The sequence below is a fragment of the Gobio gobio genome (assembly GCF_949357685.1).
Source record: "Gobio gobio genome assembly, chromosome: 9".
NCBI classification, from domain to species: Eukaryota; Metazoa; Chordata; class Actinopteri; order Cypriniformes; family Gobionidae; genus Gobio; species Gobio gobio.
Window position 1 is genome coordinate 23,018,737 of NC_137115.1, and position 288,358 is coordinate 23,307,094.

Genomic DNA, 288,358 nt, shown 5'->3' on the forward strand with positions numbered 1-288,358 from the left:
ATATAATATAAATGTATTAAAACATAAATTTCACATGATTTTATAAAAGTGGCTATTTATAATAAACTTCCATAAAATGTAGACACGCATCTTACTCTTACCTGACACTGATATTAAAATAATCTTTGCAGTTTCTGTGATTTGGCTCCATTTATACATTTTTTATTAAAAAAATTTTATTGGACCACCCATATTGAAATTAAAGCATGTTTTATGGTGCATAAGATTGGTGCACAAACGGTAGCTAAGGTAGCTCAAAAACACATGAAGAGAAGTGTTAGAATAAAACAACATCAGCATTCGAATGGTATTCTGAACTCATTCCAATTTGACCTTTGACATAATCTGACAAGAAATTCATATAAATTTAATTGATCTCATAGATGTGGCTGTTGTGGTTTGTGGTCATAGCAGCACCAACTGCTGCAGTTAATGTGGTGAATTCAGATGACTTTGACATAGTCCTTTTATGTTTTCCCATTTTAAATGCCTATTGCCTGCCGTGCACAGTTAAACTGATGCCACCGGGGTGGCGGTGCCACCGGCTTGGGCCCGTCATCGCTGCTCGCAGCTTTAATTATTATTATTATTTTATCGACTTCTCGGGCACTTTTGGGGCCCTTACCATGCTCAAAAACTCTTGAAACTTTGCACACACATCGGAATGCGCGGCCATCAGAGCCGGGCTGAAGCTGGTACCCGGGCGTGGCAGGGGGGCTCGACAGCGCCCCCTAAAGTGGTGTCTGAAAACTTGGTCTATATATCAAACACACTTGCACGTACATGTATGAAACTCGGTACACATATAGACCTCATTGGGCCAAACAACTTTCGTGCTCTAAGTTACGTGTCAGCCCAACAGGAAGTGAGCTAATATGGGTTGTTCTAAAAACACATGCTCTGGAATTTAATATACTCCTCCGAGGCCATTGTTTCAATCAGTGCCAAACTCGGTCAGCATGAAGTCAAGACACAGAGGATGCTAAATTGCGAACGGATTTTTGATATCTTAAACGGTTTGGCCGTGGCGAAGCAACGAATTTATGGCGAGAAAAGGTAAACAGGAAGTGTGTAATAACTTGTGAAAACATTGACTGATTTGGATGAAACTTCAGCTGTGTGTTCGTTGTAAGAGGCCGATCACATGGATATGACTTTTGTGAGTCAAAGTTATAGCGCCACCAACTGGCAGCAGGAAGTGTGTCACTTTCAAAAATGCTTTGAATCACCATCTTATTTTCACACGATTGACTTCAAACTTCATCAGTATAATGTGAAAACATGACAGATAGAGACATATGAATGAATTCCTGATATTTCAAATAATGCTGCCATGGCAACATGTCAAAGTTTAATAATGTTTTTGACTGTTTGTGTGCCCTCCCCTCTATCACCAAAAGGGGGCAGTGTTGTATTATTTTTGAAACTCCCTTTCTCTCTCTCTCTCTCTCTGTGCTTGCTTATGTGATTTATGAGGACACAAATGTGTATGATGACATGGCTATTGGTATTACAACGTAGTGGTTAATGTGGACATGAACTATGACACTATATCACTACAGAACTCATTTTCTAAATGACATTTGAGTTACAATTCTTTTCACCTGACAGCCGTGATTTCATGTACTCATTCAGACAGAACTCTTTTTTTTAAAACAGAGGAGTGTGAGTGTGTTTTCTATACATGTGCTTTACAGAAGGTCATGTGCTGTGTTTGCAAAGATCACTTTTGACACATTTGTCTTTAAATTCATTATTTACTGACATAGTTCAAATTTATAAAAAAAAAAAAAAAATTCACATTATTTTCTACAAGTGTCTGTTTATAAGTGTCTTTTTTCACAGAAAGTTTGTTTGAACGTGAATATTTGTATAATTCAGTTTCTGAGTTTTTACGTTCTCCTCGTAGGCGATTTATTCAATCTCCACCAAACTCGGTCAACGTGAAACGGAAGCTTAACGCATTAAAAATATTTAACGCAAATAACGCAGCGTCCGTTTTTATATCAATTTTTGCTTAGCGTTACATGATCACCACGCTCCTATTCATGTAAATGCTTCCAAGCGCGACAAGACACAAGAGAGCGCGCTGTATGCCAGTGTCCTGTCTATGTGTGTGTGTGTGTGTGTGTGCAGGCCCGTCGCGACAAGGCAGGCAAACCAAGCAATTGCTTGGGGCCTCGAGCTGGCCTGGGGCACCAAGACAGCGACAGGTTAAGAATAAAATGAAACGACAAACTGTGTGAGCGCCCCATTGATAGTCAATGCAGTAAAGTGCAATGACACTGTTATCGGGATCCCCCTTAAGGGGCCCCTCTCAGAAGTCGCTGACAGCAGCCAGCCAACCACGCGATCTCTGCTGCGGCAAAATACAAAACAACCTCGGATTTGAAGCGGAATTTTATGCTTCAGGAAGCCAGAAAAGAGAAAGGAAGAGGAGGATAAGAAAAAACAAGATAGTGGTATGTGATAAATTACACTGGATAAAATAGCTCTACTTGTCTTGTACAAAAAAAGTGTAAGTTTGCAGCAGGTAGGCTAGCAAAAATATGTTTATGTTAGCTATCGTTACCTGCCTGACGGCAAATGCTGCTTGTAACGAACAGTTAGTGCAACTTTTTTTTCGAACAGACGGAATGACATGAGATTGCTATAGCTTTGTAATATGTTTTGATGAAAGTGGCATAGCATGCTATACTAACTATTATTTATGCTATGCATAAATAACCTGGAATAGTTAATATAGCATGCTATATTAACAATTATTATAAACATTATTTTACCAGAAAGAGGCAGAGGAACATGATTTTTTTTCATAGCTTATCTTAATGTGCTAGTGTCGGGATATACGGTAGTGACAGTTTATGCAAATATGACATTATTTTTATGAGTTAGCAATAGATCTTGAACAATTACTTTATTCTGTGGCAATTTTTACACTATTACATTTTGAAGTACAGTATCAGGACAACCCACATGTTTGACTGGTACTGTTTACATGTTTTACTGGTACTGCCCACGTTTTACTGGTACTGTTTATTAAACTATTTAACAAGGTATTATAGTCATCGGTTGCAACTTTACAATAACCATCCAGATAATGTTTATAGACAGTTTACAAAACAACTAGTAACCCTAAAGTATTCCCAAAGTGTAAGGAATATCTGGTCCGTCTATCTATGTAAATGTAATGTTTATAGATGTTTAAAAAATGGTTACTTAAAGGTTTAAAAAAAAAATGTAATGATACAGTGGTGTTTTTTGCAAATGTTTTCAAATTTTATGCACAGTATTTGCAACAACAGTATTTGCACTGTAAACCTTTTTATTAATATATAGTGTGGGTGAACTTAAACTGTATGGCTATGCTGCGGTGTGTGTGTGTGTGTGTGTGTGTGTGTGTGTGTGTGTGTGTCTGTCAGTGTCCTATCTGTGTGGATGCGTCTCATGTCAGCTAATCAAGGGACACTGACACACACACACACACACACACACACACACACACTCGACGCATAGATAGACTCGCGTCAGTTTCCTGCTCACATCGAGTTCTCTTTTGCTCTTGAACAAACAATAACACAGAGGATTTTGAGTATTCTCATATTAGAGTCTTAAATTAGTTAAATAACGTCTTAAATGAACTTTAAAGAGTTGTGAGGAAATGAGATGCGCGGGACCGCGCGTGAGATCCGCGGTTGTTCTTAAAGTGACAGGAGCACTGATGATGCCTGTCATTGATGTTCATCAAAGAACAACGGGAATAGAGAAAATTGTAGCTTTAATGATGATTCATCTATATTTCATTTATTATTTATGCAGTTAAGGAAGGTTTGATAACTATTACATTTCTGTATAACAGGGAAGGCCATGGGTAAATATAACATTTATTATTTTGGGATATAATCATGGTATATATAACATAATATATATATAACATATATAGGTGGAGGGGTGTTTATTACAACATAATCATGGTTTATGAAGACATTTCATGTGTCCCCGTAAATCAAAATAGCTTTAACAGCATATTAAACAATTTTTTAATAAAAATGTAAAAATGCAGAATGTTTTCTGTGATGGTAGGTTTAGGGGTAGTGTGTGTGTGTGTGTGTGTGTGTGTGTGTGTATGTGTGTGTGTGTGTGCGATATGTAGGCTTAGGGGTAGTGTAGGGGGATAGAATGTACAGTTTGTACAGTATACAAACCATTAAGTCTATGGAATGCCATCTGCCTGTCTTTCCCCTTCCCCCTCTCTATCTGTGTGTGTGTGTGTGTGTGGGGGGGGGGGTCTCTCTCACCCTGTGAGTTTGTGTGTGTGCCTTTCTCTCAGTCCTTCCCCTCCCCCTCACTCTCACTCTATCATTGTGTGTGTGTGTGTGTGTGTGTGTGTGTGTGTGTGTGTGTGTGTGTGTGTGTGTGTGTGTGTGTGTGTGTGTGTGTGTGTGTGTGTGACTTTCTCTCTTGATCATAATTTAACCCTTTCATATAGGCTATCACAAATAACTATCACTTGAAATAAAAACGTCATGTGATGTGTTTGCCAAGATCACGTATGATGCACATGTCTTTAAATTAATTATTTACTGATATAATATAAATGTATTAAAACATAAATTTCACATGATTTTATAAAAGTGGCTATTTATAATAAACTTCCATAAAATGTAGACACGCATCTTACTCTTACCTGACACTGATATTAAAATCATCTTTGCAGTTTCTGTGATTTGGCTCCATTTATACATTTTTTATTAAAAAAAATTTATTGGACCACCCATATTGAAATTAAAGCATGTTTTATGGTGCATAAGATTGGTGCACAAATGGTAGCTAAGGTAGCTCAAAAACACATGAAGAGAAGTGTTAGAATAAAACAACATCAGCATTCGAATGGTATTCTGAACTCATTCCAATTTGACCTTTGACATAATCTGACATGAAATTCATATAAATTTAATTGATCTCATAGATGTGGCTGTTGTGGTTTGTGGTCATAGCAGCACCAACTGCTGCAGTTAATGTGGTGAATTCAGATGACTTTGACATAGTCCTTTTATGTTTTCCCATTTTAAATGCCTATTGCCTGCCGTGCACAGTTAAACTGATGCCACCGGGGTGGCGGTGCCACCGGCTTGGGCCCGTCATCGCTGCTCGCAGCTTTAATTAGGGCCCAAGCCCTGAAAGGGCGCAGAGCCCTATTGTTCTTCCTCAGATTATTAGGGCCCAAGCCCTGAAAGGGCGCAGAGCCCTATTGTTCTTCCTCTGTTTCTTATTATTAGGGCCCAAGCCCTGAAAGGGCGCAGAGCCCTATTGTTCTTCCTCAGATTATTCTTTGTTTTTTTTTTTTTTTTTTTTTGACTTCTCGGGTACTTTTGGGGCACTTAACATGCTCGAAAACTCTTGAAACTTCGCACAGGCGTCGGAATGCGCGGCCATCAGAGCCGGGCTGAAGCTGGTACCCGGGCGTGGCAGGGGGGCTCGACAGCGCCCCCTAGAACGCACTTAGAAACTTGGTCCATGTATCAAACACACTTGCACGTACATGTATGAAACTCGGTACACATATAGACCTCATCGGGCCAAACAACTTTCGTGCTCATAGTTATGCGTCAGCCCAACAGGAAGTGAGCTATAATGGGTTGTTCGGAAAACCCATGCTCTGGAATTTAATATACTCCTCCGAGGCCATTGTTTCGATCATCGCCAAACTCGGTCAGCATGAAGTGAACATATCCAGGATGCTAAATTGCGAGCGGATTTTTGATATCTCAAATGGTTTGGCCGTGGCGAAGCAACGAATTTATGGCGAGAAAAGGGAAACAGGAAGTGTGTTATAACGTCAGCAAACATTGACTGATTTGGATGAAACTTCAGCTGTGTGTTCGTTGTAAGAGGCCGATCACATGGATATGACTTTTGTGAGTCAAAGTTATAGCGCCACCAACTGGCAGCAGGAAGTGTGTCACTTTCAAAAATGCTTTGAATCACCATCTTATTTTCACCCCATTTACTTCAAACTTCATCAGTATAATGTGAAAACATGACAGATAGAGACGTATGAAATGGATTCCTGAAATTTCAAATACTGTTGCCATGGCAACGTGTCAAAGTTTAATAATCTTTTGGCTGTTTTGAGGCTCTTAGCATGCTTGAAATTGCTTGAAACTGCTTGAAACTCAACACACACATCAGAGATGTCAGTCAGTACACATTGGCAAAGCATCAGAAATGGGCGGGGATGAGGGCCTCTCTAGCGCCACCTTTTGACAAAAGTGGGGGGGTTAGTTTTATCTTCAGTCACCAAACTCGGTACATATATTGTTCTCTTCGAGCCGGACAACTTTCTAATTTACAGTCATTAGCTCCGACCAACAGGAAGTCAGATATTTTGGTTTTAAGGTGAATATTTATGTAATTCAGGGTCTGAGTTTTTACGTTCTCCTCGTAGGCGATTTATTCAATCTCCACCAAACTCGGTCAACATGAAACAAAGATACGGAAGATGCTAAAATGCGAACGAATATTGGATATTTCAAATAATGTTGCCATGGTAACATGTCAAAGTTTAATAATGTTTTTGGCTGTGTGTGTGCCCTCCCCTCTATCACCAAAAGGGGGCAGTGTTGTATTATTTTTGAAACTCCCTTTCTCTCTCTCTCTGTGCTTATGTGATTTATGAGGACACAAATGTGTATGATGACATGGGTATTACACTGGTATTACAACGTAGTGGTTAATGTGGACATGAACTATGACACTATATCACTAATAATACAGGACTAATTTTCTAAATGACATTTGAGTTATAATTCTTATCACCTGACAGCCGTGATTTCATGTACTCATTCAGACAGAACTCTTTTTTAAAACAGAGGAGTGTGAGTGTGTTTTCTATACATGTGCTTTACAGAAGGTCATGTGCTGTGTTTGCAAAGATCACTTTTGACACATTTGTCTTTAAATTCATTATTTACTGACATAGTTCAAATTTATTTTAAAACAAAATTCACATTATTTTCTACAAGTGTCTGTTTATAAGTGTCTTTTTTTCACATAAAGTTTTTGTTTGAACGTGAATATTTGTATAATTCAGGGTCTGAGTTTTTACGTTCTCCTCGTAGGTGATTTATTCAATCTCCACCAAACTCGGTCAACGTGAAACGGAAGCTTAACGCATTAAAAATATTTAACGCAAATAACACAGCGTCCGTTTTTATTTCCATTTTTGCTTAGCGTTACATGATCACGCTCCTATTCATGTAAATGCTTCCAAGCGCGACAAGACACAAGAGAGCGCGCTGTATGCCAGTGTCCTGTCTGTGTGTGTGTGTGTGTGTGTGTGTGTGTGTCAGTGTCCTGTCTCTCTGTGTGTGTGTGTGTGTGTGTGTGTGTCAGTGTCCTGTCTCTCTGTGTGTGTGTGTGTGTGTGTGTGTGTGTGTGTGTGTGTGTGTGTGTGTGTGTGTGTGTGTGTGTGTGTGTCAGTGTCAGTGTCCTGTCTGTGTGGATGCGTCTCATGTCAGCTAATCAAGGGACACTTACACACACACACACACACACACACACACACACACACACACCAGGCCCGTCGCGACAAGGCAGGCAAACCAAGCAATTGCTTGGGGCCCCGAGCTGGCCTGGGGCCCCAAGACAGCGACAGGTTAAGAATAAAATGAAACGACAAACTGTGTGAGCGCCCCATTGATAGTCAATGCAGTAAAGTGCAATGACACTGTTATCGGGATCCCCCTTAAAAAGCCCCCTCTCAGTAGTCGCTGACAGCAGCCAGCCAACCACACGATCTCTGCTGCGGCAAAATACAAAACAACCTCGGATTTGAAGCGGAATTTTATGCTTCAGGAAGCCAGAAAAGAAAATAGAGAAAGGAAGAGGAGGATAAGAAAAAAACAAGATAGTGGTATGTGATAAATTACACTGGATAAAATAGCTCTACTTGTCTTGTACAAAAATGGTGTAAGTTTGCAGCAGGTAGGCTAGCAAAAATATGTTTATGTTAGCTATCGTTACCTGCCTGACGGCAAATGCTGCTTGTAACGAACAGTTAGAGCAACCTTTTTTTTTCGAACAGACGGAATGACATGAGATTGCTATAGCTTTGTAATATGTTTTGATGAAAGTGGCATAGCATGCTATACTAACTATTATTTATGCTATGCATAAATAACCTGGAATAGTTAATATAGCATGCTATATTAACAATTATTATAAACATTATTTAACCAGAAAGAGGCAGAGGAACATTATTTTTTTTCATAGCTTATCTTAGTGTGCTAGTGTCGGGATATATACGGTAGTGACAGTTTGCAAATATGACATTATTTTTATAAGTTACCAATGGATCTTGAACAATTACTTTATTCTGTGGCAATTTTTACACTGTTACATTTTGAAGTACAGTATCAGGACAACCCACATGTTTTACTGGTACTGTTTATTAACTATTTATCAAGGTATTATAGTCATCTGTTGCAACTTTATAATAACCATCTAGATAATGTTTATAGACAGTTTACAAACCAACTAGTAACCCTTAAGTATTCCCAAAGTGTTAGGAATATCTGGTCCGTCTATCTATGTAATTTTTATAGATGTTTTAAAAATGGTTAAAGGTTTACAATTTTTTTTTTAATGATACAGTGGTGTTTTTTGCAAATGTTTTCAAATTTTATGGACAGTATATGCAACAACAGTATTTGCACTGTCTCTATGTCCATTTTGCTTGGGGCCCCCAAATTTCTTCAAACGGCCCTGTGTGTGTGTGTGTGTGTGTGTGTGTGTGTGTGTGATATGTAGGTTTAGGGGTAGTGTAGGGGGATAGAATGTACAGTTTGTACAGTATAAAAACTAGGGGTGTAACGATTCATCTACTACATCGATGTATCGATTTATTTTCCTATGATCTAACTACATCGATCTGTGCTCGGCAAGTTGGCCTTCCGGACGACATATATCGATCTAACATCGTTTTAAAAGGTAATCAATCGATTGTATCGATCATAGGAAATAACGCATTGGATTTAAGCACGTCAGACTTTATATGAATGTTTTTTCTTAGCACTTTTAATGATAAAGGCGTTAAACGTTACTCGATTCAGTCTGCCTATCTGTGACATCATCGCAACGCACCAGCAGCAGCGCTCATTGAAAGGAATGGGATCGTGCCGCTTTGTCGCTGCGTGTTGCTGGCGGTGTGAACGGGGATTGAGAAAACAAAACATAGCATGGCGCATGGCAGAGGAGAAGCCAACGAGCGAGAAATTATCAAGCCACCAGGAGAAAGCGCTACCTGTACTTTCAACCCTTGCTTGTTACCTGTGCATTCCTGGCACCAGTGTGCCAGCAGAGCGAGTTTTTAATACTGCTGGCGACATAGTGAACGCACAGAGAAGTGTTCTGAGGTCAGATCATGGTGATATTTTTGAAAAAGAAATCTGTAGAGTCATTGAAGAGTAGTTGGTTACATTTTATCTTTTGTTAAATATTGTTTGTTTATTAAACTGAGAGTAGTAGCAGGCCAGTTTATTCAATCTGAAGAAATGTTGGTTGCACTTTATTTTTGATATTAATATTGTATTTGTATTATTTTAATGTTGAAAAACAACAGCAAAAGTAGCAGGTAAACTTACTATTAATTAAACCTGAAGAGAAGTTAGTTGCACTTTATTTTTTATATTAATATTGTAATATTTTTATGTTGGAAAACAAAAGCAGAAGTAGCAGGTTAACCTACTGTTGAAATGTTGGTTGCACTTACTGTGCTTTTATTGAATATGTATTGAATATTGAAAATGAGAGCAGAAAAGGTTATCTTCCTGTTAATTCAACCTAAACTGTTGGTTGCACTTTATTCAAATAAAATTTTAATGCATTTGCCATTAATTGTTGTTTACTTGTTTGTTTATATCCATAATTAATTGATATACCGGATTCCCTTACAAGAAACAACAGGAATCTTGGAAATTTCACCTGCACTGACCAGTATCCAGATATTTATTTCAGTCACACAATTTTTGGCTAAAAAGTTACTGAATCGATTTCAAGTCACTGAATCATTTCGGATCGTATCGTTCTAAATTAACCAATATCGTCCTTGAATCGTATCGACAACCTCAAATCGTGATACGAATCGTATCGTTGTTAAAACGAATCGTTACACCCCTAATAAAAACCATTAAGTCTATGGAATGCCCTCTGCCTGTCTTTCCCCTTCCCCCTCACTCTCACCCTGTGAGTTTGTGTGTGTGCCTTTCTCTCAGTCCTTCCCCTCCCCCTCTCCCTCACTCTCACTCTATCACTGTGTGTGTGTGTGTGTGTGTGTGTGTGTGTGCGTGTGTGCGTGTGTGTGTGTGTGTGTGTGTGACTTTCTCTCTTGATGATGATAATTTAACCCTTTTTATATAGGCTATCACAAATAACTTTCACTTGAAATAAAAACGTCATGTGATGTGTTTGCCAAGATCACGGATGATGCATATGTCTTTAAATTAATTATTTACTGATATAATATAAATGTATTAAAACATAAATTTCACATGATTTTATAAAAGTGGCTATTTATAATAAACTTCCATAAAATGTAGACACGCATCTTACTCTTACCTGACACTGATATTAAAATCATCTTTGCTGTTTCTGTGATTTGGTTCCATTTATTAATTTTGTCATTTATTTTTTATATTGGACCACACATATTGATTTCAAATATATTCAAAATAATTTTTTCAGTGAGTGAAATAAAAAAAACTTTCTCCCACCATTTAGATTTTATTTCTTTTTGTTGTTAAAATCTTGTGAATCTTGTTCAATGTGCATAGTGCCTCTCTCTCAGTCCTTCCCCTCCCCCCTCACTCTCAGGCTCACCCTGTGTGTGTGTTTGAGTGTGTGTGCGCGCACGTGTGTGTGTGTGGGGGGGGGGTGTCTCTCTCACCCTGTGAGTTTGGGTGTGTGCCTTTCTCTCTGGGAATGATAATTTAACCCTTTCGTATCATAGACTATCACAAAAAACTATCACTTTAGTGTGAATTAGTAAAAAAGAACTACAAACACCTTGAATTAAATACTGGCCTTCTGGACTTACAAAATTTTGAGCAGGAAAAGATAACTTTTATCTATTTTATCCTATGACATTAAAATTAATCTAGATTTAAATTACATCATGGGTGTGGCTTGTGGTGATAGTGGCACCAGTTGCTGCGGTAAATGTGGCATATTCGAGCGATTCTAAAATATTCTCCTGTTTAAATGCATATTGCCTGCCGTGCACAGTTAAGCTGATGCCACCGGCGTGGCGGTGCCACCGGCTTGGGCCCGTCATCGCTGCTCGCAGCTTTAATTATTATTATTATTATTATTATTATTATTATTTTATCGACTTCTCGGGCACTTTTGGGGCCCTTACCATGCTCAAAAACTCTTGAAACTTTGCACACACATCGGAATGCGCGGCCATCAGAGCCGGGCTGAAGCTGGTACCCGGGCGTGGCAGGGGGGCTCGACAGCGCCCCCTAAAGTGGGGTCTGAAAACTTGGTCTATATATCAAACACACTTGCACGTACATGTATGAAACTCGGTACACATATAGACCTCATCGGGCCAAACAACTTTCGTGCTCTAAGTTACGTGTCAGCCCAACAGGAAGTGAGCTAATATGGGTTGTTCTGAAAACACATGCTCTGGAATTTAATATACTCCTCCGAGGCCATTGTTTCAATCAGTGCCAAACTCGGTCAGCATGAAGTCAAGACACAGAGGATGCTAAATTGCGAACGGATTTTTGATATCTTAAACGGTTTGGCCGTGGCGAAGCAACGAATTTATGGCGAGAAAAGGTAAACAGGAAGTGTGTAATAACTTGTGCAAACATTGACTGATTTGGATGAAACTTCAGCTGTGTGTTCGTTGTAAGAGGCCGATCACATGGATATGACTTTTGTGAGTCAAAGTTATAGCGCCACCAACTGGCAGCAGGAAGTGTGTCACTTTCAAAAATGCTTTGAATCACCATCTTATTTTCACACGATTGACTTCAAACTTCATCAGTATAATGTGAAAACATGACAGATAGAGACATATGAATGAATTCCTGATATTTCAAATAATGCTGCCATGGCAACATGTCAAAGTTTAATAATGTTTTTGACTGTTTGTGTGCCCTCCCCTCTATCACCAAAAGGGGGCAGTGTTGTATTATTTTTGAAACTCCCTTTCTCTCTCTCTCTCTCTCTGTGCTTGCTTATGTGATTTATGAGGACACAAATGTGTATGATGACATGGCTATTGGTATTACAACGTAGTGGTTAATGTGGACATGAACTATGACACTATATCACTACAGAACTCATTTTCTAAATCACATTTGAGTTACAATTCTTATCATCTGACAGCCGTGATTTCATGTACTCATTCAGACAGAACTCTTTTTTTAAAACAGAGGAGTGTGAGTGTGTTTTCTATACATGTGCTTTACAGAAGGTCATGTGCTGTGTTTGCAAAGATCACTTTTGACACATTTGTCTTTAAATTCATTATTTACTGACATAGTTCAAATTTATTTTAAAAAAAAATTCACATTATTTTCTACAAGTGTCTGTTTATAAGTGTCTTTTTTTCACAGAAAGTTTTTGTTTGAACGTGAATATTTGTATAATTCAGGGTCTGAGTTTTTACGTTCTCCTCGTAGGTGATTTATTCAATCTCCACCAAACTCGGTCAACGTGAAACGGAAGCTTAACGCATTAAAAATATTTAACGCAAATAACACAGCGTCCGTTTTTATATCCATTTTTGCTTAGCGTTACATGATCACGCTCCTATTCATGTACATGCTTCCAAGCGCGACAAGACACAAGAGAGCGCGCTGTATGCCAGTGTCCTGTCTGTGTGCGTGTTAGTGTCCTGTCTGTGTCTGTGTGTGTGTGTGTGTGTGTGTGTGTGTCCTGTCTGTGTGTGTGTGTATGTGTATGTGTGTGTGTCAGTGTCCTGTCTGTGTGGATGCGTCTCATGTCAGCTATTCAAGGGACACTGACACACACACACACACACACACACACACACACACACACACACACACACACACACACACACTCGATGCATAGATAGACTCGCGTCAGTTTCCTGCTCACATCGAGTTCTCTTTTGCCTAGGGTTGCCAACTCTCACGCATTTGGCGTGACACTCACGCTTTCAGGCTCTGTCTCACGCTCTCACGCTGCCCAACTTAATCTCACGCCAAATTGCCAAACCTGCTTTTGATATTAAACAATGTCTAAGCTTTTACATTTTTTTTTTACAAGTTTTAATGCAAAATTCAAACAATAAATAGCGTTTTGGCGCTAATATGGCATAACAGTTAAAGCCAGAGTGTTGAAAAACCATTCGGAGTTGCGACATGCTCTATCATCTCCCGGCGGCGCGCGCAGTCGTGCTTCACAGAAATCTCAATACTTCTAGCGCTGTGTCAATACATTTGAATGGCTTGATACACAACAGCTCCACTTTACAGGGGTTTGCAGCAAGTTTTGGTAAACAGTACAGCATAGTGTGCATTGATTATTACATCAACCATACAGGATCGTTTTATAATGGAGAGTAATGCAACAATGTTAACATTAATGTTAATGTTTTTTATTGTACTTAGCCTTCAGGTATTCCTTACTAATTGGTCATACTCATACTAATTGATGGTCAAATGTGACCATACACCTTAACTATTTTTCAATTAAATAAATGTTCTATATTTTAGTTCAATAATATTTATTGAATATTTTGAGGAGATCTTTTGGTACTAAATACTAGTTGTGCAATATTTATTGTCAATAATGACCACTTAAAATATTTTTCTTCTAATATTTGTATTATTTATATTACAATTAGTATAGTAATAAGGTTAAATTAGAGTCATTTTGTGGAGTCAGCCTGTCATTAATGTTCATCAAAGGACAACGGGAACAGAGAAAATTGTAGCTTTAATGATGATTCATCTATATTTCATTTATTATTTATACAGTTAAGGAAGGTTTGATAACTATTACATTTCTGTATAACAGGGAAGGCCATGGGTAAATATAACATTTATTATTTTCATTTATTATTTATTTATTCCATTTATTATCATTTATTATTACTATACTCTCCTTGAAGTTTACTTCCCGCTACTTTTTCCCTCTTCCTCCCAACCGCGCGGCTGCAACTGTCTTCTTCTTCTTCGATAGTAGCCTAAGCCAGTGTTTCCCAACCTTTTTTCAGTCATTTTATCATACGTTACGCTAGGGGTGTAACGGTACAGATTGCTCACGGTTCGGTTTGTATCACGGTTTAAGGTTCACCGTTTCGGTACGGTTCAGTATTTGCTATGTTCAGGGAAAAAAGGACTACTGTCAAATAAAACAAAAGAAAATAATAAGAACAAATCATTTAAATACAAGCAGCAGCACAAATAAATACTATTGAGCAAAGATACTAATAAAATAAACTATGCTTTTCAGGTTTTTCAGGTACGTCTAACATTAGTTTTCAGGTAGGCCTACAGAAATTGATCAAATGTAAAATAACATTGCATATATGACTGTATAAATTAAAGATTAATCCTATTAAACTTACAAAAGTTATTCAATCAAGAGCAGTGAGTGATGCCCTTGTCTTTAGTTTGACATTAAACAGACAGCAGTAAAGGCTACTGCCCCTTTAAGACCTCGGATATGCGTTGTCTTTTCTGGACTGTATAAAGCTTACTTAAGCCATATACAGACTATGTCTGCTAGAATACTCATCAATATGTTGACATACTTTTTGCGTGAGTTTGTCCATTCAAGAGCAAGACTTGAAAGAGAACTCAATATTTGCGCGCTGAGAGACGTGTGCGCGCTCTCGGATGAGTGCACGGAAAATTTTCTCACAGTGCGCGCGACTTCTCATTCGCGTCTTCTGGCACTAAACCAGATAGTTGCGTGTTCTGAGTTAACACAATCAGAACGTAAAAATACGGGATATTTTACGGGAAAATACTAAAACGGGAAGACAGCGGGAAAAGAGCTAAAATACGTGAGAAACCCGGAAAAAACGGGAGGGTTGACAGCTATGGTGTGTGTGTGTGTGTGTGTGCGATATGTAGGCTTAGGGGTAGTGTAGGGGGATAGAATGTACAGTTTGTACAGTATACAAACCATTAAGTCTATGGAATGCCATCTGCCTGTCTTTCCCCTTCCCCCTCTCTATCTGTGTGTGTGTGGGGGGAGGGGGGGGGTCTCTCTCTCACCCTGTGAGTTTGTGTGTGTGCCTTTCTCTCAGTCCTTCCCCTCCCCCTCACTCTCACTCTATCATTGTGTGTGTGTGTGTGTGTGTGTGTGTGTGTGTGTGTGTGTGTGTGTGTGTGTGTGTGTGTGTGTGTGTGTGTGTGTGTGTGTGTGTGTGTGTGTGTGTGTGTGTGTGTGACTTTCTCTCTTGATCATAATTTAACCCTTTCATATAGGCTATCACAAATAACTATCACTTGAAATAAAAACGTCATGTGATGTGTTTGCCAAGATCACGTATGATGCACATGTCTTTAAATTAATTATTTACTGATATAATATAAATGTATTAAAACATAAATTTCACATGATTTTATAAAAGTGGCTATTTATAATAAACTTCCATAAAATGTAGACACGCATCTTACTCTTACCTGACACTGATATTAAAATAATCTTTGCAGTTTCTGTGATTTGGCTCCATTTATACATTTTTTATTAAAAAAATTTTATTGGACCACCCATATTGAAATGAAAGCATGTTTTATGGTGCATAAGATTGGTGCACAAACGGTAGCTAAGGTAGCTCAAAAACACATGAAGAGAAGTGTTAGAATAAAACAACATCAGCATTCGAATGGTATTCTGAACTCATTCCAATTTGACCTTTGACATAATCTGACAAGAAATTCATATAAATTTAATTGATCTCATAGATGTGGCTGTTGTGGTTTGTGGTCATAGCAGCACCAACTGCTGCAGTTAATGTGGTGAATTCAGATGACTTTGACATAGTCCTTTTATGTTTTCCCATTTTAAATGCCTATTGCCTGCCGTGCACAGTTAAACTGATGCCACCGGGGTGGCGGTGCCACCGGCTTGGGCCCGTCATCGCTGCTCGCAGCTTTAATTCTTTGTTTTTTTTTTTTTTTTTTTTTTTTTTTTTTTTTTCGACTTCTCGGGTACTTTTGGGGCACTTAACATGCTCGAAAACTCTTGAAACTTCGCACAGGCGTCGGAATGCGCGGCCATCAGAGCCGGGCTGAAGCTGGTACCCGGGCGTGGCAGGGGGACTCGACAGCGCCCCCTAGAACACACTTAGAAACTTGGTCCATGTATCAAACACACTTGCACGTACATGTATGAAACTCGGTACACATATAGACCTCATCGGGCCAAACAACTTTCGTGCTCATAGTTATGCGTCAGCCCAACAGGAAGTGAGCTATTATGGGTTGTTCGGAAAACCCATGCTCTGGAATTTAATATACTCCTCCGAGGCCATTGTTTCGATCATTGCCAAACTCGGTCAGCATGAAGTGAACATATCCAGGATGCTAAATTGCGAGCGGATTTTTGATATCTCAAATGGTTTGGCCGTGGCGAAGCAACGAATTTATGGCGAGAAAAGGGAAACAGGAAGTGTGTTATAACGTCAGCAAACATTGACTGATTTGGATGAAACTTCAGCTGTGTGTTCGTTGTAAGAGGCCGATCACATGGATATGACTTTTGTGAGTCAAAGTTATAGCGCCACCAACTGGCAGCAGGAAGTGTGTCACTTTCAAAAATGCTTTGAATCACCATCTTATTTTCACCCCATTTACTTCAAACTTCATCAGTATAATGTGAAAACATGACAGATAGAGACGTATGAAATGGATTCCTGAAATTTCAAATACTGTTGCCATGGCAACGTGTCAAAGTTTAATAATCTTTTGGCTGTTTTGAGGCTCTTAGCATGCTTGAAATTGCTTGAAACTGCTTGAAACTCAACACACACATCAGAGATGTCAGTCAGTACACATTGGCAAAGCATCAGAAATGGGCGGGGATGAGGGCCTCTCTAGCGCCACCTTTTGACAAAAGTGGGGGGGTTAGTTTTATCTTCAGTCACCAAACTCGGTACATATATTGTTCTCTTCGAGCCGGACAACTTTCTAATTTACAGTCATTAGCTCCGACCAACAGGAAGTCAGATATTTTGGTTTTAAGGTGAATATTTATGTAATTCAGGGTCTGAGTTTTTACGTTCTCCTCGTAGGCGATTTATTCAATCTCCACCAAACTCGGTCAACATGAAACAAAGATACGGAAGATGCTAAAATGCGAACGAATATTGGATATCTCAAACGGTGTTGCCATGGCGAGGGATTAAATAAGGACAAAAAAAGGGGAACAGAAATTGTCTCATATCTTGTAAAATAATATTTTGATTTAAATTAAATTAAGATTGTATGTTTGGTAATTGAACTTAGATTAATTTAAAATGACTATACTATTTTTCAGATGAATATATATATTTATTTTAAATATTTTTTTAAATAATCAATTCTGTATCTGTCTGTGCTGCTCTCCCCTCAATGAACACAAGATGGCAGCATTGTATTAGTTTTGAAGCAGGATAAAAAAAAAACTTGTTTCTCTCTCTCGTTTATGTGATTTATGAGGACACAAATTTGTATAATGACATGGGTATTACACTGGTATTACAACGTGTATGTGTGTGTGTTTAAAAACATACTAAAACAATGTTTTATTAAAATGTAACCAAATAGCTTTAAAATAATCATACTATTTTTCAGATCAATATATTTATTTTATTTAATATATTTCTTCTGAATATTTATTCTCTGTCTGCCCTCCCCTCACTAAAGGGTGGCAGTGTTGTGTTATTTTTTAAACTCTCTTTCTGTGTGTGTGTGTGTGTGTGTGTGTGTGTGTGTGTGTGTGTGTGTGTGTGTGTGTGTGTGTGTGTGTGTGTGTGTGTGTGTGTGTGTGTGTGTGTCATACTATTTTTCAGATCAATATATTTATTTTATTTAATATATTTCTTCTGAATATTTATTCTCTGTCTGCCCTCCCCTCACTAAAGGGTGGCAGTGTTGTGTTATTTTTTAAACTCTCTTTCTGTGTGTGTGTGTGTGTGTGTGTGTGTGTGTGTGTGTGTGTGTGTGTGTGTGTGTGTGTGTGTGTGTGTGTGTGTGTGTGTGTGTGTGTGTGTGTGTGTGTGTGTGTGTGTGTGTGCAGGCCCGTCGCGACAAGGCAGGCAAACCAAGCAATTGCTTGGGGCCCCGAGCTGGCCTGGGGCCCCAAGACAGCGACAGGTTAAGAATAAAATGAAACGACAAACTGTGTGAGCGCCCCATTGATAGTCAATGCAGTAAAGTGCAATGACACTGTTATCGGGATCCCCCTTAAGGGGCCCCTCTCAGAAGTCGCTGACAGCAGCCAGCCAACCACGCGATCTCTGCTGCGGCAAAATACAAAATCTTCGGATTTTAAGCGGAATTTTATGCTTCAGGAAGCCAGAAAAGAAAAAACAGAAAGGAAGAGGAGGATAAGAAAAAACAAGATAGTGGTATGTGATAAATTACACTGGATAAAATAGCTCTACTTGTCTTGTACAAAAAAAGTGTAAGTTTGCAGCAGGTAGGCTAGCAAAAATATGTTTATGTTAGCTATCGTTACCTGCCTGACGGCAAATGCTGCTTGTAACGAACAGTTAGTGCAACTTTTTTTTCGAACAGACGGAATGACATGAGATTGCTATAGCTTTGTAATAGGTTTTGATGAAAGTGGCATAGCATGCTCTACTAACTATTATTTATGCTATGCATAAATAACCTGGAATAGTTAATATAGCTTGCTATATTAACAATTATTATAAACATTATTTAACCAGAAAGAGGCAGAGGAACATGATTTTTTTCATAGCTTATCTTAACGTGCTAGTGTCGGGATATATACGGTAGTGACAGTTTATGCAAATATGACATTATTTTTATGAGTTACCAATAGATCTTGAACAATTACTTTATTCTGTGGCAATTTTTACACTATTACATTTTGAAGTACAGTATCAGGACAACCCACATGTTTGACTGGTACTGTTTACATGTTTTACTGGTACTGCCCACGTTTTACTGGTACTGTTTATTAACTATTTAACAAGGTATTATAGTCATCGGTTGCAACTTTATAATAACCATCCAGATAATGTTTATAGACAGTTTACAAAACAACTAGTAACCCTTAAGTATTCCCAAAGTGTTAGGAATATCTGGTCCGTCTATCTATGTAAAAGTAATGTTTATAGATGTTTAAAAAATGGTTACTTAAAGGTTTAAAAAAAAAATTAATGATACAGTGGTGTTTTTTGCAAATGTTTTCAAATTTTATGCACAGTATATGCAACAACAGTATTTGCACTGTAAACCTTTTTATTAATATAAAGTGTGGGTGAACTTAAACTGTATGGCTATGCTGCGGTATGCTGTGTGTGTGTGTGTGTGTGTGTGTGTGTGTGTGTGTGTGTGTGTGTGTGTGTGTGTGTGTGTGTGTGTGTGTGTGTCAGTGTCCTATCTGTGTGGATGCGTCTCATGTCAGCTAATCAAGGGACACTGACACACACACACACACACACACACACTCGACGCATAGATAGACTCGCGTCAGTTTCCTGCTCACATCGAGTTCTCTTTTGCTCTTGAACAAACCATAACACAGAGGATTGTGAGTATTCTCATATTCGAGTCTTAAATTAGTTAAATAACGTCTTAAATGAACTTAAAGAGTTGTGAGGAAATGAGATGCGCGGGACCGCGCGTGAGATCCGCGGTTGTTCTTAAAGTGACAGGAGCACTGATGATGCCTGTCATTAATGTTCATCAAAGAACAACGGCAACAGAGAAAATTGTAGCTTTAATGATGATTCATCTATATTTCATTTATTATTTATGCAGTTAAGGAAGGTTTGATAACTATTACATTTCTGTATAACAGGGAAGGCCATGGGTAAATATAACATTTATTATTTTGGTGATTTAGGTAAAATGGTTTAAAAAAACACAGCAGAACCACAGCGCATCTGATATGACTGGCATAACGCTGGCGAAGTTAGGGACCGTCTGCAAAGTTACATACAACATTGAAACGTGTATAACGTTACCAAACTTCACTAGCATTTAAAGAGAATGACAGTCATAAAACTGACTGTAAAGTGATCATCTAGGTGTCAGGTATGATGCACACATTTTGATATTTAATAAAATAAACTGTCAAATCATATGGAAATATGGATATGCATTATTTCTCTAGGATACTGTTTGGGCTCTAACACAAAATATGCTAGATTTAAATGCATCATAGCTGAACACTGATGAGAATATTTCTTGAGAATATATTTACAGAGATAATATTAGAGATTATATTTACGACAAATTATTATTATTTATGCGTTATGCGTTGCTATTGACGACGGCCATTAAGTAAAGAAATTCCACAGAATCTAGCTTAAAAAAGTGCTTAGAGCTGCTTTAGTTATTTGTTGTTTGTTTAATTTCAAATATAAAACTTGTTGAAATGTTTTAAGTGTGTGCATCTGTTCTTTTTGAACACTTTCATCTTGTTTGAACAAAACCGTGATAATATTGATAACCGTGATAATTTGGGTCACTATAATCGTGATGTTAAATTTCCATACCGTTTCATCCCTACTTTAGTGTGAATAAGTAAAAAAGAACTACAAACACCCTGAATTAAATACTGGCCTTCTGGACTTACAAAATTTTGAGCAGGAAAATATAACTTTTATCTATTTTATCCTATGATATTAAAATTAATCTAAATTTAAATTACATCATGGGTGTGGCTTGTGGTGATAGTGGCACCAGTTGCTGCGGTAAATTTGGCACATTCGAGCGATTCTAAAATATTCTCCTGTTTAAATGCATATTGCCTGCCGTGCACAGTTAAGCTGATGCCACCGGCGTGGCGGTGCCACCGGCTTGGGCCCGTCATCGCTGCTCGCAGCTTTAATTATTATTATTATTATTATTTTATCGACTTCTCGGGCACTTTTGGGGCTCTTACCATGCTCAAAAACTCTTGAAACTTAGCACACACATCGGAATGCGCGGCCATCAGAGCCGGGCTGAAGCTGGTACCCGGGCGTGGCAGGGGGACTCGACAGCGCCCCCTAAAGTGGGGTCTGAAAACTTGGTCTATATATCAAACACACTTGCACGTACATGTATGAAACTCGGTACACATATAGACCTCATTGGGCCAAACAACTTTCGTGCTCTAAGTTACGTGTCAGCCCAACAGGAAGTGAGCTAATATGGGTTGTTCTGAAAACACATGCTCTGGAATTTAATATACTCCTCCGAGGCCATTGTTTCAATCAGTGCCAAACTCGGTCAGCATGAAGTCAAGACACAGAGGATGCTAAATTGCGAGCGGATTTTTGATAACTCAAACGGTTTGGCCGTGGCGAAGCAACGAATTTATGGCGAGAAAAGGGAAACAGGAAGTGTGTAATAACTTGTGCAAACATTGAATGATTTGGATGAAACTTCAGCTGTGTGTTTGTTGTAGGAAGCCGATCACATGGATATGACTTTTGTGAGTCAAAGTTAAAGCGCCACCAACTGGCAGCAGGAAGTGTGTCACTTTCAAAAATGCTTTGAATCCCCATCTTATTTTCACCTGATTGACTTCAAACTTCATCAGTATAATGTGAAAACATGACAGATAGAGACATATGAATGGATTTCTAATATTTCAAAAAATGTTGCCATGGCAACATGTCAAAGTTTAATAATGTTTTTGCTGTTTGTGTGCCCTCCCCTCTATCACCACAAGGTGGCAGTGTTGTATTATTTTTGAAACTCCCTTTCTCTGTATGTGTGCTTGTTAATGACATTTGAGTTACAATTCTTTTCACCTGACAGCCGTGATTTCATGTACTCATTCAGACAGAACTCTTTTTTAGAACAGAGTGTGAGTGTGTTTTCTATACATGTGCTTTACAGAAGGTCATGTGCTGTGTTTGCAAAGATCACTTTTGACACATTTGTCTTTAAATTCATTATTTACTGACATAGTTCAAATTTATATAAAAAAAAAAATTCACATTATTTTCTACAAGTGTCTGTTTATAAGTGTCTTTTTTCACAGAAAGTTTGTTTCAACGTGAATATTTGTATAATTCAGTTTCTGAGTTTTTACGTTCTCCTCGTAGGCGATTTATTCAATCTCCACCAAACTCGGTCAACGTGAAACGGAAGCTTAACGCATTAAAAATATTTAACGCAAATAACGCAGCGTCCGTTTTTATATCCATTTTTGCTTAGCGTTACATGATCACGCTCCTATTCATGTAAATGCTTCCAAGCGCGACAAGACACAAGAGAACACGCTATATGCCAATGTCCTGTGTGTGTGTGTGTGTGTGTGTGTGTGTGTGTGTGTCAGTGTCCTGTCTGTGTGTGTGTGTGTGTGTGTGTGTGTGTGTGTGTGTGTGTGTGTGTGTGCAGGCCCGTCGCGACAAGGCAGGCAAACCAAGCAATTGCTTGGGGCCTCGAGCTGGCCTGGGGCACCAAGACAGCGACAGGTTAAGAATAAAATGAAACGACAAACTGTGTGAGCGCCCCATTGATAGTCAATGCAGTAAAGTGCAATGACACTGTTATCGGGATCCCCCTTAAGGGGCCCCTCTCAGAAGTCGCTGACAGCAGCCAGCCAACAACGCGATCTCTGCTGCGGCAAAATACAAAATCTTCGGATTTGAAGCGGAATTTTATGCTTCAGGAAGCCAGAAAAGAAAAAAGAGAAAGGAAGAGGAGGATAAGAAAAAACAAGATAGTGGTATGTGATAAATTACACTGGATAAAATAGCTCTACTTGTCTTGTACAAAAAAAGTGTAAGTTTGCAGCAGGTAGGCTAGCAAAAATATGTTTATGTTAGCTATCGTTACCTGCCTGACGGCAAATGCTGCTTGTAACGAACAGTTAGTGCAACTTTTTTTTCGAACAGACGGAATGACATGAGATTGCTATAGCTTTGTAATATGTTTTGATGAAAGTGGCATAGCATGCTATACTAACTATTATTTATGCTATGCATAAATAACCTGGAATAGTTAATATAGCATGCTATATTAACAATTATTATAAACATTATTTAACCAGAAAGAGGCAGAGGAACATGATTTTTTTCATAGCTTATCTTAATGTGCTAGTGTCGGGATATACGGTAGTGACAGTTTATGCAAATATGACATTATTTTTATGAGTTACCAATAGATCTTGAACAATTACTTTATTCTGTGGCAATTTTTACACTATTACATTTTGAAGTACAGTATCAGGACAACCCACATGTTTGACTGGTACTGTTTACATGTTTTACTGGTACTGCCCACGTTTTACTGGTACTGTTTATTAAACTATTTAACAAGGTATTATAGTCATCGGTTGCAACTTTACAATAACCATCCAGATAATGTTTATAGACAGTTTACAAAACAACTAGTAACCCTAAAGTATTCCCAAAGTGTTAGGAATATCTGGTCCGTCTATCTATGTAAATGTAATGTTTATAGATGTTTAAAAAATGGTTACTTAAAGGTTTAAAAAAAAAATGTAATGATACAGTGGTGTTTTTTGCAAATGTTTTCAAATTTTATGCACAGTATTTGCAACAACAGTATTTGCACTGTAAACCTTTTTATTAATATATAGTGTGGGTGAACTTAAACTGTATGGCTATGCTGCGGTGTGTGTGTGTGTGTGTGTGTGTGTGTGTGTGTGTGTGTGTGTGTGTGTGTGTCTGTCAGTGTCCTATCTGTGTGGATGCGTCTCATGTCAGCTAATCAAGGGACACTGACACACACACACACACACACACACACTCGACGCATAGATAGACTCGCGTCAGTTTCCTGCTCACATCGAGTTCTCTTTTGCTCTTGAACAAACAATAACACAGAGGATTTTGAGTATTCTCATATTAGAGTCTTAAATTAGTTAAATAACGTCTTAAATGAACTTTAAAGAGTTGTGAGGAAATGAGATGCGCGGGACCGCGCGTGAGATCCGCGGTTGTTCTTAAAGTGACAGGAGCACTGATGATGCCTGTCATTAATGTTCATCAAAGAACAACGGGAATAGAGAAAATTGTAGCTTTAATGATGATTCATCTATATTTCATTTATTATTTATGCAGTTAAGGAAGGTTTGATAACTATTACATTTCTGTATAACAGGGAAGGCCATGGGTAAATATAACATTTATTATTTTGGGATATAATCATGGTATATATAACATAATATATATATAACATATATAGGTGGAGGGGTGTTTATTACAACATAATCATGGTTTATGAAGACATTTCATGTGTCCCCGTAAATCAAAATAGCTTTAACAGCATATTAAACAATTTTTTAATAAAAATGTAAAAATGCAGAATGTTTTCTGTGATGGTAGGTTTAGGGGTAGTGTGTGTGTGTGTGTGTGTGTGTGTGTGTGTGTGTGTGTGTGTGTGTGTGTGTGTGTGTGTGTGTGTGTGTGTGTGTGTGTGTGTGTGTGTGTGTGTGTGTGTGTGTGTGTGTGTGTGTATGTGTGTGTGTGTGTGTGTGTGTGTGCGATATGTAGGCTTAGGGGTAGTGTAGGGGGATAGAATGTACAGTTTGTACAGTATACAAACCATTAAGTCTATGGAATGCCATCTGCCTGTCTTTCCCCTTCCCCCTCTCTATCTGTGTGTGTGTGTGTGTGTGTGTGTGTGTGGGGGGGGGGGGGGTCTCTCTCTCACCCTGTGAGTTTGTGTGTGTGCCTTTCTCTCAGTCCTTACCCTCCCCCTCACTCTCACTCTATCATTGTGTTTGTGTGTGTGTGTGTGTGTGTGTGTGTGTGACTTTCTCTCTTGATCATAATTTAACCCTTTCATATAGGCTATCACAAATAACTATCACTTGAAATAAAAACGTCATGTGATGTGTTTGCCAAGATCACGTATGATGCACATGTCTTTAAATTAATTATTTACTGATATAATATAAATGTATTAAAACATAAATTTCACATGATTTTATAAAAGTGGCTATTTATAATAAACTTCCATAAAATGTAGACACGCATCTTACTCTTACCTGACACTGATATTAAAATCATCTTTGCAGTTTCTGTGATTTGGCTCCATTTATACATTTTTTATTAAAAGAAATTTATTGGACCACCCATATTGAAATGAAAGCATGTTTTATGGTGCATAAGATTGGTGCACAAACGGTAGCTAAGGTAGCTCAAAAACACATGAAGAGAAGTGTTAGAATAAAACAACATCAGCATTCGAATGGTATTCTGAACTCATTCCAATTTGACCTTTGACATAATCTGACATGAAATTCATATAAATTTAATTGATCTCATAGATGTGGCTGTTGTGGTTTGTGGTCATAGCAGCACCAACTGCTGCAGTTAATGTGGTGAATTCAGATGACTTTGACATAGTCCTTTTATGTTTTCCCATTTTAAATGCCTATTGCCTGCCGTGCACAGTTAAACTGATGCCACCGGGGTGGCGGTGCCACCGGCTTGGGCCCGTCATCGCTGCTCGCAGCTTTAATTATATATATATTTTTTTTCGACTTCTCTGGTACTTTTGGGGCACTTAACATGCTCGAAAACTCTTGAAACTTTGCACACGCGTCGGAATGCGCGGCCATCAGGGCCGGGCTGAAGCTGGTACCTGGGCGTGGCAGGGGGGCTCGACAGCGCCCCCTAGAATGCGTTTAGAAACTTGGTCCATGTATCAAACACACTTGCACGTACATGTATGAAACTCGGTACACATGTAGACCTCATTGGGCCAAACAACTTTCGTGCTCATAGTTATGCGTCAGCCCAACAGGAAGTGAGCTATAATGGGTTGTTCGGAAAACGCATGCTCTGGAATTTAATATACTCCTCCGAGGCCATTGTTTTGATCATTGCCAAACTCTGTCAGCATGAAGTGAACATATTCAGGATGCTAAATTGCGAGCGGATTTTTGATATCTCAAATGGTTTGGCCGTGGCGAAGCAACAAATTTATGGCGAGAAAAGGGAAACAGGAATTGTGTTATAACTTGTGCAAACATTGACTGATTTGGATGAAACTTCAGCTGTGTGTTCGTTGTAAGAGGCCGATCACATGGATATGACTTTTGTGAGTCAAAGTTATAGCGCCACCAACTGGCAGCAGGAAGTGTGTCACTTTCAAAAATGCTTTGAATCACCATCTTATTTTCACCCGATTTACTTCAAACTTCATCGGTATAATGTGAAAACATGACAGATAGAGACGTATGAAATGGATTCCTGAAATTTTTAATACTGTTGCCATGGCAACGTGTCAAAGTTTAATAATCTTTTGGCTGTTTTGAGGCTCTTAGCATGCTTGAAATAGTTTGAAACTGCTTGAAACTCAACACACACATCAGAGATGTCAGTCAGTACACATTGGCAAAGCCTCAGAAACGGGCGGGGATGAGGGGCTCTCTAGCGCCACCTTTTGACAAAAGTGGGGGGGTTAGTTTTATCTTCAGTCACCAAACTCGGTACATATATTGTTCTCTTCGAGCCGGACAACTTTCTAATTTACAGTCATTAGCTCCGACCAACACGAAGTCAGATATTTTGGTTTGAAGGTGAATATTTGTGTAATTCAGGGTCTGAGTTTTTACGTTCTCCTCGTAGGCGATTTATTCAATCTCCACCAAACTCGGTCAACATGAAACAAAGATACGGAAGATGTTAAAATGCGAACGGATATTGGATATCTCAAACGGTGTTGCCATGGCGAGGGATTAAATAATGACAAAAAAGGGGAACAGAAATTGTCTCATATCTTGTAAAATCATATTTTGATTTCAATTGAATTAAGATTGTATGTTTGGTAATTGAACTTAGATTAATTTAAAATGACTATACTATTTTTCAGATAAATATATTTATTTATTTAAAATATTTATTTGAATAATCTATTCTGTGTCTGTGTGTGCTGCTCTCCCCTCAATGAACACAAGATGGCAGCATTGTATTAGTTTTGAAGCAGGATAAAAAAAAATTCCATCTCTCTTTCTCTCTAAGGCAACCTGGTCTCATTGTGAAAATGTACCTCTGGCAACGTTTTTGCAAACCGCCAAAATACGTACCAATATGTACATATCACTGCAGTTTCAAAGTGATATGTACACTGGGTGCCGCCAAAAGCTTCGTTTTTTTCCCGGAACAGATGAGCGTCAATCTGACGTTTTGTGACATTGTTTTTTTAACGTACACCTACACTAAACCCTAAACCTAACCGATAGTGTTAACAAAAGCAAATGTGACAAAAATACAATAGTAACCATGTCTTGTTAGCTTGTGTGAACTCATCTTTGAGCTCTTTTATCATGACTTGTCTTTCACGGGATTCGTACCTGAGCTTTCATTATTACAAGTACAAATCTGTACCAGCTGAGCTACTGAGCAAACTTATTATATAAAAAAAGCCGAGCATATGGAGCAGATTAAGTGACGCAAACTCCAAAATTTATTCATTTACATGGAAAAAAAAACGATTAAAAAGTGCTTGCTGTTTTACTGCCTCTAGTGTTCATTTCACTTTGAAACTGCAGAGATATGTACTTGGTACGTATTTTGGCGGTTTGCAAAAACGTTGCCAGAGGTACATTTTCACAATGAGACCAGGTTGGATATGTACATATTGGTACGTATTTTGGGGTTTGCAAAAACGTTGCCAGAGGTACATTTTCGCAATGAGACCAGGCTGGAAGAAAAATATAAAAAATCAAGTTCAAGTTCAATTTTATTTGTATAGCACATTTCCAACAGCCCCCAGGCTGACCAAAGTGCTTTACAGAAGAGCAAGAATATCACACATACAGAAAAATAAAAATAAATAAACCACATAAGAATATAAAAACCACCTATAAAAAAGTTTAACATATCACCATAATCAGTACACTAAGGAAAATAAAAAAGTTTTTAGCAGGGACTTGAAAATAGACAAGGAAGGGGCCAGCCTAATCTCTAAAGGCAGGGTATTCCAAAGTCGTGGCCCTGCCACCGCAAATGCACGCTCACCTCTACGCTTTAGTCTAGCGCGAGGAACGACCAACAAAGCCTGATCACAAGAACGGAGGCTTCTGGGTGGAGTATAGGAGTGAAGGAGTTCAGATAAATAGACAGGAGCTTTGTTATGTAGGGATTTATACACGAAGAGTAGAATTTTGAAGTCTATTCTCTGACAAATCGGCAACCAGTGAAGGGATCTAAGAATCGGAGTGATGTGATCATGTTTACGACACTTTGAAAGCAGTCTGGCAGCAGCATTTTGGACAAGCTGAAGTCGCGCAATTTGAGATTTAGATATACCGCAATATAGGGAATTGCAATAATCTAAACGCGACGTAACAAACGCATGAACAGCCATTTCGAGTGTTTTTGGGGAGAGAAAGTTTTTAATTTTTGACAGTAGACGAAGCTGATAAAATCTGGATCCAACAACAGAGGAGATATGTCTGTCAAATTTTAAAAGCTGGTCAAAAATAATACCCAAGTTCGTCACCCGTGTCGATCTAAAAGCGGATAAACTTTCTAGCTCAGGACCTATACACTGAGAGTTTTCATTTGGACTGAATACAATCACCTCTGTCTTGTCCTCGTTTAAGAAGAGGAAGTTCTGGGCTAGCCATATTTTAACCTCCTCTAAGCTTTGGAGAAGAGAGGTGACCGCAGTGGAGTTGTTTTTCTTTACTGGAAGATAGATTTGGGTGTCATCTGCATAGAAATGAAAGGACACACCATGCTTTCTTAAAATAGAGCCCAAAGGCAGCATGTACAAAGAGAATAGAGAGGGAGCTAAAATAGAGCCTTGAGGAAGGCCACAGGTCAGAGGAGCGGCGGAAGATGAAAAGTTACCCAATTTCACTAAAAATTTTCTGAATGAAACCATTTCAGAGCGTTTGCTTTTAGACCTACCCAAGACTCTAGTCTAGATAATAGTAAAGAGTGGTCAATGGTATCAAAAGCAGCTGATAAATCTAAAAGAATAAGAACCACAGAGTCCCCTGAGTCAGTGGAGATGTAGATGTCATTTACAACTCTCAGAAGGGCGGACTCAGTGCTGTGAGCGGACTTAAAGCCAGACTGAAAAACCTCATAAATAGAATTGCTAGTCATAAAGTTTAGAAGTTGATTCAGCACAATTTTTTTCTAAAACTTTTGAAATAAAAGGCAAAACCGAAATGGGGCGAAAATTTTTTAGGACAGTGGGGTCCAGAGAGGGCTTCTTGAGCAGAGGAGTGACTGTAGCGACTTTAAGGTCAGCAGGAACAGAGCCCGTTTGGAGACACTTATTAACAAGAGATAACAGACCAGGCCCAATCGAATCAATAATTAGTTAAAAAAATTTGGGGTGAATAATTTCACTAGGACAGAATGAGGGTTTAAGATTGTCAATCACCTCCAAATGGCATTAGATACACACATTATAACAATAATAAGGACATTACAGGTGGTCTAGTCAGAAAAGAAAATCTCTGCAGACTATCATGTTTTGCTCTAGGGTATAGCTGACCAGAGTTCTAATCATTTCATCAGTGTCAGTTTTCTCATTTTTTGACACCAGTGACACACATAGATCTGTCACAAATGTATACATACAAAGCATCTCAGTAACTCCTAACTCGTCGCTACAATCACCCAACGCATAAATAACTTTTCTGAGGATTACACAGATAGGCTCTTTGTTATTAGTAAACAAGCTTGTAACATCAGGCCATGAATTTGTCAGGCCTCTTACGACATCCATTTCTTTTTTTAGATTTGTTACACGTTTGGTATCCCCTGCACAATCATTATTTGAATCACATGCTGCATTGATGATCTTATGCATCAAGTCAACCATCAGGCCTCTAAAATGATCTTTAAACATACCGCCTAACACAGCTTTTACACAACATTCATTGCCCATGGTGCATTCGCACACCTGCTTTTGCATAGCATCATCAGAACCCAATGGACAGTCGCTCAGCTTCTGCGTAGCCATTCCAGAAATCCACTGTCTTGAAGACGTCTTCTTCCGAACTCAACTTCGTGCACGGTATAAACTTTGTCCCCTATTTGATGCTGAAAGATTCGAATAGTTCCTGGAATCTCCTGTGAGTGAGTTCTTGTTATTAATTTATCCAGCCTTTACAACTTTATAGTTCTTAATGTGTTTGCATTACAACAGTGTGGCATAGTTCTGATAGAAGAGCAAAACATGTTAAAAAATTTTAGCACATGTAGTAGCTTTTTTGATTTAAAGAAGATGGTGATAATAGCTGAAAACATACTATAATATTTAATGTCAAGCGGGGGTGTTGAAAGAAATGATTCTGCAAATGTTAAACACCTTAGGAAAATCATTTGAAATGTTGGTTTGTCAAAAGAGAATGTTTAGACATTTCGTAAATGAAAGTTCTGTGTTCACACACACACACTTTCCAATGTGATAATTATGATCTTACTCTGATTTGATCATGTTTTGTTGACAACATCCAAAGAGGCGTCTTCACCTACAACAAAACAGCCGAACAGAAGAAGAAACATGAAAATGTCATCTGCTATCTGAACAAGATGACTAAATCTAGTAATAGTGTAATAGAAGAATAGAAGTAAAATGTAAAAACACATTTACAAACTTGTAACAAACTTACAAATTGCACATAAAGGTCTGTGTTCATCACACACACTTTCCAATGTAAGATATAAAAACATAACTTACAAAACCAATTTACAAACTTTCACAATTGCTCACAAATGTATTTTTTGTATTCATTATAAATTATACTTTTCAATGCATGTTGTCTTTTCTTAGTAAGGTCATTCTTGGTCTTTTGAATTTAAAAATGAAAGGTATTTTGGACACATGATTCCTGTATAAAGATTATTTTGAAAGTTATCCATAGCCTTTAAAAGAGTGTGGAACTTTGAATAACAGCGGTGTGACATAACCCCTGAAAAAATATAAAAATGCACACAAAGATTTTTAGCACTACTACTACTACTACTACTACTACTACTTCTAAACACACACACACACACACACACACACACACACACACCAAGAAAAAACATCTAACTGTGTATTTTGTCGCTTTGATAAAACATCCCATTACCTGTTTATTTGGGGTCAAAGAGGATGGTAATAGTTGAAACATCTTAAGCTCATCTCTTTCATTTTCTGCTGGATGTTAGTAAAAAACAAACAAACAAAAACTTTAAAGCAACATGAAACCATAATATGCAATATATTGTATATTTACATGTTGAAGCATACTCACGGAGTGAAAATGACTTCCAGAATATTTTGTAAAGTTCCTAAACGTAATTTAGGGAAGAGCAATCCCATCTAATCTTCCAATCAACAGACATCTTAGGTACCTTGCCCTACATAATCACATCCTATATTTAGTCACTGTGGGGGTATATCAGAGCTCGAGTTGAAACTGTTTCATCGAGCCCCCTCATCAGAGGTCAGCAAGCCAAATAGGTTAAACCCAATATATTAAAATTATATGGGCAAACAAACTCATTAACTTTTAGTGAACCTTTGTCTGGATCACCCAACACTAAATTTTGTGTTCTGGCCTCACAAAGATTAAACCAAGATTTCTTTCTTGAACATCACATGTTTGCACTACCTGAAACAAAGAGATCAACATGTTTCTCTTGTGGTTGTTAAACACCTCAGGTAAATCATATGAAATATAGGTTTGTCAAAAGAAAAAGGTTCAGTCCAAACATTAAAACGTTTTCTAAGTGAAAATGATGTGTTTGCCAAAAACACATCCAAAGAGTTTTTACTTGTCTGTACTAATCACTCCTGAAGAAAAAATACATGTCACCAGACTTTTTTATAAGAATTTAAAGAATAAAAATAGTCAAAGTCAAGTTTTATTAAAAGAAAATAAACAACATGCTTTGCTTTTGTGGCAAACTAACTATATATTTTAAATCGTGTATGTCTTATTTTACTCAGAAGTCAAAAGTGTATTTGTTCTTTTGCAACACACACACACACACACACACACACACACACACACACACACACACACACACACACACACACACAGTGTATGGTTGGATTAAAAGCTAAAACATTTCTTTAAAAACAAAAATTCTTAAATAACAAAAATAAAGACAAAACTATGTGCACTAAATCCAAATAAGATCCCAGAATCAACAGATAGGTTTTGATAAAATGTCTTTAAACTTTGTTAAACATCTAGACAAAGCAACTCTCGTAAATCCATTCACACATTAAGGATGCTCTCTTCCCCCACCAGATTGACTCACAAACACCTTCATTTTGAGTTAAATAAATGTTTTCAATTATTTTTGTATTTTTAACATAGATCCTATCATTGTGTCTGGAAACACAGATTCAGATGTTCTAGAAAGTTTTCAACATTGTTGAGAAGAAAATAGGATGGGTATGTCGCTAATGAGGACTCTTTGGCTTGATGATTATTTCTGATTCTTTGTCTTAAACACTAACATTAACCTATAGTTCAGGTACTAATGTGGTGGCAATACACACACAGTTGATCAATATAGATCATGCCCATACATGTTATTTTACAGTTTTTTTGGATTGCTTACACACTAAAATTAAAAGTAGTACACTATTAGCAAAACCTTACACTCAAGAAGCAAAACATCAGCCCATATTTGCACAACTATAAGCACATTGTCAACCTCACACTTGTTGCAAAACTCTACACACAGTGATTTGCAAATCACTAAACACACTTAACATACATTACACACAAAAATCTATCATGAAGTCACTTCTTTGCACTACCAAAGCACTGACTGTCAAATTACCGCACCGTCCAACCAATTGGTTCAAAACAGTCATCAGGTGTGCAAACACTTGTTCGCTTAATTGTAGACACACCAATCAGGTGTATAAGCACTATAAAAAAGCAGCAGGTGAGTTCCTCAGTCTACAAGCACAATGGAAAGAGTCAGAGAAAGAGTAAGACGACGAGGAGGAAGAGGAGGAGGAGGAGGAGGAGGAGGAGGAGGAGGAGGAGGAGGAGGAGGAGGAGGAGGAATCAACAGAGGAAGAGATGGAGGCCATGCTGGAGGTAGAGGAAGAGGAAGAGGAAGAGGAAGACAAGAAGGTGCTCAAAGAGGACCGAATCTCACAAATGAGATCCGTGCAACACTGGTTGATCACGTTGTCAACCACGGACTGACGCTGAGAGAGGCTGGACTGCGAGTACAGCCAAATCTAAGCCGATACACAGTGGCAAGTGTGATAAGAACATTTCGACTGGAAAATAGGTACTGTAAAAATATCATCATATAACAAACATCTGCACGGTTTCAGTAACTGCTTACAGTACTGTATTCTATGCACTATCAGCACTTCTGTTACCTTTTCCTGTAAAATTACTGTACTATTGTATGGATTTGTTTTTATATATAGGATTGAGGGTCAGGAGCGACAAGGGGGAAGGCCTCCTATGTTCACATAACAGCAAGAGAGGGAGATTGTAAACATGGTTTTGGCCAACAATGCTATAACACTCAAGCAGCTCCAAGCTAACATTGTCAATAACCATGCCACTTTCAACGATATCCATCAGGTCTCAACATCAACACTGGCACGCATCCTAAAAAAAAACCATATTCAAATGAAGTAAATTTATCGAGTGCCTTTCGAGCGCAATTCCGAAAGGGTGAAGCGACTGCGGCATGATTATGCAGAGGTATGTATTCACTATAGCAGTGTGATCTTGCATACTGTCTCATATTCTTTTACTGTACTGTACTATGTATACTAGATCTACACTGAACTATACAATTTTGCCTGACACTGTTCTTCAGAGAGTTTTACGAATGGATGGAGAGGAGATCCTGCATGAGTTAATTTACGTAGATGAGGCTGGTTTTAACCTGGCGAGAACACGAAGGCGGGGAAGAAACATCATTGGCCAAAGGGCTATAGTCAATGTCCCCGGGCAACGTGGGGGTAATATAACACTCTGTGCAGCCATTACACAGAATGGGGTCCTCCACCGCCATGCCCATATGGGCCCTTACAACACAGCACTCATACTTACATTCTTGGACCAATTGCACAACATAACAGCAGCTAATCAAATTGATCATATGCAATACATTGTTGTCTGGGACAATGTGTCTTTCCACCGCTCTGCTCTAGTTCAGAACTGGTTTCAGCAACATCCACATTTCACTATCCTATATCTTCCACCATATTCTCCATTCCTCAACCCTATAGAAGAGTTTTTCTCGGCATTGCGGTGGAAGGTATATGATCTCCGTCTCCAGGCTGAGGTACCCCTCATCCAAGCCATGGAGGAGGCCTGTGACCAGATGGAGGTTGCAGCAATGCAAGGATGGATTCGTCATTCAAGACGTTTCTTTCCAAGGTGTCTTGCCAATAATAACATTGCCTGCGATGTTGATGAAATTCTCTGGCCAGATCCAGCTAGGCGAAGAGACAATGTATAGTTTTTTTTTGTTCCTTGAACTTACAGTACAATATGTGAAGTGACATTTTGTTACAGTATTCTGGATCTCCATGTCAACATTTTGGGCGTGTTGACAAATAAATTAGTTTCTTCAGTCTGCAACATTGGTCTTGTGTGGTGTTTGGTGACTTTACATTATATTTGTACTTTGTTGATGGTAGCCTACTCTAATCATAGGGAAGTAGAAGTGCTAAAAGTGTTTTAGGTTTATCACAGCAGAGTGTAACTCGTGCAAACAGAGTATGTTAATGTGAAACGTGTGTGTTTCATATGGTAACAAAGTGTGGTTTTGAAACAGAAGTGTATAGTTTTTACAAGAGTGTTTAATTATGCAAAGGATCTGTAGTGTTTTGCTAATTGGGTGTGTGGTTGTGCTAATTGTGTGTAGTGTTTTGAAAACGCGGGCCCTGTTTTGAAAATCGTGCTTAAGCAATCCAAAAAAATTGTAATGGATATAGCCAGTGCTGCATAGGGGTAATGGTATTCCTGTATGTCTTGACACAATTAACATATACCCTATCAAACACTGCTGATCCTACTGAGATGTCAACATAAAGTTAAAAACTTGCTTGTGTGACTTTCACCCCCCAACAATCAAAGGAAACACAATCACAAAGAGTTTCCAACAGACTGAAAGGAGCCAGAGAGCTAGGGTTCAACAAATGTTGTAAAAACGCCAATCTGGGGTGATATGTAACCCCATAAATATACCCATATATCTCACTATAAATCCAACTGACCCTACAGTATATCTGATTGACACTCGTGACCTGTCAATCAGGGGGACAACCCTCATAAATACATCCATTGACAGCCACTGAACTGTCAGTTTGAGTGACACGTGGCCATTGACAGCCACTGAACTGTCAGTTTGAGTGACACGTGGCCATTGACAGCCACTGAACTGTCAGTTTGAGTGACACTTGGACATAATTATGGTCATAAATAAAGCCATAAATCATCTTTTCTGACACTGTGTGTAGGATATTCTACTATGTTGGAATAGAAAAGAGAAAATACTCTGATATTTAAATGTGACTCAAAGTTTGTTGTCCATGATGAGGAGAATAGATCTGTGTATGTTGTACTGCCCTTCCGCCCTCAGGGACCCAGTAGAGGCCCCTGGAAGAGCAAAAAAAAAGCACATTTCAAATGGCTGTTACTCAAAGTCTGGTTAGCGTATCACAGAGAAAATCGGCAGGACAACTGCTTATGCTATGTTTACTAAATAATGTTGGGCACAGTTTTCAGATAGATATGGAAAGCTGGCATAAAGGTTTTCTAAAAGTGCTCACAGTAAAATATCAAATTTAAGCCTGCCCCTCATATATGTCATAAAGGTTTACACATTGAACATATTTAGATATCCAGTTGTCCATTAAAGATGTAATTTACTTAACATTTATTGTCTCATTAATAAACGTTTTAAACTACATTACCCATATACCTTTGTCACTGTATCAATGCAATGGGAAACATGGCGCTGTAGTTCATTGAAGTGTGCAGAAATGCATAGGGTTAGGGTTGGGATCTCGGTAAAGGAGTAATTTCTCACAACATAGCGACACTTTATAGTTAACTTAACGTATTACTAACATAACAATAACACCAAAACATACTTTGTAACATGAAACGCCATTTTATATCGGTTAAAAGATAGTCCAATCACAGTGAGTTCTGCGATAAAGTCCCAGCCAATGGCAACGCAGCAGAACAGTGGCGTCACACTTACTTGTCCATTTATGGAAAATGATGACAGATCTCATCTGGTTCCAACTGAAGGGATATCCTTAAATATTTAATATTTAGGCTGCTAAATATTTATTTCTTCTAATTAATTAATACAACTCACATTTTAAAACAAAAATCTCCTTTGTGTGGTTAAACTGATGCATAGATATATATGGAAGAGAAACCTTTTTCTCTCTCTCTCTCTCTCTCTCTCTCTCTCTCTCTCTCTCTCTCTCTCTCTCTCTCTCTCTCTCTCTCTCTCTCTCTATATCTATATCTATATATATATATATATATATATATATATATATAAATTGAATCACTTCTTTATGCCATCGGTCACCATCTGAACTCTTGGAATTAAAATAAATGTAACAAAAGCATAATGAATGCACACAATTTTGTAAGCATATTCCAATATTTAATGTCAAACAGTTTAAATACAAATGTAGCGGCCAAACTACTGCACAACAGTATAAAATAACCATGCTGCGGTACAAATAAAAGAAATGAGGTTCAACTTTATCTGAAAATATATTGGTTTCTTGCCTTTAAGAAATAAATAGGCAAAAACGTTAAGAACATTTTACATTCTCAAACTTTAAAACTATATCCTTGTGATTATTGTTCACTTTTATTGTAACTAAATGAAAGGCCAATTCAAATAGTTAATGATTATTATAAATGTTAACCATTTTCAGTAAGAAAATGCTTTTATAAAATACATTCATGTTACATTTACATTAGCAAGGTAGTGATATAATGATACCATATATTTAGTTATGGTGGACATTTACTATAGTGAATCCTATACCACTGTAATAAAGAGTTTAATGAATACATATTGATTTCAAAAGGTGTTCACTCTCACTATCTTCATTTGTTCAAACAAACACTGTTATACAAATACATATATATGCAAATATACAAATACAGATATATACATTGGACTGTAGCATCATGAAGTCGATGGCAATAAATATGTCCTTTACTAAAACTCCTGATGAGCACTGATGCTTTTTTGATAAAGGCATAAGCAGACATCAAGTACAGTTTATGAATATTGGTTCTGCATATATCGAAGAGATCATGAGGAGGAGTGGTACTCCACGTGAAGACTTTGAGAAAACTGTGACATAGCAAAGAGTGCACCTCACTGGACATATCCTACGCATGCCCAAACAACAACACCCCAAAACAGTTATGAAGTGGACACCACCAGGAAGACGCAGGAGACAGGGAAGACCAAGGAAGACATTAGACAGATGTTTCGTGAAGACCTGAAGAATGCAGGTGTTCCATGAGAAGATGTGAAGAACGTGGCCACAGATCGAATATGTTGGAGAACACATGTTGCCCAGTGTGCCCAGGACAGGACATGATGATGATGTTGTCCCTTTACATAACTGTAGGATTTCCTTCTGTAAAAAGTGTTGCATAATTAAATGTTAAATTTATGTAACAAGTTCACTGATAGGTGTGCATTTCCATTATTAAAAGTATATTTTTAATAGCACATATGAATTTGTTAAAAAAAGTTGATTATTCACTTGATCTTTTGATCACGTGAATAATTTACATGCAAATGGGACGTTATCAGCAGTGCAACTGATGACAAAATAATTGAATATCTGATGTTATGTAAGCATTTCCACTCTTCCAAACAGAGGTAGGTCATGAGGTGTGAAGAGACCTCCCCAATGGCCCAATTTGTAATCATTTTAAAGAATACATTGGACCTAATATAAACTTTTCTTTCTGGGACTGCTTTCCAAGAAGGGGCGCAACTGATTTACAAAAATCATGATAAATATGTACAGGAATTGAGGCTGTAGCCAATGGAAGGAGTCGGAGTAAAAGCTGCAGGATTATGAACGAGTATTTGTACAAATATGTACGAGTATCATATGAATTTGACAGCTTGTTAAATCTTGTGAATTATTAAGACTTGGAGAGTGTGTTCTTACTGATTGAGCCATGGGGTTTGTAAGAATATGTTTAAGAAACAACAAATGCTTGATAAAGAGTTCAAACCAACACATACTTACCATTGCAAATATATGCTGTTGCTGCTTTCGGTCTTCTCCATTACTTTTCCATGAACAAGAATGGGCTGACTGAGTCCGAAAGGCCCTTTTGGTCTTTTCAGGTTAAAAAAAAAGAAAGAGAAAAAGTCATAATATATAACACATACATTATATACAGGACAAAGTACTATTTACATCACAATATTTGGATTTTACAACAAACATCACATTAAAACTACCAATACTGTGGTAAAAGCATGGTAAGCGTTGTGGTTACTGTCTATTTACAACAAACATCACATTAAAACTACCAATACTGTGGTAAAAGCATGGTATGTGTTGTGGTTACTGTCTATTTACAACAAACATCACATTTAAACTACCAATACTGTGGTAAAACCATGGTAAGTGTTGTGGTTACTGTCTATTTACAACAAACATCACATTAAAACTACCGATACTGTGGTAAAAGCATGGTAAGTGTTGTGGCTACTGTCTATTTACAACAAACATCACATTTAAACTACCAATACTGTGGTAAAACCATGGTAGGTGTTGTGGTTACTGTCTATTTACAACAAACATCACATTAAAACTACCAATACTGTGGTAAAAGCATGGTATGTGTTGTGGTTACTGTCTATTTACAACAAACATCAGATTTAAACTACCGATACTGCGGTAAAAGCATGGTAAGTGTTGTGGTTACTGTCTATTTACAACAAACATCACATTTAAACTACCAATACTGTGGTAAAAGCATGGTAAGTGTTGTGGTTACTGTCTATTTACAACAAACATCACATTAAAACTACCGATACTGTGGCAAAAGCATGGTAAGTGTTGTGGTTACTGTCTATTTACAACAAACATCACATTTAAACTACCAATACTGTGGTAAAAGCATGGTAAGTGTTGTGGTTACAGTCTATTTACAACAAACATCACATTTAAACTACCAATACTGTGGTAAAAGCATGGTAAGTGTTGTGGTTACTGTCTATTTACAACAAAAATCACATTAAAACTACCGATTCTGTGGTAAAAGCATGGTAAGTGTTGTGGTTACTGTCTATTTACAACAAAAATCACATTAAAACTACCGATTCTGTGGTAAAAGCATGGTAAGTGTTGTGGTTACTGTCTATTTACAACAAACATCACATTAAAACTACCAATACTGTGGTAAGTGTTGTGGTTACTGTCTATTTACAACAAACATCACATTAAAACTACCAATACTGTGGTAAAAGCATGGTAAGTGTTGTGGTTACTGTCTATTTACAACTAACATCACATTTAAACTACCAATACTGTGGTAAAAGCATGGTAAGTGTTGTGGTTACTGTCTATTTACAACAAACATCACATTTAAACTACCAATACTGTGGTAAAAGCATGGTAAGTGTTGTGGTTACTGTCTATTAACAACAAACATCACATTACAACTAAGGTTACAGCTAAAAGCATGGCAAGTGTTGTTTTTATTGTGCTTCTACTACAAATGCCACGTTGGAACTACACTAATTGTTATTATTAAATATGAATAACTGTTTAAAAGGTCTATAGCACGTCACGTGACAGTGTTTAATCGCCCTATTAGCAAGGTGTGTTGATTTAGAAAGCAAATAAATGCCAAGCCTGAGTGGAAATGAAAGATATAATGCAGTGACTGAACATAATCTGATCAATAACGAGAGAAAATACTTTATATCAAACATTCATGGCTACTCACCAACATGTGGCACACCTGCACTAATGCCAAACATCGCAATGTATTCTGAATGAGACTTCTTCAGCGAGATTTCATACCGATTGAATACCGGCAAAGGTTTCCCATTGAAAGCAATGGAGTTCCCAGTTCGTCTATAGACTGACGCCGAGGGGTATGGCCGTACCTATGGCGTCTTCACTATGACGCCGCGGTGCGGATGGAAACGCAGATCGCTTTTGGGTCTTTTCTTCACACAAATCAATCGTTTGGCCTCGGAACAGTTGGAATACTTGACATTTTTCAATAAAGTGTGCATGTTGTCTGTTATATTCTGTGTTTTATATCATATAACGCAAATGGGTAGGTTAAGGGGCGGGGTTGGGCTACTTTCAAACGTGTCTGAATAGCGTAAATACAAATCAATAAATGTAAATAAAATAATGCTGGCTGATTAAATTGAGAATCATACTCCAACATGTCATAATGGAAAAATTATAACCCAATAAATAGTTACATCATGATAACATTCACATGCCCAACACGTCTGTGTATGACGACAAAGGTGTCTCATTGGAATCACTGGAGTACCCTGGACGTCGAAAAATGCCTTTCAAGGGGTACCCTGTACGTAAAAAAGTGACGACGAGGGGTCCTGACCAAGCGTCAATATGTGACGAGTGGGAGTGAGACTGTGTTGATTTGACCTACTGAACAAATTTTTTAGCCCAAGAGTCCTTAAACACTAACTTGTTATACATACTCATTGACTTCTCTTCTGATTCCAATTACAAGCCAAAAGTCCCACGAAAGTTTTTTAATAAATTATTATTATTATTATTGTTTTTATTTTTTTTATTTACATGTTATGGCTGTACAGGAATCCATATTTGACATACTGAACATAATTTGGAAGTCCTTAAGAGTCCTTAAACACGAAATAAATATTTATGCTCAATGACTTCTCTTCTGATTCCAATTACTAGCCACTAGTTCCACGAAAGGTTTTTAATGATTCATTTTTATTTTGTTTAAAATAAAATAAAAATTACATGTTATGGCTTTACAGAAGTCAATATCTAACCTACTGAACTTAATTTTGTCACAAGAGTCTTTAAACACTAAATTACTATACATACTCTTTGATTTCTCTTCTTATTCCCATTACTAGCCAAAAAATCCACAAAAGGTTTTTTTATTTAATTTTATTTACATGTTATGGCTGTACAGAAGTACATATTTGACCTACTGAACATATTTTTGGCCCACAAACTTACTAAACATACCCATTGCCTTCCCTTCTGATTCCCATTACTAGCAAAAAGTTCCACAAAAGTTTTTTTTTAAAGTTTAGAAAAGAAAATATGTTATTGTTTCACAGAAGTCCATATTTGACCTACTGAGCATATTTTTAGCCCAAGAGTCCTTAAACACTTGTTATACATACTCATTGACTTCTCTTCTGATTCCAATTACAAGTCAAAAGTCCCACAATTTTTTTTTTTAATTATTAATTTTTATCTTATCAATATATATATGTGTGAATGGGTGAATGTGAGGCAATGTGTAAAGCGCTTTGGATGGCCATTGGTCTGTTAAAAGCGCTATATAAATGCAGTCCATTTACCATTCCAATTACAAGCCAAAAGTCCCACAAAAGTTTTTTAATAAATTATTATTAGGGGCCAAGCACCGAAGGTGCGGAGGCACCTATTGTAATCGTTAGATTTCTTATTATTATTATTCCGCCATGGAAGTCTATGGCAGCCCATAGAACCGTTTGCGGGAAAATTATGAAATTTGGTACACTGATAGAGGTCATTACCAATAGTACCCACACCAATTTTGGAGTCTCTAAATCAATCTCTCTAGCGCCACCACCTGTCCAAAGTTTGACTTATGTTTTGCTAATAAAAACTTATGCTAATAACTTTTGAACCATAAGGGCTAGAAACAAAATCTTTTTTTATTTCGATTCATTGGTTCAAGCCGATTCGATCGCACCCTATGACGTCATTTCCGTCATTACAATGTTCCCGCCATTTTGAATTAACCGAAACCCAACTTTTTCGAACTCGTCCTAGGCCGTTGGTCCTATTTTCACGAAAATTGAACCAGATCCTCTCCAGACAGGGTTGACAAAAAAACATGGAATTCAAGTTGATTCGTTAAATCGTTTTTGATTAACACGCAAACAAATTTTACGTAACGCTTGAAAAAACACACTTAAGGCAATATCTCCGCAACGCTTTATTGTATTCAAACTAGTGCTGTCAAACGATTAAAATATTTAATCGCGATTAATCGCATTAATGTCATAGTTAACTCACAATTAATCACAATTAATCGCACATTTTTATTTATTCTAAATGTCCCTTGATTTCTTTTTGTCCCATTATTTTTTCTTATTTTAATGCTCTTATCAACATAGAAAAGTGGATCGGCTTGCTTTGTTCAAATGTTTGTTTTATTGAAAACAACATTGGCATACTTTAGTGTTCGATTTCACACCAACATTCTCACTTGGAGCAAATAATCTCACACAATGTAACACTGCCCATCAATAAAAGGGTGAAACAAATACTTTGTTGCACAAACAGCCCCTTCAACAGCCCTTTCTAAGGGATCAAAACAGGGTGATACAAAATAAAATTACAAAGTGCACATGCAAGGTAAACTAGGACTCCGCCTATAGTGCAGTTAAACCAGGGGTCGCCAACTAGTGAACTCCGGTCCGAATCCGGACCGCGAGATGCGTCCATCCGGACCGCGAAGCCTTTTGACATAATGAAACAGTTAACGTTGCAATGCTCACTGTTACTACGTTCAGACCCAGACGCGCGGTCAAGCATGCAGTGAAGAAGAGACTGATGGTGCGCTCACACCGGACGCGAATGACGCGACATGCACACCGCTTAATCCGCGCCGCAGAATGTCTATTTGCGTCTTTGCATTGACTTAAATCACTCGCGCAAAACGCTTCATTCGCGTCTGGTGTGTAGGCTACGCACCATCAGAGCAGAAAGCAGCGCTCAAGACAAGCACTTTTAGTTGAAGACCCCTGAGTTAAACCATGGCTTAATACGTTTCTCATTTCGGCGTCTCACGCTTGCCATCCACGTCTACTCTTTTAATGGCCCAAACGAGTGCGGGCAGCCGCAGCGTGCCTGATGTTTTGTTTCCGGTCTAGCTACATCCGGAGTGGTGTTGTAGTTTTTCTAACGTTACTAGTTGTTGCAACAGCATGTGAAAAAACTACAAAGTTTGTTAGACCAAAAAGAACGTTAATCTCGCGATAAAAAAATTGACGCCGTTAAAATAGGTTTGCGTTAACGCCGTTAATAACGCGTTTAACTGACAGCACTAATTCAAACCAAACTTAGTACAAGTCATCACAAGCATGACCTGAGGCAACATGCAGCGTTTCGGCGCAGCGCCACCTACTGGTCCAGAGATACGAAAAATGGCTATTTTTGCTTATAACTTCTGAATTGTTTGTCCAAAAATCATAAAAGTGGTCTCGTTAGATTCAGGACGGCATGCCGAGTCGTCTGATATCCAATTTTACCATATCGGCCATTTTGACTGTCGGCCATTTTGAATTATGTACTAAAATGCTGTATTTTATGAACGCATGAACGGATTGTTACGAAACTCGGTATGGGTCATCAGCACGAGAACCGGAAGTAGCCTGGCAAGTTTCGAAACAGCGCCACCTAGTGGATAATTTTTTTTTCAAACGCTTATAACTTTGGGTGGGGTTGACTTATTTTCATGGGACTAACTTTTTTTGTCTCCTGAATCCTTGCCGAGTCCAACGATACCAGAATTGCCAGGTTTCGCCGTATGGTTTGTGCAGCGCGGTAATTTGGCGCTTTAAAAACGTTAGCTGATATCTTCGAAACCGCTAGTCCGATTGAGACGAAACCAGCGTCAGAAAATCGAAAACATAGGTCGATAGCTATATGTTAAAGCCCAAATGTCAAAATATTGATAGTAAGGGGTAGTAAAATCCAATCAAAGTCAAGTGTCAGTCATTTTTTACATGTTTTTTTCATATAAATGTCTATAACTCCAAAACAAAATGAGATATTTTCACCAAAATTGACACACACATGTATGGACTCACTCCGATGACACATACAAAAAATTGTAGGATTGTGCCTCTTGGTGGCGCTAAAATAGAACAAAACATGACATTGGCACTATACAACTCAATGTTTTAATGTGGTGTTTTAACTGTTTTGCTTCAAACGTCTTTACTAATTTTTTCAGTTGGTCTGCTGCTATCTTCCTTGTTTGCTTCTGTTGCGCTTGGCCCCGTTAATGGCTGCTTGCAGCTATATTTATTATATATATATATTATATATTATATATTATTATATATATATATACTATATTATAGAAAATTTTTCCACAAAAGTGTTTTTTAAAGTAAAAATTTTTTTTTTATATATATATATATATATATATATATATATATATATATGTTATGGCTTTACAGAAGTCCATATTTGACCTACTGAAAATATTTTTGGCCCAAGAGTCTTTAAACACAAACTTACTTAACATACCCATTGACTTCCCTTCTGATTCCCATTACTAACAAAATGTTCCACAAAAGTTTTTATTTATTTATTTAAAAATAAAAAAATTATACAGTTTATAGCTTTACAGAAGTCCATATCTGACCTACTGAACTTAATTTTGTCACAAGAGTCCTTAAACACTAAATTACTATACATACTCTTTGAGTTCTCTTCTGATTCCCATTACTAGCCAAAAGATCCACAAAAGGTTTTTTTATTTAATTTTATTTACATGTTATGGCTGTACAGAAGTCCATATTTGACCTTCTGAACATATTTTTGGCCCACAAACATACTAAACATACCCATTGCCTTCCCTTCTGATTCCCATTACTAGCAAAAAATTCAATGACTTCCTTTCTGATTCCAATTACTAGCCAATAGTTCCACGAAAGGTTTTTAATTTTTAATTTTTATTTGATTTAAAAAAAAAAAAAATGTGCACGTTATGGCTGTACAGAAGTCCATATTTGACCTACAGAACACATTTTGGCCCAAGAGTCCTTAAACACTAACTTACAATACACAATCATTGACTTCTCTTCTGATTCCAATTACAAGCCAAATAATAATTCCAATTATTATTATTGTTTTTATTTACATGTTATGGCTGTACAGGAGTCCATATTTGACATACTGAACATAATTTTGGAGTCCTTAAAGGGGCTATATGCAACTTTTTTCCCAAAATAAACGTAACAATAGCCTTTTTATTTTACCATTTATGACTCAAACATCTCCTGATGAGCATACTGACACCTTGTCCGCTCACAGTGCACCTATAAGCCGGTATCCTATGTTTCCTATTTTCTGGCGGGTCATTTTTTCCCGCGCTGTCTGCGGATGTGACGTCACCACCGCTGCGAGAGCGAGCAGAAAATAAGAGCAGTTCTGTTTTTTGGCCACAGGTGTCAGTCACGAGTTTAAATTTCAGAAAAACGCATATAGCCCCTTTAAGAGTCCTTAAACACGAAATAAATATATATACTCAATGACTTCTCTTCTGATTCCAATTACTAGCCAATAGTTCCACGAAAGGTTTTTAATGATTCATTTTTATTTTATTTAAAATAAAATAACAATTACATGTTATGGCTTTACAGAAGTCATTATTTGACCTACAGAACATATTTTTGGCCCAAGAGTCCTTAAAAATTGACTTACTTTACATACTCATTTTGATTAACCTTCTGATTCTCATTTCTGGCCAAAAGTTTTATAAAAGGTTTTTAAGAATCCATATTTGACCTACTGAACATATTTTTGGCCCAAGAGTCTTTAAACACAAACTTACTTAATATACCCATTGACTTCCCTTCTGATTCCCATTACTAACAAAATGTTCCACAAAAGTTTTTATTTATTTATTTAAAAATAAAAAAATTATACAGTTTATGGCTTTAAAGAAGTCCATATCTGACCTACTGAACTTAATTTTGTCACAAGAGTCCTTAAACACTAAATTACTATATATACTGTGACGAGTCCACCCAGAGGAATCAGCGTCGCCCTGGCAACAACACACCTGCACGTCATCACCATGGGCTGATCGGTCACAGCTGCACCTCATCAGCCCGGAGGCATATAAGCAGCAATGGATGAGCAGACAGACAGACTCTGGTCTCGAGCTGAATGTACTGCTGGACTAACCTTTCTCTTTATTGGTCTCCTAGAAAGCAGCGAGTGACTGACAGCCCACTTCACTGGAGCACCTTGGACACCCACTTTCACCAGGATCGAGCACCACAGAGCACGAGGATTCACCAGCCACCACGCACTGGCTCACTGACTGTTTTCTCACTATCACGAGCACTGTAAATAAAATCCACCCTCCGGGGCCTTTTGCACTCAACCTGCCTTGTCGTGTGATTCCTCACCCCGTGACAGTACTCATTGACTTCTCTTCTGATTCCAATTACAAGCCAAAAGTCCCACAAAAAGTTTTTAATTATTAATTTTTATTTTATTAATATTCTTTTTTTTAACATGTTTTTGCTGTACAGAAGTCCATATTTGACCTACTGAACATATTTTTGGCCCACAAACTTACTAAACATACCCATTGCCTTCCCTTCTGATTCCCATTACTAGCAAAAAGTTCCGCAAAAGTTTTTTTTAAAGTTTAGAAAAGAAAAAAATATACGTTATTGCTTTACAGAAGTCCATATTTGACCTACTGAACATATTTTTTAGCCCAAGAGTCCTTAAACACTAACTTGTTAAACATACTCATTGACTTCTCTTCTGATTCCAATTACAAGCCAAAAGTCCCACAAAAAGTTTTTAATTATTAATTTTTATTTTATAATTCTTTATTATTATTATTATTATTTTACATGTTTTGGCTGTACAGAAGTCCATTTTTGACCTACTGAACATATTTTTGGAGTCCTTAAGAGTCCTTAAAGATGAAATTACTATACATACTCAATGACTTCCTTTCTGATTCCAATTACTTGCCAATAGTTCCACAAAAGGTTTTTAATTATTAATTTTTATTTTATTTAAAATAAAATAAAAATTACATGTTATGGCTGTACAGAAGTCCATATTTTACCTACAGAACATATTTTGGCCCAAGAGTCCTTAAACACTAACTTAATTTACATACTCATTTTGACTAACCTTCTGTTTCTCATTTCTGGCCAAAAGTTTTACAAGTGTTTTTATTTATTTTTTTTATTTTTATTTTTAATACATGTTATGGCTGTAAAAGTCCATATCTGACCTAGTGAACTTAATTTTGTCACAAGAGTCCTTAAACACTAAATTACTATACATACTCTTTGACTTCTCTTCTGACTCCCATTACTAGCCAAAAGATCCACAAAAGGTTTTTTAATTTAATTTACATGTTATGGCTGTACAGAAGTCCATATTTGACCTAGTGAACATATTTTTAGCCCAAGAGTCCTTAAACACTAACTTGTTATACATACTCATTGACTTCTCTTCTGATTCCAATTACAAGCCAAAAGTCCCACAAATTTTTTTTTTAATTATTCATTTTTATCTTATTAATATATATATATACTTCTCTTCTGATTCCCATTACTAGCCAAAATATCCAAAAAAGGTTTTTTAATTTAATTTTATTTACATGTTATGGCTGTACAAAAGTCCATATTTGACCTACTGAACATATTATTGGCCCACAAACTTTCTAAACATACCCATTGACTTCCCTTCTGATTCCCATTAGCAAATAGTTCCACAAAAGTTTTCTTTAAAGTTTAAAAAAGAAAAAAATATACGTGATTGCTTTACAGAAGTCCATATTTGACCTATTGAACATATTTTTAGCCCAGGAGTCCTTAAAGACGAAATTACTATACATACTCAATGACTTCCTTTCTGATTCCAATTACTAGCCAATAGTTCCACGAAAGGTTTTTAATTTTTATTTTTTATTTGATTTAAAATTAAAAAAATGTGCACGTTATGGCTGTACAGAAGTCCATATTTGACCTACAGAACATATTTTGGCCCAAGAGTCCTTAAACACTAACTTACTTTACATAATCATTTTGACTAACCTTCTAATTCTCATATCTGGCCAAAAGTTTTACAAAAGTTTTTTTTTTTTTTTTTACATGTTATGGCTGTACAGAAGTCCATATTTGACCTACTGAACATATTTTTGGCCCAAGAGTCCTTAAACACTAACTTACAATGCACACTCATTGACTTCTCTTCTGATTCCAATTACAAGCCAAAAGTCCCACGAAAGTTTTTTTAATTTTATTTTATTATATTTTATTCCAATGACAGAAGCTGTTACTTGTACAGGTACTGTGTTTTGACATATTTTTTTTTCCCCTTAAACCCTCCCCAACCACCCCTGAACAAACTGCCTTAGACAAGAATTAAACAGTTATAGTACATGTTTACAAAGTTTAAATATTAGGAAAAAAAGTAAAATAAATAAACAAAAAAGTAAATAAATAAATAAAAAAGTAAATAAAATAGAAATAATAATAGATAGATAGTTGGATACCACAATCAAAAGGTGTAAAAGTGGTGCATCAATGAGCAACATACACCATGCTTATATACAAAGGTACCAAGCATCAAACACCACAGAATCACCAAATAGGGAGGTGTATGAAAAAGAAAAGGTTACAGTATACATTTAAATATTGTTACTCATCAGGAAGTACATTTATGGATGAGAAATATGATAATAATGGTTGCCAGACATGAAAGAATTTCTGAGAACCTCTAATTGAATATTTAATCTTTTCCAAGTGTATGTACAACATCAAATCCTGAAGCCACTGAGATGCCTTAGGTGGGACTGCAGATTTCCAATGCAATAGAATCCTTCTGCGAGCCAATAAGGATGCAAAAGCCAGAATATTTAGTTGTCTCTGAGTCAGACTTGTTTTATCACCTGGGGCGCCAAAAATTGCAAATTCAGCACATGGCTTCAATTGTATTTCACATACTTTGGAAAGTGTGTCAAATATGGTTGACCAATAGAAATTAAGTTTGGGGCATGCCCAGAACATATGAGTCAGATCTGCTTCTCCATTGTGACATCTTATACAGGTCTTGTCGAAAGAAGGATTAAAAGAAGCAATCCGTGTTCTGCTTAGGTGAATGCGGTGCAGAACCTTGAACTGTATTAAATTCAGTCGGGCACAGGAGGTGCTACCGTTCACTCTACTTCGGGCACTTCTCCAAAATTCCTCAGAAAATACTGTGCCAAGCTCTTTCTCCCAGCCACTTTTAATCTTGTCCGTTCCTACACTTTTTAAAGCCAAAAGAATTGTATATATTCTTGAAATAAAACCTTGTAGGTGGAAGGGAACTTCAAACAGAGAGTCTGCAGGAGACTTGGATGGCGTGTATGGAAATGATGGGCTTTGGGCGTTCACAAAATGACGTATTTGAAAGTAACGAAAAAGGTCAGCTTGATTAAGATTGAACTTGGAACACAGATCATTAAAACTAGCAAAAAGACCATCAATATAGAGATCACTAAACTGAGCAATGCCCTTTTCTTGCCATTGTTTAAATGCAGAGTCAAGTTTGGCGGGGACAAATTTGTGGTTATTGCATACTGGACTTTGAGACAGAAGTGCTTGTCTTAACTGCAAGTGTTGGCGTAACTGAGTCCATATTTTAAGAGTAGAATGAACAACCGGATTTGATGTATATTGTGCTGTTTTAATAGGTAGGCAAGATGATACTAGGGCTTGTAAAGAGGTTGCTGTGCAGGATTTAGATTCTGTTTTACACCAATCATTAGTTCCTGATGAGTGCATCCAGTAGGCTATTTTTTGAACTTGAGCCGCCCAATAATAATATAAAAAATTAGGTAGAGCTAACCCACCATCTCTCCTATTTTCCTGTAAAAACTCTTTCCGAATCCTAGGAGTTTTCCCATCCCATATAAAACTGGAAATAGATTTGTCTAATCTATTAAAAAAGGCTTTGGGTAGAAAGATGGGAAGGCACTGGAATAGATATAAGAATCTTGGAAGAACTGTCATTTTAACACAGTTCACCCTGCCAGCTAGGGTTAGATGAAGGATCTTCCATTTTTGAAGATCAGATTTGAGTTTAATCAAAAGAGGAGTAAAATTATTTTCATATAGTCCTTTAAAGGTGTGTGCAATATTGATACCTAGATATTTAAACACAGATCTAGCCAAGCGAAAGGGAAACACAGAGTCGGGTATTTGCCTAGCAAGTGTGTTAACAGGCATGCATTCACTTTTAGTAATATTCAATTTGTAGCCCGAGAAAGTCCCAAAATTGTGCAGAATTTGGATAATATCATTTATACATGATAGAGGATCTGAAATGTAAAGAAGCAAGTCATCCGCATATAATGAGAGCTTGTGTTCTACACCCCATCTGTTTATGCCATGAAATGAAGGTGTGGATTTTAATATCAGAGATAGTGGTTCGATTGCGATTGTAAACAGAAGGGGGCTAAGTGGGCATCCCTGTCTAGTACCCCTTGACAAAAAAATTTTTTTGGAACGACATTTATTAGTAATCACTGAAGCAAGAGGAGAAGTATAAAGGAGACGGGTCCACTCTATAAATCTTGGGCCGAACCAAACCTATCCATAGCAAAAAAAAGGTAGTCCCATTCCACCCGATCAAATGCCTTTTCGGCATCTAGTGATATTACAATTTCGGGGGTGTCCTGGGATGAAGGGGTGTAAAGAACATTTAAGAGACGACGGATGTTAGAGAAAATGTGCCAACCTTTTATGAAACCTGTCTGATTAGCTGAAATGATATTAACTAAGGGAGACTCTAATCGGAGAGCTAGTAATTTAGCTAAAATTTTAACATCTGCATTTAGCAAAGAGATTGGTCGATATGAGCTACATTGTGTTGGATCTTTCTCAGGCTTCAATAATAGTGTAATCAGTGCTTCAGTAAGGGACTTTGGCAGAGCTCCTTGAGATAGAGAGTGTTCAAACATTTTGAGCAGGAGTGGAGCTAATTTAGAAGAAAACTTCTTATAGAATTCAATCGGGAAGCCGTCGGGCCCCGGGGTCTTGCCACTTTGCAAGGCTGCTATGGCTGCAGATATTTCTTGCAGCTGGAGGGGATGATCTAAGTCTTTTTTATATTCTAATGAAATAGTGGGAACATTTATTTGATCAAAAAACTCTACCAATTTAGATTGATCTTTAGGGGTTTCTGATTTATAAAGGCTGGAATAAAAGTTCATAAAAATGTTATTAATAGTAAGGGGATCAATTGTTAGATCTCCAGTCTCATCTGCAATTTGGGAAATATGTTGTGCTGAAGACCTTGATTTAAGTTGATGGGCTAAGAGTCGACCAGCCTTGTCACCGTGTTCATAGAAAAAACCCTGTGACCGAAGAATAAGCTGTTCTGCTTGGCTTGATGAAATTAAATTATATTTGGTCTGAAGATCAATCCTTTCTTTGAGAAGTTCTGGTGTAGGAGAAGAAGAGTACTGATTATCAATTTTGGAAATTCTCTCAATTAGCTGTTGCCTTTTCCTTTCTCGCTCTCTGTTGATAAATGCTGTGTAAGATATAATGTCCCCCCTAAGCACTACTTTTAATGTCTCCCAAAGAAGAGTGGGGGAGATTTGCTCTGTTGAGTTAAATTGTAAAAAGTTGTCAATTGAAGAGGATACATGTTGACAAAATGATTTGTCTGACAGCAGTGATGACTTTAGTCGCCATATGTAGTTTGAGAAGTTAGATGGAAAGGAGAGATCTAACAGTAAGGAGCGCATGATCGGATTCTACGATAGCGGAGTATTCCACTCCCTTTACTGAAGGGAGGAGGTTTTTGTCTATGAAGAAATAATCAATTCTCGAATAGCAATGGTGTACATGTGAGAAATAAGAAAAAACCTTATTATGGGGATTGTAGAAACGCCAGGGGTCTACACAGCCAGTCTGGTTAAAAAAGGCTGACATTTCACTCGCCATTTTAGAAGGGACCTGTGGTTTCGGGTTGGAACGGTCCAAATTTGGGTCCATTACACAGTTTAGATCACCACCTAAAATCAGGTAGTGTGTGTTAAAGCTGGGTAAAGCCGCAATCAACTTAAGTACAAAATTCTTATCGTCCCAATTGGGGCCATATATATTCACCAGCAAGACCTGGGTGTTAAATAGTTTCCCAGACACCATGATATAACGGCCCTGAGGATCAGCAATAACATTAGAGGCAGAAAACTGATTTTTTTTGTGTATTATTATAGCTGTTCCTCTTGCCTTAGCATTGAATTTAGAATGAAAAATGTGTCCCACCCATGGTTTCTGCAACGGAAGATGGTCTGAATTGAGTAAATGTGTCTCTTGGAGGAAGATTATATCGGGTTTAAGACGCTTAAGATGCGAAAATATTTTTGACCTCTTTACAGGACCATTAAGACCTTTAACATTCCATGATGTAAATCTAATACATGACTTTCCGGACATTCCTCTGCTCAAAAAGTTGGAAATAGTTCACTATGATGGGATGAAAAAAAAAAACGTCTAATGAAGAAAAACAAAAAACAAAACAAACAAACGATCAATGCGGCAGTTAACCAACCCATGAACATTAAAACACTCTTTCCTATGTTTGCCTCCCCAACTGAGGCAAGCTGCAGGACTCCTATCACCCAATTGCACTCCCAGTAACTCGTAACTAACTGCTCAACTGTTGAGCCAACCGACGACTTATCCTTCAACATCATAACAGTGTGTAAATATGAACTATTTTCAGACAGGCACACAGAAAAAAGATAAGTGAAATAGAAAGTAAAACTGAGAAAAAAGAAAAGTTTGGGGGAGGTCACTTATAGTCCATCTTCCGATGTCTTTGACAAAACGATCCCGAGCAAAACCGTAGACTGTCATTATCATTCCATTCACCAGCGTTTTTGATAACATTGTCCTCCCAAACAGTGACAAGTAAATACTCCGTCATAGTAAAGAAGAAAGAAAAAAAAACTGTCACTGCAGTAGACGTGTGTGCATACCTTTCATTCAGTCATTTAGCCTGTAACGTTAGTTATCAATGAATAACGTTACTCCCCGGCAGCGGCAGTCGCGTTTGAGAAAGTTTTTCGGCTCCAGGTGCTGACTCGAAAGTGAAAGTATTCCTCTCTTGTGTAAAGCATTCCTAGCCCTTTAAATCAGTTAGTTAGGCTGCAGTTAACAAAGATTAACGTTACTCGGTAGCGGCAGTCACGTCGATCCGTTGTTTGAAAAAGTTTTCGGCTTCGGATCAGGGCCGTTTGAAGAAATTTGGGGGCCCCAAGCAAAATGGACATAGAGACAGTGCAAATACTGTTGTTGCATATACTGTCCATAAAATTTGAAAACATTTGCAAAAAACACCACTGTATCATTAAAAAAAAATTGTAAACCTTTAAACATTTTTAAAACATCTATAAACATTACATAGATAGACGGACCAGATATTCCTAACACTTTGGGAATACTTAAGGGTTACTAGTTGGTTTGTAAACTGTCTATAAACATTATCTAGATGGTTATTATAAAGTTGCAACAGATGACTATAATACCTTGATAAATAGTTAATAAACAGTACCAGTAAAACATGTGGGTTGTCCTGATACTGTACTTCAAAATGTAACAGTGTAAAAATTGCCACAGAATAAAGTAATTGTTCAAGATCCATTGGTAACTTATAAAAATAATGTCATATTTGCAAACTGTCACTACCGTATATATCCCGACACTAGCACACTAAGATAAGCTATGAAAAAAATAATGTTCCTCTGCCTCTTTCTGGTTAAATAATGTTTATAATAATAGTTAGTATAGCATGCTATGCCACTTTCATCAAAACATATTACAAAGCTATAGCAATCTCATGTAATTTCGTCTGTTCGAAAAAAAAAAGTTGCTCTAACTGTTCGTTACAAGCAGCATTTGCCGTCAGGCAGGTAACGATAGCTAACATAAACATATTTTTGCTAGCCTACCTGCTGCAAACTTTTTTGTACACCATTTTTTTGCATAAACAGATGGGGTGTAGAACACAAGCTCTCATTATATGCGGATGACTTGCTTCTTTACATTTCAGATCCTCTATCATGTATAAATGATATTATCCAAATTCTGCACAATTTTGGGACTTTCTCGGGCTACACATTTTTTGTACACCATTGTACACCATTTTTGTACAAGACAAGTAGAGCTATTTTATCCAGTGTAATTTATCACATACCACTATCTTGTTTTTTTTCTTATCCCCCTCTTCCTTTCTCTATTTTCTTTTCTGGCTTCCTGAAGCATAAAATTCCGCTTCAAATCCGAGGATGTTTTGTATTTTGCCGCAGCAGAGATCGCGTGGTTGGCTGGCTGCTGTCAGCGACTACTGAGAGGGGGCCTTTTAAGGGGGATCCCGATAACAGTGTCATTGCACTTTACTGCATTGACTATCAATGGGGCGCTCACACAGTTTGTCGTTTCATTTTATTCTTAACCTGTCGGTGTCTTGGGGCCCCAGGCCAGCTCGGGGCCCCAAGCAATTGCTTGGTTTGCCTGCCTTGTCGCGACGGGCCTGCTTCGGATGCTGACTCGAAAGTGAGGGTTTCCCCATCGTGTGTGAATCGCAGGCGGGCAGGATAGAGAAATCTGAAACGGATCCCTTTCTGATATAACATTGTTTTAATGTTCTTGAAGGCAGCGCGCTTCTTAGAAAGTGCCGCGCTTAGATCAGGGTAAATTCTGACCGTTGTCCCTCGGTACTGCAGTTCGTGTTGCCTGGCCCAGCGCAAAGCTCGTTCCTTCTCCTGGAATCGATGAAAGCAGACGATGATGGGTCTTGGAGGCCGGCCGTCCCTGGGTTGGGGCGCCAATGCGCGGTGTGCTCTCTCCAGTTCTGGTGGCTTCTCGAACACCTGGTCTCCCAGAACATCTTTTAGCAGATCCGAGGTGAACTTGATCATGTCCTTTCCGATTTCGCTGTCCTCGGGAACATTTATGATCCGAAGATTTGCCCTGCGTGAACGATTTTCCAGGTCGTCTAAGCGGTCTAACAGCGCTTCGTTGGTTGCTTTTAGCGCAGCGATGTCTGTCTCCGCTTTAGCAAGGGCCTCGAAGTTATCCCCAGCCTCTGACATTTGTGTTTTTTTCAGATGCTTATAAACACATTAATGGCAAAAGTGTTATTACACTGTATTCAGCACAAACTGGGCTACCATAATATGTGAGCAACATGTATGTACATGCTTGTATTTTTGAGAGAAAAATGTTTATGCACAGATTTTGAAAAAACTAAAAAATTGTTTTAAAATTAAGCCCTCAAAACACACAATAGATATCTGTTCCCAAGACTTTTGACTCCTGTCTGTATTTGCATAGAGTTTTTTCTTCAAATTGATGTGAGAATCATTGAGCCTACTCATTCACATAAAACAATACACTGATTTAAAATTTGTAAGACAGTTTCTCTTCACAAAGCCAATATGCGAGGAGGCGTGGTATCTAATGAATAATGATGAGATAGCACCTGAGATAAAGGACTCGCATTAATGAGCTGCATAATGAATGAGCTGCAGGTAGGCCTATGTGACAGAGAGCAACAGAACAAAGGATCTATATTCTCTGCCACAAGAATTTATGATTTATTAAACTATGTGTGATACCCATGTCAAAACTTCTAAAGGGCCCCAAAACAGCTCAGACTCCTAGGGGTTAAGGTGGCCTTTCTTCTTGATATCACTTACTGAGGAGGGTGGGGGACCGGGGTCGGTTACGCCAACTTGCCTGGAGTTTGCCCCTGGCGGAGTTAAGGTCATCTTACTTCCAAGGCCGGGCTATGTGCCCAAGGTGCCATCGAGTGTGGCACGGTCAGTGGTTCTTTAGGCCCTCCATCCTCCACCTCACGTGACGGCGGGAGAAAGGAGACTTCACCTGCTCTGCCCGGTCAGAGCAGAGTTCTGGAAAAAAGAGTTAATCTGGAGAAGTCTTCCCAGTGGAGGAAGTCAGACCAGTTGTTGGTGTGCTTTGGCTCATCCAAGACAGGGCTGCCTGCGTCAAAACAGACACTCAGTAAGTGGATTGTCCAGGCTATATCCACGACTTATCATGTGCGTAATTTGCCTTCACTGATAGCCGTGAGGGCTCATTCCAGAGACATGGCATCCTCTGTGGCCCTCCTTTCTCGAATCTCGCTTCAGGAGGATCTGCGAGGCAGCCGAGTGGGCCACCCCGCACACCTTCATTAGATTATACAATCTGCAACTCCCTGCGACGCCTGGCACAAGGGTGCTCGCGTCCTAAGTGTGCCTGGGTTCCAGCTTCACACTAGGCTGGGCGTGATTCTCGTGTGGCCTAGTGGGTATTCGTTCCCCAAAGTGTCGTTAGATGCAGTGCGAGTTCCTTCGAAAGGGAACGTCTCGGGTTACAACTGTAACCCTTGTTCCCTGAGAAGGGAACGAGACGCATGGAGCGTCTGCTTGATCGCTATGCTTAGGAGCGTCCCCAAAGTGTCGTTAGATGCAGTGTCTCGTTCCCTTTTCAGGGAACAAGGGTTACAGTCGTATAAATATTGTACAGTTACAATATTTCCCATTTTCAGATTTGGTTCTGATCTTATTTTAGAATTAAACAAGAGAGGAGAAGCGTGGATGAGAGGAGGAGAGGGGTGAACAGGAGAGGAGTGATGTGAATTGGAGAAGAATGAAGGATGAAGCCTGAGTTCTCAACCAAACAGCTGAATAGAAAGCTGCTCAGTCCCAACTATACTGCTTGCATAATATGTCAGAAAACAGACAGTGACGCTGGTCCTCTTCAGAAACTGACAAATCAAGGCTACCCTTCCCTCCTATATGCTGTAACCAACAGAAAGGATGATGTCTCATACAGACTTGACAATGGGCTGAAACCTCAATGTGACTTTCTGAGGAGGAATACTTTGTGGCACACACAATGTTGTACGAGGTACACAGATCATAAAACTGTTGACCAGACAAGGAAAAAAGTTGAAAAGCCAGAAGTCAAGCTCTTTCATCCAGCTCATTTCAATTATTCCATGGTGACAATGCAGGCAGATCAGTAGAGCATGTGCGACCAGGGGGAATCGATCCCTCATTTTGATCGCCACTTATGACAGACAGAATGCAGTTTGGGAAAAAGCAAACAAATTTGAAGATGAAGAGATACTACACAAGATTTGTGGTCCTGATGGAAACAAGTGTTCTGATATTTGATATCTGATGATTGCTGAGGTCTTCCGGTACCACAAGGAATGCATGGCCAACTACCTGACAAAGCGTCTTCGTTCACAGGAAAGGACTAGTACTGCCACCACTCCATATGATGCAGCACTGAACCAACTCATATCTAGGATAGATGAGCCCTTTTTCAAAGAGCCATATTCTTAGTTACAGCTTTGAGGGATGAATTCTGTAAATACTTGGAAAGCCATGGAGTTCAGAATGTTACGTCATACAGATGTCAATCCTTGATTGACCGCCTTAGAAGGAACAATGAAGTAGGTGGCAATTGTAAAATAATGGTTGTTCCACAGAAAGTATGTTCCAGTCTGAATGTTCCAGCAGAAATGTTTGTTTGAATGTTGAAATGAAGGAACTTTAAGGGTTACTTCAGTGATTTAGCATTAAGCTTTGTATCAGTAGAAACCCGGTAGTATATTCAAATTATGGTACTTTCCCCCTTCATATCCCCCTGAGACGAGAGAATTATGGATTTTATTTCTGGAAAAAATCCTCCGATGATGCAAATATCTGAGTTGACACCAGATGACACCATAAGCCGCGTTTCCACCGCAGGAACTTTACCCCGGAACCAGGAACTTTGGGGGGGGAACTCGGTGTGTTTCGACCGCAGGAACCAGGGTCTAAATGAAGTTCCGGGTAAATATTTCCCCCTCCAAACGGCCCTGCTTGCGAGGTGGGACTTTTGAAAGGTTCGCGAACTTTCGGGGGTGGGACTTGGGCGCTGAACATGCTGATTGGTTGAGCTCTCGCAGCTATTTTTTTTTTCCACCGCCATATTTACAAGTCTTTTGCGAGGTGAGTTCTGTGGGTTTTGCGTTCAGTAAATATTTTTTTTGCAACAATGGAGTTCAACAACAAATTCGACCGATGGACCGACGACGAGGTTCAGGCTTTATTGAGCATATGCGGAGGAGGACATCCAGCGGGAACTGGAAACGGCGACCCGCAATGAAAAGGTATACCTGAAGATATCGACTCGGTTCCAGTCACACTGGAAAACAGTGCAGAGAGAAGTTGAAGAAATTAAGACAAGATTACAAGAAATTAAAGGATCATAACAACCGGAGCGGTTCCGACCGGCGTATCAACAAGTGGTATGACCGCCTGGACGCGTTGCTGGGACACAGACCGTCCTTTTCTGGCGCAGCGGTAACGAAAGACTCGGCTAGTGCGTTGTTGGAAACCATCCAGGAATCCGAGTGGGTTGAAGGTAAATATATCATCTTGGTATCATCTATTAAACTCGTTGCAGTGTTTAAACACGTTGCAGTAACTTTTTTCAACGTGCTTTTCCAGACATAACGAGTGGCCCTGATGAATCGCAGGCAACGGAGACCAGCGTGTTTTCCCCCGCGGTCACCAGTACGTTATAGAGCTGACAAAAATGTGTATATATTTAAAAACTGATGTGTAATCCTTAATGGTTTTGTTGTTTTTAATTGTAAACTTAAATTGCCCATGATAAAATTTGCACACTGGGCATTGTTCAAGCTGGCCAAACAATTGTTCATTATTTGTAGTGAAAACACTTTAAATAATTAATTGATGGTTTCTATTGTTTCATGGTTGCCTTGTGTATTAATTTCCATGTGTTTCTGTGCAAGCTTTCTACTTAGGGAAAAGGAAAAAGGACTGTGACTTTTTTGATGGGCCGTCCTGCAGCATGGACAAGAACAGCCTGACCAATATATGCAGCTGTTACTGGATAGCCAGGCCGAGGAGAGATGAGGAGGCAAGAGCTGGCATTCCACCAGTCAGAAGCGGAAGAAAGCAGAGGGACTTTCAGACTGGGTTTCTGTCTGTTCTTGGACAGTTTGTCCAGTCGTTCAAGAAGTAGCCACAATGACCAGCCGCTTGAATGAAGCATTTGCACTACCACACTTGTACTTTATATATTGTACATGTTGGCACAGCTCTTGGAAAGGTTACTGAAAAATACACTTTTTTTTATATTGTTGTTTTCACATTTTATATTTTCATTTTATTGTTCTAGTAATTTATTTGTCTTTGCACACTTTTATTTTAATTTTGTAAGAACTAATCTGTCTAAAATAAAGTAAAATGTGTAAAATGTCACTGTGTCTTTAATTTCCACATTCTAACTATATAACCACATTCTAATTGTATTCATATAGTGTAGGAAGCAAATAAAAGGGCTGCTGCTCGCAAGTCTTTCTGAATATGCACATAAACATTGTAACACTCCCCTAAACAGCTTAGTGGAGTTTACACTATTAAATGGGACCACTCGTTCCTATTTGATAAATCAAAACTATGGAGGAGTATAAAACACAAGACAAATCAGATTGTAAAGCCAAAATCACCAGTGTATTAACAAGACACAAATATACCCAAAATAACATTTACTCAATCGTGAATGTGTGTGTGTGTGTGTGCGTGTGTGTGTGTGTGTGTGTTTGTGTGAGCGAGGTGCATAAGTCTTTATGTCCAGCGTGTAACGTTACTATATACAAAGTCAGATCCGTCTCACCGGCAACGTTGACAACTCCGGGAGCAGTATCTGTGTGTTGTCCAGCTGTTTAAAGTCCTCCGGAACGAGTAATCCACAGTCCAAGGAAACGGATATACTCCACAGAAGATCGGCAGTCAATGCTCAAAAAATCAGCCATCAAACAACTCAGGTAATCCGACACGATCGGGTCCGTAGTGAGAATGAATGAGCGCGCTCTCGATCGCCGGTTTGCCGGTCCTATATATTTAAAACCCACACTCCCAGTTCCTGTTTGGGTGACGTGTCATCACGTGACACTCCGTCTCGCCCGGAACGCATCTCGCGAGACGGGAGATAAAGCTCAATAACACAGACAGGTTAGGAAGAAATACAGAACACAGGAGATAGCATTTAAAACAAATGACCAACTAATCACTCTTATTAGTTGATCTAATATAAATATGCTTCCCCTTATGTGGCCACGCTACATAGATCCCCCCCCCCAGCCATCGGCATCGGAGGAGATCGTCCGAACCAGCGTTTCAGGTTAACCACATTTACAATGTCTGTTTTAAGTGGGTCACCCCAACGAACTGTGTAATTTATTGGCCCCATTTTTTTTGTTATTTCAGCCGGTCCCTCCCACTTGGGCGCTAGCTTAGCAGAGAATTTATTAGAGGCAGAAGAGATAGGATGAGTTTTTATCCAGACTAGATCACCCGGCTGAAACTGCGCATCTTTCCGTCGGGAATTGTAATATCTAGCTTGTCTGGCTTGCTGCACACCCACTCTTTGCTTTACTTCCTCTGCAATGATGTTCTGTCGTTCCAGTAGATTATACGAGGATTGGTCTGGGGTGGGAGGTTTGAGGATTAACCTCTCCAGCGGTCCGAGAAGCTGCCTGCCCAGCATTAACTCTGCCGGTGTTCTACCGGTGGTTTCTTGGTGTGCAGTGTTAATGGCGAATCTTAACTCAGGTAACCACTGGTCCCAGGCTTGATGGTATTGTCCCACGTATGATGCAATCATTGTTTTTAATGTCCGGTTTACCCTTTCTGTCAGGTTTGTCTGAGGGTGATAGCTGGTGGTGAGTTTTTGGATACTTCCCCAGGTCTTGCATAACTCAGCCAGTATGTTGGAGGTAAATTGTGCTCCTCTGTCTGAGATCAAGTACTTGGGAACGCCCCAACGAGTAAAAACTTCTTCCCTTAGAATTTTGACAATCTTTTGTGTCTTACTATCCCTAAGGGGGAACATCTCTACCCATTTAGTGTAGTAATCCACTATCACTAAGAGGTAAGTGTTTTGCTTCTTGCTGAGGGGAAAGGGTCCCATTAAATCCATACCCAGTGTATGACCTGGTTCTGTCACTTGAGTATGCTGTAGAAAACCGCTGGGTTTGGTGTTGTCATGTTTATATTTTTGACAGATATTGCAACCCTTGACGTACTGCCAGACGTCTTTGCGGACCGTAGGCCACCAAGCCACCTCCAAGAGCCTCAGCAAAGTTTTTAGTCGACCCAGATGTCCTCCTAGTGGGTTGTCATGAAAGTAATGTAAAAAGCCAGACATTAATGCCTGAGGAACAACCAATTGGAATTTGTCTCCGTTGTTTTTTACAGGTACCCGTCGATACAACACCCCCTGTTGGACCTCGAAGGTAATCTTTTGGTCTTGTACCTTCCTGACATTGGTGTCTGACTTCAGGAGAGCCAAAGTGCTGTCAGTACTTTGTGCTAACGAAATTTCCGCTAGTGTGTGAGGTATGTCTGATGAACACCCAGTCGTTGTTATGATGGTCATACAGTGCGCATCTTCCCTCTCCTCAGCTTCACCGACTCTGGACAAGGCATCGGGCCCCAGGTTGAGACATCCCTTCCTATGATGTACTTGGAAATTGAACTGCTGCAACCTTAGAGTCCATCGGGTCAGTCGAGAGGAGGTCTTGGGGCTATTGAAGGCCCATGTTAATGCAGCATGATCGCTGTAAATGTCAAACTGACTCCCTTCAAGGTAATGCCTCCATTTTTCCACTGCCCAAACCACGGCCAGACACTCTTTTTCAGAGGTGGAGTAATTTAGTTCTGCTCCTCGTAATGTCCTAGAAGCATAAGCTATCACTCTTTCCCCTTCAGGTGTTTGCTGGGTGATAATGGCTCCTAGACCTACATCACTGGCGTCCGTATGCACCTGGAAAGATTGGTTAAGGTCTGGCTGCATCAATACCGGTGGGTCTTGTAGCACTTGTTTGATGGTATCCATGCTGGCTTGACACTCAGAAGTCCAGTCCCATTTTACTCCCTTCTTTTTCAGGTGATTCAAAGGTGCAGTGATGTCAGCGAAATGGGGAATGAATTTGTGGTACCAGCCTGCTAATCCCAAGAAGCGTTGGAGAGCTTTTAGGTCTTTGGGAGGAGGATACTGGGCAACAGCCATTGTCTTTTCAGAGTCAACCTCTACTCCTTTCACTGAGACTATGTGGCCCAGGAACTTCAACTGTCTTTTAAAAAAGTGACACTTCTTCATGTTAAGGGTAAGAGATGCCTTTTCCAGTCTCTGCATTATGGAGTTCAGGTGTTTTATGTGTTCCTCTAATGATCGAGAATAGATGATAATATCATCTATGTACACAAAACAGAATTTTCCTCTCAATTCTGCCAGAACCTTCTCCATAAGCCTCTGGAATGTGGCAGCGGCATTCCGTAGCCCATATGGCATGGATCGGAATTGGAATAACCCCTGGTTGGTGATGAAGGCTGTTTTTTCTTTGCTACCTTCCTCCATATCCACCTGCCAATATCCTGACTGCAAATCCAGTGTACTGAACCAGGTGGCGCCGTCTAGTGATTCCAAGATGTCATGAATAAGCGGCATTGGATAAGCATCAGGAATGGTCTTGCTGTTGAGCCTCCTATAGTCCACACAGAACCTGTAGGATCCATCAGGTTTAGGGACCAGGACTACAGGGGAAGACCATGGAGAGCAGGAAGGTTCAATGATGTGGTCTTTTAGCATTTGGTCCACTTGGTCATCAATGATCTTTTTCTTGAAGGGTGAGACCCTGTAAGCTCTAGATTTCATTGGTAATTCATCCGATAGGGTAATTTTGTGATGCTCCACTGACGTTTTTCCCAGGACATTCGACGTGGAGCGAGGCCAGGTATTCATCAGCTTCAACAACGGCTCACCATTTCTTCCTCTGTGATATCGGGCTTCCACTTCAGGCAAAGTGCTCGGTAATCATAGGCAAAATCTCTCAGACGTTGACGTGGCTGCTGAACCAGAGATCTCAGCTTATCTTCCACTTCCGTGAGGTAATCATCTGGAAGAAACGCACACATAAAAGCCTCCTTGAAAGATTGCCAATCTGTTACCTTGCTCTTCTCTGCCTTCCACCAGCTCAGAGCAGGTCCTCTCAGAACCGTGCTCAGGGTGCCCACAAGCTCCACACCGGGAAGTGGCCTGATATCCAGAAAGTTTTCACACTGTTCGATGAAGTTGAGCACATCCGATGTCTCGCAGGAGTCACCAAAGGTGGGAAACTCCAGCCGAATCGGGGGCTGCCCGCAGAAGGACGACGAACTTGGAACCACCGGAGGAATAAGCACATCAGTAAGTGGTGGAGATGCATGGGAGATATCATACGTAGCATTAACAGTCTTAGATGGAGGGAATTTAACTCTAGTAGCCGGTATCGGAGTTCTATGATCCTGCATAGTTGACATGGCGGTAATAGGGGTATATGGCTGTAATCTAGAGGGAGAAGGGGTACTGGTGAAACGTAATTTTTTCAATTTATTTTCCCATTTTTCATCTCTTCTCAGGAAACAATCAGCCACAGCCGTCTCCAACTTTTCCAGTGAACGACGGAAATAATCTTCTAACTCTGCTAAGCCATTGTCCACTGCCTCCCGGAAACTAGTTTCCCTATTAAGTGAACTGTCAGCCGAGTGCTTATAATCCTGTTCAACGGATGTGACTTTTGAACTAAGAGCCAATAAATCAACTTTGAGCCCATCAATCTCAGATTGCATTCTTTGTACCAGGTTTACATTCACTACACAGCTATCATCCTCATCATCATCATCATCCTCATCATCAGTAATATACAATGAGCTAAGCATAGATGTTATTTCCCCAGTGGGATTGCGTCTAGTGACAAACGGGCCTGCAGTAAAATCAGCACTGCGTGTCTCATCAGTTTTATTAGTTTCAGGTACGTTATCATTGTGAACAACAGCTGGTGTAACATTTTCTGCATTTACATTTGTCTCTTCCTCCATAATTACAAACTTCCACAATAATAAACAAATCAAAAAGAAACCAAACGGTCCCCGTACGGGCCACCAATATGTAACACTCCCCTAAACAGCTTAGTGGAGTTTACACTATTAAATGGGACCACTCGTTCCTATTTGATAAATCAAAACTATGGAGGAGTATAAAACACAAGACAAATCAGATTGTAAAGCCAAAATCACCAGTGTATTAACAAGACACAAATATACCCAAAATAACATTTACTCAATCGTGAATGTGTGTGTGTGTGTGTGCGTGTGTGTGTGTGTGTGTGTTTGTGTGAGCGAGGTGCATAAGTCTTTATGTCCAGCGTGTAACGTTACTATATACAAAGTCAGATCCGTCTCACCGGCAACGTTGACAACTCCGGGAGCAGTATCTGTGTGTTGTCCAGCTGTTTAAAGTCCTCCGGAACGAGTAATCCACAGTCCAAGGAAACGGATATACTCCACAGAAGATCGGCAGTCAATGCTCAAAAAATCAGCCATCAAACAACTCAGGTAATCCGACACGATCGGGTCCGTAGTGAGAATGAATGAGCACGCTCTCGATCGCCGGTTTGCCGGTCCTATATATTTAAAACCCACACTCCCAGTTCCTGTTTGGGTGACGTGTCATCACGTGACACTCCGTCTCGCCCGGAACGCATCTCGCGAGACGGGAGATAAAGCTCAATAACACAGACAGGTTAGGAAGAAATACAGAACACAGGAGATAGCATTTAAAACAAATGACCAACTAATCACTCTTATTAGTTGATCTAATATAAATATGCTTCCCCTTATGTGGCCACGCTACAACATATCTAGAAAACCCAAATATTATATTTTTAAATGTATAACTATGTGAATGTAGTATAATAACTTATAACCACAACTTAAGTGAAGCCATAAGTGTGGTCCTGCTTCATTTCAAATTTGAGGAAGAAGTCTCTAAAATTATGCATTTAATGAAGCATATTGTAATACTAGTCATGTGAATTTTTTTTTTTGTGAATGTTAAGAGATGTTATTGTGATAAAAAATAAAATACTTGCAGTCTAGTACCTAATCTTTCAACTGCTTAATTCAGTCTATTGTTTTCATTCAATTAACTTTTCACACATCTGTCATGACTGAAACCTCATTATCCTTTTATAGAAATTTTTTTGTTTTGGAATTGAGCTATTACAACACATTCAGATTTTGGATTGCCCATCATCCCATTTTGCATTAAAATGGTTAAACCAGGTGAAAGTGCACGTTTAAATAAACAGTGTTGGTAATGTGTGTACATAATCAGCAAAAGCAGCGCTGCTTGCATCTCCTACACTTGTTATTGTTGCAGACAGTATCGCGCAAAAGTGATTACTGTCCGTCGGTAACTGGGAGAAGCAGTCGCGCGCATTGCCACGTCACCGGACTAATTTGCCTAATCTCCCCGGTACTTTAGACCGCGGTGGAAACGCAGATTGTAGCAGGTCTGGGGGAGAAAAAGTTCCTGGGAAAAAAGTTCCTGGTACAAATAGTTCCGGGTAATTTCGGTGGAAACGCGGCAATAGTCTCTTCCTACAACACTGCAAAGAGAATATGGAAGGACCTCCACAACCAACGTAAGCAGATCCTGAAGGAAGCAAGAGAAGCCAGAACAGCTCAAGTCAGTGGAAGTCAGCAGATGCCTGGAAGTATGACTGAAGACCCGTCACTGCAGCTAGAGATATCATACCTGGACGCATCCCGAAGAGTGAGCTCTAACCTGTATAACCACCTGTCATGGATGATAACAGATGCAACTCCGCAGTTAGGTGAGGACGACCGGGTGAAAGTCAGTCCTAAGCAGCAAGAACAAGTTCTCAACCTTGCCCAGGATGTCTGCCAAGCAGTTGCCAAGATCACAACACTCTTCCATTGGGAGAACAGGGTTATGTTGAAATTAAAAAGATGCCTAGGCCATGATGTTTAATAATGTGGACATTAACAACCATGTTAAATATCTAGTATGTCTTTCGGAATTTTGAGAGTAGCCTAAAATGCTATTGAGGTTCTGAGCTTGTTGATCGCCAACTAGTAGTGAAATCATCACAGATCCATTGATTTTGGTTGGATTTTTATAATTTTTTTCTGTGGAATGAGTATACTATTTGGTAAAAAGAATGGCATATTGACAGATGTCATAACTTGGGGGAATAGTTGATTGCCAATGAAGTAAAGATGAAAATACTGGAAAAAAAAGTGAGAAAACGCCTATTTTTTTGCATTAAATTGATGCAAAATCATCTAGAAATGTGTTTTAAAAGTTATTTTTTCAGTGGATGTTGTCAGCACATGTGTTCTGTGTATCTGGAATGCATTTATTAACAGCCTACCCAACCCACTGAGGATTTGAGGAAAAAAATAATTTTTCACATTTTTCTGATAAAAATAAAATTTTCGCGATATTTCCGGCAGAGCAGACCCTCCAATTATTGGTTCTTAGGGTCAACGTTAACAGAAAAAACACAAATAAAAAGTATGGCAGACCATGTCAGGTTCAACCCATTTTTGAGACTTTGGCTCCCCGACTAATACCAATTTATCTGAACAACTAGACAAAGAGTGTTGACAAGGACAAATGTATAGTACAAAGCACTAAGCAATCGACTTATTTTTGGCACATATGGAACCCATAAGTAAGCAATGACTGTTGACAAGGACAAATGTATAGTACAAAGCACTAATTAATCGACTTATTTTTGGCACATATGGAACCCCATAATCTATGGCAACCCTGATCAAGCTCACCTACCTGTGATTTTTCTAATGACTTTGAAGACATTGATTATGGGGTTCCATATGTGCCAAAAATAAGTCGATTAATTAGTGCTTTGTACTATACATTTGTCCTTGTCAACAGTCATTGCTTACTTATGGGTTCCATATGTGCCAAAAAGAAGTCGATTGCTTAGTGCTTTATACTATACATTTGTCCTTGTCAACACTCTTTGTCTAGTTGTTCAGATAAATTGGCAGAGGTGGAAAGAGTAACAAAATATTCTACTCAAGTAAAAGTACTATTACTTCAATTCAATTTTACTTAAGTAGAAGTAAAAGTACTTGTCTAAAAATCTAGTCAAGTAAAAGTAAAAAGTAGTTCATTTAAAATGTACTTTAAAAAGTTACTTTTTTTAACAGCGGGGTGGGGAACTCTCCCGTGTAGGGTTGTAATAGAATGATGTTTCACAGCATCACAGTATTAATGATTTAATAAATAAACTGTATTATTAAATTATGGTTATTATTATCACCAGTTAAAATGGCATTAAATTAATGAAAACTGATTATTTATTTTTTTGGTTGAACAAATGCTTTATTATAACAAACATGAAACCATTTTTTTTTATTTATTAAAATTTAAATAAAACATGTCTAATGAACTAAATAAATTATTATGAATTAGATTAACAACTTTAAGAATAATAGAGTCCTAAGAAATTTTTCTTTTTATGATTTAATACAAATATATTACCAAAACGGTGGTAATCAAATACTTGTCCTTTAATTTTTTGGGCAAAGCGCTGCTGTTTTACTAAATTAAACCATGGATTTAAAAATATATTCTTAAATAATATTTAAATTATGTAAAATTTTTATTGTTGCTATTATTATTATTATTATTATTATTATTATTATTATTATTATTATTATTATTATTATTATTATTATTATTTTGACAAGTATTCTATAGGCCTACAATAGTAATATATTTCTTATCTAGTTAAACCGTTTATTTTGATGAGTTTTAGGGCCCGTCCACACGGAGACGTGTACTGTATACGTATACATTTTTTATCGTTTTGGCGTTTCGTCCACACGGATCCGGCGTTTTGGGAGACTGAAACCGCTATTTTTTGAAACCAGGTCCTAAAGTGGATAAATCTGAAAACGACACCCTGACCCTTACAGTTTCGTGTATACAGCCAATCCGTATATTTTGTGAAACGATGATGTCATCACACCACGTCCTGCGCGGGGATACAACTACGGGCACTGGGCACGCGCACATCAATACTGCGTTGTTTAATTACTGTATTTGCATTATTGTAAGGGTATGTTTAGGGTTGGGGTAGGTGTATGTGTTAATAAAACACATCTGGTAAGTAGCAAATTTATTTATTGTTATTTTATTGTGAGATTTTACCTCACCTCCGACTGTTGCCGTACCCCTTCTAGCCACAACTCTTCTTCTCCGTTTTTAGTGTATTTCTGTGGCAGAATTACAGTGCCACATACTGGCCTGGCATGAGTACTACATCGTTTTGAGCCGTATTCATGCTCTCGTGTGTACGCTGATATTTCTTGAAACGAGGAAAAAAAAAAGATCGGATAGGGAAAGTTCTGGCTTCGTGTGGGTATGGCAGTGAGGACCTATTTCAGGGAAGATCTGTTTCAATTCAGAATGTATTTGATAATGGCTTTTAATCAAATAAAATTATGAAAATGTTCATTGGGGGTCTCAGATCAGCTCTGGAAATGTTCATACTGTATGTTCATCGCGATTTGATTTATTGTACAGCTTTACCGTTGATGTATTCATTCATCCGTCAGTTTGCGAGTTTTACGTGACATCTGAGTTATACTGTAATTCCGGGATTCCCTCTGCATCACAGAAAACATTCGGCCTTAAGTTATAAATGTACCTTCATCCACACAGAGGGATGGTGTTCCCGAACATGTTCTATGTGTTTCCTCCTTTGCATCAACATTTTTTTGCTAATTTGATATCCTCCAGGACAACACCTGGCTATTTTTTGTCTATATCCAAAGTTTTTCCATACTATCCAGGGGTTCACGACGGCGTTTCGCTTTCAGCTGGGTCTGACGTATGTCAGCCCGTCTGTCTCCATCTTTTTGTGATTTTTGCGTTCGTTCTCCCGCCTTCAATTCAATGCAGTCGTTTCCGGATCGCGTTTTTCCCCCCTTTGTATTATTTATTTTTACTCAGTAACGGGTGTGGTTTAAAATGTAGCGAAGTACAATACTTCAAACAAAACATACTTAAGTAAAAGTAAAATTACAGATTTTTAAAACTACTTAAAAAAGTAGAAGTACGCAGAAAAACTACTCAATTACAGTAACGCGAGTAAATGTAATTTGTTACTTTCCACCTCTGTAAATTGGTATATGTTGATTTGTTCTGTCGTCTTCACTGTCGTCCTGTTCTGTCGTCTTAACTGTCGTCCTGTTCTGTCGTCCTGTTCTGTCGTCTTAACTGTCGTCCTGTTCTGTCGTCCTGTTCTGTCGTCTTAACTGTCGTCCTGTTCTGTCGTCTTAACTGTCGTCCTGTTCTGTCGTCTTAACTGTCGTCCTGTTCTGTCATCTTAACTGTCTGTCTTAATTTGAAGTTATCTGTGCATGTTTTTTTTTTTGCATGTAGCTTACTATTCAACGTTTTCCTGAGGCCACCGGGTGCGAGGGCCCTTTCATCGCTGCTTGCAGCTTTAATAATTACTTTTATTATCTTAAGAGCTATTGTAATATGGACATTACTTTGTTGCCAGAAGAGTCACAGTCACCTCTGTCTGATTAAAGCATAGTTTGTGATTGTTATCTTGAACATCTTTTTTTTTTTGACTGCTGGTCATACGTTAGCTGGGACAGGACAGTGGATCAGAAGAGATTAAATTGTTCCACTATACCACTATATATAACTGCTGGGAGGGTATATTTTATTTGTTGGACATATACCTGAAGTGGTTTACTGGGAGGATATGAAATAAATTGTAACTGGTTGAACCACTTTCTGATTCCAAGTTAATTTGTTTCTGTAGAATAACCCATTCACATCACATTTTTTCAATAAAAATTACAGTTACCACTTAGTTATAATGACACAAAAATATGATGAACATTACTTAGTAAAATTGCCAGATGAAGACTTTTATTTTGACAGATTTGTGTGACGTAGCTGGTGCTTTTGCGTTTACACCACGCTCAATTTTGGTGAGTTTACGAAGGACAGCAAGACGATGACTGAACAAGATTACAAACGGATTCCGATGACATGACAGAACGACAGTTGAGATGACAGAACAGGACGACAGTGAAGACGACAGAACAGGACGACAGTTAAGATGACAGAACAGGACGACAGTTAAGACGACAGAACAGGACGACAGTGAAGACGACAGAACAGGACGACAGTGAAGACGACAGAACAGGACGGCAGTGAAGACGACAGAACAGGACAACAGTGAAGACGACAGAACAGGACGACAGTTAAGATGACAGAACAGGACGACAGAACAGGGCGAGAGTTAAGATGACAGAACAGGACGACAGTTAAGACGACAGAACAGGACGACAGTTAAGATGACAAAACAGGACGACAGTTAAGATGACAGAACAGGACGACAGTGAAGACGACAGAACAGGACGACAGTGAAGACGACAGAACAGGACGACAGTGAAGACGACAGAACAGGACGACAGTGAAGACGACAGAACAGGACAACAGTGAAGACGACAGAACAGGACGACAGAACAGGACGACAGTTAAGATGACAGAACAGGACGACAGTGAAGACGACAGAACAGGACGACAGTGAAGACGACAGAACAGGACGACAGAACAGGACGACAGTGAAGACGACAGAACAGGACGACAGTGAAGACGACAGAACAGGACAACAGTGAAGACGACAGAACAGGACGACAGAACAGGACGACAGTGAAGACGACAGAACAGGACGACAGTGAAGACGACAGAACAGGACGACAGAACAGGACGACAGTGAAGACGACAGAACAGGACGACAGAACAGGACGACAGTTAAGATGACAGAACAGGACGACAGTGAAGACGACAGAACAGGACGACAGTTAAGATGACAGAACAGGACGACAGTGAAGACGACAGAACAGGACGACAGTTAAGATGACAGAACAGGACGACAGAACAGGGCGAGAGTTAAGACGACAGAACAGGACGACAGTGAAGACGACAGAACAGGACGACAGTTAAGATGACAGAACAGGACGACAGTTAAGATGACAGAACAGGACGACAGTGAAGACGACAGAACAGGACGACAGTGAAGACGACAGAACAGGACGACAGTGAAGACGACAGAACAGGACGACAGTGAAGACGACAGAACAGGACGACAGTGAAGACGACAGAACAGGACGACAGTTAAGACGACAGAACAGGACGACAGTGAAGACAGAACAGGACGACAGTTAAGACGACAGAACAGGACGACAGTGAAGACGACAGAACAGGACGACAGTGAAGACGACAGAACAGGACGACAGAACAGGACGACAGTTAAGATGACAGAACAGGACGACAGTGAAGACGACAGAACAGGACGACAGTGAAGACGACAGAACAGGACGACAGAACAGGACGACAGTGAAGACGACAGAACAGGACGACAGTGAAGACGACAGAACAGGACGACAGTGAAGACGACAGAACAGGACGACAGAACAGGACGACAGTTAAGATGACAGAACAGGACGACAGTGAAGACGACAGAACAGGACGACAGTTAAGATGACAGAACAGGACGACAGTGAAGACGACAGAACAGGACGACAGTGAAGATGACATAACAGGACGACAGTTAAGATGACAGAAGAACAGGACGACAGTGAAGACGACAGAACAAATTAACATATACCAATTTATCTGAACAACTACAAATGTATAGTACAAAGCACTAAGCAATCGACTTATTTTTGGCACATATGGAACCCCATAGATTTGAGGATCCCTGGACTAGAATGACAAGATTGAGTTGAGATTTTCTGAACAGAATGGATGAATATTTGACGTCATTAAGGGAATGTACCTTATAGGCTACAGATCCTAAGGCCAACCACAAGAGGCAAAACCAAAAAAAAGGAAAAGAAAAGAAAGTTTCACCAAGTCAGATTTATAAAAACAAACATAAAAAATAATAACTAATTATTAATAACTATTAATTAATAACTAATAACTAATTTTTTGTTGCATTTACACAGTTTTGTCCAGCAGGCGTCACCAGCGTGTGGTTTTCGAACGCTTCGAAACATTTTTCGAGGCTTTGAAAAGCTTCTCCTCCCATCACCTAGAGGTCGCTACAATTCACGTAAGCGTTGAACAAGCTTCACTCACAACAACACACAGCAGCTACCAGAGAACATCTAAGAAAATAATGACAGCTGCCATTGATTATTTATCAGCTTATTATTTGTGATGATGATTCTGAGGATGAAGACGCGCTGCTGAAGCTGCGTAAAGCGTAAGATAAACATTATCACACATTTTATTAAGATGTGATGCTAAGCGGTAGCATGCTGGCTATTTTCGCCTGTCGTGATAAACCGTGTATTATACAAACATTTATTCTTCATCAATTTGACTAATTGTTCTGATGTCAAGCTGAACACTTTGTCAGTTGTTTTCAGTTGTTGCTGGTAAATAGCCCAATGATGATGATGCAGCTCATGCTAATGTATTAATTGACTGCATGATATTACAGTTTCAGTCGAAATATATCATTTATTTTGTTGTTTTAGAATTAATACATACAATTTCGCCAGCTGTCATTCAAATTTAATCCTGCTGTCATTGCATAAAACATGAATGACAGTAAACTGCAGCTAACATGAAAGTCAACCTGTGTATGGGAGTGAATTTCCCTTGTCTTTCCTTGCATCTTAATCATTATTTTCAATTCAATTCAAAATTTCTGAGTGCTAAAAAGCGATCAAGGTGAGGCAAATTAATGATTTTAATATAGGGTACAACAGGGCTAAAGGCACACCTTTAGAAAAAATTGCTTTTCACTACTCCTATAATGTATGATATACAAAAAAAATATATGTTTGTATTGAACATTTATGGAGCAACAGATTTTGTGTGAAAATAAATCATAAAAGTGGTTTATTTTATTTAATAAATCTTAAAAATGTATGGGGTGTCGAGGGGGGCTTTTTACCCCACACATGGGGTAAAAGGCTCACCAGCATGGGGTAAAAGGCACACAGTATTGATACAAATACTTTAGCTAAAATAATGTTTTTAATAATGTGGAATAAAGTTAATACTTGTTCAAAACAATCACTTTAGCAACGTTTGAACTATTTTCTGTTTATTTTGATGAATAAAAGAATTCATTTTTGACCAATAAATATGCTTTCATTAAAATATGTTAATATAGAAATATATCTGAAAAATATAGAAACAAAATAATTTTAAAAAAGTACAGATTCTGAAAGCATTGAAGGAGATCCCATAATCATTTAATATAGATTTACAGTAGTAACAATTAATTATATTTTATTATATGATATGATTAATATCACAGTTTTAAATATGATGGTTTCATTATAAATATGGTGATTATCTCTAAGGTGGACACCCTACTTAATATATGATGCTTACAATCTGAATCTAACCATGTCATGTCAACAAATGGAAAAGTCAGTCAGCTGTTTATTATCATGTTAAATATGGTGCCTTTTGCCCCAACAGCAGGGGTGCCTTTCTACCATACTTTTACATATTCTTCCATTATTGAAAAACTGTGGCTTTAATTACTTTGAACAAAACTGTCAAACATTAACAAGACCTTCATTTAAAAATATATTCAATAATTTTAGCGATTCTTATTTGCTACTTAAATCTACAATTTAAAAAAAAAAAAAAAACATCAAATATTAGATCAAATGAACGCAGAATAAACTTAGCACTGCTGCCTAGGGCTGTAACGATTTGACCAAAAATTAAAACCTCGATTAATGGAACATTTGACCTCGATTATGATTAATGAACGATTATTTTTCTTTTTTTTTTTTTTTTTTTTTTTTTTGCCCTCATAAGGTTTTTGATTAAGTTCACTGATAAGGTTTGTACTGTAAATATTTTCTACTATTAAAGGTGGAATTTTTTTTTCTAATGAAAAAGTGCATTGTGATTTTAAAATACTTGAAGGAAACGGTTCACTTTCAGCAGTTATTGTCTATGGAGCAGATTTCTGTTTGTTGTACATCAGATACATATAAATGAACACTGTAGGCCTACATTACATTTATTTGAATGCATTAATGAGAGAGTGATTGTGTGTGTGAATTACTCTTACTGTCTCTATTCATTATGAAGCTGTGGTTTGTACTTACTTCAAAGGTATTAAAATGTATGCCTATAACGGTTGAGTTTCTAAGCTACTTTAGTGACTTTACTTTAGTCACAGCTTCTGTCTGAGTGTTCGTTTGTCAAAATATATCAGGCATTAGTTAAACATAATACACATCTGATGGTCGAAACTCGCTTTAATGTTCAAACTGGCAGGGCTTAAACCACATACAAATGACAAAGCTTTGTGAGGACGCAGGTGAGAGAGGTCTGCCTTCAGGGCGCGCGCGTTTTCAGAGACGCGACATGGCTCTCTGAGTCACTGAAAAAAGCTGAGCACTGAACGAAGAAGTTTTCCGTATTGTTGTGGTTGAATAGTTCACAATCGCTTTAAATGTTGAAACTGGCAAGCCTTTAAACGCATTTACTTGACAAACTTTATGAGCACGAAAGTGAAAGCGGCTTCGGGGCTTGCGCGTGCCGTATGTGTGTGTGTGTGTCAGCGCGTAGGCTATAAGAACAGCAATTAACTGACCTGTATAAACTGTGTAAAACATGCAGCTACTATAGTGATTCTAGGCATCTATAAACACAGATAACCGCTCCTGCATCTCTGTGTGCCTTCAAACTGCACTTGATGTGACTGACGGGGCGGAGTCACGTGAAAACCGAAATAACCGACATGGGAAAAATACGCCGGTTAGAGGTTCTGAATGTCGGTTTTGGTTATTTTTCGATTAATCGTACAGCCCTACTGCTGCCTATGATCGTGTCAAAGATCAGATAAATTTCCACGTGCATCTTGAAAAGCGGTTGTTTTGGAAAGTGCTGAGGCAAGTTTTTGTGCCATCTAGTGGTTTAGAGGAAAATAAAATCAAAGGAGCCTTTTACCCAATGGAGCCTTTAGCTCCGTTGTACCCTAATATTGTATGGGGTTCCATATGTGCCAAAAATAAGTCGATTGCTTAGTGCTTTGTACTATACATTTGTCCTTGTCAACAGTCATTGCTTACTTATGGGTTCCATATGTGCCAAAAATAAGTTGACTGCTTAGTGCTTTGTACTATACATTTGTCCTTGTCAACACTCTTTGTCTAGTTGTTCAGATAAATTGGTATATGTTGATTTTTTCTGTCGTCTTAACTGTCGTCCTGTTCTGTCGTCTTAACTGTCGTCCTGTTCTGTCGTCCTGTTCTGTCGTCTTAACTGTCGTCCTGTTCTGTCGTCCTGTTCTGTCGTCTTAACTGTCGTCCTGTTCTGTCGTCCTGTTCTGTCGTCTTAACTGTCGTCCTGTTCTTTTGTTGATTTGTTCTGTCGTCTTAACTGTCGTCCTGTTCTGTCGTCCTGTTCTGTCATCTTAACTGTCGTCCTGTTCTGTCGTCTTCACTGTCGTCCTGTTCTGTCGTCCTGTTCTGTTGTCTTAACTGTCTGTCTTAATTTGAAGTTATCTGTGCATGTTTTTTTTTTGCATGTAGCTTACTATTCAACATTTTTCTGAGGCCACCGGGTGCGAGGGCCCTTTCATCGCTGCTTGCAGCTTTAATAATTAGGGCTCAAGCCTGAAAGGGCGCAGAGCCCTATTGTTTTCCTTAGGGCTATTATTAGGGCCCAAGCCCTGAAAGGGCGCAGAGCCCTATTGTTCTTCCTCAGATTATTCTTTGTTTTTTTTATTTTTAGGGCCCAAGCCCTGAAAGGGCGCAGAGCCCTATTGTTCTTCCTCAGATTATTAGGGCCCAAGCCCAAAGGGCGCAGAGCCCTATTGTTCTTCCTCAGATTATTCTTTGTTTTTTTTTTTATTTTTTTTTTCGACTTCTCGGGTACTTTTGGGGCACTTAACATGCTCGAAAACTCTTGAAACTTCGCACGGGCGTCGGAATGCGCGGCCATCAGAGCCGGGCTGAAGCTGGTACCCGGGCGTGGCAGGGGGGCTCGACAGCGCCCCCTAAAGTGGGGTCTGAAAACTTGGTCCATATATCAAACACACTTGCACGTACATGTATGAAACTCGGTACACATATAGACCTCATTGGGCCAAACAACTTTCGTGCTCTAAGTTATGCGTCAGCCCTACAGGAAGTGAGCTATAATGGGTTGTTCGGAAAACGCATGCTCTGGAATTTAATATACTCCTCCGAGGCCATTGTTTCGATCATTGCCAAACTCGGTCAGCATCAAGTGAACATATTCAGGATGCTAAATTGCGAGCGGATTTTTGATATCTCAAATGGTTTGGCCGTGGCGAAGCAACGAATTTATGGCGAGAAAAGGGAAACAGGAAGTGTGTTATAACTTGTGCAAACATTGACTGATTTGGATGAAACTTCAGCTGTGTGTTCGTTGTAAGAAGCCGATCACATGGATATGACTTTTGTGAGTCAAAGTTATAGCGCCACCAACTGGCAGCAGGAAGTGTGTCACTTTCAAAAATGCTTTAAATCACCATCTTATTTTGACCCGATTTATTTCAAACTTCATCAGTATAATGTGAAAACATGACAGATAGAGACTTATGAAATGGATTCCTGAAATTTCAAATACTGTTGCCATGGCAACGTGTCAAAGTTTAATAATCTTTTGGCTGTTCTGAGGCTCTTAGCATGCTTGAAATTGCTTGAAACTGCTTGAAACTCAACACACACATCAGAGATATCAGTCAGTACACAATGGCAAAGCCTCAGAAACGGGTGGGGATGAGGGGCTCTCTAGCGCCACCTTTTGACAAAAGTGAAGGGCTTCGTTTCATCTACAATCACCAAACTCAGTATATATATTGACCTCATCGAGCCGGACAACTTTCTAATTTACAGTCATTAGCTCCGACCAACAGGAAGTCAGATATTTTTGTTTGAAGGTGAATTTTTGATTAAATCGGGGTCTGAGTTTTTACGTTCTCCTCGTAGGCGATTTATTCAATCTCCACCAAACTCGGTCAACTTGAAACAAAGATACTGAAGATGCTAAAATGTGAACGGATATTGGATATCTCAAACGGTGTTTCCATGGCAAGGAATTAAATAAGGACAAAAAAGGGGAACAGAAATTCTCTGTGTCTGCTGCTCTCCCCTCAATGAACACAAGATGGCAGCATTGTATTAGTTTTGAAGCAGGATAAAAAAAAAACTTGTTTCTCTCTCTCTCTCTCTCTCTTGTTTGTGATTTATGAGGACACAAATTTGTATAATGACATGGGTATTAAACTGGTATTACAACGTGTATGTGTGTGTGTTTAAAAACATACTAAAACAATGTTTTATTCAAATGTAATCAAATAGCTTTAAAATAATCATACTATTTTTCAGATCAATATATTTATTTTATTTAATATATTTCTTCTGAATATTTATTCTCTGTCTGCCCTCCCCTCACTAAAAGGTAGCAGTGTTGTTATTTTTGAAACTCTCTCTCTCCGTGTGTGTGTGTGTGTGTGTGTGTGTGTGTGTGTGTGTGTGTGTGTGTGTGTGTGTGTGTGTGTGTGTGTGTGTGTGTGTGTGTGTGTGTGTGGGCATGTTTTTGTTAAATATCAGGACACAAATGTGTATAATGACATGGGTATGACATAGGTATTACAAAAAGAGGGTGAAATATGAGGACGTTCCCCATGTCCTCACTTTTCAAAATGCTTATAAATCACAGAACAAGGTTTTTTTTCACTGAAAGTGAACTGCACAGTCTCCTGTGAGGGCTAGGTTTAGGGGCAGGGGCAGGGGCAGGGGCAGTGTGTGTGTGTGTGTGTGTGTGTGTGTGTGTGTGTGTGTGTGTGTGTGTGTGTGTGTGTGTGTGTGTGTGTGTGTGTGTGTGTGTGTGTGTGTGTGTGTGTGTGTGTGTGTGTGTGTGTGTGTGTGTGATGGGTAGGTTTAGGGGCAGGGGCAGTGTAAGGGGATAGAAAATACGGTTTGTACGGTATAAAAACCATTACGCCTATGGAATGTCCTCACATTTCACAAAAACAAACGTGTGTGTGTGTGTGTGTGTGTGTGTGTGTGTGTGTTTGTGTGTCCACCAACTGGCAGCAGGAAGTGTGTCACTTTCAAAAATGCTAAATCACTGTCTTGTTTTCACCCGATTTACTTCAAACTTCATCAGTATAATGACAAAACATGGCAGATGTAGACATACGAAAGGGTTCCTGATATTTTACATACTGTTGCCATGGCAGTGTGTCAAAGTTTAATCATCTTTTGGCTGTTTTTGAGGCTCTTAGCATGCTTGAAATTGCTTGAAACTCAACACACACATCAGAGATGTCAGTCAGTGGAAATGGGCAAAGCCTCAGAAATGGGTGTGTTGGAGGGGTGTTTATTACAACATAATCATGGTTTATGAAGACATTTCATGTGTCCCCGTAAATCAAAATAGCTTTAAAAGCATACTAAACAATGTTTTAATAAAAATGTAAAAATGCAGAATATTTTCTGTGATGGTAGGTTTAGGGGTTGTGTGTGTGTGTGTGTGTGTGTGTGTGTGTGCGATATGTAGGCTTAGGGGTAGTGTAGGGGGATAGAATTTACAGTTTGTACAGTATAAAAACCATTAAGTCTATGGAATGCCCTCTGCCTGTCTTTCCCCTTCCCCCTCTCTATCACTCTCTGTGTGTGTGTGTGTGTGTGTGTGTGTGTGTGTGTGTGTGTGTGTGTGTGGAGGGGGGGGGGTCTCTCTCTCACCCTGTGAGTATGTGTGTGTGCCTTTCTCTCAGTCCTTCCCCTCCCCCCTCACTCTCCCTCTATCATTGTGTGTGTGTGTGTGTGTGTGTGTGTGTGTGTGTGTGTGTGTGTGTGTGTGTGTGTGTGTGTGTGTGACTTTCTATTTATTTTTTATATTGGACCACACATATTGATTTCAAATATATTCAACATATTTTTTTCAGAGAGTGAAATAAAAAAAACTTTCTCCCACCATTTAGATTTTATTTCTTTTTGTTGTTAAAATCTTGTGAACCTTGTTCAATGTGCAGAGTGCATCTCTCTCAGTCCTTCCCCTCCCCCCTCACTCTCAGGCTCACCCTGGGTGTGTGTGTGTGTGTGTTTGAGTGTGTGCGCGCACGTGTGGTGTGTGTGTGTGTGTGTGTGTGTGGGGGGGGGGGGTGTGTCTCTCTCACCCTGTGAGTTTGTGTGTGTGCCTTTCTCTCTCGGAATGATAATTTACCCCTTTCGTATCATAGACTATTACAAAAAACTATCACTTTAGTGTGAATAAGTAAAAAAGAACTACAAACACCTTGAATTAAATACTGGCCTTCTGGACTTACAAAATTTTGAGCAGGAAAATATAACTTTTATTTATTTTATCCTATGACATTAAAATGAATCTAGATTTAAATTACATCATGGGTGTGGCTTGTGGTGATAGTGGCACCAGTTGCTGCGGTAAATGTGGCATATTCGAGCGATTCTAAAATATTCTCCTGTTTATTAAATGCATATTGCCTGCCGTGCACAGTTAAGCTGATGCCACCGGCGTGGCGGTGCCACCGGCTTGGGCCCGTCATCGCTGCTCGCAGCTTTAATTCTTTGTTTTTTTTTTGTTTTTTTTCGACTTCTCGGGTACTTTTGGGGCACTTAACATGCTCGAAAACTCTTGAAACTTCGCACAGGCGTCGGAATGCGCGGCCATCAGAGCCGGGCTGAAGCTGGTACCCGGGCGTGGCAGGGGGGCTCGACAGCGCCCCCTAAAGTGGGGTCTGAAAACTTGGTCCATATATCAAACACACTTGCACGTACATGTATGAAACTTGGTACACATTTAGATCTCATCGGGCCGAACAACTTTCGTGCTCATAGTTATGTGTCAGCCCAACAGGAAGTGAGCTATTATGGGTTGTTCGGAAAACGCATGCTCTGGAATTTAATATACTCCTCCGAGGCCATTGTTTCGATCATTGCCAAACTCGGTCAGCATGAAGAGAACATATCCAGGATGCTAAATTGCGAGCGGATTTTTGATATCTCGAAAAGTCTGGCCGTGGCGATGCAACGAATTTATGGCGAGAAAAGGGAAACAGGAAGTGTGTTATAACTTGTGCAAACATTGACTGGTTTGGATGAAACTTCAGCTGTGTGTTTGTTGTAAGAAGCCGATCACATGGATATGACTTTTGTGAGTCAAAGTTATAGCGCCACCAACTGGCAGCAGGAAGTGTGTCACTTTCAAAAATGCTTTGAATCACCATCTTATTTTCACCAGATTTATTTCAAACTTCATCAGTATAATGTGAAAACATGACAGATAGAGACGTATGAAATGGATTCCTGAAATTTCAAATACTGTTGCCATGGCAACGTGTCAAAGTTTAATAATCTTTTGGCTGTTCTGAGGCTCTTAGCATGCTTGAAATTGCTTGAAACTGCTTGAAACTCAACACACACATCAGAGATGTCAGTCAGTAGACATGGGCAAAGCCTCAGAAACGGGCGGGGATGAGGGGCTCTCTAGCGCCACCTTTTGACAAAAGTGAAGGGCTTCGTTTCATCTACAATCACCAAACTCAGTATATATATTGACCTCATCGAGCCGGACAACTTTCTAATTTACAGTCATTAGCTCCGACCAACAGGAAGTCAGATATTTTGGTTTGAAGGTAAATTTTTGGTTAAATCGGGGTCTGAGTTTTTACGTTCTCCTTGTAGGCGATTTATTCAATCTCCACCAAACTCGGTCAACATGAAACAAAGATACTGAAGATGCTAAAATGTGAACGGATATTGGATATCTCAAACGGTGTTTCCATGGCAAGGGATTAAATAAGGACAAAAAAGGGGAACAGAAATTCTCTGTGTCTGCTGCTCTCCCCTCAATGAACACAAGATGGCAGCATTGTATTAGTTTTGAAGCAGGATAAAAAAAAACTTGTTTCTCTCTCTCTCTCTCTCTCTCTCTTGTTTGTGATTTATGAGGACACAAATTTGTATAATGACATGGGTATTACACTGGTATTACAACGTGTATGTGTGTGTGTTTAAAAACATACTAAAACAATGTTTTATTAAAATGTAACCAAATAGCTTTAAAATAATCATACTATTTTTCAGATCAATATATTTATTTTATTTAATATATTTCTTCTGAATATTTATTCTCTGTCTGCCCTCCCCTCACTAAAAGGTAGCAGTGTTGTTCTGAGGCTCTTAGCATGCTTGAAATTGCTTGAAACTGCTTGAAACTCAACACACACATCAGAGATGTCAGTCAGTCAACTTTCTAATTTACAGTCATTAGCTCCGACCAACAGGAAGTCAGATATTTTGGTTTGAACGTGAATATTGGTATAATTCAGGCTCTGAGTTTTTACGTTCTCCTCGTAGGCGATTTATTCAATCTCCACCAAACTCGGTCAACATGAAACAAAGATACGGAAGATGCAAAAATGCGAACGGATTTTGGATATCTCAAACGGTGTTGCCATGCCGAGGGATTAAATAAGGACAAAAAAGGGGAATGTGTGCTGCCCTTCCCTCAATGAACACAAGATGGCAGCATTGTCTTAGTTTTGAAGCAGGATAAAAAAAAACCTTGTTTCTCTCTCTCTCTCTCTCTCTCTCTCTCTCTCTCTCTCTCTCTCTCTCTCTCTCTCTCTCTCTCTCTCTCTCTCTCTCTCTCTCTCTCTCTCTCTCTCTCTCTCTCTCTCTCTCTCTCTCTCTCTCTCTCTCTCTCTCTCTCTCTCTCTCTCTCTCTCTCTCTCTCTCTCTCTCTCTCTCTGTGTGTGTGTGTGCTTCTGTGATTTCTGAGGACATACATTTGTAGACATTTCATGTGTCCCCGTACATATATTGTTCTCTTCGAGCCGGACAACTTTCTAATTTAACTAATCTAATTTAACTAATTTAAAACTTTCTAATTTTAAATAAAAACGTCATGTGCTGTGTTTGCCAAGATCACGTATGATGCATATGCAGGGTATATGCAGGAATCCTGAAGTAAATTTTAATACCTTTTTAAGACTTTTTTAAGACCTTCTCAAAATATTTAAAGACCTCATCGGCGATGAGAACTACTGTTGAGCAATAAAATAAAAATATATAATCATAAGCTATAACAAAAATATATATTAAATTAGGTGAGTGGATAGTTAAAAAAAATTGCAATTACAAAAAGTAATTCTTGAAAAAACATCTCTGGACTAATTATCTTATCACCTGACAGCCGTGATTCCATGTACTCATTCAGACAGAACTCTTTTTTAAAACAGAGGAGTGTGAGTGTGTTTTCTATACATGTGCTTTACAGAAGGTCATGTGCTGTGTTTGCAAAGATCACTTTTGACACATTTGTCTTTAAATTCATTATTTACTGGCATAGTTCAAATTTATTTTAAAACAAAATTCACATTATTTTCTACAAGTGTCTGTTTATAAGTGTCTTTTTTTCACAGAAAGTTTTTGTTTGAACGTGAATATTTGTATAATTCAGGGTCTGAGTTTTTACGTTCTCCTCGTAGGCGATTTATTCAATCTCCACCAAACTCGGTCAACGTGAAACGGAAGCTTAACGCATTAAAAATATTTAACGCAAATAACGCAGCGTCCGTTTTTATATCCATTTTTGCTTAGCGTTACATGATCACGCTCCTATTCATGTAAATGCTTCCAAGCGCGACAAGACACAAGAGAGCGCGCTGTATGCCAGTGTCCTGTCTGTGTGTGTGTGTGTGTGTGTGTGTGTGTGTGTCAGTGTCCTGTCTGTGTATGTGTGTGTGTGTGTGTGTGTGTGTGTCAGTGTCCTGTCTGTGTGTGTGTGTGTGTGTGTGTGTGTGCCAGTGTCCTGTCTGTGTGTGTGTCAGTGTCCTGTCTGTGTGTGTGTGTGTGTGTGTGTGTGTGTGTGTGTGTGTGTGTGTGTGTGTGTGTGTGTGTGTCAGTGTCCTGTCTGTGTGGATGCGTCTCATGTCAGCTAATCAAGGGACACTGACACACACACACACACACACACACACACACACACACACACACACTCGACGCATAGATAGACACGCGTTAGTTTCCTGCTCACATCGAGTTCTCTTTTGCTCTTGAACAACCAATAACACAGAGGATTTTGAGTATTCTCATATTAGAGTCTTAAATTAGTTAAATAACGTCTTAAATGAACTTAAAGAGTTGTGAGGAAATGAGATGCGTGGGACAGCGCGTGAGACCCGCGGCTGTTCTTAAAGTGACAGTAGCACTGATGATGCCTGTCATTAATGTTCATCAAAGAACAACGGGAACAGAGAAAATTGTAGCTTTAATGATGATTCATCTATATTTGATTTATTATTTATGCAGTTAAGGAAGGTTTGATAACTATTACATTTCTGTATAACAGGTAAGGCCATGGGTAAATATAACATTTATTATTTTGGGTTTATGTAAAGATTGTTTTAAGTTCACTTAAATTAAAAGTTGTTTTTTAAAGCCTAATAAATGTTGAAATTGGGAGCTTTCAGTTATACTGTAATGTAACGTCATTAATGTTTCATAGAGACTTTAGTATCAGTGATACTGGCCTTCATTCATAAAAAATGACAACACAACACATATTTAGGGCCCAAGCCCAAAGGGCGCAGAGCCCTATTGTTCTTCCTCTGTTTCTTATTAGGGCCCAAGCCCTGAAAGGGCGCAGAGCCCTATTGTTCTTCCTCAGATTATTCTTTGTTTTTTTTTTTTTTTTTTTTTTTTTTTTTTTCGACTTCTCGGGTACTTTTGGGGCACTTAACATGCTCGAAAACTCTTGAAACTTCGCACAGGCGTCGGAATGCGCGGCCATCAGAGCCGGGCTGAAGCTGGTACCCGGGCGTGGCAGGGGGGCTCGACAGCGCCCCCTAAAGTGGGGTCTGAAAACTTGGTCCATATATCAAACACACTTGCACGTACATGTATGAAACTCGGTACACATATAGATCTCATCAGGCCGAACAACTTTCGTGCTCATAGTTATGTGTCAGGCCAACAGGAAGTGAGCTATTATGGGTTGTTCGGAAAACGCATGCTCTGGAATTTAATATACTCCTCCGAGGCCATTGTTTCGATCATTGCCAAACTCGGTCAGCATTAAGTGAACATATCCAGGATGCTAAATTGCGAGCGGATTTTTGATATCTCGAAAAGTCTGGCCGTGGCGATGCAACGAATTTATGGCGAGAAAAGGGAAACAGGAAGTGTGTAATAACTTGTGCAAACATTGACTGATTTGGATGAAACTTCAGCTGTGTGTTCGTTGTAAGAGGCCGATCACATGGATATGACTTTTGTGAGTCAAAGTTATAGCGCCACCAACTGGCAGCAGGAAGTGTGTCACTTTCAAAAATGCTTTGAATCACCATATTTTTTTCACCCGATTTATTTCAAACTTCATCAGTATAATGTGAAAACATGACAGATAGAGACGTATGAAATGGATTCCTGAAATTTCAAATACTGTTGCCATGGCAACGTGTCAAAGTTTAATAATCTTTTGGCTGTTCTGAGGCTCTTAGCATGCTTGAAATTGCTTGAAACTGCTTGAAACTCAACACACACATCAGAGATGTCAGTCAGTACACATGGGCAAAGCCTCAGAAACGGGTGGGGATGAGGGGCTCTCTAGCGCCACCTTTTGACAAAAGTGAAGGGCTTCGTTTCATCTACAATCACCAAACTCAGTATATATATTGACCTCATCGAGCCGGACAACTTTCTAATTTACAGTCATTAGCTCCGACCAACAGGAAGTCAGATATTTTGGTTTGAAGGTGAATGTTTGGTTAAATCGGGGTCTGAGTTTTTACGTTCTCCTCGTAGGCGATTTATTCAATCTCCACCAAACTCGGTCAACATGAAACAAAGATACTGAAGATGCTAAAATGTGAACGGATATTGGATATCTCAAACGGTGTTTCCATGGCAAGGGATTAAATAAGGACAAAAAAGGGGAACAGAAATTCTCTGTGTCTGCTGCTCTCCCCTCAATGAACACAAGATGGCAGCATTGTATTAGTTTTGAAGCAGGATAAAAAAAAAACTTGTTTCTCTCTCTCTCTCTCTCTCTCTCTCTTGTTTGTGATTTTTGAGGACACAAATTTGTATAATGACATGGGTATTACACTGGTATTACAACGTGTATGTGTGTGTGTTTAAAAACATACTAAAACAATGTTTTATTCAAATGTAACCAAATTGCTTTAAAATAATCATACTATTTTTCAGATCAATATATTTATTTTATTTAATATATTTCTTCTGAATATTTATTCTCTGTCTGCCCTCCCCTCACTAAAAGGTAGCAGTGTTGTTATTTTTGAAACTCTCTCTCTCCGTGTGTGTGTGTGTGTGTGTGGGTGTGTGTATGTGTGTGTGTGTGTGTGTGTGTGTGTGTGTGCTTGTTTATGTGATTTATTAGGGACACAAATTTGTATAATGACATGGGTATTACACTGTTATTACAACGTAGATTAAATGTATTTAAAATGTAACCAAGTAGCTTTAAAAATATACTACAAATTACAATGAAAACATGGTTTATGAGAATATTTCCTGTGTCCCATAAATGAAATAGCTTTAAGGGGTTTGTGTGTGTCTGTGTGTCTGTGTGTCTGTGTGTGTGTGTGTGTGTGTGTGTGTGTGTGTGTGTGTGTGTGTGTGTGTGTGTGTGTGTGTGTGTGTGTCTGTGTGTGTGTCTGTGTGTCTGTGTGTGTGTGTGTGTGTGTGTGTGTGTGTGTGTGTGTGTGTGTGTGGGCATGTTTTTGTGAAATATCAGGACACAAATGTGTATAATGACATGGGTATGACATAGGTGTTACAAAAAGAGGGTGAAATATGAGGACGTTCCCCATGTCCTCACTTTTCAAAATGCTTATAAATCATACAGAACAAGTTTTTTTTTCACAGAAAGTGAACTGCACAGTCTCCTGTGATGGGCTAGGTTTAGGGGCTGTGTGTGTGTGTGTGTGTGTGTGTGTGTGTGTGTGTGTGTGTGTGTGTGTGTGTGTGTGTGTGTGTGTGTGTGTGTGTGTGTGTGTGTGTGTGTGTGTGATGGGTAGGTTTAGGGGCAGTGTAAGGGGATAGAAAATACGGTTTGTACGGTATAAAAACCATTACGCCTATGGAATGTCCTCACATTTCACAAAAACAAACGTGTGTGTGTGTGTGTGTGTGTGTGTGTGTGTGTGTGTTTGTGTGTCCACCAACTGGCAGCAGGAAGTGTGTCACTTTCAAAAATGCTAAATAACTGTCTTGTTTTCAACCGATTTACTTCAAACTTCATCAGTATAATGACAAAACATGGCAGATGTAGACATACGAATGGATTCCTGATATTTTACATACTGTTGCCATGGCAGTGTGTCAAAGTTTAATCATCTTTTGGCTGTTTTTGAGGCTCTTAGCATGCTTGAAATTGCTTGAAACTCAACACACACATCAGAGATGTCAGTCAGTGGAAATGGGCAAAGCCTCAGAAATGGGTGTGTTGGAGGGGTGTTTATTACAACATAATCATGGTTTATGAAGACATTTCATGTGTCCCCGTAAATCAAAATAGCTTTAAAAGCATACTAAACAATGTTTTAATAAAAATGTAAAAATGCAGAATGTTTTCTGTGATGGTAGGTTTAGGGGTAGTGTGTGTGTGTGTGTGTGTGTGTGTGTGTGTGTGTGTGAGTGTGATATGTAGGCTTAGGGGTAGTGTAGGGGGATAGAATTTACAGTTTGTACAGTATAAAAACCATTAAGTCTATGGAATGCCCTCTGCCTGTCTTTCCCCTTCCCCCTCTCTATCACTCTCTCTCTCTCTCTGTGTGTGTGTGTGTGTGTGTGTGTGTGTGTGTGTGTGTGTGTGTGTGTGTGTGTGTGTGTGTGTGTGTGTGTGTGGAGGGGGGGGGGTCTCTCTCTCACCCTGTGAGTGTGTGTGTGTGTGTGGAGGGGGGGGGGTCTCTCTCTCACCCTGTGAGTATGTGTGTGTGTGTGTGTGTGTGTGTGTGTGTGTGTGTGTGTGTGTGTGTGTGTGTGTGTGTGTGTGTGTGTCTGTGTGTGTGTCTGTGTGTGTGTCTGTGTGTGTGTGTGTGTGTGTGTGTGTGTGTGTGTGTGTGTGGGCATGTTTTTGTGAAATATCAGGACACAAATGTGTATAATGACATGGGTATGACATAGGTGTTACAAAAAGAGGGTGAAATATGAGGACGTTCCCCATGTCCTCACTTTTCAAAATGCTTATAAATCATACAGAACAAGTTTTTTTTTCACAGAAAGTGAACTGCACAGTCTCCTGTGATGGGCTAGGTTTAGGGGCTGTGTGTGTGTGTGTGTGTGTGCGTGTGTGTCTGCGTGTGTGTGTGTGTGTGTGTGTGTGACTTTCTCTATTTTTTATATTGGACCACACATATTGATTTCAAATATATTCAACATATTTTTTTCAGAGAGTGAAATAAAAAAAACTTTCTCCCACCATTTAGATTTTATTTCTTTTTGTTGTTAAAATCTTGTGAACCTTGTTCAATGTGCAGAGTGCCTCTCTCTCAGTCCTTCCCCTCCCCCCTCACTCTCAGGCTCACCCTGGGTGTGTGTGTGTTTGAGTGTGTGCGCGCACGTGTGTGTGGTGTGTGTGTGTGTGGGGGGGGGGGTGTCTCTCTCACCCTGTGAGTTTGTGTGTGTGCCTTTCTCTCTCTGAATGATAATTTACCCCTTTCGTATCATAGACTATCACAAAAAACTATCACTTTAGTGTGAATAAGTAAAAAAGAACTACAAACACCTTGAATTAAATACTGGCCTTCTGGACTTACAAAATTTTGAGCAGGAAAATATAACTTTTATTTATTTTATCCTATGACATTAAAATTAATCTAGATTTAAATTACATCATGGGTGTGGCTTGTGGTGATAGTGGCACCAGTTGCTGCGGTAAATGTGGCATATTCGAGCGATTCTAAAATATTCTCCTGTTTAAATGCATATTGCCTGCTGTGCACAGTTAAGCTGATGCCACCGGCGTGGCGGTGCCACCGGCTTGGGCCCGTCATCGCTGCTCGCAGCTTTAATTATTATTAGGGCCCAAGCCCAAAGGGCGCAGAGCCCTATTGTTCTTCCTCAGATTATTCTTTGTTTTTTTTTTGTTTTTTTTTTTCGACTTCTCGGGTACTTTTGGGGCACTTAACATGCTCGAAAACTCTTGAAACTTCGCACGGGCGTCGGAATGCGCGGCCATCAGAGCCGGGCTGAAGCTGGTACCCGGGCGTGGCAGGGGGGCTCGACAGCGCCCCCTAAAGTGGGGTCTGAAAACTTGGTCCATATATCAAACACACTTGCACGTACATGTATGAAACTCGGTACACATATAGACCTCATCGGGCCGAACAACTTTCGTGCTCTAAGTTATGCGTCAGCCCTACAGGAAGTGAGCTATAATGGGTTGTTCGGAAAACGCATGCTCTGGAATTTAATATACTCCTCCGAGGCCATTGTTTCGATCATTGCCAAACTCGGTCAGCATCAAGTGAACATATTCAGGATGCTAAATTGCGAGCGGATTTTTGATATCTCAAATGGTTTGGCCGTGGCGAAGCAACGAATTTATGGCGAGAAAAGGGAAACAGGAAGTGTGTTATAACTTGTGCAAACATTGACTGATTTGGATGAAACTTCAGCTGTGTGTTCGTTGTAAGAAGCCGATCACATGGATATGACTTTTGTGAGTCAAAGTTATAGCGCCACCAACTGGCAGCAGGAAGTGTGTCACTTTCAAAAATGCTTTAAATCACCATCTTATTTTGACCCGATTTATTTCAAACTTCATCAGTATAATGTGAAAACATGACAGATAGAGACTTATGAAATGGATTCCTGAAATTTCAAATACTGTTGCCATGGCAACGTGTCAAAGTTTAATAATCTTTTGGCTGTTCTGAGGCTCTTAGCATGCTTGAAATTGCTTGAAACTGCTTGAAACTCAACACACACATCAGAGATATCAGTCAGTACACAATGACAAAGCCTCAGAAACGGGTGGGGATGAGGGGCTCGCTAGCGCCACCTTTTGACAAAAGTGAAGGGCTTCGTTTCATCTACAATCACCAAACTCAGTATATATATTGACCTCATCGAGCCGGACAACTTTCTAATTTACAGTCATTAGCTCCGACCAACAGGAAGTCAGATATTTTGGTTTGAAGGTGAATTTTTGATTAAATCGGGGTCTGAGTTTTTACGTTCTCCTCGTAGGCGATTTATTCAATCTCCACCAAACTCGGTCAACATGAAACAAAGATACTGAAGATGCTAAAATGTGAACGGATATTGGATATCTCAAACGGTGTTTCCATGGCAAGGAATTAAATAAGGACAAAAAAGGGGAACAGAAATTCTCTGTGTCTGCTGCTCTCCCCTCAATGAACACAAGATGGCAGCATTGTATTAGTTTTGAAGCAGGATAAAAAAAAAACTTGTTTCTCTCTCTCTCTCTCTCTCTCTTGTTTGTGATTTATGAGGACACAAATTTGTATAATGACATGGGTATTAAACTGGTATTACAACGTGTATGTGTGTGTGTTTAAAAACATACTAAAACAATGTTTTATTCAAATGTAATCAAATAGCTTTAAAATAATCATACTATTTTTCAGATCAATATATTTATTTTATTTAATATATTTCTTCTGAATATTTATTCTCTGTCTGCCCTCCCCTCACTAAAAGGTAGCAGTGTTGTTATTTTTTAAACTCTCTCTCTCCGTGTGTGTGTGTGTGTGTGTGTGTGTGTGTGTGTGTGTGTGTGTGTGTGTGTGTGTGTGTGTGTGTGTGGGCATGTTTTTGTTAAATATCAGGACACAAATGTGTATAATGACATGGGTATGACATAGGTATTACAAAAAGAGGGTGAAATATGAGGACGTTCCCCATGTCCTCACTTTTCAAAATGCTTATAAATCACAGAACAAGGTTTTTTTTCACTGAAAGTGAACTGCACAGTCTCCTGTGAGGGTTAGGTTTAGGGGCAGGGGCAGGGGCAGGGGCAGGGGCAGGGGCAGGGGCAGGGGCAGTGTGTGTGTGTGTGTGTGTGTGTGTGTGTGTGTGTGTGTGTGTGTGTGTGTGTGTGTGTGTGTGTGTGTGTGTGTGTGTGTGTGTGTGTGTGTGTGATGGGTAGGTTTAGGGGCAGTGTAAGGGGATAGAAAATACGGTTTGTACGGTATAAAAACCATTACGCCTATGGAATGTCCTCACATTTCACAAAAACAAACGTGTGTGTGTGTGTGTGTGTGTTTGTGTGTCCACCAACTGGCAGCAGGAAGTGTGTCACTTTCAAAAATGCTATATCACTGTCTTGTTTTCACCCGATTTACTTCAAACTTCATCAGTATAAATGACAAAACATGGCAGATGTAGACATACGAAAGGGTTCCTGATATTTTACATACTGTTGCCATGGCAGTGTGTCAAAGTTTAATCATCTTTTGGCTGTTTTTGAGGCTCTTAGCATGCTTGAAATTGCTTGAAACTCAACACACACATCAGAGATGTCAGTCAGTGGAAATGGGCAAAGCCTCAGAAATGGGTGTGTTGGAGGGGTGTTTATTACAACATAATCATGGTTTATGAAGACATTTCATGTGTCCCCGTAAATCAAAATAGCTTTAAAAGCATACTAAACAATGTTTTAATAAAAATGTAAAAATGCAGAATATTTTCTGTGATGGTAGGTTTAGGGGTTGTGTGTGTGTGTGTGTGTGTGTGTGTGTGTGTGTGTGTGTGTGTGTGTGTGTGTGTGCGATATGTAGGCTTAGGGGTAGTGTAGGGGGATAGAATTTACAGTTTGTACAGTATAAAAACCATTAAGTCTATGGAATGCCCTCTGCCTGTCTTTCCCCTTCCCCCTCTCTATCACTCTCTCTGTGTGTGTGTGTGTGTGTGTGTGTGTGTGTGTGTGTGTGTGTGTGTGTGTGTGTGTGTGTGTGTGTGTGTGTGTGTGTGGAGGGGGGGGGGGGTCTCTCTCTCACCCTGTGAGTATGTGTGTGTGCCTTTCTCTCAGTCCTTCCCCTCCCCCCTCACTCTCCCTCTATCATTGTGTGTGTGTGTGTGTGTGTGTGTGTGTGTGTGTGTGTGTGTGTGTGTGTGTGTGTGTGTGTGACTTTCTATTTATTTTTTATATTGGACCACACATATTGATTTCAAATATATTCAACATATTTTTTTCAGAGAGTGAAATAAAAAAAACTTTCTCCCACCATTTAGATTTTATTTCTTTTTGTTGTTAAAATCTTGTGAACCTTGTTCAATGTGCAGAGTGCATCTCTCTCAGTCCTTCCCCTCCCCCCTCACTCTCAGGCTCACCCTGGGTGTGTGTGTGTGATGGGTAGGTTTAGGGGCAGTGTAAGGGGATAGAAAATACGGTTTGTACGGTATAAAAACCATTACGCCTATGGAATGTCCTCACATTTCACAAAAACAAACGTGTGTGTGTGTGTGTGTTTGTGTGTCCACCAACTGGCAGCAGGAAGTGTGTCACTTTCAAAAATGCTAAATCACTGTCTTGTTTTCACCCGATTTACTTCAAACTTCATCAGTATAAATGACAAAACATGGCAGATGTAGACATACGAAAGGGTTCCTGATATTTTACATACTGTTGCCATGGCAGTGTGTCAAAGTTTAATCATCTTTTGGCTGTTTTTGAGGCTCTTAGCATGCTTGAAATTGCTTGAAACTCAACACACACATCAGAGATGTCAGTCAGTGGAAATGGGCAAAGCCTCAGAAATGGGTTTGTTGGAGGGGTGTTTATTACAACATAATCATGGTTTATGAAGACATTTCATGTGTCACCGTAAATCAAAATAGCTTTAAAAGCATACTAAACAATGTTTTAATAAAAATGTAAAAATGCAGAATATTTTCTGTGATGGTAGGTTTAGGGGTTGTGTGTGTGTGTGTGTGTGTGTGTGTGTGTGTGTGTGTGTGTGTGTGTGTGTGTGTGTGTGTGTGTGTGTGTGTGTGTGTGTGCGATATGTAGGCTTAGGGGTAGTGTAGGGGGATAGAATTTACAGTTTGTACAGTATAAAAACCATTAAGTCTATGGAATGCCCTCTGCCTGTCTTTCCCCTTCCCCCTCTCTATCACTCTCTCTGTGTGTGTGTGTGTGTGTGTGTGTGTGTGTGTGTGTGTGTGTGTGTGTGTGTGTGTGTGGAGGGGGGGGGTCTCTCTCTCACCCTGTGAGTATGTGTGTGTGCCTTTCTCTCAGTCCTTCCCCTCCCCCCTCACTCTCCCTCTATCATTGTGTGTGTGTGTGTGTGTGTGTGTGTGTGTGTGTGTGTGTGTGTGTGTGTGTGTGTGTGTGACTTTCTATTTATTTTTTATATTGGACCACACATATTGATTTCAAATATATTCAACATATTTTTTTCAGAGAGTGAAATAAAAAAAACTTTCTCCCACCATTTAGATTTTATTTCTTTTTGTTGTTAAAATCTTGTGAACCTTGTTCAATGTGCAGAGTGCATCTCTCTCAGTCCTTCCCCTCCCCCCTCACTCTCAGGCTCACCCTGGGTGTGTGTGTGTGTGTGTTTGAGTGTGTGCGCGCACGTGTGGTGTGTGTGTGTGTGTGTGTGGGGGGGGGGGGTGTCTCTCTCACCCTGTGAGTTTGTGTGTGTGCCTTTCTCTCTCGGAATGATAATTTACCCCTTTCGTATCATAGACTATTACAAAAAACTATCACTTTAGTGTGAATAAGTAAAAAAGAACTACAAACACCTTGAATTAAATACTGGCCTTCTGGACTTACAAAATTTTGAGCAGGAAAATATAACTTTTATTTATTTTATCCTATGACATTAAAATGAATCTAGATTTAAATTACATCATGGGTGTGGCTTGTGGTGATAGTGGCACCAGTTGCTGCGGTAAATGTGGCATATTCGAGCGATTCTAAAATATTCTCCTGTTTAAATGCATATTGCCTGCCATGCACAGTTAAGCTGATGCCACCGGCGTGGCGGTGCCACCGGCTTGGGCCCGTCATCGCTGCTCGCAGCTTTAATTCCAATTTGACCTTTGACATCATCTGACATGAAATTAATTTAAATTTAATTGATCTCATAGATGTGGCTGTTGTGGTTCGTTGTCATAGCAGCACCAACTGCTGCAGTTAATGTGGTGAATTCAGATGACTTTGACATAGTCCTTTTAGTTTTTCCAATTTTAAATGCCTATTGCCTGCTGTGCACAGTTAAGCTGATGCCACCGGCGTGGCGGTGCCACCGGCTTGGGCCCGTCATCGCTGCTCGCAGCTTTAATTATTATTATTATTTTATCGACTTCTCGGGCACTTTTGGGGCTCTTACCATGCTCAAAAACTCTTGAAACTTTGCACACACATCGGAATGCGCGGCCATCAGAGCCGGGCTGAAGCTGGTACCCGGGCGTGGCAGGGGGACTCGACAGCGCCCCCTAAAGTGGGGTCTGAAAACTTGGTCTATATATCAAACACACTTGCACGTACATGTATGAAACTCTGTACACATATAGACCTCATTGGGCCAAACAACTTTCGTGCTCTAAGTTACGTGTCAGCCCAACAGGAAGTGAGCTAATATGGGTTGTTCTGAAAACACATGCTCTGGAATTTAATATACTCCTCCGAGGCCATTGTTTCAATCAGTGCCAAACTCGGTCAGCATGAAGTCAAGACACAGAGGATGCTAAATTGCGAGCGGATTTTTGATAACTCAAACGGTTTGGCCGTGGCGAAGCAACGAATTTATGGCGAGAAAAGGGAAACAGGAAGTGTGTAATAACTTGTGCAAACATTGAATGATTTGGATGAAACTTCAGCTGTGTGTTCGTTGTAAGAGGCCGATCACATGGATATGACTTTTGTGAGTCAAAGTTAAAGCGCCACCAACTGGCAGCAGGAAGTGTGTCACTTTCAAAAATGCTTTGAATCCCCATCTTATTTTCACCTGATTGACTTCAAACTTCATCAGTATAATGTGAAAACATGACAGATAGAGACATATGAATGGATTCCTAATATTTCAAAAAATGTTGCCATGGCAACATGTCAAAGTTTAATAATGTTTTTGGCTGTTTGTGTGCCCTCCCCTCTATCACCACAAGGTGGCAGTGTTGTATTATTTTTGAAACTCCCTTTCTCTGTATGTGTGCTTGTTAATGTGATTCATGAGGACACAAATGTGTATGATGACATGGGTATTACACTGATATTACAACGTAGTGGTTAATGTGGACATGAACTATGACACTATATCACTACAGGACTAATTTTCTAAATGACATTTGAGTTACAATTCTTTTCACCTGACAGCCGTGATTTCATGTACTCATTCAGACAGAACTCTTTTTTAAAACAGAGTGTGAGTGTGTTTTCAATACATGTGCTTTACAGAAGGTCATGTGCTGTGTTTGCAAAGATCACTTTTGACACATTTGTCTTTAAATTCATTATTTACTGACATAGTTCAAATTTAAATAAAAAAAAAAAATTCACATTATTTTCTACAAGTGTCTGTTTATAAGTGTCTTTTTTCACAGAAAGTTTGTTTGAACGTGAATATTTGTATAATTCAGTTTCTGAGTTTTTACGTTCTCCTCGTAGGCGATTTATTCAATCTCCACCAAACTCGGTCAACGTGAAACGGAAGCTTAACGCATTAAAAATATTTAACGCAAATAACGCAGCGTCCGTTTTTATATCCATTTTTGCTTAGCGTTACATGATCACGCTCCTATTCATGTAAATGCTTCCAAGCGCGACAAGACACAAGAGAACACGCTGTATGCCAATGTCCTGTGTGTGTGTGTGTGTGTGTGTGTGTGTGTGTGTGTCAGTGTCCTGTCTGTGTGTGTGTGTGTGTGTGTGTGTGTGTGTGTGTGTGCAGGCCCGTCGCGACAAGGCAGGCAAACCAAGCAATTGCTTGGGGCCTCGAGCTGGCCTGGGGCACCAAGACAGCGACAGGTTAAGAATAAAATGAAACGACAAACTGTGTGAGCGCCCCATTGATAGTCAATGCAGTAAAGTGCAATGACACTGTTATCGGGATCCCCCTTAAGGGCCCCCTCTCAGAAGTCGCTGACAGCAGCCAGCCAACAACGCGATCTCTGCTGCGGCAAAATACAAAATCTTCGGATTTGAAGCGGAATTTTATGCTTCAGGAAGCCAGAAAAGAAAAAAGAGAAAGGAAGAGGAGGATAAGAAAAAACAAGATAGTGGTATGTGATAAATTACACTGGATAAAATAGCTCTACTTGTCTTGTACAAAAAAAGTGTAAGTTTGCAGCAGGTAGGCTAGCAAAAATATGTTTATGTTAGCTATCGTTACCTGCCTGACGGCAAATGCTGCTTGTAACGAACAGTTAGTGCAACTTTTTTTTCGAACAGACGGAATGACATGAGATTGCTATAGCTTTGTAATATGTTTTGATGAAAGTGGCATAGCATGCTATACTAACTATTATTTATGCTATGCATAAATAACCTGGAATAGTTAATATAGCATGCTATATTAACAATTATTATAAACATTATTTAACCAGAAAGAGGCAGAGGAACATGATTTTTTTCATAGCTTATCTTAATGTGCTAGTGTCGGGATATACGGTAGTGACAGTTTATGCAAATATGACATTATTTTTATGAGTTACCAATAGATCTTGAACAATTACTTTATTCTGTGGCAATTTTTACACTATTACATTTTGAAGTACAGTATCAGGACAACCCACATGTTTGACTGGTACTGTTTACATGTTTTACTGGTACTGCCCACGTTTTACTGGTACTGTTTATTAAACTATTTAACAAGGTATTATAGTCATCGGTTGCAACTTTACAATAACCATCCAGATAATGTTTATAGACAGTTTACAAAACAACTAGTAACCCTAAAGTATTCCCAAAGTGTTAGGAATATCTGGTCCGTCTATCTATGTAAATGTAATGTTTATAGATGTTTAAAAAATGGTTACTTAAAGGTTTAAAAAAAAAAAATGTAATGATACAGTGGTGTTTTTTGCAAATGTTTTCAAATTTTATGCACAGTATTTGCAACAACAGTATTTGCACTGTAAACCTTTTTATTAATATATAGTGTGGGTGAACTTAAACTGTATGGCTATGCTGCGGTGTGTGTGTGTGTGTGTGTGTGTGTGTGTGTGTGTGTGTGTGTGTGTGTGTGTGTGTGTGTGTGTGTCTGTCAGTGTCCTATCTGTGTGGATGCGTCTCATGTCAGCTAATCAAGGGACACTGACACACACACACACACACACACACACACACACACACACACACACACACACACACACACACACACACACACACTCGACGCATAGATAGACTCGCGTCAGTTTCCTGCTCACATCGAGTTCTCTTTTGCTCTTGAACAAACAATAACACAGAGGATTTTGAGTATTCTCATATTAGAGTCTTAAATTAGTTAAATAACGTCTTAAATGAACTTTAAAGAGTTGTGAGGAAATGAGATGCGCGGGACCGCGCGTGAGATCCGCGGTTGTTCTTAAAGTGACAGGAGCACTGATGATGCCTGTCATTAATGTTCATCAAAGAACAACGGGAATAGAGAAAATTGTAGCTTTAATGATGATTCATCTATATTTCATTTATTATTTATGCAGTTAAGGAAGGTTTGATAACTATTACATTTCTGTATAACAGGGAAGGCCATGGGTAAATATAACATTTATTATTTTGGGATATAATCATGGTATATATAACATAATATATATATAACATATATAGGTGGAGGGGTGTTTATTACAACATAATCATGGTTTATGAAGACATTTCATGTGTCCCCGTAAATCAAAATAGCTTTAACAGCATATTAAACAATTTTTTAATAAAAATGTAAAAATGCAGAATGTTTTCTGTGATGGTAGGTTTAGGGGTAGTGTGTGTGTGTGTGTGTGTGTGTGTGTGTGTGTGTGTGTGTGTGTGTATGTGTGTGTGTGTGTGTGCGATATGTAGGCTTAGGGGTAGTGTAGGGGGATAGAATGTACAGTTTGTACAGTATACAAACCATTAAGTCTATGGAATGCCATCTGCCTGTCTTTCCCCTTCCCCCTCTCTATCTGTGTGTGTGTGTGTGTGTGTGTGGGGGGGGGGGGGGTCTCTCTCTCACCCTGTGAGTTTGTGTGTGTGCCTTTCTCTCAGTCCTTACCCTCCCCCTCACTCTCACTCTATCATTGTGTTTGTGTGTGTGTGTGTGTGTGTGTGTGTGTGTGTGTGTGACTTTCTCTCTTGATCATAATTTAACCCTTTCATATAGGCTATCACAAATAACTATCACTTGAAATAAAAACGTCATGTGATGTGTTTGCCAAGATCACGTATGATGCACATGTCTTTAAATTAATTATTTACTGATATAATATAAATGTATTAAAACATAAATTTCACATGATTTTATAAAAGAGGCTATTTATAATAAACTTCCATAAAATGTAGACACATATCTTACTCTTACCTGACACTGATATTAAAATCATCTTTGCAGTTTCTGTGATTTGGCTCCATTTATACATTTTTTATTAAAAAAAATTTATTGGACCACCCATATTGAAATTAAAGCATGTTTTATGGTGCATAAGATTGGTGCACAAATGGTAGCTAAGGTAGCTCAAAAACACATGAAGAGAAGTGTTAGAATAAAACAACATCAGCATTCGAATGGTATTCTGAACTCATTCCAATTTGACCTTTGACATAATCTGACATGAAATTCATATAAATTTAATTGATCTCATAGATGTGGCTGTTGTGGTTTGTGGTCATAGCAGCACCAACTGCTGCAGTTAATGTGGTGAATTCAGATGACTTTGACATAGTCCTTTTATGTTTTCCCATTTTAAATGCCTATTGCCTGCCGTGCACAGTTAAACTGATGCCACCGGGGTGGCGGTGCCACCGGCTTGGGCCCGTCATCGCTGCTCGCAGCTTTAATTACAATATGCTGTCTTTAAATTGTTTCTAAATTAATTTGGAGAGTAACTGAAATTATTACAATATCAAAATATTAAAAACTTAAAATATTAAAAACTTGCGATTAATCGCGATTAATTACAGAAAAAAATGTGATTAATTAGTTAATTTTTTTGTTAACGATGCCCAGCACTAATATATATATTATAAATATTTCTTTGAATAATCTATTGTGCCTGTGTGTGCTGCCCTTCTCTCAATGAACAAAAGATGGCAGCATTGTGTTAGTTTTGAAACAGGATAAAAAAAACATTCCATGTCTTTCTTTCTGCCACTCTCTCTTAGGCTTTCACAAATAACTATCACTTGAAATAAAAACGTCATGTGCTGTGTTTGCCAAGATCACATATGATGCAGATGTCTTTTAATGAATAATTTACTGATATAATTTAAATGTATTAAAAGTAAATTTCACATGGTTTTCTAAAAGTGGCTGTTTATAATAAACTTCCATAAAATGTAGACACGTATCTAGGGTTGGGAACCGAGAACCGGTGATTTTTGAAAAATACCAGAACCGCGCGAAATTCCTAAGTTTCGGTTCCGAAAACGGTTCTGGTGCAATGTGTGTGCGAAGCGCTGGAAGCGTATCCTTTCATAGCGAGTGACAGCCAGTGTTGCCAACTCCGTGATTTTCCCGCTTTCCCGTTTTCCACTGTTGCCGCGGGCTGTGTTTCATGTCCGCGGGTTGAAACGATTGTGCAATTGTGCGGGTTTTGTTGTGAAAACCTGGCAACCCTGGCTCACCTCATCATGAATATTAATTATGTTGCCTGCCGCTTCCAGGAGGGCAACGCAGTTCAGCACTGAAAGCCCTCGCGCTACACATTTACGGTTTTGCGTCAGATATTTTCTCGTTGACCACCAGCATAGCGAAGAGAAAGTCACAAGTATGGATTCATTTCCAAAGAATGAATGATAATGAAGCAAAATGTAACACGTGAAAAGTTAATAACATGCAAAGGAGGCTGCACTAGCAATTTGACAAAACATTTGCTACAGCACAGAGTGCCACAGGGCTTATACCAGATTTATAGTGAAAGGCCTATATATATATATATATATATATATATTTGTCAACCGTTGAGTCACCATGGTTTAGGTAAGCGTTTAGGCACAATTACCTTTGTAATGCTGAATTGCAATTTATTATTTACAAGTTCACTGAATAACTGAATTACTATTAAATGAATATATAACTAATTAATAAATATAACTAATAAATATAATTTATAACTTGGTTTTATTCAGAGACAGAGAGATAAAATGTAATAAGACAATTTCAGAGGTGTTCATTTGAAAAAAAATGTGTTGCAAGAATGGCTTAATTAATACTGTAATATATGTACAGTACAGGACTTTTTTGACATTGCCAACCTGTAAATAAATTTTAGAGCAAGTAATAAACACAAAATGGATTGTTTGAGTTGCGTATTGTGCCTTTTTCCTTTACCACTATTTGTTTAATAATTTTAATGGAACCGGAATCGGAACCGGAATCGTTAGGCGGAACCGGAACCGGAACCGGAACCGGAACCGGAACCGGAAAATTTCTCACGATTCCCAACCCTACACGTATCTTACTCTTACCTGACACTGATATTAAAATCATCTTTGCATTTTACTGTGATTTGGCTCAATTTATAAATTTTTTTATAAAAAAAAATTTATTGGACCACCCATATTGAAATGAAAGCACGCTTTATGGTGCATAAGATTGGTGCACAAACGGTAGCTAAGGTAGGTCAAAAACACATGAAGAGAAATGTTAGGATAATACAACATCAGCATTTGAATGGTATTGTGAACTCATTCCAATTTGACCTTTGACATCATCTGACATGAAATTAATTTAAATTTAATTGATCTCATAGATGTGGCTGTTGTGGTTTGTGGTCATAGCAGCACCAACTGCTGCAGTTAATGTGGTGAATTCAGATGACTTTGACATAGTCCTTTTAGTTTTTCCAATTTTAAATGCCTATTGCCTGCTGTGCACAGTTAAGCTGATGCCACCGGCGTGGCGGTGCCACCGGCTTGGGCCCGTCATCGCTGCTCGCAGCTTTAATTTTTTATTTTTTTTTCGACTTCTCGAGTACTTTTGGGGCACTTAACATGCTCGAAAACTCTTGAAACTTCGCACAGGCGTCGGAATGCGCGGCCATCAGAGCCGGGCTGAAGCTGGTACCCGGGCGTGGCAGGGGGACTCGACAGCGCCCCCTAAAGTGGGGTCTGAAAACTTGGTCTATATATCAAACACACTTGCACGTACATGTATGAAACTCGGTACACATTTAGATCTCATCGGGCCGAACAACTTTCGTGCTCATAGTTATGTGTCAGCCCAACAGGAAGTGAGCTATTATGGGTTGTTCGGAAAACGCATGCTCTGGAATTTAATATACTCCTCCGAGGCCATTGTTTCGATCATTGCAAAACTCGGTCAGCATTAAGTGAACATATTCAGGATGCTAAATTGCGAGCGGATTTTTGATATCTCGAAAAGTCTGGCCGTGGCGATGCAACGAATTTATGGCGAGAAAAGGGAAACAGGAAGTGTGTTTTAACTTGTGCAAACATTGACTGGTTTGGATGAAACTTCAGCTGTGTGTTCGTTGTAAGAGGCCGATCACATGGATATGACTTTTGTGAGTCAAAGTTATAGCGCCACCAACTGGCAGCAGGAAGTGTGTCACTTTCAAAAATGCTTTGAATCACCATCTTATTTTCACCAGATTTATTTCAAACTTCATCAGTATAATGTGAGAACATGACAGATAGAGACGTATGAAATGGATTCCTGAAATTTCAAATACTGTTGCCATGGCAACGTGTCAAAGTTTAATAATCTTTTGGCTGTTTTGAGGCTCTTAGCATGCTTGAAACTGCTTGAAACTCAACACACACATCAGAGATGTCAGGACAAGACAGCGACAGGTTAAGAATAAAATGAAACGACAAACTGTGTGAGCGCACCATTGATAGTCAATGCAGTAAAGTGCAATGACACTGTTATCGGGATCCCCCTTAAAAGGCCCCCTCTCAGTAGTCGCTGACAGCAGCCAGCCAACCACGCGATCTCTGCTGCGGCAAAATACAAAACATCCTCGGATTTGAAGCGGAATTTTATGCTTCAGGAAGCCAGAAAAGAAAATAGAGAAAGGAAGAGGAGGATAAGAAAAAAAACAAGATAGTGGTATGTGATAAATTACACTGGATAAAATAGCTCTACTTGTCTTGTACAAAAATGGTGTAAGTTTGCAGCAGGTAGGCTAGCAAAAATATGTTTATGTTAGCTATCGTTACCTGCCTGACGGCAAATGCTGCTTGTAACGAACAGTTAGAGCAACTTTTTTTTCTTTAGATTGCTATAGCTTTGTAATATGTTTTGATGAAAGTGGCATAGCATGCTATACTAACTATTATTTATGCTATGCATAAATAACCTGGAATAGTTAATATAGCATGCTATATTAACAATTATTATAAACATTATTTAACCAGAAAGAGGCAGAGGAACATTATTTTTTTCATAGCTTATCTTAGTGTGCTAGTGTCGGGATATATACGGTAGTGACAGTTTGCAAATATGACATTATTTTTATAAGTTACCAATGGATCTTGAACAATTACTTTATTCTGTGGCAATTTTTACACTGTTACATTTTGAAGTACAGTATCAGGACAACCCACATGTTTTACTGGTACTGTTTATTAACTATTTATCAAGGTATTATAGTCATCTGTTGCAACTTTATAATAACCATCTAGATAATGTTTATAGACAGTTTACAAACCAACTAGTAACCCTTAAGTATTCCCAAAGTGTTAGGAATATCTGGTCCGTCTATCTATGTAATGTTTATAGATGTTTTAAAAATGGTTAAAGGTTTACACATTTTTTTTTAATGATACAGTGGTGTTTTTTGCAAATGTTTTCAAATTTTATGGACAGTATATGCAACAACAGTCTCTATGTCCATTTTGCTTGGGGCCCCCAAATTTCTTCAAACGGCCCTGTGTGTGTGTGTGTGTGTGTGTGTGTGTGTGTGTGTGTGTGTGTGTGTGTGTGTGTGTGTGTGTGTGTGTGTGTGTGTGTGTGTGTGTGTGATATGTAGGTTTAGGGGTAGTGTAGGGGGATAGAATGTACAGTTTGTACAGTATAAAAACGGGGTGTAACGATTCATCTACTACATCGATGTATCGATTTATTTTCCTATGATATAACTACATCGATCTGTGCTTTATCCTTTTTTCACCAAGCTGCTTGGCAATTTCCCCGTAGCCCTTTCCAGCCTTGTGGAGGTGTACAATTTTGTCTCTAGTGCCTTTAGACAGCTCTTTGGTCTTGGCCATGTTAGTAGTTGGATTCTTACTGATTGTATGGGGTGGACAGGTGTCTTTATGCAGCTAACGACCTCAAACAGGTGCATCTAATTTAGGATAATAAATGGAGTGGAGGTGGACATTTTAAAGGCAGACTAACAGGTCTTTGAGGGTCAGAATTCTAGCTTATAGACAGGTGTTCAAATACTTATTTGCAGCTGTATCATACAAATAAATAGTTAAAAAATCATACATTGTGATTTCTGGATTTTTTTTTTAGATTATCTCTCACAGTGGACATGCACCTACGATGACAATTTCAGACCCCTCCATGATTTCTAAGTGGGAGAACTTGCAAAATAGCAGGGTGTTCAAATACTTATTTTCCTCACTGTATATATCAGACGCTATCACGTGCGTCTCACTTTCTCACAACACTTTTACATTAATTTAAGACTAGGGCTGTGCGATATTGAAGAAAAATGCGATATGCGATATCCTTGTTAAATAATGCGATATTCCATATGCGATACGATATTGCTTTAAGTGTGTAATCTATTTCTTTCCCCAACTGATATCTTTCACTTAAAGCATAACTGACTGTGTTTACATGAATACTCATCAAGACAGCCATTTTGAATAACTGTGTGTGTATTTGACAGTTCGAGTGTGTAACAAGACACAAAAAAAAGAACGGCTTGTGCGCATGTTCCGGTGTGTGTCAGACAGCAGACAGCACGAGACTGCAAGGAGTTGTTTTTCGCAAGTAATTGCGTTTAATAACTCTTTTTAACGTCAAAGAAGTCACATAAGTAACAGTTGTGTGCCCAGTCTATTCTCTGCTATATGCGTCGACCTAAAAACGTACACTTTTAACAATGTTGAAGTAGCCTATTAAAACCATTTAGATATTTCCTCCCCTTGCGATATGCATATTGCAATGTGTACATTTGCGATATTTCGATAATTTTGATATATTGTGCAGCCCTATTTAAGACTATTTAACTCATTTAAGACTGCTCTTATGAGAATACTCAACAAAACAGGCATTTTGCCATTATTCTGTTTGTTATTGTTCGTTCAAGCGTGAAAGAGAACTCGATTGTGCATACTGTTGTGTGTCTTTCTATGCGTTGTGTGTGTGTCAGGACATTCACAGACAATGCGTTCTCTTTTGTCTTGTCACACTAATGGTTTAAAAGCATTTTCATGAATATAATATAAATAAATATTTATATAAATAAATCGCTCCTCAAAGAGCCGAACGTTTTTTTTACTAGAATGTGTGAGTACTTTACTAAGATGTGACATGAAATGAGAACAGAATTTTGTGTGAGCTATTCCTTTAGGTGTATTATGTGACATATTGATCATGTGTCTGTCTTCAACAGATGTGACCAGTGTCATGGAATATAATGAAAGACTTGCTCGCTTTCGCCAGGGTCTTGTCAACCCGTTTGACAGGGGAGAGAACGACAGCAGCACTGAGGGGAAGAATCTTCCTAAACATGGTGTGTCAACTTTTATATTGAATGTATATGTACTTCTTCTTTTCTGAGGTACAGCGCAATATGATTTTTACAGAGAAAGATATTTCTTGTGAATGAGATCATTTGTGAATCACACAATGTACTTTGAAATATATGCACGGCTAATAGGGGTGTAATGGTACATGTATTCGTACCGAACCGTTTCGATACAGGGCTTTCGGTTCGGTGCACACGTGTAACAAACTTTTTCCGAATGCAATCTTTAACAGTTAACAGTAGGCTTGTTTTAAGCGTGGAACACGCATCAATCCGAGTTCCCACAAGAGCATATTAAGTATTCAGTCCATTTCACTGCATGAAAAGTGGGATTTTCGACCCCATAAACGCCTGTATACTCCTGGAAATCTCCCTAATTTTCGGCAGTTTTCGACAATTTAGAGGCAGCGAACATCGCGTTCGTCTGTGCCACAAATTGTCGTAAACGAACCATGACGTAGGTGGAGAGCCCCCCGCTGAGAGACTGCGCGGAGGTGCGACGCCTCTAATTTGCATATGAATAGCAGCGAAACCAGAGAGTCAACGGCCAGACTTGAATTTACTCACTCACTATTGGCTGAAGCCACTACATTTAAAAAAGAAAAATCCCTCGTGATTGGTTGGCAGATCACTGCAAACCAATCATTATTGGTCCCCCTGGCTCATTATAAATGTAAACCCCAATAATAATAATAAATATATAACTTATGTTGTAATAATTTGTTTCATATTAATGTTATTGTGCTATGAAGTATTCATACCATCAAGGAATATATGGGAAAATTATACGGACCGTGCCGTTTATTCAAACAAGGGGCTTCATTTATAAGCATACAGCTGTTCATTCAAAGAAAGGGCTTCATTTATAAAACACAGCGGTTTACTCAAAGAAAGAGCTTTATTGTTAAACACACAACTATGTACAGTGCAGCAGTAATGTCTCGTAATGTAATGTAAAGTTCGGCGTGCTCCAGGCTGCGAGAGGGCGGTGGCCGCACAATCCATCAAGACACCCCGTCAACAAAGCCGTCTTCCTCATCAGATATGAGTTCAATGGTCGCGGACTTCCAAATGTCCACCTCATCCAGCACACTCTCGCTTCCAGCAACTGTAATACAATCCATAAAGACAATAAGCAAACTGAAAAATACTCACATTGACAAAAAAAACGGATCTAATATAATAAATCTTACCCTTTTTCTTCTTGATCGACTCTGAGTCCGAGCTAAACTTCGCAGTTTCAGGTTGTTTGTATCTGAAGCTCCGGCGTGTCGATTCATAATACGTCTTACAGGCAGCTGGAAAACAATTACATGAGACTGGTATTAATAAAAACAGTCACGGTAAAATTAAACAAGGAATGAGAAACACATTAGAAGTTACTTACACACAATGTCGTCTTGATCAGCGGTTAAATCTGGACTCGCGGAAATCGCTCCAAGCAGATAAGAGCTCACGGCTTCGTTATGAGGCGAGGATAGTCTGTGTAAACAAAATGTGCAGTTTTAAGCTCGGATCTATTAACGCATCCATTTCCTTATACAGCTGAATAAAAGCATATTCTTTAAATCGTAACGTTACATTACCCATGCTCTGGTTCATAGCGCCTGCAGTTTGCCTCAGAGTTGTGAAGACGAAGACAGCCTCCTGAAAAATGAGTCCAAAAAGTTAGTCGCGTCCATGCAGAGATTGAGTTGAAGACGGTGTCCTGTCATAGTTGATCACGAAAAAGGAAAGCAGCAAAAAACATAAAAAAAAGTTTAAAGCTCGTCTTCTACGCGTCATGGCCATGACCTCGACCTCGCACCTCATTGGACTAGGGCTCTGATATGGAACGCGCCCGGGGCCAAATCTCTTTATACGAAACGCGTGACTTATGATCGTTTCAACCTTCAACACGCCCTGTTTTCCGCTTCACGCACAGTTTTAACATGTTAAGAAGACACATTTGAACGTGTTTCTTAACGCGCACATTCTGTACATGTCGAAGTGTAATAATTTTTTTTTTAAAGCAGACTTACCTTTAGATGTAGCCTAGGCTACATACATATTAATATAAGATATTAATTAATTGCTTAACTGACTACTGTGCTAGAGTAAAGTAGCCTAATGTTACAATGTATATTAAGTAAATGCTTAATATTATACAATTATTATAATTTATCTATATGGGTTATTGTTTGTTTTTTAAAGTTAGGCTATATATAATTTCTAAAAGTATAGGCTAATTTACACAGCACATATTTATAACTGAAAACACACACCACTTTATTCACTTTCACATAATAATGTTTTTGTAATTTGGTGTTTAGTTTGTTGTATAGTTTGTTTATACTGTTCTGTCTCTGTTTTGTTTCCAGGAACATCTGATGAGTGCTATAATAAAATGACTTCATTATATTTAAAATATGTTTTGATATTCATTTTATTTATATTATTAATATTTTATTTACCCATAAACGTGTCTTTAGGAAGCCATAAGTTATAGAGACAAGAATAACTTTTGCCATTTAAATGCCACATTCATTTACTGAGGACCCATACAGCCAATGATCATGTGTGTAAACACATACATAAATTGATCACTTAGAAATCAAAACTAAGGTTTGAGAAAGAAAGAATATGCATACAACAAAATATATTGTTTCATAGCAGCTTCAGTAACAAGTTCAAAACAAATTCTGCTGTAAAACGGCTCTAACAAGCCAATATAGTGTCAATATTCAGCTCAAGTGACTTCAGTGTTGATTCAGTTCAGTTGATTTCAGTTCAACTGTAAATTCCTCAGTTGTGCATTGTGTAGTTAGATATATGCAAAAACAACATTTTTGGAAATAGTTAAAATAGTTTTGCACAAAGTGTTGCTTTTGCAAGAGATGTCTGATGTTTTGTGTGTAGAGTTACAAGAAATGGAGCCATATTTTCAGAAATTGTGTGTAAGCAATTAGATAAAACTGTAAATGAATCCAGTTTATTTTAGTTCAGGACTCATAGTCCAGGTGTTAGTAATCTGTGCTTAATCTTTGTTCCAGGCAACAATTTTTTAACTCACGATTAAATAGATTAAGGCCTACTCTTGGCATAATTTAAACCCTGTCCAGGAAACCACCTCTTGAAAATCTGCATTGATAATTCATAAAATGTGGTGTGAGCTCAATTTAAATGACAATTACAGAAAAACACAATCTGACTTAACTATAAACAAACAAACTTGTACTTTTCACATTTATGATTAATAGCCATTTAAAAAATCACTCACAGTGCAGGGTGGAAAAATTAATGTTGGTATGTAAACTGTATGCTTTACTTGATTTATTTGTGTGCTTTGGTTCATTGTCTTGTTGCATCACATAACCTCTCTAAAGGTTGAAGACATGAACTGCTGTCCTGTATTTTTTTATTTTTTTTACATAACATTGGTTATTGCTAATGACATACAGAGTAATTAATCTACACTGTGAGCCCGGACAAGTTGAATCTACTTAAAAAATTGGAGCAAACTGGTTGCCCTAAAAATTTAGTAATGTGAACTAAAACGAGTACATTTAACTTAAATTTAAGTTAACATTTTAACTTAAACTTTAAACTTGTTTTAGTCAAAAAAATTCAGAACCTAGATAAAACTCCCCCTGCTGCTACTCTGATTTGCATTTGTATAGCTCACAGCATGTTCATTTACATGATAAAGCCTCCCCTAGAATTAAGGGGAGGGGGGGTCATGGGGGGAAAACTGCCAAGCAAGGCCCACGTCAATTTCCGACAATTTACGGCAGTTTTCGGTGTTGCCTGCAAATTGCCATGCACAGTCGTAAACCTGAAGTTTCACGGCAATCTACAGTGTCACATACTGACGAAAATCCCACTTTTCATGCAGTGTTTTATCACAAAATTCAAACGATAAATGCCGTTTTGACGCTCTTTAATGTGGCGTGACTGATCACAGTTCAGGAGGCCGCGCGATGTGCGCGCGAAAAGATCGATCATCTCTTCCAAAAAAATAAACATGAATGAACATTTGAAGGTATGTTGAGGATACATTACAACTTACTGTCACGTATCATATGTGGTGTAATCACTCAATCAGTGTTTCAACCACGGAAAGACCTCAATGTAACTGATTGTAAACTAAACAATGTCATAGCATCACATTTACCTCAGGCATTCATTCAGTGTCCACAGCTGTTAGTTCACTAGTGAAATCAACTCTTTCACTAAATATATGCTCTATATTAGCCTATATATATTCATTATATTCTACTTAACCTGTTAATGATATCTTGATTATTTCATGTATGTTTAAATAAACTTGTCATGAAAATGACAGACACTGTGTATAAATGATTATATTTCAACAACAAATTGAAGAAAAATATATTTTATAATTAGATTTAGAAGTTATTGCAAAAACTGCCTTATGTGAAGTTTACATGTTTGCGTACTATGTTATTTGAGTGTTGATTATTATACCTAAAAATAAATAGCAACTGAATTTAGGCTAATAGTTTGGGCTCTGTTTTTAACATTTAATATTAATGTGCAAGCAAGGGCTCCCTATATAGTTTACAGCCGTACCGAACCGTGACTTCAAAACCGAGGGACGTACCGAACCGTCAGTTTTGTGTACCGTTACACCCCTAACGGCTAAAGTAGTTCCAGCCATCTTAATTGCATTATAGTTCCAAATTAATTTGCCAAATTATTACAGTTATTTCAAATACTTTTTTTAGCTTTCACAAAAACAAAAAGCGAGCAAACAAACAAATATAAAGCAAAAACCACAATGACACTGACAAGGTAAATAAATATGACAAGGATGTTTATCTCTATGCACACCTTGGCAATAGAATAGCCATTGGCTAGTGCATTTTTTAGTTTACTCGCCAGACTAACATGATTCCACCAAACAGTTGGCACAACTTTTTACATTAAGATGCATTCATTCATAGTTGATATGATCTGAAAGTACATATTTACATTAGTCAATCAAGCATTTTTTAATTATAGAACTTTAAGATGCATTCATTCATAGTTGATATGATCTGAAAGTACATATTTACATTAGTCAATCAAGCATTTTTTAATTATAGAACTTAAGTAATTCGATCTACATTTACATTTACATTTAGTCATTTTGCAGACGCTTTTATCCAAAGCGACTTACAAATGAGGGCAATAGAAGCAGCTAGAGCAGTCGAAGGGCAACAATATCAGCAATATGCAAGTGCTGTAACAAGTCTCAGTTAGTCTAGCACAGAACAGAATTTTTTTTTTTTTTTTAATAAATTAGACAGACAGACAATGAATAGAATGATAAGTGTTATTCTCGATCGGTCAGGTGTTGCTGGAAAAGATGTGTCTTTAGACGTTTTTTGAAAATGGGTACAGACTCGGCCGCACGAATTGAGATAGGCAGGTCATTCCACCAGGTGGGAACGGTCCAGAAAAAGGTCTGTGACAGCGATATCATGCCTCTCTGGTATGGCACCACAAGGCGTCATTCACTGGCAGAACGCAAGTTCCTGGAGGGTGTGTAAGTCTGAACGAGCGAGTTTAGGTATATTGGTGCAGAGCCAGTGGATGTTTTGAAGGCGAGCACCAGTGCCTTGAATTTAATGCGAGCGGCTATTGGTAGCCAGTGCAGACTGATGAGGAGAGGCGTGACATGTGCTCTCTTCGGTTCACTAAAGACCAACCTCGCCGCTGCATTCTGGATCAGTTGCAAGGGTTTGGTAGTGCATGCCAAACCCTTGCAACTGATCCAGAATGCAGCGGCGAAATGTAATAACACTTACATTTCATTTACATATGATCTAAACTGTGGTAGGGGGGAACGGGGCACAACCTAACGCAGGGCTAGTTGTAACACACATAGTTAAAAAATTCTACACATGCCAGCATGACAAAACTTTGTGTAATTATTACAGCAGTTATTTTTACTTCACCTATTATTGTTCCTATTTTCTGGGGAGCCAGAAATCCAAGATTAAACAAAAAAAAAATGTTCAGATATCTACTGAGCGATATCTACTCTGTACAGTAGGCCATCTTAATCAATGAAATGTAAATGTCAGGGTGCATGTAAGGATCTTTGCTCGAAAAAGAATGCCACCTGTAAAATGTGTGTTGAAGCAGCATCAGTGTGGCTTAGGGGTATTTACAGTAGGACTGCACAGTAAAAAAAATCCCTAGCTTTTTAGATTTTGAAACCATCACCTAGAATTTCAAACCGCACCTCCTTTGCACCAGTAAAAAAAAAGAGAGGGAAGTACCAATTGTACCCAATACGAATGTCACCAATCAACAAATCAGCTAAATAGTATGTGGGGATGCATGAAATTTACTACCAACATAACACATGGTTGAACATACACAATACATTCATTCCAATCTTTTACTTTCCATTCTAAAAATAACACCCCTCACCCTCCCTTCAACTGGTTCTATTATTAAAACAACCCCCACAACCTTTTTTTCCTAACCCTTAATTCTCTTTCCCCCTCTTTTTTCACTAGCCCAAGCTTTTTCCTAATCTTATCTTATCCACTTATCTTAAACCTCTCTCCAACTAAATTTTTTTGTTCAGACAAAAAATGTCATTTTTTACCCCCTCCATGTAATTTTGTATACAGTGAGGAAAATAAGTATTTGAACACCCTGCTATTTTGCAAGTTCTCCCACTTAGAAATCATGGAGGGGTCTGAAATTGTATGCTACCACCCCCATGCTGCACAGTAGGGATGGTGTTCTTGGGATGGTACTCATCATTCTTCTTCCTCCAAACACGTTTAGTGGAATTATGACCAAAAAGTTCTATTTTGGTCTCATCTGACCACATGACTTTCTCCCATGACTCCTCTGGATCATCCAAATGGTCATTGGCAAACTTAAAACGGGCCTGGACATGTGCTGGTTTAAGCAGGGGAACCTTCCGTGCCATGCATGATTTCAAACCATGACGTCTTAGTGTATTTCCAACAGTAACCTTGGAAATGGTGGTCCCAGCTCTTTTCAGGTCATTGACCAGCTCCTCCCGTTTAGTTCTGGGTTGATTTCTCACCTTTCTTAGGATCATTGAGACCCCACGAGGTGAGATCTTGCATGGAGCCCCAGTCCGAGGGAGATTGACAGTCATGTTTAGCTTCTTCCATTTTCTAATGATTGCTCCAACAGTGGACCTTTTTTCCCCCAAGCTGCTTGGCAATTTCCCCGTAGCCCTTTCTAGCCTTGTGGAGGTGTACAATTTTGTCTCTAGTGTCTTTGGACAGCTCTTTGGTCTTGGCCATTTTAGTAGTTTAAGTTTTACTGATTGTATGGGGTTGACAGGTGTCTTTATGCAGCTAACGACCTCAAACAGGTGCATCTAATTTAGGATAATAAATGGAGTGGAGGTGGACATTTTAAAGGCAGACTAACAGGTCTTTGAGGGTTGGAATTCTAGCTGATAGACAGGTGTTCAAATACTTATTTGCAGCTGTATCATACAAATAAATAGTTAAAAAATCATACATTGTGATTTCTGGATTTTTTTTTTGGATTATGTCTCTCACAGTGGACATGCACCTACGATGACAATTTCAGACCCCTCCATGATTTCTAAGTGGGAGAACTTGCAAAATAGCAGGGTGTTCAAATACTTATTTTCCTCACTGTATACAGTTTTGGATACCCCAGCTGAAATGGTTACATTTTGGTATTTATTTGGAAACAAGACTGATCATGCAAAAAAAATTGCCTTTTATTTATGGATAGAGGTCACATGGAGACATTATCACAGTTGTTTGGCTCCTTTTAAAATCACTATAATAACTGAAAATACTCAAAATCCCTTAAAAGTTTTGCTTCATTACACACAGGTTTGAGTGGCTATTAAAGGTAAGGTTCCATACCTGTGACTTTTTGTGATTATAATTAGTGTCTGACTTGGATACATTTAAACGCCTAATCATGTCCACAGCCTATGCTTCATAGTTAATTAGAAATGGAGTTATGACATAACTTGCATTAAAAAGTCCATCCAAATTTCTTTCTATTCTTAGCCTAATGTTACATACAGGTGCCGGAGTTGACAGTAGGCTAGATAACTCCTCACTGTGTTCTCAACTTGTCCTCCTTGCAGCCTCTTTTCTGTAAAAAAAATAAAATAAATAATAATATTTGAGTTCAGCTGCATCCCTATTATAGGTAAATACGGTAAACGGGATCCAAATAGTGTTTTTAAGTGTGAGTTCTTAAACTTTTTGCTTTGTTGCAAGGTGACCTAAAATCCTACAGGCACACCCAAATTATTATTTACACCACTATACCACTGTTATAAACACCTGCTTATCATGTGTGACATGCCTTTCTGTAAGTACAGGATTGTTGCTAAAAAGAAGTGACGGGAGCCTTTTTGAAACAGAGAGACAAGCAAGAACATAAAGCAAATTAAGTGAAGTTCCAAATGTAATTTAGGGAGGAGCGAGCCCATCTAATCTTCCAATCAACAACCAACAGCCAGAGTATATAAACAGCTGCTTACCTCTTCACTTTCACAGGTTACTAATGCTTGTAACTCATGAATAAATGGTTCATGGGTTTCCTCTTTACATTAAGATTCACTTTCACTGGTTATTAATGTTTGTTTAATGTTTGTAACTCATGAATAATTGGGTTCAGAGGCACCCACTTAGTATTAAAGCTGCTAGTCCGTAACTTTTGGCACTTTAGCAGTTAATAAGCAAAACTGCATGCTAGGCACAAATATGCACTGGAGCATTTGCCAATATATTATTACAGTATTAACTGAGGGTGCTCTTGCTTGCATTTGAGGGTGCTTAGAGAATTCAGCAGAACCGTGTCTGCAAACGTCCATTTCTGCGCGCGCTCCTGCCCAAACGATTCTTTGAAATGACAGAGGACGACTCGGAGTAATTGTTGTATAAACCATCAGGAAAAAGAGGTGAGAAGAAGTAAAAGAATGTACACAGGTGACGAAATTTATTTTGGTACACTTCACCAAAAACCACACTACAAAAGAATCATGTAAAACTCAGTAAACCTTGATATTATTACGTGACATGAGAACAAGATGTATGTACACATTAGACATGTGCCGGTAAATAAAATAAAATAAAATAAATAAACGGTAATACGATATACCGCAATAATGAACATGCACAATATTGTTATCGTGGGCACTTCAAAATACCGTGAATAATTATTTATTACGAATGATTCAGATTTTTTGAATGAATTTTAAGAATACTTTACCCATCAACCGTTTAAAATGAAAAACACGTTAAAGAGGAACATGCACTGATGTAAATAGACCGTGCATGAGCCGAGCACATGGCGGAATGAGGAGATACGCTGAAGTGCACATTCATTCTTCGACAGCAGAGGGCGCTGACGGAACAGCAGAAATGCAGCCGTTTCCCCAGTAATCACATAACCTAATACATAATACTTAAAGACTTATGGCTATTCATTTTCAAACTTGCATTTTATATTTTAATCTGGACTAAATTACATGCCCTAGATATTGTTTGAATATGTTCTGACTCTTGTTCAATCACACACTTTACAAGGCTCCAGTATTTAACATTAGTTCCTTCATTAACAAACAAATTAAAAATCTTAGTTAAATGTACATTTCAGCATACCTATTGTTCTTTATAATTCTTTTGCACTTTAATCTGTTTTAAATATTTGTTTACTTTATACATTTTTGTGTATTGCTTTATTGTATTTAAATGTTTTGTTCTTTTGTTATAAGAAAGTGATTTAACCTGTCATAGTATGACAACACTTTTTTTGCAACTTATTTCAATATCGTGATAATACCGTATACCGTGATAAAAGCTTCAGCAATTAATCGCAACATGAAAATTTGATACGGCACATGCCTAGTACACATGTATACAATTAACGTTAAATTAACGATCTCTTAAAGCTACACTGTGTGATATTTTCCCCCATCTAGCGGTTAAAGGGTATATGACCATCCAGTAGGGATGAAACGGTATGGAAATTTAACATCACGATTATAGTGACCCAAATTATCACGGTTATCAATATTATCACGGTTTTGTTCAAACGAAATGAAAGTGTTCAAAAAGAACAGATGCACACACTTAAAACATTTCAACAAGTTTTATATTTGAAATTCAACAAACAACAAATAACTAAAGCAGCTCTAAACACTTTTTTAAGCTAGATTCGGTGGGATTTCCTTCCTTAATGGCCGTCATCATTAGCAACGCATAACACATAAATAATAATAATTTGTCGTAAATATAATCTCTAATATTATCACTGTAAATATATTCCCAAGCAATATTCTCATCAGTGTTCTATCAGACACATTTAAATCTAGCTTATTTTGTGTTAGAGCCCAAACAGTATCCTAGTGAAATAATGCATATCCATATTTCCATATGATTTGACAGTTTATTTTATTAAATATGAAAATGTGTGCATCATACCTGATACCTAGATGAACACTTTACAGTCTTTTTATGACTGTCATTCTCATGCTATTGAAGTTTGAAACGTGTATAACGTTACCAATGTTGTATGTAACTTTACAGACGGTCCCTAAATTCGCCTGCGTTATGCCAGTCATATCAGATGCGCTGTGGTTCTGCTGTGTTTTTTTAAACCATTTTCGCTGCTGAAATAGAACAAAAACAGTCATCCACTGTATGAATGAATCTCCTGCGTACAGCACACGTTTATCTCTGCTTTGAGTGCAGATTTCAGCGTGAGAGCGGCGCGCGCTCTGAACAAAACTCCGCTAATCTGAACGCCTCTGATTATGAGATATTGCATTCATAAACTCAATAGAAGCACGTGTAAGTGCTTATAATGCGCAACGCGATTATAACAGATGGCTTTTGAGAAGACTATTACAAGTTCAACAGCCAGAGTGACTAGTGTGCAGCCGAAATAACGTTACACTCGCAAATGGCGGTTGTTAATGTCAAACCCTGATTATTATCCCTTAAATGTCACCCTAGTCTTGTCTGAATTTGTTCGTTCGCTTCACGTTATTATTTCCCAGACGTAGGTTTGGTATTGAGGTCAAAGTCCACTTGCCTTGCGTTCGTAGTTTTGAAGTGTTTTCCCTATTACAGTGACTTTCTTCTGGCATGTTCTGCAGACAGGGTGACCATCTTAGATTAAGTTTCCCTCAGGACTTTTGTAAAAGCCAAAATATGACCACGCCTCAGATTTGGTCCTTTTAGAAGGCAGAACAATCCCCCGAGTGCTGTCACTGCTTTCTGCCATTTCTCCTCATTCAGAAAACAGCGGTGCGCCAGACTGACGCTGACTGGACAAGATTTACCGCGAGTTTTCACAACCGTGATAATCACACGCGGTTTTAATGATAATAAAATTTTATACGATATTACTAACCGTCACTAAATTTTATCGTGGTTTATCGTGAAACCGGTAATCGTTTCATCCCTACCATCCAGTGAATATTAGTTTCTCTTCCTCTCAATTCCGATTTCGTTTTAACTCCTACGGTGGCCGATTTAGTCCAAGATTAATATGGCTTCCAGTTCGACCTCGTCCACATTCGACACGGTGCCATCGAGTGTTAAAACGCGAAAGGCGAAGCTTGAATTCACGGGTATGTCCCTCTTTGGCTGATGTACTTTCAAGATGGAGGGGCAACATGGCGACCCGCATTCAAACCCATTACCGTATGTATTTTCATTGGCATATTATAAACTTATGAGAATACTTTATTACTTGAAAGAAGTAAATATACATTAATGAGCACATATATTTTTGAAAGAACTAAGTGTTTTTAGCTAAGAATAAACAAAAAAAGTTACACAGTGTAGCTTTAAATATTTCCTAATTTCACTAAACATTTTCATTTAGTTTTATGAACATTTTATTAAACATGGATCTTTATTTTCAATAAAAGGGCTTATTTATGATTTTGTAGGCTCTCCCTAGGGATGTGACGGTGAGGAAATTTTCCCACCGGTTAATTGATGTGTGACAACACCGGTAATACCGGTATCACCGGCGGAGGCTTTTAAATCACTAATTCTATCTAACCGAAAGTAACATGCACACGACCGCTTTGAACTGAAAACGCGCCAGTGCGCACACACCGTGAATGACAGCTCGTCTGTAAATGCGCGCTCTGTGAGGCCATGGGTGCATCTCAATCAGTTCCCTAGTTCAGTAGTCAGGGCACTGATCAAGCATTGATCAGTCTATGATTGAGATGCACGCCATGAATGAATAACAGTTCGTCCGTAAAGCCTTGTTTATACACGACGCGCCCGCACGAGCGCGAGGGTGCGCGCGGCAAAAATAAATGAGCGCAGTCAGCGTAGCGCGGAGGCTTGCACTGCGGAGCCAGGCGAAAATAAACAATGCGCGCTCTGTGCGGCCGTGCTCATTTTACTTTCGGTTTTGAATTAGCGCCAATTCGGCTGCGCGTTGCTTGAATTGTGGGTTCATTAGCCTATTATTTTTAATGATAAACACAACAACAAAACAAATGACAAACTCCCTTAAATAGGCGCTTTTACGTTTCGCTTTGAAACCAAATCTTCCGCGATCATCTCAGTCAGCTCCTCACTCTTAAATCTGATAATAATAATAATAATATTAATTAATTACATTTATATAGCGCTTTTCTAGGCACTCACTCAAAGCGCTTTTACATAGAAGGGGGGAATCTCCTCAACCACCACCAATGTGCAGCATCCACCTGGATGATGCGACGGCAGCCATATTGCGCCAGTACGCTCACCACACACCAGCTGATTGGTGGAGAGGAGACTGAGGGATGATACCAATCGTATATATATATGGGGATGATTAGGAGGCGATGATGGACAGGGGCCAATGGGCACATTTTTTTGGCCAGGATGCCGGGGTTACACCCCTACTCTTTATCGAAGGACATCCTGGGATGTTTAATGACCACAGAGAGTCAAGACCTCGGTTTAACGTCTCATCCGAAGGACGGTGCTTATTACAGTATAGCGTCCCCATCACTATACTGGGGCATTAGGACCCACACAGACCACAGGGTGAGCACCCCCTCTTGGCCTCACTAACACCTCTACCAGCAGCTACCTAGTTTTCCCAATTTGGTCTCCCATCCAGGTACTAACCAGGCTCAGCCCTGCTTAGCTTCAGTGGGAAACCAGTCTCTGGCTACAGGGTGATATGGCTGCTGGCTAAATGAATGAATGACTCCTGCCGCTGCCGAGACTCACGGTCGGATTCTGCTTTATTAAGCAGATACGTTCAGTTTTTATTTGTATTGTCTGTTCTCTAAATGAACTAAATTATTTTATTACTATAAAAAAATCAAAAAGACGGTGGGCGGTGCCACGGTGGGCAAGTGATGTAACCGGTGTTGAGTCTGGACACCGGTAACACCGGCAACACCGACTATCGTAGCAAGCCCACCCCTCCCTTAAAACAGAGGCCTCTAAAAGGACTCTGTAAAAACCTTCAAAACCCACACACACCACAACCAAAATAACAAGCAATTTTTAATTTATTAAAAATAATTTCCATAAACTAAAAGTGAGCACTTAACTTTGGTTCAGGAGTGTTGACAGCCCATATACATGAAGTGGACAGAAGAACACTTGTCCACAGGCCCCAATCCCTCTACCCTCCAGCAACTCCAATCGCCCTCCCCCATACCAAAGGCTCCAGCAAATCCCGGTACCTGGAAAGCTAAATTTAAGGAGACCAGAGAAAGACGGGACAAAACAAACACTCACTCCAGCCCACCTGGGGCATGGGACAAAGCGTCAGCCAGGACATTGTCCACACCCCGAATGTGCCGTATCTGTAAATTGTATGGCTGTAAAAATAAAGCCCAGCGCATAAGGCGCTGACTAGGACTCTTTAACGAGTGGAGGAATGTAAGTAGATTGTGATCCGAGTAAACAGTAATAGGAACAGCGCCCCCAGCTAAATACACATCAAACTGATACAGGGTGAAGCCCAACTTGAATAGGAAGGCTTTGCCAACCTATTATCTAACTGGTACTTCACCTCTGCCTCTAAATGTCGCTGTTTATCTGGTGGCACCCGATAGAACCGCTGTCTTATTGGTTCCGCATCACCGACATCAATATAATGCTCAATTAAATGAGTGCATGGTGGTGTATCTGAAACCAAGGAGGGAAAAGCAATCAAAGACATAATTTCTGATGCCCATTCATCTGACAAATACCCAAACAAAGTTTGGTGCTCTCCTGGGTTACCTCTCGTGCCGCCAACATTAGCCATGGGAGCCCTTCCTCCCAGTCTCTATTAAGCTTGACACAATAACCCCTGAGAAGTGACTTCAATGTTTGATGAAATTGCTCCAGAGCACCTTGGCTCTAGGCGTGATAAGCGCTACTACGCTGATGTTTCACTCGCAACTGCTCAAGCACCTCTCTGAACATGCGTTACGTAAAGTTAGAGCCTCTATCACTCTGTATAGTGTGAGGGATACCAAAGATGGAAATAAACTGTGAAAGGGCTTTCACCACAGATCTAGTAGAGATTGTACGCAAAGCATAGGCCGCAGGGTATCGGGTAGACTGACACATCACCGTCAGCAGGTAAACACACCCTAACTTAGATGAAGGCAATGGTCCCACACAATCAATTAACAAATGTTCAAATGGTTTCCCTATAGCTGGAACAGGGTAAAGTGGAGCGGGCTTTAACACCTGATTAGGCTTCCCCGTTAACTGGCATACATGACACGTCTTAATGAAGCATGCCTTTAGGCGAGGCCAATAGAAGTACTTCATAAGCCGATCATAGGTCTTTTTTACCCCCAAGTGCCCAGCTACATCCCCATGAGCTGTCTGTAGGACCAGTTCTCTAAACTTAAATGGCACTACCACTTGAAACACTGGGTCCTCGACCCCTTCGTCAGTGTGAGAAGACCACTTCCGGATCAACAAGCCCTCCTGAACAAAATAACCACTTGCTGCATTGCGCAACTCCTCAGGTGGCAACACCCTAACAAACAGATCTTTTAATGTCTCATCCTCATTTTGAGCTGCAACAAAATCACTATGGGAGAGAGAAGGAGGTAGATTAGGCAAAACAACAGACTTTAACTCCCTAGTCTGCGAAACATCGTCGTTAGTGTCACGGCTCATAGCCCGTGTCACTGCACAAGCAGTAAAGACAGAAAAATTCGGACTACTAACATCACTGTCAGCTGAAATAGAAGGAATATCCTTAACCATTACAGGGGGCGGTATATCACCCCAGAAACGCTCTCCCTAACGAAGAAGAGCCCAAAACTGTATTGAAACGTCCAAAACGTTGTTCCTGATAAACCTTACCTGTATTGTTTTCCTTTAAACTATACTTATGTATCAAAATGAAATCGTCAGCCACAACTGCCGCTTCAGCTGTGGTTTTCATCTTATGCTCAGCTATGTGTGTAGCGATATGCTAAGGAAGGATGTTTCTGAACTGTTCTAAAACAATCAGGTTACACAACTCTTCAAAAGTAGCGACCCCCACTGCAGAGCACCAACGATTAAAGTGGCTATTTAGCTCTCTCGCTTCTGTATACGTCTGTTTGTCTCCCTTTCTCCAGCTACGAAACCGCAAACGATAAGCTTCAGGAACTAATTCGTAAATTTGAAGCACTGCCTCTTTTACTTTTACATAGTTTTTCCTGTCTGGCACAGGCAACACAATAAAAGCTTCTTGTGCTCTACCTACAAGAACACTTTGGAGTAACAACGTTCTCTCAGAATCAGACCAGACACGATCATCAGCCACACTCTCAAATAGGGAAAATAAAATATCTGGATCTCTCTCATTAAACTTCGGAAGCAACCTAACCATGTTAGATATATCAGGGGTACGCACAAACCCCCTAGGAGTCGTACCCTCACCCCCATCAAGTGAAAGCCTACCTTCAGCGACCAGTCTCAGCCGTTCTAAAGCCACATCACGTTCACTTTTTATTCTTTCCATTTCCAATTGACGCTCAGCTTTCGTTCCGCTCTGCCTCACGTTGAGCTTCTCTCTCTTGATGTTCAGCTTCCCGCTCTTGACGTTCAGCTTCCCGCTGTACTTCCCTTGCTTTCTGTTGCATTTCTATTAACACTTTCTGTTGCTTAAACGTAAGTGACATTTTGGAAAACTGACATTGTCGAAAGAGGTGTCGACGTTGCTTCTCCTAGCTCTAACTCCTCCATAATTAGAGATGCAGGTGATGAAAGAATATTCCTGACCACCAACTCAGCCTGAACTGACACTTTTATCTGGGCCAATTTCGCTGTTCTGGGTAGACCTAAATCAAAGTTATAATGTTCGCAAACTTGATGCAACTGATCCTTTGTCAACCTATTCAAAACCTCTAAAAAAAATCCTCCAAACTAGCCATACAAATGAAACGAGCTCTACAGCATACAATCTTTATAGATACAAAAAAAAAAAACGAGCTCATTTTTTACAATGCAAGTGTGGCCACAACACTGCACATCCAGACGAGACAAACGGAACTGCCCTCAAACAAAAAAACAATACATGCATACCCCAAGGACAGAGATTTTTACTACACCATATCAGCGGCGCCTAAACTCCCCCGACAAAATGACGTTAAAGCGGGCCTCCACGACTGTGCCCTCTGCCCAGGAATAATCACAATAAGCACAAAAATAATAAACTAAAATAATAAAGCAAAATAACAAACGCTTGACGGGCACTCGCAAAGCTCCGATAGTTATGTTATCTAGAACGTTATCAATAAACTCAATCTTAAACGTGCAGTGTTGTCCCACACTTACTAAACAATAGACCACCGCCAGTTCTTCAACCTGGCTCACTTCCAAGACAGCCCAGGCACAAATTAACAAAGTAATCTCCTCCTCTCACGCACCAACAACGAAAAAAGAAAGGAAAAAAAAAAATCCTTTAACTAATCCACATGCGTCTTCCCACTGATTCAAAACAACGTGTTCAATTCAATGAACTGTATCGGATCCGTATACAGCGTTTTCCAAATCAAACGCAACTAAACAAAACTATATTTAATGCTTTTAACGCCTAGGCTAATCAAAACCTAGTGATAAGCATTAAAGAAAAAAAACGTATATTTACCGATGTCGTTTCAGATCTCAGACGAGCCCCCAATCTGTTACATTCTGCCTCTTCCAGGCTATGTAAACAGCAAGGGAAGACCACACGGAGCCAGATGAAAGTATAAACAAGGCTGCATGTGCTGCATTTAGAAGCGTGTGCGCCTCTTTCACACTCGCTGGCTGCTATATTTGATCGCATCATCAAAAACCTCATTGTTCGGTAAAATTTATTCTGTCTTTTCACTTATTCTATAAGTTCGGTTGCCGAACATTCGGTGCATCCCTACTGCATGCGTCTTGCGGAAGAACATTGTAGCCGGAGCTGCTTCTCTCTGTTTATGTCTATGACGAGTCACGCAGGTGGTGGGCTACTCCTGAGTAGTTGTGACCCGACCGGTCCAAAAAAGGTTGGTACCGTAGTTATATCATTATATAAATATTGTAAATTTTGAACAAAAAAAAGTTACGGACTGCAACTTTAACAGAATAGGCAAACTTGCAATTTTTTTCTGCCAATTATTCCACACCTTTCAACACTGAAAAATATGAAATCAAAGTAAAATAACGTCAAAAAAAATGGTAACTTATTGGTGTTCATGTGCTTGAAACACATTAAGACGTTAACAGTAATTTTAAAAATAGCTACCGTGACCTTTAGAATTAACAAAATAGGATTTGTTTCTAATTTACTTCAAGCGAAAACTTATTTGAAAACCACAGATGTCGCCGGAGTCGCCTTTTCTCTGGTGGGTTGCAAAGAGATGAATAACTTGCGCAAAAAGATAAGCGCGGCATTGGCTTCCGGTTGTGGGCCGACCCAAAGCCGACGTAACGGAGCTGGGAAATAGAGCACTGACTGACTGCATTATCTGCCTATGCCTGGCCGATACTTCTTAGATGTTATAGGTAATGAGGTCGATGTTCCGCTCTTGGGCCAATGTCGGGGAGAGTTTACTGTACATCTCATACTCTGCACATCCATTGAGATAAATTGAAATAGTGCCCTTGGCGGAGAGCGAAAATTTCTCAAGCACTCAGTCAGTGTTCAAGGCGAGTGAAAAAATATCTGTGCTAAACATATACCGTACTTAGGGCCAGATTTTCCAAACAGGGCAAATTAGAATGAGATCGCAATTCCAAAAAAGCGCAGGTGGAAGTGGAAAGTTCTGCGTGTGATCTTCTGACGACTTGCAAATTAAAGAACACAGACGTAGCCGGATAATTTCCATAATGACCAATGCAATCTACCAAGAGCAACACAAATTAGCGTCTGGTTTAAGACATGCTTTTTTTGGGCGGTAAATAATGGCGCAAATACCGGTAAATTGATGAGCGCAAACCTTAGTTTTCACGGTTCTGTTCATGTTTCAGTTTCTTTGTTCATCTTCTAGTCTGTTAATTAGTTCAGTTCTCCTCCATTTTCTCCCTGTTTACTTGTATGGTTTCTAATTGATTGTTAGCGTGTCTTGTTAACTAGCTCCTCAGTTCTATTTCAGTCTTGCTTCATCTCTGCTGCAACCAGCGGTGACATTAGTAAATCACCTTGCATGATTAATTTAAATACTCTCCTCCCATACAGGGAAAGGGAAACTCCTACAAATGCTTATGCAATAAGGTCAGCCGCAAAAATAACTAATCAGCGCTATTTTATTCACTGCATTTCTTGCTACATCCTACTGTAGTTTTTTAACACTTTTTTTTAGAAACTGTAAAATGGTGCTACAGTTGTCATTTTGCCTCGTGGTCCGCTATTTGAGCAGTTTAGCATAAGTCTGCAACATAACAAAATGTGAAAAAATAAAGGGATATGAATAATTTTGCAAGGCACTGTATCATATGTATGATTATCATATTTTATTCAGAAAATGTAAAAGAATGACAGAATGGATGTTTGCCAAGTCACTTAAACATTATGCCTTTGAAACAATCAATTGTAAAGGGATGTGAGACTGTGAGAGGGAACAGTGAATTGGAACCCAGAAGACAGAAGTGGTGACTGTTGTATCACTTCCTGGATCAACCAGAAAATATGCACATTTACAAAAAGAGACAAAGACTCAGTCTCCCTCTTGAGCTGGCATATTAAAACAATTCTCAGTAACGTCTCTAAACAGGTGTATGTGACAAAATGCTGTGCTGTGGCATCTATGCAGGTTAGTCCAAACAGAACCCTATTCATAATGGAACTTTTCTCTACTCAGCAGTATTTCTGGAGTAATCAATTGATCGTTAAATTAAATTGTTTTTATATATAATCTGAAAGGCTGTGCTGACAAACTGACACAGTGTATTATAAACATGATATATTCTGACATTTAAAGCACCTGGTGTTATTATTATTATTATTATTATTATTATTATTATTGTTGTTATTGTTTGGATTTCTTTTCTTTCTGTTTACAAAATGTCAAAAGTTTGGAAATATTTTTTTTTTTAATGTTTTTGAAAGAAGTCTCTTATGCTTGCTCCACCAAGGCTGCATTTATTTAATCAAAATACTGTAAAAACAGTAAAACTGTGAAATATTATTACAATTCAAAATATTTTTTCTATTTTAATAAGTATAACATTTTATTTTTTTCCTGTGATGACAAAGCTGAAGAAAAGAGAAAATAATACTTCTATTCATCCATGATCCATTAAATTGATCAAAAGTGACAGTGAAGACATTTATTTCAATTTAATAAATGCTTTAAAAAATTTAATAAATGCTGTTTATTGAACTTTCTATTCATCAAAGAATCCTGAAAAAAGGAACACCATTTCCCAAAAAATGTTAAGCAGCACCACTGTTTTCAACATTGTTAATAATAATAACAACAATAATAAATGTTTCTTAAGCAGCAAATCATTAGAATGTTTATTATCTAATATTCTAATGTTATTAGAATGAATTCTGTAGGATGAGAAATGACACAGGAATAAATTACATTTAAAAATATATTAAAATGGAAAACAGTTATTTAAATGTGTAATTATACTTTGCAATATTACTGTTTTTACTGTATTTTTGATTAAATAAATGTTGCCTTGGTGAGCATAAGATACTTTTTTCATAAACATACAAAAATGGTAATGTTTCCAAACTTTTGACAGGTACAGTATGTATTGTTAACTTAAAGCTTTGAGGCAGATGCCAGCTCACTTTATTATATAGTGGAACCAGTTGAAATTGCTTGTGGTTTTTGTGTATCATATTTATTTGAGGAAATAAAACATGATAGTATGTACATCATTACACACTAAATGCTGTTCACATATTTCTGCTGCACACTATATATTAGTGCTGGGCGGTATACCGGGTCATACCGACTACCGGTATTTATTTTTGTTATGATATGAATTTTGATGAGTCCGCAATACAGGTATATGGCGCTTAAACAACGTTCGGAACACGGCGCAGCGCGTCATTAGCCACGTTTACATGCACACTTTTTTGTCATTCCGATTAAAATCATTCAGATTGAAAGATTCGGTGGACTGTTTACATGAGACGTAAACCGATCTGTGCTGACTTTCTGTCGGAATCATTTTGTGACATGCGCACACAGTTTGTCTGCCGCATCAGATTCGTAACGTTAGTATCGTGGATCAATAGTTCTGTGTTGGTAATTTTTATATTTATTTATTTTTCTGTGGGCGGACATGCAGTAGTTTAAACTAATTTATGTCCTATACAATGGCTATTTCAACAGCTGTGAATGATGAATGCGGACTCAAAATTAATTAAATTCCTTTATTTTGAAAAACACAAAATTAACTTTAAAATGCACCCAAATTATTGCATGCGTTGCAGAGCGTTTAACATACAACATGTTATATGCACGTGTGTATGAGACAGAAGGGAACAGGCGCGTGCGGGGCTCCCGCAGCACATCTCATGGAGGAAAACTTCCACAATCTTCGCGAGTTCAATGCAGGATATGCACAACGGCTTGTCCTGAAAGCTGGATTTACAAACAGAAGCTGTTTACGGGCCACAACCTGTAAGTCTGATTTATTTTTCATCGATGTGTTTTCCTGTAATAGGTTGTAGCAAGGAAGTAAACAGATGACAACGCTATTCTGCAAACCAGTCTGTTAAATGCTCATTCATACTTAACGTTATCCGACGCACACCTAACGGTACAAACACTAACGTTAAAATCTCAACAGCGAACTTGGCATTAGTGTAAATGATTCTTTGATTAGAGCTTTTATGTATTGTTTATCTACAGGCATGCTAAACATGGTTATGTGTGTGATTTGGCTAACTTACTAGTAAAGCCAGTGTTTAGTGTTCGTTTTGGGTTAATAGTTCTTGCGACAGATATTTGGCTATAATCGTTCTAAAAATACAAAAGTAACAGTGCCATTCAGTAGCGATCACTATAGATCCGCAGTCTTTACTCTTGAGGAATGAACAGGTTGAACAGGTTCTGCTCGATCATCTTCACTAAAATGTTCTGGGTCTGCTTCGGGCTCAGATTGGTATGTTTTTATTGACGCCATTGTTTCTAATACTGACCAAAGCACAGCCTCCAGGTAAGGGGCGTGACGTTTCCGATAAACGTGCACTGCGGTTAGCGAATCACAACACACTGGGCCAGCTAACCAATCTGAGCCCATCGCGTATTTTTGAGGGACTGGCTTCATACAACCCGGAAAGCATCAGACCGTTTTACAAGGAGGGGCAGAGCAGTGTAGAATAAAGGTCAAATATATGAAAAATAATGCAATTTTTTTTAAAACGAAGCATGAACACGTTACAGTGCACCCCACAAACACAATCAAGCCTTCAAAATAATGTGTTTTACCACCCCTTTAAGGAAAGATACCATAATCACAGAGGTATAAATATTAACAAAAGTAATTAAAGTAGACTGTGGGTAATGTTACTTAACCAATTTGAAGCAGTTGTTTAACTTTTTTTTTTATATCAAACTTACGAGAAACAAAATATCGACACGTCCTCTCCAGCAGCTTGAATGTTCCCCATTGCAATGGCAACTCTCAACGGCCACCAGGACATATACAGTTTTATAAAAGCTATTCATTATTTGTTGTAAAGTGTTAGAATCACCTCAGAAAAATGTATTATTCTGTCAGGCGCAGTTGGGCCTAGGACAAACGCTGTCAAGATGAGATCTGTGTCATTATTCCAACATCATGTTCATAGCCTGTTACGAAATAAAAAGTTTAATACCTCAGAAAAATGAACTTTCCTCTCTTGTCAACATTAGCCTGGTGTGAGCGCGGCGTGCGTTCTTCAGTTGTGGGGGCGCGTGCGCGCTATATATCACGTCACAGAAAGACGTACACTCAAAGTAATCGGATCAGGTCGTTTACATGGTGGAATTTTTCGTTTGATCGGTTCATGGAAAGGTTTATCCCACCCCTCTTAAACCGATTACAATTTCATTCGGTTTGGCCATTTTTATTCCGATTGAGGTGTTTATATGGAGCATTTTCATTCGGATTGGACTTCTAAACCGATTACAGTGCTCCATGTAAATGCACCTATTGTTTGAGAGGGGACCCATTTCACTGTTGCACTGTACTAGTGAGAGCAGTCAGAGCACAGCTGAGATCGCATTACAGCCTATGGCTGAATCCGAAATCACCCCCTATACCCTCATTCACTATTCCCTACTTTATCACTTTATTTGAAGGACTGAATGAAAACGAGTGCATGAAGTCGGACAACCGTTGTGTGTACATCGATGTGGGATAGAATGAGTGCACTCAATAATGTCCACTATGGTTTCGGACACCACTACAAAGTGCTGTCCCCTCCAAATAATGCCCTATTTGAGGTTATGGGGGCGATTTCAGATTCAGCCCTTGATTACAATGGAGAATTCAAACTACACGCGGCGCACAAGAGAGTGGTTTCTGCGCGGAGCGCCGTGATGAGATTAACAACGCTCACCACATGGATCATATAGATCAGATACAGACCGGAGCGAGCACGTTTAAGTTTTTTATGGACACATTTCATATTGTGCATATAGTGCTCCATGAACCCGAAGCGTGTATGCGCACATATTTCATCATGTCTTCAAATTAAATGTGCACTGATTTGGCTACACTGATACAACCATACGTCTGATCACGACCGCGATGACACGATGGATTATTCTGCTATACAAAAGACAATGATGTAAGTTAATAAATAAACTGACAATTCAAAGAAGAATGGGCAAAAAAGTAACTGCTTTATTCTTTCTGTGTTAAACTGATGTGTGTCATTTGTTCAGAGAGTGCTCTTAAATGTATAGGCCTTGGGCGTCGTGACGTCATTACTTGGCGTGGCGGCCATGTTGTTGGCCTCCTTTACTGCTACTCGGACTACTACGCACTGTTTATAGACGTACTCCCTCTCAGTCGTGTCTTAATTTGATTAATTTGGCGTCGAAAATGGATTAACTTTCCACCGCTTTCCTGCTTGGAGGTGCAACCATGGAGACCAAGTATCTGAGGTAACAAAGAGTCGTCGGCTTACACAAAAGGACGCTGTCAGCTGGATGCAAGAGATGTGGAGAACACAAGAAAAAATGCCCACCTCCGAATTCACGTGGAAAGGGTGATTGGAACTGTCTGCCAAGTACACTATTTTGTCAGATAAAGTACTGATTCACATGGTGTTGCCAAGCAAGGACGAAGACATGACATTCCTCGATAAGATTGTGTCTGTATGTTGTGCTCTGACAAACATGAGCCCTAGTGTTGTCCTGAAATAAATGTGCATTAAATACAGCCATAAATGTCTGTTGCATCCATACCCACAATCTTCACAATAAATATACTTAAATTAAATGCATGTGTGCAAAAGCAAGAAGTGTCACACAATCAGATGTTTTTCAGTGTTTATTTGCAAGTAGTGCAACCTGAGAACACAGAGGGGTGCAGTGCAGTTGGAATGCTTCAAGGTAAAAGGTTAACGTTACATAGGCTTCATGATCTGCAGCTCCTGAACCCATCCATTTGTGAACTGCACATTTCATATGGGTCCAAACCGTTAATAGTTCCAATTTTGTCCAAAATTCGGTCCCTGGCTTCCCTATTTAACGCATCCCGGTAAATTCCACATCCTTTTCGGGATTTTAACATAGTTTTTCTTTCTCCCAACTCTGCTTCTCCTCGTTCGATTTGCTGTATGTTTACATTCGCGAGGCCATCAACATGGCCGCCACGTCCCAGAATGCAACGCGGCATTCAAGCCCTATTGCAAATATCAGCGGTTCTCCCTCGTTTTGGCAGTTTGTTGTTGTATAGGATTTTTATAACAACAAGATAAGATTTTTAAAATGCTTAAGGTGCCCTCAACTCTGTTTTTTTCTCTCTCTGTGGTCATATTTTAATATTCATGTGCCTGTAATGAGTGTGTTGCAGGTCTGTTTTATTGGTTGTCTCTCCATAGCATCATTTTGTGGGGCTTACTGAAAGTGCTTGTTAGCTTATGTTAGCTAATGTGGCTAAAGTTATTATTCACAAAGCCCAGAGCTATGTCGTTAGTTTTATTTTTAAGATTATAACAGACAGTGGGCGTTGTCGGGTTAAAAAAGAACAACATAGCTCTGGTCTCATTGAAGTAGATGCCAAATAGGAAAACATGAAATATTTTGTGTTCATATTGTCTGCAATGAAATACAAGTCTTCACTTCTTTTTTTTTTTGTTGCGTTTTCCATACTGTCCCAACTTTTTCTGATTTGGGGTTGTATTTATTATACCAGTCTGTTATATTATATCAAATATATTAAAAACATTGATTAAAATTAAGATACAATTTATACAAAACGAAATTCAGTTTAAAGAAGGCAATTAACTTTCTAAAAAACAAACAAAAAACAACAACACAGGGTATAATATTTAAACATCAATATGAAGCAAAAATCGTTTTAAAAACATTGATTAAAATTAAGATACAATTTATACAAAACGAAATTCAGTTTAAAGAAAGCAATTAACTAAATAAAAAACAACAACAACAACAACAACATAGGGTATAATATTTAAACATCAATATGAAGCAAAATTCTAAAATTGATTCAAATTAAAGGTGGGGTAGGTAAGAATGATCTAAAACACTTTTGTCCAAATTTGTTTAAACTTTCTTTATATGTCAATACATAATTCAAATTTAAGTACTCTGAAAAAGAGAGTATAAAAATCGAGTGACTCTAGACTTTTTAATCTGCAATAAACACCGCTCATTATTTTCGTTCGGGCCGAAACAAGTGATTGGCTTGGGCGACTGTCACTCTCTCTCGCTACCATGGCTACCACTGCTTTTGCTACAGGATCTGCCCACATGTGCGCGCCCCAGTGTTGCCAAGTCGGGCTACTTCAAACACTGTTGCCGTGGGCTGTTTTTCATGTCCGCGGGTTGAAACGACCCCAATTATGTGATATTTTTGCCCGGGATTTGCGAATTTTGCGATTTTTACCGGAGAAACACGATTGGGCTTGTTTTGGGCTAGTTTTGAGTAGCAGTTGTGCGGATTTTGTTGTGAAAACCTGGCAACCCTGGCGCACCCGTTTGATTTGAGTTCAAGAGGCTGTATTTCTGCTGGACAGGTAATCTTTCATTTTAATTATACATTTTTTTGGTTTATGTTTTCATGAAGCATGTCTCACTAGCACACGTTGCTGCCTAATATAGCTAACATAACATTACTTAGCATAAAGTAACAATGTTATACACTTAGCGAACCATTAGTAGAGATGATAAATACTCAATATGCCTAGCTCAAGTTGATCGCTGTTGTGTTGAATTTCGCAAAATGTAACTTTAGATAACAAAATGCATGTGTAAAAGCTAGTACACCGCATCCAGGAACTTTTTTTAGAACTAAGTTAGCTTTAGCTACTAACGTTACCCTCTGTCTAAACTCTTTTACCATGTTCACCGGGAACTTTACCTGCACGTTTATTTCGGCCCTTGGTTTGTTTTTATATACTCTACCAATGTTTATGTTGATGTTTTTATCTTGTATCTGTGTGTGTCGTAGACACTGTGTTGTGTGTGTATTTTAAACTTTACCAGTATCGTTATTCTAGCTTGATAGTGAGTACTAAAAGACATCTTATTTGTTTATATTCATAATGATAAAGTTAGATTTTTTATTACATGTGATTCTGACATGATGTCACTACATGCACTTCTTCTCCGCTCGCCTCAGGTAAATAATGCCTCTTTCAGCATTATTTCAGCACTCTTTCTGATCGTGGTCGGCGTAGCGCGTTCATGTGTTTTGGGGGCGTGGCTTTGGAAAGAGCCCAGAAGCCCAGAAGGTGGAGTGAATGGAAATAATGAGCTGTCTTTAAAGGTCGTGAGAGGTCTACAGACACTCAGTTTTTATACTTTCTTTTTCTGAGTACTTAAATTTTAATTATGTATTGATATATAAAGAAAGTTTAAACAAATTTGGAAAAAAAGTTTTTTAACCAAATCCTACCTACCCTACCTTTTAAGATACAATTTATACAAAACAAAATTCACTGTAAAAAAGGCAATTAATACTCAAATATCATTTCCATCTTCAGTTAATTTGAGACACGCGTGCAATGCAACGCTAAGGCTATTGTCTGTTATATTGACTTCTTATAAAATAAGAAGCAACTATATTAAAAACATTGATTACAATTAAGATACAATTTATACAAAACAAAAACAGGCCAAATAAATCTTGTCTAAACAGTCTTGCCATGTTGCATCAGGATTTATATTTAAACAGTCTTTTTGTGTTTCATATTCACAGATGCTAACTGAAAAAACTTACCACAATCAGCCCTGAATCAGCTTTCAGTGAGGATAATTATTCCAGGATTATTACTCAAAGCGATGTGTCTGAACCATAGCTTCACTAGTTGTGTTTGTATGAGTTGATGTGTGTGTGGGCGTCGACGCAATATTGCCTATATTTGAATCTGAATGAGCGCACGGTCCGTGGGCGTGGCTGCATTAGTGGACTGATATCTCCCACTTTTCACACAGATTACATAAACACAGAATATTTGTTTTCGTTTTGATTTACATGATTTAAAACCTGACATTTCAACGTTTCTTTAGACATATGTCTCATGTTTGTGTGTCAAGGTTTCACTAAGCTACAGGTCATTTTCTGAAGAGAATCAGATTAGACATCATTGAGAGAGAGGCTGAAGATCGCGAATCATGTTTGTTTCCCTTATTTTGCAAAAAGCACAACAATTTGTTTTTATTGTGACTGTACACAAAAAAAATAGAAACTTAACAGAATATAATGATGTATAACACTTGCATGAATGATAAAAAACGGCCAAGTTATTTGAGTCTCTTTGGCACTGATAAGAAAAAAAGAGAGCCGATCGCGATAACGGTCAGATAGGTATGATTTAAACCATGCCAATGCAATTCCACTATTGCCTACATTATTCTCGAGTCTATTCAAAAGAATGTTGTGTTCAATAGTATTAAATGCAGCGCTAAGACCGAGTAACACTAATAGAGAGATACAACCACGATCGGATGATAAGAGCAAATCATTTGTAACTCTGATGAGAGCAGTCTCAGTACTATGATACGGTCTAAAATCCTGACTGGAAATTCTCACAGATACCATTTCTTTCTAAAAAAGGAGCATAATTGTGAAGACACTGCCTTTTCAGGTATTTTTGACAGAAAGGGTAGATTTGAGATTGGCCTGTAATTGACTAATTCTGTAGGATCAAGTTGCGTTTTTTTTTTTTTTTTTTTCAAGTAGTTTAATAATAGCCAACTTAAAAGTTTTCGGTACATATCCTAATGACAAAGATGAATTAATGATATTAAGAAGAGGATCTATGACCTCTGGTAGCATCTCTTTTAATAGCCTAGTATAGGGTCGAGCATACATGTTGTTGATTTTGATGATTTAACGAGTTTAAAAATACTACTATTGTGTCACAAAATGTAGTTTTAAGGGTTTTTCAGGTGAGAATGTAGTTGTTTAAAGCTCAAATCTGTGGTTTATTTATAAAGAGAGTGCCTGTTTAACCTCTTAACCTGCGCCCCTATTTTTGAGAATTTTCTAAAAACGACATACCCACGTAAAAATGTCTGCAGCTCTTAAACCCTATGGTCTATATTCATAAATCTGGTCTTATTTTAAAACTAGACACTTGAAATGTTGTTACCCAAGAGTCATAATAACTCAAAGTAGTATAGGAACTGAGTAAAACAAGGTAAAATATACATGTAAGTGACTTACGTTTTTTTTTATTGAAATTCACTAAGGGAAAAAAATATGAGAATTTAATGTTAAAGGGGGGGAGTTTACTGAGTACAGTTCAAACACACTCACTTAACTACAGTTTATACTTTCCTGATGTTAATGATTATGTGAAGTCACTCCTTGCCACACTGACACAGTAGCTTGCGAAGATGTGATGTAAAGTGAGAAACAGGAGCTCTAATTCAAAGAAAAGATCAGTGTGTGACCTGAATCAATATATTGTGCCCACAGAGGTGAGGTCGGAGATCTTTTCCTCTGAATCCAAAACTCAGAGTTCAGACCGTGCAATGGATCTGGGCTTGGCTGAAGACCACTTCTCTCGACCTGTGGTAAGCTCTTATTGTTTTTAATTGTGCTTAAGCAGTACTTAATACTAATAGTGTGTGCAGATAGGCGTACCAGTATCTATATGCTGCTGATAAACAGTATAATGCAGATATATGCATAAAACTATTAATACTTGCAAATTATACTGTATATCAGAGATGGGCACTCGAGTTAGTGACTCGAACTCAAGTCGCATTTTATGAGACTTCAGACTTGGCTCTGGACTCGACAAAAAAGACTCGTGAAATTTTAAAAACAACTCAAGTCTTTAATCCTTATCTATCGTAAATTTAAAAAATATATATTTATTTGAATGTTATAATATCTGCTTCACATGTACGTGACGTGGTATCGTGACGTGGATCGGACCCTTGTTATAGAATTTCATTATGGCTGTCCGTGCATTGCGTGCGTCATAAGAGTCCCATGAAACATGACAAGATCCATCGTGCCATTTGTTCTCACATATGGATTTATTACCGTGTCAGATCGGCTAGATGCAAAGACTGTAGACATCGCGTCCACACAGGTTAGTGACATTAACTCACACAGCTCGCTGTTTTACTGTGGTGTAGCCAAATGGCTCTTTTGGATTGCCAGCCTGTTAGAACATGAAGAAAATCTAACCTTTAAACCTAGCACTAAGTTTTACTTTTATAAATCTTTTCACAGCATTTCTCTCTCTTAAAGGTCCCATGGCATGGCATTTTTCTATTATTTTATAATGTTTCCTGAGGTGTACTTATATTGTTAGTATGACTTTTACATCATAAAATGTCATAATTTAGAAATAAAAGGCATTTTTTCTATACTGCTGTTTGCCCTGTGGCTGAATGCCCTGCTTCAAGAGGCGTGTCTGCTGTGAGACTTCAGTAAAAACGCCCACTGTTGTGATTGGCTGACATCTTTGCATTTTAAATGAGCGGAGGGGGCGTGGTTTAACGAGGTCTACGAGGCACGAGCAGGCACGAGCTGCTGCCAGAGAGACGGATGGACCTGAGTTCACTTCACATCAGTACTCAGCATGTCTGAACTGTTGTAGTTACAGCATATACTTCAGGTCATTAGTCTATTTCTAGTCGGAGGGGCTGTCACTCATGTCAGAAAGTTAGTAACTTTAGTAAATTATGGATCAGCGCTGACTGGAGACGCGAACCGTTTAGAACGATTCAGTCCGATTTGGTGAACTGATTCGGTTCACTAAAAAGAACTGGTTCAAAAGAAAGATCGTTCGCGAACCGGACATCACTAATGTACCAGAGATGGAGCTCAGCGATTGCTAACAAAGTTATTTATAGTAACTACTGAGTTATGAGAGCGCTGTCAGTCAGCGCGAGTTTATTGTGTTTGTATCTGAGAGTTCTGAATAAACACGAGTCCCAGTCACACCGAGTCCGTCTTCATCATTATTACCAACTTTGTAACACATGCAAAGTACCATTACAGCTGTCGAGATGAACGAGTTAAAAGTAAGTGTTGATAATAGCATTATTTTTTTAAATAAAATAAAAGCGTCAGTGACGCGCGTTGAGTACACAGCGCAAACAAAGACACAACAGCAGTAATCGAATGTAATCCAGTTTATTGTGGGGCTAGGCTGGCCAGCCCGGATATGCTCACGCTTACCCCCTTCTGCTTTATCTCACCGCGTTTGGTGCCTCCGCTGTGGGCCAGATGCAGTACTGGGGGTCAGGGATGTTGAAGGCCACCGGCCAGTGCAGCCCGAGCTTCGGTGTGTGTGAGGTTTATCTCTAAAGATGTTACTCTTCCGATGTTGAGCAGAAACTCATGACTGTATGCACATTGTAGAACAGATAGACGCGACGATGACGTACAAAAACACTGACTCACAAAATAGAAAACACGAAAACACTGTTCTGTCGGGAGAGAGAGAAGCCGCATTGTATGCACGAATAATAAATAATTAGCTACACATCAGAAATCACTGATCACAGATCAGAAGGACCTGAAAAAAGACTTCTGTTTTAATTTGTACATCCAAACACTGAGAAACTGCCAGCATTCACTCGTTCACAAGCAATGATCTCTCGAGCGCTTGCATGGGCGTGCCAGATTCTCTGGGCGGAGGAAAGGGAGGTAACCGTCCCTGCTTGGACGTCAAACCAGGAGACTTCAGGATTGGCTCGTCTGGCCTGTCATTTTCTCAAAGGCAGAGGAAGACAGCCAGAAATCGGGTTTACACCGATCAACATTTCTATCCACTTGGGGACAATATTCAGGCTAGGGGAACTCATATTAATGTTGAAAAACCTCATAAAATGAAAATTTCATGCCATGGGACCTTTAATGTAGACACAAGAGAGAGATCGATAGAAAGATGTTAATCCATTTATTGCTTAAAGCGCATATTTTAACGTATCGCAATCAGCATGCGGACAGTTTTCTATTGACTAGAAACTAGAAACGTTCGGTTCGATTTTCTGATAAGTCTGTCGTCAGTAACAACGCTGTGTAACAAACGTGAATGGCGCCATCTTGTGTCCACTTAGCGACTGTATTGAAAATGACTACTTGTCTTGTTGCCAGGACAATATTTGTTTTTATTTTGCATTAGTTGATTCTAAAACTGTTACATGAGGGAAATGTCACTTCTGTTATCTATTTATGTAAAGGGATGACTGTTGTGTAACTACTTGCACTGGTATGTGTACATCTGATTTGTGAGTTTGGCATAAAAAGGGCCTCTTTTAGAAGCTCTATACTGAAAACTGCCTAAACAGTTCATTGTCAGTAGACTAGAAGGAAGGTGCAAATCTGACAGATTAGCATACAACTTCAGAAAGGTCTTTCTCGTTAACAGTAGCGAATATAAAAAAATCTGCATGGTCAATTTTTTTAACCAAATTTTTGGACATTTTCTACTACATTTTCTGATGAACATTTCACAAGATACAAGCTATAAAAAAAAAGCTTCTTTTCAGATTTCATGATCTCTAGGTGGTGCCCTCATCAAATGTGGCAGCATACCACGTTTTGTTTCGATAGAGTGAAGGATTGCAAAGATACAGATTTTGGGTGGACATTTTTAACTGTTTTACTGTAACTTTTGAAAGAAGGTGTCATGTAGATCTCTATAGCCCCGCCCCTGTTGCCCAGCAACCCTGGACCCTGCAGCTAACAGTTAATCACAAACTCCTGTGTACACATACGTATCACTACATCTCCCCTCTTTAAAGTTGAATCCATTTTGGAATAAGGCTATAACATAACAAAATGCGTGAAGCGTGAAAAGTGAAGTGCTGTGAATACTTTCCGGATACATTGTATTAACAACTAGCCCAACACGTGTGGGCTTGTTGACATGGCAAATTCCAATCATGAAGCAATCGCGAATCTGCTCATCTTTAATAGCTCCAAAATCACAAAACACTGCCAGCTTATATAGACTCCTGACAAATGCTTCGACACTTTCACCACTTTGTTGATTTCTTTTGTTTACTACATTCCAAATAAAATAAACTACAAAAAAGTATATTTCCTTTGCTCTTTTGCTCTCTGTCACATAGGTCTACCTGAAGCTCATTCATTATGCAGCTCATTGTACAGCTCAATATGCGGGCTATTATGTTCTTTTGTTATCTCAGGTGTTATCTCATCATTATTCATTAGATATTTCGCCTCCTCGCATACAGGCTTTGTGAAGAAAAACTGTCTTACAAATTTTAAATCAGTGTATTGTTTTATGTGAACGAGTAGGCTCAATGATTCTCACATCAGTTTGAAGCAAAAACTCAATGCAAATACACTCATTATTCAAAAGTCTTTTTTTTACATTAAAAATGTAATTTTTTTGTTTTTTCAAAAATCATGCATAAACATTTTTCTCTCAAAAATACAAGCATGAACATACATGTTGTTCAGATATTATGGTAGCCCAGTTAGTGCTGAATTACACTTTTGCCATTAATATGTTTATAAGCAACTGAAAAAAACACAAATGTCAGAGCATGTCAAAACTTCTAAAGGGCCCCAAAACAGCTCAGACTCCTAGGGGTTAATACAGAAAAAACTGTAATATTTCCATATGACATTTTATGTAGCATATTTGTGATATTATAGAGCCTATAAATGTTAATCTGCATGTCACACAGAGACATGCAGAACATGCAGGATTCATATTTAAATGGTCTTTTTTTGCGGTTTAATATTTAATAGGGGTGTAACGAAACACCTATGCCACGGTTCGGTTCATGACACGGTTTTGGAGCCACAGTTCGGTTCTATTTGCTGTGGAGTTATGGTTCATGGCAGGGCACCAGCAATAATAACACTAGATTCACTTTTAACTTAATAATAACAACAGCAATAATTTAACTTATTAACTTTATCTTCATTAACTTTATACATTGGCATCACGTTTTCTTTAGAGCAGTTAGCATACCCGAGTAAACTAAAATGAAATAAATGTCTGCACTGTAGACTAGTCAGAAATAATCTACTCATTTGACCATTTACCATAGTGTAAAAACAAAAAAACAAGCACATTTATTTCATAAAAATTGTTGACACACACAAGTAATGTCCCACTTCAGCCTACTTAACAAACACACAAATTGTATGAATATGACTAATACTGATGAATAAATAGGCCTATAAGTTAAAGCTATTAGATAGCAGTTTTTGTTAATACTATAAAGTGGCCACCATTAGGGCTGGGCCGATAAACGATATCGAATCGCGATAAAATTAATGTCGATAACGATGATAAGCTCTTCGCATTTTACTCAATATAGATTACTCTAACACCCAATCACACAGCAGAAATAAACGGGACATCAGCCAGTCAGAGCCATTCAGCGTGTACCTTTTAACTTGCACATTAAAAGTACACGCTCTACTGGCAAAGAAAACTCGACACGAGAAGGAAAAAATGAGTGGAAGCGGCGACAAACGTTAAATAAAAGATGAAACTAACCTTGATTTATCATCCAAAGATGACAAATTTGTTGATAAAAGGTAGCACGAATTGTTACTCATTTGAACCGCATCACACAGACCATTTATTCGCTCAGGTCAAAGTCCAAACGGCAACGAGCTCAGTGCGAGCTCACTACAGCAGATCCGTTTACTTTGATCGGTCTCGGTCACACGACACTAAACAGCGCTGTGAGATCCAGTGAGAACCACGTGCATTCAACGAAAAACACAAATGTCTCTGTGATTTAAACTAGTTTAAAGCCAGATGGAACAACGCTGACAAAATGTGAGCAATGATACAGTCAGAAGGCTTTTTGATCTTATCCACCATGGATTTACTGTTGTGACACTAACTGCACCATAGTACTGTGGCAGAAATGTGGGATATATTCACATAGAATTGTATTATATTATTAATGTAGACACACATGTATTAAATGTATTAAAGGAGTAATGGAATATTATTACAGTATTTTTATTTAGCTATAGAATTTGTGCATTCATACTAAATGTTTTTAGGCTAGGTCTACTGTTTTTCATACAAATACCAAACAAACCATATAGATACATTTTACCATGGTATTGAAGAACTATATGCATGTTTTTAACTGTGGTTATCATGATCTAAATCTATGATACTATGGAAGACCAATGGTTAATTTTAATTAAAAAATATATACATTTAAATTTTGCCATATAAAAATTAGGTTGTTACAATTTTTTACAGATGTCCGTGTTTTTGTTAATGAACATAAATTTACATCTGCATCCTCTTAACTCAAGCTACTACTACTGTCAACTCACTTGTCAAATGTGCATTTCTAAGAGACAAAACATGTAATATTATTAATAATGCAGCCTGCTCTGCAAACTATGCCGAAGATATATGCCAAAGTCAGGCAACACAAACCTGTTTAACCCCAAGGAGTGTGAGCTGTTTTGGGGCCCTTTAGAAGTTTTGACATGCTCTTACATTTGTGTTTTTTTCAGTTGCTTATAAACACCTTAATGGCAAAAGTGTAATTACACTATATTCAGCACAAACTGGGCTACCATAATATCTAAGCAACATGTATGTACATGCTTGTATTTTTGACAGAAAAATGTTTATGCATGCTTTTTGAAAAAATAAAAAAAACATTTTTTAATTAAGACCCCAAAACACACAATAGATATGTGATCACAAGACTTTTGAATAATGGGTGTATTTGCATTGAGTTTTTGCTTCAAACTGATGTGAGAATCATTGAGTCTACTCATTCACATAAAACAATACACTGATTTAAAATTTGTAAGACAGTTTTTCTTCACAAAGCCAGTATGTGAGGAGGCGTGCTATCTAATGAATAATGATGAGTATCACCTGAGAGGACAAAATAACACAATAACCCGCATAATGAGCTGCATAATGAATTAGCTTCATACCTGACTGAGAGCAAAAAATGCTCTTCTTATTTAGTTGAAATTGTACTTATCTAGTAAATACATCTTGATTTAAGAATGTTTAAATATTTAGACTAGAAACAAGACAAAAATTGTAAAAAACTAAGAAGAGCATTTTTTAAAAAACATTTTTTTTACTATTTTTATGTTTTTGAAAGTAGTCTCATGCTAAAAAAAAATAAATGATAAATAATTAAAATTAAGATACAATTTATACAAAAAGAAATTCACTTTAAAGAAAGCAATTCACTTTCTACAAAACAAAACAAAAAATCACTTTTTACAAAACAAAACTCCAGAATCAGTTTAAAAAATACCATTAGGCTATAATATTTAAACATCAATATGAAGCAAAATACGTTTGACTGGTACTATATTAATAGCATATGAGCAGACATTTGCGAATAAAAGCTTTATTGATGTGACACTAGGCTCTTTTACAATCAACACGTTATAATCTGTCCAAAACAAGCAAATAAATCTTGTCTATACATAAGGGCTGGACCAGAATATTCAAATATTCGTTCGATGGGTTGGTATTCGATTTTCAAATTTGTGATTCGAATATTCGTTGTTGTTTTTTTTCCGCAAACACCTGGCTTCCCGCTAAAAACGGCTCTCATTCGCGCTTGCATATGTTTACACTATAAAATCACTATAAAATACAATACTTTTTTTCAATTATCTTATAGCCAAGCCATTTTTAATAGCCTCGTTATACTTAATAAATATATTTGCTTCTTCTTAGTGTTCCCGTTTCCCTCATTGCTGTGCTTGAGCACTGAGCGGCTGAACGCATGCAGCCCTGCGCCGCGTTTACTTTCGGTTTGCCAATTCAGGGGCGGGTTGCTTGAATTGTTGGTTCATTAGCTATTATTCTTAATGAAAAACATAGCAACAAAACAGTACAATGACTTACTCCCTTAAATAGGCGCTTTTACATCGCTTTGAAACCAAATATTACGCGATCATCTTGTAATTTAGCTCCTTGATCTCGTGAAAATATACGATCTGACTGCTGCTGCTGATATGCTGAGTCGCCCGTTAGTTTAGCTCAAGTAGCACTTTCAGTTTTTTAATTGTAGTTAGTCTTACAGCCCTGCATGGGCCTCAAATCTAGGCCCTAGCCCGGATGTGTCTGACAGCTTACCAAAACTATTGGCCCGAGTCCCGTGATTTTTAAAAAAAAAAAATTTGTATCCTCCCTATTAGGCCTACACATTGTTGCAGCCATTAAAATAGTTCAGTTTTGTTTTTAATGTCAAAGTAGTTATATTTCGTTTCGTTTCTTTATCAAAGGTCCCATGGCATGGCATTTTTCTATTATTTTATAATGTTTCCTGAGGTGTACTTATATTGTTAGTATGATTTTTACATCATAAAATGTCATAATTTAGAAATAAAAGGGATTTTTTCAATACTGATGTTTGCCCTGTGGCTGAATGCCCTGTTTCAAGAGGCGTGTCTGCTGTGAGACTTCAGTAAAAATGCCCACTGTTGTGATTGGCTGACATCTTTGCATTTGAAATGAGCGGAGGGGGCGTGGTTTAATGAGGTTTACCAGGCACGAGCAGGCACGAGCTGCTGCCAGAGAGACGGATGGACCGGAGTTCTCTTCACATCAGTTCTCTCAGCACGTCTCAGTTCAGTGAACTGTTGTAGTTACTAGAATATACTTCGGGTTATTAGTTTATTTCTAGTCGGAGGGGCTGTCACTCATGTCAGAAAGTTAGTAACTTTTGTAAATTATGGATCAGCGCTGACTCGAGACGCGAACCCTTTAGAACGATTCAGTCCGATTTGGTGAACTGATTCGGTTCACTAAAAAGAACCGGTTCAAAAGAATGATTAGTTTGCGTACCGGACATCACTAATGTACCAGAGACGGAGCGATTGCTAACAAAGTTATTTATAGTAACTACTGATTTAGGGCTGCAACTAACAATTATTTTAATAATCGATTAATCTGTTGATTATTTCTTCGATTAATCGATGAATCGGATTAAAAACATTAATTTCCAATCCTTTATTCAAAAACAGAACTGACAGTGCAAATTCACAGTGCAAAAAATCTTCAGAAAGTGCACAGGTTGCTACAATAAATCTATAAATCTTTATATATATATATATATATATATATATATATATATATATATATATATGGAAAAATACTAATCAGAAAACTCAACAGGATGTTAGGACTTGTTCTCTACACTACACTCAGACGCACACACTCACAAACAAAATTAATGGGTTTAGTTAAATTGTAATGCATTAAGAATTTCTCTAAAATGTCCAAACCCATTATATACTCCTGGAGAAAACATCTACTGTATTAACCTATTAATATGAATGATATTAAATCCAGACACAGATTTAACTGCTGTGACATGATATTAAAAAATATTATATAACAATTAAATAAAACTACTCCTCCTAAAGAAGAACACGTCTTATTTTCAATGAATGATTAAATAGATTAAATATGGATTAAATAATTAATGTATAATAAATATAATGAATCCTTATTAAAAATAACGAGGTGATTTTCTCTGTCTTTTGTTGTTTGATTAATATTAAGAGCACAAATGGAAGCAGGTTAATGGACTGCTGTCACTTTAAGACCGAATGCTGACTGAAAATGACAATAGATATTAGTCATAGTTTGTGTCATTCAAAGCTGGTTTTGATTTTTGTCTCGTTTTTGTCTGTGAAAAATGTTGTTGATTAAAATACTGACAAATTATTTGTCAACGAAATTAACATAGCAACAGATTGAAAAATGAATGGGCCAAAAAAGGCATGTGAATAAAAACGTGTCTTTAGTCTTGCAAACTATACCACCCCTGCTTTACTACTGTTATTAACAAGCTAACGCTAACCTGTCATGCTTGTCAAGCTGGATAACAAGGTTTTTTTTTTTTTTTTTTATTAATGCAAAGAACATAATACATGCCAGGGGTAAATACAATTGAAAGTACAATTACAGGTTAGACAATCAGGAAAATATCATACTTATGACACAGTGAGACAGTTTTAAGGGCTTTGGAGTTGCTGGATGTAAGAAGAGTGTCCAAGTAAGATTTTAAGTTCTTTACGAAAGATAAAAAAGTATGGCTTAGCACCTTGAAATTTACATTTGTGTAAGAAGAATTTCCCTACAAAAATAAAAAGGTTTATCAAAAAATATTGGTCCTTTACATCTTTATCAAAGTTGTGCTGACCAAATAAAACATCTTTGTATAACAAAGAAAAGCTTTGTGAAGAAAAAGTGCGTACAAAACAACAAAAATCCTTCCAGAACAAACATGTGTATGAGCAATCCCAGAAGAGATGTGAAATAGATTCTTCTTCAGCACCACAAAAAGAACATAAAGGGTCAATATCAGGACACATCTTTTTTAAATAGAGCTTTACAGGATAAAAAAGATGAAGTAATTTGTATGACACTTCTTTGACCTTATTGGTTATTAAATATTTAGATGACGAAGTCCACACTTTTTTTCCATGGAATATTAACAAACTGGCCATTCCAGAAAGACACAATGTAAGGGAGAGAAACAATCTCATTCTGAAATAATTGTCTAATTCTCCGGTTCCGACCAGATGAGTTAGATAAAAAACAAATATTTCCAATCATTGTATCAAAGGGATGAGTTGACAAAGAAATTTATGAACTGGCTGAGTCTCTGAGAAGAGATATTGCTCCATAAGGAATGGCATCCATTACAATAGTAAACTCTCGTGGAGTGACAGGTATACTATATTTAAAAAAAACTCTGAATAGGAATACAGGTATCCATCAGCATTGATTAATTAAGAGACCAAAGTAATATTATTATTAATCCAATTTGGGAAAAACAAAGACTTATTTTAAAAAAGAATATTACAATTATTCCAAATAAAGTACCGGTGAGGACTAAAATTATGTTTATAAATTAGGTGCCAGGCCAAAATAACTTGTTTGTGAAAATTTTTGTTATTTAAGGGGCAGTTTAGTAATGTTGTAGTTACACAATAATAGAAAAGGGAGACCTCTCACTTTTGAAAACACAAAATTAGAAATAATATTCCAAAATGAAACCGGGTTTGTTAAATACTGTTTTAGCCAATTTATTTTGAAAGTATTGTTTAGGGAAGAAAAATCTAGAAAATTTAGAGCACCACATTCATAATTGTTAATAATCACAGACTTCTTAATGTAATGCCTCTTATGCTTCCACAGAAAATCAAATAGCATTCTATCAATATCTGAACATGTAGATTTATTCACATATAATGAGAGAGCAGGGTAGGTCACTCTTGAAATACCCTCAGCTTTAGCAATAAGGGTTCGTCCTCTCAGAGATAAATCTCTCTGTAACCATGAATTGAATTTCCTTTTAGCTTTCCCAACAACTGGGTCAAAGTTTAGTCTACATCTGACTTTATCATCCTTACAAATGGATACACCAAGATAGGTCACCTGTGACCTAACTGGAATACCGTAAAGGGAAAGAGAAGGACAGGTTTTAATAGCTAACTCACATTTATTAAGATTTAAGTTTAAACCAGAAGCTTTAGAGAAAAGTTGTATGTGTTGGATGGCAATCGGAATCTGTGATTCATCTTTTAAAAACAGGGTAGTGTCGTCAGCTAGCTGACTAATAAGTATATGTTTGTTGGCAATATTTATACCTTGTAGATGACTACTTGAAAGAAATGAGGAAAGAAGTTGTGCAGCCACAAGAAATAAATAAGGGGAAACAGGGCAACCCTGGCAAACTCCTCGACAATTAGAATCTAGGTGAGGTACCGGATTTAAGGTTGATGGAACATTTGGCATTATTATAAAGAGTTCTTATAAATTTACAGAATGGATCACCAAACCCAAGCTTTTTTTTACAAAAAGAATGAGACTGTCACCATTAACTAAATCACTATAGTCTAATAAATCTAAAACAAGTCGGATATTGTTTGCTATATGTCTTTTTGGCATAAATCCTGATTGAGTTTCATCAATAACTGAGCTCAGTTAAGTTAACAGCTGGAATCTGGAGAAGCGGCGCGCCTCACGCGGGCACTATATGCTCCGCGAACGGGCAATGAACACTGAATGAAAAGTGGGATTTTGGACCCTGTAAACGCCTGTATACTCCCGGAAATCTCCCTAATTTTCGGCAGTTTTCGACAATTTAGTGGCAGCGAACGTCGCATTCGTCTGTGCCACAAATTGTCGTAAACGAACCATGACGTAGGTGGAGAGCCCCCCGCGGAGAGACCGCGCGGAGGTGCGACGCCTCTAATTAGCATATGAATAGCAGCGAAACCAGAGAGTCAACGGCCAGACTTGAATTTACTCACTCACTATTGGCTGAAGCCACTACATTTAAAAAAGAAAAATCCCTTGTGATTGGTTGGCAGATCACTGCAAACCAATCATTATTGGTCCCCCTGGCTCATTATAAATGTAAACCCCAATAATAATAATAAATATATAATTTATGTTGTAATAATTTGTTTTATATTAATGTTATTGTGCTATGAAGTATTCATACCATCAAGGAATATATGGGAAAATTATACGGACCGTGCCGTTTATTCAAAGAAAGAGCTTCATTTATAAGCATACAGCTGTTCATTCAAAGAAAGGGCTTCATTTATAAAACACAGCTGTTTATTCAAAGAAAGAGCTTTATTGCTAAACACACAACTATATACAGTGCAGCAGTAATGTCTCGTAATGTAATGTAAAGTTCGGCGTGCTCCAGGCTGCGAGAGGGCGGTGGCCGCACAATCCATCCAGACACCCCGTCAACAAAGCCGTCTTCCTCGTCAAACATGAGTTCAATGGTCGCGGACTTCCAAATGTCCACCTCATCCAGCACACTCTCGCTTCCAGCAACTGTAATACAATCCATAAAGACAATAAGCAACCTGAAAAATACTCACATTGACAAAAAACGGATCTAATATAATAAATCTTACCCTTTTTCTTCTTGATCCGCCTGCGATGTAAGTTCAGGTTGTTTGTATCTGAAGCTCCGGCGTGTCGATTCATAATACGTCTTACAGGCAGCTGGAAAACAATTACATGAGACTGGTATTAATAAAAACAGTCACGGTAAAATTAAACAAGGAATGAGAAACACATTAGAAGTTACTTACACACAATTTCGTCGTGATCAGCGGTTAAATCTGGACTCGCGGAAATCGCTCCAAGCAGATAAGAGCTCACGGCTTCGTTATGAGGCGAGGATAGTCTGTGTAAACAAAATGTGCAGTTTTAAACTCGGATCTATTAACGCATCCATTTCCTTATACAGCTGAATAAAAGCATATTCTTTAAATCGTAATGTTACATTACCCATGCTCTTGTTCATAGCGCCTGCAGTTTGCCTCAGAGTTGTGAAGACGAAGACAGCCTCCTGAAAATGAGTCGAAAAAGTTGGTCGCGTCCATGCAGAGTTGAAGACGGCGTCCTGTCATAGTTGATCGCGAAAAAGGAAAGCAGCAAAAAACAGGAAATGTAAAAAAAAAAAAGTTTAAAGCTCGTCTTCTACGCGTCATGGCCATGACCTCGACCTCGCACGTCATTGGACGTCATTGGCTCTACTATGGAACGCGCCCGGGGCCAAATCTCTTTATACGAAACGCGTGGCTTATGACTGTTTTTTACGGTCTATGCTATGGTTTCAACACGCACTGTTTTCCGCGTCAACGCAGCAATTTTTTACGTGTTTCTTTTGTATGTGTAGACACGCACATTCTGGTCGTGTAACAGGCATACACGCACAGTCGACGCACAGTTTTAACATGTTAAGAAGACACATTTGAACGTGTTTCTTAACGCGCACATTCTGTACATGTCAAAGTGTAATATATATTTTTTTAAAGCAGACTTACCTTTAGATGTAGCCTAGGCTACATACATATTAATATAAGATATTAATTAATTGCTTAACTGACTACTGTGCTAGAGTAAAGTAGCCTAATGTTACAATGTATATTAAGTAAATGCTTAATATTATACAATTATTATAATTTATCTATATGGGTTTTTGTTTGTTTTTTAAAGTTAGGATATAATTTCTAAAAGTATATATAGGCTAATTTACACAGCACATTTATAACTGAAAACACACACACACACACAACTTTATTCACTTTCACATAATAATGTTTTTGTAATTTGGTGTTTAGTTTGTTGTATAGTTTGTTTATACTGTTCTGTCTCTGTTTTGTTTCCAGGAACATCTGATGAGTGCTATAATAAAATGACTTCATTATATTTAAAATATGTTTTGATATACATTTTATTTATATTATTAATATTTTATTTACCCATAAACGTGTCTTTAGGAAGCCATAAGTTATAGAGACAAGAATAACTTTTGCCATTTAAATGCCACATTAATTTACTGAGGACCCATACAGCCAATGATCATGTGTGAAAACACTTATACATAAATTGATCACTTAGAAATCAAAACTAAGGTTTGAGAAATAAAGAATATGCATACAACAAAATAATATATTGTTTCATAGCAGCTTCAGTAACAAGTTCAAAACAAATTCTGCTGTAAACCGGCTCTAACAAGCCAATATAGTGTCAATATTCAGCTCAAGTGACTTCAGTGTTGATTCAGTTCAGCTGATTTCAGTTCAACTGTAAATTCCTCAGTTGTGCATATTTGTGTGTAGTTAGATATATGCAAAAACAACATTTTTGGAAGAGTTAAAATAGTTTTGCACAAAGTGTTGCTTTTGCAAGCGATGTCTGATGTTTTGCATGTTGTGTGTTTTGTGTGTAGAGTTACAAGAAATGGAGCCGTATTTTCAGAAATTGTGTGTAAGCAATTAGATAAAACTGTAAATGAATCCAGTTTATTTTAGTTCAGGACTCATAGTCCAGGTGTTAGTAATCTGTGCTTAAAGGTCCTGTTCTTCGTGATCCCATTGTTCAAACTTTAGTTAGTGTGTAATGTTGCTGCTAGAGCATAAATAATACCTGTAAAATGATAAAGCTCAAAGTTCAATGCCAAGCGAGATATTTTATTTAACAGAAGTTCCCTTTCAAAGCCTACAGCGAACGGCTGGTTAGGACTACATCCTGGTATTTCCTGCTTTAATTACGTCAGTAGAGCAGTAGAACAGATTAACCTCCGCCCACAAGAAAACGCGAAAAAAGGGGGCGTGGTCTTGTTGCTGTCCCACGTGGAGAAGAAGAGGACGTCGCGTGGAGAAAAGGAAGTGCTGCGTTTCAGTGTGTTTGTCGCCATGTCGTCGAGACGCTGTTATTTTCATCCCGGAGTCAAATCACCTTTGTTTGGCTTTCCCAGGGACGCTGTAGAGATTATTAAGCGCGTATATATCTCCCGTTAAGAGGCGTGACCTTTCCACGTGCGCTAAGCTGCTGTCGAATCACAACACAGGACCGTGCTACGTTCGCTAAGCTGCTGTCAAATCGCAACACGGGAACCGCTGACACAATCAGAACTCGTTACGTGTTTCTGAAGGAGGGACTTCATAGAATAAAGGAAGTCTTCAGTCGTTTGTAGGACAGTGAAAACAGCGGTGTACAGATAAGTAAATTGTGTTAAAAATACAGTTTTTTTTTACACGCGAAACATGAACACATGTTATATTGCACACTGTAAACACAATCAAAGCTTCAAAAAAACACGAAGAACGGGACCTTTAATCTTTGTTCCAGGCAACAATTTTTTAACTCGCGATTTACTAGATTAGGCCTACTCTTGGCATAATTTAAACCAGGAAACCACCTCTTGAAAATCTGCATTGATAATTCATAAAATGTGGTGTGTCAATTTAAATGACAATTACAGAAAAACACAATCTGACTTAACTATAAACACACAAACTTGTACTTTTCACATTTATGATTAATAGCCATTTAAAAAATCATTCACAGTGCAGGGTGGAAAAATTAATTTTGGTATGTAAACTGTATGCTTTCTTGATTTATTTGTGTGCTTTGGTTCATTGTCTTGTTGCATCACATAACCTCTCTAAAGGTTGAAGACATGAACTGCTGTCCTGTATTTTTGTTTTTTTACATAACATTGGTTATTGCTAATGACATACAGAGTAATTAATCTACACTGTGAGCCCGGACAAGTTGAATCTACTTAAAAAATTGGAGCAAACTGGTTGCCCTAAAAATGTAGTAATGTGAACTAAATCGAGTACATTTAACTTAAATTTAAGTTAACATTTTAACTTAAACTTTAAACTTGTTTTAGTTAAAAAAATTCAGAACCTAGATAAAACTCCCCCTGCTGCTACTCTGATTTGCATTTGTGTAGCTCACAGCATGTTCATTTACATGATAAAGCCTCCCCTAGAATTAAGGGGAGGGGGGGTCATGGGGGGACAACTGCCAAGCAAGGCCCACGTCAATTTCCGACAATTTACGGCAGTTTTCGGTGTTGCCTGCAAATTGCCGTGCACAGTCGTAAACCTGAAGTTCCACGGCAATCTACAGTGCCACATACTGACGAAAATCCCACTTTTCATGCAGTGGATCTAGTGATACAAAACACACAGATCTGTTACGTCCCAGTTTTGATATATTATAGTAGCTAGTAAAAATAATTATGTTCAGTTATAGAACAGACTAAGAGTTCCAGATTCTCAGTTAACACTAGGGTTGGGAATCGTGAGAAATTTTCCGGTTCCGGTTCCGGTTCCGCCTAACGATTCCGGTTCCGATTCCGGTTCCATTAAAATTATTAAACAAATAGTGGTAAAGGAAAAAGGCACAATACGCAACTCAAACAATCCATTTTGTGTTTATACTTGCTCTAAAATTCATTTACAGGTTGGCAATGTCCAAAAAGTCCTGTACTGTACATATATTACAGTATTAATTAAGCCATTCTTGCAACACATTTTTTTCAAATGAACACCTCTGAAATTGTCTTATTACATTTTATCTCTCTGTCTCTGAATAAAACCAAGTTATAAATTATATTTATTAGTTATATTTATTAATTAGTTGTATATTAATTTAATAGTAATTCAGTTATTCAGTGAACTTGTAAATAATACATTGCAATTCAGCATTACAAAGGTAATTGTGCCTAAACGCTTACCTAAACCATGGTGACTCAACGGTTGACAAATATATATATATATAGGCCTTTCACTATAAATCTGGTATAAGCCCTGAGGCACTCTGTGCTGTAGCAAATGTTTTGTCAAATTGCTAGTGCAGCCTCCTTTGCATGTTATTAACTTTTCACATGTGTTACATTTTGCTTCATTATCATTCATTCTTTGGAAATGATACTTGTGACTTTCTCTTTGCCATGCTGGTGGTTAACGAGAAAATATCTGACGCAAAACCGTAAATGTGTAGCGCGAGGGCTTTCAGGCTGAACTGCGTTACACTCCTGGAAGCGGCAGGCAACGTAATTAATATTCATGATGAGGTGAGCCAGGGTTGCCAGGTTTTTACAAAAAAAAACCACACAATTGCACAATCGCTTCAACCCGCGGACATGAAACACAGCCCGCGGCAACAGTGGAAAGCGGGAAAACCACGGACTTGGCAACACAGGCTGTCACTCGCTATGAAAGGATACGCTTCCAGCGCTTCGCGCACACACATTGCACCAGAACCGTTTTCGGAACCGAAACTTAGGAATTTCGCGCGGTTCTGGTATTTTTCAAAAATCAGTTTCGGTTCTGCATAAGAACCGGTTCTCGGTTCCCAACCCTAGTTAACACACTTAACTCCGCATTCACACGGGGCTTCGGCGTCAACGCTTGACGGAGGGCGTGGCTGAAGCTTGGTGCTGACGCGACCGTCATAGTGACAACAGCTAATCACATTACTTGCCGCTTGGACCACAACACAACACAAAAAAGCGCCTTTTTTGACAGCTAGTCTGTGAGACTATTTTGTGTATGAAAACTGATCACTTTAATATTTGATTCCTCATTTGGCTGGGGGATAGCGCCTATTTGAACCACACATGATATGATATGCTGCTGTCATTCAATGATAAACAGAGTACACGGACGGAATACAAGCATGATACATTCCAGAGTCTCCTTCCAGGCCTGGTCTCTCCAGTTTGTGTCCCGGTATGTAAATAATGATTGGTAGTAAAGGACCGGGTGATTATCCACCGCAATTATTAGCTTTTCCTCCATTTTAGATCGTTCTTTACTCTTCATTCACTCTTCATTCACCGGTGTTTTAAACGAACGCGATTGGCTAGCGTCTGCTCTAGGATATTTGCATAGGGACGTTCCACTCTGATTGGATGACGCCTGCGTTGGCGCTTGAAAAGTTGAGAAATCTTCAACTTTTGCCGCTTGCAACGCGAGTGAAGCGCCGCGACGGAACCCACAATTCAGTTCGGCAACGCATGACGTCACCCATTCAAAGTAAACGAGAAGCGTTGACGCCGACGCCCCGTGTGAATGCGGCGTAAGTCTCTTGGCCAAAGCCAAAGCTAATATTTTATAATTATTAAGAAGACAAATAGGCCGCCAATTATCTATTAAAGTAATATCTTTTTTAGGTTTCGGTATAAGAGTTGTGCCCTTGTGTCAAACTAGAAGGTAAAGTTTCTGATTGAATACTCTCCAAAAACATCTCTACGGTGCCAATTCTTTAGAAAAGTTTTTGTAAAATTCGGCCGTAAGGCCATCGGTTCCAGGAGATTTGTTATTTTTAAGACCCTCAATTCCTTCAATTATTTCTGTGATAGTTATAGTTTTATCACAAGCCAGCTGCTCATCTTTGGATATTGATTTAACCCCCTTTAATGACTCAGAGAAAAGGAAGGCTGAATCCTTACAGTAATTGGATTTATAAAGTTCTGAATAAAAATTACTACAAAAAGAGGAAATTTCCTTAAATTATCTGTCAAAGTGCCATTAATTTGCAGCGAACCAATAGAAAGATTCCTAGTTATGTTTCTCAATTCTAAAAAAATAAGCAGAGCTTTGTTCGACTTCATATTTTGAATCTCAGCGAAAGCAGAATGATAGATGTGGGTGGTTTTGCACAAAGTTAGAAGAGCGATTTAGATGCCGTTATAAAAGTTTGTCAGCAGAGCTCGGCGAAAGTTAAGTTAGCAGGGCACCATCTTGGACTCCCCCCTGGATAACGAGTAAACACCAGAAGAGCTACTGGAGGGACGTCACGCTCCTCACTTCCAAACGGAACAAAACTGGGATTTTGTAGTGACTGAACGTACCCCTGCTGTTGAACTTCCTCCTCATCAAGGACTCAGAGATGTTTTGGTTTTAGGTGTTGAATCACCGCCGTGGTGCTCCCGTGCCATGCCACGTCGCTTTTGCTGCAATTAACACACTTTCTCGATTTATTAAAGGCGCTTTTCGACCGGTTCGCTCGGCTCGGTTTGCTTTTCCGCTGCGTGGTACGACGGGTACAGCACGGCTCGCCCGCTTCCACTCTGCTTTGCGCTCAACCGTGCTTTCTTTATACTCAAACATCTCAGCGTCTTATTGACGGGCAAAATAGTCGCGGGACACAACGAATCGATAATGAAATTCGTTGCCAGCGCTTTTAATAATCAATTTTTATCGATTCGTTGTTGCAGCCCTATACTGATTTGTGAGAGCGCTGTCAGCGCAAGTTTATTGTGTTTGTATCTGAGAGTTCTGAATAAACACGAGTCCCAGTCACACCGAGTCCGTCTTCATCATTATTCTACCAACTTTGTAACACATGCAATGTACCATTACAGCTGTCGAGATGAACGAGTTAAGAGTAAGTGTTGATTATAGCATTATTTTTAGATATGTTCCAATCATATGAAAAGCGTCAGTGACGCGCATTGAGTACACAGCGCAACAAAGACACAACAGCAGTAATCGAATGTAATCCAGTTTATTGTGGGACTAGCCTAGCCTAGGCTGATGATGTTGAAGGCCGACCAGCCAGGGCAGCCCGAGCTTCAGCGTGTGTGAGGTTTATCTCTAAAGAGATGTGAGTCTGCTGATGTTGAGCAGAAACGACTGTATGCACATTTTAGAACAGATAGACGCGACGAGGACTCACAAGATAGAAAACACGAAAACACCGTTCTGTCGGGAGAGAGAGAAGCCACAGTGTGTGCACGAATAATAAATAATTAGCTACACATAAGAAATCACTGATCACAGATCAGAAGGAACTGAAAAAAGACTTCTGTTTTCATTTGTACATCCAAACACTGAGAAACTGCCAGCATTCACTCGTTCACAAGCCATAATCTCTCGAGCGTTTGCTTGGGCGTGCCAGATTCTCTGGGCGGAGGAAAGGGAGGAAACTGTTCCAGTTTGGACGTCAAAACAGGAGACTTCAGGATTGGCTAGTCTGGCCTGTCATTTTCTCAAAGGCAGAGAAAGACAGCCAGAACTCGGTTTACACCGATCAACATTTCTATCCACTTGGGGACAATATTCAGGCTAGGGGAACTCATATTAATATTGAAAAACCTCATAAAATGAAAATTTCATGCCATGGGACCTTTAAGTTAATTTAGAAAAATGTTTAAAGCATTTTTTTGTTTGTTAAATTAAAGTTTTAGTTTTTTTAAAGTAATGACCAAGCGGCCAGCGGCTGACAGTGAGTTAACGGCATGTTTGATCAATTTAGCCTCTCAAATCAGCACTTGAATCTTCTTACATATAATAAAATCCATAGATATAAAACACTTCAAGCATCACAATGTTGGTTTAAACATTTAGCCTACTATCACCACCACCACAGTAAAAAGGCATTTTTGACAAGCTGAGGCAGGCAGATGCTGCTCGCAACGGCGCAAATGAAACAAATAAAGTGAAGTGACGTGTTTTTTTTATTTAATTATTTATTTTTTATTTAATTAGTTTTTTTTATTTTAGTGCCATATAGAATCTTTTTTTTTTTAGTAAACATTTCTCCCTATTACACATCGTTGCAGCCATTAAATTAGTTCAGTTTTGTTTTTAATGTCAAAGTAGTGATATTTTGTTTCGTTTCTTTATTAAGTTAATTTAGAAAAATGTTTAAAGCATTTTTTTGATTGTTAAATTAAAGTTTTGGTAACGACCAAGCGGACTGAGTGAGTTAACAACACACGTTTGATCCATTTATCCTCTTAAATCAACACTTAACTTGTCTTGATTATAATACTTTTTTTTTGTTGAGGAAACGTGTTCAAAAATAAATAAATAAAAAATAGGCAGGTCGTCTTAACTTGCACCTCTCCGCAAAATTAATATAAATCCGATCTTCAATTCTTGCACTAGTCTATGCACATTGAGTTCACGTCAATGAAAGCAACAGATATGAGCTGCATTATTGGCTATTCATCAGTTCATTTCAAGATCAAAGACCGCAATATCAGAACAAGTGACCTAAGCACTGTAAGAGCATTTAGTCTCATTGGTTTTAATGAAGATGATTGTGTTTTTGAGCATCTAAGACGTTCGGCAGTTTGCATGTTGGCTTGCTTTACTCATTTGCGGCGATACTCTAAACACTGTGTGAGCCGTCTTGACAGTCGTGTTGTCATAGTCTCATGTTGTTTCCACCAGCGCTGCACACCTCATTGTTTCTTTTAATTAATGAATGTCTAAAATATAAAATGAAGGAAAAGCCCGCGTTTGAGGTATGACGTGAAAATTGGCCCGAAGCCCGGCCCCAGGGGCAGAAATAGGGGCTCTTAGTCTGTTCTATAACTGAACATAATTATTTTTACTAGCTACTATAATATATCAAAACTGGGACGTAACATATCTGTGTGTTTTGTATCACTAGTTCATTGCCCGTTTGCGGAGCATATAGTGCCTACGTGAGGCGCGCCGCTTCTCCAGATTCCAGCCTTTATTAGAGCGAAGGATATGTTCAGCTCCTTCCCTCCTCGAATATTCGATGTTGATTACTACCAAAGCTTCGAACCTCAAAAAATTGTATTCGGACCAGCCCTACTATACAGTCTTGTGTGTATGACATTTGTTGCAACAGGATTAATATTTAAATGTTCTTTTTGCATTTAATATTCACAGATGCTAACAGAATAAACTGACATTACAATCAGCCGCGGAGTCCTTTGCTCTTATAAATGAACAGCTTTGCATGAGGAGAATAAATCCAGGATTATTGCTCAAACGTGTCTCAAAACGATGTAGCTGAAGTAACATTACAGCGCTTCACTAGATGTGTTTGCATGAGTTAATGTGTGGGCGTCGACTCTGGATCGTCAGTATTTGAGTCTCAATAGAACGGGCAATCCGTGGGCTTGGTCGCATTAGCACTAATGAAGTGGTTCGTGGGTGACTGACTTCTATCGCTTTTCAAACAGATTACATAAACACAGAATATTTGTTTTCGATTTGGTTTACATTATTTAAAACCTGACATTTCAACGTTTCTTTAGACATATTTATCATGTTTGTGAGACAAGTATTCACTAAGCTAGAGTTCCTTTTCTGAAGACTATCTGAATGAATGTCTTTGAGAAAGAGGCTGCAGATCACGCATCATGTTTGTTTTCTTTATTTTGCAAAAAGCAAAACATTTTGTTTTTATTGTGACTGTACACAAAAAAAGAAAGAAACTTAACAGATTATAATGATGTATGACACTCGCCTGAATGATAAAAAACGACAGAGTTATTTGAGTCTTAAAGTGAAAATAAAGTGCCATTCTGTGGTTATGGAAACAACAGTTACCATGGTCAATACACAATACATCATGAACTGAAAACTGCTCCTGATGAACAGAATGAACATCATACCTGCATGCCTTTCCAGCTAACACGCATCAAACCAGTTACGTGATTTATTGGTACTTTACTTTTATTTCATGACTTACAAATTGACATCGTAACATTGCATGTTTTTAGTTTCTGTGCGCGCGTGTAACTAAAGAGTGTGTGCTACGAGTGCAGTATAACGGCTGACAGGAAAACGGTTTTCTGAGGTGAGAAAGATTTTTATTTCGTAACAAGCTACGAAAATGACAATGTTGCTGGGACTCCAAGGTAGCATTTTGCCTACCTGGCTAAATGGGGAAACTGGCTCTCTTTGTCCTTCCACCATGCAACTTGACTCGAGCGATGCACGTGACATGCACTTGGAAGACAAAAGTTAGTGTATATTTAGTAAATAATATTATTATAATAATATTTAGTAAAAATACAGCTCTTATTAGTTGTATTTAATCAAATGTCAAGGAAGAAAAAAAATATTTTGTGGCATAAGTTGAAGTGAGAGCTGGGCTGGGGCAGCAGGGGGCGGGGCGTGTTCGGTTCGGCATGAGAGTATTGCGGTTCGAACCGTGGGTGGTGTATCACGGTTTTTCAGTCCGGTTTGAATATCATCACACCTAGAGCCCTATAAAATCCATTTTATTGTTTCCCAAATTCTGTTTTTATTTCCTCCCAAATTCCGTTTTTTCCATTTTCATTTTTGCTAATTCCTTTTTTTCCCATTTTAATTTTTGGGAATTCATTTTTTTACCCTTAACTGTTATTTTAGTTGTAAAAAGAGTGTGCTTTTAATGTTAATATAATAGAACATAAAACATAAAATAGGAATGATCTTAAATTTATTGAGGTAACAAACATCACATTTACACAGTACTTCTCAGGACAAATACTGCACTCTGAGTACTTCAAGTCACAACAAAATATTAGTGCTGTGAATTGATAAAAAAACGAATTAATCGCATTTTTTCTGTAATTAATCATGATTAATTGCAATTAAAAACTTTTTTAAAGTTTTTAATATTTTGATATTGTAATAATTTCAGTTACTCTCAAAATTAATGAAGAAACAGTTTAAAGACAGTATATTTTAAATATGTGTTGTAATGGCATGTTTTGAAGGGCAGTATTACTGATAGGCTTCTAATGTCTCTATGAAACATTAATGACATTGCATTACAGTATAACTGAAAGCTACCAATTTCAAAATTTATTAGGCTTTGAAAAATAACAACTTTTAATTTAATTGAACTTAAAACAATCTTTATACAAACCCATTATAATAAATGTTATATTTATCCATGGCCTTCCCTGTTAGACATAGTCTACACAGAAATTGAATAAAGTTATAAACACTTTTCGTAACTGCATAAATAATAAGTGAAATATAGATTAATCATCATTAAAGCATAAGTGAAATATAGATTAATCATCATTAAAGCTACACTTGTTTCTGTTCCCGTGTCCTGTGATGAACATTAATGACAGACATTATCAGTGTTACTGTCACTTTAAGATCTACCGGTTCCGAACAAGACGCGGATCAGACACGCTGTCCCGCGCATCTCGTTTTCTCTCAAGTTCATTTAAGACATTATTTTCCATACAGTACATTAAAGTGCATTAAAAACAAGGCAAAATACAGCAAGTACTCCCCGTAAGGGAACTGCTCGGCTCGGTACTGAGGGCTTAGCGTTGAGTTTTTTAACTTTTTCGTCGACTAAAGTAGAGCCGTGGAGAGCCGCTTCGCCATACTTTTATTGTTTTGAAGGGGGAGCTGAAATGACGGGAAGGGGTTGTGTCGCTCAGATTTGCTTCCCCCGGTCTGCATTTTCCCCAGACATACGTTCTTCTCCCACACAAAACAGCATTTCATTCCAAATATGTATAATTCCGGGAAATTCCACGTTAATATGCCGATTCCGCTTTAATATGCCAATTCCGTGATTCCGTGATCGCGGAAATTAAAGGGCCCTATACACCCCAGACACTAATCTATATAGCAATTAGAATAATGAACAGAATAAATTTACCTCTCACAATCCTCGGCAGGATCCGTTGCTCCTCGAAATGAAATGGTTTTTCTTTTGAGGTAAATTATTTGAGGATTATTCCTCACCGCGGGCAGGGATACTCTTCCTGATCGCGTCAGAATTTGCCTTTGAAAAGAACGCGCTCTCCGTGGGCGTGGCTACATTAGCAGATCATTCTGCAATAATTTACTTACCCCTATGTTGTTCGAAATTTTGCTCTATAAGTACTGGGCAATAATTTTTTTTTTTACAGTTTAACGCATTACAAATATTTAACGCAATTAACGCAGCGACCGCTTTTATATCCATTTTTGCCCAGCGTTACATTATATGATCACGCTCTTATTCATGTAAATGCTTTTAAACCATCTAAGCGCAACAAGACACGAGAGCGCGCTGTGTCAATGTCCTGTCTGTGTGGGTGCGTCTCAATCAGATCCCTAGTGCAGTAGTCAGGGCACTGATCAGGGAGTCGGCCACATTCATGTACACGATATACTGATTCACCACCTAGGAAGCTAGGGAGCTAATCGAGGGACACCCCTCATAACCCTGACACACACACACACACACACATCAAGTTCTCTTTCGTTCTTCAACAAACAATAACAACAACACTGAGAATTTTGCCAAAATGCCAGTTTTGTCGAGTATTCTCATAATAGGAGTCTTAAATTAGTTAATTAACGTTAAATAATGAGAAAATGAGATGCGCGGGACCGCGTGAGATCCGTGTCATGTTCGGCAGCGGATCTTAAAGTGACAGCAGCACTGATGATGTCTGTCATTAATGTTCATCAGCACTGATTCAAGCTGATAGAAGAGCAAGTTTGACTGAAATAACCACTTGTTACAACCGGGGTATGCAGCAAAGCATTTGTGAAGCCACAACACGCACAACCTTGAGGCGGATGGGCTACAACAGCAGAAGATCCCACCGGGTACCACTCATCTCCACTGCAAATAGGAAAAAGACGCTACAATTTGCACAAGCTCATCAAAATTGGACAGTTGAAGACTGAAAAAATGTTGGCTGGTCTGATGAGTCTCGATTTCTGTTGAGACATTCAGATGGTAGAGTCAGAATTTGGCTTAAACAGAATGAGAACATGGATCCATCATGCCTTGTTACCACTGTGCAGGCTGGTGGTGGTGGTGCAATGGTGTGGGGGATGTTTTCTTGGCACACTTTAGGCCCCTTAGTGCCAATTGGGCATCGTTTAAATGCCACGGCCTACCTGAGCATTTTCTATGACCATGTCCATCCCTTTATGACCACCATGTACCCATCCTCTGATGGCTACTTCCAGCAGGATAATGCACCATGTCACAAAGCTTGAATCATTTCAAATTGGTTTCTTGAACATGACAATGAGTTCACTGTACTAAAATGGCCCCCACAGTCACCAGCTCTCAACCCAATAGAGCATATTTGGGATGTGGTGGAACGGGAGCTTTGTGCCCTGGATGTGCATCCCACAAATCTCCATCAACTGCAAGATGCTATCCTATCAATATGGGCCAACATTTCTAAAGAATGCTTTCAGCACCTTGTTGAATCAATGCCACGTAGAATTAAGGCAGTTCTGAAGGCGAAAGGGGGTCAAACACTGTATTAGTATGGTGTTCCTAATAATCCTTTAGGTGAGTGTGTGTGTATATATATATATATATATATATATATATATATATATATATATATATATATATATATATATATATATATACCCATCAGGCATAACATTATGACCTTCCTAATATTGTGTTGGTCCCCCTTTTGCTGCCAAAAGAGCCTTGACCCGTTGAGGCATGGATTCCACTAGACCCCTGAAGGTGTGCTGTGGTGTCTGGCACCAAGATGTTAGCAGCAGATCCTTTCAGGTCTGTAAGTTGCGAGGTGGGGCCTCCAGATCGGACTTGTTTGTTCAGCACATTCCACAGATGCTTGATTGGATTGAGATCTGGGGAATTTGGAGGCCAAGTCAACACCTCAAACTCGTTGTTGTGCTCTTTAAACCATTCCTGAAAGCATTTTTTGCTTTGTGGCATGGCACATTATGAAAGAGGCCACAGCCACCAGGGAATATGTTTACTCTTCTGGGAAGGCTTTCCACAAGGTTTAGGAGTGTGTTTATGGGAATGTTTGACCATTCTTCTAGAAGTGCAATTTGTGAGGTCAGGCACTGATGTTGGACGAGAAGGCCTGACTCCGCTCTAATTCATCCCAAAGGTGTTCTGTCGGGTTGAGGTCAGGACTCTGTGCAGGCCAGTCAAGTTCCTTCACACCAAACTCGCTCATCCATTTCTTTATAGACCTTTCTTTGTGCACTGATGCGCAGTCATGTTGGAGCAGGAAGGGGCCATTCCCAAACTGTTCCCACAAAGTTGATAGCTTGAGATTGCCCAAAATATCTTGGTATGCTGAAGTATTAAGATTTCCTTTCACTGGAACTAAGGGGCCAAGCCCAACCCCTGAAAAACAACCACAGACCATAATTCCCCCTCCACCGCACTTTACACTTGGCACAATACAGTCAGGCAAGTACCACAGACCCTCATCAAGATGTTGGGTCTGGGAACACACCATTGGCAGGGCTCAATCCGAGGGGCGGGATAGACAGTTGTCTTTCAAATTCCCTCTGCACGCAATAGATCTACAACCAACCAGAGCAATGAAGAAGGTGAAGCGGAGCTAGTTGATATATTAAACTTTTGCCTTATCCGGTCTGCAAAACTCAGCACACATATTCCTTTTTTAAAGAATGACTTCAGTCCCGTTCTTTGTTCTTTTCTCAAAGAAAACCAGGCCGCTGTTCGCCAGCTTCTTTGTTTTCTAGTAGCATGCGGAACCGCCGCAACTCTGCCGTCAATATATTAAGCCCACCCGCCGACTCTATACACGATGTGATTGGCCTGACTAGAGTTTGGTTTTTCCAGCTCGCAAGCCAACGGAGAGTTGCTAGACGCCCTGGCTGCAAATTATATTTGCTGCCGCTAGGGTGCGTCTAGATTTCTAGGCTAGCGTGATTTGTCACTCTAGAGAACATATCTCCACTGCTCTAGAGTCCAGTGGCGGCGTGCTTTACACCACTGCATCCGACGCTTTGCATTGCACTTAGTGATGTAAGGCTTGGATGCAGCTGCTCGGCCATGGAAACCCATTCCATGAAACTCTCTATGCACTGTTCTTGAGCTAATCTGAAGGCCTCATGAAATTTGGAGTTCTGTAGCTATTGACTCTGCAGAGAGTTGGTGACTTCTGAAAGTTTCCACAGCATGCGCTTACCCCTCTCTGTGATTTTATGTGGCCTACCACTTCGTGGCTTAGTTGCTGTTGTTCCCAATTGCTTCCACTTTGTTATAATACCACTAACAGTTGACCGTGGAATATTTAGTATTGAGGAAATTTCAATGGACTTATTGCACAGGTGGCAACATTATCACGGTACCACGCTTGAGCTCATGAGAGCGTTCCATTCATTCACAAATGTTTGTAGAAGCAGTCTGCATGCCTAGGTGCTTGATTTCATATACAGCTCCCGCTGCAGTATCTCAATCCTTAAAGGTCCCATGGCATGAAATTTTCATTTTATGAGGTTTTTCAACATTAATATGAGTTCCCCTAGCCTGAATATTGTCCCCAAGTGGATAGAAATGTTGATCGGTGTAAACCCGAGTTCTGGCTGTCTTTCTCTGCCTTTGAGAAAATGACAGGCCAGACGAGCCAATCCTGAAGTCTCCTGGTTTGACGTCCAAGCAGGAACGGTTTCCTCCCTTTCCTCCGCCCAGAGAATCTGGCACGCCCATGCAAACGCTCGCGAGATCATGGGTTGTGAACGAGTGAACGCTGGCAGTTTCTCAGTGTTTGGATATACAAATGAAAACAGAAGTCTTTTTTTCAGTTCCTTCTGATCTGTGATCAGTAATTTCTGATGTGTAGCTAATTATTTATTATTCGTGCACACACTGCGGCTTCTCTCTCTCCCGACAGAACGGTGTTTTCGTGTTTTCTATCTTGTGAGTCAGTGTTTTTGTACGTCCTCGTCGCGTCTATCGGTTCTAAAATGTGCATACAGTCATGAGTTTCTGCTCAACATCGGCCTCACACACACCGAAGCTCGGGCTGCACTGGCCGTTGGCCTTCAACATCCCCGACCCCCAGTACTGCATCTGGCCCACAGCGGAGGCACCAAACGCGGCCAGAGATTAAGCAGAAGGAGGGTAAGCGTGAGCATATCCGGGCTAGCCAGCCTAGCCCCACAATAAACTGGATTACATTCGATTACTGCTGTTGTGTCTTTGTTTGCGCTGTGTACTCAACGCGCGTCACAGACGCTTTTATTTTATTTTAAAAATAATGCTATTATCAACACTTACTTTTAACTCGTTCATCTCGACACCTGTAATGGTACTTTGCATGTGTTACAAAGTTGGTAATAATGATGAAGACGGACTCTGTGTGACTGGGACTCGTGTTTATTCAGAACTCTCAGATACAAACACAATAAACTCGCGCTGACTGACAGCGCTCTCATAACTCAGTAGTTACTATAAATAACTTTGTTAGCGATCGCTGAGCTCAGTCTCTGGTACGTTAGTGATGTCCGGTTCGCGAACGATCTTTCTTTTGAACCAGTTCTTTTTAGTGAACCGAATCAGTTCACCAAATCGGACTGAAACGTTCTAAACGGTTCGCGTCTCCAGTCAGCGCTGATCCATAATTTACTAAAGTTACTAACTTTCTGACATGAGTGACAGTCCCTCCGACTAGAAATAGACTAATAACCTGAAGTATATGCTGTAACTACAACAGTTCAGACATGCTGAGAACTGATGTGAAGTGAACTCAGGTCCATCCGTCTCTCTGGCAGCAGCTCGTGCCTGCTCGTGCCTCGACCAAGTTAAACCACGCCCCCTCCGCTCATTTAAAATGCAAAGATGTCAGCCAATTACAACAGTGGGCGTTTTTACTGAAGTCTCACAGCAGACACGCCTCTTGAAGCAGGGCATTCAGCCACAGGGCAAACAGCAGTATTGAAAAAATGCCTTTTATTTCTAAATTATGACATTTTATGATGTAAAAGTCATACTAACAATATAAGTACACCTCAGGAAACATTATAAAATAATAGAAAAATGCCATGCCATGGGACCTTTAAAAACAGCAGGACGTTTTTAAAACGTTTAGCGTGAAAAACACTTATGAGTTGCACCAATAAGTAGGCCTTTCATGATAACAAATTTTGCTGGACGATAAATTGGCCAAGAAATTATTGCGATAAATGATAATATTGTCGTTCTGAGACCATTTTCATCTAAAATAATGATAATGGCTTAATAATGCAGGTAACTTTTATTTCTAAAGACTATTTAACACTGAAAATGGAAAGCATTTTAAATATCCACAATAAATGAACAAAACAACCAAAAAGGAGAGAATGCAACGTTAGCTAACTAGCTAATGCTTCGGTGGAAAATTATTAGCTAACGCTACCGTTTTTGAGGAGGTAGATTTTGAGGTGAGGGGACTGACAAGGCAGAAGGTAAAGTGGTCCACCGTTCAAACAATAAGCAGCCCTGCCAACCTGTACGCAATTTGCATAGCGGATACTAATTTTGACTTCAAAGTACGCTGGTACGATTTGTCACTGTAAACTACGCAAAAACCTGGTGACGCCTCTGTGCACACGCAGTCCTCAAATCAAGCAACAGCAAAAGAAGAAGAGTTCAACCAATCATAGCGCTAGGTTCTTCACCCAAATAGCAAGTTGGGATGATTGACAGATGCGTAAAGCCTATCATTAAAAAGAGACTGAAAATCGACACCAATAAAGATTCCTGCTCGATCCCCCTTCCACTTCCGCCGTTTGACTGATGAACAGTAGGCTACAGTAATCGCGGTACTTCGGACTCCTGAAGGTAAACGGCCTGGGCTCAATGTGGAAAGGTGAAATATTGTATTGAGTTAACTTAAAGGGATATTTCACCCAAAAATTAAAATTAGCCCATAATTTACTCACCCTTAAGTCATCCTAGGTGTATATGACATTCTTCTTTCAGACTAATAAAATCTGAGTTATATTACAAAAGTCCAGGCTAATCCAAGCATTAGAATTGGATTCATAGTTGCTCTGTTTTTGAAGTCCATACATTTTTTTGTATTTTTGCATCTGCCCATCAAATAACTACTCCACGTGGCACTGGGGTGTTAATAAAGGCCTTCTGAAGCGAATCGATGCATTTGTGTAAGAAAAATATTCATATTTAAAACTTTATAAAGTAAACTGTCGGCCGACCGCCTTCTCTGTTCAATTTATGGAAAAATTGTTGAAAGTTCCCCTGCCGGTCAAAAGTCTAACGCGACCAGATACGCTCGTCATGAGGTCAGATACGCATCTTGAGTTTCACTTTCAACATTCAACACTTTTCCATGGAAGGCGGTCGGTCGAAAGTTTACTTGATAAAGTTTTAAATATGAATATTTTTCTTACACAAACGTGTCGATTCGCTTCAGAAGGCCTTTATTAACACCACAAATAGCGTGGAGCATGTTATTTGATGGACAGATGCACTTTTTATGGACTTAAAAAACAGAGCAACTATGAATCAAATTCTAATGCTTGGATTAGCCTGGACTTTTGTAATATAACTCCGATTTTATTCGTCTGAAAGAAGAATGTCATATACACCTAGGATGACTTGGGGGTGAGTAAATGATGGGCTAATTTTCATTTTTGGGTGAACTATCCCTTTAATCCTCTGGATTCGATGATCACATGGATCGCATGGATTATCTTAAAAATACTCCGTCATTTATGTTTCCTCATAAGAGGAAGACATCATTCAGCCATGCAAATTATAAAATGCTCAAGTAATGCTGAACAATATCATGTTGGAAGAGTAGACAAGTTAAGTTACAGCATGTCCACCATCTCTTGTGGGGGTTATGCATTAAGCCATTTGTGGTGCCCTTACCACATTGTGCCTCATATACTGTAAATGTTAGACCCAGTGACAGGCTGGCATGAAATGGCTTGCATAATACTTAGTAAGGAGGCCATAATAATTTTTGACTCATGGCTGAAGTTAAGTTTCTCCAGCTCTCCCCAGGTTGGCAAAAAAAGCATCTCAAAATGCATCAGATTGATGCTTTAAAATCTGGAATATTACAATTTTATTACGGGGGACCATGCCCGCGGACCCCCCTAGAGGGGTATTATCCTTCTCACATTTTTCACCCCTAACCAGTTTTCATGCCTGGTAGATCTAACGGGGGATCTTTGGTGTCATGAACCTATTATTTGTTGTCTCCCAAATCGTTTTGACTGAGGGCAAAGAGAAGTTTCATGACTTTATTTTTTAGGATATTTAAATATACATGCAGTGAAGATAAGGTAGTGCATTGCCTGGACCAATAAAAAGTAAACAAAATAAAACATGCATAGATGAATTGTCGTTAATAAAATGTATAACAACATATCTTTCTGTTGTATTGGTTTTGTTATAGCTTGTAATTTATTTGTTCTAATTTTATTACTTTTTACTTTAATGATGTTTGAACTTTTTATTAGTCAGACTTAGTTTTAATGAAAAGAGGCAGAGTTGTGTTTTATGACATATTTCTCCTGGAGTTTTATGACATATTTCTCAATTTCGCTTCAAACGCTCGATTTATAATTGGACACGCGAATGGATTCAACATGTTCAAGCGTCCAACTAGACGAGGTAGACGTAGGGCCCTATGATTTCCGCGATCACCGAATCGCGGACGGAATCGCGGAATTATTAACATATTAATAATTAATAGCATATTAACGCGGAATCTATTGTTAACGTGGAATTTCCCGGAATTTGACATATTTGGAATGAAATGCGGTTTTGTGTGGGAGAAGAATGTATGTCTGGGGAAAATGCAGACCGGGGGAAGCAAATCTGGGCAACACAACCCCTCCCGTCATTTCAGCTTCCCCTTCAAAACAATAAAAGTATGGCGAAGCGGCTCTCCACGGCTCTGCTTTCGTCGGCGAAAAAGTTAAGAAACTCAACGCTAAGCCCTCAGTATCGAGCCGAGCAGTTCCCTCGCCGGGAGTGCTTGCTGTATTTTGCCTTGTTTTTAATGCACTTTAATGTACTGTATGGAAAATAATGCCTTAAATAAACTTGAGAGAAAAAATGAGATGCGCGGGTCAGCGCGTCTTATCCACATCATGTTTGGCTGAGGTAGATCTTAAAGTGACAGTAGCACTGATAATGTCTGTCATTAATGTTCAAAGAACAACGGGAACAGAAGATTGTAGCTTTAATGATGATTCATCTATTTTTCACTAATTATTTATGCAGTTAAGAAAGGTGTTGATAACTTTATTCAATTTCTGTGTAGACTATGTCTGACAGGGAAGGCCACAGGTAAATATAACATTTATTATAATGGGTTTATGTAAAGATTGTTTTAAATTCAATTAAATTAAAAGTAATTTTTTAAAGCCTAATAAATGTTGAAATTGGTAGCTTTCAGTTATACTGTAATGTAACGTCATCAATGTTTCATATAGACATTAATATCAGTGATACTGGCCTTCATTCATAAAAAGATGCCATTACAACACACATTTAAAATATGCTGTCTTTAAATTGTTTCTAAATTAATTTGGAGAGTAACTGAAATTATTACAATATCAAAATATTAAAAACTCCAATGTTTTTAATTGCAATTAATCATGATTAATTACAGAAAAAATGCAATAAATTAGTTTTTTTTTTTTTTATCAATTCACAGCACTAATATTTAGTTGTGACTTGAAGTGCTTAGAGTGCAGTGTTATGTTGCAGTATTTGTCCTGAAAAGTAAATGTGATGTATGTTACCTCAATAAATTTAAGGTCATTCCTATTTTATGTTTTATGTTCTATTATATTAACATTAAAAACACGCTCTTTTTACGACTAAAATAACAGTTAAGGGTAAAAAAAACTGAATTCCCAAGAATTAAAACGGAAAAAAAAGGAATTAGCAAAAATTAAAACGGAAAAAACGGAATTTGGGAAAAAATCAAACGGAATTTGGGAAAAAATTAAACGTATTTATATGGTACTATAGACGCGATTTTGACACTATTCGCGTTTGGTGTCAACGCAGCATGAGACCGTTAAAGAAGCTTAGGCCAGTTAAATATATATGTCACCAGAGTGAAGTCTTTCATTTTCACTGGAATGTTCAAATTACATTTTGATTAAACATAAGGCAAAACAAATGTAAAAGAAATAAAACATGCATAGATGATTGGTTGTCAATAAAATATATAACATATATATTTCTGTTGTATTTGTTTTGTCATAGCTTGTAATTTATTTGTTCAAATTGTATTACTGTTTACTTTAATGATGTTTGAACTTTTTATTAGTCAGACTTAGTTTTTGCTGTGGTATAGAAAATGAAATTGAGAATTGTAAAATTTCACTGGTTTATTAAATGTTGTCATATAACTTTATTAGAATACAAGGTTACATGGGTCAAAAACAACAAATCTGATCCACTGGCCCGATTGGGCCAGCAAAGAAAAACTTTAGCAGTGATCGTTGCAGTGATATTAAATCTTTATGTCCTTTTTGAAACTTGAAACCTGACTTTCACTGTAAAGACAAAACAGGTGAAACATTCTTCACAATATCTTCACAAGAGTTGATCATCCTATTTTTCTGAAGTGTGTGGATGTTTGCACAGGGTTCGTTTGTGGCATCTGATGTAGAGCAGCTGAAACAGGCAATAGAGGAGTGCAAGAGACTGATCCTGGAACTGCCAGAACATTCTGAGAAACAGAAGGATACAGTGGTCAAACTAATCCATCTTCGGCTCAAACTACAAGAACTAAAGGTTTGCTCTACCAGTTAAAATTTGCAGAATATTGATTTCAACAATAAACAAGAACCAAGTTGACTTCAGTTAAAACTATAGTTGTGCAAAATGTTTTATTGCCTTCATTGCCTCTACTATATTAAAATGTAAAAATGAATTAAAATGTAATGTACACATGACTTGTAATGTAAGCATCATTAAAAATAAGTAAATACATTAATATGGTACTATACACGTAACATTAGCTGTGTTTATACCCTAATAATCCAATTTACCTATCGGTAAGCCCCACCCCCCTTAGTTACTGCTGCTAACTCGGACAAACAAACGGAGTTGCTAGCTATATCTTACAATGTACAGCTGTCAGTGTGAAAACCTTATCCCAAGATGTTTTTGGACACAAAATGTAGCATATACCCCGTCCGAATGATGGCCAAACTTTACTGATGGTTTATGAAGTTTATGACATTGTTTTTCACAAAAAAAAAATAATCGTAAGGGCTGAACAAACAAACAAACAAAGCATAAGTGCGCATTAACGTCTCATTCACAAACTCTCTCTCTCTAGCCCTCTCTCCGTGGCATTACCATTAACATACACAGCAAATTACACAAAAACACTCACAGTAAACAAACATATACACAGACCTTATGCTTTTCGGGGGTGCAGTGAACTTTGAACTTTGTATCTGCAACTGGTGAACTTTGTATCTGCAAAACAACTCCTATAAACTGCGTGCGAGCTCTCCCTTTCACTACCCGTAGACTATAACACCCATCAAAATAGGAGTCCTCCTTATAAGACAGATAATGCAGACCTTTAAACATATCTAAACTCACAGAAATAAAATAAATATGGTAAGAGATTAATTTGGAAGCGATGGTTTACAGATCTCAATGCAAACGGGAGAAGCCTCTTGTTACGATCGCAGATGATAACATCCAGGATCAACACTGTTCATGTACCGCAGAGTAAGATTACATAAATTCACATTTAATCAGTTTAATATGGAGAGATGCACTGAAATGTAGACCTTCGTGTTTCTGACCTAACGTTACACCGTTGCATGAGAACAGTTAGTTATAGTTAGTCGGTTTGTACGTTAGCAGGGAATTACTAACTTTAATAGTAACTTAATGAGAGTATGACAACCAGAAATTCCTCTCAGGATCCCTGGAATCAGTGTTGCAGTACCTCAGGAACGACGTTTACCATTTTTGTAGCATAAACACCATTAAACCGATGACAGCTTCGGATTTTCCAATTTTTCTCTATGGCGCTGAAACCTAAATTCAAAAATAATTTCATATTTCTACAACATAAATGACACAGTTTAAATACACATTCATCTTCCCAGCGCTGAAGTGCCCCTTTAAGTTGCTTTTTTTTACCACCAGCCAGTTTTTTTTTTTTTTTTGCCTCACAGGGCTCGACATTAAGCCTGTTCATGTGCTTGGAGTTTTGGTTCCTTGCCACTGTCGCCTTTGGCTTGGCTTGCTCAGTTGGGGACACTAAATTTTCAACTAAATATTCAAATAAATTTTCAACTAAATTACTGATCTGCAAACATTGTCACTATATGATAATTGAAATGAGCAGGATGACATCACAGAGTGTCTGTACAGCCGAATCAAATTCTGTTGCATTATTTTCCTGTTTAACACTATGAAGCTGCTTTGAAACAATCAGCATTGTAAAAAGCGCTATATAAATAAAGGCGACTTGACTTGTCCTTCGGACAAGTAAATTTCATTCACCTATCCAAGTAAAAAAATTTGCTTGTCTGGAATTTGTTTTATTTTTTGTGTAGTAAATATAATTTATTCTGAAGCAATATTCTCAACAGTCTCAACAGTGTTCAATCAGCTTTGACATTCAAATCTGCATATCTTTGATCTTTTATAAAGGGCATTTTTTCCAACTTTTTTTACAACTGCATAAAAAAATGTTATAAGATTATTTTTAATATTTTTGAATATAAAAAATAAGAAATGTTGGAAACAATGTTTAAACATGAAACTTGACCACCAGTAGGTGGCGGCAGGTGACCGTCTTAATGAGTGAGTCATTGAGTCAATTTGTTGAAACGGCTGATTCATTCAAGAATGAGGCAGTCGTTTAAGAATTTGTTATTGAATCTTTGATTCAACAGGTTCATTCAAAACGCTGACTCATTCAGTAACACACTGTTGCTGTGAGAAGCATCATGCTGCGTTCACCCCAAACGCAAATAGAGGGTCAGGAGCGAGTGATTTCAATGTTAAGTCAATGGAAAGGTGCGTTGACGCGCGTCTGGAGGTCCTGCGGCGCAATGGACGCGATTCCGCCTCATTCACGCGTCCAGTTCGCGCGAATTGAGCGTCTTGCGTGATACATGCGAATTGTGCTTTTTGTGCATTCACGCGTTTGAAGCGTATTCACGTCTGACGCCCGAGTTTAATTTTTTTTACTTTGGCATCAATTCGCACCGCGTTAACCAATCAGGAGCCTGCTTGCTGCTGTCACGTGGTAAAGTGACGTGATAAGAAACCCTGCATAATTTAAAAATACTACTATTGTGTCACAAAAGGTAGTTTTAAGACTTTTTCAGGTGAGAATGTAGTTGTTTAAAGCTCAAATCTGTGGTTTATTTATAGAGAGAGCGCCTATTTAAAAAAGTTGTCGTGATCCAGGCGATCACCGGGCACTCAGCGCTCATTAACCCCGGCTAGAGCAACCTTTTCTCGGCTAGTCCTTCTGATGTTTGCAGCTGGCTCTGATGTCCTGTAGTGGTTCGTCTTGTGTGGATCTAACGGGCGATCTTTGGTGTCATGAATCTATAATTTGTTGTCTGCCAAATCGTTTTAACTGAGGGCAAAGAGAAGTTTCATGACATTATTTTTTAAGGATATTTAAATATACATGCAGTGAAGATAATGTATGAGTTGCCTGGACCACATTTGTGTGGCTATTAATGTTTAATAAATATTTTTAATGAAAATGAAAAGAGGCAGAGTGGTGTTTTGACATATTTCTCCTGGAGCGCCTTGAATGTGCGTCTATTTCGCTTCAAATGCTCGATTTATACGCTCGTCCAATTCGCTGTGGACGCACGAATGGATTCAAAATGTTCAAGCGTCCAACTAGATGCGGTAGACGCGATTTTGACGCTCTATTCGCATTTGGTGTGAACACAGCATTATGGTACTGCTGTGATATTTGTTTGGAACTATTTTCGCTGCTGAAATCGAACAAAAACAGTCAATATTGCATCTAAAATGTAAGCGACTTAATGTTAATTAATTGTTAATGGAACTGTCATATGAAATCAGTAATTTTCAGCCGTGATGGTATTCAAGAAAACAGCACTCTTGGTTATGTGATGTTGCTTAACTGTATCATATGTTATAAATATAAAAAATTCCACAATTTGTAATATTAACCGTGTATGTTAACTGAGTGTCTTTGTGTGAGAGGCGCTCATTTGTTTTCGATTTCTCCTCAAGAGGCTGCGTGAGCGTCAACAGCGGAACCTTGTTACCGTCAGTTCATCACACATTACATTATATATTATTATCCACTGTCAATCGCCACTTACACTAAATTAATGCAGAATCATTCTTGCATTTTGGTGATTCCCTAGTTGTTTTTTGTTATTGACGTTTGGTCGGGCAAGTAAAATTATCTTTCACTTGCCCCTTCAAAAAATCCACTTGTCCCGGACAAGCATTAATGTCGAGCCCTGCCTCATAAAGTTGAAAAACAGGAATTGCACAAAATTGTTCTTTAACTTGTAAGAATACACATTTAAGTGGTGTCAAGTTATTAACAAAATCAATATAAGTAATAATAACTCTTAAATTATACATTCTAAAAAATATTTTTATTCACTTATTTCCCGTGTCACAGACAGTAATATAAGGACTGCTGATTATCTGAGTCCACAGATATAGACCAACCGCAGCTCGTATGTAAACAAATCACACGCAGCTGTGTTGATGGCTGATTTAGTCACGTAGACAGGTCCTGGCAGCTATTAGTTACAGCGTTCAGGAACCGTTAAACAGAACTAAATTAATATTATTAGCCTATTACTGGTAAAGTTACCGGGTACATTTTCTCACCGGTTCCCAACTCCCAACATGCACACGCACACACATCTGTGCAACTGTTATTGTACTGTAGCCTATGTCAGCGTTGCATTATCTCATCCCATCTCACCAACAGTTTAATACTTACTTACACATTCAAACGTTGTCAGAGAAGGGCCTTCATCTTCTTCTGCACGAACGTTCCGAAACAGCAGTCGCGTCCTCTCAAACTGCCTAATGAATCACTCAATTCTCATTGGCTACCCGCGTGGTCGGGTGTTAATTTCAGGCCCTGGGTATATGTAATGTAATGTATATATGTTATGTCTCTCTGTCCATCAAGGGATCCTTGGCCTGATTTAGATCAAAACATTTTTGTGTTGAATGTTGATGAGAAATAGACATGTGCCGGTAAACGGTAATACGATATACCGCAATAATGAACATACACAATATTGTTATTGTGGGCACTTCAAAATACCATGAATAATTATTTCTTATGAATTATTCAGATTTTTAGAATGCATTTTAAGAATACTTTACCCATCAACTGTTAAAATGAACAATACATCAAAGAGGAACATGCACTGATGTAAACAAAACCCAACGTGCATGAGCCGAGCACATGGCGGAACTAGTGAAGGGCATGCCCTGAATGAAAAGCACATTCACTCTCTGACAGCAGAGGGCGCTGATGGAACAGCAGAAATGCAGTCGTTTCCCCGGTAATCCTCCTAAACAAAACATTTTTCTGTATTCGCTATTGCTCATCACATAACCAAATACTTAATACTTAAAGACTTAAGGCTATTCATTTTCAAACTTAAACATTTAATATTTTAATCTGGACTAAATTACATGCCCTAGATATTGTTTGAATATGTTCTGATTGTTATTCAGTCACACACTTTGCAATAAGGCTCTATTATTTAACATTAGTTCATTCATTAACAAACTGACTTCTAAAACGTGTATTAATCTTAGTTAAATGTACATTTCAGCATTTAATAACGAATTATTAATATCAAAAATTGTAACTGTATTATTTAATGGACCTGAGCTAACACTGACTAACAGTTGCTTTTTTAACTAACATTATCAAAGAATAATAAGTGTAAAAATTTAGTTTTTCGCTCTTTGTTAATGTTAGTGCATTAACTAGTGAGACCTTATTGTAAAGTGTTATCTATTGTTCTTTATAATTCTTTTGCACTTTAATCTGTTTTAAATATTTGTTTACTTTATACATTTTTGTGTATTGCTTTATTGTATTTAAATGTTTGGTTCTTTTTGTTATAAGAAAGTTATTAATCCTGTTATAGTATGACAACACTTTTTTTGCAACAAATTTCAACATCGTGATAATACCGTACACCGTGATAAAAGCTTCAGCAATTAATCGCAACATGAAAATTTGATACCGGCACATGCCTAATGAGAAATATAAATTCATTAAGTGTGTCCAAACTTTTGGTTAGTAGTATATAATTTGTGTAATTTTGTGTTTTACTGTTGTGTTGGATATAAACAGGACCCAGAGGAAGATGAGCCAAACCTGCAGGTTCTATTAGAACATCGCTTCTCAAAGGAGAAGAGCAAGAGTGTGAAACAGACATGTGACAAGTGTAGCACCATCATATGGGGTCTCATTCAGACCTGGTATACCTGCACAGGTCAGACCATCTTAACTGAACCTAATACAACCAATTTTATTAAAAAGACGCATGACTCATTATTATAGTCATTATTATACTGTCTTTCCAAACCAGTACACGAAAGAAAAAAAATATTCCGCAGCTCTTTGCCAGAAAACAACAGCCATTTACTCCCAATTTTTCCCAGAGATGACATGTATGAATTTGTATGGTATTTGTAAGGATATTAAACAATGTCAACTATGTAAAAAAAAGAATTGAAAAATCCATGAAAAAATTGGTTTTATGTGACCGGTGGTAGAACACAGGGAGTCTAGGTCTACGGTCTTTTTTGCATTTACAAAATGACACACCTCCAGCAGTTAATTTAAAGACTGGTTAAACAGATGAAATTAGTGTTTTATTCCATTAACAAAGATGTAAACCTTGTCAGGCTCAGTTTCAAAAAGGACAAAATAGCATTCCTATTAGTGTTGTCACGATACTGGAATTTCTAACTTTGATACGATACCTAAAAAAGTATCGATATTTGATACCATTTTCAATACCACGGGGGAAAAACGCTGCATATACTGTCAAATAGATATTTTTAATATAGGCCTAATTTCTTTTTTTGTCCGTCTATTGAAAGTCTAGGCAATCAAAATTTTATTCTGAAGAGATCACTTTATATGATATGTAAAACGCAGTGCGGCTGCACAGCAGATAGAACAGCGCGAGCTGCGCGCTGATTGGCTGAGCTGTGGCAACTGTAGGAACCTATGGCGAGGCGGCTGAGAGAGTGAACCAATAGGGGTCGCTAGAAAATCCCGCCGAACAAGGTCGCTAGAATTAGCATATTGAGGCTATAAAAGACCGTGTTCTGCCATAGGAATTTAGGTTTAAAATCGACTGAAGCGATATCCTGAGAAGCACAAGCTTGGCGCGTTACGCAATACTCGTTCCCTCTCTCAGGGAACCGAGGTTACGTGAGTAACCGAGTACGTTCCCTTTCGAGACGTCTCTCAATTTAAAACGCTGTGCGTGCTTAACCGACCCCAAACTGTGGCCTGAGGAGAACCTGAGGCACATAAGATGGGTAACAGTGAGTCCCAGGGAGGCCTACAAAGTGGGCCTCCTATAAGGGCATAATGAATATATAGGCCGGATAGAATCGGGCCATATGATTATAGAAACTATGACCGGACATAATCGGGTCTTATAGTTATGTAGTATAGCACATGCTTGTGAACACAGTTTATATAACAGAAAGACCGAAAGAAATCGGGTCTTAGTTAATAATAACAGGCAATACCTATTAAATGGAGAGAATCCGGAACGTACACTTTGAGCGTGGAGGGGGAACAACCCGCGTCCATTAGCTCTTGGAGGAAGGCAAGCACTTCTGCCACCTCACACAAGTGTGCATAAAGGTTTCGTACTGTACACCAGTTAGAGAATACCGACCGTTTCAGTGCATAGAGCCGCCTGGTTGCAGGGGCTCTAGCTTCAGAAATAGTATTCAGAACTCTTTCAGAGAGGTTCCCGGGAATCCGTTGATGGGCCATACTTGGAGGGCCCACAGTTCGGGACAAGGATGCCAGATTTTCCCTCTAGCCTGCATGAGGAGGTCTTTCCTTAGCGGAATCGGCCATGGGGCTGTGTCTGACATGTGAGTCAGTTCGGAGACCCATATTCGGTTTTACCACAACGGGGATATTAATACTATACTGTGGATACGTGGTGACCCTTTATGTACGGAAGGAAAGCTCTTAGCGATAGGATGACCGCTATAATCTCTAGAAAGTTTATGTGCAGCCTTTTCTCTGAATTTGCCCATTGGCCAGAGACTGGCTTGCCCTCGTGCAGGGCGCCCCAACCTAGGTTGGATGCATCTGTCGAGACCACTTTCTATTTCGTAACTGTACCCATAATCACACCTGTCTGATACCAGTTGGTCGCCTTCCAAGGAGCCAGAGCTTTGACACAGCTGTGGTTCACTTTGATGCGAAACTGGCCTGATTGCCATGCGCGAGCCGGAACGCGGGAATTCAACCAGCGTTAAAGGGGGGCACATGTGTAATAGACCCAGTTTGAGTATTGCTGATGCCGAGGCCATAAGACCTAGCATCCTCTGAAAATGTTTGAGAGGAACGTACGTGCCAGCTTTGAATGATGCTGCCGTGTTCTGAATAGAGAGGGCGTGCTGTGACGTAAGCCGCGCCCTCATCTGTATTGAGTCTATGACCATACCCAGAAAAGATATATTCCGGGTGGGAGACATTGAACTTTTGGCGATATTGATCCTGATACCCAAACATTCTAGATGGTTGAGGAGCCAGGACTTGTGTATCGTCAACTGTGCCTCTGATTGGGCTATGACAAGCCAATCGTCGAGGTAGTTGAGTATCCGCATGCCATTCAGTCTCAATGGGGCTATGGGAGGCGCCAGGGATAACCCGAATGGCAGGACTGTGTATTGATAAGCCTGACCCTCGAAGGCGAATCTCAAGAATGGCCTGTGACGGGGTGCTATCTGAATGTGAAAGTAGGCATCTTTCAGGTCGACTGTGAAAAACCAATCCCGGGCGAATGTGCGCAAGGATTTGTTTCACTGTCAGCATCTTGAACAAGCGCGTCATAAGCAAGTCTGATGTCCAATTTTTAGGGACGAGGATGTAGCGACTGTAAAAGCCTGACTGACTTTGTGTCGGGTGCACGGTTTCCACCGCTCACTTTTCCAACAGTTTCGATACCTCGGCGCGGAGCACGTGACTCACGCTGCTTTTCACTGAGGTTTCGACCACGGCGCGAAAGCGCGGGGGTCTGCGAGCAAACTGCTGATGCCGTTTGAATAAAACAAGTAACCTTGTTTTATTATGTTCAACACCCAATTTGATATACCAGGAATGGCCTGCCAGGCCTGGACTCGTGAAGCCAAGGGTTGAATTAGGTTCGGGGGCGGCCCGCTTAGTAATAGGGACCCGGTAACCTGGTTGCTTTGTGCTGTAACACTGTGGGGATAGTGTTTATGTTTGGATGCGCAGATTTTGCAGTGGGCGCGTGCCTCACATTCATAGCGCTTTTATGAGTGATTTTGTGACACTGAATTAACAGTGCTTATGCAGGGGTGCATACTGTGTAGTGGACACATTGCCTACAGTGTTGAACCTCTCCAGACGCCTGAATAGAGGGGACTGGGAAAAGTGATAGAGTGAAAAAGGCGCAGGGCTTGGCAGCCACATTACGAAACCGTTATGCTCTAAACACACATAGATAGACAACAGAATAAAGGATATTTAACGCCGGATGGCGCAGCTGGAACAGCAGGCGGCTGAAGGCGGAGACCAGGCGTGAATCCGGCATCCTGAGGGCTGCAGAGAAGTTCCGCTGAGTGCTTTTCGACGGCGGGGCTTCAATTCCGAAGGTCAACGAAGGTATCGCTGAAGGAGATTAAATCTGAATTCCTATGGCAGAACACGGTCTTTTATAGCCTCAATATGCTAATTCTAGCGACCTTGTTCGGCGGGATTTTCTAGCAACCCCTATTGGTTCGCTCTCTCAGCTGCCTCAGGTCGCCATAGGTTCCTGCAGTTGCCGCAGTACAGCCAATCAGCGCGCAGCTTAGCACTGTTCTATCTGCTGTGCAGCCGCACTGCGTTTTACATAGAATAAAGTTTTTGCTTCATATTCTCGAGAAAAGGAGTTTTCCCATACGCAATACGAGAGACCTCTCGAAAGGGAACATTGGATAATCTTCATTGTAAAAAAATAAATACAGATTAATCCATTAAAGTTACACAAGTTACTCAGTCAAGAGCAGTAAGTGATCGTTTGTCTTTTTGTAGTTTGAATAATAAATAACTGCTGTCCCTTTAAGATCTGACGCACGCATGGATCCCAAACACTGTTCCTGTTACACATTCTTCCTGAACTGGTTACGACTGTGTTTACGTTAATACTCACCAACATTGAGAATTTTTTTGGAGTGCATTTGACCATTAATAAGCTGGAAAAAGGAGCTAATTTTTGCACTTGTATGTCAGAAGCGGCATTATTACGGTAGGCCTATGTGTGTGCGCTTCAGATGCGAGCGCGAAATCTGCGGGAATTAGTAGAATTAACGCTATGTGCAATCCCGCGCAAAATTACGACCGGTCACACCAATACTAACACGCTGTCATGTAGAAAAATCCAACTATGCCCGTTGATCACGCCTCTTGTGCAGTAGAAAATACAGAGCAGACTCCCCAGACTAATGTTCAATCTTAAAAGATTGAGCTTGGTCTGGTGATAGCCAGACAAGCAGTTCGACACAAAAAAAATTGAATAAAATGGTGACAAAATTACATAAATTATTGGAAACCGGAAAATTAACTATTATAAACTGAAAAAAAAATAAATACACATTAGATAGATAGACAGACAGACAGGAGTATAGATAGATAGACAGATAGACAGAACTATAGACAGACAGACAGAAATAGACAGATAGACAGAACTATAGACAGACCGAAAGATAGAGAGACAGACAGACAGAAGTATAGATAGAGAGACAGCCAGAAGTATAGACAGACAGATAGACATATAGATAGACAGACACACAGATAGACAGACAGTTAAACAGAAGTATAGACAGGCAGACAAATAGACCGACATATAGATAGACAGACAGATAGACAGAAGTATTGACAGGCAGACAGATAGACAGACGTATAGATAGACAGTAGGGCTGCACGATTAATCGAACTCGAACCGCGGTTTGGGTTATGTGCGATTATGAAAGTGCAAAGGCTGCGATTTTAATTAAATAAATAAATGCCCAGCGTGTCAGTGAAGAGTGGCTCTGTGATCTGGAGTTAAACACTACTCCATCTGAAAGCACTTCGAGTTTGAGTCGCTTATTATAACGTGCGTTTGAAAAAACAACACGCGTCAAACATCTTCACAAACTAGTAATGTGAAGTGTTCATAAACCTGTTGTTCAACAAAATACGTTTAATAACAGGTTTTAACTCACCTCATATAGTCAGTCGAACTGATGTGGCTTCTTATCACAGAATGTCAATCACCACTGAATACTTTATTATTATGAAAATACCCGAGAAGACTTGAAAAACTCAAATACACCATTATCTTATCACAGAAATATTATCTTCATGTTTAATCAGTCAAAGAGTTTCTATCTTCGTTTTATTCAGCCAACAGCAAGCTTCACATTAGGGATTTCCCATAGGGATTTCCTGAAAAGGAACGATTACTTCTCTGAGGCGTATGTGTGGAGTTTCTGCTCAAGGGCGCCCTCTGGCTTCCAGTATGAATTCAACTTTTGGGTAGAAAATAAGAAAAATAATACTTCTAAATAAATGTATATGACAATCTATATGTTTTTCTTCAATGTACATGAGTTTTAATCCCCACAGTGGATGCATAAGAGGCTCATATTTCATATTAAAGACAAAGATTTAAGACATTTATATCACTATGCCTATGATCAGCCTAGGACAAAAAATGTGCGACCCCCCCATTAGAAAGGTCTATGGATTTATTGTAAAAAAAGATATATATTATTATTATCTGTGCTTTTTATAATAATACTTTTTTTTCAATAAATCCTTAGACCTTTCTAATGATTTTTAGTCATTGCATCTGCATATTAACAGGTAACCCATAATTTTTTTGTTTTCTGTAAAATATAAATATTATTATTATACTGTTATAATTATTCTTAAATGCTCGATTTTAATGTTTTAATAATGAATGTTATTGTAGTAGTAATATTTCTTATTTTTATTTAGCAATAATAATAATAATAATTATTATTATTATTATTAGTCATATTAATATATAAACACAAAATGTTATACCGGTATACACACTTTTCATTTGTAAAAATAAAAAAATTATAATAATTGCATTTTAAATCGCAATCGCAATTTTAACCAGAATAATCGCAAATTAGATATTTTCCCCAAATCGTGCAGCCCTAATAGACAGACAGACAGTCAGGTAGACAGACAGGCAGACAGATAGACAGACAGAAGTATAGATAGAGAGACAGACAGAAGTATACACAGAACTATAGACAGATAGAGAGACAGAAGTATAGACATATAGATAGATAGACAGACAGATAGACAGAAGTATAGACAGGCAGACAGACAGACAGACAAACAGATAGACACACATCATAGACACAGACAAACGGACAGATAGATATATAGATAGATAGATAGATAGACAGACAGACAGAAGTATAGATAGACCAACAGACAGAAAGATAGACAGCACTATAGATAGACAGACGGACAGGCCCTGGATCCCCAAGGTCAAATAAATCCAAAACTTGACTTAAATTCAGTCTGAAAGACAGTTCATAAGAATAACACAGAATGACATATAGTCTATGTATGACATAGACTCCCTGTGTTATACCACCAGTCACAATTGTGACCATCTTTGTTTATCTAACTTTTATATAAATAAACATTTTCTTTTTAATACCACACTAAAATCAGTTGCTTTTTAATACCACACTAAAATATGTGAGGAAAAGGCTAGTATCAGCCTTCTGATACTATATGTAAGAACAAAAAAAAATTTAAATGATTGTTTACTCATCATCTTTCCCCTTTTCCCCCTTGTATCTTGCCACCAATCACATTTAGAATTTAAAAAATGGTGTATTGCCATATTACACATCCATTCAGACATTTTGATGTTTGCGTTCCACTGAAAAAAAATAGCACACAGGTTTGGAAAGGCATAATTGTAAGTAAATAATGAGAGACTTTTTTAATAATGAGACATTTTTTGGGTGGACCGTTCCTTGACGTTTCAAGCATGTGTGTTTCCTTAGTGTGATTTGTGGTACACTGTTCACAAAACCTTCAGTGAAGTATTTCACACTTCAGGCTTTTTATTCTGACATTGGGCTGTAATGAATTATTTTAAATTGCTTTCTGTTTCTCAATCCAGGTTGTTATTACCGCTGCCATAGCAAGTGCATGAATCTTATCAACAAACCATGTGTGAGGTCAAAGGTCAGTCATCAATCTGAGTATGAACTCAACATCTGTCCTGAGGTCGGTCTGGACAAACAGGACTACAGATGTGCTGAGTGCCGGACACCTATCTCTTTGCGTGAGTCTTTTTCCAAACATGCATCACAGCTTATTTTGCTTTTCTGGCATTGATCTTTATTATTTTTTGTTGTTTGATTAACTCTTTATGTGGTTAATGTCAGAAGTGTTAGTTTCAGGGTTGTGTGATTGCTTTAGAATAGGTAAAATTTTGATTTATAACTTGGAAATTTAGACTTCCCCTTTGGCACAGAGTAGTCTAATGATATGTTGTGTTGTGTAGGAGGTGTTCCTAATGAGGCACGGCAGTGTGATTATACGGGTCAGTATTACTGCAGCAGCTGCCACTGGAATGACACAGCCATTGTTCCAGCTAGAGTCATACACAACTGGGAGTTTGAGCCCCGTAAGGTACACTAACACTTAATCCTAGTGAGAAAATATACTCAATCCTATTCAGTTATCTTGTTGCTACCTTCTAAGGCAGTATCTTGACTGAAATGGAACTTCATAAGTGACTAATTTGCAACACTCTAAAAAGGCACACAAATAGTACATTTGAGACTCGTTGCAAAGCTAATGGCACATTGTTGTATTAAGTAGAGATAGACCAGAAGCCAAATATCTTATTTGGGAAGGCTTGAATAATGGATTCAAAATGAGTAATGAATTCTACCAAATAATAATAAAAAAAAAACTTGTTGTAGACATGTGCCGATATACACTCACCTAAAGGATTATAAGGAACACCATACTAATACTGTGTTTGACCCCCTTTCGCCTTCAGAACTGCCTTAATTCTACATGGCATTGATTCAACAAGGTGCTGAAAGCATTCTTTAGAAATGTTGGCCCATATTGATAGGATAGCATCTTGCAGTTGATGGAGATTTGTCAGATGCACATCCAGGGCACGAAGCTCCTGTTCCACCACATCCCAAAGATGCTTGTGCAAATTGTGGCCTCTTTTTCCTATTTGTAGTGGAGATGAGTGGTACCCGGTGGGGTCTTCGGCTGTTGTAGCCCATCCGCCTCAAGGTTGTGCGTATTGTGGCTTCACAAATGCTTTGCTGCATACCTCGGTTGTAACGAGTGGTTATTTCAGTCAAAGTTGCTCTTCTATCAGCTTGAATCAGTCGGCCCATTCTCCTCTGACCTCTAGCATCAACAAGGCATTTTTGCCCACAGGACTGCCGCATACTGGATGTTTTTCCCTTTTCACACCATTCTTTGTAAATCCTAGAAATGGTTGTGCGTGAAAATCCCAGTAACTGAGCAGATTGTGAAATACTCAGACCGGCCCGTCTGGCACCAACAACCATGCCACGCTCAAAATTGCTTAAATCTCCTTTCTTTCCCATTCTGACATTCAGTTTGGAGTTCAGGAGATTGTCTTGACCAGGACCACACCCCTAAATGCATTGAAGCAACTGCCATGTGATTGGTTGATTAGATAATTGCATTAATGAGAAATTGAACAGGTGTTCCTAATAATCCTTTAGGTGAGTGTATATTCAATTCAATTCAATTCAAATTTATTTGTATAGCGCTTTTCACAATACACATTGTTTCAAAGCAGCTTTACAGAAAGTGCATTTCATAAATGTACATTGAAAAATGTTAGAAAGAGAATGTTAAAGAAAAATGTTAGAATAAGTTAATCAATCATGTATTATTTTAGGCCATAACAACGCTGGCGTTGAGTCGTCTCTTCACAAGCGTCGAGTCGTCTCATCACAGGTGTTGGGGCATCTGAAGTCTCCATGAGAGGCTGGATACAAACTGGAGCTGACGATATATCACAATAACAAACATGCACAATATTGTTATCATGGGCACTTTAAAATACAGTGAATAATTATTAATTACGAATTATTCAGAATTATACAAATTAGAACACCACTGTATGCTGCGACAAAGAGACACGGATAAGAAGCACATGGCAGAAAGAGTGGAGACGCACTGAATGAAAATGCCATTCTCTCTCTGACAACAGATGGCGGTGATGGAAAAACACAAATGCAGCCGTTACCCCGGTAACCCTGTAAACACAGCAACTGCGATACTTTCTGTTTCTGAACAGTATTAAAAACAGCCATTCATATTTTTGTATTCACAGTGGTGTTCATCGCAGCACCAAATACTTAAAAGATTAGATACTTAAAGGGATACTTCACTGCTGGAAAGATGAATGTGTATTTAAATTGGGTCATTATTGTAGTAGAATGGGAGAAATTATATTAGAAGTTGGTGCCTTCTAGACTGATGGTAATGATACGAAGGGCAACTTTTTGAGCAATGTTACCAGGCAATGTTGACGGGCAACCAGGTAAGACACAGGGCCTATGACTGCTCCAAAGAATTCAGATAGAAATTTGTTGCCCATTCCCAATGGGAAAGTGGCCAAGCAACATTGCCCAGCAACATTGCTCAAAAAAGTTGCCCCATGTATCATCACCTTGAGAAAAGCCAGAAAATGTATTTTTGGCTCATGTGGATGAAAGACGACAACTCCCAGAATGCACTTGCTTCGCTGCCCTTCTAGGCCACTCCCAAGCCACGCCTAATGGTTACAACACTTGCCCACCACGACACCGCCCCCACTGTCGTTTTCATTTTTATAGTAAAAAAATAAGATAGTTCAGTTAGAGAACATACACTACAATTAAAAACTAAACATGTCTGTTCAATACAGTGTGAGCTGAATTCTAAACTGAAACTAAAATGGGCACGGCCGCATGGGCATTCATTCATGGCCGCATTGTCGTTCATTCACAGCCGCACAGTCATTGTCCAGTCTGGCACGTTTTCAGTTCATGCCTATGGAAGCTTAACTTTCATAGGAATTCATTGAAAACACTCGCTTTGCTCTGCACCGCTCCGTTATGAATGCCCAAGCGGCCGTGCTCATTTTACATTCTGTGAGTGAGATTCCACCTCCTATGGGCGGGTTGAAAACAAGCCAGTAGTAGCTCCTACTACTGGTTGTATTCTCTAGCCTCTGGCCAAAAAAGCCTCTGATGACGCTAAATGACCTCATCTGAGGTTTTTTTCCAGACAAAAAATACAGAAATCTTTCGTCTTGGAGGAACATGAGGGAGGGAAGCACGGCCATTCGAATATACTACCGGGTTTCTACTGATACAAAGCTTAATGTTAATCAGTAAAGTAACCATTTAATTGTACATTTACTTTCAAACTTAAACATTTTTACATTTGAATCTGGACTACAACATACCCTAGATATTGATTGAAAAAAGTTCTGATTCTTTATTATTGTTCGGTAAAACTTTACAATAAGGCTCTATTAGTTAAAATGTGTTAATTAATTAACATAAACTGACAATGAACAATACTTCTAAAGCATTTATTAATCTTAGTTAATTTTAACATTTAATAACACATTATTTAAATCAAAAGTTGTAACTATTATTTAATGGACCTGAGCTAACATGACTACTAACAATGATCAGTTGTATTTTTTAACTAACATTAACAAAGAATAATAATGTAACAAAAGTATCTATTTCTCATTGTTAAGGTTAGTTTATGCTTTAATTGCAATCTGCAACACTGTAAAGATATTTGTCATGCCGGCCCCTTAAAACTGAAACCACACACACTTAGTTGATCTCTCTATCTCAAAATACTTTTAATAATCTCAGTAATACACTTAGCACCCCAATCCGTCGTTGCTAGTTCTAAAGTGATGTTTTTGTATGAGTAACAGAGACTTGGGCTGAATTGTTAAACTGTCAACTTGACATTTTAATCCGTGGCAGTAGTTCCATACACAAAAGCGTTTTTAAGACACCCAGTGGTTGTTTCTTATTCATTTAAATACTTGTTCTTTCAAACTGTTGTATAAAAGCATAATCACATTTGTATGCCGTGTGATATGGCTCTATATCAGCACAGCTGTGATTGCCTCATGCCTATGGACAAATCACAGCTGTGTCGTGTGATATTGCTCATATTTATATATATATATATATATATATATATATATATATATATATATATATATATATATATATATATATATATATATATATATATATATATATATATATATATATATATATATATATATATATATCTCCGAAGTGCTGTCCTTTCGCTGTTTTCCATTTTTCAGTTTGATAAAGACCTCTGATTTTGGGTTGTGTATTGGTGTGTTCAGGTTTGTCGTTCATCCATGCGCTATCTTGCTCTGATGATGTCAAGGCCTGTTCTCAGACTGAAAGAGATCAACCCTCTGCTCTTCAACTTTGTGGAGGAGCTGGTGGAGATCAGAGTGAGTATCCTCAAAACAACTGGTAAATAGAATATGCACACCTCCCCACCTTAAAACTTTTTGACCTGTTCAAGTTCTTTTGACTTTCTTGACTGTAACCAACAATTCAATCATGCAAAATTGTCATAATTTTGACAGTTCATTGAAGCGATATACAGTAAATTATTCCAAAAATATAACTTTTTTTTTTTAATTGTGACATCATAAACCTATTTTTTACTTAATTTTTAAAGCAGGTTAATATGAGCTGTACATTTGCTAAACATAAACAGCATTCAATAAAAATCAATTTTCTGATAATTCTTGCACTGCAGAAATTACGTCAAGATATCTTGCTGATGAAGCCATATTTCATCACCTGCAAGGAGGCCATGGAGGCCCGACTCCTGCTGCACGTAAGTGACTAGGATACAATCCCATTTAGGCCCTGTCCCAAATGGCCCCCCTAAACCCTTTCTGTTGTCTTCAGAGTTTAAACTTTAGTGGCATAAGGGTGTATGAGTCGAGCAGAAGTCTGCTGTGGAGCCTGCATCATTGCGAACTTGGCAGAAATGTGCATCAGGAATACAAAGGGGACCACCCTACAGCCTACATGCACACACAACCGTGTTTAGTTTGGGACAGGGCCTTACAGTAATTCCACGTACTTCACACAAACCTTTACTCTAAAAAACCCTCATCAACCATTTATACATTACTTCATAAATACCACCATCTTGTAGCACATGTGATACTTGTGCATTAAAGACATATTACTAGCCTGATATAAATATTAAAGTTGCAGTAAGCAATTTCTGAGAAACACACCCCACTCTTCATTGCTCCACCCCGAAAAAGCATGAACACACAATGCAAGAGTGGATGTCTCTTTATCATTGCTGAAGCAAAGCAAAATAATGCTTCATTAAAAATAAATTGTAGATGACGAACAAACAACAAGAAAGAACAAAAAATGAACATGCAGTACACAAGTATATACAAGCAAGAGTTCATTGTTAGTCGCCAGCAGCACAGCAGCTCCAGACAATCAAGGACACTCAAAGCTGTCCTGTTACTATAGTTAATATTAGTAAACAATATATCTTGGTTCATTTTGGTTGTTTGGTCATTTATATTTAATAGTTAACCACACATTTAATTATTCTGTTTAACTCTTTGTTGAAATTATACTCATTCATAATCTACTAGAGATAATTAATAATTCCAGTGTAAGTCAGAATAAATTAAAATGTAACAATTTATTAACAGTCAGGTAAATGTATAATGCCAATTACATAATCAATTCAAAGATAATCAATACATAACATCAAATACTCTGAAGTAAAGAATAAAATATGGATACCTGACTTTCTGAAAATTACATAACGCTGAGCATCTGTAGGAGACACCCAGTGTTATGGGCTGAACGATGGTTCGCGCCCTGACTCACTTGCAACACCTCCTTATATTCTTAGACCAAGACAGAAACCTCTTTCAAATGGAAACATGTTAACAATGGGAATTTACAATCACTGTCCCATATGCCTGTATTGACAGCAGGAGGTTGACCATTTGGCCGAAGCCACACCCAACGTAATAAGCTAAATATCTCTAAACTCTTAAAACCTTTATTATTTTTTGGTTTACTTCTGTGGGGATGAGATCTTTGTACCAGGCGCACTGAGACATTTTAAATTATATCAAACATGTATAATACTGTATAGTGAGAGTTCACATTAAACCATATAAGTTTTGGGTGAATTCTGGAGGAAGGATGGGGGAAGATTCAGGTGAAAGGAAAGGCATGTAAATTAAAGCCATTCTCAGATGATTCAATCATTGTGACGTCGTCTCAGATGGGAGTGCTAACTGTATGAGTTAGTTCAGATGCTAATTTCTTTTATTTTCTTGGAGCGTCCTTGTTCCTCAACCAGACATTCTGGCATATACAAGTTTTTCTAGTCTTGCAGTCCACCTCTTGAACCCATGGGTTCACAGTTAAACGTTGGTTTGAAGTCTTTGAGATGTAGCTCAGAAATTGTCTTTGTAATGTTAGCAGCTGTAGAGACATTCAGGGGGCTCTGTGTTCATCTGCAGAACACCCAGTCTCACCAGGTGTGTGTAGCTTGAGTTCAGTAGGTGGATGAATGTGTTCAGGTGTTCTACCTGTGGTTCAGCACAGCATGTGGGCACCGTTCATAGTCAGTCTGGGACCTTGTGACATGTTCAGTTAACGTGTCACTCCTTCATGGAGAAACTTCTGCTTCTGTAGCACCTTCCCGATGAAAATCTGACTCTCTTTGTCCAATCCTCTCACTTCCAACGGTGCGGTTATCTGGGTAGACTTCAATAGGTGGAAGGCTTCTCCATAGTTACGCTGTTTGGTGTGGGAAACCTGAAAAGCATCTTAATGGCCACTTAATGACTGAACACTGATGAACTTAATGAACTTGAAGTCATAAGGAAATGCATGAGAACACATAATGCTACAAACCAAAAACATAAAGTGTGTTCATGTCAGCAAGTGCGATTGGTACAACTGGTCTCATTTAAGCATCTAATTCTTCACTATCACTGTGATGGAGTTTAGTGGTAGAGAAATTTAAGTATTCTTGGTCTGAATTTCTCAAAGGATCAAGCACCTTCCCAGTGTCCGTCCTCCAAGGAATTGCAGTTGTCAACCTGAGGCAGAAACAAATGCAGAGAGAACCAGAGTTAATTTTGACATTATCAACAGCTTCAAAGTCAGACGTGGACTTATTTGAATGGCACCATAATGCCTATTGCAATTTTCATCCCAGATGTCACATTAAACTGAGTTTCGTTGACCAGGTCTGAATTGCTGCTGTTGTTTCAGTATGGTAACACATAAAGCTGCTCTTGCAGTTGAGCCATCACAGACTGCTGTGTTTATGAGCATTATAGACCCCAGTTCTGCTGGGGAATTTTTCTTGATTAATCAGAGCTTTTATTACTCATGAATTCCGATGGGTTGGTGCCCATGGCTTTACTTCCAGTTGCTCTCATTACAGCCAGATCTGTGGGCAGAAATTGGTTCACCTGTTTTGGTGTTGCCTGCTTAACATTTGCTTTATGATGTCGTTCACACATTTTGATTAGTGTAGATCTCTGTGACCCATAAAAACTGTGGTAATGTTTAGTATTTCCCATCCTCCTTGTAAATGTACTTCTTTGATCAAATTTAATTTTAGATGTTGCATCTCAGTGAAGGATGAATTGGTTTTCTATTACCTTTGCCACACTTCTAGTTGTGTTCTTGTAAAGGCAAAAGATAACAGCACAACCCCCTCCCTTTTTGGTACTGGGAATTGAACCAATGAAATGTATAACCTCGCTATTTCATCTGACTCCATTAATGAAAAGGTTTTACATGATTTTATTTATCATTAACTTTAGATTCATATTTTCTTTCAATTCAAATCTTTTACATTGTGTTATACTCAGTAATCAAGATTCCGATAACATTTTGAGTCTCGCACCGGCCGGGTTTACAATCTCTTTCACAAACTCGTCAGTCTTGGTCATTTGACAGAGGTGATTAACTGATATTCTGGACGCCCGTGCTACACGTTGATCATTCCAGAATATTTTTGTTCAGTCCCCTTAGATCTGAATTCACTTAATTAATGCAATACTATTTCTAATCAGAGGTCATGACCATTACCATTGAATCAAGCGACCAACTTACTACCTCTAATGGCAACTTTATATAATCATGCCGTGGTTCACCACGTACACGTTAATTAGAATAACATTACAATAATCAGGAATTTGAGACTCACCCTATTTAGATTGGTCTAACAATTTTGTATTGTTCTAAACGGAAGACCCATTTGGTCTATTAGCCTCTACAGTCTAAGTATACGTATCTAAATGTCAATGTGTTAGTCGGAGATCTAAAACATCAGGGTGTGCCCTTATGCTTCAAAACCGTGTTATAGTCCGCTACTAACCTGAGCGTAGATTTGTGGTGTTATGGATGCAACATGATCTACTGAGTTACTAACACAAAATACGTTATAGTAAGTTTAAACATAACAATTTATTAACCCCCTCGAGCGATCGACTCACTTTTTTTCTTATCAGTGCCAAAGAGACTCAAATAACTCTGTCATTTTCTATCATTCAGGCAAGTGTTATACATCATTATAATCTGTTAAGTTTCTATTTTTTTGTGTACAATCACAATAAAAACAAATTGTTGTGCTTTTCGCAAAATAAAGAAAACAAACATGATGCGCGATCTTCAGCCTCTGTAAATGATGTCTAATCTGATTCTCTTCAGAAAATGACCTGTAGCTTAGTGAAAACATATCACACAAACGTGAGACCAATGTCTAAAGAAACATTAAAATGTCAGGTTTTAAATAATGTAAATCAAATCGAAAATAAATATTCTGTGTTTATGTAATCTGTTTGAAAACAGAGAGATGTCAGTTGTCTGCGAGCCTCTTCATTATCCGGTAATGCGACCACGCCCACGGAGCGCACGCTCTTTGAGATTCAAATACTGATGATCCATGCGTCAACGCCCACACATCAACTCAAACAAACACATCAAGTAAAGCGCTACACTTCAGCTACATCGTTTTGAGACGCGTTGAGGAATAATTCTCCTCATGGAAAGCTGTTCATGTTCTTTTCAGAACAACGGATTCAGCAACTGATTATGGTAGGCTAAGTTTTTTCTGTTAGCATCTGTGAATATTAAATGCAAAAAAGACAGTTTAAATATGAATCCTACTGCAACATAAAATGTACATCATAGACGCAAGAATGTTTAGACAAGATTTATTTGGCCTGTTTTCGTTTTGTAGATGAATCATTGTGTTTGTTTGATAAAGACATTTTGCGAGCCCAATGAGCAAACCACCCGGTTTCCCCACACGCTTTCAAAACAACATACTGACAGGGGAGCTGAAGCTCATTAAATATACAAATCGTATCCAATCCTAGCCGTGGGCGTTTACTTCCAAGTCTTCAGTGCAACACGCCCATAAAAACCGAGTGTTTCTTGAGAGAGCCTCAAACCAGGGTAGAAAATAGCCTATTACTTATTCATTATGGTGTTTTTGAATGTAAAAACCACAGTCACAGACAACAGTATAAAAAATAAATAAGCCAGTTCATGACCCCTTTAAACCCTGCGGCTCGTGACGACACATTGATGTCTTAAGACACGAAACGATCGGTTTGTGCAAGGTGCATGAGGTCTGTACACGATCTGGCATAGTTTCGTGATCAGATCGTGTACAGAACTCACTCAACGGAAGTGATCGCACACTCAAGGCTGTTGGACATAGTGGTGTATTAGAGGTAAAAAATTATAGAAAACTATTCGGTTTCTCGCACAAACCGATCGTTTCATGTCTTAAGACATCATTGTGTCATCACGAGCCGCAGGGTTTAATTTGGATTCGTCTGTGCATGTTTTTTTTACTCTCATAGATTTTGTTACTATTCACATGCATTATACGACTGACAGACTGCAACGGTTGGAGTTAAAAATCTTCATTTGTGTTCTACTGAAGAAACAAAGTCACATATATCTTGGATGCCCTGGGGGTAAGCGGATAAATATAAAATTTTCATTTTTGGGTGAACTATCCCTTTAATGGAGTTGTATTGTGTATTCCTGTGATCACACATAAATGGAAGCATGCGCGACTGAAGTATGCGTGTTCTCTTTTTGTGAAATAATGATGAATGCACTTTGATTCAGCATGTTTGATGTGCATTGGCCAGAGGAGAACTGGCACCCCGACTGAGCCTGGTTTCTCCCAAGGTTTTTTTTCTCCATTATGTCACCTGATGGAGTTTTGGTTCCTTGCCACCATCACTTTTGGCTTGCTCAGTCGGGGACACTAAATATTCAATTATATTACTGATCTGCCCGCATTGACACTATATGATAACTAGGGTTGGGTACCGAAACCCGGTGCCAATATGTACCTTTATGACCGGTATGTACCAGACCGAATCAGAACGCAGATTTCGGTGCCTCATTTCGGTGCCACTTAAAATCAAACGTGCTTTCGCGCTTTGGCCGGCGCTGAGCCAGAGACAGACACGCTCAGCGCTCGTCACATATCACAACTATTCAGTGTTTTCATCCACATCATGTTTATTTTAGGTTTCAGACATTTAAATGCTCATAAGTACTAGCAAAAAATACACAATGATGTCTATGGAAGCGGCAAAAACAATCCTTTCAGACAGTTAAGATAACTTAACTAAGTGTTTTATTCACATCAGATACACATTATATAGTGACTATACAGTTTACTCTATTCTTCTCCCAGTTCAGCATGTCACTTACTTTCATGTATTTCGTGAGATGAAGATACATGTATGTGATGTAAATCCGACAGATCCGATTCTCTGAGGCGCAAACTAACGTGGCGCCGCCCATCGCGCAGTATAGATCAACTAACACACATTTACTCACACACATATTTGAAAATCAGAATATCAGATAGTTCATGACATAGTTAGAAAGTTTGTGAATATTTTGATTAAAAAATAAAAAGCGAAATAAACCCGATACAGCTGAGTGAGCTGTCATACAGCGCTATTGTAGCAGCTGTGTGTCATGTGAGAAGCATGACGCGTCTCCATGGAAACAATAAGGTGATGTGCTCTAAAATATTTAGCCAGAGAATATGGTCATATTTCTGCAAAATAAAGCTAAATTAGGCCTATTGTAGTTGGGTTAGGTGGCTTTAGTTTTACTGTGAATTTGTTATGTAGGCCTAAATTGTGTTTTGTATTTATTTATATTTACATATTTAAGTATACTTTAAACTTGTAATAAATTGTTCAATTTAAATAATAATAAAAAAAAATCAATAAAAAGCCATTCTTTAATCTCATCCACCTCGTTTTGTGGCTCTTTTTTTAAAGTATCGGTTCAGGCACCGTTTAGGCACCGGTACCGTTTTAAAAGTATCGGTTTGGCACCGGTATCGGAAAAAACCCAAACGATACCCAACCCTAATGATAACTGAAATGAGCTGGATGACATCTCCATTTTCTCCAGAGCGGCTGTACAGCCGAATCAAATTCTGTTGCATTATTTTCCTGTTTAACACTGTGAAGCTGCTCTGAAACAATCAGCATTGTAAAAAAATGCTATATAAATAAAGGTGACTTGACTTGACACTCATGACACAAATTAATAAATTACTGTCACTGTAACATTTTTTCATTACATAACATTACAACATAAATCATTGGTCAAATATCAATGTCTTAAATCTTTAAAGGAGACATCGGATGAAAATTTCACTTGTTTTGCCTTTTTTGCGTTTAGTTAGGTTTCTGGCTTGTCTGCCTGCTCAGAAAAGCTGAAAAGAAAACACGCAGCAGGTTTGTTATGGGCTGAAACTGTCATCCAGCAAGCTGTTTCAATTTGCAGCAGGTTTCTAAGTAGGCTTGACCCAAACACACTTTATGTTTTTGTTTTGTTGCATTGTGTTCTCATGCATTTCCTTACGACTTCAAGTTCATTAAGTTCATCAGTGTTGTTCAGTCATTAAGTGGCCATTAAGATGCTTTTCAGGTGTCCCACACCAAACAGCGTGTAACTATGGAGATGCCTTCCACCTATTGAAGTCTGCCCAGATAACCGCACCGTTGGAGGAGAGAGGATTGGACAAAGAGAGTCAGATTTTGCTACAGAAGCAGAAGTTTCTCCATGAAGGAGTGACACGTTAACTGAACATGTCACAAGGTCCCAGACTGACTATGAACGGTGCCCACATGCTGTGCTGAACCACAGGTAGAACACCTGAACACATTCATCCACCTACTGAACTCAAGCTACACACACCTGGTGAGACTGGGTGTTCTGCAGATGAACACAGAGCCCCCTTAATGTCTCTACAGCTGCTAACATTACAAAGACAATTTCTGAGCTACATCTCAAAGACTACAAACCAACGTCTAACTGTGACCCCATGGGACCAACCAGAGTTTGACCCAAGGGATCAAGAGGTGGACTGCAAGACTAGAAAAACTTGCATATGCCAGAATGTCTGGTTGAGGAACAAGGACGCTCCGAGAAAATAAAAGAATAAAATAAAATGAAAGACAAATACATATTTCATCTCTGGAAGCGGGCTAAATGAGCTATCAGTAGCCGCGTTTCCATTACAGATTTGCGCAAAACTTTTGCGATATTTTCTAAAAGTCGATAAAAAAATATTGCGCAATGACAGAGTTTCCTATTACTGATGTTATGCGACTAAAAAATAGTTTTCCTTTTGTTATAAGTAATTCCAAAAATTATGCTACGTATGTTGTTAGGTTTATGTATATCCCAGCCACCGCACGCCATTATTTTTCATGGAAAGAGACGTGTGTTATCCAAGCATTGATGGCAAGGAAAGCACCTTATACTTGAGCGGCACATAATGAGGTGTTTCTGGGTGTTTCTCTCTCTTATCTGCTTCAAGGTCTTGATAAATTGTGGCATTTTCTATTCTATTGTTTTTATTAGTTTAATAAAGAACTCTGTCTCGTCTTCTGTCCAAATATACCATCATCTGTAAAGAATGATCGACTTTTACGTACGCCAGGTTATTGTGACGCATTGCCACATACAGAGACGAGCGAAAAGTTTGAATTTGCATGGTGGTAACTCAAAAGTTTTTTTTTACCACTTCGTTATTTTGGTTATTTTTTTGGAAATATAAACTGAATTTAGAAATGCTTTTGAAATGAAAATCTTTGCGTTTAATAAACAAAAAATATTTTTTAAATGAATAGGGGAGAGCACAACCTAACGCTTTTTGACTTTCTCAGTTTGTGTAAATCCACTTGGGGTTCAGAGTATTTATTGTTTCCCACATTAATTGCACACATGTCTAGTACAATGATGTGGTTTTGTTTCATTAATACGGTGTATACTTTTTTCTTGATTTACCCCGAAAGAATGGAAGTGAAATGTGACAACATGCCCCATAGGTGGGGTACATTATAACATGTGGTGGGGCACAATGTAACATGACCAAATTACAGCTTAAAATGTTACCTGATATAATCAAAAAAATGTACAAGACAAACTAAAATATTTTGTCAACAAAATACAATTATTAACTTTTTAAAATAAAATAATGGCATTTTTTAATAATTAAAAGCATTTTTGAAGCACCAAGCATTTTTGAGTTTGAATTCAAACACATCGCTAAATACAGCTAAACAGCATAGTTCAAAACATAATGATAATGAATAATTTCTGAACATTAACTCTGTCATTATTCACCCTTTTCTCATGGTTTCTCAAAATAATTAATAAAAGTATAGAATATAATGGCATATTTCTAATAGGGCCTCATTGAAACGCAGTGTTAAAACGTCGTTACAAAGTATCTCACCACAGTGGCTCTACAATAATTTTACGATGCAACGACAATAGTTTTTGTGCGCAAAAAAAAATCAAAATAACACCTTTAACCAACTTGTTCTTGACTTCCGTGTATGCCTCCACGACGCATGCGCGAGAAAATGACGCAGATCCAGTGTTCGGACATATGACCCAGAAGCGATTTGTTTACGAGCAGAGGAAGACACGCGTGTCTAAGCTGTTGGATTCTACATTGATCGTGCTTTAGGTCTCGGCGTAGTTCTCAAAATGGGGTTAAAGTGTGTATTTCATGGATTCCCGAACGCCGGCGCTACGTCATATTCTCGCGCATGCGTCGTGGAGGCACACACGGAAGTCGAGAACAAGTTGGTTAAAGGTGTTATTTTTTATTATTATTTTTTTTTTCGTAACAACGTTTTAAGTGCCTTTCATGGATCTTGGAAGTGTCAATGTACTGAATGCCAATGGAGGCCTGTCTGAAGCCTTTCTCAGCCATCAGCTTTCAACAAAAATATCTTCATTTGTGTTCCGAATATGAACGGAGGTCTGACGGGTGTCGAACGACATGAGGGTGAGTAATTAATGACAGAATTTTCATTTTTGGGTGAACTAACCCTTTAATTACAATAGGCCTAAAGATAGTTATGATATGTGTGGCTGCACCAGCGTCTGTCATTACTAGGTTAAAGTTACGCCACTGTCCTGAGAAAATATATGTTGTTTTAACGACATAAGATCTCGTTATTACGACATACTTGAGTGGAAATTTTTTTTAGGCCCTATGTGGGAGCAATGCGTCACCGTACCAGGTGACCTGTAAATGCGGAAAAACTGTTTCCAGTGCAGTTTTGCGAAAATTTCCTTTTTCGCATGGCCTGAAAAACCACCTCATGTGAGCGTTTTTTGCTATATATGGGATTTTTTGAGAAATTTACGCGTTTCCATTGGGCGTATTTTCAATTCGCAATTTTAATTTGCGCTATTTGAAGGGTAATGGAAACACGTTAACTGTTACTGCATTCCTGTCGAGTTAGAGGTGTGTGATGCCTCCAAAATCCAAACACACGACAACATGTTCTAAAATCAAGTGTTTTGGCGAAACATCACACATCACTAGGACAGACCCTCAGTCACCACTCAGAGACCAAATACAAACTTTAGAAAATATAAAGGAAGAAACCATCATAACTGGAGAGAATCATTAAAATCATTATACTAATATAGAAAGAAGTATTGATTAAGGCTTAGATCCTGATCGATTGCTGCTATCCTGATCGATTGCTGCTATCCTGATCGATTGCTGCTATCCTGATCGATTGCTCCTGCCTGATCGATTGCTTCTGTCTGCCTCCTGCTGTGTCTGTTGCTCTGTAGCTCAAGTCTGTAGCTCTCTAGAGCCTTGCTTACGTTTGAATCTTTATTTTGATATTTCCTCTTTCTTCTACTGCTAAATATAACTTACTCATCACCATACATTGTTTAAAAACTGCCTATCACGTTAAATTTGACATCGCTAGCTTTTAATCTAAATCACCATCACACGTTAACATTTCACTAGCCTGTTAGCTTGTTATCTCTGCACCCGGGTCTCCCTTTTTCTGAGTTCATAAGTTGGATTAGTAAATAGTGTCCACCAAACGATTGTGGTAAGTGGTAAATTGGATTAATCAACAAACACGGTAAGTCATGTCTTCTCCTGTCATTATCACTTGCACCGCATGCCGCATGTTTAATATAGGCTTCTCCGCTGGCGAACAGGGCTTCACATGTGATAAATGTAAGGAGATAGTTAGGCAGACGGAGAAGATTTCAGAATTAGAAACACGCATCCATACTTTATCTGAGAGTAGTGAGGATGTAACAGCTTTAGACACTGATTTGGATGCGAATAGCTTAGTGAACTCTGTACATTCTTCGGTTCCGGCTGCAGGGCCCCCGCAGCAGGGAAACTGGGTAACAGTGAGGCAGCATAGTCGCAGACCAAAAAAACACTTTTCCGTTCCGGTTAGAACATCAAGCAGGTTCTCCCCTCTCAGTGAAGCACCCACTGAGTATCCTGTTGAAAGTGCCCTAGTCATTGGCGATTCTATTACACGGAACGTGAAGATAGAGACACCAGCCACCATAGTCACTTGTTTATCGGGAGCCAGAGCACCTGACATCAAAGCAAATTTAAAAGTGCTGGCTAAAGCTAATCGTAAATTCTCTAAGATTATTATTCACGTCGGCACTAATAATGTTCGACTTCGCCCGTCGGAGATCACCAAAATTAACATTAAAGAGGTGTGTGAACTCGCTAGTACGATGTCAGAGGCTGTTTTTTGTTCTGAACCGCTCCCTGTAAAAAGGAGTGATGAGAAAGTTAGCAGACTATCATCACTCAATGGAAGTGGTGTCTGCAAAATAACATAGGGTTCATAGACAATTGGAAAAGTTTTTGTGGCAGACCTGACCTGTTGAAGAAGGATGGGGTGACTACTCTCTCTTGGGGTGGTGCCGCTCTTCTCTCTAGTAATTTGGCACATAGTCTTAGAGCTAAACCTTCACTCACTAGGGCCCAGGTCAGGAAGCAGACAAACTGGCTAAACCGACCGTCTGCTAGCGGTCTCACGTTACCGGAGTCAGATAAATCCCAGCACATAGAGACTCTTTCACCTAGATATTATCATATAGAGACTGTGTCTGTTCCCCGAATTAGTAAATACAAAAAAACATCAAAACCATTCAACAGTAAAAATTTAATTGATGTCCAACAGATAAACAAAAGATATAATACAGATGAACAATTGATAAAGCTTGGGTTGCTGAATATTAGATCCCTTTCCCCAAAAGCACTTATTGTTAATGATATTATTACAGATAATAATCTAGATGTGCTCTGTTTGACAGAAACCACCCCCCAAGATTATTGTTATAAACATGAGCCGCGTCTGAAAGGTAAAGGGGGAGGGGTTGCTGTAATTTATAATAATATCTTCAGCATTACTCAGAAGTCTAGTTTCAAATATAATTCCTTCGAAGTTTTGGTGCTTTATGTAACGCTTTGTAGTGTACATGATAAAACCCGTTCAACATTTGTGTTAGCTACTGTATACAGGCCACCAGGGCATAATACAGACTTTATCAAATAATTTTTTTTATCAAAGCTGCCCCCTCGCTTCAAAACTGGCAGGACAATCACTGCCGCTACTAAAGATTGCTTTTTAAATAATCTTCCTCATCAGTATCATCTCCTCAGCATCCCAGATAGTATAGAATAACTCGATGTTGCAACAGAAACTATTGACTCTCTCTTTTCCAGTATTTTAGACACAGTTGCTCCTCTGCGCTTAAAGAAGATTAAAGAAAATAGTCCAACGCCGTGGTACAACGAGCACACCCGGGCCCTTAAAACAGCAGCCAGAAAAATGGAGCGCAGCTGGAAGAAAACAAAATTAGAGGTAATTCGTGGAAAGAGCACATGATCACATACAGAAAGGCCGTAAAAACTGCTAGATCTGCTTATTTCTCAACTCTCTTGGAAGAAAACAAACACAACCCAAGGTATTTATTCGGCTAAATTATTACAGTGGCTAAATTAACCAAAAATAAAGCTTCAACATCGGATGATTGTAAACAGCACAGCAGTAATGACTTTATGAACTTCTTCACATGTAAGATTGATAATATTAGGAAATTTTTTTTAACCATGCAGCCGTCTACTACAGTATCACATCAGACAGAGCATTGTAGTGTCACTGAGGAAAAATTACACTCATTCACTTCTTTAGGAGAAGACGAATTGGCTAAACTCGTTAAATCATCAAAATCAACAACATGTATGCTCGACCCTATACCGACTAGGCTATTAAAATAGATGCTACCAGAGGTCATAGATCCTCTTCTTAATATCATTAATTCATCTTTGTCATGAATAGATATGTAGATACATAGATATGAAAGGATATGTACCGAAAACGTTTAAGTTGGCTATTATTAAACCACTTATTAAAAAAACGCAACTTGATCCTACAGAATTAGTCAATTATAGACCAATCTCAAATCTACCCTTTCTGTCAAAAATACTTGAAAAGGCAGTGTCTTCACAATTATGTTCCTTTTTAGAAAGAAATGGTATCTGTGAGGATTTCCAGTCAGGATTTAGACCGTATCATAGCACTGAGACTGCTCTCATCAGAGTTACAAATGATTTACTCTTATCATCCGATTGTGGCTGTATCTCTCTATTAGTGTTACTCGATCTTAGCGCTGCATTTGATACTATCGACCACAACATTCTTTTGAATAGACTCGAAAATTATGTAGGTATTAGTGGAATTGCTTTATCATGGTTTAAATCATACCTATGCGACCGTTATCAGTTTGTAGCAGTAAATGAAGAGATGTCACACCGATCGCAAGTTCAGTATGGAGTACCACAAGGCTCAGTGCTAGGACCGCTACTCTTCACCCTGTACATGCTACCACTGGGAGATATCATTAGGAAGCATGGCGTTAGTTTTCATTTTTATGCTGACGATACTCAGCTCTATATTTCTTCACGCCCTGAAGAAACTTACCAATTCACAAGATTAACGTAATGCATAGCTGATATAAAACATTGGATGACCAGTAATTTCCTGCAACTTAATTCAGAAAAAAAAAACAGAATTTTTCATTATTGGACAAAAAAGCTCCACAAGTAGTAACCTAGAATACTCTCTAACACTTGATGGCTGCTCTGTCAAGTCCTCGTCGTCAGTGAGGAACCTGGGTGTAGAGGGCTGCATTGGGATTGAGTCCCGCAGGGTCCCGCGGGACCCAACGTAAATCTCACGGGAGCGGGCGGTTTGAATTTTGCTGCGGGCGGGAATGGGCGGCTAAAAAAAACACCGCGGGAATCGGCGGGATAGGGAGGTTGCCTAACGACATGATGGAGATGTCAATAGATGATGTAGAAAAGAACCTCAAACGAGGTATTTACAGCACAAAAGCTAAACAAAGAAAGTCTGACATTTGGAGAAGTTTCTCAATTGTTTTGGTAGGCAAAATCATGCGGTATATCGTTATATGTATCCACATATTGCGCAGCTGGCAAATACATAGCTACTTGATCATACCTCACCAAAAACGCTCAGCACTCCCTGCAGGTCAAGTTGACTGTTTGGTGTCTTTGACAAACAATACATAGAAGTTTAGTGAGTGGAAATGGATTGTTTCTAAATGTCCGTTTGCTATTTTGTGTTCACATTACGTTCTGTTGAAGCATGTTTTCTCAGGTTTCCTTTCAGACGGTCACGTTCGACGTACGTCGGAACTGACCGACGAATTGGGATCTGTTTTTTGTTTCTCAATCTGTTTTTCTGTTTTCTGTTTTGCAAAGCAGTCTATTTTTATGTGCAAAGTTTTGATAAAAACGAAATTATATTTGAATGTATTTGTCTTTTTTTTTTTTTTACATGCAGGCCAGGGAAACGAAACAAACAACCCCATGAATCTCTTTAATAATATCAATACAAATGCGTGTTTTTTTTTTCCTGCGGGACGGGAGAAGACACAAAATCAATGCATCTCTATTATTGTGCGGGAATAAATTCTCAGAGTTTTGCGGGTGCGGGCGGGAGTGGACATACATATTGCGGGAGCGGGCGGGAGTGTAACACATACGTTGCGGGAGCGGGCGGTAATGGTCAGAAATTCGGCGGGTGCGGGCGGGAGCGGGATGAAGAAAACAGTCCCGCGCAGGGCTCTACCTGGGTGTGCTCTTTGATACCAATCTTTCATTTGAAAGCCACGTTTCTAGCATCTGTAAAACTGCTTTCTACCATCTTAAAAATATATCTAAATTACGGCACATGCTCTCAATGCAAAATGCTGAACAGTTAGTTCATGCGTTCATGACCTCAAGGCTAGATTATTTTAATGCTCTACTGGGTGGTTGCCCTGCTCGCTTAATAAATAAACTCCAGCTGGTCCAAAACGCAGCAGCTCGAGTTCTTACTAGAACCAGGAAGTATGACCATATTAGCCCAGTTCTGTCAACACTGCACTGGCTGCCTATTAAACATCGCATACATTTTAAAATCTTGCTCACTACTTACAAAGCACTAAATGGTTTAGCTCCCCAATACTTGAGCGAGCTCTTAACATATACTCCATCACGTCTACTGCGGTCTCAAAATTCTGGCCAGTTTCAATGAAATGATTGTTAGGCTGCATTAACTAGGTCAGCCGGAACCGGGAACACTTCCCATAACACCTGATGTACTCGTTACATCATCAGAAGAATGGCATCTACGCTAATGATAGTCTCTCTGTTTTATCCCGAGATTTACTGCAGTCAGCTGGATCCGGGCCGTATCCAGTTCAGATGGTGGACCTGCGCTCAGAGAAGACCAACACAGGACCCCAAAGTGTCTGCAGAGACCGTGATTAGACTCCCCCTGCAACTGCCTCATCGACACGGCATCTCAATAAACCCGTCTCCGGCGTGTTGACTCCGATTGTTCGAATATTACAATTAAATAATACTTAAATCGATATGTCATCCTCAATAAACCCGTCTCCAGCTTGTTGCCTCCGATCATTCGAATATTGCACTTTAATAATTATTTAATCAACATCATCCTCAATAAACCCGTCTCCAGCATGTTGCCCCCGGTCCCTCGAATATTCTGATCTATTATGACATCTGAGCTGTAAAGCTGCCAGAATAATAATAATACGCTGTTTGTTAATTGGCCAGAGGAGAACTGGCATCCCGACTGAGCCTGGTTTCCTTGCCACTGTTGCCTCTGGCTTGGCGTGCTCAGTCGGGGACACTAAATTTTTCAACTAAACATCAAAATAAATCTAATGAATAAACTAAATTAACCATTTAAACTAAATTACTGATCTAATTATTGATCTAAAGCCCACACTGTCACTGTATGATAATTGAAATGAACTGATGACATCAGCGTTTTTTCCAGAATGGCTATACAGCTGAATAAAATTATGCTGCATTATTTTCCTGTTTAACACTGTAAAGCTGCTTTGAAACAATCTACATTGTTAAAAGCGCTATATAAATAAAGTTGACTTGATTATAAATTTAATTAGGATATATATATATATATATATATATATATATATATATATATATATATATATATATATAAATATATATATATATATATATATATATATATATATATACATAATTATATTGAAGAGGCGGTAGCTTCCAGAATCTTTCAGTCCCCCCTTAGGCCAATTTTGGGGTACCGACCCCCAACAAATGGTCTACCAATTTAGGCCGCTTCATAACTTCCAATGCCCCCCTTGTCAAGTTATAATTTTGAGAAACATAAAAGCTCTTTTTCCTTCAAGAATTTAACTTGGATAATTTGGCTTTATCATTGGCTTAATTGATTACCAACAAGCACATATCCATCCTCACAAGGACATACTAAATTAACACACCATGTCATCACAACTACCAAGATATATCACTCAAAAATAGGGATTGTAAATACTTTTTTTTTTTCTTCCAAAACACAGACCTTTTTCAGGTTCAAAACACAATTGTGGCCTAAATAAAAATAAAAAGTAAATAAATAAAAATAAACAACAGAATAATCCATCCAATTACATTCAGTCTCTATAGCATGTAGCACCTTAATTGCCTAACACATTATACATTTCTTTCTCAAAAAATAGAAAATAAAAGAAAACATTCATATCATCCATCTCAATCATTTCCACTTAAAACCCAAAAATTTACTATTTCCAACACACCCATTTTCACTCATCATAGCCCACATAACCGATGATGAACAAATCCATAAAAAATAGTTAATGTTAAAACCTTTTCATCAAAATGACTTAATTATTAATTCGTATTACATTCAATCAGCTTGTTCACTCATCTTTATCTTGTTGGCATTATGCTTAATCATACTCAATACCCAATTATTAATCAAATTCACCATGTTATTTGTAAAACATTCAAAATCATTCATCAGGGTTTTCTTTAAAGTACTCTTTTTTATCTTTTTTTTTATTCTCAATGTCTTGTCCATTAAGTCAAGTCAACTTTATTTATATAGCGCTTTTTACAATGCAGATTGTTTCAAAGCAGCTTCACAGTGTTAAACAGGAAAATAATGCAACAGAATTTTATTCAGCCATATAGCCGTTCCGGAGAACACGGTGATGTCATCTAGCTCATTTCAATTATTATACAGTGACAATGTGGGCATTATATCAGTAATTAGATCAGTAATTTAGTTTATATGGTTAATTTAGTTTACTAATTAGATTTATTTGGATATTTAGTTGAAAATGGTATTGTCCCCAACTGAGCAAGCCAAGCCAAAGGCGACAGTGGCAAGGAAACCAAAACCCCATTAGGTGACCTAATGGAGAAAAATAAACCTTGGGAGAAACCAGGCTCAGTCGGGGTGCCAGTTATCCTCTGGCCAATTAACAAACAGCGGTGTCGATGAGGTAATTTCAGGGGGAGTCTAATTGACACGGTCTCTGCAGACACTTCAGGGTCATGCGTTGGTCTTGTCTGGGCGCAGGTCCACCATCTGATCTGGATACGGCCTGGATCCGGCTGACTGCAGTAGACCTCGGGATAAAACAGAGAGACTATCATTAGCATAGATGCCATCCTTTTTATGGTGTAACGAGTACATCAGGTGTTATGGGACGTGTTCCCGGTTCCGGCTGACCTAGTTAATGCAACCTAACAATCATTTAATTGAAAAAGTATTCTATGTGTATGCCATAGTAAAGAGTTGTGTTTTTAGTCTAGATTTAAACTGACAGAGTGTGTCTGATTCCCGAACAATGCTAGTTTAGGTGCTAAATAGGAAAAGGATCGACCGCCTGCAGTTGATTTCGATATTCTCGGTATTATCAACTGGCCAGAATTTTGAGACCGCAGTAGACATGATGGAGTATAATGTGTTAAAAGCTCGCTCAAGTACTGGGGAGCTAAACCATTAAGTGCTTTGTAAGTAATAAGCAAGATTTTAAAATGTATGCAATGTTTAATAGGGAGCCAGTGCAGTGTTGACAGAACTGGGCTAATATGGTCATACTTCCTGGTTCTAGAAAGAACTCGAGCTGCTGTGTTTTGGACCAGCTGGAGCTTGTTTATTAGGCGAGCAGGGCAACCACTTGAGGTCATGAACGCATGTACTAACTGTTCAGCATTTTGTATTGAGAGCATGTGCCATAATTTAGATATATTTTTAAGATGGTAGAATACAGTTTTACAGATGCTAGAAACGTGGCTTTCAAACGAAAGATTGGTATCAAAGAGCACACCCAGGTTCCTCACTGACGCGAGAACTTGACAAAGCATCCATCCAGAGTTAGACAGTATTCTAGGTTACTACTTGTGGAGCTTTTTTGTCCAATAATGAAAAATTCTGTTTTTTTTTTCTGAATTAAGTTGCAGGAAATTACTGGTCATCCAATTTTTTATATCAGCTATGCATTCCGTTAATCTTGTGAATTGGTAAGTTTCTTCAGGGCGTGGATGAACAAATCCATAAAAAATAGTTAATGTTAAAACCTTTTCATCAAAATGACTTAATTATTAATTCGTATTACATTCAATCAGCTTGTTCACTCATCTTTATCTTGTTGGCATTATGCTTAATCATACTCAATACCCAATTATTAATCAAATTCACCATGTTATTTGTAAAACATTCAAAATCATTCATCAGGGTTTTCTTTAAAGTACTCTTTTTTATCTTTTTTTTTATTCTCAATGTCTTGTCCATTAAGTCAAGTCAACTTTATTTATATAGCGCTTTTTACAATGCAGATTGTTTCAAAGCAGCTTGTTTCATAGTCAGCATAACAATGAAAGCTAACACCATGCTTCCTAATGATATCTCCCAGTGGTAGCATGTGGAAAAGCAACAGTCCAAGCACTGACCCCTGCGGTACTCCATATTGAACTTGTGATCGGTGTGACATCTCTTCATTTACTGCTACAAACTGATAACAGTCAGATAGGTATGATTTAAACCATGCCAATGCAATTCCACTAATGCCTACATAATTTTTGAGTCTATTCAAACGAATGTTGTGGTCGATAGTATCGAATGCAGTGCTAAGATCGAGTAACACTAATTGAGAGATACAGCCACGATCGGATGATAAGAGTAAATCATTTGTAACTCTGATGAGAGCAGTCTCAGTGCTATGATACGGTCTAAATCCTGACTGGAATTCCTCACAGGTACCATTTTTTTCTAAAAAGGAACATAATTGTGAGGATACTGCCTTTAAAGTATTTTTGACAGAAAGGGTAGATTTGAGATTGGCCTGTAATTTACTAATTCTGTAGGATCAAGTTGCGTTTTTTTAATAAGTGGTTTAACAATAGCCAACTTAAAAGTTTTCGGTACATATGCTAATGACAAAGATGAATTAATTAAATTAAGAAGAGGATCTATGACCTCTGGTAGCATCTCTTTTAATAGCCTAGTCGGTATAGGGTCGAGCATACATGTTGTTGATTTTGATGATTTAAAGAGTTTAGCCAATTCTTTTTCTCCTATAGCATTGAATGAGTGTAATTTTTCCTCAGTGACACTATAATACTCTGTCTGATGTGATACTGTTGTAGACGGCTGCATGGTTAAAATTTTCTTCCTAATATTATCAATCTTACATGTAAAGAAGTTCATAAAATCATTACTGCTGTGCTGTTTACAAACATCAGAAGTTGAAGCTTTATTTTTGGTTAATTTAACTACTGTATCGAATAAATACCTAGGGTTGTGTTTGTTTTCTTCTAAGAGAGTTGAGAAATAAGCAGATCTAGCAGTTTTTACGGCCTTTCTGTATGCGATCATGCTCTCCACAAATTACGAAAGACCTCTAGTTTTGTTTTCTTCCAGCTGCGCTCCATTTTTCTGGCTGCTGTTTTAAGGGCCCGAGTGTGCTCGTTGTACCACGGCATTGGATCAAGTTTTGGATCACTATTTTCTTTAATCTTCTTTAAGCGCAGGGGAGCAACTGTGTCTAAAGTGCTGGAAAAGAGAGGGTCAATAGTTTCTGTTGCAACATCGAGTTCTTCTAAGCTATCTGGGATGCTGAGGATATGATACTGATGAGGAAGATTATTTAAAAAGCAATCTTTAGTGGCGTATCTTAATAAATCTTTAAATCTTTATTAAATCAATCTTTACTAAATCTTTATTAAAACTCTTCAGGTGTAAGCTCCAAATGACCAAAATGTCATGTCATTTGGCAGTGATCCTTATCATCAAATCCTCACTAGCCTTAGTGAGGTTAATAACAAAGTTAATAACATGCAAAGGAGGCTGCACTAGCAACTTACACCAAAATTGTTGTAACTTTGTCAAGAACTTACAAATTTCATAATCTTCTTCATATCACTTTATAAAGTATTCAAATTTGTACTATAAGTAGGGTTGGGAACCGAGGACCGGTTCTTATGCAGAACCGAAACTGATTTTTGAAAAATACCAGAACTGCGCAAAATTCCTAAGTTTCGGTTCCGAAAACGGTTCTGGTGCAATGTGTGTGCGAAGCGCTGGAAGCGTATCCTTTAATAGCGAGTGACAGCCAGTGTTGCCAAGTCCGTGGTTTTCCCGCTTTCCCGTTTTCCACTGTTGCCGCGGGCTGTGTTTCATGTCCGCGGGTTGAAGCGACCCCAATTATGTGATATTTAGCCCCGGAAATGCGAATTTTACCGGGGAAGCCCCCCTGAAACGCGATTAGGCTTGTTTTGGGCTAGTTTTGAGTAGCAATTGTGCGGGTTTTGTTGTGAAAACCTGGCAACCCTGGCTCACCTCATCATGAATATTAATTACGTTGCCTGCCGCTTCCAGGAGTGCAATGCAGTTCAGCATTGAAAGCCCTCGCGCTACACATTTACGGTTTTGCGTCAGATATTTTCTCGTTGACCACCAGCACGGCGAAGAGAAAGTCACAAGTATGGATTCATTTCCAAAGAATGAATGATAATGAAGCAAAATGTAACACATGTGAAAAGTTAATAACATGCAAAGGAGGCTGCACTAGCAATTTGACAAAATATTTGCTACAGCACAGAGTGCCACAGGGCTTATACCAGATTTATAGTGAGAGGCCTATATATATATATATATATATATATATATATATATATATATATATATATATATATATATATATATATATATATATATATATATATATATATATATATATATATATTTGTCAACCGTTGATTCACCATGGTTTAGGTAAGCGTTTAGGCACAATTACCTTTGTAATGCTGAATTGCAATTTATTATTTACAAGTTCACTGAATAACTGAATTACTATTAAATTAATATACAACAAATTAATAAATATAACTAATAAATATAATTTATAACTTGGTTTTATTCAGAGACAGAGATAAAATGTAATAAGACAATTTCAGAGGTGTTCATTTGAAGAAAAAAAAATGTGTTGCAAGAATGGCTTAATTAATACTGTAATATATGTACAGTACAGGACTTTTTTGACATTGCCAACCTGTAAATTAATTTTAGAGCAAGTAATAAACACAAAATGGATTGTTTGAGTTGTGTATTGTGCCTTTTTCCTTTACCACTATTTGTTTAATAATTTTAATGGAACCTGAATCGGAACCGGAATCGTTAGGCGGAACCGGAACCGGAAAATTTCTCACGATTCCCAACCCTATATATATATAGTTATAAGTCATCATCAGTTTCTTTAAAGCTTTTTTAAAACGATTTGTTCATATTTTTAAAAACAACATTACTCTTTGGGGCTATTTCTCTTTGGTTTTAACATTTCTCCTTATTTCTCCCGTCTTTGGGAAATCACCTCATGCACACTTGTCATCGTTTGAGATCTTTGACCCTCAACAGGTTCAGATATTTTCTGGAGCCTTTCGGAAAGTGCATTCCAGAGTCACCAGAGCCATTTGGTCTGCTTACTATAGGTAAAACATGGACACAGGTTAATTAAAACAACTTAATCACTAAAATCCATCATACCCCTTCAAAGCCGCAACCTAACAGATGCTAGGATTACACTCAGTGAATTTAGCCATAACAACTGTCCATTCAATTTAGTGTTTGACTATCTCTATAAACAAAGCCATTTTCTGTACATGGTGGAGGCTAAGATCAGACACCGAAGTTACTGGTCATATAATATATTATATAATATATATATATATATATATATATATATATATATATATATATATAATATATATCGACAAAGTCTCTCATTTAAAGTCTGTGTGTAAAAACATCTTATACCTCTTTAACCACTTTGTTTTACCTAAACTTGTCTTATTCCCCTCTTAATGGCACTACTTTTCTTTTAACAATTCATTGTTTTTTAGTTCTAATTGATGCCCTGTGTTTTTACTTATCAATATCTTATCATCTATGACACAGGCTCAGATAGCAGCTTTTAGCTTGTTTCAAAAGAGAGAGAGACTCCTGGCATTCAGGACTGGTACTGCATTCTCATAAACTTTTAACATTAGTTTTCAAATAAACATCAGACATTATCCTTTTAACTCTATCCTTTGCCCTGAATGATGTGTTCAAATAATCAGTTTTTCATATTTGTCTTTTGCCCATACAATAAATGTATTGAACTTTTTGCTATTTCATTATTTTCAATCTGCGCACCTTTGTGTAAAGTCCCTCAGTCTGATTCTCAGTCTGTGTGTCAGTGCCTATATCAGCAGCTGCTTGGACAGTCTGAGAAGAGCGCGGGAGGGGAGGGGGCAGATAAGACTGGCTGCTCACATCTCTTGGCTTTTTATTTATTTATTTTTTTCAAAGACAAACTTCAAGTCCTTTACTCAGACTACACAGACCACATCCTACATAATTTCCAGTGATTTCTGCCAATTTATCACACAAACAGTTAGAAATTAAAATTTGTCCAGTCTTTTAGCTTTTAGCCAGTCAAGTTTCAGATTAACTTTTCCAATTAGAATTAAAACCTTTGCTGCCCATTTACTTAATAATTCCTGCAAATTTCTTTGAAGTTAGGGCTTCTGAGCAGAGCTGCTTACAGCGTTTGCTCTCTTTTGTCTCAAAATCTTTATCCGGACTGATCAAGTTACTGATCATGTCACTTAAATTGTTAGCCATAATTTTAGTCAAAGTTCATATTCACCTGAAATTATACCAGCAGAGATGGAGGCGGCGATCTTTAACCAACACAGCTGTGGCTTCTGCATGATGAAATTGCAAAGTACATTAATATGAAAAAGTCACATACTGGTCCATGCCGATTTGGGTCATAATTTTTTTTTTTTCTCTCGGGATGCATCCCCGGCAAACAACCCTGAATCTTTTTTTATTTTGTTTAACTAAAAACTTCACTTAACTAAATTCGGGGTACCCCTATCTGAACTGGAAGAGATGGAACAGGTTTGCAATATCCCCTGGACCTTACCAGCTGGTCCAAGACGGCCTCTTGTTGGGGAAGTGATTGCACTATAAAGCCCACTGGGGCCCCCTTTCTTGAGCCTGCTCCTTTGCATTGTCAGCTACCGTTTTACCTATTCCTAAGAGCTCTAACTCCTGGGGACTCAATGAGAAGCAGCACGTAACGATGCTATCAGCGGCTTCTTATACCATTAACCCTTAGTATAATTATGCCTCAGTCTTCACAAGCGGAATGTAGCGAAGCACACTGCTCTCCTTTTCCAATCTCTTCCAGTCAGACAGCCCTAACCAAAAATAACAACACATTTTCCTACCTTGTTTACTTGTTTGCCAGAGGTGTACCAAGGAATGATTACCTGCATCCTCCAGCAAAACTGTTGGGGTAACAGCTTAGGACCCAGGACCAATAGTGAAAAATGAAGACCAAGAGTCAGGAGTGTAATTAATTAAAGAAACATTTACTGAAGAATAGTTTGCAGTTTCATCATCAGAAGCCAGCTTGGTCTCACAAGGAGTTTGTAGGCCGCGCTCCCTTTACCAGCCTCCGCCTATCTGTAACACAGAATACTGCGCACATACACAGATACACAGTCTCTCCAAGGTTGGAGTTGGTGAGATCTGGTCCCAAACAGAGAAAGTTTTCCAAAACATATTGATAACGTGCTTTTCTCTCAGTGAGAGATACAGACAATAGTACAGACCATATTCATCTTGATTCTTTAGGGTTTCAGTAAAAGGAAATATAAAATTAAATAAAATAAAATAAAAGACAAATCCATATTTCATCTCTGGAAGCCGGGCTAAATGAGCAATCACTGTTACTGCATTCCTGTTGAGTTAGAGGTGTGTGATACCTCCAAAATCCAAACACACGACAGCATGTTCTGAAATCAAGTGTTTTGGCAAAACATCACACATCACTAGGACCGACCCTCAGTCAACACTCAGAGACCAAATACAAACCTTAGAAAATATAAAGGAAGAAACAATCATAACTAGAGAGAATCATTAAAGATCATTATAATAATATAGAAAGATAAGTATTGATTAAGGCTTTGATTATACATTTAATTAGGATATATATATATATTGAAGCGGCGGTAGATTCCAGAATCTTTCAGTAGCTTGTAGCTTGTCAAACTACTCTTTCAGAGTAGCTTCCCCAACACTGGTTGTTCTATATAGGCGTGTTAAGGGCAGGTTTTAGGCGGGCTGGCTACTAGCCCAACAGTGGGAACTCAGCTTGATTTATGCCTCTTTGCTCGAGGTCCGAGTCTATTGGCCACGCTTGGCACATTGTGAACACTGGACCGGCAGTGGAAAAGCGGCTATTGATGCACTCCAACACAGCATGAGCACACAGGATGGGAAACTATATTTGGATAGTGCTCTCTAATTTGATATACAGGTCAGTTCAGTGATCAAATTTGGTTTCTTTCCTCTAAGACAGTGGTTCTCAACCTTTTTTGGGCCAGCGCCCCCTTACCCATTCTCTAGGTCCTCTACCCATCAAATAAAATGTAGTCCAATTGTCTTCCCTGGATTTACATTTTTGGTGATTTTCAATGCTGTATGCTTTGACAATGTTGAGGTTCCTTTAAAATCCTATCTGACATACCCTGCTCCCCCGAAGGTTAAAAAGACTTTATTTTTATTTTTTTACTTGGGATATATCCATAGTGGAATTTTTACTGATAAGTTTTCAGTTTGTTCTCCCTTTCCTAACACTCTTGCAAAATAATATGTATCCCTTAGTTTTAGAAGAAGTTTCTTATTTTCACTGGCATGTCTCTTAGGTGTTGAGCACTAGTGCATTTTTGAGCCTACATTCAGTACGAGTAAAATACTTAAGTACTGTTTAAATCAGATACTCTAAGACTTTTTCTCAAGTCGTACTGGAATTGATGACTTGTAACTTGTAATTGTCATTTTCTCTGTAATGAATCTGTACTTTTACCAAGTGTGGTTTTCAGGTACTCTTTACACCTCTGTATTTTTGATCAAATAAATGCAGCCTTGGTGAGCAGAAGAGACTTCTTTCAAAAATATTTAAAAAAAATCTTAACTTACAGTAGTGTATATTATATATTTTTATTAGGGCTGTCAAAAGATTAATCGCGATTAATCGCATCCAAAATAAAAGTTTGTGTTTACATAATATATGTGTGTGTACTCTGTTAATTATTATTTATATATAAATACACACGTATATATTTAAGAAAAAAATATTATTTTTATATATAAAACATTTATATATATTATAGATTATATAAATGTATATACAGTATATACGTGCAAATATTTCTTAAATATATACATGAATGTGTGTGTATTTATATATCAATATAAGTCATCTTGAGACAAAACAATGGCAGTGACATATGTTAAGATATGTCAGTGCAAATTGCTTTAATTTAAAACAGGTCAAACATGCATTTTAATCTGGGACTAGGTTTAAGCCTTGTCTGTGAAACCGGGGGATAAGGTAACTACATGGGTTAGGGTTAGGTTTAGGGGTAGGTTCATGGTTAGTAACAAGTTATTACACAGTTAATGATACCGGGTTTAGATAAGGGTTTGTTGCTCGTAATTATGCATAATTTATTGTTTTATAGTAAGTGCATATAACGTTTATCACTAAAATAAAATGTTACCTTGATTTATTACCCTAAAATCAATACAGTTTCACATTTGTGTTTCTTCTGTGTTCTTGAATATGAACTATTTGAAATGTTGAACCCTAAATAAATTATCATTCAGATAGGGTAAAGATAGTGGAATTTAAAATAACTGATGGTATAATTGTAATATCACAGCTTCAAGACCGTCAGCACTTTGTGGAGAATGATGACATGTACAGCCTACAGGACCTGATTGAAACATCCAGTGGGCGTCTCAGCTGTTCCCTCACTGAAATTCACACAACTTTTGCCAAACATATTAAACTAGACTGTGAGGTAAGTTTGTGGGTGACACTCTGAACATAGAAGCACACAAAGTTTGTTCAAACTCTTTAAAGGGCCAGGGTCAGATAATGTTGGTCCAGTTATAATATTTGTCAAGGTTTCTCGCACCATATCTAGTTACCAACCTCTTTGACCCGTTAAATTAAACAGACTGTGTTTTGCAGCTAAAACTTTAAAGGGATAGTTCACCCAACATTTTAAATTCTGTCATAATTTAGTCACACTTGTGTCGTTCAAAACCTGACCTTCTTTCTTTTGCAAGACACAAACAAGTATATTTTGAAAAGTGTTTATTTTTTTTATTTTTTATTTTTTTTTGGGGGGTGGATGAAGTACACAAATCCTGAACTGATTCATCACAATTAAAGTAATCTAAATGATAAAATATTAAAGTAATTAGAAAGGTTTTGCAAATTTTTACAGAGAAAAAAAATCAAGTTCTTATTTTGTTCAGCTCTAGCACATTTCATGGCTAGAAATTATCTGTTCCCTTTCGAGAGTACTCTCGTATTGCGTAACTTTAGCTTACGCTTATGGGGAAACTCCTTTTCTTGAGAATTTGAAGCCAAAAATTATCCTTATAATTTATATAATGTAAAACGCAGTGCAGCTGCACAGCAGACCTAAGCAGAGTGTACTGGCGCGCTGAAATGCTGCGGCAACTGCACAAACCAATGGCGAGGCGTGCACCAATCGGGTCGCTTCACGCCCAAAAGCACGTCTAGACACTGTTAAATTTAGCATATTTAAGCTATAAAAGCCCATGTAACGCCATAGGATTCAGGTTTAATCTCCTTCAGCAGACTCACCCTTTGCTGAACTCCGGATCCAGAACTCGCCGCCGTTGAAAAGGCCTTTAGCGCAACCAGCACCTGCTTCGCAGTCTGAGGACGCCGAATCATGCCTTCGATGGACTTCCATCTACCAATATCCTTTTATGCCGTGTGTGTGTGTGTTGCCGCTGCAGCACTCACACTCACAAAAAGAGCCAGGCGTTGTTGAAAATGCCTCGTATATCCTGTGCCTCGTGTAGAGGCCACCTCTTCGACGAAGATCTGCACATCCTGTGTGCCTAGGCCATGAAACTGCCGAAGTGGCACTCTGTAAGGGCGGCTGCCCAGAGTGTGACGAGATGGCGCTGCCGACCCTGCGTGCTCGGCTCGCCATCTTCAATGAGAACCCTGCTCATTCCACTCACTCCGCTCTCCCTGTCGGGCCGCGCAAGAAGAAGCGCCCCGAGCAGAGGATGCTGAAGCAGGCTGTGCCAGAACAGACAAGCGAGCCCACGCCGGGAAACTCCCTGCGTGTCTCGCTCTCTGATTCTCCCTCTCCTGTCTTGTTTGTCAAGTTAGCAACCGGTACTGAGTTAGCGACCGGTACTATGTCCTTTGGTGGTCAAGAAGCGGATGAGGATGACAGCCTTTCCCTCGCTGCATCCGGTAGTGATGACTGGTCGGACTCGATCGGTTCCCCGCACCCTCTACCTAGTTCCAGTGGTGTCAGACATTAACTCTGAACTCATTTGCCTGCTGACCAGGGCCGTGGATGACCTCGGGCTCAAGGGGTCTCATCCTGAGGAGACCACACGAAGCAGGCTGGATGAGTGGTTTTCGCCGTCAGGCCCCTTCCTTCCTGAGGTACACGATGAGCTGACGAAATCGTGGGAGGCGCCATATTCAGCTCGTTTGAAATCCTCATCATCTTCAGCGCTCTCTGTAATCGACAGCGCGAAGGAAGGAAGTTATGAGGGTCTGCCCCCTCTGGAGGAAGCTGTCGCCGCGCATTTTTGCCCGCCCTCTGCTAAGGGATGGCAGGCTAAAGCGCCCCACCCCTCGAAGCCCTGCCGCACTATGTCAGTTCTCGCCGGTCAAGCATACGCCTCCGCATGATGACGGTGCTGCAAGTGTTTCAGGGCAAACTTCTCCGCTCTCTGGATGAGTCTGTCCCTGATCCGGAAGTTTTTAAGGACCTGCGCAGCGCCACTGACCTGGCCCTGCGCGCAACGAAAACCTCCGCCCAGGCGATTGGCAGGAGCATGGCAAACCTGACGGTACAAGAGCGCCACCTCTGGTTAACCCTGACGGACATGAAGGACGCGGATATTAACCACTTGCTTGGATTCTCCCATCTCCTTCACCAGCCTGTTTGGCCCAGCTGTGAAGGGGTTCGCTGAGCACTTCACCGAAGCACCGAAGTCTCGAAACTGATAAAAAATGGGGATGTGGAAGCAGTCCCCGTAACAACAAAAGAGTCAGGCTTTTACAGTCTCTACTTCCTCGATCCAAAGAAGAATGGCGGTCTCAGACCGATCCTAGATCTCAGGCATCTGAACAAAGCGCTTATGACGCGATCGTTCAGAATGTTGACGACAAAACAAATCCTTGTGCAAATTCACTCGAGAGACTGGTTTCTTAGCACCACGACTGGCCCAGCCGCCCGCTGTATGCTTTTCCTCCGATCGCGATGTTACCTCAGATCAGAGAGAGCAAGTTTGCAGTGCTTTTACAACCCCAAATCATAAAAAGTTGGGACAGTATGGAAAACGCAAAAAAAAAAAAAAGAAGTGATTTCTAAATTTACTTTGACTTGTATGTCATTGCAGACAATATGAACACAAAATATTTCATGTTTTGTCTGGTTAACTTCATATCATTTGTAAATATGCATCCTTTCCTGTCCAGACCTGCAACACATTTCAAAAAAAGTTGGGACAGGAGCAATTTAGGGCTAGTAATGAGGTAAAATGGTTAAATAATGATGTGATTTGAAACAGGTGATGTCAACAGGTGATTGTAATTATGATTTGGTACAAAAGCAGCATCCAAGAAAGGTCTAATCCTTTAGGAGCAAAGATCGGCCAAGGATCGCCAGTTTGCCAACAAAATGTGAGAAAATTATTGAAATGTTTAAAAACAATGTTACTCAAAGAAAGATAGGAAGAGATTTGGATATTTCACATTCAACAGTGCATTTCATAATTAAAAGATTCAAGGAATCTGGAGGAATTTCAGTGCGTAAAGGACAAGGGCGCAAGCCTAAGCTGAACAACCGTGATCTCCGATCCCTCAGGCGGCACTGCATCAAGAATCGTCATTCGGCAGCTTTACGCTGCCTGGTATCTATAAGCGATATCACCACATGGGCTCAGGATTACTTTGGCAAACCTTTGTCAAGTACCACAATACGTAGTTACATCCACAAATGCCAGTTAAAACTGTACTGTGCCAAAAGGAAGCCCTATGTTAACAGTGTCCAGAAGCGCCGTCGACTTCTCTGGGCTTGGAGGCATCTGGGATGGACCATCACACAGTGGAAACGTGTACTGTGGTCAGATGAATCAGTATTTGAGGTATTTTTTGGGAGGAATGGACGCCGTGTGCTCCGGACCAAAGAAGAAAAGGATCATCCAGACTGTTACCAGCAACAAGTCCAAAAGCCATGGTATGGGGTTGTGTCAGTGCCCTTGGCAAAGGTAACTTGCACTTCTGTGAAGGCACCATTAATGCTGAAAAGTACATAGAGATTTTGGAGCATAATATGCTGCCTTCAAGAAGACATCTTTTCCAGGGACGTCCATGCATATTTCAACAAGACAATGCAAAACCACATTCTGCACACATTACAAAGTCCTGGCTGCGGAGGAAGAGGGTATGGGTACTTGACTGGCCTGCCTGCAGTCCCGACCTGTCTCCAATAGAGAATGTGTGGCGCATTTTGAAGCGTAAAATGCGGCAACGAAGACCCCGTACTGTTGCCCACCTTAAGACTTGTTTGCAGGAAGAATGGGACAAAATTACACCTGAAACACTTCATCACTTGGTGTCTTCAGTCCCTAAACGTCTTTTAAGTGTTGTGAAAAGGAATGGCAACATTACAAAGTGGTAAATGCTTTACTGTCCCAACTTTTTTTGAAATGTGTTGCAGGTCTGAATGACAGGAAAGGATGCATATTTACAAATTACATGAAGTTGACCTTACAAAACATGAAATATTTTTTGTTCATATTGTCTGCAATGAAATACAAGTCAAAGTAAATTTAGAAATCACTTCTTTTTTTTTTTTTTTCGTTTTCCATACTGTCCCAACTTTTTCTGATTTGGGGTTGTAATAGCTCCTCTCTGGAGGAACCAACTGTGGTTCTCCGAGCTCATTCAGCTGCTAGGAACAGCCCAATGGCCAATACCGCTGAGGAGGAACCTCCTCATGCAGCCGACCCGACTTATGGGCCCTCTATGTGTGGCCCATCAACGGATACCCAGGAACCTCCCTGAAGGGGTGCTGAATACTATTTCTAACGCTAGACCGCCCTCTACCAGGCAGCTTTACGCTCTAAAATGGTCAGTGTTTTCAAGCTGGTGTGCAGCTCGGAACCTGAACCCACACTCATGTGGAGTAACTAAAGTACTCTCCTTTCTTCAAGAGCTTTTGGACACGGGTTGCTCCCCCTCTACGCTCAAAGTATATGTGGCTTCCATAGCAGTGTCTCACTTTCATGTGGCCGGACAGCCACTGGGGACAAGCGACCTAGTCGCCCGCTTCCTCAGAGGAGCTAGGAGGCTGAACCCGCCTCGACCCCCATCGGTTCCTATTTGGGACCTTTCCACAGTCCTAGAGGCCATGAAAGGTCCCCATTTGTGACCAGTCACGGAAAGTAGGGACACAAGTCTGGGGCATTTTGAATTATTTACAGATTCTGAAAGTGTAGTCTCCAAGCTTTCCAGCGATGTGTAACACATGGAAGTATGATAATATTTGGAGAAGTTGTGGCCATTTGAATGTAGGCACTCAAAAAAGCTTAATAGGGAGAAATTTGCCTCTAAAGATTGTGTTCTCACCTGTTCTCACCTGCTGGGAGTGACAATAGGGCTCATTTACATCTCATTTAGATAAGCCACCCCCCCTGTAAAGCTGCATGGTTGCAATCGGACCACATACTATTAATAATAAAGGATAATGTGCATTGTAAATGTCAGTAATTTATCTTTTTTGACTAAAAATGATTTAGAGGCTGAAATATGTGAGTTTTATCTTTTTATAAAACCTTTTTTGTCAAAACTCTATTTGAACTTATGCATTGTAGATAACATGTTGCAAGACACTCCTTTAAAATCTGGCCATAATTTTTAAAGTTATTATTCTAATGTTTATGTAAACAAAAAGTACATATTGATGCTAATTTTATTTGTTATTTGCTGGTTTTCTACTTAAAAGTTGGTGAATTGATTTCATTGTGTAGCATTAGGACTTTTTAACAGGATTCTGTGATTACCATCATGATCAACTATGATAAACTAAAATCAACTATAATTATGTGTTTTATAGTATAATATGCAAAGTACAATTTTCTGTTCTTTTCTCTGATATTTAAGGGTAACATAGGCCTACAAAGACTCTTTTAGGTCTAAAACAGTTTGGATAGTTGTCAATACAGCGTTCCCACAGCTTGGTTAACTTCAAATTCAACAACCTTTCATGGACTTTCCAGGTCCAGCTTTTCTTTCTTTTTTTGCATTTATTTTTGGCCATATGACAGAGGTCTGATATTCTATTTGTCATATTTCTGTTTTGCATAAAACTGAAGAATATTCGGTACATCCTATACTGTATTCTAAAATGATCTGATATTAACTTTTGCATGGATTTTATTGAAAAGAGCTTAGGCTCATGTAACCATTCTGTTTTTGCAATATTTCACGGTGTGTCTGTGAAACGCTGAGGTACCGTATAGTTTTGTGCGCGCGTGAACATCATGGCAACGTACAACACAAAGTACCTCACGCGGGAAACACTTAACGTAACGCGTAAATGCAAGTAACAAACATAAATCAAGCATAGTCCACGAAGTGTTGGCGAAATAACACATTATCGGACCGGAGAGAATAATATGGAATTTCTTCCAGAAAACTTCTTGCACAAAATTAATTCAAGCACTTTCAAGGACCTGTATGTATGTTTATTTTCAGTCATGTCGTTGTACACAGCCCTCTCTTTCTGCACAAGGGAAAGATGATTGTGTTGGTTCTTTACTGCTTCAGACTTTCTGTCATCTGGGAGGTTTGCACTTCGTATCAGCTGCTCTTTAGCACTGCCAGCAGAGATCTGTGCGCAGCCAGCCACCAGGGTTGCCAGGTTTTCACAACAAAACCCACACAATTGCTACTCAAAACTAGCCCAAAACAAGCCCAATCGCTTGTTTTGGGGGGTAAAATATGTGTTTGTTTTTTTTTGGCATGGTTGCCTACTAAAATTCGCATTCCCGGGTCTAAATATCACATAATTGGGGTCGCTTCAACCCGCGGACATGAAAAATACAGATGGAATGTCCGCTGGCCACGATTCCCTTTGAGGGCGGGGGCAATAACAAAAGAAACACGCCTCTGCTGCATGCTAGAATCTCAGAAAAACAAGCCGATTTCAACCTCAAAGTGTATGCTTTTAAATATACCAATACTGCTATCTCAAACACAGAGAGGCTTCTTCGTGATCTCAACTAACAGATTCTGCAAAAAAGCGAAAAACACCAATTTTGAAAAAAAAAAACGCTTCTTTCTCATTTTGCTCGAAACTTGTGCTGCCGACTTGTGTCCCTTTTTTCGTGACTGGTCACATTTGAGCCACTTCAGTCTGTCAGCCTGAAGCACCTTTCGCTAAAGACTGCTCTCCTGCTGGCACTAGCTTCAGTCAAGCGAATTGGTGATTTACCTGCACTCTCAATGAGCGCTTCCCGCCTTGAGTTTGGGCCTAACGACTCCAGAGTCGTCCTCAAATCAAGACACGCATATGTACACAAAGTGCTCTCCACTCCGTTCAGAGCACAGATCATTTCACTTTCAGCTCTGCCCTCGTCTGAGGAAGAAAGAGACACGAATCTACTCTGTCCCGTCAGGGCTCTTAGAGTTTATCTAGAGCGTTCCGCCGTTTCCAGGCAGTTGGAACAGCTCTTCATATCGTCGCTGCCCGATGAAACTCATGTATGTCCAAAACTCAAAAGGAAATTTTCAAATTTCAAAAGCAGTTGAATGTAGCGTTGTCATACTTGGTACGGCATCTTTACATGTAACCATATTCTTGCCAGTGTAATGATATAATCCACATTTGACCAAAATTGAGTTTAAATGGACATACAAGCATATTTTACAGTAACGGTGGTCGATACGCATTCTTCCGATCATTAATTAGAATGGCCAAGTCGCATTTCATATTGACAGAGGAATACGTGCTGGACATTCTCAGCCTCTTGGCAAGCGGTGATAGCAGTATGAGTGAGGCATGTTCTAGTGACAATCATGACAGTAGCATTACAGGCTATAATTTGATCAGTTTGACTAAGAAAAAAAAAGTTTAAATCTTATCAATGAGACCGAGTTTATTTACATACTAGCAAGCAAACTAATCTGTGAAGAACTAGATTAGAACTAAACTGTGGAGAGCTTCAATGTCGTACTTTCGGCTATCCAGTGCTGAGCTTCGATGAAACTTCACGAGACCGGCGAGATGCTTCCACAGGGCGGGAGATACGCGGCGTGATTGACAGCTTTGACACCAAATGGATATACGTGAAAATCAGATGACATGATTTCACAACTTTTCATTGGCCATTTAGATATTTGAAGCATACTGTATACGGAAATGAACCTGGACATTCAATCCGTCGAAAAATCTCAAAATCGGCAAAATGGACATACGTGGTTTTCATCAGACAGCGACGATATGCTTTGGCGGTCACACCAGAGGGTGCGCGATCACGAAGTAGAGATTGTCACGATTGATTTGACTACATGATCATGCTATCTCACTGGCTTATGAGTCAAAGGGTCTCTGCTGCCCCTTAGCGTCAGAGCTCATTCCATCAGAGGCATGGCCTCGTCATGGGCTTGGTCCAGTGGAACACCACTTGAAGATATCTGTGTGGCTGCAAGCTGGGCGCCTCTGTCCACATTTATCAAATTCTATAACTTGGAAGTTCCTGCTTTACAAGCTTTGATTCTTTCCATATAAACAAATGCATAATGCATAAAAACAATACCATTTGGCCTGATTTATCCGGTCTGGTGCATACCATCTATACCATAAGGAACGATGTATAACATAAACATATGTTCTAACATATTCTATACTATAAGGCCCGATTATATCTGGTTTAGTTTATCTAAGTCCATATACAAAGTATATCATTCTATAACAATAAGGCCCAACTCTGTCCGGTCTAGTTCCTATAATTATATGACACAGGAATATTTTCCTGCATATACCCTTATGTGAGGCTCACTGCTCGTAGGCCTCTTATTGGGTCTCATCACATTACTAAGCAACCACTGAATGTAGTAACACAAAGGTATCATTTTAAAGCTTAGAATCTCAGCTTTTCAATGAATCTTAACTCTTAACGAGCGCTGAGTTATTCCTCTAAAACGGAGTGTACCGCCAGCTGGCGCCACCTAGCTGTGAAAAAATGAATTGTCATATTTTTCAAAAATCCTGCATGGATCAACATAAAATAGGTGTCATTTTAAAGCTTAGAGTCTTAACTTTACAATGAATGTAGCCATTATGAGTATCTCCAAAGTTATGATGAGTTATTTGCTGATAAAATGAAAAAAATAATTCATAATTTATGGAGGAGGGGGGGATTATTATGTACTGCATTTGTATACTTATTATGTATACAGCTCCGATAGTCATGTGTCATATGCCATTTGAAAGGTCTCACGGAGTAGAACACAACAAGCTTAATTGTTTTGGGCTTTGACTAAAAGCAAGTTTTTTTGTAAGTTAAGTCCTTCAAGTAATATATACTGATGCAGCATTCACATGGCGTTTTTCACTCGTAACTTCATGAAATGTGGAAAATTGCACATCGTTATTTACAGCAGATTAAAAATATTAAAAAGAGCCCAAAGTCACCACAATCTGTCTTTTAGATCTAAAGATATTCCTCGTTGAATCATAACACACAAAAAACAGCACAAACGCACATGAGCGGAGTACAAAAATAACAGTTGCTTAGACTTGGCGTTTTTGCTGGTAACTTCATGAAACATGCTCCGGCACATCCTAGTTTCAGCAGACTCTCATGATTAAAAAGAGACCAATGTCACCATAATCCGTCACTCAGATCGTAAAATATTCCCACATAGATTTATAAAACATTATATAGGACAGGAGCACATACGCTAAATAAACTATTGTAGCTCTGAAGTCGCGTTTACGCTTGTAACTTCATGAAACATGCTCCGATCATTGAAAAATTGCACATCCTTATTTACAGCAGACTCTCACGATTAAAAAGAGACCAAGATTTGTCACTCAGATCGTAAAAAATGTTCCCACATAGATTTATAACACATTTAAACTGACAGGAGCACATAAGCTAATAAACAGTAGCTTTAAAGTCGGGTTTACGCTTGTAAATTCATGAAACATGCTCCGATCGTTGAAAATGAGTCCAAAATCAACATAATCCATTGCGTCGATCACAAGATATTCCTCACTGATGTTGTGTTGATCAATGCAGTTTTTAAAAAATGGCAATTCATTTCATAGCAGCTAGGTGGCGCCCGGCGGTACACTCAGGTTTAATAACTTAGTAATAAATCAGCGCTCGTTTAGAGTTGATCAAAATGAATAGATGCATTGCAAAACTGAGATTCTAAGCTTTAAAATTATACTATTTTAATATAATATAAATAATATCGTAATAATATAATATGTCTTTTATCATTAGATTGTCCAAATGTAATACATTTATATTTTCTAAAAATATATAAAGTGTTCTAACAAATTATTTTTATTTTTTACTCTTCTTGCTATAGTTTGAGTTATGAGTCTTTAAATGTGTGTATATCACTCAGAAAACAACAGTTTTATAAATGTCAAGGACTGAACAAAAAGGCTACCTTTGTTCTAAATGCTGTAACATTTGGATTACTTTATGCTATCACCACAAAATTTGATCCAGATCTAATTGCACATATAGGGGAACATCACCAAAAATGTTTTGCCTTCCTGAGTTATTGAATGTTAAATAAGAAAGATTTGAAAAATATTTTTTTTTTTTTAAATTGTAAAAAAAAAAAAAAATTTCAGCAGTTTCTCAGCATTAGATTGTCCGAATATAATACAATTTATATTTTCTAAAAATAAAACAAGTTTGCTAACAAATGATACCTACCGTTTGACTCTCCTTGCTATAGTTTTGGAGTTATGAGTCTTTAAAGTTGTGTATGTCACTCAGACAAAAAAAACCTCTAACCTTCAGGGCTTAAGGGGTTAAAGAACACACAGCGTTTTAAATTTGGTTCCCATAAGTAAGCTAAACTTACGCAATACGAGAGTACTCTCGAAAGGGAACTTCTCGGTTACTAACGTAACCTCGGTTCCCTGAGAGTAGGGACCCTACTCTCGTATTGCGTAACCCGCCATGCTATTTTGCTTAGATCAGGGAATCACTTCAGTCAATTTTACCTGAATCCTATGGCGTTACATGGGGTTTTAATAGCTTAAATATGCTAAATTTAGCAGTGTCTAGACATGCTTTTGGGCGCAAATCGACCCGATTGGTGCACGCCTCAGCCGCCTCGCCATAGGTTTGTGCAGTTGCCGCAGCACAGCCAATCAGCGTGCCAGTACGCTCTGCCTGGGTCTGCTGTGTAGCTGCACTGCGTTTTACAATATATAAAATTATAAGGATAATTTTTGCCTTCATATTCTCAAGAAAAGGAGTTTCCCCATAAGCGTAAGCTAAACTTACGCAATACTCGTTCCCTATCAGGGAACGGAGGTTATGTTAGTAACCTAGTAGCAATCTACCCTAGCAATTTCAGCTAAACTCTGAAATACATGTCTCAAGGAAGTCTCAAAAGTTGAAAGAAAATGTTATCATGGTATGATCACTTGAAAGTGAGCAGCCTCTGAAGTGAAAACCTTTCTGCTGTGTCACTGCCAGCATCTCTGTCTTAACACTCTTTTATACCATCAGAAATGCCAGGCCAAAGGCTTCATGTGTGAATTGTGCAAAGAGGGTGACATTCTCTTCCCATTCGACAGCCACACCTCCACCTGTTACGACTGCTTTGCTGTTTTCCACAGGTTTGCTTTTAAAAACATCAGATACATTTCCAATTACCACATCCCATATGCACCCTTATAGGGCCTGGAAAGGGACAGGTTTGGTTTGCTAAGTTTTGTTGTTACCATATCATATTAACTCAAGATAATGTGATTATATATATTGGCCACAATATATTGTTTTGAGGCCTTAAAAGGCATAAAGATTAATTTAGTCAAAATTGCACTGCATGCATAGCACAGCTATAAATGTAAAGTCGTGACCCCTATGATGAGGGAACAAAATCCTTTTCTCATGGCCATGAGTTTAATAAGTAAAACAGACCTGTATGAATGCCAGCAATGTGCTATAATCAGATAGAAAATTATTTAAGAAATTTATTTTATATTAGAAATGACATAAATATAAGTCAGAAGGCATCAAAAGTGCATTCTTTAAAGGTCCCATGGCATGAAAATGTCATTTTATGAGTTTTTTTTAACATAAATATGAGTTCCTCTAGCCTGTATATGGTCCCCAAGTGGCTAGAAATTTTGATGGGTGTAAACCGAGTTCTAGCTGTCTTGCTCTGCCTTTGAGAAAATGACAGCCCAGACGAGCTGATCTGGAATACCAGGAAAGGTTACCTCCTCTTCCTCTGCTTTGCCCGCCCAGAGCATTCGGAGAAAATGGATTCAGTTTATGTCAGCACAGGCTTTACAAACAGACTTTACGATATGGATTCGACAGCACCGCGACAAACAGTGAGTAACAGTGTTCATTAATGCCTGATCTGTGATCAGGGATTTCTGATGTGTAGCTAATCATTCAAATTCACACAGACTTTCTTTCTAGATCGTTTAATGATCGCCTTCTTGATGCCCTAAGCGTAATGTATGGGTTGATTTTAGACTCAAAATGATTAATAAATGCACACACAATTATCCATGAACTTGCTAAATGTTGCAGACAGTACAATAATTTACAATCCACAAACAAATGCCTTTTAACTTGTGTGTGCAAAATACAGAATTACATGAATGTACAGCGATTTGTACAAAAAGAGACATAGTTATGAATACAAAACTTCGATTTTGTATTAATGTAAGTCAGAATTTGTGCGTGCAACGAGTAAGATGTGCATTCGTGGATCCGGTGACGCGCATGCATTCATTGACTCGTTTGTGAGTCGATCCTATTTGATTCATTTGGATTTTGAGACTTTCATTTCGCCGGTTTGGCCTTGCACGATCCACACACACACACACAGCTGTCTAAGAAAACCACTAGATGGCAGTATCTGCCAAAACAGACACCAGCACCGTGAGTGTTATTCTGCCTATAAGACGCTTTATGTGTCCTCGTTATAAAGACGAGGAAACCCTTAACAGGCTAACGTTGAAAAGGTATTAATAACGCATAGGCTACTTTGTATAGGCAAGCAGATTAAATCAGGTTATGAACACAACATTGTTCATCACAACATTTTTCTCCCATAGAAAACCATTATAAAATGCTTAATATGCAATATAGCACATGTTCAATAAAGTGTATAGCCTACTTTTAATATCACCGTTTTGAACAACATATAGGAAACCGTAATGTACATATAGGCCGCAGCACATAGCTACTCTCCTATTCTTTATTAGTGAGGTATGTACAGAATTTGTTCTTTTAAGATCCCTGTCTGTAAGCCACGTTAAGCGTGCAGGAAAATGCTTTAAACGTGTAATTATAAACGCGTTGCATTCATATTCTGGGCATCTGCCTTTTTTTGCACATGCTTTATTAATAAGAGTTTGGTCTTGCACGGTCTTCTTAATGCGTTTTTCACATTAAGCGTTTTAAAATATTTGCGCATTTTGGGTTCATGTTTTTGTAATCATCGCGGTCTTAATGCATTAATGCATCCTGGACTCATCATATACATAGTAAGCGTTTTCTCCCATAAAGTCTATTATAAAAGAAAACGCTTAATGTGGCTTCCTGCAGTAAAACGGTGATGTTAAAAGTAGGCTATACACTTTATTGAACATGTGCTATATTGCATATTAAGCATTTTATAATGGTTTTCTATGGGAGAAAAATGTTGTGATGAACAATGTTGTGTTCATAACCTGATTTAATCTGCTTGCCAAATATGCCTATGCGTTATTAATACCTTTTCAACGTTAGCCTGTTAAGCGTTTCCTCGTCTTTATAACGAGGACACATAAAGCGTCTTATAGGCAGAATAACACTCACGGTGCTGGTGTCTGTTTTGGCAGATACTGCCATCTAGTGGCAGAAGGTTTTCTTAGACAGCTGTGTGTGTGTGTGTGTGTGTGTGTGTGTGTGTGTGTGTGTGTGTGTGTGTGTGTGTGTGTGTGTGTGTGGATCGTGCAAGGCCAGACATGAAAGTCAAAATCCAAATGAATCAAATAGGATCGACTCACAAACGAGTCAATGAATGCATGCGCGTCACTGGATCCACGAATGCACATCTTACTCGTTGCACGCACAAATTCTGACTTACATTAATACAAAATCGAAGTTTTGTATGCATAACTATGTCTCTATTTGTACAAATCGCTACACATTCATGTAATTCTGTATTTTGCACACACAGGCATTTGTTTGTGGATAGTAAAACATGTCTGCAACATTTAGCAAGTTCATGGATAATTGTGTGTGCATTTATTAATCATTTTGAGTCTAAAATCATCCCATAGTAATGCATCAGTGAATCAAGCCAGTGACTAAAACAATCGTTTCTGTTAGTAGCATGAAACAAATCCCTTATTTAAGTCATTAAACTACAGAGAGCGATCAGAGAACACTCTTTATAATGGCTGAAGCTGTCAATCACACGTTGCGATCAAAGAACACTCTTTATAATGTTCGTTCGTGTATTGTTTCGTTTTATTGTATTGTCCGTGTATTATCGCATCTTTTTCCAAATCCCCTTTATAAACACACCACAGACAACAGATAAATTAATCCATAGATGTTTATTGGCCTTATCTGCATATTATGTTTTGTCTTTGGTCGCGGTCTGTTTGTGTTGTGGTTAGTCCAGGTTACCGGAGGCAAATGGCAATCAATCTGTCAATCACACGTCGCGAGTGTATCTGCACACTTGCCCAAACTGCCGTTATAATGAATGGCACTGTTATGCTGCACAAAGCTCTTACTGTATTCATGTCGATGTCGTGTTCGCTGTTAGTTGTGGTGAAAGCATTTTGTGAGAGAACGCGCTGCAATGACGAGATCACTGCATTCACGATCACCAGACTGTCTGTGTACTCAATGCTCATCACTGCAGCCTTTCATGTGATATGAATAGAAAATAAAATAATGCTATACTACCTATAATAACTCTCAGCTACAAATAAGCTCGCTCTAACAGCACAGCGCTCTCAACAGTACAATAAAACTTCCTCCAGCTCTCCATGGTTCATGAGTGCCCAGTCACACTCTCTCTCTCTCTCTCTCTCTCATGCATGCAGTGCGTGCGTGCGTGCAGTGCCTCGTTAAACCACGCCCCCTCCGCAACATAATCTAACACTCATTCCAAATGCAAAGATGTCAGCCAATCACAACAGTGGGCGTTTTCACTGAAGTCTCACAGCAGACACGCCCCTTGAAACAGAGCATTCAAGCCAGAGGGGTAATAACAGTATAAAAAAATGCCTTTTATTTCTAAATTATGAAATGTTTTAATGTAAAAATCATACTAACAATATAAGTACACCTCAGGAAACATTAAAAAATAATAGAAAAATGCCATGCCATGGGACCTTTAAGTGACAGTTCACACAAAAGTGAAAATTCTTTCATCATTTACTCACCCTTGTGTCGTGTACTCACCCTTTTATGATTTTTTTTCTGTGGGAAGTGTGAAGAGAGTGAACCAAACCATCCCTTCCCAGGCACCATATACTGCTACTTGCTTTTTAATTTTACAGTGTTGACTATAAACCTCAATAAGAGTCCTACAAATGTCTGTGCCTTTCTCTGACCCTGCTGCTGGAGAGCTACTATCCTGCAGAGTTTAGCTCCAATCCCAATCAAACACCAGCTAATCATGGTGTTTTGGGCTACTTGAAAATGACAGGTATGTATGTTGGAGTAGGGTTGGAAATTAAGTCTACAAGAAGGTAGCTCTCCAGGAGTAGGGTTGGAGACTCCTGCCCGAAAAATAGCTTGATATATACGTATTTTACTCTTCCTAACTTGCTCAGCGATTTGCCATGACAGTAGTTGACCTGGAAGAGAAAAAGTCTCTTGTGATAATAGCTACGTTTACATTCATTCCGATTGATGAATCAGAACTTGTTTACATGAATGCTAAATTAAGTGTTCGGGTTGATGTGCACGTTTATATGTCACAAGCTTCACATCTGAATTGATTTTTTATGGCATGCGCACACTGCACAAATATACAGAAATCCCCACTGTTTGCGCATACTCTTCTACGGAAGAGGATTAGGGCCAAGTAATAATAAACAAATAAAACAATCTCGAGATTAGTAGATAGTTCACCCAAAAATGAAAATTAGCCCATCATTTACTCACCGCCAAGTCATCCTAGGTGTATATGACATTCTTCTTTCAGATTAATAAAATCGGAGTTATATTACAAAAGTCCAGGCTAATCCAAGCATTAGAATTTGATTCATAGTTGCTCTGTTTTTGAAGTCCATAAAAAGTGCATCTGTCCATCAAATAACGTGCTCCACGCGGCTCCAGGGTGTTAATAAGGTCTTCTGAAGCGATTCGACGCGTTTGTGTAAGAAAAATATTCATATTTAAAACTTTATCAAGTAAACTTTCGGCCGACCGCCTTCCCTGGAAAAGTGTTGAATGTGAAGACGCGTACGTGACGTCATGACGAGCGTACCTGGTCGCGTTAGTCTTTTGATCGGCAGGGGAACTTTCAACAATTTTTCCATAAATTGAACAGGGAAGGCGGTCGGCCGAAAGTTGACTTGATAAAGATTTAAATTTGGATATTTTTCTCACACAAACTGGTCTATTCGCTTCAGAAGGCCTTTATTAACACCCCAGAGCCCCGTGGAGCTCTGATGGGCTGATGGGCAGATGCATTTTTTATGGATTTCAAAAACAGAGCAACTATGAATCCAGTTCTAATGCTTGGATTAGCCTGGACTTTTGTAATATAACTCCGATTTTATTCATCTGAAAGAAGAATGTCATATACACTTAGGGCACAACTTGAGGGTGAGTAAATGATGGGCTAATTCTCATTTTTGGGTGAACTATCCCTTTAAAGTGTGTAAAGATTAAAGATTATAATGCAAGATTAAACTCGTTAAATTTCAAGAAAAAAATCTAAATACAATGTCGAGAATAAAAAATCATTCAATTTTGAGAACAAAGTCGTGTTTCGAGAACAATCTTGTAAAATTTCGAGAAAAAAGTGGAAATAAAATGTTGAGAATAAACTCGTTAAATTTTGAGAATAACGTTGTGTTTCGAGAATAAACGTTAAATTTAGAGAAAAAAAGTCAAAATGTCGGTGTCATGTTCATTGCATACTGATGGAGGTGGTCATGACGGATCACTTAGATCACTTAGTCAAGCTATATTTTTGGCTTTCTTTCAATAACAAAGAAACAGTACTATCAGCTTTAGCTAATTATAACCGAATAATACGTAGCATACGAACTTTAAAGAGAATTTTAAAGCGGCAGGTTCTTTTTAGAAGAAAACAGTCCAATTTGTGGGATATACTCACTTTTATCCAACATGAAATAACAACCCATGGACAAATGCAAGGTTTACTGGCTTCACCTGGCTTCACATGCTATTCATTTAGGTTTCGTGGTTTCCCAGCTGGGATACTATACCTATCCTAGGATACCATAAGACGCATTATTAATCTTGTTGATCCTCAAGGTGTGGAATATCGACGAATATTGCTTGAGAAGCAGTGGCAGAACTAGACTTTTATACATGGGGTGGCCAAGGCTACTTTAGGGGGTCCATAGACCGTGAAAGAATATCATGTCTTGTTTTGACCCATGTAATACCCATGTATTCTTATAAACAAGCTACCAAAGATGCTAGTGAAATTTCACAATTCTCGATTCAAACTTTTGCCATACTTTTATGTGTCTGTTCAAGCGCAAGAAAGAGTATTCGTGCACTCTCTGTGTGCGCTATGGATGAAACGCCATATGCCTCACACCAGGCTTTTCTCAAGTTCAAGGCGGCAGTACTGTTTTAGTGAATCTAATCACCATAAAGGCAAAAAGTTATCTTCAAGAATGAAAAAAGTGGCGTCGATATGTTTTACAGTAAATGTGCAAATGAAAACAGAAAGCACAATCTATATTAGCCTATATCTCTACATAAGCACAGACTTTATTAAATAGCTACACAGAAAGAAAAATATTGAAAAATGTCTATACTCCGTGTGTGGGGAAGGCCCACCTTGCCACCTCATAAATTTATACCATTTTTAAACAAACAAACCACTTTTTTATGACTTTTTTACACAAAATCTGTTGCTCTATCAATGTTCAATAAAAACGTACACTATGGGAGTACTGAAAAGCACATTTTTTTTAAGGTGTGCCTTCAGTGCCTACTTGTGCTGCTGAACGAAACTGCACATTTCTGAACGCAGCACAGAATCAACCTTGTATAGAATGTATTGCTTCCATGTACCTATTCATTCCTTCTAAGTTTGAGTTTTGTTCTTGCTTGTGATTTTGCTATCTTGCCCAGGGATTGCTACTATGATAACTCAACCACATGTCCACGCTGTGCGAGAATGATGGAACGCAAAAATGAGGAGTCTCTGAACCCATAGATCAGCCTGAATGATGGATGCCTCACAAACACTGTGAAATCTTCAGAGCCAGAGCTCTGGCATATGGGTCTTGTCTCATCCTCTCTGTAATTTATTTGTTCCAGAGGTTTGTATCATGCTCCTGTATTGTCATACATTTGGTGTGATCAGCATAGCTTTGATCTCACAGTCATAGTTATAGTCTTCAGAAGAACATGCCATTGTTTAAGTTTGACAGAGACGATTTCTGTTTGGACTGAAGACATGTAACAGTAACAAAAAAAAATCCATATTTATGGGAAAAAAGGGGGAAACTTATACTAAAAGCAGTTCGGTTTAAGCAGTTCCCTTTGTTTTCCCATAAATATGGATTTTTTGTTGCTGTTACATGTCTTCAGAAGAACATGCCCTTGTTTAAGTTTGACAGGGATGATTTCTGTTTGGACTGAAGACTATAACTATGACTGTGAGATCAGTTTGATCTAAAGATTCCTAAACATAATTTTGGGTAGCATGCTTCAAAGGGATCGGGCAAAAATACTACAGGGCAACACTGTTTACTTTATAGTTATATTCTCAAAATGAAAAGTTGCTTAAAAATGTTGTAGATAATATTCTAAAATGTATGTTGTGCTCCCATTTTATAAGATCAACATGGTCATGTGTTTTAATCTATTCATGTATCCAAGGAGAACCACTACTTCAGTTATATCCAAAATATCATTGGACATTTTTGTATGGTTGCATAAGTTCAACAGTCATTTCAAGTTTAAGAATATTACAGTTACCTTGTGTTAAATCTGCTATTAAATGGTAGAATGCTGTTTAATTGTCTCTGTAATAACTGTAGAAGATAACCTATAGTGTATGTTCAATATCTAAGATCTCTTTACACAAAGCATGAATAAAAAAGGAACATTGGCCCATGTTTTGTTGATCTCCAGCTTTGCTTTTAGCATTAATCAAATAGGGTAAAATGTGGGGTAAAGATGTCTCCGGACATCTCCGCTGTGCTGCTCATGCACGTTGGGTCTGTTTACATCAGGGCGTGTTCCTTTTTGACGTGTTGTTCGTTTTAAACGGTTGATGGGTAAAGTATTCTTAAAATGCATTCTAAAAATCAGAATAATTCGTAATAAATAATTATTCATGGTATTTAGAAGTGCCCACGATAACAATATTGTGCATGTTCATTATTGTGATATATCGGCACACCTGACCTGCAGGTCATGTGCAGTCACCAGGTGGACTGGCCATCTGGAGCACCAGGAGTTTTCCCGGTAGGGCACAATGTGGGTACAATGTGGTCCGGCCCGTTGCTATGAAAAAAAGTAAAGAATGAGTAATATTAAAGAGCACCTATCATGGCATTTAAAATGTTCCAAATATTGTTTTAGAAGTCCCCAACAACAGTTTTGCATGCATGCAATGACAAAAAAGACTTTAGTTTTCTTATAATATGCATTTATTTTTACCTGTTTTGACAGCGATTCTCAAATGATTCCTTTAGTGATTCACTTTTCAAAACCCCGCCTTTACGTGACGCTAATCTGCGGTGATTGGTCAGATGACCTAGTCGGTTGTGATTGGTTTAGTCTGTGCAGATATTTTCGGAAACGGAACGCCCATCAAAGTCTTATAGTGACAGTAATTTGTCTGTCGATTTTGTAATTTGTCTGCCGATAGACCAGCGCGAGCTGCAAGCTGATTGGCTATGCAGTGGGAACTGCATGAACCTATGGCGAGGCGGCAGAGAGAGCGAACCAATAGGGGTCGCTAGAATTCCCGCCGAACAAGGTCTCTAGAATTAGCATATCTAAGGCTATAAAAGACCTTGTTTTGCCATAAGAAATCAGGTTAAAAAACGACTGAAGCGATACCCTGAGAAGCACAAGCACGGCGCGTTACGCCATTGGCGTAGGAACCGGGGGGGACGTGTCCCCCTCAATATTTGAAAATGCTGCATGTGTCCCACCCAAAAATTAGCCTATACCGCAGGGACAAAAACTGTAAATTTTGAACTTTTATTTTGAAAGCGCGAGTGCGACAAAGATGATATTCGGTTTTGCCAGCAAGTCAAAGCCAGAGTGATATGTCCCATTTCATGCTATACAGTATTTGAATAATCACCATTCGCCCACCAGCTTCATATTCTTCACTTTTCACTCGGAGTCGGACTCGGAGCATCTGATAGGCATAGACGTTAACATTACACTAGGAACATGCAAATACGTTACCGGTGCGCACCAGCTTTGAAATGGAATACGACTCGACTTTGTATGAGGTAAATTAGTCTCAGTCAAGCAGTTAAAATTACAGGGTTCCCGCGGGGTCTTAAAATGTCTAAAATTATTATTATTTTTAATTTAAGGCCTTAAAATGTCTTAAAAGCGGCCAGATTTTCATCCGAGGTCTTAAATTTCATTCAGTTAGGTCTAAAAAAAAAAAAAGGTTTTATCCTTTATTCATTTCCAAAAACGCTGGCCGCATAAAGTTATAAACGTCACACAGTAGCAAAAAAGTATCGAATCGTAGACTACAAAGCGGAGCTCTAGAGTGTTTGCTACTGCCCTCAGAGCGTTCGTTCGGGGTGTTGTAACGTTAGTTCTTTCTGGGGGATATTGGTGTTGGTGTTGGTACACGTATGCGGTGAAAAAACCACAAATCCCATGATAAACGCAATTACCTGCCCGCAAAACATGTCTACGTTTAATAACGTTGTATTTTGTTGGACAGAATGAGGCAGACATGCATTGTTTTATATTATTCTATACAGTGATAAAGTCTGCACTCAATCAGCACTGCATACCTTATTATTATGAAAATAGTGAAGGCTTGAAGAACTCAAATACACCAGGGGCCCGTTATTCGTACGTTGCTTATTACATCTGAGATGATTTAACAGATCCCAGATCTTTTAATCGAGATAACTGATCTCAGGCTAATTTGGTTCTTCAAACGAATTTGCGGATTGGATTAAAATATCTGAATTAAATGATCTAAGATTACTGAGCGTTCTTGTGTTCCCTGAAGAGGGCAGATGCATCGATACTCGAAACCACGATCAGCAATGCAGCGATTGGCTGGCGTCAAGACAGCAACGTAATGACATCATATAATTAAAAATCCATGCAAAAATCTTGACAAATTATACAATAAAAACCCCACGAATGTCTGGACCTTTATAAGGAAACAGCCAAACCAACATAAAAGTTATAATAGATAAATGATAAATGTTTTTTGATTACCAATTATTTATATTCACGATTTTATACAGTATTTGTACACCCTTTACATTTTTATTTCAATGTTGTAATTTAATTTTTAATTCAATTTGGAGCAGATTTGTAACGTGACAGTATTAAAGTTTCTTAAGGGTCAAGATCAAATTATCTGCATCTCTTGCGCTGCATCAAGTCACTCCCATAATATCCGTGATCACTTAAATTAATGCACGGCTCAGATTAACTATACAACATGTGTGTAAACCTCCAATAAAATTATAAAGTAATTATTCCATCAAAAATAAATCGCTCAATCAAGTGGCTGTGTCTATATTATTATATACAACATTATAATATTATATGCTCATATATTCTCATATATTCTCATTATATTCTCATATACATAAACAATATAACATTTTTATATTATTATTATTTAAAATTATTATTACTGCCCCTGGTTCAGTAATGCACTCTTGTAATAAAGTAGCAGTGGCTGGGACAGATTTTAAGTATCACCTCAAGATGCAATCTAATCCTGTTTACATGAAATAAGCCTGCTCATGAGCAGGTTTAAGATTACGGACCTGTTGCTATGACAGCAAGTCCAGGATGAGCTTCGAAGAACCAAACAATCCGAGATCATGTAAAATCGTCAACAATCAAATCCAGCTAACTGAGTTAGCGAGGTACGAAGAACGGGCCCCAGATCTTGATGCAGTCGTGTTTAATGTCTTGTTTATTTCATCAGTCAAAGCGTTTCTATCTTCTGTTTATCCTACATCGCTAGCTTCACATTAGGGCTAACGATTACTTCTCTGAGGCAAATGTGGAGTTTCTGCTCAAGGGCGCCCTCTGGCTTCCAGTTGAATTAAACGTTTGGGTAACAAATAAGAAAAAATAATACTTATCTCTAAATAAATCTATATGACAATCCATGTTTTTCTCCAATGTACAGTTTTTTCCCCACAGTGGATGCAAAGGAGCCTCATATTGCATATTAAATACATAGACTTTAAGAAATTGATATCACAGATAAAAAGCACAGAATTTCATTTATTTTTTACATTAAATCCTTAGACCTTTCTAATGATTTTTAGTCATATGCTGTCTGCAAATTAACAGTTAACCCAGCAGTTTTCTGTAAAATATAAATGTTATTATTAATAATAGTATATTGTTTATTTATTCTTAAATACTCTATTTTAATTTTGTTAAATATTTGCATTTATCGAATATAATAATTATTATTAGTCTCATTAATATATAAAATGTTATATGCATACATTTTTCATTTGTAAAAAAAAAAACAAACAAACACATTTTAACCAGAATAATCGCAGTTTGGAATAGCCCGTTCAATCTCTATTAGGCTATTAATATGCTGTTTTGTCTATATCTATTCTATTTGAGGGCAAGTTTGTTTTAGCCTATTTTCTGCCAACAGAATAAAAGCCTATTAACAAAGATTGCATCATTTTATAGTTAAATGGAAATGGGATTAAAAATTGCAGTTTTATTGGGTTCCAATGAGGACATTTTTGTCCAAAAGACACTGAGAGGAAGTATTTTTTGTACCTAGTGCAAAATAGATTTTTTAAAGTAAATGGGGGTGAAATAAATGAGCACTTACTGCAAATTTCAACATGCAGAATGTTGTTTTCCCGTTACATTATCACATGAGCAAAACATACATGTTGTACCATGTCACCATACTGTATGTTACTATTATGGTGGGATGGACGTTGATTTATAGTGGCCAAAATGTCCCCCCCAAAGTCAAAGTCGTTCCTACGCCCCTGCCCTATTCGCACGGGATTAGTATTATCTGGGACCTCTGGCGATTTGTAATAACTGCAGAGAATGCCTGTGATCTTAATCCCCTGCGAATCGGCCATGTCTGTAATTTGTAAAGAAAAAATCCCCCCTCAAATTACCTACCATATTTCGCCAAACACCGAGGTCCTGTGATAATATTAGTCCCGTGCGAATCGGCATCTCTGTGTTTTGGCCGGGATTAGGCGGATCGTATATCATTTTTGCAAGGTTTTTGTTTCCTGTGCCGTGCGGCCGCGCGGATTATACTTTCATTTTAGAATGAGCACCAATTTGGGAGTAAATTGCTTGAATGGTGTGTTTAATATTATTCTTAATGAAAAACACAAAAACAGAACAGTACAATGACAACTCGCTTAAATGGGCGCTTTTACATTTAGCTTTGAAACGGAATCTTCCGCCGTATATTATATTGCTCAGTTCAGTTTTTAATTGCGTCTGTTCTCTAACTGAACAAAATTATTTGTATTACTATAAAACAAAACAAATCAAAATGATATCGATACAACTGTTTATAATTTCATACAGCTATATCTATAACGAAAAAACATTTACAAGTCTTGACATCATATCCGGGAGATAAGTCAGTAAATTCGAGTACAATCCCGTGCGAATTTCTAAATCACACGAGGTCCCCAGATAATACTTATCCCGTACGAATAGGGCTTTAGTTGTTGTTGTTTTTTTTACAGTGGGTCATAATATAGCATATCTTTATCAGTGCGTTTTGTGGTGTTAGGAATTGTTTTTCTGCGCATTTTCACACTAACTCAAAACGTACGTACACCACCTCATCGAGCTGGCGTAGGATTTGAGCGTGCCGTACGCCAACGTCCATATTGATAAATCTCAAAGTCACCGTGGTTTTGGGTGTACGCTGGAAATTTGGTGTACGCACTTTTGATAAATGAGGACCACTGAGTCCAAATAATTTCTTAACCATTTCACTGTCCCAGGTTCAAAACATGCACTGCTACATTTTTTCAGTAGCAATTCATGATCCACTGAATCAAACGCCTTGGATAAATCAACAAACAAGGCAGCACAGTGCGGTTTTCTGTCCAGGGCACCAATAAGATCATTTATCACCACCGAAGTAGCAGTAATGGTCCTATGGGCAGTTCTAAAACCAGATTGACTTAGAGTTGACATAGATGGCCACTCCACCGCCTTTACCCACCCGATCAGTTATAAACTTTCAGTAAATTTTATAGCCATCAATAAAAATCAAATCGTCAGTTATAGATTTCTTAAGCCAGGTTTCAGTAAGAACGACTATGTCAGCATTTGCCATATTCACCCAAATCTTAATCGTATCCAATTTAGGAACTAAACTTCTAACATTTAAATGTATAAATCCAAGACTTGTTCTACTTATAAAATCTGAGGAAGTGGGCACACAAAGAATAGATGTCCCAGGATTTGGCTGAACATTTCCAGATAACATCAATAAAAGCATTACCATACATTGTAATTTTAGTTTAACAGGAAATGATTTATCAGGACCCCCATTAACTGCAAACTGAGAAAAAGAGTCCTCCTTGCCAATAAAATAGTAATTTAACACCATAAGATTCTAAAGATACAGGATCTCATTTACATACACTTGTAAATAGAAATCATTCGATATATGAAAGGGGCTGATTGACTGATGATATAACTCAAGAATTTTCGTCGATGAGGTTGAAAATTGTCTGAAGTGTAGCAAGTGCAACCGGAATTCACTCTCCTTACTGTGTCCATTTAATTCATTTAATTCCTGATTGCAAAAAATAAGCATCAGGAATATAAGGAAATACATGATGCTGATGTATCAAGGACAAATCCGGTAGCCGTGTGGGTTTCAGACTGAACAAATTAAGAGGGGAGATCTATAGACCCGAAAGAACTCTTCCACACCTTTGCTAGTCAATATGCTACTGGTCTGGAAAAACCCAGCAGCAAAATTGAGTCCTTAATTCAGAAAAGCCGTTTTCCAGTAAGTAGAATCCTGATAGTCCTAGGTCTCAGCAACCCAAAGATAAAAAATTGATGGCCATCCAGTAACATCTAAAAATGTTTTCATCAAAAATCCCGGGATGATCATAATGTTGTTCTTAAAAAGAACCTCACCTTCAGGCCTCAACCAGGGTCCACAGCTCTGATAGTCCATGTACTACTAGGGCAGGAGAAATCCAACAGGATCAAAACTGTAATTCAGGTTTAAAATAAGGCTGTAATCCACTATGAATATAAATCTTCTTTAAATTAGCAAAACACTGGCAGCCACTGAATCTATTAAAAGATCCATAAAGTACTGCTTTGTCCTTGGGCAGATGGACTCCTAACGGGCCAAGGCCTTTGCAGGCACGAGTCAGAGTTCACAGAGCGGGGTCAGTGCATGCTGAGGCACAGTGCGTAGAAGTCACCAACTTTCTGCAGGGTCAATAGCTACAGACCTCCAAACTTTGTGTGGCCTTCAGATTAGCTCAAGAATAGTGCGTAGAGAGCTTTATGGAATGGGTTTCCATGGTCGAGCATCTGCATCCAAGCCTTACATCACCAAGTGCAATCCACTGGACTCTAGAGCAGTGGAGACGTGTTCTCAGGAGTGACAAATCACGCTTCTCTGTCCGGCAAGTCGATGGACGAGTCTGGGTTTGGCGGTTGCCAGGAGAGCGGTACTTGCGCCACGTGTAAAGTTTGGTGGAGGGGGGATTATGGTGTGTGTGTGTGTGGGGGGGGGGGTTGTTTTTCAGGGGTTGGGCTTGGCCCCTTGGTTCCAGTGAAAGGAATGCTTCAGCATACCAAGACAACTGGACAACTTTTTGGGAACAGTTCGGGGATGGCCCCTTCCTGTTCTAATGACTGCACACCAGTGCACAAAGCAAGGTCCATAAAGACATGGATGAGCGAGTTTGGTGTGGAGGAATTTTACTGGTCCTGACCTCAACCCAATAGAACACCTTCGGGATGAATTCGAGCGGAGACTGCGAGCCAGGCCTTCTCGTCCAACATCAGTGCCTGACCTCACAAATGCGCTTCTAGAAGAATGGTCAAAAATTCCCATAAACACACTCCTAAACCTTGTGGAAAGCATTCACAGAAGAGTTGAAGCTGTTATAGCTGCAAAGGGTGGGCCAACTCCATATTAAAGACTATTTTTAAGAATGGGATGTCATTAAAGTTCATGTGCATATAAAGGCAGATGTCCAAAAACTTTTGGCAATATAGTGTACTAGGTACTTAGTGAAGTTATAATAATAAAATAACTAAAATAACTAAACTTCAAACAATGCTCTTCTTGAGCGCAAATTCAATTAATTTTAAATGTCGAGTTTACTTTGATTCAAAGAGTGTAGAGAAACAGGGTCTGGTACAAAGAAAAAAAGTAAAACATTTCTAAATTGTCTTTAATTGGTGCTCATTTATTTCAAAATACAGAATATGAATATATTACATACCATTGGCTTTGTACCCTTGAATTTGTAGATCAGTTATCATTGTTGGGTGCATCAGGATGTCTGTTTGAGATCTTCTAAAAAATCTACTGTATAGGTCTATAGGTCTACTGTAGTTGAAGCTGTCATGTTTGTCTATAGAAATGCACTCATTTCTCAAGACGATCAACCTTTAAAATGACTGTGTACCTCATCCTCACACAGGATATACCCAAGGCCTTACCCAAATATGACACTGAAAATATAAAGATTTAATTCGACATTGCTAAAACAGTATTACTGCAATTACTAAAACAATTGTATTCATAATTTAAATTCAGCAACATTGTTTTACTAATGTTTCCTGCTGATTGTCATGGTGTACTTAAACATGGTAGCTCCACTTCATGGTGGGTGCTTAAAAATTATGCTTTCAAGCCTAAAAATACCGGCCATAATATTAATTTGAAAAAGCTTCTCAAGTCATGGCTTAATGAAGACGTGTGTCTCTTCATATACTAAGAGATGTGAAACACAATTAAGTAGTCAGTTAGAATGAATAAATTGGATCTTTTAATATGTAGGACAAGCAGAACATAACAGTTCCTCTTTACTTCTTCAGCATCACTTTTTTGTTGTTGAAAACCATGCCCTTTCAGTCCCATTCCTCCTCGTCTCTGTCGTGGTTGTCCTCCCACTGAGGTTCACGAAACTGGATGTTAGCCAACATGTCCCTCATGGCCACCATGAGTCTATTCACTTCCTGGTTCAATTCATGGCCGGCACGGGCAACTTCCTGTCTGTCTTCAGGCCTCTGAACATGGAAAAAGAAAATCATTAGTAGATGCAAATTATGCTTTGCCTTTTTCAATAATGCATGAAGCTGATCATGGTTGTAAAAACTTAGCTTGCATAACCAGAGGCAAAAAGAGTTCAAAGACTACATGACTTTGAAGGTATTTTAGTGTTACAAATATTTGTTGGAGTCCTTGATAGGATTTCTTAGAATAGTAGAACACACACACAACTATATCAACACAAACAACTCTAAAATGCAGTATCCTGAAAAAGTGACGTTTCTTTTTTTATGCTGAGTTAATGTGTTTGATAAAATATATTCTTCTTGTGACACACATATACAGTGAGGAAAATAAGTATTTGAACACCCTGCTATTTGGCAAGTTCTCCCACTTAGAAATCATGGAGGGGTCTGAAATTGTCATCGTAGGTGCATGTCCACTAATCTAAAAAAACAAAATCCAGAAATCACAATGTATGATTTTTTAAACTATTTATTTGTATGATACAGCTATATTCACCGTTTGAGATATCCAATATCCGTTCGCATTTTAGCATCTTCCGTATCTTTGTTTCATGTTGACCGAGTTTGGTGGAGATTGAATAAATCACCTACGAGGAGAACGTAAAAACTCAGAGCCCGAATTATCCAAATATTCACCTTCAAACAAAAATATCGGACTTCCTGTTGGTCGGAGCTAATGACTGTAAATTAGAAAGTTGTCCGGCTCGATGAGAACAATATATATAATCACCGAGTTTGGTGATTGTAGATGAAACGAAGCCCTCCACTTTTGTCAAAAGGTGGCGCTATAGTGCCCTTCATTCCCGCCCATTTCTGAGGCTTTGCCCATGTGTACTGACTGACATCTCTGATGTGTGTCGAGTTTCCTGCAATTTCAAGTATGCTAAGAGTCTCAAAAAAGCCAAAAACATTTTTCAACTTTGACATGTTGCCATGGCAACAGTATTTAAAATATCAGAAATCCATTCATATGTCTATATCTGCCATGTTTTCACATTATACTGATGAAGTTTGAAGTCAATCGGGTGAAAATAAGACAGTGATTTAAAGCATTTTTAAAAAGTGACAAACTTCCTGCTGCCAGTTGGTGGCGCTATAACTTTGACTCACAAAAGTCATATCCATGCGATCGGCTTCCTACAACAAACACACAGCTGAAGTTTCATCCAAATCAGTCAATGTTTGCACAAGTTATAATACACTTCCGGTTTCCCTTTTCTCGCAAAAAAAATGTGTTGCTTCGCCACGGCCAAACCATTCAAGATATCAAAAAGCCGCTCGCAATTTAGCATCCTCCCTGTCTTGACTTCATGCTGACCGAGTTTGGTGCTGATCGAAACAATGGCCAAGGAGGAGTATATCAAATTCCAGAGCATGCGTTTTCCGAACAAACCAAAATAGCTCACTTCCTGTTGGGCTGACGCATAACTATGAGCACGAAAGTTTCGATGAATATTTCTTATAAACGAGTGTAAATTTTGCTGTGGCTCTTTTGAAAAATTTCTCTAAAATTATATTTTTGGCTCTTCTTGGTAAAAAGGTTCCCGACCCCTGCTTTAAACAAATGTCTCATGTTTGTGAGACAAGTATTCACTAAGCTAGAGGTCCTTTTCTGAAGACTATATGAATGAATGTCTTTGAGAGAGAGGCTGCAGATTGCGCATGTTTGTTTTCCTTGTGTCAAGCCACTCTTGACAGCGTCAGAAGCGTCTTGCCTGGGCTAAAGACAAAAAGGACTGGACTGCTGCTGAGTGGTCCAAAGTTATGTTCTCTGATGAAAGTAAATTTTGCATTTACTTTGGAAATCAGGGTCCCAGAGTCCGGAGGAAGAGAGGAGAGGCACACAATCCACGTTGCTTGAGGTCCAGTGTAAAGTTTCCACAGTCAATGATGGTTTGGGGTACCATGTCATCTGCTGGTGTTGGTCCACTGTGTTTTCTGAGGTCCAAGGTCAACGCAGCCGTATACCAGGAAGTTTTAGAGCACTTCATGCTTCCTGCTGCTGACCAACTTTATGGAGATGCAGATTTCATTTTCCAACAGGACTTGGCACCTGCACACAGTGCCAAAGCAACCAGTACCTGGTTTAAGGACCATGGTATCCCTGTTCTTAATTGGCCAGGAAACTCGCCTGACCTTAACCCCATAGAAAATCTATGGGGTATTGTGAAGAGGAAGATGTGATATGCCAGACCCAACAATGCAGAAGAGCTGAAGGCCACTATCAGAGCAACCTGGGCTCTCATAACACCTGAGCAGTGCCACAGACTGATCGACTCCATGCCACGCCGCATTGCTGCAGTAATTTAGGCAAAAGGAGCCCCAACTAAGCGCCAAGTCCTGTTGGAAAATGAAATCTGCATCTCCATAAAGTTGGTCAGCAGCAGGAATCATGAAGTGCTGTACATGCTCATACTTTTCAGTTGGCCAAGATTTCTAAAAATCCTTTCTTTGTATTGGTCTTAAATAATATTCTAATTTTTTGAGATATTGAATTTGGGATTTTCCTTAGTTGTCAGTTATAATCATCAAAATTAAAATAAATAAACATTTGAAATATATCAGTCTGTGTGTAATGAATGAATATAATATACACGTTTCACTTTTTGAATGGAATTAGTGAAATAAATCAACTTTTTGATGATTTTCTAATTACATGACCAGCACCTGTATATACACATATTATTCAAAGGGAATGGACAATGGACATTTGGAACAAGAAACTATTGATACAAAACCCTTGGTTCTGTAAAATTTTTATGTTAACAACTGTAAATCCATTTGTACCTGTCAATTGATGTGACATTTCCTTATAAAAAGATAATTACAAAAAAAAAGTAGAAAATATGAATAAAAGTGTTTTTTTTAAAAAGACGTGGTAAAAGGGTTTATTTAACATGAAACTACAGAAAAACGCAGACTAAGGATGTTCCGGTCAAAGATCATGTAGACTTATCCAAAAAGGTGCTTAACACAAATAAGAACAGTCATATGATTACCTTAGATCATGATAAACCAATCACCAGTACAAATCACAGTGAAGGAAACTTGAGTGACATTGCTTTTCAATAAACTGTAAAAACTTAAATGTACATGCATCTTTCAGTTCAGGAGACTCATTTGGTTGTTGTGACCAGTGATCTCCCGGCCGTGAATATTTTAGCAAAGAGTAACTTTGGAGTGGTGTCAGGTCAGGGATGCAAACGGGTGAGGGGAAAAAAAGGTGATAACATTGCGTGGGTAGAGAAAACAGGTTCGAGGTCAGGACACCTTTTTTTAAAAAAATATTTATTTTTCATGCTAATTTCTAGACACTATTAAGTATCTTTGCATCTGCCTGAAAACTAATTCTAACAGGTAATGGTGCGTTCACACCAGACGCGAATTAAGCGTTTCACGCGAGTGATTTACATGTTAAGTCCATGTTAAGTTACATGTTAAGTCCATGTTAAGTTACATGTTAAGTTACATGTTAAGTCCATGTTAAGTTACATGTTAAGTCCATGTTAAGTTACATGTTAAGTCCATGTTAAGTTACATGTTAAGTCAATTTTAAGTTACATGTTAAGTCAATGCAAAGACGCGAATTGAACATTTTTGATGCGTGATTCTCTAGTAGTGACAACAATGAGGACAGAATCAATATGTGGATCCCCGGAGCTGTACGATAAATCTTCACACTTTATAGAAACAGAATAAAAAGGATCTTGCTTGGAAGAAAGTCTGGTGTCTGGTGAGTTGTAAAATTTGTTTTGCTGCATGTCTTGCCCGTTTTTCTTCTACGCATTTATTTTAATTTTAATTTTATTACCTTGCAATGTCACTTCACAAAATGAGAAAAAAAAAGAGCCTGAACGGACCTCAGCGCTACCCTAAAACCCGCCCTTACCTCCATAGAACAACGTCACACAACTTCACTATTTCACCAGCTGACTGAAAACCAGCTAGATCGCAAAATGAGCATGACTCATTTTATGTTTCTGTTCAAAAGAAGTTCTGCTTGGACATACTGTGGCACATTCACTCACCTGCAGGTTGAAATTTGGCAGCAGTGAACGGAAAAACAAAGATATTGTGCTTTCATTTGAGGCCCCCGTGTTCTGCCTGAAAAAACACAAATTTTAATACATTAAAACGAAAAGTCAATTTAGTTTTTTATAAAACCTGTAGGTCAACCCTGATATGTTTTATTTACTAGTGAACAAGGCTGTTACAGTTAGATTACTTAAAGTCAGTATTTCAGTTTTTTAATAAATTTGCAAAGTTATTATACATCTATTTTTTGCTTTGTCATTGTAGGGTATAGTGTGTAGATGACTGTCCACACCAGACTTGTGATTAAGAGCCAATTAAAAAAATCAGTTATTCAATAAGTTGAGTGCAAACTAAATGAGTGCAAATGAATTACGTCTGTCAATTTAAATAAGCTAATTGATGTTACTCAATCATTCTGCAATTTTTCTAGACATTTAGTTTATATGTAGGATGACATGTTTAATAGAGCAAGCCCAAATATTTAGTAGTGCATAGATTATACATTAGTGCTGATCATTTATAACCTACGAATAATATAAAAAACATGATTAATGTAATAAATCATTTAAAACAACAAAGAATTTCCAGCAAAATAACTATATTCTAACTGTGATATAAGATTTCCAATATTGCCAAATGTACCAATTTTGGTCATACCACCCACCCATAATCTTCACTTCTTTTTACATATTAAACATATTAAAAACAGTGGAAGAGAGAAAAAAATAAAAATATTTGTCATTCATACAGGTGATAAACCTTTTTTCGTTAAAACACTATTATAAGCCCTGTGTCATGTAAGGTAGAGGACATCTGGGTGGTACCTTTCTGGTCTGGTGTAAGACGCAATGGAGTCCAAAGGAGGGAGAGGATCAAAACCCATTCCTGGCTGTGTGGTCACTTCCTGTAAGAGAGGTGGGGGGATACTTTGTAGTACTCAACTTTAAGTAATAGATCAACTATATTTGAACAAAAACTACATATTGGATTTAAAAGCCATTTAGCCACAGATGTTTCTAGACCGATTTTATCTGATAATGTAATTTATCAGTTTCATGTGCAAGACTACCATGGCCAGAAAATGGTCAACTAAAGGTTTACTAAACCCTAAACCAACTGAGTATAAAGTGTTTTAATTCTATAAAATATGGTGTAAAACCGCCAAAGTGCTGCTCTCAAGGTTGAACGGTGGCTACTGCAGTTGAATTTTCCTATTGGACGTTGTGGTACATCGTGACGTAGGATGGTACCTCCAACGGCTCACTATCCGCGCCCCTAGCACGAGCTCACCACGCCCTCAGAAATGTTTTCCCCAATCACATGATGAGAACGGCTTCACTCCAGTATGAACGGTCATATTACATGAAGTAGAAACATTATGATGAAACTGACTTGACACTTGCTTTAACATTGTATTGAAGAAAATACGGTTAAATAATGCAGTTGCCAGTACACGTCAGGCTTTTCTTGCGATATTATTGCCGCCCGTCATGTGTACAGATCATTTTCATACATGAGACGCACTTTCAAACCCTGACACGCAAGTGGTTGCCGCGGACGCGGTAACGAACAACAATACTGTAACGTGCTGGTGTATATAGTCTAACTTATTTGAAGAAATCTGTTTATTCTGGCTTTTAGGTCTGAACTTATTGGTCCTGTGCTGCTGCGCTGATTCAGTTAATTTGAATGAAAATACATTGTATATATATCAGATATCTGATCTATTTTTAGTGGCATTCAGTGTAAGGATTTGACTGTTCATAGATTACGTCAGTTCTCTTGCGCTGCTCCTTCACTAGCATCGTCGGCATCGGGAGTTAACGCAGTTTGAGCCAGCGGCTCGCATTGATAAGGCTCTGGGTCTGTGTCTACAGACAATTCACCCTCCTCCAATTCAGGTGAAGGTAGGAGAAATGACCGCTCCGTTGCAAAGCTGGCGTCACTCCAGTCATTCTCCATCTCTGTGACTCGCGAGTCTGACAGCTATCAATCAATCAATCCGTCACTGCGGGTCTCAGGTGCACGACCTCCGCTCAGCCCCGCCCTCGGTTAGTCCCCTCGGTCTCCGCTGGGTTCTGCCCACTTTTCCAGCATTTTGCAAAATTTGCCAGTGGGTGGAGTTAAGCTCTGAGCAGGGGTTTAGTTACCCTTTAATAATCTAATAGAGAAGTACTATAAACCAATTTGACAAAAATAAAATCAGCACAGAAATGTGTGCATGCGTGTGTTTTAGGATAAGTAGGGTTGGATATGGGGTTGCAATAAGCTGCAGTGTGAACAATTAATTGTGGTCTTATATTTTGTACTAGAATTAATGTAGGGGACAAAGAATTCTGAACATGATCTGAGAATAAGGAAACTGTGTTTGGAATGCAGCTGAGGATTTACATGTGAATATTATGAAGGGTGAATATCAGCCTTGCTGTGGCATTCCAGAGGTTATGTTGCATAAGCAGGGCTGCCAACAAGTAATCGGTTGCCGTAATAAAGGCGATAGTAGACTACAGCCTGTACCAGCATCTGGGTAGCTCCTTTGGAAAACTATTGAGATTTCCATTCTTCCTTAGAAATGGTGAGATCTTGGTGAGGACCCTTTTGAAGAAAAATCATATTTCATATTTGCATAATATGTAGGGGAAAGCCATAATTACAAGATTTTTTGTAATTTTGTAAATCCCCTCACTTGGTAAGTTTCTATCCAATTTTCATGTGAATTTTGAATTTGCATTATACAAATGAATTGTTTAAAAAAAAGTTTAACCCAGAGCTGGAGAAAAATACAATTTTGAGTACAAGCTCTCCCAGATATAAACTTATTCTGCATGTATAACATAATAACACTATATAATTCACAATTCTTAATTGTCACTATACAAGTACAGCGAAATTAGAGAAAACCTTCCAGTGTAGTCACATATACTTAGTGCAACTAAAACCTCTATATGCCATAAACAATACAACACAATACACACAAAACCAGTGCAGCTAGGCAAATAGTGAATATTGCACAGAAATACTGCACAGTAAGCAGTAAGAACTGCATGATATTGCACACAATAGAAAATAGGTAAGTGCAACAGAATGTAACATTACATGATGAAGTGGAATGTAGACGTATACTACATAATCATCCTGAGGTATACGAGAGGTGTTGTCAACCTGTGGGTTGAAAAATAAGATGCCCCCCTCAGATTAGTGCATGCCTCAGTTGTGTGTGTGTGCTAGCAGTGTTCAGTTCCCTTATGGCGCTGGGGTAAAAACTGTTTTTGAGTCTATTGGTCCATGATTTAATGGACCTAAAGCGTTTGCCAGAAGGCAGCGATTCAAACAAATGATGTCCAGGATGGAACTGGTCCTTTACAATGTTTTCTGCTCTTCTAAGGCAGCGTACAGTGTAAAGTTCCTTTAGGGAAGGCAGAGAGCATCCAATGATTTTTTTGTGCTGAATTGATTACCCTCTGGAGAGCTTTCTGATCTGTCGCTGAGCTGCTGACATACCAGGTAGAGATAAAGTAAGTTAGTACACTTTCAACGGAGCAGCAATAGAAGGACACTAGCAGCTGCCGTTGTAGATCGTTCTTTCTGAGAATCCTCAAGAAATAAAGTCGCTGTTGTGCTTTTTTGACAATGCTCCAGTAAGTGTTTCAGTACAGTATAACAACTTAAGGAGGTCTTTAACTGCTCCATGACACAATAAATGTAAACTCTTCTAGGTAATGCATGATATACCGGTAGACGCGATTAACCGGTAGAAATTTGTCAACCAGTAGAGATTTTGGACTATCGTATCTTTCACTGTCACACTCCTGTGATGTTGCTTTGCGAAAGCTTATCGTTTGCATAAGTTTTTAAGCACTGCAGTTTTAAACCGGTATGCAAAGCTCTCTGATAGTCTGTTTCTCAGCGCTGTCAGAGAGACAAGCTAACATGAAGCCGCTGCTCATAGACTGCGTGAGAACTGAACTGAGTGCTTATTTGGGCTAGAATGGTTAAATACTAAGGCTGTGAATCTTTGGGTAGGCAGCAAATCGATTCAATTCACGATTCATAGGTTTTCGATTCGATTCAAGAACGATTTTTGCCAATTCAGAACGATTCGAGATGATTCACATTAAAATTCGATGCGATTCGATTATGCATTTTTTATATGCATTCATAGGATTATTAAAATGCTTCCCCTAATGTGTCTTAGTCAGGGTGTGAATTACACAGCGACCTTCAGAGGTCACACTTTACAATAAGGTTCATAAGTTAACTACATTAGTTAACATGAACTAATAATGAACTACACTTATAAAGCATTTATTTACCTTTGTTAATGTTAATTTTAACATTTACTAATGCATTACTAAAATCTTGTTAACATTAGTTAATGCACTGTGAACTAACATGAACAAACCATGAACAGCTGGATTTTATTAACTAACGTTAACAAAGATTAACTAATGCTGAACAGAGGTGTTGTTCATGTTAACTAATGCATTAACTAATGTTAACTAATACAACTTTATTGTAAAGTGTTACCAAAAAAAAACTTTGTCCATTGTTAATGTTAGGTCATATTACTTTGTTACAAATAACTGTGAATTGAATTATTATTATTACACACTTTACTTTAATAGCCTATATAAAATGGCATTTGTAGAAATTAACATAAGCCAAAATTTAAAAAGGCTTTAAAAGTAATGTTGTAGTTATTTCAGCAGTTTCCTTCGTATATTCAGTTAAACGACTAAGTTAAATTTCATGTATCATTCATTAGAACTGTGCTTATGCATTTTAGACACTTAAATAAATGTTCCATCCATGCAATAAATGTGCATCCTTGAATAAGAGGGGTTGTACTTCAACTGCTCAGGTAGCCTGTATGACCCATTTCCGTAAAACTTCAGTATTTTATTTTATATAAATGAGCTACGGACATTAGAAGAGAGCAATCCAGTGAAGGCGGTGAGTGCAACGCGTGTCTGTGAAGGAGAGCTGTAAGGGCGCAGATGACGCAGCACAACGTCTCTATTAATTCATGCATGTAGTAGATATAATCAAATGTTTATTTTAAAGCACTTAATTGCTATTGAATCGCAATTCATTTGATGCTTAGCATTTTAAATCGAGTATCGAACGAAATCAATGATTCACGATTAAAAAAATACATGTTTCAAGATCGATGCATATGCATCGTCAGGATTTGAAATCGATGCAGCGAGAAAACGAGTGAATGGTTACACTCCTATTAAATACACATACCCATGTGTCAAAGTGAACACGTATAAGACAAATTTGAGTCGTTTATGTGCGATGAGTCGATTCGGCTCTGAGCTTCAGAATGCTTCTAGCCTTTTGAAGTTTCAAGTACAAATTAATGCCTGGCTCCAATAAGTCGGAGTTAAATGGCCTCACTGTCGCCTTTTATGACCGGGCCGAAAAAAAGCAGGCCGCACTGTTATCGTCCTTTTGGAACTTCAAACAGATTCCAATCTGTCCAGGCCCAACCCTCTTCCCCCTCCCCATGAAGAGACTGTGATCTGATTCATTGCAACACACACACACACACACACACACAGAAATTGCTGAAAACTACTTTTATGCCTTTAAACCAAAGCGCGTTTGATATCTAAATGCTTCTCTTTCTTTGTCTTAATCAGTGGTGCCCAGTATATGATTATGAAATATATGATTAATACAGTTAGCAAACTTGGAAGTAAAACTGCATTAACTTTGACACATCATAAAAACATGCAAAGTGGGTCGTCAAACAGAGACAAAGAAAAACCTTTCCCGCTCAGAATTCACCTCCTTGGATTGGTCAATTGCCAAGGAGAGGCGTGGATTAGGGCTCCTCAACACATAGAACAGAGTTCCGCTTCTCTCTCTTGTCTGCGCATCTTCCTCCCGTCATGTCTGCACGGCTCACAGGGCTTCGGCCCATGCAGCGGGCGGCTCAGCCCAGCTGTTTGTTTCCTTTGGAGATCGACGCGCTCCGCGCTCCTAAACACCTTTAAATCTTCCGCGGACCGACCAAGCTCCGGAAGGACCAAACGGAGAGAGAGCTTCAGCGCAGGAACACTCTAAAGCAGTATTTCCCAACCGGGGTGCCATCTGACGATAACAGGGGTGCCGTGTAAAAGTCCTTCAAATAATTTTTTTTGTTCAAATTTTTCAAATAATTCTCTCTTTTTTATTTTTTATTTTTTATAACTTTTATTTATCAAATGCAAAAGTACAAACATAAAGTGCATACAAAAATACGTTTTTGCTTTTAGAAACTTAACATCCCCCTCCCTCCCTAGACCATGATTCACTTGCATTTAAAGGAAGAAAAAAAAAAAAAAAAAAAAAACTTCAAATAAAACAATTGTGTACTCATATGTACTTATACACACGTTTATATATATCTATATAATTTAAATTTATAATACTTGAAATTATTACACAGTAATAATTAAGAATACCAGTGCAAGTTGCTAATGCTAACCATTAACTGTACAAAGTAAAAATCAAACAATTGCTGCTTACTCCTCAGACATCAGAGCAAACTATCTATTATGTTGGAGTGTCTCAGAGTGGATAAATCATGGGGGGGGCTTTCTGCCGCTGCCGGAGCGGAACTGAGGGAGCAGCATATATATAACAATACAGTGGGACTCTACAAGGAGACTTCCCGAGCTGGCAACTTATCTAGATAGTCAAGTAGTGGTCTCCACTGAGTATAGAACTTGCTAGCTGACCCTCTAATTGAGAATTTAATTTTCTCCAGTTTCAGAAGACCTAAAATGTCATGTAACCAGACTTTTATTAATGGTGGTTGAGGAAACTTCCACAATAACAAAATTCTCTTACGAGCAATAAGGGAAGCGAAGGGAATTACATTATTTTCAATGGTTGTGGTACAAAGGTCGTCTGGGGGCTTGCCGAAAATGGCGATATATGGGGTTGGAGTTACAATTATGCCTAATATATCTGAAATTGTTTTAAAGAATAGTCGCCAGAATTCAGACAACTTGGGGCATGCCCAAAACATGTGGGTAAGATTGCATGGAGCCTGCGAGCATCTACTACAATTCTCATCAAATTTGTCTGGAAAGAGCTTTGACAGTTTGTCTTTACTATAGTGTAATCTTTGGAAGACTTTAAATTGTATTAGTGACAGTCTAGCGCAGCTGGATGACGAGTTAACAACCTCCATGGCTCCCTCCCAGAATTCTTCGGAGAGATTCAATTGGACTCCCAATTCGTCTTGATCTTATGTAAAATAGATTCACTGTTTAAGGACAATAAAATATAAAAAAAGGAGATATGGCCGTTTGACAGGTTTTTAGCCTTAAGAGCCAGGTCTATCCCGCTGGGTGTTGGTATCTGTGGGAATGACGTGGCGTGTGTTTTCGCAAAGTCTCGCAACTGGAAGTATCGGGAAAAAGTCTGATTTATGTAGATTGAAGGAAGAAGATAATTGATTGAAACTTGCAAATATACCATCAATGTACAGATCTCCCAAACTACGCAGCCCTTTGTTTTCTAATACTAAAAATCGTGAGTCAGTCTTCGCTGGAATGAACAGGTGATTGTTGCAAATAGGAGTTACTAGAGGGGGAGTAAGCCATCCGAAGTGTCGTCTTATTTGCGCCCAAATTTTTAGAGTTCCAACAACAACCGGATTAGAGGTGAAGCTTGATGGTGAGAAGGGTAAGGTGCTACATGTTAAAGCTAGCAGCGACGAGGAGCAGGAGGCTGACTCACTCTGGCACCAACTGGTTTGAGGGGACGTAAACCAAGACATTATCTTATGCATGTTGGCTGCCCAGTAGTAGCCAATTAGATTGGGTAGACCCAGTCCTCCAGCCGATCTATCCCTACAAAGCAGTGTACAGCTTGCCCTTGGCCGTTTACCGGCCCAGATGAATGATGAAATAATATTGTTTATAGCTGTGAAAAAGGACTTGGGGAGGAAGATGGGGAGGCATTGAAAAACATATAAGTATCTTGGTAACACATTAATTTTTATAATTTGTATCCTACCAGCCAAGGACAACGGAAGAAAATTCCATCTTTGTAAATCGGACTTGACCGTCGTTGTTAATGAAGTAAAATTTAGCTCTCGAATTGTTCGCAAAGATTGTGTAACTGTAATGCCAAGGTATTTAAACCCTGCGTTGGCTATTTTAAAGGGTATAGTTGATGGTGATATGGCTACAGCTAATTGGTTGATTGGGAAGTATTCACTTTTAGAGATATTTAGCTTATATCCCGACAAACGACCAAAAGAATCCAACAAAGTCAGGATACGTGGGATGCTTGCCAAAGGGTAAATAGAGAAGCAGATCATCTGCATATAAAGAAACTTGATGCATTATGCCCCATCTTTCAATCCCCCCAAGTCCCCCCTCCATTTTTAGAGCAGCCGACAATGGTTCAATCGCTAGCGCAAATAATAACGGAGATAGTGGGCATCCCTGCCGTGTTCCCCGAAAAAGTGGAAACGGAGTAGAGCGTTGGTTGTTTGTGCACACTGAGGCGCAGGGAGAAGAGTAGAGTAATCTGACCCATGAAATTAAGTTAGTATTGAAACCAAACTGTCTCAGGGAGAAGAGGAGATAGTCCCATTCCACCCTGTCAAAGGCCTTCTCGGCATCAAGAGATATTATTGCCTCTGGGACATTAGAGGAAGATGGGGAGAGGATGACGCCGAGAAGCCTTCTTATGTTTGAGTATGAGTGTCTTCCCCCTATAAATCCCGTCTGGTCCTCTGAAATGATCTTGGGCATGATAGATTCCAATCGCCGAGCTAAGATTTTTGTGAGTATTTTAACATCTACCGGAAGGAGTGATATTGGTCGATAGGAAGCGCAGCTCAGTGGGTCCTTTCCCTTCTTATAAATTAGAGAGATGGAAGCTTGCATAAGCGTGGGCGGCAGGGTGCCTTGATTGAATGAGTAGTTAAACATTTCAAGTAGTAGTGGGGCTAACTGATCTGAGAATTTCTTATAGAACTCGACCGGGTATCCGTCGGGGCCTGGGGATTTGCCACTGTTCATTGAGTCTATCGCTTCTTTAATTTCTGAGAGAGTGAGAGCGGCGTCTAGTCTCCGATTGTCCTCGGGTGACACTTTAGGTAAGTCCAATTTTTCAAAAAAGTTATTTAGTTGGTTTTCATCTGTGAGGGACTCAGATGTATATAATTGGGAAAAGAATGATCTAAAAGTGTTGTTTATTCTGTCCGGGTTGTTGGTTATTGAGTTTGAATCATCAATTATCTGAGTAATTTGGTTTGATGCTGCTTTTGCCTTCAGCTGATGGGCTAAAAGGCGTCCAGCTTTGTCACCATGTTCGTACACCAACCCCCGAGAGCGGAGGAGAAGCTGCTCAGCCTCAAAAGTGAGAAGGAGGTCAAGTTCTGTTTGGAGTCTTATTCTTTCTTTATAAAAATCTGGTGAATTTGCGGACGAGAGTGAGATATCTACATCTGCAATAGCTTCCTCCAGCTCCTTCTGCCGAGATCTGCGCAATTTATTCGTATGTGATGTAAAAGAGATAATTTTACCCCTTATGTAGGCTTTGAGAGTATCCCATAATACGGATGGAGAGGTTTCGTCATTCTTATTAGTTTCACAGAAGAAAGTGATCGATTCAGAAATATGTTTGCAAAAGTTGGCATCTGCCAGCGAGAGAGGGTCTAGCCTCCAATGTCTGAATCCCTTTGGTTTCATACTAAAGTGAAGGTCCAAGATCACTGTGGCATGGTCCGACACTGTTATGGGAAGGTTTAATACACAACATCATCATATTTTGAAACCGCTGAACTAGATGTATGGCTAGTCCAGCATAGCATTTAAATGGTAAACATTGATCCTAGGCCCCACCGAGCAACCAGTCCTTAAATCTCTTTAAGATAAACACAATAACTCACTTAGTATATCGTCTTTGTAAAAATGATAAGCGCTAGGGCTCAGCAGGTTCCCATCTTACTCTTAAGACTTACCAATACGAGCACAGCTCCTCCCGCAAGGGAGCCAGCTAGGTTAACATAGTCCACATTAGCCGCGGGTAAAATACCTGTTGATATTTGGCCGCAAAGGTGGTGGCTTCCTCAGGGGATGAGAATCTCTTCTTCGCTCCGCTCTCCAGAGTAATCTGTAAACGGGCCGGGAAGAGAAGCACTGGGCGAAGAGCGAGGTTGTAAAGTTTGGCCATCACCGCTCGGTATTTAGCTCGTTCCCCGGCGATTTCTGGTGTGTAGTCATCAAATATTTGGATTGGTGTCCCTCGGTACTGAAGTTTCCCACGTCTCTTACGAGCCTCCCGAATGATCATATCCTTGGTCTGATAGCGATGGAGGCGAAGTATAACCGGTCTGGGCCGCGAGCCGGGTTGTGGTTTAGCGGTGAGCGATCTATGCGCTCGATCCAGTTCAGGGGGAGACTGAAGGATCTGGTCTCCCAGTACTTCAGTCAAGAGCTCGGCGAAAAAGCTTGTGGGCCTGGGTCCCTCGATTGATTCTGGGAGGCCGATTATTCTAATATTTCTGCGGCTCTCAAGATCGATAGTCTTCGCTGTTAGCTTAGCGTTGTTATCTACTATTGCGAGACACCTCTCTTCCAGTGCTTGAATTCGTTGGGCTTGTAGCTCAGCGTGGGATTCCAACGAGTCCATTCGCTGACCGTGTTCTGTTATCGTTGTTTGCATTTTGTCGAGTCTCAATTCCAGAGCAGCGAATGTTGCTTTGAAGTCGGCTGCAATACTAGCTCTGTGATCTTCTAACATATTAGCTATGGTAGCTAGCGTTGTGCTGCTTTCCGTAGGACAGACGTCTGCTTCAGTCTTTTTAGATGCTTTTGATGCTTTTGACATTTCTCTAGGATGTTCATGATTCTAATGTTAATACTTCCACTCTCAGTTTTTGGGGTTTTGAGGAAAAAAGATAAGTTTTCAAAGTTACTGCTGCGGGAGCCTGAGACAACGCTGCTTTCACATGTTCCCCAAACCGGAAGTCCCAAATAATTCTCTCTTTGTAAAAGTTCAATGCATGCGAGTGCTGCCGTATGTTCGAATATGACCAGTCATTTTCGCCGTCATCACCTGGGTGTAGTGCCAGAAGGCGCGAATGAGAAGTTGCGCGCGCTGTGAGAAAATGTGTCTCTGTGCACTCATCCGAAAGCGCGCACACGTCTCACAGCGTGCAAATATTGAGTTATCCTTCAAGTCTTGCTCTTGAACGGACAAACTCACACAAAAATTATGTCAACATGTCCATCTTGAGTATTCTAGCAGACATAGTCTGTGTATGCCTTAAGTAAACTTTATACAGTCGAGAAATACGACGCATATCCGAGCATTAGGTCTTAAAGGGGCAGTAGCTTTTACTGCTGTGTGTTTAATGTCAAACAACAAAAGACAAGGACATCACTCTCTGCTCTTGATTGAATAGCTTTTGTAAGTTTAATAGGATTAATCTTTCATTTATACAGTCCAACATGCTATGTTATTTTACATTTGATCAATTTCTATACCTAAAAACTAATGTTAGACGTACCTGAAAAACCTGAAAAGCATAGTTTATTTTATTAGCATCTTTGCTCAATAGTATTTATTTTTGCTGCTGATTGTATTTAAATTATTAGTTCTCATTATTTTCTTTATTTTTATTTAACAGTAGTCCCTTTTTCCCTGAACATAGCAAATACTGAACCGTACCGAAACCGTGAACCTAAAACCGTGATACAAACCGAACCGTGAGCAATCTGTACCATTATATCCCTAGCGTAACGTATGCGAGGGGGTGCCACAAAATGGAGAACATTTTCAAAGGGTGCCATGACTGAAAAAAGGTTGGGAAACACTGCTCTAAGCCTTGTTTATACTCGACGCGTCCGCAAGAGCGCGACCCTCCGCTGAATGCGCGCGCTCCTCCCCAAACGGACGAGGCGTTTATACTCGACGCGCTCGCCGTTGTGCTATTCTTTGAAAAGACAGAGGGCGACTCGGAGTAATTGTTCTATAAACCATCAGGAAACAGCGTCGAGAAGTGGCTAATGTACACAGGGGATGATATTTATTTTAGTACGCTTCACCAAAAACCACACTACAAAAGGATTGTGTAAAACTCAGTGAACCTTGATATTACTTGTGACATGAGAACAAAATATATGCACACATGTATACAACTAAATTAACGATCTCTTAAATATTTCCTAATTTAACTAAACCGTTTCATTTAGTTTCGTGATAATTTTTTTATTAAACATGGATCGTTATTTAAAAGGGCTTATTTCTGGTTTTGTAGACTCCTTTTGTAAATATAAGCACCTCATTTGTATGTGCAAACTGTGTGCCGGTGTGATGAGACGTCATGCTCGGCTAGGTTCACCTAGAACTCGTTCATCTTCGGATGCGCGCTGTTACAAAAAATGCGCTGCACACTGCCAGGCGAAATGGGGTCTTGCGCACCCAACGCGCACCCTCGCGCTCTTGCGGACGCGTCGAGTATAAACAAGGCTTAAGAAACGCCAACGCGCGCATTATGCTTTACACAACACCAGGAAGCCATGCAAGTATCAATTCTATCGAAATTTAGATGCGTTTTAAGATTTGAACCCCTGTTTAAAAGGCGGCATGAAATCAAATTTTACAATTCGTATTTTTATATTAATATTGTAGGGTTTACTATAACTGATTTATCTGTGCACTTTAAAAAAAATTCATTTACCCTTATAATCTTGAATCAAATATGTTAACTTTCCGTCCCTCATCGAAACGACCTCTCTTCTCTCTCGGTCATGTGCTATGGCGTGAGGGCGGGGTTATTGCCCCGTCTCGTTTCTGCACCGCCCCTCAGAAACCTGTCACTGATCGTAGCAATATGGTGGTTAGGTACATTTTTCTCGGTGTACACAATACCTTCTTCAAGAAGGACTTGAGGCAAAAAGAGAGAAATATATGAGAAATAAAAGCTTTTTTTATGTAAAAATTTCTCAATATAGTCGGACGAACAGCTTGTGGTGACAACGGCTCGCACTTAGGAATGCAGCGTGTGTGAACGCGCTTACGGCGCACCCCCCTTATAAGGGAGAGCTGAGAAAAAAGTTTTACAGAAATAAAGCCATAAAAGGCTTAAAATAAGTAAAATCTGTAGCATAAACCAGCGAAAAGTGAGGAAATATGCTCAGTAACATATGTAGAAAAGATTTAGAGAGAAAATACATTTATTTAAGAGATAAATGGAGTTTTTCTCCATAACTGAGTGCAAACTTCAAATCTGCCTCCATTTTCTTAGCAACGCCCAACTTCCAACGATCCAATCAATTCCCGAAGGACGAAATCAAGCCTCGCCCTACATTTTTTCTAATTTCAGAAGCTGTTTCACTCGGATATACGTCACAATAAGGAGAAAAAGACGATCTCAACTTCCGTTTCATGCCGACTTTAAGGTGATAATTGTTCTTGCCGTCTCTATGGTTATGTTTGTGAAATTGTCGGATCGGATCCTCCCATTCCTCTGTCCTTCCTCCATCTCTATTCTCTTCATTCTCTTTCGTTATTCTGTATATACATGTATTCTTTATTTAATCGTATGTAATCGTAGTATCAATTATTAAAACCATTGTATCCACGTTTTGATTGTCATTGTTGCCGCTCACAAAACATGAGTCCCTTTAATGTCAGATCTAAGCTACGAGCTCTCATAAGTATATCTGATTATACTTGATTGTACTTTAATTACCCCAATAGTTTGGAGAGTTTATTCTTTCTAGCCAGAGGAATAACCTCTTTGAGGATTTGGTAGAAAAGAGTGAACTTTGTGAGAGTTGATAAAAGATTGTACTGCTCGTTCGTTAAAAGGAACGATTCAGAGGAGTTTTGAATCAATTCTTTAAAGGTTATTCTGTAATGATTTAATATATATCCATCGTTAATTGCAATCAATTGTTGTTAACCATAAATATATAAATATATATATATATATATATATATATATATATATATATATATATATATATATATATATATATATATATATATATATATATATATAGTGAGGAAAATAAGTATTTGAACACCCTGCTATTTTGCAAGTTCTCCCACTTAGAAATCATGGAGGGGTCTGAAATTGTCATCGTAGGTGCATGTCCACTGTGAGAGTCATAATCTAAAAAAAAAAAATCCAGAAATCACAATGTATGATTTTTTAACTATTTATTTCTATGATACAGCTGCAAATAAGTATTTGAACACCTGAGAAAATCAATGTTAATATTTGGTACAGTAGCCTTTGTTTGCAATTACAGAGGGCAAACGTTTCCTGTAGTTTTTCACCAGGTTTGCACACACTGCAGGAGGGATTTTGGCCCACTCCTCCACACAGATCTTCTCTAGATCAGTCAGGTTTCTGTCCTGTTGCTGAAAAACACGGAGTTTGAGCTCCCTCCAAAGATTCTCTATTGGGTTTTAAGTCTGGAGACTGGCTAGGCCACGCCAGAACCTTGATATGCTTCTTACAGAGCCACTCCTTGGTTATCCTGGCTGTGTTCGGGTCATTGTCATGTTGGAAGACCCAGCCTCGAATCCCCTCTTCAATGCTCTAACTGAGGGAAGGAGGTTGTTCCCCAAAATCTCGCAATACATGGCCCCGGTCATCCTCTCCTTAATACAGTGCAGTCGCCCTGTCCCATGTGCAGAAAAACACCCCCAAAGCATGATGCTACCACCCCCATGCTTCACAGTAGGGATGGTGTTCTTGGGATGGTACTCATCATTCTTCTTCCTCCAAACACGTTTAGTGGAATTATGACCAAAAAGTTCTATTTTGGTCTCATCTGACCACATTACTTTCTCCCATGACTCCTCTGGATCATCCAAATGGTCATTGGCAAACTTAAGACGTGCCTGGACATGTGCTGGTTTATGCAGGGGAACCTTCCGTGCCATGCATGATTTCAAACCATGATGTCTTAGTGTATTACCAACAGTAACCTTGGAAACGGTGGTCCCAGCTCTTTTCAGGTCATTGACCAGCTCCTCCCGTGTAGTTCTGGGCTGATTTCTCACCTTACTTAGGATCATTGAGACCCCACGAGGTGAGATCTTGCATGGAGCCCCAGTCCGAGGGAGATTGACAGTCATGTTTAGCTTCTTCCGTTTTCTAATGATTGCTCCAACAGTGGACCTTTTTTCACCAAGCTGCTTGGCACTTTCCCCGTAGCCCTTTCCAGCCTTGTGAAGACAGCCTTGTCTCTAGTGTCTTTGGACAGCTCTTTGGTCTTGGCCATGTTAGTTGTTGGATTCCTACTGATTGTATGGGGTGGACAGGTGTCTTTATGCAGCTAACGACCTCAAACAGGTGCATCTAATTTAGGATAATAAATGGAGTGGAGGTGGACATTTTAAAGGCAGACTAACAGGTCTTTGAGGGTCAGAATTCTAGCTGATAGACAGGTGTTCAAATACTTATTTGCAGCGGTATCATACAAATAAATAGTTTAAAAAATCATACATTGTGATTTCTGGATTTTTTTTTTGATTATGTCTCTCACAGTGGATATGAACCTACGATGACAATTTCAGACCACTCCATGATTTCTAAGTGGGAGAACTTGCAAAATAGCAGGGTGTTCAAATACTTATTTTCCTCACTATATATATATATATATATATATATATATATATATATATATATATATATATATATATATATATATATATATATATATATATATATATATATATATATATATATATATATATATATATATATATATATATATATATATATATATATATATATATATATATATATATATATATATATTTCATAAATACCTAGGTTAGGTATTTCCCTTTTGGGTAATTTAGAGATTTATGATTTGATCATAACCCTCTATCATTAGTCAAACAACTAAATATTAATACCCATTATTCCATATAGAGCTAATTTTAATTTAATAAAATATGTGGCCATAACGCTACAACAGATTTAAAGGGGTCATGAACTGGCTTTTTAAAAATTGTTTATACAGTTGTCTGAGGTCAACTTGTGACGTTCGCATGTTTTTAACATTCAAAAACATAATGAATGGGTAATAGGCTATTTTCTACCCTGGTTTTGAGTCTCTCTCATGGAACGCTCAGTTTTTATGGGCGTGCCGCACTGAAAACTTGGAAGTAAACACCTACTGCTATGATTGGATAAGCTTAGCATATTATTAATTATTAACTTTATTAACTTTGGCTCCCTCGTGAGTACACGTGAGGAATTGTTTTGAAAGCATGAGGGAAAACGGCAACCGGAATGATTCGCCCACAGGGCTCGCAAAATGTCTTTTTCAAACAAACACAATGATTTATCTCTTATCCACCCAGAATTAATTGGAACGTTATTTTTTTTATTACTTGGCCCGCCCGATCGGTGGATATAACCGTGAACCGTGCATCACCAACACACACGCACACACAAGCCTCACTAACTTCCACAATTGTATTTTTCCTTCAAATATCGAGTCAAGAGAGTAAACAACGCACATCAAGAAATGTATGTTATTTCACTATTTAAGATAGCCCGTCGGCAGGCCGGTGGCACATTTTGGTAGCCCATCTGGAAAACACACAGTCCTTTGCTATGTGTTTGCTATGGGCTTTGCGAGCCCTGGCCCATACATGTCCGAGTCTGATCACGAATCGCAGCACAATGAACCAACAACACCTCAAATAAAGGATTCTCCAGCCTGTGACAGCATGCTAAGCTATGTTCAGTTAGACACGTACACATAATCAATAGATATCAAACGATCTGTAACAATGCAGTACTATCACATATAAAAAACATGTTTTACTCACATTAAAACCATTGTATCCACGTTTTGATTGTCATGTGTGTTGCTTCGTTCATTCATGTAATCTCATCCTGTCTGCAAATCCAGTCTCTTGTTTACAAACGAATCCGTGGTGAAATAAAGGAACAAACACGCAATGTCTTATCCACGTGAGCTGGATATTCATTAAAAATAAAGGTCATCCATGCATTCATAATATTGGAATCCGAATGACGCTTATGCAGCATTTTTATTGCTTGTAAGTTCGATCCCGTTTAGCTCCACGTAGGCCTGTGTTATTTATCTAAAACATGTCATGCACAAATCAGTGGGCAGGCTACAGAATCAAGCGTTTGTCTTCTTCGGTTAAGGCGGTGTTACACCACACTCTGATGTCACAGGGAGGCACATTCCCAGATCAAATGTTTGCTGAGCCAGCTGTCAATAAAAGCTTTTCTTTGTCTAACAAGGAAGTTTTCAGCTCTGAAACTTACAGGATATTCTTATATTCTGATTGATTTATATATCAAGGGAAAGTTGATTTCTCAATTCATGACCCCTTTAAGTGAACGCACACGTGCATTAGATCCGTGCAGTCACTCTTAAAGTGACAGCATCCAAATTTACCTGCTGTCGTTATTTATGTTAAGCAAACAATATCTCTCACTGCTCTTGACTGAATCACATTTGTAGCTTTTAATAAATGTATATTTAATTAACACAGTAAAGGCAATGCATTTTCTTTTAACACAGTAAAGGCAATGCATTTTCTTATCCATTTTGTAACAGTAATGATTCAATCAGTCATGTGCCAGGATAGACCAAAGTCTGAACACCTCACAGCCCTCGTGACTTGTCTAATCAAATCATACTTAAACAAAAGGCCTGTGTGTTTCGCTGATTAGATCCGAGGCGTCATCGTATAGCCGCAAGAGATTGGAGCGTTGAACTCTTTGGGCGTCGGTCTTCCCCTCTATAAAAACTGGAACCGACCATCAACTCTTTGCATTTTCGCCACCACAAGGAACGGACCTCTTGGCATTTCGCCATGGAGGGGAAGACCAACCCTGGTCTTCCCAATCCTGAGAGAAGGCCTCCCCACAAGGAGAGAGAAATTGGCAGACTTCTGGAGCGACTTTCCTAAACTACAAAGAAGCTCACCTGGGACTCGCAAATCCTTAGCGAACTTCCCCGACGATTCGAACTCAGACACTTACACGAGAAGCCGTAGTAATGCAAGTATTCTATTTCACAATCAAACTGCTTGTAAGAGGTTGTCTGAATTATTTTTGATTCACGAATCATACATTTCTTGAGGGCTCTTGCGAAAGGACTGTGAAGCTGTCTCTCTCTCTCTGTCTCTCTCTCTGTCTCTCTCTCTGTCTCTCTCTCTGTCTCTCTCTCTGTCTCTCTCTCTGTCTCTCTCTCTGTCTCTCTCTCTGTCTCTCTCTCTGTCTCTCTCTCTGTCTCTCTCTCTGTCTCTCTCTCTGTCTCTCTCTCTGTCTCTCTCTCTGTCTCTCTCTCTGTCTCTCTCTCTGTCTCTCTCTCTGTCTCTCTCTCTGTCTCTCTCTCTGTCTCTCTCTCTGTCTCTCTCTCTGTCTCTCTCTCTGTCTCTCTCTCTCTCTCTTGTTAATTCTTCCCTTTTTATTATTCGTTACGTTTCATGTTTCCTTGTTTGTACCATATTGTTTGTTTTCTCCTACATATATATGCATATTTCCCTCCGTGTGAATCGTAGCTTTGTAAACTGTAGTTGTTTTATTAAAACCAAATGATTGCATTGAATCCGTATTGTTTTGCTCACAAATATCAAAGTCCATGAGACGTAAGATTTTAGCTACCCATTTAAGCTTGATTTTCTTGTATTACTACTTCAGTGATACAAATTGTACAAACATAAGAGATATTATTTGTCCTGATCAAACAGATCAATGTTTCTTAAGGTTTATAAGATTGATAATTGATGAAGAAATCAATTTGGATAAAGGTTACTTTTAAATGATTAAAGGTTCCGTTATACGTAATATTGTCTGTACAACAAGCAGATCATATTCATAGACTCATGAATATTTAGACCATTTGAGTTAATTATTCCCCGAAACTCATTGTTGCAACAATTTGATTATACATTTCATGTAGTATTATTTAAAGTGTTTAAAGTTGTTCAGGTAGGTCATTTTCACTTGTGTCTATTCTATTGTAGTTTGTTTTCTATGCTCTTTCTTTATCATGGTTTACTTGTCTTCAGTAAGCTTGAGAGTTAAAATATTCGTTTAAGCATGGCCGTGCACAGACATTTTGAGGGGCAGTGGCCCAAACTAAAAAAAGGGGCATTATATGGGGGTTTATATTTTGAGACAAGGGTCTTGTTAATTATTTTCAGCAACAGTTTTCAATAACGGAAGATTATGTAAAAGTATGGTATTTGGGGTAAAAGGAACAATCATTAACATTATAATAAATAGTTAGTTCACTTTTCCATTTGTTGACATGACATGGTTAGATTAAAATGGGAAATATCATATATTAGATTGAGTGTCCACCTTAGAGATGATCATCATATTTATAATGAAACCATCAGATTTAAAAATATGATAATCATATCATATAATAAAATATATATTTATTTGTTAGGCTACTACTGTAGTATTATGTAAAGTATTATGGGATCTCATTCAATGCTTTCAGAATCGTAACTTTACAAAAAAAAATTCTGTATTTATTTTAACGTTTTTATACTAACATATTTTAATATTTATTGAACAATAACAAATGATCAAAATAAATAGAAAATAGTACAAACTTTGCGAGAGTATTAACTTAGACATGATTTTAAAAAAAAATGTCTTAGCCCCATTGTACCCTACTATAATACAAGTCATTTAGAACATTTATAGTATATTACCTTTTTTAATTGTGTACACTATTAATATGGTCTTAATAAAATAAATAAAAAAATATAAAAATAAAAATATAAAAAAATTAATAAATATGATGTATGTTATAGATACTAGTTGTAACTCAGACAATTGATGATAATGGGAAATACATTTTACAGGAGTTAAAGTGTGACAAACTTTAGCTAAATATTCTATACGATGATTTACCCACTGGCATGCTGGAGCTTTGAATCCATATTTGCAATGTTGAACGGGCATTAGCACCCCATTACTCTTTTTTTGTTAAGTCGCTATTTGTTTGTATACAAAGTGTGCCAACAACAGCAATTGGGTGTTATTTATATTAGATCAGATCAGGTACAATAGTTTGATTAGACAATTAATTATCTTCCAAGAACGTGGATATTTTGCACAAGTTGTTAGCACTATTAGAAGACCATGAGCAAAACATTACTGACAGGAATACAAAAACAAACTACCAAATTACTAATTCGGCGGATCAACCACTGTCTGTAATGTGGATTGTAGTTTGTAATCTTCTACCTGTTAATGGGACTGCTTTCTAGAACTGTCCTCTGCACAGAGCGGGCACTGCCACAGACTGTGAGCGATGCTGCGGAGCAAGCGGGAAAACATGGAACGGATTAGCGGAATTAGTGGATTTTTAGCGCAATAGAACGCTGTGATGGGAATCCTCTGGGGCTGAGGGAGGGAAGGGGGCAAGAGGGGCACCTCAGCCGATGAGGGGCACTTTAGCCACTTTAGCCTTTAGGCACTTTGGCATGCTCAGTTGGGGACACTCAATTTTTCAACTAACCATTGAAATAAATCGAATTAATAAACTAAATTAACCATTTAAACTAAATTACTGATCGAATTATTGATCTAAAGCCCACACTGTCACTGTATGATAATTGAAATGAACAGATGACATCAGCGTTTTTTCCAGAATGGCTATACAGCTGAATAAAATTATACTGCATTATTTTCCTGTTTAACACTGTAAAGCTGCTTTGAAACAATCTACATTGTTAAAAGCGCTATATAAATAAAGTTGACTTGACTTGACTTAGCCGATGAGGGCAGAGGCGCAGTGGCTCTAGCCACCGGAACACCCCCCTGTACACGGCCCTGCGTTTAAGTAATATTGTGATATATATCGTTATTGTGAAATAAAATTACTCATATCGTGATATAAGATTTTGGTCTTATCACCCACCCCTAAAGGACACCATCTCAGTCAGTTCAGTAGTGAAGGGAAGAAAAGAGAAGAAAAGGAGCCTCAACACTGCAGTCCTTACCCATTATCTAAAGTCAGAATAACACCTCCAAAGTTAGTCTTTTTCTTCACTTCATCCCAGAAGATTTCAATGCAACTTTCAACACTACCTTCATTGAAAAACTATTGAAAGAATCATCTAGGACTGCATTCAGACGTTTATTCCATGACTAAGGGCAATGCAAATATCCACTTAAACCTTTACTAAACATAGGTGTTAAGATAAGATGCACTAAGAATCTCTTTCCAGGTTTATAAAACAGATGCTTTAAAATGTAATTGTCTCCCCTTTTTCATATATAATCCCTATTAGCAGTGTTTACTGGAATGTTTCTAAAGCAGATAAATGTATTGTCTGTCAAAATATGTATTGTCTGTCAAAATGACAGAAATCACATCGAAATATTATGACTCCATGTTCCAGTTAATAAACATTTTGAATTAAGATAATGTATGTTACATAATGCAAACATAAGCAGCAAAAGGTTCTCTCTATGAACGCAATTAGGCATTTTTTTTTAAAAACTGACCATGAATAACCTCAAAAGCTTGATTTATTTCCGCAGAATTACTGATGTGTTAAATATCAATGTAGTAATATATTACTACACTGATATTTAACATCCGTAATTCTCATTACAACTAACTGTAAAAAAAAAAAAAAAAACAGTCTTTTTGGGGAGTGCTTATAAACTGTGATTAACTAATAAAGTGCATGCTCTCCCTTTCATTAATGCCGTAACCAGTATCACTCCAGGACACTGAGACATTCTTGTCTCTACAGCTGCTCCGGTGGACAGTGTACAAATCGCTCAGGGCGGGGTCTATGCTAATACGGCAGAGACTGTCAATAGTCTTGGGTGAGACACTGCTTGGTGAAATGCTATGAATGTTTACAGAGGATTCCCTCCAAATCAATAATTACAAGTGGTGTCAAACAGAATAGGTTTTGATTAGGGGTGGGAATCTTTAGGCACCTCACGGTCCGATAATAAAGCATAGAAACATTACAAGCAATAAACAAAGACTGCTTTCAGAATTTAAGAGTATCTGAATTCCATTCAAGAGCAGTGAGTGATTTTTCTCTCTCAGCTTTACTGTTGTTTATTACTGATGACATCATAGACAGAGCAAGAGGTTTGTCCGGTCTGTTTAATCCCTTAAGACATAACTGACTTTACATTAATTTTGCGTCATAAAAGCATTTTGAGATGCAAGTATATTTATCCACTTACACGGGAGTCATAAACAGTCACATGCACAAGCTCTCTTCACAAAGTGCACGTGAGCATTTGAAATTTAAAGCAGCCTTCTATCAAGTGTGGGTTTCATATTTTTAATATATAAGCCCACTGCATTCCAAACGACAAATGATGCCTTCATAGAGCATTTGTAAGGAAAATACTGGCGGGCGAGACACACTGCAAGCGTAACATCAAGCAAAGCGCGTGCTTCTCACAGCACATATCCTGTGCAATGAAGACCACAAATGTTCTTGTTTCACTTCAACATTTCCGAACTTTATAAACGAACAAATAAGTTTTATGGTTCGAGTGGTGTGTGTGTGCGTGTGTGTGTCTAAGGAATCAAAATATGCGTGTTTCAAAGCACACTCAGCGTCACCACGGATCTGCGGTTAAAAATAAGCTCAGAATAGATTATGAATTGATCCAGAATCATTTAGGAGAGAATCGCAATGCATTGATTTTTTTCTCCCACCCCTAGTTTTGATTACTGCATTCTTACTGCCACTGTGTAGCTGAGGTATGTCTCTTACTAGAGGAAGAGTAGCTGTTGCCTCCTTGATCTCAGACATCAGCACATGTCTATGGATGTTCCTGGGAGCACTCTGGTATCTTTGCTTCCTCCTGTCCAGTAAAGACAGACAGACAGAAGAACATCAACATTCTCACCATCTCTTTCCTGTCAAAGATTCTCACACAAGCATAAAAAGAGAGGCACCCAACACAAAAAGTAAGCCATGTTGGCTCCTCTTTCCTGTTCCTTAGCCAGCAAGAGGCTCTTTCTGCTGCCTCCCCCATACTGCAAACTGTTCTCTTCTCTTTTCCTATCATTCAAATGGCAGTAAACATTCTCCATATTGACTAGGCAGGGAATCCTCTACAACTGACTTCGACTGGGAACAGCCATCCTTTTTCCCAACACATTGCAAAAGATTCTGGGGTATTTGGTGCCCTTTCAAAAGCTTTGCCGCATCCTTCTTCCCATGAGACCATAAGTTTGATCAGGATGCTCTTCTTCACCTTCTCAGACCACCAAACCAGATATGGCCTTAGGGTTGTTTGGACAACCTGGTGGAACCACAGTCTTACCCCCGGAACCAATGGTGTCCATCTCACCACAAAGCTTGCAGCCACCACTGGGATGCTAGCTCCACAGCCCTTAATCTTTGTATTTCCTCCTCCAGGTACCGTACTTCTTCCTAGATGATTGCACTCCTCACCTTGGTCTCTGCCTAGCCTCATTGTTGGAAATGTGAAGTTTGAGACCCTTTCTGCCTGTACATGCTATTCCAATAATCTCACGTAGCTTCAGCATACTTTTAGCTTGTGCAACAAAAGTGTTGGCTGCCCATCTTGATCTTTTAGTAAGCATATCTGACTTCTCTATGTCATTATCACTCTACAATTTATTGTTTACAATGTTTAATGTTTACAACAACATTATTATTATTACTACTATTCAGAGTACAATACAGTATGTGAAAGCCATGATGTCAGATGTCAATGGAGCCAGAGAAAGACATTCATGATCATATTCTCCTGGTCAACATGACCTTTTAATGAAGATGGAATTATCAGCACGTCAATTACAGCAAAAGAGTAATCTGGTATTGAGAAGGTAAATTAAGCATCAACACATTTTAAAAAAGGCACAAAAATACATCTTCATTGGCTTCTTACTTGTTTTGGCAGTCCTCCACATAAGGGTCATGTGTGTCGACCCTCTTTATCACTTTTCTGACATTCTCTTCCAACCAGAGCAACTGTCCGGCCTCTTTCCACAGGCTGTGACAGCGGCCCACATACAGGGACACTAACTCTGAGAGTGCTGGAGGCTGCCTAAAGGGCGCAGAAGAAGTAAATACAACTGCATTCATACATGCTGCAATGGCTCTGTGTCAATTAGACATCTTTGGATCTGACTATTGTAAAGACATGAATAGAGAGTGTGTGAAAGAGATAGAATGCTTTACCCAGTTTGGGTTGAAGGTCCAAAGAATGCATGAGAAGACACTGCAGCATCAGGCTGAACTGTGCACAAGTCCAAAAGGGGCATCAGTGCTGCAAAACACATCATCACACAACCTTAAAACACACTGACATATGCAGCCAACAAGCCTGAGGGATAATGCCAGAAACAGGGCACTGAAAGGGCTGTGTCACACTTGTGTTGCAAAGAAGATCAGAAAAGGATATAAATCGCAGGAGTAATTGCAGCAAGTATTAAACAGAACTGAAAACACTATGAAACTAAACAACCACAGTACAAAGTAGAATGGACAACTGAACAAAGGAAACTGAGGACAGAGGTAAAATAGGGAACTAAATGAACAACAGGTGAACTTAGTGATTAACTGGCCCACGAACATCCACGAAATGAATGTATCACCCAACCCAAATTTATTTAGAACGGCAAGCAGGAAGTGCCATTCGACCCTGTCGAATGCTTTTTCAGCGTCAACTGAGATGACCGGTTCATGGGTTGTAGTGGAATTTTTAGAGTATATTATATCTAAAAGGGAATGGATGTTGTAAGATAACTGACGGCCCTTTATAAAGCCAGTGTGCTCTTCTGAAATCATGGCTGGAAGAAATCTTTCCAAGCACAAGGCCAGAGCCTTAGCAAGGATTTTAGCATCCACGTTTAGTAAAGATAGGGGTCTGTACGAGCCGCAGAGGTCGGGATCTTTGTCTTTCTTTAACAGCAGACTTATGGAGGCCTGTCTTAAAGTAAGAGGGAGAGAGCCAACCTACAGAGATTCCTTATATACAGAAAGCAATATCGGGGACAATTTAGATTTAAATCTTTTAAAAAATTCAACTGGGAATCCATCAGGGCCAGGGGCTTTAGAATTTTGCATGTTGTTTATAGCAGTGATGATTTCATCAACTGTTAGCGGCAGATCAAGTTCTCTGGTAACATGTGGGCTAACAGTAGGAAAATCGAGGGCATCTAAGAAAGCACCCATTTCAGAAGCATCAGATAAGGACTCTGACTTATAGAGAGAAGAATAGAATGAGGAGAATACAGAGTTAATGGTATTAGGGTCAGTGTGTAGTGTGCCGGAGGGATCCTTGATTTGAAGAATCATACGTGAGGCAGCCTGGCGACGCAACTGATGGGCTAGTAGCCGGCTTGCCTTATCGCCATGCTCATAATATGTGGAACGCGAGCGTAAGAGAAGGCGCTCTGCCTCAGTAGTCGTAATAAGGTCAAATTCGGTTTGTAAATCAACACGGTCTTTGAGCAAGCTAGGGGAGGGGCAAATGGCTTAGTTGTTGATCTAATTTTTCCAATCTTGTTAAAAGCTCTTGAAGTTTGGCTATACAAGTTTTATTTAAATGCGCAGAGTAGGAAAATATTTGACCCCGCAAGTATGCTTTGAGTGATTCCCATAACAGTGAACAAGGAATAGGATCGGCCTCTTTTTGATTGATCATGATAAAATCATCAATTGAAGATACAATAAAGGAGTTAAATTTGTCATCTGATAGGAGCAGAGTGTTTAACCTCCAAGGAGAAGAGTATCGGGATTGCGGAGAGAGCTGAATATCCAGAGAGAGCGGGGCATGGTCAGAGATAACTATAGGATATTTAATCATCGACACATTGGAGATAAATTTAGCATCAATAAAAAAACAATCAATCCGAGAGAAGGATTTATGCATATGTGAAAAAAAGGAATACTCCTTGATGGTAGGGTTGTGGAATCTCCAGGGATCAATGCAACCATTCTTAGCCATAAAGTTAGAGAGTGTCCTGGACATTAATGATGGTGTCAAGCTTTTGGGAGAGGAGCGGTCTAACCTAGGATCAATAACGCAGTTCATGTCCCCTCCAAAGATAAGGAGGTTATCATGTAGAGAAGGGAGACGTTCAAATATTTTATTCATAAAATCTGGGTTAGTGCTGGGCGGTATACCGGTTCATACCGAATACCGGTATTAATTTTCTTTATGATATGAATTTTGATGATACCGCAATACCGGTATATGTCGCTTAAACAACGTTCGGAACGCGGCGCAGCGCGTCATTGTTTGAGAGGGGACCCATTTCATTGATGCACTGTAGTAAGAGCAGTCAGAGCACACAGCCTATGGCTGTATCCTATACTCTCATTCACTATTCCCTACGTTATCACTTTATTTGAAGGAGTGAATGAAAACGTGCGTGAAGTCGGACAACCGTTGTGTGTACATCGGCTGTACACTCGTTATTGCGGTGCAATGGGATAGAATGAGTGCACTCAATAACGTCCACTAAGGTTTCGGACACCACTACAAAGCGCTGTGCCCTCCAAATAATGCTATATTTGAGGTTATGGGAGCGATGTCGGATTCAGCCCTTGATTATTGTTGAGAATTCAAACTACACGCGGTGCGCGATAGCGCGGTTTCTGCACGGAGCGCTGCGATGAGTTTAACAACGCTCACCACATGGATCATATAGCACTGATATAGACCGGAGCGAGTGCGTTTAAAATTTTTATGGACATATTTCAAAAACTCTAGTGCTCTAGACATGAACCAGAAGTGTGTATGCGCGCATATTTCATCACGTCTTATTAAAATAAAATGTATGCACTGATTACACTGATAACCTATGTCTGATCACGAACGCGCTGACACGATGGATTATTCAAAAGACGATGTAAGTTAATAAATAAACTGACAATTCAAAGAAGAATGGGCCAAAAAGTAACTGCTTTATTCTTTCTGTGTTAAACTGATGTGTGTCATTCGTTCCGAGAGTCCTGTTAAATGTATTGCTAATATCCTCATTTCTCTTCGTTTTGGCAGTTTGTTGTTATAGAGGGTTAGATTTTTAAAATGCTTAAGGTGCCCTCAACTCAACTTTTAATATTCAGGTGTCTGTAAGTATGATTCTGAGCGTGTTGCAGGTCTGTGTTTTATTGTTTGTTGTCTCTCCACAGCATCATTTTGTTAACCTGTAGACCTATTAACTCTAGCGTGGAATTTTTCTACAATATTCACTCGTCATGACAGTAAAACAGGGCATTCTAGTCAATCTCCTGCAGTATTTCCTCTCTCAATCAGTAGAAAATGTGATTAACACCCTGTCATGCATAGGGGAAAAAATACCGTCATATACCGTGAAACCGATATAATTTAGAAAAATACCGTGATATACATTTTTGGTCATACCGCCCAGCACTAATCTGGGTTATCAAAATTTGGGGCATAGATATTGACTAGTGTTGTGAATTTCCTTTTCCTCGTTTGAAGAAGAGACCAGGAGACGTTGGGATATCTTTAAAGCAGACATTACTCGTTTATTGGGAATCGTGCTGTTCCTTGGCTGAGGTTCCAAGTCTAACTAAAGGAGTTATACATTGTAATTTATCTATATTTCAGGGGGAGGGATTATACAGCAGGGGAGGAGACACTCTGAACAATACAAAAGGACACACCCTACAATGAAAGCCCTACCAGTTCCATTGAATCAGCATAACTATTCGCATGCTGATACTGGCCAGGAACTCCAATTCCAAGAGCCATCCCAGAGCCATTAAAGACAAAAGGGGCAACGTCTGGGCTCCGAAAGGTGGAATCTCAGTGATCTGACTTATTTAAAACACAATAGAGAAAATAGGTCTGACAGGAAAGGAGACTCTTGCTAGAGCCTCTGAAATCAGTAAAACAGGTCTGGAAGATTTGCATAGCAGACTAATTAATCTGATATCATCATTTTTACCTTAAATGCTAAATGCAATGTACTTTCTTAAATTTGTAATCCCACAATTCCCCCTTTGAGAGTTCTAATAACTCTCACAAAATACAAATTTAGACACTTAAAAGTTAATTCTTGTAACTTGTGATCATTACAGGCACATATCACTGTTTCTGTGTTGATTGTCTGTAGTGACGAATGACATGCTGACACAGAAACAAACATGCCACTAGGGTCCGTTTAGTTCATTACGGGTAATGTTCTTTCGTGGTTGGAACAGTCCTTGTGAGTCCTTTGTTGACCAGGTTTCCGAACCATGAAGAATTATCTTCAGTCATCTGATGTAATTTTGCTGAAAGATCAAGAATGTCTTGTTGGATTTTGTTCAAGAGTACTTGACCACCATGTTTGTGCATAAGTGAGTCCTTGAATGCAGCCATCATCTTTGTTGGTGGTAGGAGCTGAATTATGTAGCAACCAGGGTGCACCTGCCATTGAATTGGCTGAGCAGGATGTTATATACAGACGTTCCTCCCATCATGTGCAACCCATGGGATTCCTGCTCCTACTGAAGGCAGGTGTGGCATGCAAACGTTCTTTCCAGCAACCAAGGTGTTTCTTGACATATTCATCAGCTCTAAGAATATGTTGTTTCTGGAGTCTACACTTTGTGCGATGTCCATGATGAGTAGTAGCAAGGCAATCTTGATCATGTTGATGGAAGACTGAATTTCCTGTAGGTGATTCTCTGCGTTGTGTATTTTTTTTTCTTTTTTCTTCTTGACAGTTGACTCTGTAGTGGGTCTAGTTGTCCTTCAGAGGTTGTGGCTTCATACGCGGGTGAGAAAGTGCGTGCGTATGGGTCTGGGGACAGTTTTCAAGTGGTATCTGCACAGATTAAGAAAAGAAAACAAAAGACAACAGAGCAGTATTTGTTCAAAAAGACAGCAAACATCAGGGTTGTCTCATCTGTTCAATCAGAGTCTGCTATTGTTGTTTCTTCTTTCCCTATTTCTTAATTCCTGCGACACCTAAAGAACAGTGAGGAAAGGATGGACTAGTGCAGGGGTGTCCAAAGTCCGGCCCGCGGGCCAAATGCGGCCCGGGGATGAATTTCAAACGGCCCGCAGCGTGTCTATTCAAATGTATTATATGTGGCCCGCCACGGATCATTTACAAATCATGCAGTTTCACGATGTCACCGCAAGGTGACAGTACTAGACTTTAGGCCAGGGAAACAGCGCCCAAAGCGGAACGAAACAGCGCTGCTTGTGCTCTGCGCAACTCGCGAGCTCTGACTCTGAACAAATGTGTTTACCTGCTGAGTTTCTCGATCACGCGCCCACTAAACAGCCTTCCGAAGCCCGTGAGAAGTGTTCGAGTTCAGCGCTGCGGTCTCCGGTACCGAATCTCTCTGTGATTTGATTGAATTAAAATCCAGTTAAACAGCGCTGACTTAATAAACAACACTAACGTGCAAATCAGCTGAGCCGATTCAAAATCATTTTCAAACAACAATTCGCATTTCAAATTTATTATGGATTTACTGTGGTAACACCTGTAACCCTGGTAATTTGTCAGAAATGTAGGTTAATATCTAATTTTATTTAATTTGTAATGTAGACATGTATTAAATGAGTAATAAAGACCAAATTGCAGACTATATTTTGTCATAAACTTGCAGTTTTGTGCATTTGTATTTATATGTCTATAGACTAAATACTATTCTATATATATATATATATATATATATATATATATATATATATATATATATATATATATATATATATATATATATATATATATATATATATATATATATATATATATATATATATATATATATATATATATATATATATATATATATATATATATATATATACAGGGAGTGCAAAATTATTAGGCACGTTGATTTTCTGATCATATTTTTTTTCCAGGCACATTTGACCAATTCCAAACCACAGTAATCCTAATAACTACTATTGATTTAGTATTTAATAATGTATAAGTGATATATAATTGTTCATGATAGGTTGAGAATGACTCTTGAAGGACCAGCACCACATCCTCTAGTACCACTGTTTGAAGAATTCATCTTCCAGAATCTGGCAGTACGTTTTGGGAGTTCATTTTAGTCCATCCTGAAGTCCGTTTTGCAGAGATGGACTAAAAATGAACTCCCAAAACGTACTGCCAGATTCTGGAAGATGAATTCTGGAACTGGGACTGGAAAAAAGACAGAAATACCAAGTCAGAAAAGCATGTTTTGTAGTGTGGTTTTACCTGTGGTGATCTAAATAGAGCACTTATTAAATTTAAATTAGAATAGAGTTCTAACTCCGTAATAATATTAAAATTTCACCCATTAAAACTTTTTGGTTGATGAAAGTTTTACAAATATTGTTAAATATCTATACATTTCCTGTGTCCTATCTCAAGCTACTCTACTGTCAGCTCAAGCTTTTGTCAAATATATATATATATATATATGCGGGCCGGACTTTGGACACCCCTGCACTAGTCCATCCTTTCCTCACTGTTCTTTAGTTGTCGCAGGAATTAAGAATATATATATAATATATATATATATATATAATAGAAAAGGGACCGGCCCCCAGGTATGTCCGCAACATCAAATCCGGCCCCCTTTAAAAAAAGTTTGGACACCCCTGGACTAGTGGATGGGGAAAGGCCTATAAGGAAGTCTTCACCGCAGGGTTGGCCCCCGAATGCCTGTTGCATTCGGTTCTTTCCTGGGCTTCTCACTGATCCGTGTCCTATCCTATCCCTGTTGGTGGGGGAACAACTTTACAGTGTGACACATGAGTCCAGGTTTTCCCTCCCTGACACAAAACTGCAGCTGCTGTAATCAACATCACTTGATGTGGTCCGTGCCACTTAGGCTCTAACGGCTTGTTTCTGAATGACTTTATCATCGCCCACTGACCTGGGATGATTGTGTGTCCACCTTCTGGTGGCTTCGGCCAACAAAACTCAACTCTCTCTCTGGCACTCTGTACTGCCTTTGTGAGGTTTTCACAGTAAGTGATCAGGGCATCTGAGGCTATGTGTACATCAGCATTTCTAAGATCAATCACACCAGGCATCTGCATTGGGCGTCCTGTAATAATCTCATGAGGGCTCAGTAGGCTTGCTACAATAGTCGGTGTTGCCGGTGTTACCGGTGTCCAGACTCAACACCGGTTACATCACTTGCCCACCGTGGCACCGCCCACCGTCTTTTTTATTTTTTTATAGTAATAAAATAAATTAGTTCAGTTAGAGAACAGACAATACAAATAAAAACTGAACGTATCTGCTTAATAAAGCAGGATCCGAATGTGAGTCTCGGCAGCGGCAGGAGTCATTCATCAGATTTAAGAGTGACGAGCTGACTGAGATGATCGCGGAAGATTTCAAAGCGAAACTTAAAAGCGCCTATTTAAGGGAGTTTGTCATTTGTTTTGTTGTTGTGTTTTTCATTAAAAATAATAGGCTAATGAACCTACAATTCAAGCAACCCGCAGCCGAATTGGCGCTAATTCAAAACTAAAGTAAAATGTGCACGGCCGCACAGAGCACGCATTGTTTACTTTCGCCTGGCTCCGCAGTGCGAGCCTCCGCGCTACACTGACTGTGCGCATTTATTTTTGCCGCGCGCACCCTCGCGCTCGTGTCGAGTATAAACAAGGCTTTACGGACGAACTGTTATTCATTCATGGCGTGCATCTCAATCATAGACTGATCAATGCTTGATCAGTGCCCTGACTACTGAACTAGGGAACTGATTGAGACGCACCCATGGCCTCACAGAGCGCGCATTTACAGACGAGCTGTCATTCACGGTGTGCGCGCACTGGCGCGTTTTCAGTTCAGAGCGGTCGTGTGCATGTTACTTTCGGTTAGATAGAATTAGTGATTTAAAAGCCTCCGCCGGTGTTACCGGTATTACCTGTGTTGTCACACATCAATTAACCGGTGGGAAAATTTCCTCACCGTCACATCCCTAGGGCTCAGTCCTACAGATCTGTTAGGTGACGCTCTCATACTACACAGTACAGCTGGCAGCGCCTCAACCCATGATACTCCTTCCTGATGCATTTTGGTTAGCCTAGTTTTAATTGTTCTGTTCGCTCGTTCAACCTGTCCTGATGCTTGTGGCCTGTAGGGGCAGTGAAGATTCCACTTAATTTTCAACATTTTAGACACTTCCTTGACTACCTGTCCTGTGAAGTGTGTACCCTGATCTGAGTCAATGGAATCTGGTAAGCAGTATTTTTATTTAGCAGTATGTGCAGCTGTAGCATGCCCTGTTGGATAAGCTTCTATCCATCTCGAGAACTTGTCTATCACTACCAAAACATCAGTTTTTCCCTTACAAGGAGGCAACGATATGTAATCAAATTGTAGGTGACGAAATGGTCGTGGTGGAGCTTGGGTATGTGTTGCTGCTGGCACATCATTATTTTTCTGACATGTAACGCATCTCTTGACTGTTTCGGTGGCTACATTTCTGAATTTTGGATTTCACCATTGATTTGAGAACCTGTGATTCATGGTTGCTGGACCAATGTCTTTGTACAAATCAATGATTGATTCAGGAGGCAAAATTGTCTTCTGTGCTGCACTACCTGAACACACTTGTACAGTTGCATAGGAACAAGCTCGTTTAGTAGCTACATCAGCAAGACCATTACCTTTAGCTTCCATAGTATTAGTTGTGAGATGTGCTTTCACTTTGATCACCGCTAATTTCTTTGGAAGTTTCATGGCAAACATTAGATCTTTTACCAATCCAGCATGCTTTATGGGGGATCCAGCAGAAGTTAAAACTGTCTACTTTGCCAAATGACACCAAAATCATGTATTACCCCAAAAGCATACCTGGAATCAGAGTAGATATTTGCAACCGATCCTGACGCTAGCGTGCATGCTCTAGTTAAGGCTACTAGTTCTGCAGCTTGAGCTGAAAAATGATCTGGAAGACAACCTGAAGCCACCACTTCAGTGGTGGAAGTAACTGCATAACCTGCTCGTCTGTTGCCTTCAATTACTTGAGCTGAACCATCAACAAACAACTCCAATTCTGCATTCTCAATGGGAGTTTCTGCTATTCCTGATGAAGCCTGAAGGGCTAGATGAACTGCCTGCACTGCTCTAAGACAAGGGCCCATCCCTTGAGCGACTATGTCAAGTTTACCAGAATAGTAATGAATTGGGCGTAAACTTACCCCATGATCTTGCATTAGACATGCAGTCATGAAGCCTAAGTGTTCATGTACATAAAGCACAAAGGACCTATCAGATTGAGCAATTCCTAATGCTGGTGCTTCACATAGTGCTCTCTTCAAATCATTGAAAGCTTTGAGCTGAATTTCTTCCATACAAACAGTATCAGAATCTTTAACTTGGCCTTTCAACAAGTCATAGAGAGGCTGTGCAATTGAGGCATAATCTTCAATCCAAGGTTTACAGTAACTTGCTGTTCCTAAAAATGATCTGAGAGTTTTAATTGTATTAGGCAGAGGTATAGCTCTGACAAAAGCTGCTCGATCCTGTGTAATAGATCCATTTCCTGAATCTTCACCTATTACACCAGTTAAACAAAGTTCAGTTTTCTTGTACGGAATGTTTAAATCTTCAGCCAATTTTGTAGGAATTACGGTAATTTCTGCACCTGTATCAAGCAAAATGTCAATCTCTTTCTCTTGTATGCTACCTTTCACAAAAATTCTTTGGTCATTTTGATGGATTACTGGGGAAAGGTAGCTACTCACAGCCCCCACAATCATTTTTTTCCTGTTCTTTTTGTGCTCTTAGAAGAGCCTGAGTAAGCTGTCCTAAAATTTCAGTGTATCCTGGCTGAACTACTTCAGGGTTGTAGGCGGGCTGAGAAGGAACAGAATTATGCAAAGTATTTATTTTACTATCTCGCAACTTCTTCCTACACTCTTTCTCCCAGTGCCCTGATTTTTCACCGTAGTTAAATTTGCCTTCTCTCTTAGGCCATCTGTTTTCTGGATTCCTTGTGTATAACGTAGCTGCTGGTACTCTCACTTTTGCCTTAACATCAGCATCCCTTTCCCACATAGCTAACCTTTCTAGGTTATTTCTGAGGGTTTTGTTAGACCAAGTTAGATCAAGGAATGGCAATGCTTTTCTGTACTCGGCTAAAAGACCATCTGACCAGACGCGAACAAAAGCTCCCTGGTCATCTAGCACACATTCAGAATCACCAACTATCCCACTAGAAGTTACAGCTGACTGACAAAATCTTTCAGTGAATTCACTCACAGTTTCTTCTTTCCTTTGCACATAGTTAGTGATTCTGGACCAGTCTATTTTGGGTCCCATGATATTCTTTAGAATTTTCAAAACACCTTCTCTCAAATCGCCTTTACTGACATGTTGTAGTTCAGAAGTAACAGCAGACTCAAAACATTTGAATTCAGATTCAGTTAGAATCTGTGACATTAGCTGTGTGACTTCTGTTAACGACATGTCGTAGAGACACATTTTGCATAACAATGTCCTTCTAAATTCAGAAAAACGTGTACGTGCTGAGGGCAAGCTCTGGGATAATCTTTCGATGTCTCTAGGTCCTAGCAATTTGGCAGTTTGAACTTGGACAACAGAATTAGCAGAAAAATACTTTAAATTCCCTCAATTCCCTGAGACCGTCTCCTAGCGCCACATACTTTCACTGAATCAACAGGCACATCAGATACTGATTGAATGGCTACATCTGTTGTTTCAAAGAAAGCTTGCAAGTCAGGATAAACGTTATCAGGCTGACTAGCTTCATTCACATCAGTTTTCTCTGCAGCTTTGTTGCGGTTCAATTTCTTAGTCAAAGATGCTACTCTAGCACAGAGTTCTTTGTTCTGTTTCTCTAGCTCTGAGATGTTCTGAGACTGTTGTCTAGCTAGCGCTAAACTAAATTCTCTGTGACAACAAATAATGCCTTTCACATTGTTCTTGCGAATACATGCTCCTAAAACTTTTTTACATTCATCAATCGACCAAGTCTTGTCTGGATGGATCTCATATTTCTGCGTTAGTTCTTGCCTAACTTTCTCTGTGACAATTAAATCCATCTGCACTCCTAACTGTGATTTGAAATCACTTTCTGACCACAGAGGAGTAGCAATTCCACCTCTTTCAGTTGTGGGGATTAGTCTAGCACTTTTCCTAAACATTTTTTGAATTTCTTTGTTACCATACACAAACACTGATTTCTCTGATCAACAAACTTGTTAACACAGCTCAACTATTGTTAACTTTCCTTTGCAAAAACAGAGGACAACACAAATATTAACTAAATGCTAATCTTCCCAGCCTAAAACAGAGGCAAAACAATTATTAGCACATTATGCTAACCTTCTCTATGAAGAGGCAAAACAATTATTAGCACGTTTATGCTAACCTTCTCTATGAAGAGGCAAACAACTTCTCTGCTTGAAAACAGGGTAACTCATTTCTAAAACAAACTTTTTAGAGGATAACTAAGTTAACCAAACCCTACAGCTGTCCGTTAACTCTTCCCTGGCAGCGCAGAGGAAAACAAATTTGTACTGGTCTAAGGTTCTTTTGGATAGAGCAGCACTCACCACAACCCTTGGTTGAGAGAAACATTCAGTCTGGAAATCTTTGTTCAGCTGGAAGTTTCGCTCTGGATTCCAGTCTGGAACGTAGGCAGATCTTTATCTTTGAGCTTGAAGTTTCAATCTGGATATCAGGCGAGGAAGCTGGAAACTCTATCCGGGTCACAGGGCACCAAAACTGTTGTGAATTTCCTTTTCCTCATTTGAAGAAGAGACCAGGAGACGTTGGGATATCTTTAAAGTAGACGTTACTCGTTTATTGGGAATCATGCTGTTCTTCGGCTGAGGTTCCAAGTCTAACTAAAGGAGTTATACATTGTAATTTATCTATATTTCAGGGGGAGGGATTATACAGCAGGGGAGGAGACACTCTGAACAATACAATGCAAATGTTGTATAGGTAAAAGGACACCCTACTATGAAAGCCCTACCAGTCCCATTGAATCAGCATAACTATTCGCATGCTGATACTGGCCAGGAACTCCAATTCCAAGAGCCATCCCAGAGCCATTAAAGACAAAAGGTGCAACGTCTGGGCTCCGAAAGGTGGAATCTCAGTGATCTGACTCATTTAAAACACAATAGAGAAAACAGGTCTGGCAGGAAAGGAGACTCTTGCTAGAGCCTCTGAAATCAGTAAAACAGGTCTGGAAGATTTGCATAGCAGACTAATTCATCTGATATCATAATTTTTACCTTAAATGCTAAATGCAATGTACTTTCTTAAATTTGTAATCCCACACTAGTAATACAGGAACGTGCGACAGCGTGCCTGAAATTATTAAATATCTGCCATTTTCGTCAGAAAGCAATTTAGAAGTAGAAAATTGAACCGATTTACCAATTAAAATAGCAACTCCTCTGGCTTTAGAGTTAAAGTTGGAGTGAAACATCTCAGAGACCCACTGGCATTTTAGCCTGACCTGGTCTGTGGTGCGCATGTGAGTTTCTTGTAGAAACACTGTCTGCATTAAGCCTTTTCAAGTGAGTAAATACCCTAGATCTTTTAATGGGGCTTCCCAAACCCTTGATGTTCCAACTCACAAACCTAACGTTTGAACCTCTAATAGCGGGTCCTGAATTACCAGTGTTGGTAGTCATTTATGGATTATTAACTAAGAGCTGTATATGAATGTAGAACACCACCCCGGGAGAAAAAATAAACAAAAAAAAATAAACAAAACAAAAAAATAAAAGGGATAACGATAGACACAAGCACACACACACACATACACTGGGTGGCCAAACAGGCCGAAACTTAGCCACACCCCTCCCACCCTCTCCAAAGCACTTACAACGACCCCATCCCCAAATGATGGAGAACCCAGTGCTAACTCCAAAAGGAGTAAATTCCCTAAGGACGAGGCTACCGGCTTTTGCCTAATGGAAACAGTTAAGCTTAAAACAGGCTCCTGCAATTTACAACAATAAAGAACAAGGCACCCATGGACATATCAGCTGTAACAGATAACTTAGCGCGTTAAGTAAATAGATCGTAATTGTCCGTAACACTTCCACAGTGGTAAAACTGCCTGAAAAGATACCAGATCTCTTACTTGGATAATGTCTTAATGTATGTTCTGGCGTCCTCCGGTGATTCAAACTCTCTCTCGGTACCGTCATATACCGGTACTCGCCCACGGAGGCGAGCCGGGAACAGAAGGCCGTACCGTAACCCAGGCAACGCTATCTCACGGAGCTGGCGGCGGATGTCATTGAAGGCGGCGCGGCGCAGTCTTCGCGGTATGGTCAGGGAAGATATGTATAGCCATATCGCCGATCTTTATTCTTTGTTGGGCTCTAGCTCGCCGCAGAATGTCCACACAATCTGTATGATAGTGCAGTCAGGCGATTATGGGGCGTGGGCATTCCCCAGGTTTGGGCTTGGCCTGCAGGGTGCGGTGAGCGCGGTCCAAAATGGGCTCTTTATCCAGCTGAAAGGCCTCTTTGAGCAGAGTGGAGACAGCCGAGATCATGGAAGTGCTGGTTGAGTGTTCAGGTACCCCCTATGATCCTTATATTATTGCGACGCGATCTGGCCTCGAGATCCTCACATTTATTGTCCACTCTTAGCAGTCCGGCAGACAGATGTTCCACTTTAGACTGTAGCGAAGCAATGTCATCACTGCAGGTGGAGAGTGAAGTTTCCATTTCAACTACAGTGCTCTCCAGGGCACTCACTTTAGCTTGGATGTTTGTGATAGAACCAGTCAATTCGGATTTAACTGCCTGTAACTCCGTCTTGATAGAGATAAAATGTTTGCTTAGGGCAGCCTGGAGCTCGGTTTTGAAAAGAGCCGCCATCTTTTTACGAAGAGATGAGAGCAGCTCCTCCTTGAAATCGGGTGGGACAGTGGGCATTACAGCACCGTCGCAAGGGGAGGAGGAATCACTACCAGGCGAGGATGAAACGTGCGCAGCAGGCCGCTGAAGCGCGGTGGAAGGAGCACTGCCAGATTTGGGTTTAGCAGGCATTTTACTCAGCAATAGTCGAAGAAGACGTGTTAGATAGATCACACACCAAGAAAAATAACGCGAGAAAGTGCCAATGAGCTTAATTTAAAGCTAACTGCAGGAGCTCCGAAAGTTGCGTCCTACTCCATAGATCGTTAAACCGGAAGTCCAAATAAAGATTTTCAAATTGAACATTTCATTCATTGAGATCCGATGGGTGATTTAAGTTTCCCCTCAATTTACAGTATGATGGAATATATTTATCTACACTCACCTAAAGGATTATTAGGAACACCATACTAATACTGTGTTTGCCCCCCTTTCGCCTTCAGAACTGCCTTAATTCTACGTGGCATTAATTCAACAAGGTGCTGAAAGCATTCTTTAGAAATGTTGGCCCATATTGATAGGATAGCATCTTGCAGTTGATGGAGATTTGTGGGATGCACATCCAGGGCACGAAGCTCCCGTTCCACCACATCCCAAAAATGCTCTATTGGGTTGAGATCTGGTGACTGTGGGGGCCATTTTATTACAGTGAACTCATTGTCATGTTCAAGAAATCAATTTGAAATGATTCGAGCTTCGTGACATGGTGCATTATCCTGCTGGAAGTAGCCATCAGAGGATGGGTACATGGTGGTCATAAAGGGATGGACATGGTCAGAAACAATGCTCAGGTAGGCCGTGGCATTTAAACGATGCCCAATTGGCACTAAGGGGCCTAAAGTGTGCCAAGAAAACATCCCCCACACCATTACACCACCACCACCAGCCTGGACAGTGGTAACAAGGCATGATGGATCCATGTTCTCATTCTGTTTACGCCAAATTCTGACTCTACCATCTGAATGTCTCAACAGAAATCGAGACTCAACAGACCAGGCAACATTTTTCCAGTCTTCAACTGTCCAATTTTGGTGAGCTTGTGCAAATTGTAGCCTCTTTTTCCTATTTGTAGTGGAGATGAGTGGTACCCGGTGGGGTCTTCTGCTGTTGTAGCCCATCGGCCTCAAGGTTGTGCGTGTTGTGGCTTCAAAAATGTGTGTGTGTGTGTGTGTGTGTGTGTGTGTGTGTGTGTGTGTGTGTGTGTGTGTGTGTGTGTGTATGTATGTATGTATGTTTGTATATATATATATATATATATATATATATATATATATATATATATTTATATATTATATTATATTATATTATATTATATTATATTATATTATATATTATATTATATATTATATTATATATTATATTATATTATATTATATTATATTATATATTATATTATATTATATTATATTATATTATATATATATTATATATATATACACACACACACACACACACACACACACATATTAGGGATGCAACAATAAGGTTAGTCCACGGTTCAATACATACCTCGGTTTTTTAATCACGGATTTCAGGTTCGGTTCTGATGGCTTGTCACATCAGTTTTTTGCTATTCTATTCTTAGAGTGAGTGTTCAACACTAGAGTGAGTAAATAATGACATTTTTAGAGGTGACTGTCCCTTTAAGGACAAGCGGCAGCATGTTCACTAGGCTGCGCTGCTGTCAATTCAAGACCTGCACGCATCTAATATACAGACACACGCCGATTTTACTTTCACTTTAGACATAACTGACTGTGTTTATGACAGTATTAGCGCAGTAAGACTACTTAGTCCAGTAATCGCGTGTTTGACAGGCTTTTAGTGCGCACGCTCAGAAAAGCGCATGTTAAAACAGTGCATAAGCACGCCAATGAAATGTTTAACCGGCAAAGCTTTAAAATGCATGCAAATAATGAAATTTCGTGATTGTGAATAACTAGTGTTCCGTGAGTATAACTCTACAACTAACATGTGATGTGAATGTATATTGCGTTGTTCAGTATATTGGGATGGAGGCAAATGATAGAATGTGTACTGTAGCACTACGATATTTTTTTCAAAAGCAGATTTGGGTGACATTTCAATCGTCCACAATAAAAAAATCATGATATCGCATACCCCACCCACACCACAGATTTGAAAGATGATGGTGCGCACTGCAGCCTCATTTCAAAGTTAAAAGTGTGAAATCTGACCAGCATTGCAAGCATGGCTAAACACCCCCTAACTTTAGTGCATAGTGATTGGATATTTGCTCATATCAGCGCGTAGACTCACAGGCACTCAAACAGAGCCAATTCGGAGATAAATTAATTAATTAATTAATTAATTAAATGCAAAACCGAAAAGAAAAAATAACTATTCACAAGCGCTAGCCTACTGCTCAATAAGTGACAAAATAATGCCAACATTTTCCTATTTACATGTTGTGATGTGTATAGTTACATTGTCTACGAAGACCGACGAAAAATTAAAAGTTGTGATTTTCTACATCTAGACCGATATGACTAGGAACTATACTCTCATTCCTGCGTAATGATCAAGGAATTTTACTGCCGTACCATGGGTGCAGCGGCGCAATGATATTACGCAGCACCTGAAAATAGGCTAACTTCCGTCAACATAACCAACGTGTAACAGACTTCATTGTGATTTATCTTATAATTTGTTTTTGTATACATTTTTGACATTTCTGTGCGTTTAAATACGGTCCGCTACACAACGTGACAATCTGCTTGCACAGAGAGCGTGCTGGGGACTATTTTCAGGCGCTGTGTAATATCATTGCGCTGCTGCACTCATGGTACGGCTCAAAGTTCCTTGACCATTACACAGGAATGAGAGAATAGTTCCTAGCCATATCGGTCTAGAAAATCGCAACTTTTCATTTTCCGTCGGTCTTAGTACACAATGTAACTATACACATCACAACATGTAAATAGGAAAATGTTGGCGTTATTTTGTCACTTATTGAGCAGTAGGCTAGCTGGAGCCATTTACCTCCAGTCTTTGTGCCAAGCTAGGCTAGCGGTGGGTGTGTCAGAAAGAGTTATGGCACGCACGGAGATGAGAATGGTATGTATGGACTTATCTAACTCAGGGGGATACAGTGAATAAGCTAAAGTCCCAAAAAGCGGGCGTGTTCCTTTAAAAGCAGAGGGTCCGCTCTTTCTTTTGATATATTGCATGCTCAGATATTCATATAACAAAATATTCGATGGGCCATTACATTTTTGTGAAAATTATCAAAAAACCTGGGCGTTGGCTGGCAACTATTTTTTTTTTTTAAACGCTGGCGGGGAAAGAGTTAAATGTATAATTACAGTGTAACAAATACCCCTTTTCCACCAAAGCAGAGCCAGAGCTAGATCGGAGCCAGAGCCTAGTTTCAAATCGGTTCTTTGTGTTTCCACACACAAAGCCCTAGCTCCGAGCCAGGAAAAGTGGTTCTTAAGTAGCACCAAAACATTGCTGGGCTAGAACAGGGCTAGAAGTAAGAACCAATTACGTCAGGCGCTGGGGGCGGGGTCAACAAGACGAACACAAACTTGAGATCCGCCATGTTTGAAATAGCAGCTAATGGAGCTAACAGCTGCTGTTCGTTTGTAATCTCCGTCTATACAAATTACGGCGAACTACATGAATGCGTTGGATTCGCTGTGTTTGCGTTGTGTTTTGATGCCGATGTAGGATCGTAAAGCCATGTGAATGAATAGTAACGCAACGTTTGCATTGTTGATGGAAGGCTTGTTCGCAGCGGTGCTGTGCAGAGACCGATCGCCGTATGATAACGAGTCCAGCGAGAGCATATGACTCCTTATGCTTTTGATTCACTCATGCGGTTTTTTTAATATCATACGTGGATCGGTCTGCGCAGTGACGATGCATCTCGAACAAGCCTGGTGTGTGTGTGTGTGTTTCCCGCTGCCCAGGGTTGCCAGGTTTTCACAACAAACCCCCCCAATTGCTACTCAAAACAAGCCCAATCGCGTTCCAGAGGGGGATTCCCCAGTAAAAATCACATTTGGGGGTAAAATATGTGTTTTTTTTTGGCATGGTTGCCTACTAAAATTCGCAATATGGGGCTAAATATCACATAATTGGGGTCGCTTCATCCCGCGGACATGAAAAAACAGCCGCGGCAAAACCACATACTTGGCAACATTGCCGCTGCCTCGCTAGCGTTGCTGAGAGAGATGAGACGTATACAGTGACGTAAGACCTGGCTCTGTTGTGGCTCTCAGCCCGTGGACAAGCAAACGGTTCTTAGAAGGCTCCTCAGTCGAACCAACTATGAACTGGGTCTAGCTCTGGCTCTGAATTAGCTCTAGCACTGCCTTGGTGGAAAAGGGGTAAAAGACACCTTAAAATAAAGTGTAACCCTCTTTTATGCTCCACTTCATTTGCCAGTAAATGCCTCACAATGCCTACTTATTTTACATTTTAATAATATTTCACAATATTACAGTTTTTTTTGTATTTATAAATGCAGTCTTGGTGAGCAGAAAAGACTTCTTAATGATTCCAAACTTTTTGACTGGTAGTGTATATTAAATAATGTTCTGGCTCTTCCAAGCTTTATAATGGCAGTGAATAAAGGATGAAATTTTGAAGCCCAAAAAAGTGCATCCATCCATCACAAAAGATATCCACACGGCTCCAAGGGGTTAATAAAGGTCTTCTGGAGCGATGTGTTTGTGTAAGAATAATATAAATATTTAAAACTTTATTAACTAAAATAACTAGCTTCTGACACACGGCCGTACACATCGATTTACAACGAAAGAGTAACCCCTGACCTGACCCATGACACATTGACGAACGCGGAAGTACAGTGGGATGGAGCAAAACAAAACGACGGTCACGAATTAGACGTCAAAAAGCTTACGTCATCTCGTCAGGGGTTACTATTTTAGCGCCGACTTGCATAGACTGCCTGCCGGAAGACAGTTATTTTAGTTTTTGAAAGTTTTAAATATGGATATTTTTCTAACACAAACGCATTGCTTTCCTTCAGAAGGCCTTCAACTTTATTTATATAGCGCTTTTTACAATGCAGATTGTTTCAAAGCAGCTTTACAGTGTTAAACAGGAAAATAATGCAACAATTTTATTTAGCCGTATAGCCATTTCGGAGAAAACGGTGATGTCATCAGTTCATTTCAATTATCATACAGTGACAGTGTGGGCTTTAGATCAGTAATTTAGTTTATATGGTTAATTTAGTTTAACAATTAGATTTATTTGGATATTTAGTTGAAAATTTTAGGAAAATGTAGTGTCTTCAGAAGGAGCACATTGGATTTCTACTTTAGTTGTTGATTCTCCACAGGTGAAATGTCTTCCTGTTGGCTCAGGTGATAGTAGGAAAGAGCCACGGAAAGGGAAAAGTTAGGCAGCTGGGACAAATTTTGATGGACCTGAATCAGCAGAAGTTTAGAGAAAGTCAATGTGAAAAGTACCATATTGTGAGGAGTGTATTGTTTAGGCACTGAGGACAACTATTCACCAAAAAGGAATTTTTGTGGTGTGATAAAGATGTTGAGAAGGTATTTCAGTAACTGGTCAAGAGATTGCTCATAGATTGAAACCTACAATTAAGTACAGTGGATTTAAAGTCTACACACCCTTGTTAAAATGCAGCTTTTTGATATGTAAAAAAGAATCCAAGATAATTAATGTCAGATCTTTAAAAGGCTTAAAATAGCCTGGTTGCACAAAATTAACCCCCCGGTGCCATGTGGATATCTTTTATGGATGCACTTTTTTGGGCTTCAAAATATCATCCTCTATTCACTGCCATTATAAAGCTAGGAAGAGCCGGACATTATTCAATATATATATCTGATTGCATACGTATTGAATTTGAATTAGCATTTTTCTCCAAACGCATTTGCTATGGAAAAAATTAAATTAAAATACACAAAAACATTGCCATTTTACATATTGCATTGCCATTTCGCATATTACATTTCAAATTGAATATTGCTACCCATAAGCTTCCATATAAAATGGGGGTTTCATGACACTTTTAAACAATGTTCAAAGTAGCACACCTTTTGAATATATAAACAGGCATGTACATAGTAATGACACCAATTAAATTATTACAAATTAAAAAAAGAAAAGAAAACTGAAAAAGAAACCTTTCATGTTTTGGATTCAGTCAATAATTGATCCAGGCATTTTTTAATAATTCCTGTAATACCTAAACAATTTACTCCCACCACATCTAATGGTTTCCCCACCTTTTGTTGATAGCAAGACAACAGTAAAATTAGGAAAGCACAACAGCATAACACAATGTTGGCATACAAGCTCTTCCTCATTGTCTCTCTAAATGTAAATTGATTGAACAGCTATTCTAAAAAATATGGCAGCTTCTTCGACAACATCAACAGAAAAGATACTTTAAAATTAACTGATATTAGTTATGAGCTATAATCTTAATAAGGAACATATCAAAATAATACAAAAATCCATGTCATGACCCCCCATTAAGTTCAAATAATGTGGGAAATGTGTTATAAAGTGATTTGAAACTCACCACCAGGAAACATGATTAGAGCGTTTTGCAGGAGCACGTTGGATTTCTGCTTTAGTTGTTGATTCTCCACAGGTGAGATGTCTTCCTGTTGGCTCAGGTGATAGTAGGAAAGAGCCACGGAAAGGGAAAAGTTAGGCAGCTGGGATAGATTTCGATGAACCTGAATCAGCAGAAGTACAGAAAAAAAGTAAATGTGAAAAGTACCATTGTGTGAAGAGTGTATATTTAGATGCTGAGGAAAACTATTCACAAAAAAAATAATTTTTGTGGTGTGACAAAGATGTTGAGAAGATATTTCAATAACTGGTCAGACATTGCTCACCTACAAATAATTACAGTCGATTTAAAGTCTACACACCCTTGTTAAAATGCAGCTTTTTGAGATGTAAAAATGAATCCAAGATAATTAACGTCAGATATTTAAAATCCTTAAAATAACCTGGTTGCACAAGTGTTCACACCCCTTAACTAATACTTGGCAGTAGGGATGCCACAATTCTCAATATAATATTGAACCGTTCGGTACGGCATTCACGGTTCAATACGCGCTTGTGAATTGCGTTTTTTTCGGTTTCGCATTTAATTAATAATTTTTCTACAAATTCTATCATTTTTGCCTCCATCCCAATACTGAACAACGCGACATACACATACATTCACATCACACGTTAGTGGTAGAGTTATACTCACGGAACACGATAGCTATTCACAATCACGAAAGTTCATTATTTGCATGCGTTTTAAAGCCTTGCCGGTTTCATTCGCGTGGGCGGTTTTAACATGCGCTTCTCAGAGCGCGCGCACCAAAAGCCTGTCAAACACGTGAATACTGAACTAAGTAGTCGTCTTACTGCATTAATACTGTCAAATACACACAAGGTTAACATAAACACAGTCGGTTATGTCTAAAGTGAAAGTAAAATCGCAATCGTGTCTGTATATTAGATGTGTAGAGGTCTTAAACTGACAGCAACGCAGCCAGTGAACACGCGGTCCTTAAAGGGACAGTTCACCTATAAAATTATGTCATTATTTACTCACTCTAATATTGTTTCAAACCGGTTTTCATTTCTCGATGACAGAATTTTCAGTTTTGAGTGAAACATCCCTTTAATGTTAATACAACAACAAAAGACAGAGAAAATCACTCACTGCTCTTGCAAGCACTCACAAGTAACTCACAAGCAACTCACAAGCTCACCCATTATGTAGAATTACTAGGAAATTATATGATTTTACTGAGAAAACATTGACTAACGAGACACCGTTTTTATATCTGAAGTCACCCTGTACATTCTAACAACGTAAACGTCCTAAGCATGTAACACTGCATGAAAACACTGAAATCCGGCAATATCCGGGCATGGGATACTCCTGTGTAATTTGATGTTTACCGGATGTACAGTGGCATGAAAAAGTATGTGAACAGCTTGCAGAATCTGTGAAAATGGGAATAATTTTAACTAAATAAGAGGGATCATACAAAATGCATGTTATTTTTTATTTAGTACTGTCCTGAATAAGATATTTTACATACAATTTTTTTATATATAGTCCACAAGACAAAAAAATAGCTGAATTTATTAAAATAACCATGATAAAAAGTTTATGAACCATTGATTCTCAGTGCTGTGTCGTTCCCTGGATGATCCACGGCTGTTTTTGTGTTTTGTGATGGTTGTTCATGAGTCCCTTGTTTGTCCTGAGCAGTTAAACTGCCCAATGTTCTTCAGAAAAATCCCGGGGGGCTTTTGAACAGGATGATGTCCAAATTTTTCTTATTTTGTTTAAATATATATTTTTTTCATTTAGTACTGCCCTTCAGAAGCAACAGAAGATACTTGCATGTTTCCCGGAAGACAAATTAAGTACAATTTACCTAGATTTTCAAATTCAATAGGTTTTCACCCCCCGGCTTTTTATATCGCGGAATGTGAATATAGCGTATATAATGTAGCACTGACTGTACTAAAAGTTTTTGACATTTTGACAAAGAAACATGCATGAATGTAGAATAATGAGCGGAACATGCATGTGTTAAAATAAGCCTCTCTCAGCATCAAACTATATCCCAAAATCAACTATCTTTATGTAAAATGCACACAATTAACTCAAAATCCCTGTCATATGAGGTATTCACTTGATTTAAACAGTCAGTTATGTCTTAAGTAGAGTTAAAAAGTTCAAGTTAACGTGGCGAAACCCGGCTGCGTGTCATTCTGT

The 288,358-nt window shown here is 38.8% G+C and overlaps 2 protein-coding genes across 12 annotated transcripts in view; one reads left to right on the top strand and one right to left on the bottom strand.

Moving 5' to 3' along the window:
* Window positions 1-72,241: 72,241 nt before the first annotated feature.
* Window positions 72,242-229,307, top strand: def8 (differentially expressed in FDCP 8 homolog). 10 transcript variants are annotated; one of them, XR_013817152.1, is made up of 13 exons: window positions 72,242-72,410; window positions 103,912-104,031; window positions 132,600-132,697; window positions 166,549-166,698; window positions 172,283-172,424; window positions 179,364-179,528; window positions 179,751-179,878; window positions 183,651-183,764; window positions 184,079-184,159; window positions 210,383-210,523; window positions 221,511-221,620; window positions 228,315-228,548; window positions 228,830-229,307. XR_013817152.1 is itself a non-coding variant. In XM_079824899.1 (12 exons), the coding sequence occupies exons 2-12, from the start codon at window positions 103,926-103,928 to the stop codon at window positions 228,397-228,399; spliced, it is 1,320 nt and encodes a 439-aa protein (XP_079681025.1). In that variant the 5' UTR covers window positions 72,242-72,410; window positions 103,912-103,925; the 3' UTR covers window positions 228,400-229,306. The 10 variants fall into 10 exon arrangements, 6 of the variants coding, with proteins under 6 accessions (XP_079681025.1, XP_079681026.1, XP_079681030.1 ...); XR_013817153.1 differs by having other exon boundaries at window positions 228,855-229,305; XR_013817154.1 differs by lacking the exon at window positions 166,549-166,698 and having other exon boundaries at window positions 228,855-229,305.
* Window positions 229,308-236,812: 7,505 nt separating this feature from the next.
* tcf25 (TCF25 ribosome quality control complex subunit) overlaps window positions 236,813-288,358 on the bottom strand; it is a 229,658-nt gene continuing 178,112 nt past the window's right edge. Inside the window, exons 12-18 of one of the 2 annotated variants that reach the window (XR_013817156.1) lie at window positions 286,136-286,295; window positions 265,914-266,001; window positions 265,621-265,779; window positions 264,443-264,564; window positions 242,540-242,619; window positions 241,709-241,784; window positions 236,813-237,671 (exon numbers count right to left, since the gene is read on the bottom strand). Coding sequence is in view for 1 of the 2 variants with exons in the window: in XM_079824907.1 (XP_079681033.1) it covers window positions 237,513-237,671; window positions 241,709-241,784; window positions 242,540-242,619; window positions 264,474-264,564; window positions 265,621-265,779; window positions 265,914-266,001; window positions 286,136-286,295 (813 nt within the window). In the remaining variant the exon portion in view is untranslated. The remainder of the gene's footprint in view (window positions 237,672-241,708; window positions 241,785-242,539; window positions 242,620-264,442; window positions 264,565-265,620; window positions 265,780-265,913; window positions 266,002-286,135; window positions 286,296-288,358) is intronic. The other variant, XM_079824907.1, reaches the window with a different exon arrangement.

Bases quoted from the DNA above. Each gene is read 5' to 3' on its own strand.
- def8 (XM_079824899.1), top strand. From the start codon at position 103,926: ATGGAATATAATGAAAGACTTGCTCGCTTTCGCCAGGGTCTTGTCAAC. The intron at 179,879-183,650 runs GTACACTAACAC...TGGTGTGTTCAG, and splicing joins GGGAGTTTGAGCCCCGTAAG to GTTTGTCGTTCATCCATGCG. The intron at 184,160-210,382 runs GTAAGTGACTAG...GTAATATCACAG, and splicing joins AGGCCCGACTCCTGCTGCAC to CTTCAAGACCGTCAGCACTT.